At 43.0% G+C, this 288,358-nt stretch overlaps 10 protein-coding genes and 2 non-coding genes across 29 annotated transcripts; 6 read left to right on the forward strand and 6 right to left on the reverse strand.

The window, feature by feature from the left end:
* The first annotated feature begins 3,472 nt into the window (after positions 1-3,472).
* On the forward strand, positions 3,473-15,086 carry atg9a (ATG9 autophagy related 9 homolog A (S. cerevisiae)). 4 transcript variants are annotated; one of them, XM_042080584.1, is made up of 15 exons: positions 3,473-3,708; positions 4,664-4,881; positions 5,303-5,346; positions 5,559-5,623; positions 5,803-5,952; positions 6,332-6,473; positions 7,149-7,897; positions 9,330-9,483; positions 11,150-11,329; positions 11,583-11,819; positions 12,413-12,654; positions 13,165-13,282; positions 14,115-14,319; positions 14,584-14,726; positions 15,048-15,086. In XM_042080584.1, the coding sequence occupies exons 2-15, from the start codon at positions 4,779-4,781 to the stop codon at positions 15,054-15,056; spliced, it is 2,541 nt and encodes an 846-aa protein (XP_041936518.1). In that variant the 5' UTR covers positions 3,473-3,708; positions 4,664-4,778; the 3' UTR covers positions 15,057-15,086. The 4 variants fall into 4 exon arrangements, with proteins under 4 accessions (XP_041936518.1, XP_041936517.1, XP_041936520.1 ...); XM_042080583.1 differs by having other exon boundaries at positions 4,683-4,881; XM_042080586.1 differs by having other exon boundaries at positions 4,683-4,872.
* trnak-uuu lies at positions 13,510-13,582 on the reverse strand. Its single transcript has one exon. It is a non-coding gene; the product is annotated as a tRNA-Lys (tRNA).
* Positions 15,087-18,351: 3,265 nt separating the features above from the next.
* trnak-uuu lies at positions 18,352-18,424 on the forward strand. The gene has a single exon. It is a non-coding gene; the product is annotated as a tRNA-Lys (tRNA).
* A 10,151-nt stretch (positions 18,425-28,575) lies between these two features.
* On the reverse strand, positions 28,576-35,425 carry LOC121698464 (protein transport protein Sec16A-like). Of its 3 annotated transcripts, XM_042080588.1 has the most exons (14): positions 35,118-35,425; positions 34,781-34,845; positions 32,873-33,011; positions 32,502-32,633; positions 31,900-31,994; positions 31,692-31,773; positions 31,257-31,371; positions 31,038-31,143; positions 30,604-30,706; positions 30,261-30,398; positions 29,861-30,121; positions 29,303-29,638; positions 29,118-29,205; positions 28,576-29,022 (listed from the first exon to the last, which is right to left on the reverse strand). In XM_042080588.1, exons 1-13 carry the CDS (start codon positions 35,343-35,345, stop codon positions 29,143-29,145), a joined length of 1,863 nt encoding a protein of 620 aa, XP_041936522.1. In that variant the 5' UTR covers positions 35,346-35,425; the 3' UTR covers positions 28,576-29,022; positions 29,118-29,142. The 3 variants fall into 3 exon arrangements, with proteins under 3 accessions (XP_041936522.1, XP_041936521.1, XP_041936523.1); XM_042080587.1 differs by having other exon boundaries at positions 28,578-29,022; positions 29,303-30,121; XM_042080589.1 differs by lacking the exon at positions 35,118-35,425 and adding an exon at positions 33,306-33,363 and having other exon boundaries at positions 28,578-29,022; positions 29,303-30,121; positions 34,781-34,795.
* A 1,514-nt stretch (positions 35,426-36,939) lies between these two features.
* Positions 36,940-90,725, reverse strand: pcnt (pericentrin). 3 transcript variants are annotated; one of them, XM_042081404.1, is made up of 57 exons: positions 90,509-90,725; positions 87,053-87,232; positions 86,277-86,462; positions 84,466-84,615; positions 83,891-84,034; positions 81,371-83,623; positions 80,547-80,642; positions 80,194-80,337; positions 79,469-79,724; positions 78,718-78,797; positions 78,406-78,619; positions 78,066-78,166; positions 77,766-77,877; positions 77,070-77,316; positions 76,095-76,173; positions 75,458-75,674; positions 72,888-73,129; positions 71,857-72,236; positions 71,164-71,581; positions 69,456-69,653; positions 66,729-66,926; positions 66,223-66,375; positions 65,318-65,518; positions 62,200-62,360; positions 61,015-61,217; positions 60,473-60,681; positions 60,116-60,260; positions 59,119-59,310; positions 58,092-58,121; positions 56,720-56,952; positions 56,082-56,198; positions 55,530-55,550; positions 54,404-54,640; positions 53,154-53,321; positions 52,176-52,328; positions 51,379-51,546; positions 49,856-50,962; positions 48,629-48,799; positions 47,685-48,308; positions 47,293-47,377; positions 46,926-47,098; positions 46,585-46,773; positions 46,105-46,278; positions 45,435-45,630; positions 44,972-45,152; positions 44,626-44,728; positions 43,833-44,273; positions 42,402-42,662; positions 41,739-42,104; positions 41,018-41,185; positions 40,604-40,741; positions 40,086-40,327; positions 39,865-39,962; positions 39,572-39,716; positions 39,180-39,310; positions 38,310-38,453; positions 36,940-37,430 (listed from the first exon to the last, which is right to left on the reverse strand). In XM_042081404.1, exons 1-57 carry the CDS (start codon positions 90,554-90,556, stop codon positions 37,387-37,389), a joined length of 13,515 nt encoding a protein of 4,504 aa, XP_041937338.1. In that variant the 5' UTR covers positions 90,557-90,725; the 3' UTR covers positions 36,940-37,386. The 3 variants fall into 3 exon arrangements, with proteins under 3 accessions (XP_041937338.1, XP_041937337.1, XP_041937339.1); XM_042081403.1 differs by having other exon boundaries at positions 43,833-44,285; XM_042081405.1 differs by lacking the exons at positions 38,310-38,453; positions 58,092-58,121 and having other exon boundaries at positions 43,833-44,285; positions 90,509-90,723.
* A 1,492-nt stretch (positions 90,726-92,217) lies between these two features.
* On the forward strand, positions 92,218-96,060 carry zgc:112416 (uncharacterized protein LOC550509 homolog). The gene is made up of 8 exons (XM_042081409.1): positions 92,218-92,368; positions 92,540-92,597; positions 92,922-92,995; positions 93,419-93,616; positions 93,884-93,998; positions 94,409-94,554; positions 94,866-95,035; positions 95,584-96,060. Exons 1-8 carry the CDS (start codon positions 92,315-92,317, stop codon positions 95,600-95,602), a joined length of 834 nt encoding a protein of 277 aa, XP_041937343.1. The 5' UTR covers positions 92,218-92,314; the 3' UTR covers positions 95,603-96,060.
* Positions 96,061-96,157: 97 nt separating this feature from the next.
* Positions 96,158-98,557, reverse strand: LOC121698905 (targeting protein for Xklp2-like). Its single transcript, XM_042081411.1, has 5 exons — positions 98,371-98,557; positions 97,503-97,604; positions 97,303-97,414; positions 96,826-96,992; positions 96,158-96,558 (listed from the first exon to the last, which is right to left on the reverse strand). The coding sequence occupies exons 1-5, from the start codon at positions 98,434-98,436 to the stop codon at positions 96,439-96,441; spliced, it is 567 nt and encodes a 188-aa protein (XP_041937345.1). The 5' UTR covers positions 98,437-98,557; the 3' UTR covers positions 96,158-96,438.
* A 445-nt stretch (positions 98,558-99,002) lies between these two features.
* senp2 (SUMO specific peptidase 2) lies at positions 99,003-111,751 on the forward strand. 4 transcript variants are annotated; one of them, XR_006026888.1, is made up of 18 exons: positions 99,004-99,329; positions 99,987-100,042; positions 100,205-100,317; positions 100,414-100,498; positions 100,806-100,893; positions 101,577-101,694; positions 103,090-103,196; positions 103,304-103,389; positions 103,680-103,737; positions 104,556-104,637; positions 105,573-105,749; positions 105,985-106,116; positions 107,010-107,222; positions 108,093-108,172; positions 108,572-108,656; positions 110,018-110,113; positions 110,415-110,700; positions 110,825-111,751. XR_006026888.1 is itself a non-coding variant. In XM_042081407.1 (17 exons), the coding sequence occupies exons 1-17, from the start codon at positions 99,163-99,165 to the stop codon at positions 110,475-110,477; spliced, it is 1,803 nt and encodes a 600-aa protein (XP_041937341.1). In that variant the 5' UTR covers positions 99,003-99,162; the 3' UTR covers positions 110,478-111,751. The 4 variants fall into 4 exon arrangements, 2 of the variants coding, with proteins under 2 accessions (XP_041937341.1, XP_041937340.1); XM_042081407.1 differs by having other exon boundaries at positions 99,003-99,329; positions 101,580-101,694; positions 110,415-111,751; XM_042081406.1 differs by having other exon boundaries at positions 110,415-111,751.
* A 1,825-nt stretch (positions 111,752-113,576) lies between these two features.
* pjvk (pejvakin) lies at positions 113,577-116,762 on the reverse strand. Its single transcript, XM_042081408.1, has 6 exons — positions 116,508-116,762; positions 115,840-116,035; positions 115,510-115,651; positions 115,161-115,278; positions 114,444-114,587; positions 113,577-114,007 (listed from the first exon to the last, which is right to left on the reverse strand). Exons 1-6 carry the CDS (start codon positions 116,716-116,718, stop codon positions 113,706-113,708), a joined length of 1,113 nt encoding a protein of 370 aa, XP_041937342.1. The 5' UTR covers positions 116,719-116,762; the 3' UTR covers positions 113,577-113,705.
* On the forward strand, positions 116,722-163,239 carry col5a2b (collagen, type V, alpha 2b; the record flags this gene model as incomplete). The annotated part of the gene is made up of 54 exons (XM_042081632.1): positions 116,722-116,758; positions 128,433-128,651; positions 129,530-129,552; positions 129,671-129,703; positions 129,830-129,862; positions 130,498-130,551; positions 131,233-131,322; positions 133,736-133,810; positions 134,530-134,574; positions 134,879-134,932; positions 135,724-135,777; positions 135,974-136,027; positions 137,332-137,385; positions 137,870-137,923; positions 138,206-138,250; positions 138,721-138,774; positions 138,990-139,034; positions 139,182-139,235; positions 140,249-140,347; positions 140,455-140,499; positions 140,748-140,846; positions 141,015-141,068; positions 141,252-141,359; positions 142,476-142,529; positions 142,680-142,778; positions 143,278-143,331; positions 143,631-143,729; positions 144,825-144,878; positions 145,425-145,478; positions 145,695-145,748; positions 145,943-145,996; positions 147,348-147,392; positions 147,684-147,782; positions 148,981-149,088; positions 149,563-149,616; positions 149,933-149,986; positions 150,161-150,214; positions 150,889-150,942; positions 151,162-151,269; positions 151,532-151,585; positions 151,681-151,734; positions 151,971-152,132; positions 152,923-153,030; positions 154,095-154,202; positions 154,353-154,406; positions 154,924-155,031; positions 156,205-156,258; positions 156,646-156,753; positions 156,992-157,045; positions 157,723-157,830; positions 158,027-158,420; positions 159,174-159,361; positions 160,025-160,267; positions 162,020-163,239. Coding segments are annotated over 54 exons (4,524 nt in total), but the record flags the coding sequence as incomplete, so codon positions are not given.
* Positions 163,240-163,549: 310 nt separating this feature from the next.
* On the reverse strand, positions 163,550-218,832 carry gulp1b (GULP PTB domain containing engulfment adaptor 1b). 8 transcript variants are annotated; one of them, XM_042081176.1, is made up of 13 exons: positions 218,622-218,832; positions 188,044-188,118; positions 179,251-179,312; positions 173,320-173,391; positions 172,743-172,841; positions 172,048-172,185; positions 171,286-171,402; positions 170,734-170,820; positions 169,813-170,058; positions 168,504-168,687; positions 166,121-166,215; positions 165,279-165,289; positions 164,481-164,583 (listed from the first exon to the last, which is right to left on the reverse strand). In XM_042081176.1, exons 1-13 carry the CDS (start codon positions 218,674-218,676, stop codon positions 164,562-164,564), a joined length of 1,263 nt encoding a protein of 420 aa, XP_041937110.1. In that variant the 5' UTR covers positions 218,677-218,832; the 3' UTR covers positions 164,481-164,561. The 8 variants fall into 8 exon arrangements, with proteins under 8 accessions (XP_041937113.1, XP_041937109.1, XP_041937112.1 ...); XM_042081179.1 differs by lacking the exon at positions 165,279-165,289 and having other exon boundaries at positions 163,550-164,583; positions 166,121-166,161; positions 168,525-168,687; XM_042081175.1 differs by lacking the exon at positions 165,279-165,289 and having other exon boundaries at positions 163,550-164,583; positions 168,525-168,687.
* Positions 218,833-248,496: 29,664 nt separating this feature from the next.
* Positions 248,497-268,676, forward strand: calcrlb (calcitonin receptor-like b). Its single transcript, XM_042081153.1, has 13 exons — positions 248,497-248,579; positions 260,124-260,216; positions 260,577-260,700; positions 261,641-261,760; positions 262,320-262,432; positions 262,957-263,048; positions 263,251-263,377; positions 264,162-264,315; positions 264,657-264,717; positions 264,997-265,063; positions 265,860-266,078; positions 267,249-267,290; positions 267,532-268,676. Exons 2-13 carry the CDS (start codon positions 260,166-260,168, stop codon positions 267,763-267,765), a joined length of 1,404 nt encoding a protein of 467 aa, XP_041937087.1. The 5' UTR covers positions 248,497-248,579; positions 260,124-260,165; the 3' UTR covers positions 267,766-268,676.
* Positions 268,677-288,358: the final 19,682 nt, after the last annotated feature.

A 288,358-nucleotide genomic window follows, 5' to 3' on the forward strand; every position in this document is an offset into this window, starting at 1 on the left:
GACAGTATTAACCATTGAAAAGTGGGCACAACGCAAGTAAGCGCTCAGTGCACACTAGCAGTGGACTGACGGAAGTATGCAGTTTGAGACTCAGCCCAGGTGATTTTTCTTCTTGGATGAGTCTTGCCCCAGTTGCATTGGTGCTTATTCTAGGGGGGGTTCATGTTCAAGCTGGACTCCGTAACGCACCTTGAGACAAATTCATATTATGGCACCTCCTCAATAAACTGAACATAAAATTGAACTGAACTGAATTGAGAGAACTGGAGAGAAGAGGAGTACAGGGAGATGTTGGCAAGTTGAGAGAACACATCAGGAACAGAAATCAAAATGGCGAATCTTCCTTTGTGTGGCGCACAAAGGGAGACAGAGCTGGGCGACTTAATGCACAGATGGTAGGCAAATTTCATTATATTAGCTGAGTACAGTCTTGGTCAAGGACTGGTTGACACAGTATAAATCATCATCATCTCTCTCTCTCTCTCTCTCTCTCTGTGTGTGTGTCTGTGTGTATGTGTGTGTGTGTGTGTGTGAATACATATTTGTGTGTGTTTTTGTTTTTATGGGGGGAGGGGGTTGACATACTCTGACATTGTTTGTAATCAATTTGTCTAATAACATTTTTTTTGTGGGCTTGTATGTCTTTAATCCGATAGAACAGTGGAGAGTGACAGAAAACAAGTAGGAGAGAGAGATGGGGTGGGATCGGGAAATGACCTGGGTCTGACTCGAACCTGTGTCCCCATGGAGACGTAAACCTGATTATTATGGTATGGGCACTGTAGCCAGCTGCGCCACATTGCCCCTCCCTAATAACTAATTTTAACTATTTGATTAGATGGCCAGTTATGAAAGCCTTTTATTTAAAAGATGAGAAAAGCAACAAAAGACTGAGGGGCCGTGGCACAGGTGACTGCTGTGTCCGTACCACATTTGGGTCCAAGTGCACATGGAGACCTGGGTTTGAATCTGACCCGCTGTCATTTTCCGATCCTACCCCATCTCTCTCTCCCACTCACTTCCCATCACTCTTCACTGTCCTGTCCAAATAAAGATAAAAGATCCCAAAATATAAAAAACAACAACAAAAGACTGAGAAGTCAGTTCACAAGTGCACATATAACGCAAGTACAATGCAAGGTTTTCTGATTCTGTGTCAGCTCTGTGAGGAGCAATTTTAGAGCACATTTAACACAAAAAAAGCCATCTGCCGCCAAGGCATGTATGTGTGTGTGTGTGTGTGTGTGTGTGTGTACAGTGTGTGCCCATGAATATTCATGCTTGTGAGAGAACCACCACTGGACCATAACAAACAAGACACTTTAACTTGTCATGACTGGACAGGGTTAAAAACCATGAGGATCTAGAGCAGTGGTTCTCAAACTTTTTCTGTCATTCCCCACTTTGGAGGTTGGGAATTTTCAAGCCCCACCTGAGCCCATCATCACGGCAAAATGGTAACATTAAAAAGTTATTTTTGCATTTTGGTTCCACGTTTCATTTACCGTCTTGGTCTGGATCTGGTGTTGTTTCAATTCATGTTAGTCTGTTTATGAAACCTATGTTTGTGTGTGTCTATTTTGTTTTGAAACTATGATCCACTTTGTCAAAAAAGAAAATAAAAAATCTTCCTGTTCATTGCGCCCTACCTGTCATGTCTCTATTCCCCACTAGTGGGACCCGCCCCACACTTTGAGAACCACTGATCTAGAGTATAGAGAATCTCGATCAAAGTCAAAGTCAAAGTCAGCTTTATTGTCAATTTCTTCACATGTTCCAGACATACAAAGAGATCGAAATTACGTTTCTCACTATCCCACGGTGAAGACAAGACATATTTTACCAATTTAGGTCCACAGACAAACATAACATTCAAGTAAACAAAAAAGTAAGTAAATAAGTAAATAAGAGGGCACATATAATAATGAAAAAATAAGAGCAGCAAAATGTGGTTGAAATTGTGCATAGACAGTCAATAAAAATACTAGTGCAAATTCAGGCCAATAAAAGGCTTGGGTAGTTCTGTTTGACCTAAGTATGAAGAAAGTGGCATAGTGGTGCAAGTTATGTAAGAGCAGCAGAAGTGTTGTGTTTTCAGGACAACAACACCAGTTGTAAAGTGTACAAGTGTGCAAGTGTGCAAGTGGAGTAGTGCAGGCGGCCATTTTTGGGTCCAATGTCCAGGATGTTATGTAGCTGAGGGTGGAGGGGGGAGAGGAGGGAGAGAGTTCAGCATCCTTACGGCTTGGTGTATGAAGCTGTTGGTGAGTCTGGTAGTGCGGGAGCGCAGGCTTCTGTACCTCTTCCCAGAGGGCAGTAGATCAAACAGATTGTGAGCGGGGTGACTTGCATCACTCACAATTTTGGTCGCCTTGCGGGTGAGGTGGGTGGTGTAAATGTCCTTCAGGGAGGGGAGTGAAGCACCAATAATCCTTCCAGCTGTGTTCACTATGCGCTGCAGGGCTTTCCTGTTGTATTCTCGATGCAAGAGAACTGAGAAGAATGTTCATGTTGAGACATTTCTGCAAATTCTGAGGGATTATGTGTTTGAGAGGATATGAAGAGCTCTTTTCCAAAACGCTTAAAATCCATTTTTGAAAACATTAATAAGCCATTTTATTTAATTGTGTATTTCAGGTAATATCAATAAGAGTGCAGTTGTGTTGTTTTGATTGAGTAAAGATAAATCACATAAAAATAACCTAATTACAATTCCACTGAAATTACTTGGAAACAAAATAAAAAAAATAATTTTGAAAATGCATTAAAATAGAGTATATAGCATTTTGGAAAAGAGCTCTTCGCTACAGTAAACCTCTACCTATGAGCCCCCACCCCATTCTGTACTGAGGGAAGCAGTAACTTACTGAAACAATGCATTCAAACGGCACTTTCTGGAATGTCCACAGGGTGGAAGCACTGTCTGAAAAACTGCATCTGAATCGATTGTCCATGAATCAGTAAATCCTATCAAGATTTCATACAGATTTCATAGTGAGATAGAATTTACAACTGGTTGTTTATCAACTGCCTATTCACTTAAAAGCATTCAAATGAACAATGTTTTTGTAATACAACCATATATCCAGAAGATGGCAGCAAAGTACTATCACAAATGTAGGCTACCTGCCTAAAAGGAAGCTGCCCAGCACTCAAGGATTTGCGTTTTTTCACCTCGTTAAAAAAAAGAAATTGTACCAATCCCTGCGTTTTAAACAATCGTTTGCCAGTATTATGAATTGCTTAATAAGTGTGTGTATGAGTGTGCCCACGGGCGCCTATCACAATATTTGGTTCAACTGTGCTTGCGTCTGCCAGGGCGTGTCTAATACAGCCCAGACGGAACAGTTGAGACGACTGTTGTTCAGTTGTTTCTTCTTACGGCATGCATTAAACCCGCCTCTTTCTGGTATTGGCTGTTTTGGAAATATCTCACACTTGATTGGATGAAATGTTTGTCGTTGATATTTGATTGACAGTCTAGGAATGTATGTTGAGAAACGAAAGCAAGCAGTAATATGGAAAGGAAAAACGAAAGGTTATCTTAATGTCTGCCATGCTTACTAATCGTCATTGATAAAAGAATGTTGGTGAAAGAGCTCACGGGAGTCTCACTGCTCCTTTGACGCGCCCGTCCAGGTTTCCAGACAATCGAATTTGGGATTGTTGTTTTCGTGCTGGTGGTTCTCCTAAAGAAAGAAACATGGCGTGAGTACAACTTCAGTTTTGCTTTTGAACCATACCCATACTTGCTGAGTCACTGGAGGATAATATAACAAGTATTCTGACAAATGGGATGGGATACTGTTATTTAAACTCTGTGTAATGTTCATCATGTAAGCTAGGCTAGGCTATTGCATAGGGGATGGGGGATGACATTTGGATTATGCAGCAAGCAAGCAAGCAACCGTCTTGAGCAATATCGCAAGCAATAACAACAAATGTGGCGTTTGGCGACAGTTCATGTTAACTGTCGCACAGTCTTGATTATTTCGTAGTCTAGTGTAACGTGGAAGAGGACCGTGAGTGGCCTGGTCGGACTGATTAAGGCTAGGCGTTGCGCTTCTCATTTTCCCCGAACAGCTGATGTTTGCTTTGGTGTTATTCCCCAACGCGTTGACAGCTTTTGATAAGGTAACTAGTATCTCGACTGCAACACATGTAGCCTAATCAATGTTCCGCGCGTCTCTCTGAGTAAATGGTGTCGGCCTGGTTTACAACCTAGTATTGGTAATCTGCAACCTAATGCCCATTGATACTTTGAATACACAAGGTTAGGCAGACTGGACAGTGTAATTCGTGGTAAAAGGTCAGTTCACGTCACAGTTTGGGGTTGACTTGCCTTGAGGTTGTCTGGAGATATGACGAAATTATACGCATGTCACTAGACTGGCTGCGGCCTAGCCTACTGCTAACGCGCAATAACTTGTGTCAAAAGATTAATCTGAGATGTTTTGATAATTCTGATAGACTCATAATTTCTACACTAACCATTATTTTGTGTTTTAATTTGACAGTGGATTAGAACATGTCCAATCTAGTCAGAATCAGAATAATAGAATATGATGTGAATAGCCCATAGTCGGCAACGCAACTTAAAATGACTGTGATGCTTTATTTTGTGAAGGCTAGATGAAAGCAAGACATACTTAAACAAGGGCAGTTCTCATCTTTTTTAACAGGAGAGGAAGACCCACTGAACTAGAATATGATGTGAACACACAGAGAATCGTTAGCATTGATCTAGTGTGACGAGGGATCTTCTGGACGACTGCACCATGGCCCACTTCGACACGGAGTACCAGCGTCTGGAGACGTCATATAACGACTCCCCTCCCGGCGAGGAGAATCTGCTTGTCCACGTTCCGGAGGGTACGAAACGTAAGTTAGGAGGGAGCATTTTAGAAAACCCATTCAGATAACACTTGACTGAAATTTGTTGCGGTGAACCAAATTGGTTGGCGGTCATGATCCATAGCTCTTGCCACTTCATGTTATGTGAATGGAAAAGTGCATCACTATCAAGGCCCAAACCTCAGGCCTGTAGTAGGAATGGTCAGATTATTCATCCAGTAGTTCTGTAGATGATCCTCAGACACAAGCCTCCTTTAGAAATATTTTTCAGTTTTACTGGTATCTTATTTGCTTATAATGTAAAAATATAAATCGATATAAATCGATTTTTTACATCAGAAGTGTCACCTGACACCAGACTACACGATCATAAGTAACTGAAGCTCATTGTGTATGGACATTAGTAGTGTGAGATTTATACTCATCTTTTTGTCTTTTCTTCAAACAGCACAATGGCATCATATAGAGAACCTGGACCTGTTCTTCCAGAGAATATCCTTTCTGACAAGGAGACATAGTACCATCAATAGTGGCATATAGGTAGACCATTAGGACTATAAGGTTGACCGGTTATGAATTTCTGTGTTGGTAATGACTAAAATGATGCATGTTAAATTCAAGTTCTCATAGAAATGGTAGGGCTCTAGAATGTTTAGAAAATTAAAGGCCCAATGTTTGACTGGCTTTCCTGAACACCATCATACATCTACAATATGCACCAAAAGAATGGATTCACATGTATGCTGATGGGAGAAATATTTGAGCTTGTGTAAGTCAACTATATATATATATATATATATATATATATATATATATATATATATATATATATATATATATATTATATTTTTTTTTTTTTGTTAATTTTACTCTTAGACCTTGCACAATATATTACCCAGCCTGACTGATAAGAACTCCACAGACTCATTTCTGTTTTTTGTTTTTCAGGCAATTGGTGTTTGTTGTGGCATTCACTGTGTTCTTAGCCAATTGTGTGGACTATGACATCCTGTTTGCGAACAAGTTTGTGAACCACACAGATTCAGCAAAGGTCACGCTACCTGATGCCTTTTTACCAGTAGATGTGTGCAGCGCTCGGTAAGAACCTCACTGTAACATTTGCTTGTACAAATTGAATGTGAATAGTGTTTTAGTGATTCATACACAGGAATTGACCTTTTGCTTGTCACCCATCAGTGGGTAGCAAATACACACACACACACACACACACACACACACACACACACACACACACACACACACACACACTATAACCAGTTGACACAAATGCCTTATTCACATGATTGCTGTTCAGGGGTCAAGTTTAACCTTGTGTTCATAACAAGGTTTGTAAAGTGTTTGAACTAACTGGTTTTAGAGTTTGAAGCGTATGATTTTTGGACGAGGCCAGAAGCGTCATTGTGTACAGTACGTCCCAATAGACATTAGCTAACACACTCCTCTATGACCCTTACAGAATCCGTGACAATGTGGCCGCCATCTTCATCCTGGTAATTTCTGGAGTATTCTGGATCCACCGGCTCACCAAATTTATTTACAACATCTGTTGCTATTGGGAGATCCGCTCCTTCTACAACAATGCCCTCAAGATGTCCATGGTAAGTCTGTGTGTTGTCCTCTAGGACACTGCTACACACAGATCTTTCTGATGGAGGGAACTAGAGGAGGAAGTAGCAGTACTAGCTATTAATGGGAATTGCTCAATCCAACTCTTGTGTAACTCATGACTATTTTTGGTTATTGACATAAGCAGTTAAGAATAACCCTCAATATGATTTTGCAGTCCCTGAATATGATTTTGCAGTCCCTCATTTAAACCCTTACCCATTGTATTAGACAAAGGGGAAAGGGTTTACATGATTTAATTAAACTGTTTTTAGGACAAACATACACATAAACATGTGTATCTGGCGCAGAAACTATGTTGTGGCAGGACTAAATTCAGCTTTTTTTTCCAAAGCTTTTACAAGGTACATTATACTTGGATCTTTCCAGGAAAGTCAGTGTTCATCGTAGTTCTCTCTCCTCCCGGTTTCCTCTGGAGACTTGCGCTGTAGCCAGCAGGCACAGTGCTGTGTGCAGTGAGTTAACCTCACTTCTCCACACATTAAGAGATGTCAGTCGTGCTAATGACAGACGCTAGCAACTGTTTTTTTGTTTCAGCCTTCTTGCTAGCACGTCCTCCTACCATGTCCTAGGTTTACATGTGCAGGTTCCTGATCACCTTGGTTGACACTGCGCTCCTCCTTCTCCCTACTCTCCCCTACTCTCAGGCGGACCTCCCTTACTTTACCTGGCAGGAGGTGCAGGCGCGCATCGTGGAGATCCAGAAGGAGCACCAGATCTGCATCCACAAGAAGGAGCTGACCGAGCTGGACATCTACCACCGCATCCTGCGCTTCAAGAACTACATGGTGGCGATGGTCAACAAGTCACTGCTGCCCGTGCGCTTCCACCTGCCCATGCTGGGCAATTGGGTGTTCTACACGCGCGGCCTCAAGTACAACTTTGAGCTCATCTTCTTCTGGGGCCCCGGCTCGCTCTTCGAAAACGAGTGGAGCCTGAAGACCGAGTATAAGCGCGGTGGGAACCGCTTGGAGCTGGCCGACCGGCTGAGCTCGCGCATCCTCTGGATCGGCATCGCCAACCTGCTGCTGTGTCCGGTCATCCTGGTGTGGCAGATCCTGTACGCCTTTTTTAGCTACACGGAGGTGATCAAGCGCGAGCCGGGCAGCCTAGGCGCGCGCTGCTGGTCGCTGTACGGCCGCTGCTACCTGCGCCACTTCAACGAGCTGGACCACGAGCTAATGTCGCGCCTCTGTAAAGGCTACAAGGCCTCGTCCAAGTACATGAACTGCTTCATGTCGCCACTGTTCACGGTGGTGGCCAAGAACGTGGCGTTCTTCGCCGGCTCTCTGCTGGCCGTGCTTATCGCGCTCACCATCTATGACGAGGACGTACTGGCCGTCGAGCACGTGCTCAGCAGCATCACCCTGCTGGGCGTCTGCGTCACCGTCTGCAGGTACACACACACACACACACACGCACACACCCTTATCCATGTGTTTATTAGTATGTCTGCTTGCTGTCTATTCTGTCTATCCGTTCCCATAGATGCAAGTGTCGTTTTTGTTTGCACTCAAGCTTTGTGCATGAGTCATGTGAGTTTGTACTCAAGCCATGTGCAGCAATCACATTCACATGTAAAGTCATATTACCGTACATGAGACTGTTACTAAAGGACTGGTGCTATTTTCAAAGCATTGTGCTGTGTTCACTAGATGAGTTCCACAGCAGAATTGTTACATAGAGAACATTACAGAAGAAACTCTATGAATGAAAGGAAGCGCTATCATTGTTAAACAGAACAATAACTGATCATAGTATACGTTTATGGTTAATTCTTGTATTATGAGCCAATGTCTGCGTCTTGAGATCAACGCAGAAGAGAGGTAGCTGTGCTGATACTCACATGACAGTTTGGCAATATGTTCTTGGCTGTCAGAGTGTCGTGAGGCCAAATTAATCTGACCTCATTGGATTTTCATGGATCCCCACAGAAGAAAATTTCCCATGGTTCCTTGCATGTTTAATAGCCATGCATGTAAATGAAACAGTGGTCCATCTGTGGTGTCCTGTTGTGCAGTTAGTTACTGAAACGCTGAGCAGGGCTTCCTGAAGGGTACGGATAACATGAGACGCCTGTGTGTGTGTGTGTGTGTGTGTGTGTGCGTGTGTGCGTATGTGTGAGTGAGGGGGTAAGTCTTCCATGACTAATCAGTCCCCATTTGGAAACACTTAAGGGCATTTTAATTGTAATACTGGATTAGTAAAAAGGAGGGAGAAATATTGAGGTTGTGTGTGTGTTTTTTAACCTTGTTAACATGTTCGTAGAATATCTGCTATGTTTTATATGACGCAGCAGTCAATGCCATTGCTGAGGATTTCTGCTATGGATCTGTGTTTCAACCAATCACAGCCCAGATGGGCCAATTTCGGCATCAGTCCAGTGGTGCGTCATAATAGTACAGAACCAATCCTGAGTACCTGGGGTGGGACAATTCTTCATAAGGACGCGAACAAGCAAGCTAATGTTTCAGCTGCAGCAACCTGTGAAGTGCCAGATAGATCCCAATTCCTGAAAAGAGGAAGTGTAAAGTTTTGTTTAAGCCATTTTAAGGCTATAAAGGTATATTTTTGTGAAAGTTTTTTTAGACATAAAGTCTAAAAAATGTCTATATTTGGAGAAAGTGGGTGAAAATTCTTCAACAACAGTAATCGAGTAGGTTCTACAATCAAACACGCACTGTATGTCATGTCAGTGTTAGATCACCACGGCAGCATCTGAGTAATATTGGGGTAGATGACTTGTCTGTTTCACTTGAAAGAACCCCTTAGTCATCCCCCTGGGGTGCTGCTGGACTAATGTTATTGTACGATGTTTGTGTGCCCAGGTCTTTCATTCCAGACAAGCACATGGTGTTCTGCCCAGAGCAACTGCTGAAGGTGATTCTTGCCCACATCCACTACATGCCAGACCACTGGCAGGGCAATGCCCACCGCTACGAGACCCGCGACGAGTTCTCCCAGCTATTCCAGTACAAGGCGGTGAGTCCAATAGGAAATAAGGAAAAATGACTCTTTCTGTTCTTTGTGTGTGTGTGTATTGGACACACTGCCATGCTTCTGACCTTTTCACAGGACCACCCTGTCCTCTCTCTCTCTCTCAATTGAAGAAAGCTCTACTGGCATATCTTTCTTAACTTTTTCCTGGCCCCCTGATCTTACTCTTTCTATTTGTTTTCAATATTCTGTGGCTTGTCTGAGGTGTAGTGGTTTGTTACCTGTTGCCTTACCTGTCTCAGGTAATGGAGGAGCTCAAGTTTGATGTGAGTTAGTGCTGGGCGGCATACCGGTTCACACCGTATACCGGTGTATATTTTCGTTATGATATGAATTTTTAATATACCGCCATACCGGTGTATTTGCTTACACAACGTTTGGAACGCTGCGCCGCGCGACAGTGTTTCAGACAGGACTTTCTTCACACGCACGCATGGTGCCAATGCGAGGCATAGTGAGGGTAAACACAAAACACCTTAAGTTTTTCCCCTGAAGTATGACCCTTAAGGCTTAATTTCTCCTTAGGTAGGGGGTTTATTTAAGGGTGTTGCACAGAATACCTTAAATTGTTTCTTTAGTTAAGAAAAAACGTTAAGGGATACTGCATTGAAAGGGATTTACCAGAGAGGGTTAAAGCTAGTAATCAAGGATCTTTTGGATTTACCGTATTCTACGATTCTATTGAGATTGTTTAACAGCTGTAACTAGCTGGTAGTAGGTGATGTTAGTGAGCAACCCACCGAACACGGTGAAGTTTAATGTTCTTATCATTCATCTCACCTTAAGAATATTCGCTGAAATTATCCAGGTAGCAAGTAAAGCATGTTATAGACATGCACTGAGCAATACTAGCTGGCTAGTTAGAAATGATCCTGACTGTCATCAGTGAACCCAAACAAACTTTTTTGTTAATGTTTTAACAATGCCTAACGAACCGAAGCTCATGGCAGGCTAACAAGACATCCACATCCACATGAAGTTAACGTTAGCCTACCACTAACGTCATCTAAACCACACAATAACAATAAGGCATGTTTCTAATAGGCCTATTTGACAGAGTAAGCATATTAGCAGAGAGGTTTTATTTTAAATTGTATAATTTTCAAAAAAGTATAATTATGCAAGTTGCACTACTTTTTGTATTGGTTTTATACAAAATGTTTGTGAAATTTGCACAGTTCTGTTAAAAGTTCTGTATTTTGACTGCAATTGTCTTTGCATTCTGATTAGATTCTTCATTAGAATCATGAGTGGCTCTTTGTAAACAGCATCATTTTCTGGGGCCATGCAAAACTGCATTACCACTAGTCAGTGTGGAGTTATTCTACATCATGACAGTAAAATATCCTTACTCAATGTACTGCAGCGATTCCTCTCTCAACCTGTAGAAAATGCTGTGAACATCTGATTATGCATGGAAAAAAAAATACAGTCATATACCGTGAAACCGTAAGAATTTTGAAAAAGACCGTGATATACATTTTTGGTCATACCGCCCAGCACTAATGTGAGTCTTACCTGTTGCCTTACCTGTCTCAGCTAATGGAGGAGCTCAAGTTTGATGTGAGTCTTACCTGTTGCCTTACCTGTCTCAGGTAATGGAGGAGCTCAAGTTTGATGTGAGTCTTACCTGTTGCCTTACCTGTCTCAGGTGTTCATCCTGGAGGAGCTGCTGAGTCCAGTCATCACTCCATTCATCCTCATCTTTTGCCTGCGCCGCAAGTCCCTGGAGATCATCGACTTCTTCCGAAACTTCACCGTGGAGGTGGTGGGAGTCGGAGACACCTGCTCTTTCGCCCAGATGGACGTGCGCCAACACGGGCATCCTGCGGTGAGGGCACACAGCATGGGGTCATCAAAGTTTACGGTTTTGTGCAAGATTTTTGTTTTGCCGTTTTCAGATTACAATCAATTAAGTCATTTTATTTGTATAGCACATTTAAAACAACAGAGTTGTTACTGATCAAAAATGTTTTGGCTAGCCCTTTTTTGGTGGCTAAACCCATTTGATAGTGAATAATCATGACTTGATATCATTGTTTGGACTCCTGACTGAAGCTCTCCCTCATTGGTCCATTTTTTAGTGGATGTCAGCGGGCAAGACAGAGGCGTCCATCTACCAGCAGGCGGAGGACGGGAAGACTGAGCTGTCGCTCATGCACTTCGCCATCACCAACCCACACTGGCAGCCCCCGCGCGAGAGCACCCACTTCATCAGCCAGCTCAAGGAGAAGGTGCACCGTGAAGCCACCGTCAGCCACCAGGGGGCAGTAGGCGACAGCCATGCCTTCACCTCCATCCACTCGCTCCAGTCAGAGGAGGTGCGTGCATGTGTGTGCGTATGTGTGTGCATGGTCAGTCTTAATAGTTGTTTCTGTCTGATCCTGTCAAGTGATTAGTACATGCCTTTAGTATAATTTAGTCTGCAGGCATGTAAGACCGTGACCTGAGAATATAGACATCAGTGTTTCCCATACATTGACTTATTTGTGGCGGCCCACCACAATATCAACATTGACCACCACACAATGATTTTCCAGGTTGTGCTAAATTGTGCTTAAATCTGGTTAGCATCATAACAACGCTGTGCTAATTTGTTAAAAACTGTTACGTTCAAGTTAATTCTGCAAACCAATCACCACAAATAGAATTGAATTTTAACACTGGACATTATTATTATCCAGACCATTCTTTATCTGTACAAGTGAGAGTGACCCAGCTATCTTTATGTTAAACAGCTACAATGTACAAAACTGTAGCCTGTGTTGATTTCTCACATACACAGTACAGTTATCACAGTATGGTGAAATTTTATTTCCTTAATGGCATTGTTATTACTAAAGAATTTTGGGTACGGAATTCTTTTATTCTATTTGAAGATCTTAATAACCTTTTCCATCTTTCACCCCGCTAGCCCCGCAGTCTCATCGCTAACCTGCTGTCAGGGCCGCCTCCTCTCGCCTCCCTGCACCTGGGCCGAGACGGCTCATTGGCCAATCACGTGTCGGTCGGCCTTAGCGACGGGGGAGCACCGACACTGCGCTCGCTCTCGCCACTCAGCGGGAGCCTCCACATGCGAGGCAGCTACCCGTCGTCCCGCCTGCCCCGCCCTGACCACCCCGCCGTGTCCGCCAGCCGCGCTATGGCCGGGTCAGGGTGAGCACATGGAGCTTGGAGCAATGTGCACCATACATACTGTGTGTGTGTGTGTGTGTGTGTGTGTGTGTCAATTAGTTAGGGTTAGGGGAGCATATTTAAGCATGGATATAATGCCACTATATATATATATATATATATATATTATATATTAGTATAATAGTAGTATTGTTGTGTGGTAAGAAGGTACTGTTAAAAGTTCAGTCAGTTTGCTGGTTGTTATTGTATTACACACCTTACATTAATTTCAGCTCACATCGAAATGAATTAGGAGAAAGCACAGGTGTTTTTGGCCTCAATATATTGGTCATTTACAAAATTGTATCACATGTAAATCCCATCTATATCATTATTATATTGCTTCCTCTGCATTTGTTTTGACAATGCAGTTTGAACATTTTACAATCTTACATATAACTAATTTGTAGAAAATGATCAGTATGCCATGATTTGTTTCTTCAATATTTGGTATTTGGTTTTTACTTCTATCTCTCTGTCTCTCTCTGTCAGTACTGATGCTCGCACAGTCAGCTCTGGAAGCAGCGCTTGGGAGGGTCAGGTGACCAGTATGGTCCTATCAGAGTACGCCTCCACGGAGATGAGCATCCATGCCCTCTATATGCATGAGGTAATACACATGTGCAGACAGAGACACACACACACTCACACACAGAGGTAGAAAGCAGGCCAACATGAAAGTTTCATTACAGATGAACTCTGTTTTTCATTTTTATTTTATCACTTTTTCAAAGCCATATTATTGCATTTATGGTATGATGGTAGAAGAGAAACACCACAGGGAATAACTTTCTGTCATATACACAGCAAGGCAAAGCCCAGTCAGAAAAGTGATATCGCCCGAACAGGGACTTGAACCCTGGACCCTCAGATTAAAAGTCTGATGCTCTACCGACTGAGCTATCCGGGCTCTGATTGAGTGATGTTGTCACATGACTTACGTACAGGCAAATCACATGCTTGGTTTTCATCAAGTATTTTTGAGTAGTTTCAAATTTGACCTGTTTTGCCATTGCCAAAAAATAAAGCCCTATAAGGCTTCTTGTTCTTAAGTTTATGACTTTCCATTAGGCATCAACTGTGATTACAGCGCCTCCACATGGCCCGTAGTGGTACTAGTGAGAGGCCTGTGGTGATGGGATCAGTTTAACACCAACCCTTTCTCTACACCATGTTTTCAAAAACACATACTAAATACAAACATATACTTTGAGGAGTTCAGTTGAATTAGGTGACATCAGAAAAGGACTGAAGGATAGGTCTTTCTCACAGGATTTGGCCCCAGTATTCTGATTTTAAATTTGTCTCTGGATTAGGTCAGGCAGAGCTGTACTAGATCAATTCCAGAGACAGTCTCTTCTGTGAGCTGGTGTGTGTGTGTGTGTGTGTGTGTGTGTGCAAGCCAGTGAAGGTTGATATGTGTGTCATGTGTTGTCTCTCAGCTCCACAAGCAGCAGTCTCGCGGTGAGCTCTCCCGCCACACGTGGCACCGACAGGAAAGCGACGAGAGCAGCGAGAGTGTTATCGACGATGTCGAGGCCCCGCGCAACATGCCACGCTCCAACACCTTCCCCTGCACTGCCACTCCACACCAGGAGGGGGCAGCACTGCAGAGCAGTGGTCAGAGGCGCTACGGGGGAACCACAGGTACGGAAGCTGACTGCACAGCCTCTAAGCACTGGTTAGGGTTGTCTAACAAGCCTTCACATATAAATATATAATATAATTACATATATAATATAATATAATTAATATAATGTATACAAAGGAATATACAGTGTAGAGTATAGAGATACCTATCTTGTGCCTTTGGGTATTGAACTCTGCCAGTTAGGCTGGCTTGGTTGTGTTGTTGACACATTGCTCTGACTTACAGGAGCTCACTCTGTGTCTTTGTGCTGCCCTCTCTAGATGCGTTGAGCGGAGCTAGCAGGAGCCAGCGGTCAGCTCGCGTGGCCATGGGAGGCTGGGTAGAGGAGATCCAGCCAGGTCGGCACCACGAACCAGTACCCGAGGAGGGTTCTGAGGATGAACTACCACCACAGATCCACAAGGTGCCAGAAATAGCTTGGAACGTTGCTAATCCTCTGATCTAGCATCAACCACTCATGGTTTTGAACAAAGAAGCATTTTGCATTGCTGTTTGCTTTGGTTACTTCTATGAAGTACAACCATTGATTGCTGGAAAGCACCCTGAGTCCTGGAGGAACAGTTGTTATACTGTTGTAATGTAGTTACAAAACCATTTGAGCAGCCATTAAACCTCTGGGCTTGGTTTGACCGTTTTGTAAATCTTTTTCACAAACATATGGCAGTAATCCGCTTGTCTGTGTTAATAATGTTTTGTACATCACAAATCTTCTCTTCTCTCATAGGTGACATAACCTGTGGGCCATCATTGGTATCTGAAGACATAAAAGGGAACTACACTGACACCAGATTCACACTGACTTGGATTTCTATTTCTCAGAAGGATGAAATATTTATCTCACAATTATCGTGCATATTTATCACTAGCCACGCTGTGCCATCTCTGCTCACATTACAATTGACATGGGTGTGAAGATGGCTGACATTAGCAAAGCTGAGAGGAGAAACTAGTAGACCTGCACACAGCCTTCTCCATTTCATACACAAGCCACTGAATCTTCATCTAGAAACTGAACTGGACTTCACATATGAACAACTGACAGGAATATGCATCACACTGTAGCAGGAAAGTGTTGGTGTCATTTCTATGCTATCCAAGATGAAACATTTGAAAAGAACTTGAAATCTTCATCAGCATCTCAGCTGAGAACAGTATGATCATAAATACTCAAGGCCCTGCTAACTAGACAACACAATTACTCTCAACATAAAGCTATTTTCAGTTGAGCCCCTGCTTTGTTAACTGCTTTCAGTTGATACTTATGCTGGCATAAAGATTGGCAGAAATTCCTTACCCTGAAGTTATTCTAACATTGGACACACCAAGCATTTGAAATCCCCTACCATTAAAGGACATTGGCAGAAATCTATCAGTGAAGGAAATAGTGTTTTGCACTATAGATTTGGGAACAGGGATAGATTTAAGATAATTGATTTACATGCATCTTTACATTATAAACATAAGGAATGCAAAGCTGAGAGGAAAGCTTGTTAACTTTATCCTAACAGGATTTTGCTCAGGTATGTTTTGGGAGTCAATCACCAAATGACATACAGGAGAAAGATTCTACATTGTATATATTCATCCCGGTGTCCTAGTGGTTTAAAATGAGTGTTCAGGTTCTTGTGATTATGGGGCTAAACAATGTAAACATGATTAAAGCAAAGTGTGTTTTTTTTTTTAAAAGAAATATTCATTTAATCTAGTTGGAATGTGCCTGATTTGTTTGCTGGCAAAAATACATTGACAGGAATGTCCACAAGTGTGCCATGCTTAGCTTAAGCACAACATAACATTGACCTGAGATCAGAGGTAAGCTAAAGGCTGTCAGATTAGACAATAACATACGCCCCAGCATGGCACTAGATGATTGTGCCACCCAACATGCATGCTTTTCTCTGACTTACTGTTTGCACACTTTTAAAGAGATTGCACTTTAAAAGGTTTCTCAATCCAAAGGACATTTGAGTCAATTACTCATAGGTTTATTGTTTCCTTAATTTGTTCATTCAGTTTTAGTTTTTTTTTTTAATCAGGTTGAATAGAAGTGTGTGTGTGTGTGTGTGTGTGTCTGTGTGTCATCCAGGGAACTATTTCAAAGTATGCAGTTTAGTGACAAACCTGAGTAATTTAACTCTGAGTATTTGGTAAACCGAAGAGCCCTATGACTTCACTCCCCTACCAAAACAAAGCCAGAAGGTTTTTCTTTAGGAAGTTTACTACTAAACTCTGATTTAATATACTCAGGTTTATCTCTAAACCAAGTACTTGGAATTTCCTTTTATTTGCGTAGGCTCAGGATGTAGAAAGCACATAAACAGACAGTGATGGCGTGTGGGTGGGGGACAGGGTCGTGTTTGAGGGAAATCATTTGAGCTCATTTCAGGCAAGAAAGAAACCTTTCAATTCAAGCAGACAATTGCACATAATGTGGAGAGCAGGGGCCTATAAAGGATTACAACAGGAATTACAGTAAGTTTGGAGGTTGCTGGCTAGTTACGTGTAGGACTTGTGTGTTTGTCCCCATCCTCCTCAGAATTCATGTAGAATTATTTTATGTACAGCTTACTAAAAAAAGGAAACAAAAATACTGTCATGTCATGTACAGACCACTAGACAGTTCCTTATTACAGACCGGCCACCGCTCTATCACAGCAGAATGTTTCCAGTGGCCGTGCATGACCATTTGTTCTTAGACTGTAGAAGAGATTATCAATAGTATGTCACCCAATAAACGCAGACCAGGTGAAATCAATCTGTAAGATTTTATTTAAGAATGTTTTTTTCCCCTGCATTTTGTGTTGATTTTGGTTCATTTTAGTTTTTCTTTACAGACTTTTCGGTATGACATTTTGTACAGTTGTAAATTCATCAATAAATTGTATTTCGTAAATCGTTAAAGGACTTGTGGTATTTCTTTTAATTGTGTCAAAACTGGACATTGATTTTTGATAAACAGATAAATAGATCCTGCGAGATCCAACCATTTGAATGCTTCTCCATGTAAGTGAACTGACCTACTACTACATTTATTCAAATGCTAAAGGAAGCTTGATAGCTACTTTAAAGTCTAGTTACACATCTGCTTATTTTCTTAGACATACATCAAATAAAAATATGTTCTTGTTTGTTTTAAAATGTTTGTAAAAAAAACATGTTTTTGTTTGTTTAAAATGATTGTGTATTATAGATGTAATACAGCACTTTGGTCAGTGGACACTGTTTTAAATGTGCTCTATAAATGAAATTTACTTACTTACTTACTTACTAATAGGCCTAGGCTATACCTTGTGTATAGACACGAGCAAGCATTGTCAAATGCAAGACATTCTCTTGTCTTGTGCAGTGTTTAGATTGATTGTTGGTGCTTGAGTGAGTGTCTCAGTCCAAATAAAATAATATAGGCCTATCGAATGTGTGTGTGAAGTGTGAGAGGCACATTGTTTTTTTAACCTGATAATAGTCTCCGACTCCGTGTCACCGGGGGTAAGCTACCAGTGTCCACATCGTGGCGCTGTTACCTCAGCACGTAGCCTACAGAGACGTAGAGAGAGTTTGGCCAACAGTCGCCATGTTGGATACCAACTTCTAACCCTATGGGGGGAATATGCTATGTTGAAATAAATCGCTTATTTATCACAATTAACAGGCATAACTGTTATAATCAACGTTTGTCAATATGTTAAAGGCCCTTACAGAAAGATTGGTCCCCAACATGGCGCCCATTCGATTCACTAGTTTGCCGAACTCTACTCTGAGCACGTAGCCGAAGCACCAACTACCCAAGGCGAGCAGCATATCCTACTACAATACGAGGGAATAAATTCACTGCCGTGAGTTGGAAGCAATTCTTAGAGTATTTATTGTGCTTCTTTGGATTATTTCAGGATAAATCAACATCTTGTTTACACTGAATTCCTGAAGCCAGTAGCCTAAGTTGGTTTAACAGAGAAGAATAACGAGATGTACAACAGGCATTCAACCCAGGATGTTCGAGATAAGTCATGTGACCACCTAGCGCTCGCAGAGCCCGGATAGCTCAGTCGGTAGAGCATCAGACTTTTAATCTGAGGGTCCAGGGTTCAAGTCCCTGTTCGGGCGGTATGATTTTCCTGATCGGCCCTACAGAAAACTGCAAGGCCAGTCCGTCACCTGCTCTCACTGCAAGAAATAATGCATTGTGAAAAAATAAAATATGTATACGAATTTGTTAAACCTCATGTGAAGTAGTCTGCATGAATTTAGCTAATTTGAATAATTCATGCAGACTAAGACTTCACATGGGCTTATTCGATCTACGACGTATACCCACTTAAAAAGCATCACCATCTCAGTATACCCACTTAAAATAGGCAAGGATATATATTAACATGTGTTGTTGATCACAGTATTATAGGCTACCCACTACAGCTAACAAGACTACACCACAGTATACCTGCTACAGCTAACTACACTACACCACTGGTGATATCGGTTATCGATCTTTGAAATCGTCAAATATCGAAATCGGTTCTGTCCAACGCTGAGGCCTCCCTTGTTGCACCAGGCCAATGATGTCCTGACTTCTTTGTCTCCGTTGTTATGGGCTCATCATCAATGTAGTAACGTGTGGCACACTAAAACAAAACAAAAAACAACTGAATTTCAGTCATTCTGTTTTTAAATTATACACAAAAAACTTGATCAATGTAGTATGTTGTATACTAGCCTACTCACAACCAACAAATTCTATTAGGTCACAATCTTTTCCATACAGTTTTATTCTCCTGCTGCGGTGTCTTTTTGCAAAACACATCCACAAAATCATCAGGATTTATGGCCCTTCTTTAATTCTACACGTAACACCCCCAAGTTAAACAACATGCGTTAACATAGACAATGTACATTTTAATGTAGCCTACTTACTACCAACCAATTCTGTATTAGGCCACAGTTTTTTCCAGCAGTTTTATTTTCTTGCTGCCGTGTCTTAGCAAACAGATCCACAAAATCATCAAGATTTATAGCTCTTGCCCTTCTTGACTCTACACGTAACACCCCCAAATTGCTCAATTGGTCGTCACTCATTGTATTCTTCAAGACAGTCTTGATCATCTTAAAGTCCCAAAAAGTTGGCGTGTTCCTTTAAAAGGGATTGTAATAATTGAAGGGATACAGTTCTGGAGTCCTGGTAGTCCCACGTTTTGTGAGGGGAAAAAAATTAATTCCCTTTGCCTCACAACACAATTTCCATATTGAGGAGTTAGAATATGAAAAGTTCTCTTTTAGTCCAGTCATTTTAAGCCAAAATAGGGGTCAACGTTGAACAAATTGCAACAGAAGAAAACTTAACTGATTTTGTATCCTCAATATGTCCTGAGTAAGGGAAAAAAGCCCCGAAGAATCCCAATAGGGGAAAGTTTAGAAAAAGACCTAAATATACCCTATTCATGCGCCTATACAGTATTTTTCTCATGCAAATAGGGGGGGGAAAATTAACCTTCACATATCAACATGAAAATTTTGATTACTTACATCAAGACAAACAAAAAATGTATTATAAGTTTTTTGAAATTGTTTGTTAACATGGGCAAACAGGGCATAATGTAGCCTAATTATAGCTAATTTACTAAATACCACAACGGCAAAGTAAAGTCTGACTGGACTACCTTCTCTTAATCTCAGAGAGAAGTACATAAAGAGTTGGCATGAACGAGCCTGTCCTAAATGACTCCTTATCTGTGTTGCCCTGTCTCAAAGCTATTAGTGTTAAGTCAAGTCAACTTTATTTATATAGCACATTTCATGCGACAAGCACAATATGCTCCAAAAAACAATAGCAACAAACATGACATGACCAAACAATAAAGATATATGACCGCGGCTCAGTCCTGTTCATCCTCTCCGCTTGTCACACTTGTCAATTTGTCTCCATCTTCTCTTCCACCCCCTACTCTTGCAACTTTTGTGTATGCTTGCATGTGCGTGTGTGCCTGTGTGTGTGTGTGCGCGCCAGTATGCTTCAAAATCTCAAGTCCAAAATAGCCTAACGGCGGACATAGTAGGCTACAGACCTACCTAAGTCCTAAATTATGCGATAGCGAACGTCAAAAAGTCTAATTGCTCCGGTCAGAAAAGACTACATGCACCCAGGGCCAACCGTAATTTAATCCGACCTGAAATAAATCGAGTCCTGAGCTGGCTATTAACGTGCCTTTTAGGCTCTCAAAAGTGTAGCTTACAGCCTACACATGGACACAAATTGCATGCTTAAATAGCCTAAGGACTATTTTAAAACTGTTTTGTTAAACTATTCAACCATAACACTAGCCATCACGCATGCACCTCTTCCTCTCCCTCTCTCGTGCACTCACACACACGATGGCAAAGCATCCTCTTTGTGACAGGTCCCTTAAAGGAATTATCCGGAGTGAAATGCACTTTAGATCAATTTACGGATGATTGGGAGTACATACGTTGAGTTGACATCAAAATCATGTCATTTGGATGTGTTTTGAGAAAGTTCGATTTTACCGTTTTTAGTCAAAACTCGTTAGCCTGAGTGACCAGGGCAAGTCATTTCGCCTACAAAACGCTATTTTTATACCTCTTCTACAGTTCCAAACAACATTACACTTACGTGGTAGTGAGTAGAGGGTCCCTAAAGCCAAACCGAAGTATCCCAAGATCTTTATGTGGTCGGATAGAGAGTCCAGAATGAATTTCATTAAGCCAGTACCTTTCCGGAAATGTTGCTGCTGCAGCTGGCGTCTTTAGAGGAAAGTCCGTAGGAGTCGATTGCCGAGTGTGGAGTAACACGCTCTGGAAATTCACAATTTTGTTGCCGTTTTTAAAAAAAAAAAAATTAGTCCAGTATTTCTTTCGAAATTGAAATGAAGTATGGATAAGGAGGCCGGCTTAAATACCCTGGCGGCGGAAGACAGTTGAGTTAATTGCTGTCAATCATCCCTAAGGGCTCCTCCCAAACTTTGTTTAGAAAACATCATTTCACTAGTTCGCCCGTCGGCATAAATGCTATACTGAGTGAATAAGCTAAGCGCGTGTTTGGCATGGTAGCTGCCCGTGGTCATGGAATGCCTGAAGCAGAGATCGCGATAGAGCGAATCCGGAAGTATGGCGGAGATGCTGCGGGAAGGAAGTCGGTGGTTAAGACGGAACGGGATGTTAAAGCTGGAACGTGCAGCGTGAGGAGGTGGTCGAAGGGCCTTTGCTGTGGCTAGTGAATAGCTGGGGAGCCGGAATGGGACGCCGTGATCCGAAGCACTCGTGGAGTGCTGATAACCCGCTGCGGCGGGCTGGTCTAGCGCGGAGCCGGGGAAGGGAAGGGATGGGTAGGGGTAGGGAGGAAGGGAGGGAGCAGTCGTCGGAACGACTGGAAGAGGGGGAGCCCTGGACCGGGTCCTGGCTGGGGGGAAGTGGGTGGGGGAGGGGAAGAGGGGGCGGAGGGAGTAGCGACGCGGTCGCTACCGGGGCCGGCTGAGACCAGGTGCTCGCTAACTCATAAAGAAAATAGGGAGCTAGCGAGGTGAGTTTGAACGGACGCCTCTTCAAGAGTCGTGGCGTGTTGTACAGACGTGACTCCGGGAATGGAATGGGGAGGGGGAAAAAGGGGGAAGGGAGGGAGCAGTCGCCGGAACGACTGGAAGAGGGGCAGCCCTGGACCGGGTCCTGGCTGGGGGGAAGAGGGTGGGGGAGGGGAAGAGGGGGCGGAGGGAGTAGCGACGCGGTTGCTACCGGGGCCGTCTGAAGAAGTGGAGTCGGAGCTAATATCCAAGTTGTGCCACTTCTAATTGATGAGCACGTCAGTGCAGTGTTGTGTTTCACTAACTGTCACACAAGAAGACGGCATAAATAATTGCAGCTTGCAATAGATAATGCATTGCGATGCGATAAAGCAAACATTTTAATAAGCGCTCTGCTCTGGAAGTACCCTGGGTTTCAGGTCAGCCCATCGCTTGCCCCGCTTTAACACACTATGGAAACAATACTCCCCATTGTAAGTAATCTTTACACCCACCTTGTTGGTACTCAAGTCAAGCATTCGTGCTTCACTGATTTTAAAGCTCCTCTGATTCCATCCTCTTCTCTGTCAGTAAGGTTTGGGTCTGTAATCCTGATCTTGTACTTGGCACAATCAGCGCATGCATCTGTAGCTGGGTGACCAAAGCCAAGATTGAATTCCTTGGAAAACACGGAATAATAGAGGGAATAGCTTGTTTGAGCATGGCTCTGAGCCTCAAAGAGCTCATGCATCTTGTGCACATTCAGGTCACTAGGGAGATACTTGCGGCCTGGTGCTCCTCTCCGACCATAATGGCTGGCCCTGCAGGTGAAAGACTGTATGTGCTCCACAATGAGTTGCCTTCTCCTGGCATGCTCCTCACTGTGTCGTGCACCACCTCTTCTCTCTGGGTGAACCTTAGCAGTCTTGTACTATCAGGTACTATCATTGTACTTGCATTATGTATTTGTGGGTACCTACATATAGTTGTTACATTGTAATACTGAGTGCTTTTACAAAACTTTGCCAATTTGCCTACATTTTTATCAGAGGCAAAGAGCTGACCTGAGACCTGCTGGATGGGGTAAATCTGGTCATGATAGATTTGATATACAAACCATTCTTAGCTCCAGTCAAGGCCTCATTGTCTTCAGTATACATGTAACAGCTGTGCTGCTACAACCTTGTTACTCTTTGATACAGTGGAATAAACCTATTAAGTGTACCAGTGAGAACTAATGATAAATAAATTAAATTAAATAGCTAAAGTAAATCGGAAGTGGAAGTGCATCTGTCAATTCATTGAATGTTCAAAGTATTATGAATCTTTATTTAGAAAAAAATACACATTGGTTGGCCTATTCATGAGCATACATCAGCAATTACACATGTTTAGGGGAATAGGGCATTATTAATATACCATTTAAGGTGTATGTGCTAGAAATGGGTAAACCACTATCAGTGAGTCTGCCCATGAGGTGGGGGCACCGCCGGGCCAGGCAGTGTCCCACATTGTCCCTCAGAAACATACCCTTGTCCCGCCTTGGGCTTATTAGCAGGTGGTCACCCTAACCACAAATAATTCCACTACTTTTTATTGCTTAGCCTAGTCTACTTACCACTTCAACACCATTGACTGTATCTGTTCAAACTGTAACTGTAACAGTTCAACTAAACTGTAGCCTAAAGTTAACTGTAACAGTTTAACACAAGCAAAACATTGCGAGCTCAATGCGCGTGTGAGTTGTTACGGGAACAGACACCAATTTTAGGAAAAGGGCTGATGTTGACCCGTCTTCAGCTACTTTGGTACGGTTTATTACACATCCAGAAGAATACATTTGAGTCGTTATAGGCTCTGGCTTATTATTGAGCATAATAGGAACAAAGTTATGATCAAAAAAATATCAGAGAGGAAAAATCCGAGGGGGCACGTGCCCCCTTAATTTCAATGGGCATGACGCCACTGTTCCAAGGAGCAGCATAGCTAAAAGCAGTCTTACCAAATTCAGTTGTTATACGTGGGATATTTAGAGCCAGAGTGTTAACGGAGCGGAGATTGTAAATGGAATGATTCTAGGTCAACAGACTAGTAAGATTGCTAGGTTTTACAAGCACTTAAGCCCTTGAGCCAGGTCAAGACCGTAAATGTCTTTGGGGCCTATCTCTGGGTGGCTCTGGGACCAGTACGAGAGCCTTTTGGTTGCTGGGTATTGAGGGCACACCGTCACATATATGGAACTGTGACGAGTCTGGGCTTCAGGACCAGTTCAATTCCACAAAGGCCGTTGGACAGGTTGGCCAGCCACGTGTGGAGGTGTGTGCCGGAGAGAAGGGGGAGACGACAACTTGTCTGGCAGCGTTCAATGCAGAAGGCACATACAGCCGAACCATGATTATTTTTAAGGGGAAGCGTGTTCATTCTGAGTGGCTGCAGGGATGCCCAGAGAATACCAGCGTAAGGTGTCCAGACAATGGCTGGATTACCTCTGACCTCTTTCTGGAGTGGGGTCAAATGTTCATTCAGTCCCTCCCTAAGGATGACCCCAGGCCGCACCTTCTCCTCCTTGACGGCCAAAGAAGCCATGTCTATAACCTGGAGTTTATTAAGCTACTGAAGAACAAGAATGTGCACATCATGTGCTACCCTGACCACACAACCCATGCGCTGCAACCGGCAGACAAGGCCCTCTTTAAGAGTCTAAAACACCACTGGGACCAGGAAGGGAGGAAGTGGACAAGGATGATGGCTGGGCAGACGCTGTCAAGGATGGAGTTCCTTGGGGTGTTCAGCAGGTCTTGGGCAAAGGCTGCCACTATTGAAAATGCCCAGGCAGGGTTCAGGGGGACAGGGATGTTCCCTCTCAATAAAGATATTCTCCCTGAGACTGCTTTTGCCCCCCAGCAAGACCACCGAAATAGAGTGCTACCATCCACTCTACCATCGCTGCCCACAAGACCACAGTCTCTCCCACCCCCGCCCATCGGACCATGGTCGCCCCTGCTGACCTTGACCCACTCTGCCCGCCAGCCATCAGCCCTGCTCTCTGGACATCAGCCCTCCCACCCGCCAGCCAGACCTCAGTCCTCTGCTTCCCTGACACCCCTGCTACCTGTGGAACCACTGTACTTTTTCCCAGAAGATGAGAAGGTGGTGTTAGAAGAGGTTGTGTTGGAGGACGTACCAGAAGAAGATTATGACCTCTTCAATCAGTTCACACCACAGGAAGAAACCCACTCCCAGGATGAGGGACCTTCCACCTCCACAGTAAGTGATATTTTATACTACTTTCAACCTTAGGCTACATGACGTGTTACACATGCATGCTCACGCAAACATACGCATGCACATTCATGCACGCACACACACACACACAATTTAGTCCCTAATCATATAAAATGCACACCAAATATCTATTCTATTTCTTGCAATAACATAGGCTCTTTTTGTTATTTTCTTTCTGTTCAGTCTGTGAGATTGGTCGCATTCTCTGACTTGATCTCAGTGCTGCAAAGGGAGAGGGCCATCAGAAATAGAGCGAAGCCACCATCATATACTGTAACCTCACAAGTGAGCAACACATTAAATATATTAAAACAAAAAAGTAATCCAGCAAGCAACCAGCCAAGCAAGCCCGTAAGTACCCGGGCAGCAAGCAACCAAAAGGGTGAAAAAAGCAGGGCAAGAGAAGCAAATCACCTTGCAAAGTCTGCAACACCCACTATGGTGACCCAAATGACCTTAAGGCTACTGAGGAATGGGTAAAATGTGATCCATGTTCTGCCTGGTTTCATGAGAGCTGTGGGTATATCTGTGATGACGATGGTTTTATTTGCAAAGACTGTGTTTGAAAAACGTTCTCATCACACACACACACACATCAGTTTTCAATTTTGAATGTGCATTTTTGTAATTTGCACATTTCATTCTAAATGTGTTGTACACACACACACCCACACACCACTGACATCCCGTCACTGATCTATGCTGTTCCAAAATTTACTTTTTTAATTGCACATTTGAATATGTGGGTTTGCATCCAAAATGTGTTTCTTTTTAATATGAATATGTTTGTTTAATGCAGTTTAAATGTTATGTGGCTGTATAAGCAACTGTGTTTATAAAAATATTGCAATTTGCAGTTTGACTGGCTCATACCTGAAACAGGGCCTATTTTACCTGAAACTGTCTATGCAAAAAAAGTTGGCACAGCTGATGTTTCAAGAACTGTAGAGCTTAAATAATTATATTTTATTACATAATTTCAACACAAAATTATCAAAAACAGTCATTATTAATAAAAAGACATGGAAAAGACATATATGGTATTGCATTATTGTCCCAAGCGATTTACCAAAAAGTGGCCCAACTTAGCTGATATCTGATAAGACTGCACAATGCTTCTGACTTACAGTGAACATTGTGACACAGCTGTAAGAAAATAATTTGTGGCTAGTTCACTTACAATAATGTAACAGTATACATGGTTATACCATGTCTCAGTGTTTAATTGTGCATGTTTAGTGGTTGGGGTAGCCAAATGTATATGTACTTTCCATTGTTTTTATTTATGCTCCATACAGAAAGGAGGACTCGAGCTGGAAATCAAGTGTGCAGATCTTGGCAGACCTGTGCCCCTGTGAGGTGTTGAGTGCGTCTCGGGAGAGCTGACATCTCTTCACAGCAAGAACCTTGATTGGTGCACAGCGGAGCCTGATCTTGGTAATACCAAATAGCTGCCTGAAGGCGTCACAAAGATGGCCACAGAGTGAAGGGACTTGCCTAGAAGGACGGACTTTGATTATATGCACATAGCGCATACCTGCCAACACTCCCAGTATTGTAATCATATAACTTATTTCTTATTCTTTGGTTGGAGTTTTTACGTAGCCTATGCAACATGGTATACAATAAAAACAGTGGTAGAGATGAGTGTTTTATTATTTTGTTACAATGATGATTAGCCCTCATTTACAAATGCTGAAATGATGTGTGAAAATGTTCTTTTTTTTTGTCTACTTGTTTTCAGGTGTGACAGCTAACAAGCTGCACCTGTGTGCAGGTGTCCAGAATAAAAGGGCTGCCTCCTTACTTTGGATTTAATAATTTTAACAAATTCTAAAAATATTACAGCCACCACACAAAAACGGTGTCTGCAGCCATAACCGTAATAGGTACAGACACCACATTTTCACCAAATTTCACCATAGGTCCCCAATCAATGCATGATCTCACAAAACAAAAAAGACCAATTTCTAACTGTAGGGGGCGCTATAATAAGCAAATTTACATTTTTGCTCATATCCAGAACCATATGAAATGTTGGACAAATTATTCTTTCCACTTGTTCCTTTAGAGTTCAGGCATCTAAGTAATCCAGCCACACTCATTTAAATCATTCACATTTTCCCGCCATTGTCACAAAACTCAAAAGTGAAACTAATCTATCTTCTCCTAGACCGTTGTTCAGATTCCTACGAAATTCAGTATATTTCACCTTTAGACCAAGCTTAACAAGATTGGGTTTTTCTGATTTTTGACTCATCGCTCAGATTCACTAGCCTGACGAGCCAGACCCACATCAAGATGTAGGGTCTGGGAACTCACCATTGGCAGTGCTCAATCCGAGGGGCGGGTTAAACAGCCGTCTTTCAAATTCCCTCTGCACACAATAGGGTAGCGCTACAACTCATGAGTCCCATGCGTTTTCCCACCAGTGGAGCTAGTTGGCTAGTTGATCAAACTTTTGCCAACTTAAGCTCGAGTTGCTGTAGCCAACAGCTAGATGAGCCAGGCAGCTATAGTGCTACACTCATGATTGTAAAGATTTCAAATCCACCAGTTGTCTCCAGAGTGTGATCTTCCATCACTGAGGGCCAAGCTCATGGCTGCCTCAGATAGTATGCAGTATCAAGGGCCCTTCCAGCAACTCAACAAAACATTAAAAACATTTAAAGAAAAAATGGTCATTATGGTTGAATATCAAATATGGTGTATCTGTTTTAGGTGAGAGTTCAACTGCAAGTCAGAGACCAGTGAAAGCTCAGATTCACTAGCACTTGGGTCACCAGAGGACAACGAGAGGAGGGTGAGTGGAACATAGATGTTGGTTGATATTGGTTGTTGGTTAGATTTGATATTCGATATGTTGTCAACCATTACTTATCTGTCTGATTTTATTTATTTTCCTGTTAGTGCATTTGGACATTTGGAGAAATCTGACATGTGTGCTTCCTGAAGGCTGTGACTTTATTCACGCGACGGCCATTGTGTAAACCAAAAGGAGGGTGGGTGTACAGTACACTGACTATATCATTAATGCGTTTCACTGGCGAATGAATAGAACACAACAATCCCAAGGTTTGTGTACCCTGTAGCCTCGTGTTGGTCTAAAATGTCCGTCGCATGAATAAGGCGAATTCACCGCTGCTGTCCCTGCTTGTGGAGTGAGCAGTATTTACCAGCAGGTGGCAATAAAGCAGAGAAAGCCTAACTAATGACAAGAACATCAGGCCATCACCCGAGTCAAAATCATCATATGTAGAGAGTCTATGGCCAGATAAATATGAATACAGAAGCCAAAAGGTTGCAGAAAAATGCAGTTTTAACAATTTAAGTATTTTAATTATTTTTGTTAGGGCTACCAGACGTTTTTTTCTGATGGGATCACAAGATAATCATGAGCATGATTCATATGATGGATTAATCATATCAGAGATACAGAAAACGTTATCTTAACTCCTTTGTGTTAACACACTGATGTGATGAAGTTGTTAACACACGACTGAGGGGCTGTCGTGCAACTGTACAGCATTCGTACCACATTCTTGTCCCAGGGCCTAGAGGGACCGGGTTCAAATTCAACCCACAGTCATTTCCCGATCCCACCCCATCTCTTTTCCACTTACTTCCTGTCACTTCTCACTGTCCTATCAAAATGAAGGCAAGTGACTGAAAGAATATACTTAAAAACACATAAGAGTGTATTGGAGATTGAACAAACAGTTTATGCCTCATATAATGTTAACAAAGTATTTTAGAAGGGTACAACCAATTCTGAATGAATCCTTATTAGCATCAGGACATAAAACACCACACTCTGATCTTTTTCTGATTTAATGATGTGTCTGATATGAGTATCTCAGCTGCTGGTAGAAGATGATCTCTAGCCTTTCTTTGTCCCTGCTCTCTCTCAGCCTGTGTGAATGAGTAATGGCAGAACATTAATTCTGTAATACAGCTCACTATATTATGTATTTGTGTTGATGTAAAATTATTCAAAAGATTCTTACCTGTGTTTGTTTCATCATATGGGTGCTAATGCATCTTTTTTCTGCGGAAGCAGAAGCATCTAATGCAGCTGAGCCATCCGAAGCATCCCTGAGGTCAAACAAATGTCCAAGATTAATATAGTCAGACAAGACGCCAGACAATTTCAAACATGTCCACAGTCAGTGTTTCTGTGAGAAATGCATACCTTGTTCTTCTTTTTTTTTGTTTTTTCTGTGGTGGTTGAGCAAGACTGCTGGTCAGGAGAGGAAATGGCAGGGCCAGACTGTTGGTCAGGAGAGGAAATGGCAGGGCCAGACTGGTGACCAGGAGAAGTGGTGGCAGTGCTAGACTGGTGACCAGGAGAAGTGGTGGCAGTGCCAGGCTGGTGACCAGGAGAAGTGGTGGCAGTGCCAGACTGGTGGTCCGGAGTGGCAGTGCCAGGGCCAGACTGATGGGCATGATAGGTGGTGGCAGAGCCAGAAGAGGTGGTGGCAGAGCCAGAGCCAGACTGATGGGCATGAGAGGTGGTGGCAGAGCCAGAGCCAGACTGATGGGCCGAAGTGGAAGTGCCAGGGTTAAACTGGTGGTCCGGAGTGATGGTGCCAGGGCCAGACTGATGGCCAGGAGAGGTGGTGGCAGTGTCAGGCTGATGATCAGGAGAGGTGGTGGCAGTGCCAGGGCCAGACTGATGATCAGGAGAGGTGGTGGCAGTGTCAGGCTGATGATCAGGAGAGGTGGTGGCAGTGCCAGGCTGATGATCAGGAGAGGTGGTGGCAGTGCCAGGGCCAGACTGATGATCAGGAGAGGTGGTGGCAGTGTCAGGCTGATGATCAGGAGAGGTGCTGGCAGTGCCAGGCTTCTCTGGGGCCACTTCAGCCTCTACAACCTTGACGTCCTCAGGTGCCTTGATGGCAGCACTCCTGTGTTCTTTGTTCAAAAGAATCCTCTCTGCCATGTCCCTGAGGATGTACATCCACCTCGGCGCAATGAAGTCCCGCTGGCTGACATGGAATTCTGAACAGAGCTGCAACACATTCACACACAAACCCATGACAACTCCAGTGACAATATTAAAACACCACAAACAGAAGAAGTGCAGGCCTCTGTACACAGATGGCCTGCTCATAAAAGCGCAATGATTAGAAAAGACAGCACACCCTTACCTTCACAAAGTCCGCCAGAAATCGACGGTTGACATCTGCTGAGTATATCAGCGTTGTTCCCACTGACTCACAGAAATGCAGCGCTTGCTGGATGTAGCCAGCTCGCAACAGCATCCTGGAGTACAGTGTTCTATAATGCTGGAGAACAGTGAGAGAAGGTGAACCTGGGCCACTTCCTTCATCTGTATTATTGTTTAGGACATTTTCCAACACATGAAAGAATTGTCCCTAATTGAGCATTAAGTTTGTCATTTTGCCTGGTAAATTGCCAAAGACAACTTCAGGATGTAAGCATGATATGATTGCAAAAGAGACATTTATTTCATGAGAAAGAAAAACAAACCTGATACTCTGAGATGAACGGCTGGTCTGTTCTTAGGCCCAGCACATAATCATAGACCTCCATCCTCTCGACTGCTGCCCTGGTCGATCTCAGGAATGGTCTGCTATGGTGATTACATGGCCATACAAGAAATATTTATATCTACATAGTTTTATTATAGTTATTTCGGATAAAGTGGATTTAGGTTTGTCTTACCTCTTGATTTTTGAGATACTATGCTATTTTGTTTAGTTACTTTGGGTAAAGTAAGAAAGAGTGTGTGTGTGTGTGTGTGTGTGTGTGTGTGTGTGTGTGTGTGTGTGTGTGCGTGCACGTTTCATGGATAATGTCTTAACTCTTGATTCTCAATTCAAAGCGTTTGGTTATGGCTGTGTATCACATACGTATATTTGTTTCACCATTTGATTGTTGTTTGTTTCTTGCATTTGTCTTACCTCCTGATTCCCCTAATGCGCAATTTAGACCATTCCAGAAATATGCCACAATGCAAATGCATTATTATATCACAGAGATATGCGGAGTTGGGCTTTCCATGTGATGCTGTAGTTGGCATGGAAAAGGTAAACAATATGAATTTAACCTGTTTTGGAATAAGGTTTTAAGGGTTCTGACAGTGGTCATGATATAATTATCTTTGATTTGTGTCATATTACCCAAGGTCTCTGCCATTGTTTCCATGATATCCTTCTTCAGGATATTTTGGTTCATATAACAAAGAACCATGGCCAGATGGGGGCGCCAATCACCCCAGCTGTTCTTGCCCCACTCCTGTAATAAGGGGTATTTAAATTTCCAATTCTGATTGTATCATCATCTCTCATGTCAAAATGATAAATTCACAAATGTGTGGGTACAGAGAATACTGTCTAAACCACATAGCAAGGCAGCCAGATACAGCACAATTTTGCCAGTTGTCTGGTCCTAGTAAAGTTTAAGTTGAGCGAACTTCAGCAGACACTTCGATGACTTGAAGCTGTGGCTTAACAAATCAAACCTAGGTCAACCGATTGTCAGGTGGAGATTATCTATTCACAATATTTGCCCGCAACTCACACACACACACACACAAACACACGAGCAACACTTACACAAGCTGCTGCTGGAACTTTTCCCATCAAGATTTGAAAATAGGTCTTCATGGGGTCATTTGCTTTTAGGTGTTCAATAAGCCTAATGGAATGAATGGATGTAACAAAGACACCATGTTAAGGCAGGTTTGTATAACTGGCAACAGGCTTTTTGCTTAATTTCTATTATTCATGGTCGGAGCTCTCTTAAAAGCATCAGCATTCTTACCTCAGAACAATTGCATCACATGAGCCTTTAGCAAAGCCCTTCAGGATGACCCAATGGTCCCACAGAGCATCCCTCTTGGCTAATTGCTCAGCTTCCTATATCAGAGGGCAGATAGTTTTCCACATCTTGACATGCACTTTCAAAAACATTACACATGCAATTACACCCAATCCAATAGCCATTACATCTTTTGTGCCAAGGAGCATTCAGTTGCTAAACAAGTTGAATTCAGACAGGTTGCATATGCCTGAATTGAATTGGTGCATTAAAAGTGCACCATCCTAAAGTATGCATATGCTTTATATATAGCATATGCTTTATATATATGCACATACTATATAGTATTTTTTTATTAGTTTGTCATTCTTTGCATCAATGTGCGAGTCTGCATGTAAGTGTTGTTTTGCTCTTTGTAATGTATGGCTCATAAGTGCAAGACAAATTCCCCTTGGGGCAATAAAGGTTTCATTCATTCATCAATATACACAATCCATGGAACTGTTTTTGTTTGTTTGTTTGTTCATACTGAAATAGCAAACCCAGATCTAATTCACGTCTGTACTACCATCAATCACAGCTGTGGGTCTCACAGCAAGTCTTACTTCTTTTTTGCCAAAGATAATGAGGTTGACAAGGGCCTGGTGTCCTTCGCCAGAGGACAGAAGATTCTCATCCTTCTCAAAGGCCAGTGGGTTTGATATGAGCAATTTGGCAATATGCTGACCCGTCACTCTCTGAGAACATATTTTGAGGAAGAGGTTAATGCACAATCTTTAACACATTTCTAAAAGAGACTGTAATGTGCAATGCAATGTTCTCTCTCTCTCTCACTCACACACACACACTTTGCCTTAAGCTTTGTTTTTCAGATAAAACTGGAATTTGCAACGTCTTACCTTCATAGATATTATAAGACACAGACACACACATACTCACTCGATTCCAGCCATTTCTGGTGGAGAGCAAGACTTACTCTGGTCTCTCGGCACACAAGTGCCAGGAGTCCCCAGACAAGGCCAGCCGCCTCCTTGTCCATCAACCACGTGGTTCTCAGGCATCTCTGCCATTTTTTCATGGCAAATTTATAAATGCTAACAGTATAAGTCACCCCCCTAGAACAGGAAACAAATACAAGGATACAAGGATACAATGAAGTTTATTGTCACATGCATATAGTTACTGGAAGTAAGAAATGCAGTGAAATTATGTCTGGTGTCAGCCTATTTGTGCATTAATGGGGGGGGGGGGGGGGGGGGGGGGGGGGGGGTAAAGAGTGCAGTAGAAGAGGGGTTTAGTAGATTAAGTGGCAAGGGCTGCATAAAAAAGGTGGGGGAGGATTGGGATTGGGTGGGGGGCACCAACAAGGAGCACCCAAAAGCAACAGGGGCAAGGAAAAACTCCCTTACCAAGGAAGAAACCTTGGGCAGATCCACGGCTCAAGGGGCTAACCCAACTGCAGAAAGGCTAGGCAATCAAGGACATGGGTAGATGGAGGAGAAATCAAAAATAATAAATAAAAAGTTCTATGGAGATGTGCAAAAGTTGGAGAAAGTCAGATATGTGTATGTGTGTGTGTGTGTGTGTGTGTGTGTGTTTTGACGTGTGATGAAATAAGAAAATAAATAAAAGGTCTGTAGCATAGGGAGAGGGATGTAAAAGTGCTAAAAGTCTTGTAGGTGTGTGTGTGTGTGTGTGTGTGTGTGTGTGTGTGTGTGTGGGGGGGGGGGGGGGGGGGTCATGAGTGCTGAGGAGTGAATGAGTGCAGTCAGTATAGTGTGAGTTCAGAGTTGGGAAATGTTTGAGAGTGCTGAGGAGTGAATGTGTGCAAAGTCAGTATGGTGTGAGTTCAGAGTTCGGATGGCCTGGGGATAAAAACTTCTCCTGAGTCTCTCAGTTCTGGCTTTGTGACTACATAGACGTCTTCTTGATTTCAGCGGTAGGAATAATCCATTGTTAGGATGAGAAGAGTCCTTCAGAATCTTTTGGGCTCTTAGGAGTACTCTTCTGGAATAGATATCTTGTAGAGCAGGGAGTTGAGTTCTTATAGTACGTTCAGCCGAGCGCACAACTCTCTGCAGAGTACTACAATCTCTAACTGTGGAGTTCCCATACCAGGTGATGATGCTACCAGTTAGAACACTCTCAACCGCTGAAGTGTAGAAGGCCTTCATGATGGATGTAGAAACTTTGAATTTCCTTAGCTGACGAAGGAAGTAGAGTCGTTGTCTGGACTTTTTCAGAACATATTGAGTGTTAACAGTCCATGTTAAGACTTCAGTAATGTGGACACCAAGGTATTTAAAACTTGTGACTCTCTCTACAGGTTGCCCGCTGATCATTAGTGGGGTGTAACTGTGGTTCTGCTGCAGCCTTCTGTAATCCACTACCATTTCCTTGGTTTTATTGATATTCAGTGTCAAGCTGTTAGATTGACACCACTGTGCCACCTCATCAACCTGATCCAAGTACAGCTGTTCATTGTTGTTACTAATCAGGCCCAAGATCACTGTGTCATCTGCAAACTTGATGATGGAGGTATGACTACTGTTGGCTTTGCAGTCATGTGTGTATATGTTGTACAGCAGTGGACTCAAAACACAGCCTTGGGGAGCACCAGTGCTGATGGTTAATGAGTCAGATGTCAGACCCCCCACTCAAACCACTTGTGAACGGTTGGTGAGGAAGTCAAATATCCAGTGACACAGGGTGGTGTTCAGTCCTAAGGCCTTCATCTTTGTGACCAAGGTGAGAGGTACTATCGTGTTGAATGCTGAACTAAAGTCAATGAATAGCATCCTCACATAATTCCTTCAAAATTGAAGCTGCGCTATAATTAAGTATGCATTGAATCTGATTGTGCTCTGTTGTGTACAGAACTTACATGTCAAAAGGCCCAAGGTAATCCTTCCAGTCAGTCTTGTAAGCGAAATGCTGAATAGGCAGAACCTAAGAAGGGTCCATCATGTAAGTTCTTATTTTAGTGAAGATTGGCACAAGCACAAATGCATAGACAAATAATGATGCCCTAGGCCCAATGTGGCAGAGAATAGATAGATAGATAGATAGATAGATAGATAGATAGTAGTTAGACAGACATACAGATGGATTTAGTAGGTCAGTGCAATATCATATGTGATAATTGTCATTATATTGTGTCTATTTATTATTTACTTACTGGCTTATATATTTTCTTATCATCAGTTGAATTACTAATTTACCTGGTCTTGCTTCACAGATCTCTGCAGCGTCTCAGGTGGAGTCTTGAAGACACGGCTAGGGGCATCTCCAAGCCCCTGGTCACGGGGAGGATCCACATAATCGCAAGTCCTTAAATTCTGTACCTGCTTGGGCAGAAGTCCTTGTTTTCTTATGGCTTTGAACAGTTTTGAAGGCTTAAGATGACGTTTGTGGCATCCCGCCAGATCCAAAGAATCGATGCGGTGCATCCTGCTACTCCCCACCAACAGTGTTCTGATAGGCTATGAGTTAATTTCCTGATCAATAAAGAAACGTGGCACTCTCTTTATCAATACATTCCCAAATTAAAACTTTTATATGGATCCTGGTTTATATACCCTGGAGGCATTATGACGTAGCCTATGTGTAATGCAACGTCACAATGCATGGCAAAACAACCAACTGTTGATCAAATAGAATGTTTGCAGAATGTGATAGTCGTTCTTGTTCAGCTGGATGAACTCTTTATTCAGCTAACACTTATGGCTTATTTGTGCTATTTATAAAGTTTCGGACAGCACACGGAGTAGTTGCCTAAAGCATCTCACAAAATGTGGCCACGCTAGAAAGCATGTTATCAAATTAAATTAATAATTTCGGCATCCAAATCAGCCCCTAGGCCACCCAACCCCGCAATTAGAAATATATCAATACAAATGTTATTTAGTCTTTTATTTTTAAAGTAGGCCTAGGCTAATAACTGAGGACCAGCACTGACTGGAAATTTGGTAGGCTAGTGGTGCTAAGGCCTGATAACTCAATTAGGGCCAGGTGTTCAGAAGACAGATCTGTATAGGCTTAGGTGGAATTAAACGAACTAGTTTAGGCCTACTACGAATCGTAATGTAACAAACGTTATTTGGGAAACGGTGGTTCTGTAAATTATCAGTTATCAAGTCGGTTTTAGTAGCCTGAGCTTTGTTCCAAAGAGCGCGATTTCTTAATTGGTGTCATGTCACCAAGACGCTTTTAAAATGAACTTTTCACCTTTCAGTTTTGTTATCTGAACTACAGCATTCGTTTTCTTTCGTGAAAGAGGAGTGGACGCAAAGGTGGTAGAATAGGCCTAGCCTACAAAATGAAAGGTCTAATCGTTGGCGAGTCAACATACCGACGGCAATCCCTCGTGTTAAAAAAATGTCCCTGCTATCAAGGAAGTCAGTCGCCTATGATTCTTTTGATTGGTAGCCTACTTAGACCTTATATGCAAAGCGACTTGCATTATAATGCACCGGGGTAGGCTACTGTTTCATAGTAGTTTCTTAATTCAACAAAATGTTAGTCATGAAATACTTGTGTAGCCTATATAGTGATTCATTAGGGCTAAGCGGACACATGACAATAACAGAAAATATCGCTTGAAACTGTCATTTATTCTACGAATGTATCTACAAGGTTTTTTTTTGTGGATAGAATTAGAAAATGTGTAGTGCTGTGTGGTTGTGCAATGTTACTTTTCAAAAAAAGAATGTTATATTTTTTTTATGAAAATGCAGACATAAATAGAAATAGTGTCTTTACGATACATTTGCTCTTGTTATTGGGAACATTTCATATTCATAAACGTAAATGTTTCGCAGCCTTCAAAAATGAAGTCAAATTCTACATGGACACTATTATTGGACTCAACAGCTGAAAAGCTGACAGAACTATGTATATGTTCTGATATTATGTATAATATATATAAAATATTTTTATACCCCTGTTTGTTATCATTTGTAAGGTGATTTTTGTGCGTAAAAAAAAAAAAAAAAAAAAAAAAAAAAAAAAAAAAAAAAAAACAGAAAATATTTGTGGTACGCATTTGGAATAAAATATTTATTGATGTTTGTTTTTGTAGAAATGTTGGTAAATAAAAAAAACATTTTTACAAAAAGTTAAATCAGAACTTCACCCTTTTTGTGTACGATTTCAGTGCAACTTTCTTAAATGTACATAGCATTACAAATATAAGGAATAGCAATATGCAACATTTGTACAGAACAAGATAGAAACGTATATAAAAACTTTATTTAAAAAAAATAGTGACCACTATTTGAAGCACATTCAAGACACCAGTGTATTAATTGATTTTGTGATGACTGTACAAAAAACAAAAAGCACACAACTGCAATGATTACAAAAATAATTTAGGCAATTAAAAAATGAGTCCTAAAAGTTCTTATTAAAATATGGAAATGGTGGCGATTCCAGTACAAAAAAACGGAACATGACAAAACACACTGGCACAAGTGCGGTTTTAACATTCCTTCAGCGGTCGGATTTCCTCGGATATGAAAGCAGCGAGGGGGACCCTAAAAGAAATGAAAGAGCAGGAAAGTCAGTGACCGAAGACAAATATCACATTAGGACAGTGATTTACGGCTGCTTGATTATGGCAAAAATCATAATCATGATGGTTAATATTGAGAAAACCATCCACTTACAAAAAATTTAAGGAATTAAAAAAAAATCATGCAACAGTTACCACTATAAAAGCAAAGGGTTGTAAACTCGAGAGTAAAGAGATAATTATTCGAAAAATAGAATACATCAAAATATTTGTATTTCGATTCCGTTTTCATAATCATCGGAAGTCAATTGTGAGAGAAATTCTATTCAATTCAAAACAAGCAGACATTATCCACCACAAGACATTACCCTGGAATGCAAGTTAGCCTACTAGTCATAGTAAATTAGTTTAAATTGTGACCACAACCAATGAATTACTTTCAACACAAACATGTAACTGACAGAGCAAAAAGACCGGCAAAGTGAACTTGGGGTGACTGATTACACAAGACACTGAACATTGCCAACTGAATGCTACAAAGACTCTCGCAGAAAGAGCTCAACATTCTGTTCCATGCTCAAGTTCTATTCAGTCGTCTTTAGGTGACAGAAGAACACAATTGAACTGAGTGAGTCAACGAGTGGCTGAACAGAGAGGTCAAATGAATGAATGAATGAATGAATGAATGATTCCATGAAAAAAAATCATGAATACATGGCTGTCTGCCTGGAGTCACTCTGAGTGGCGGAAATTAATGAATAAATGTCAGTCTAAGTGTCCGAGATCGAGTCAGTGAATAGCTGGATGTCTGGAGTAACAGTCCGAGTGGCGAGAGCGAGCGAGCGAATGACTGAGTTAACCGGATGTCTGAAGTTGGTCTGCGTGGCCGAGGGGGACTCACCGGGTGGCAGCATGTAAGCGGGTGTCAGGCAGCTGAGATAGTGCCAGCTCCTGTTCTCACTCAGCCACTTCTGCCTCTGGCCCATCATGTGGGCAAGGCTGCCGTGGCCATGTCTCCCGCTCTCGCCCGCGCCTAACGGGCTGACTGCAACGCCAGTCACAGGCAATCAACCAATCAGCAACCAAGGAGGGGAGGGGGGGTATCTAATGACTGGGTATCCCCAAAAGTGTTAAGAGGGCCGATATGAGATGGGGATTGTTGGGTTCGCGCCATCTTGTGTAATCAGTCACCATTGTATCATGTTAACCAGACACTTGTTTGGTATTACTTATGCTGTTTGCGGAACATGAAATTAGTCTGCGTAGTGTTTCTGAGTGGGTGTTTTTACAGGAGAAACAGTGCCTGATTACACAGACAGGCTTCCCAAAAATGTGCAAAGAAGAAGGGGGTTGTGGGTAATATGGTGCATGTAGTGTGCCACCAAAACTGATTCACACCTGTGTAGTGATGTTATGGGGTGACTTCTGTGAGGTTTCCTCAACAGTGTGGTATGCTGCTATGATCCATCAGTACACACTTTCAAAGCACCAAAACCAACCGCACGCACGCACCCCATTCCCAAACAATCCCTCCAGGATTTTGCAATCATGATTTTTTTTTACAAATAAACACTAATTCAATAATTCATTGAAGAAGTCACAGAATTTGTGATTGATTGATCGATCGCTACCATTTTTGAGAATTTCCCCTTGCAAATTCAGTTACTTTTGGCCGTAACAACAACCACAACAGAGCCCTGCACGCTCCTGGAGGGACTGCCCCATACTTGACCCCCCCCCCACACCAGAGCACCCCCCTTTTCTGTCTCACCCGGACGGACGGCTCCGAGCCGCTGCTGGATGGTCTCCAGGTGCTGAATGTACTCCGTGAGTGAGCGCTCGGCATCCTGGGATGCAGAGAGGGAGCGCTCTGTCTGCAACAACACCGGGCTCGCATGCATCCTGGGGACAGAGACAAACACACAAACACAAAATAAAATCACTTTTTTTTTTTATAATCAGTTACCAGTGAAACCATTTTTATCCATACCACACATTAAGATAAACTAAAGCAAACTGGAAGTGCATTAATAAAGCATGATCATTGGTAGTGTATAAATAAAGAACAACTTCATAATTCCATAAGAGAGAGAGGCCATCTGGAGGTTCTTAAAACAGGCTCATTCACGATGTTGCTATAAATGAGCTGGTAAGTATCTTCACCTGTTCTGCGTTATTAGCTGAGATTTGATTGGCGGCACCAGAGGAGTGGCCACACCCTTTTGTGTAGGCGGTTCCTTGGTGGGAGGAGAGTTGAAGGCTGAGCTCGGATGCTGTGGCCTCAGGACGTCAGACCTCAAAATGGACACTGGGGGTGGCAGAACGGAGTCTTAAAACACACACACATGCTGTACACACTACAGGATTTATCGATCACTCACACACACACACATGGCTACACACAAACAAACACACTCACATCGCTGTCTCACATCTACTAAAACGAGGACACCTACCGGCACTGGTCCCTGTGGATCGATATCCGTTGATCTGCGTAGAGCTCGTTCCAGTCCTTTTGATGGCTCTCTGCCACTTCCTGGTTAGGAACTTGAGCCTGGTGGTGAAAAAGCAGTATGATTAAGCCCTCAATCTCTAAGGTATTTTAAGATTCAACCTGACAAGAACAACGCCATCCCACAGCCAGCAAGTGTTCCATGTGACCCCTCCCATCTCTGACCTGGCGATGGCGATGACGACGCGCACAGCAGTGCGGAAGCGGTTGATTGGCCGGGAGCGGAGCTGGGCGGCGGTCTGCAGGTCGCTTCGGGACGGGTAAGCTCCCATGCGGGCAATGAGTGCCAGGGTCACCTGCTCGCACTCCTGGAATCCACCCAGCACCAGCAGCAGGTAGCGCTTCTGGTAGGCCAGAGACTTCCGGAAGCTCTCTGCACGCAGGTACTTCTCGTACAGGCGCTGCAGCTGAGGGGTGAAAGACCAGGTGAAAAGAAGAGCATGTTAGATTGACTAATTAGTCTGGCTAAACTGTTAAAGGTTGTTGTACAAAGGAAACCAACCGTGTAAGGTTTGTTCAAAGTAACTGATTTTTTTTGGTCACATCATTATTGTACAATGTACCCCACCCTCCATTCATTATAATAATTAGTATAATCTTATATCATTAATTTCCTACAGGATCCACAAGAGTGGCCACTTACACGTGAGTACAGAGTGTGAGAGCGTGTGTGTGTGTCTGACCTTGCTGTGTGAGGGCTCAGGTAGCGGTCTGTTCTCGATCTCTGCGGTGAGTTTGGCCAGTTGGCTCTGAGCAGAGCGGACGGCCATCTGCAAACCGGCGCGTTCCTTTTGCCATGCGACCTCGCTTGATGACCTCACCTGCACATCAAACACAGCACCGTTAACACTGTTAACTGTATAACACCCACACACACACACACACACACACCTCTATATACGGTATATTGCATGACATACACGCCGCAGTAAATGTTTCTCAGGCTATGACAATTCACAGTGAATGGAAAATAAATAATTTACAATCAGGTTGTAAACAGACCTCACACAGAGTCATGTAAGCCATTCCATTACTACAATAGTATGCATCTCTTAACTCTTGCACTTCATTCATGCGCAGGCTGGCGTCTACTGTACCTGCTCGTTGCGTTTGTGCGTGTGCAGCTCCCGCTCCAGACAGCTGAGAGTGTGTTTGAGGGAGACGCGCTCCTCGCTCAACTGGGTGAGGCGCTCCGACAGCTCAGAGTTCTCCCTCAGGAGACGCTCCAGCATGCCCGAGGAGGAGGACGACGAAGACGACGTGTTCTGAGACAAGAGACACACACACACTTAGTGAGTACTTCCTCATGACACACATTTAAAATGCATCAGACAGTAGTACACACAACAAATATGGATCCACATTTCAAGTGTTTCCGGTTAGAATTTCTTCAGTTAATTAGATTAGTTGAAATCTATCTATAAATTGCAGGAACGTATGTACGTCAAACTTGGCAGTGCACTTACTCGTGCCCATAGCAAGATACCTGGTAAGTTTCAAATCAAACGGACGTCCGTGCGTGTGTGCATGTTATTCGCATATCTCTCGAACCGATGGTCCGATTGCATGAAATGATTCCGCGGATTTTGCAAAAACACGCCAACAAACACATATGATTTTCATATGATGAACATATGATATTCATATGATGCTTTATTCTACGGATACGGGCATGTAATTGGGCTACGGGTTTCTACAGGAATAGCATGTCTGAACGGGCACTGCACTAGTGTGCATTAAAAGTGGGATGGAAACTCAGCTACTCAGACTGCCTGGGCCACAAGGCTGGCGTGTGTGTGTGTGTGTGGTCCCACTCACCTGGCTGTGGTTAGCAGACTGGCTGGGCTGCTCTGTGGCGCGTCTGCTGGCGTGCAGGCTGTGCGTGTTTGTGTGTGTGGTGTGTGTGTTTGTGTGGGAGCTGAATGTGGTGGTATGGGAGGCGTGTGTGTTGGCCTGCAATGAAGAGGAGGTGGTGGCGGCGGCGGCGTGTGTGTTGGCCTGCGATGAAGAGGTGGCGGCGGCGTGTGCGTTGGCCTGCGATGAGGAGGCGTGTGTGCCCAGCTCGGAGCTCCTCTGAAGGTGTTCGGCCGTCAGCTGCTTCTCCTGTTCCTCCAGGTCGGCCAGGGTGTGCTGCAGCTCCTGCAAGCGCTGCTGGTCCCGCTGCCTCAGCAGCTCCAGCTCCAACTAACACACACACACACTCATAAGATTCTATGGACATTATCTATCTTCTCTTCCTAGCTAAAGCACACCCTCGTGATCACCATCATTAAGGCTGAAACTTTCTCACTGAAAGGGTAAATAATAAAGGGATAAAAACAATACTGTTGTACAATACTGTTAATAAAAACAGATCTGATATAAAAATTACATATCACACATTTACACACACACAACCAGAAACAGACAGCCACACACGCACGCACATACAGATACACAAACAAACAAAAAAAACAGCACACACACACACACAGTGCTGACCAGTTTCTGGCTGTTCCTCTCGTGGCGGCGCTCCTGGTCGGCCTGCTCCTGGCGATCCCTGCTCCTCTGGCGCTCCCACTGCTCCTCCCGCTGCACCTCCCTCTCCTTCAGGGCGCTCACCTGAGCCCTTAGCGCCTCCAGCTCCTGCTGCATCGTCCGCGCCCGGCCACGTTCCTCCTGGAGGAGCGCGCTCACCTCCTCCCGCTGGGCCTGCAGCTGATGCAGCTCCCCACGCAGACGCACACACTCCTCGCTGTTACGCTGCAGAACACACACACACATTTACTGAGCAGCACCGACAAGTTTTGGATCAAAAAAATTCAGTGGTTTTCATTAGGGAGGAGAGCCAAAGGGCTCAACATGCTTCTGCGTCAACTCCACGACGTAGCTACGCCGGCACTCCTACGGCGTCGTGACCATTTTATGGTTCTGCGTCGGGTTGCTTTGCATTGCGGGGCATTTCACCGTCATAACGCTCGGTGTCGCCTGTATTTGCATCGCCCACCACCGAAACAAGACTGTAGCCTATGACCAAGACTGTAGCCTACTCACACAGAATGTAAACGGACTGTGCTACTCAGAATGGCAAACCCTATAGACTGTCGTGCCAAAATATTAATCTTATTTGTTTGGCCTTTTCTTGCTTAGATTTTGTACAAAATATCAAGAAATAAACACAGTAAACCAGCAAATAAGTCTGAGGTTATTTGCGAGGTGTCTACCAGCCAGTTTAAGTTATGTTAGCAGGCAAACTTTAGCACAACTGCCCACAAAGTACTGCTTGCTGGCGAAGTGCTAATTTCAAAACGTTACGGACATAAACACTCTAAAAATGGATAACCCCGTCATTGTAACCAAAATATGTCTGAGTTTATTTGCAAAGCTTATGTTAGTGAACTAGCATGTTGCTAATCCCCACAGTAGGCTGCTTGAAACCATAGCTTGAAACACCGACTATCAACACACAGGATGAGTTGACCAATCACAGTCCTAGCGGTCTGCGTCGCCTCGACGCGAAATTAATATTTTTTGGAGGTGCACGTCAAGCTACAGCGGAGGGGTCGGAGAGGGGTTCGCGACGACGCAGAGGGGTCTGCGGGGGTACGTCGTCGATTCGACGCAGAAGCATAAAATAGGCTTAAGTAACGTTATGAATCCCTGATCAATGTGATTGATTAGGCTGGACCAATGATTTCAAAGCCTGTCGCAGTGCGAGTGTTGGAAAGGAATCCTAATTGTGAGGTGACCAGACTATTCACTTAGTGAATGAGTTAGGTTTACCAGGCTACCTTTCTACCACATACCCCATACGACTCTAGAGCTGTAATTAAATTCACGTCAGGACTTTAATCAACTCCAATCCATTCATTCTCCATATCCACATGCCTGAACCTGCCCCTCCTCACTTTCTAAACACACACACACACACACCTGTTGTTGCTTCTCCAGCGTGTGTGTGTGCTCCTCCTCCACCCTCCTGTGTGCCGCCACAGTCGCTGCCGCCACCTCCTCCTCCATCTGCTGTTGGCGGCTCCGCTCCTGCTGCAGCTGGACGCGCAGCTCGGCGATGAACGCCCGGTCGTGCGCCGACGCCGCCTCCTGCCTGCGCGCCTCCTCCTCCAGGCGCCGTGCGTGCTCCTGACCCTGCCGGGACAGAGCCTCGGCCAGACCGGTGGCCCGTGCGCGCTCCTCGTCGGCCCGGCACGTCGCCTGCTGCGTCCGCTGGCACTCCTGGGCCAGCAGGGCCTCGCAGCGGGAGCGCTCGATGCGCAGCTCCCCCCGCAGGTTGGAGGCGGTGGCGCGCTCCTGCTCCAGACTGGCACTCAGCTGGGTGAGGCGGGAGGACTGCTCCTCTACCGTGGAGCGCAGAGACTGGGACAGTGACTGAGAGGGAGAGAGAGCAGGAGTTACAAATATGCAGGTCACCATGCACCCACCATCACTTGGTCTTTAGCCTGCGTGTAGGAATGTGTTTGTGTATATCTCTGTGTGTATAAAGGAGTGTGTGCTGTGTGTGTATGCCATCTGTATGTATATGTATAGCTGTGTATAGGTGTGTGTGCTGTGTGTGTAAAGGTGTGTAAGTGCGCGGTGTGTGTATATTTGTGTGTGTGTGCGCGCATGTGTGTGTGTGTGTGTGTGCGCGCGCATGTGTGTGTGTGTGTGTGTGTGTGTGTGTGTGTGCGTGCGTGTGTGTGTGCGCATGTGTGTGTGTGTGGTGTACCTCTTGCTGTAGCTGTTCCTGGAACTCCTGGACTCTAGCCTGCTCACGCTCCACAGCCTCCTTACAGGATTTATGCTCCTCCTCCTCAGCCACCAACCGCAGCCTGAAACACACACACAGGCAACGTGTCATATGAACATTTCATATTAAATATGAATACAATTTTCTACAGAATAGTGCCCTGGATTCTCTTTTTTCCTCAATATTATATACTTATTAAATAGTCAGTCAGTGTGTCTGGAGCGTCTGATAATTCTATCAGTATGGCCATGGCAGGGTGTTGTGTATATATGAAGTGTGTGTGTGTGTGTGTGTGTGTGTGTGTGTGTGTGTGTGTGGTGTGTACCTGAGCACTCCGAGCTCTGTCTGGAGCTCCTCCTGGCTCTTGGTGGCACTGTGGAGCTGCAGGCTGGTTTCCTCCAGGTCGGCCCGCAGCTGTGAGGTCACTTCCTGTTCGCGCTGCAGTTGCCTGCGCAGGTCTTCACACAGTGCCTGCGCTTGCTGCAGCTGCACCTCAAGCTGTTCCACTGCACACACACAAACAAACACAGTCATTTAATGCATGCTTATGATTTGCATAATGAATTCATTAGCTGTTTGCAGTGTGCCCTTCTCCAGCACGACAGTCGGTGTGTATGTGTGTGTCTGTATGTGCATGTATGTGTCTGTGTGCGTCTGTATGTGCATGTCTATGTGCGCGCGTGTGTGTCCGTGTGTGTGTGTGTGTGTGTGTGTGTGTGTCCCTCACATTGTTTGTGCAGGTATTACTGGTGCTGAAAGCTGTCAGTGAACGTGTGTGTGCCTCTCACCTTGTTTGCGCAGGTGTTGCAGTCTCTGCATTCCCTCCTCCTGTGTGGTTGTGAGCGTGGCCTGCAGCTGCTGCAGCTGCTCCTGGCTCTGGCGGCTGCAGGTCTGCAACTGCGCCTGCAGCCTCTGCACCTCCGACTGCAGGCTGCGCCGGTCAGCACCCAGCAACTGCTCCAGAGAACGCTTCTGCTGCTCCTCCTGAGAGAGTGGGCACGGCACAGGACAGGGGGAGGGGGCAGTGAGAGAATTAGGTATTACCGTCATTTCCCAACTATTAGCCGAGGTTTATACATTTGATTTTGCAAAATTTCTTCAGCCATAAAGTTAATACACGAGGGCAGTTGATATGGTATTAATATGGTTTCGTTTTTTTAACTTGCATAAAACACAAATGACAAAAAACAAAAATGGTCGCCCAGTCACTTATAAATTGATAAATTCCACTCACTTTATTTTTATACTGGGGCCAGGGCAGGTGTGTATACATGTACAGAAAAATATACACCAAAAGAGAAAAGAGAAAAAAAATAGTAACACAAGTGTAAAAAAAAAAAAACGGAAGGAAAGTGGAAAGTAGGTAAAATAAAAGACAATAAGTATCCATCTGTCTTTCTGTAGAAAGGGTCTTCAAAAGCCGTTTGCTGGTGTCCCGCGCGTGTTTGTGTGTCTCACCTGTTTGCTGAGCAGCTTCTCCATGTGGCTGATGAGGGGTGTGTGGTCGTGGGGTGTGTGCGAGTGGGAGAGCAGTGCCTGCAGCTCCGTGTGCAGCCACACCCTCTCGCCGTCAAACACACTCCTCACGGCCTGCAGCAGCTCCTGACGCCAGTCTGCATCGCTGCCCGTCGACTGCAACACACACACACACACACACACACACACACACAATAAGCGTATGCAAACACGTGCTACCCGTAAAAGATTCAAATGTACAATGGTAGTATCTCAACATGACCAAATAGGGAAACAGGAAGAACTGTTAGCCTGCTAATTTCACTAGGATTTGCTAGCCTTCATGAGGAGAAAGTGCTTCATTGAGGAATGGCTAAAAGACTTCATGAGGTATAGGAGTACAGTCATGCAACACAATACTACATATTTTGGCTGGAATGTGGTTTAGAAGAGTGTTGAATGGTTCCTCGGGCGGTCACTCACCTTTGGCTCCCTGTCGGCCATCCTACAAAGCAGTTCTCTGAGTGACAGAACAGTCTCCTGCAAGGCCCGCCTCTCCTGCTGCCATGACGGTGGTGGGGACGAATCAGAAGCCGTCTGGCCGGATGGGGCGGGGCGTCGGGAGAGGGAGAGTACCCGGCAGCTCTCCTGATACACTCTCTTCAGTAGTGTCTGCAACCACAGACAGACAGACACACACGGTTAATGGTGAGAGAAAGGAACTGCCCAAGACTAATTCTGGTCTATTTCCAGAACAATCCACAACACTACAAATAAAAACATGGTCACAGTGTTCCATATTCTTGTATCGGTGTGTGTGTTACCTGTAGTTCAGGTGACAGCAGCTCATCGTTATGGTTCATACTTCCAGCTGCACTGTCAGCATTATCTGCAGGAGTGAGGCCACGGTAACGCAGGTACTCCACAAACTGGGCATCCAAACGTTCAGTGTTCTCCAGCTCCAACTTGAGCCGAGCGCCCAGGTCCGAACTCACATCTACACACACACACACACGAGAGAAAAAGTTAGATAGTCTGCCACAAATCACCAACTCAATACCATTATCCAACAGGTGACAATGTTGTACAAGTGAATACCAGTGTTCATTTGGTTAACAATAACCTAGTGAGAGTCAGCACCAACACCTCAGTGTCTGATCTAATGTGAAAGCCATTAATAGTCGCACTCACTGCTGCCATAGCCATCGCTGACCCACTCTGGAGCAGAGCCGGGGGACGTGGAGTGCATGGACGGGGTCAGGGACAGATGGTCCAGCTGCAACACAGAAATGACCTTCAGTTAAATAGTAATGTATTGCAGAACAATGATCTACAAGACACCTGACACAGCAGTGAAACTAGTGGTAGGGCAAAATGAGTGGACGACAATCCAAAAGGTCAACATCAGGAGCTTTCATTCTCGCTTTTGAATCGAAATGTAAAGCCCTTGGGGTATCTAGATTGAGCTCTATATACAGTAAACATAGTGTAATGTGTCCTTGTAATAACAACTGTACAAGTCTTGTCATATGTGGTGATGGTGACCCTGGCCTGAGTGTCCACTCTATGAATCCCCCCCTCACCTTGTCTGCGTCCAGTGAGTCGAGCATAGAGAGGTTATCGGAGGCGCAGAGCGAGGTGGGAGAGCGGAGACTACTGCTGCTGGCCACCCGCCGTTCAGCCTCAGCGTCCGGCTCCGCAGGCATGCTGATGGAATGTGAGGGCGACGAGCAGCTGGAGCCTCCGCCGCCACCACCACCACCACCTCCTCCACGGCCTCCGCCGTGCAGCAGGTCGAGGCGCGAGGCACCCGGCTGCAGGCCGCTAAGCTCCGACAGGTGGGAGATGGCGTGCAGGTGCACGGCGCCACGCTCGTCCATGCTGGCGTCCGGCCGGCGGAGCAGCTCTGGAGAGCAGAGGGACGAGGCGTCCACGGAGGAGACGAAGCTCAGTCGCTGGTGTTGGTGCTGCTGCTGCTGCTGGTGGTGGTGGTGGGGGTGGCGGATGGGGGAGGTGGTTGAAGAGACGAGCTGGGGGGGTGGACGAGGGCGCTCGGGGGGGCTGCAGCGCTGACGGAGCTGCTCCAGCTCACGCTGCTGGAAGGCCAGCTCCTCCTCCTGCACGGCCAGGTCCTCCTGCAAGCTCCGCAGCTCGGCCTTCAGCCGAGAGTTGTACACCTCGAGGTCCGCTAATGCACGGTCCTTTGTCTGAGAGCCCAGAGAGCAGAGGAGAGCAGAACAGAGCAGAGCAGGAAAGAAAGAAAGAAAGAAAGAGTGAGGAGAGAGAAAATGGAAGTCTAAATGCTAAACTTAATACAAAACCCAACTAAGGGGAATTCCACAAGCCATTCCAACCATTATTCAGTATTGTCATAATATGCTGAATGCGTTTTGGAAATCCCCTTTAATTAAGAATTCTGATGTAAAAACGCTTTTAGACGTTAAGCAGAGCAGGTACTTGAAACTCAGTTAACACTGCCTTGACACACCCACTTCACTAACATGTGTAAACAAACACACACACACACCTGTCCTTCCTCCTGTAGCTTCTCGGCGCGCTCGGTGCTGGAGCTAAGTCCCTCCTTTACGGCTGCGAGCTCTGCCCTGAGGGCATCGTGCTCAGCCCTCAACTGGTTGAGCTGACGCTCTCGTTCCCTCAGGGCTGCGTCCGCCTTCGCCAGAGTCTCCTCCGCGCACGTCTGCAAGGAGAAAACAGTTCAGGGATCAGGGCACCTATTTTACGGTCTCTTAACACACACACACACACACACACACACACACACACACACACGGAGAACTGATCCAGAATCAGAAGTTAAGAAAGGCTCCTGCTACTCCTAGCAGCTAACACCGTTATTCCCAGTTATTTTGTGCAGTCTCCTCTGATCAAGCTTGTAATAATAGCAGCCTCGGCTACAGTCCTGGTCCAGAAGATTCTGAAATGGGTCGCCTCTAAGCTCCTCTGTTTATTTTTAGTTAAGGTCGGGCCTTTTCCACATAGAAAAAAAGGCAGTTGAGATCGGTTTAAAGCCTCGACAGATATGTTGCACTAAAGCTCTAATTAAAAGCAGCTCTGAGCGTTTTCATTCCTTCAATTCACATATGGCACAACCCTGTTGGAAGACTAAAATAGACCACCTTCAATCGTCACTCCTAGGCACAGGAAAAGTTTCATAAAGTCAAAGAACATTTGTAGCAAAACAAACCCGAAAGTCAGGAGTGGCAGAGTTTTGCAAAGTACAAACTTGAGTTGTTCCTCTTTGAGGAGTAGTTTGGTTCCTGTGTGAGTCAGACTCGAGCAGTCTGCCAGCTCACGGGCGTCTGCTCTGACCACGCCTTCTACTCTAGCAGTTTGCTTTTTTCCTGCCCCTCTCTCTCTCTCTCCCTCTTCCCTCACTCGCTCTTTCTTTCTTCTCTTCTGTCAGTGGGGCGTTTAGTCGGTGAAAACGCCGTGTGCTGCCGTCTGCAGGCAATTAGACCGCAGATGGCTCAGCACAGACCACAGTGGGGAGGCAGCCAGAGTGCAGTTATAACATCTTTCTTGGTCCACATAAATAAACAAATGAATAACTAAATAAACTAAAGACTAATAAAAATTAATGATTTATATATCTCAAAAGGTATTGCTGAGGGAAGGGTTTCAATTAACTTTGAATCACTTGATAACAAAAAAAATGTATCAAAGTTATTTCAAAGCTCAGACTTGAAGGGTGCTGCTGCCTGCTGAGCTCATGTGTGCGTACGGGGCATCTCACCAGCACTTCTTTCTGGCTATCCTCGTTCTGGCTGACCCGCTCCTCCAGCTGGTCGCTCAGCTCCTCCACCAGGCAGCTCTTTGACATCACTTCCTCTCGGAGATTCTCGATTTCCTCTTGGAGCCGCCCCTCGCGCCGTCTCAGGGCCTGACGCTCCACGTTAAGCTCCTTCTTGCTCGTCTCTAGGGTGAAGACCTTTGACCTTCCCTCCTGGACCTGCTCCTCCAGCTCAGCGACCTTTGCCCTCAGCTTCTCGGCGGCGGTCCTACTCTCCTGCTCACTCTTCTGGAGCTCCAGCACCAGGGCCTTCAGCTCCTCCTTCCCCCCTATCGGAGAGCTCACATCCTGGGCTTGCCCTCGCCGCTGCTGGGCCTCTCCGCCAACATCCTCCAGCTCCCTCAGGGCCTCGTCTCTCCTCCGCTCAGCCTCCTTCACTCTGACCTCCATCTGGGCCAGGGAGGCCACGCGCTCCCTCTCTCCGTCCTCCAGCTCCCTCGCCCGGGCCTCCAACCGCTCCACCTGAGCCTCCCTCTCCTCCAGCTGCCTGCGGAGCTCCAGGGCCTCTCTCTGACCCTCGGCTAGCCGCCGGCGCTCCTCCTTCAGGCTGGCGCCCAGCGTCTGCACCTGCTGGCCGTACTCCTCCTCCTGGCTGAGGAGTAGCCTCTGCAGCGCCTCTTTCTCGGCGGCCGCCTCCTCCAGGTCCTGACGGAGCTTGCGGAGGCGCTGGCGCGACGCCTGCAGGCTGTGGCTGGCCAGTTCGTGGCACAGGCTCTCCTCCTGACCCATGGCGAGGATTCTGGCGTGAGCGCGGCGACCCTTGACCCTTGGCCCCGCGTGCCACGAGAGGTCGGTGGACTCGGGGCTGGCACCGGCGGCAGTACCGGACCCAGAGCCGGCGCTTTCGGGCTCGCTGCTCTCGGCCTGCGGGTCGCTGAGCTCGTGGGCGTCGGGGGCGAGCTGAGCCAGCTCCGACTGCAGCCGCTGGATGACCTCATGCAGCTGCTCCACCTCCTGCTCCTGGGCCTCGCGCACACGCTCCTGGTCGCCGTGGAGACGCTCCACCTGAGCCTGCAGCTCCTCGATCTCCGCCTGTTTCTCCTCGGCCGCCTGAGGGGCGGAAGCGGCCACAGCGTCAGACAGAGGAGCCAGTCATAAGGGACGATCAATACACACCAATAGAGTGTACAATGCACTGTACAGTGCAATACATTAACATACGCAATATACACTTCAAACTATGTCTCATAGCATGCGAAAGGAGCATAATACAAGAGAGAGAAAAATAAAAAACAAGAAGTAGTTACTTAATAAAAGGTCAAACAAGAAATATGAAATATATCGCATTGCAATATAACATGCAATAACAATGCAAAAATACCATGCAATGAACACCTACTTATCTAAAACTATCAGCCAAACATGCTCATACGTGAACTGACCCACATCTGGGATGATGAGCAGATAAAATTGGTTGGTTGATTTATTGACATTGATTGAATATTGATTAATGTGCTCTCCCTTACCCTGTTGTCTCTGGTGAGGTCCAGCTCTTGCTGAAAATGGAGCAGCTGCTGGTTGAGGTGGTCGATCTCCTGGTTCTTCTCCTCCAGGAGTGCAGCGGGGAGTTGTAGCGCCTCGTCTTGCTGCTCCTCCTGCTCCTCCTGCTGCCTACGCAGATCACTCACCATGTCCTGACCACAGAGCAAATACAGACGATTAATGCTGTACAATACATTCCACAGCTTGTGCACAAATCAAAACTCCAGACACAAACAAACACACATGCACATACTGTACACACAGCTACACACAGCTCTCCTGCCACTCAAATGTCTTTATTAGGATCTTAACACAGGATTTTTAACATTTGAGGAAGCAAATTTGGGGCAGCCGTGGCCTACTGGTTAGTGCTTTCTGACTTGTAACCGGAGGGTTGCCAGTTCGAACCCCTACCAGCAGGAACGGCTAAAGTGCCCTTGAGTAACCCCTCATTGCTTCCCGAGCGCCGCTGTAGCAGGCAGCTTACTACGTCGGGATTAGTGTGTGCTTCACCTCATTGTGTGTTCACTGTGTGCTGAGTGTGTTTCACCAATTCACGGATTGGGATGAATGTAGAGACCAAATTTCCCTCACGGGACCAAAAGAGTATATTATACTTAGTTACTTAAACTTATTTGCAGGTTTGTTCAGATATGACCACACACAGAATGCTTTGCATTATTCTTCCATTAGCAGTACAGTAGTGATGGTTATGGATAGGTATGACATCAGCATCTTCAAACAGATACACACACACACACACACACACACACACACACACCTGTAGCTCAGTGAGGGCGTCCTGCAGTTGCTGTTCGCGGGCCTGGTGCTCTCTGGTGCTGAGCTCCAGCTGCAGACTCAGCTGCTGCACCTCCTCCTGCCGGAGTTCCAGCTCCGCCTGGACATCCTCCACACGGGCCAGCAGGTCCTCCACCTGACAGACACACACACACACACACACAAAAGTGTAGCTAATATTTCAAGTACAGCTACCCTCTTAATATTCACCCAGGCAGCCCTGAATGACTTAAGATTCACACCTCTTCTCAAGTAAGCCCTTTCCCAGCACTGCAAATCACTAGGCTTAGTATATGTGGGCGTCAGCCCAGACTAATGAAGCTAACAACCGCAGTGTGTAAGTACTTGCTGGGTCTAAATGACACTTCACAGGCTTGAAGAACTACTGGGATAAGGGTTTGCACATCCTGACCACTAGATGGCACAAGCAGCCTATTCAACTCTGAGCCACAGATGGAGACAGAGATAGGGTCTATATACAGCTCTGATTTAACTCTGTGCCAGTTGCCTCTGCATCACTGTATGAGCGTTCTCACTATACTGTAGTGCATTTGGAAAGCTCAACAATGAACACACACTAAAGTATAGATAACTGTACTTAATCTGTTGATATTTGGTGTTGGTGGTGTTGATGTAGTCAGCAGATAATACATCATATAAATAGAGTAATTTTTTATTTCCTATAAATGGAGAATCACTTCACGAAGACATCAATTACAGTTAGTAAAAGAAAAGTGGGGTACAAATAATTAGTGGTTTATTTGTGTTACTTGACTTAATGTGCTTTGTGTGAAACTGAAGAGAGATGTTTAGTTCACAACAGAAATGCAAAAAGGTGACGTAAGGTGTGTGGTGAAACTTCTAGAAAAATCAATACATTCTCTGCTGCTGACACGCGCGCACACACACACACACACACACACACACACACACACACACACACACACACACACACACACACCTGTTGGTCTTTGTTCTCTAGCTCCTGTATGGCGATGTCAAGTTCCTGGCGCAGTTCGTGGTCAGCTGTGTTGTCGGGCAGACGGTGTTTGGTCTCGTCCAGCTTCGACTGCAGGGCAGATATCTGCAGCTTGTTGGCATACTGCTGCTGCTGAAGGGCCTCCTTGTCCTGGGAAACAACACACACAGTTTTTACTCACACCAGTGCATAAACGCACAGACATTCACATGTGCATATACACAAATGCGCACACAGATATACATCTGAAGAGATATTTACAGTCAGTGTAGGACACTAGAGGCCCTGCTGAGCCTTAAAGCCTGTTACTGAGGCAGGTTTCTGGTGCACGGAGTGTTCTGAGGCAGTGTTCTGTTACTGTACATATCGATTCTCCACCCCCTTTGTTCTCTGTAGCAATGGGAATACTTTTACATCAGTCATACCAGTAAGCTTGAGTTTGAACTTTGCTTGAGTTTGTTCTCCACAGTGTGTGAGAGAGAGAGAGAGAGAGAGAGAGAGAGAGAGAGAGAGAGAGAGAGAGAGAGAGAGAGAGAGAGAGAGAGAGAGAGAGAGAGAGAGAGAGAGAGAGAGAGAGAGAGAGAGGAAAAATAAAGGAAAAAAGAAAGAGGGTGAGAGAAAGAGGGAGGAAGAGAGGGAGTGGTAAAGCGGAGAGATAAAGTGAGCTTGTCATTGGCAGCAGGGATAAGGTCAGAGAGGTCATGGACGTGATGGTGTGGGAGGGACACTTCAGGCTGCTCTCTCCTGCTCTGGTAACAGGTACACAGGCAGCGCCTCCACTGCACACGAACACAAAGCGCGCGCTGCTGTGTGGGAGAGGGCACTTCATGCCACTCTCAGCAGGTATTTTTGGCCATCACAGGCTGTTCCCAGCTCTCTACAACTCCCACTTCTGCCGTGTGTGTTTGTGTGTACACACACAAGTTCATGGATACTGTACAACTCTTAAATGTTTGTACTTTGCCAAACTCCACATTGCAAGATTTTGTAAGGTGTTTACTTTCAGTAGTATACAGCAGCCCCTGTCCAAACTTTGTGGGCACGCGCGCACACACACAAACACGAAAACCGGGCTACAGACACAAATCCCACACAAATACATGCAAATTATCCACACCGACATTAGTTCTGCAGCTGTGAGTGTTTGTATTTTGTGTATGTGTGACCCTTTGCATCTCCTGCTCCAAGCTCTCTCTCTGTCTGTGTGCGTGTGTGTGTGTGTGTCCCCTCACCTGTATGAGGTCCTGGTGGTTCTTGCGGGCGCGCTGCAGCTCCTGCTCCAGCTGCATGACTGCTCGGCTGGCCTCAGCGCTGGCCAGTAGAGCCTGCTCCAGCTCCCGGATGCGGCCCGTCAGCTTGTCGATCTCCTCGTTGCGCTCGTCCACGTCGCGCTGGGCCTGCTCTTTGGCCAGCTGCAGCACGCTGTAGTCTTCCATCTTGTCACGGATGATGGCCTGCAGGCTCTCCGCCTGAGGAGGGGAGAGCAGAGATGTTCTAATTGGCGGAGATGGCAGTCTTAGCCATTTTCCCATTGACAAACACATAGCGGCTAACTAGCTTTAGCTTGGGTCATCGCATCTCACAGGATTCCACTCAAACAAAAACAGTGGCCCAGTCTTGGCAGGGGGACCGAAATCGGTTTTGTTTGAATGGAATCCTATGGGATACCGTGACTAAAGCTAGTTGGCCGTTATCACCCAAAGATTGGAATCTCCCTTTTTAGAGGATCTTTGGAGGTGATACACCAGGCTGCAGCCATGTTGTTTACAAGCCAGTTACATTCATAACATTTATTCAGACGATTAATTAGGAATTATGGAAACATTTTTAGTCTTATGCAGCTTTGGAAATGGCAAATTTGACAAGGTTGACATGCAAAAGGTGATTTGAAAAAGAAATTATATACAGATATATACTATATACAGATATTATGGTTGCGAGAACATCATAGGGCCAAGCTGAATAAAAGTCGTGATTCTCAAAGTCAAACTGTGATTCCAAAGCTGTAAGAAGTGGCATCAGTTTCAGACACAACTGCACAAACACTGTGGGCTACAGCCATGCTAAGGAGCAATGCCAACACGCTATGGGCGACCATAACTACTCTATACAGTTTAAATAGACAAGACCGGGTCTACTTCAGACACAACAACTAAAGAGACAGACCGACAACACCAGCCGACAGGTTAGTCAAACCATTCCTTATTACTATGAATCAAAGAACAAACAGAAGTGTGTGTGTGTGTGTGTGTGTGTGTGTGTGTGTGTGTAAGAGATCAGGATGAGAGGAACACTACAGCAGAGGGTCATGCAGAAGCGTATAGAGGATCACGGGAGGATGAACTGAGTATACCATACCTGAGCAAGCAACTCCTCTATCTAGAACATTCGGTTAAGGATGGGGGTAGAGACATGACAAACAAAACATCTTAGACATGGAGGAATCAAATACCAAGCAAACAAGGACAAAACACACTGGGAAAAACAGAAAATCAAGCATGTAAGGGCAAAACATCTTGGACAAATTAGCAAAAACAAGCAAATAAATGGTCAAACTTGGGAAGCAAGCATGACCATATCATGGTTTAACCATGTTGGGTTAATAATCAAGTTAAATTCAATGCACTGATCTACATGCTTTATTGACTACCATCCATAACCAATACCTGCCAATCCAGCTTTGTTGCCTGAAACAGTGTGTGTGACTAACTGCTTGTTCGGTGTGTGTGTGTGTGTGTGTGTCTAACTGCTTGTTCTGTGTGAGAGTGAGTGAGAGTGAGAGAGAGTGTGTGTGGGTGTCTAACTGCTTGTTCGGTGTGTGTGTGTGTGTGTGTGACTAACTGCTTGTTCTGAGAGTGAGCGTGAGCGTAAGAGTGTGTGTATGTGTGTGTGATGGAGGGTAACCCGTACTCTTTGGCCCTTGTTGTCTGTGGCGCCCCCTTTGGTGGGCAGCTTCAGTTGGGCCTCCAGGTTCTTGATCTCCTGCTGAAACTCGTCTCTCTCGTGCTCACGCTCCACTGCTTGCTCCTGCAGCACAATACAAACACAACACAAACACAGGTCACAAGGACACTCATTTCAAAATAAAAAACAGGAAAAAACAGAGACAAAACGCATGCGTTTGAAATACATAATATTACCAAAAACAATAGGATGCAAGGTATAATGGATAATCTCATGCTTTGCTACTTAGAAAATATAGTGTATGTATGCAAGTCTATTCCCGTGTGTGTGTGCGCGTTCGTTCTGTCTATGAACAGGTTGGCATGATCGAATGTGGATGTGTTCACTGACGTCTATGAACTGGCGGTGGTGCTTGAGCTGCTTCTCCAGGGCGTGGATGTGCTGCTGCAGGTTGTGTGTGTGTGTGTGTGTGTGTGTGTACTGACGTCTATGAACTGGCGGTGGTGCTTGAGCTGCTTCTCCAGGGCGCGGATGTGCTGCTGCAGGTTGTGTGTGCGCGTGTGTGTGTGTGTGTGTGTGTGTGTGTGTGTGTGTGTGTGTGTGTGTGTGTGTGTGTGTGTGTGTGTGTGCATGTGTTCACTGACGTCTATGAAGTGGCGGTGGTGCTTGAGCTGCTTCTCCAGGGCGTGGATGTGCTGCTGCAGGTCCTCGGTGTGGGCGCGCCGCTGCAGCTCCAGCTCGGCCTCGCGGGTCTCCTGCTCCTCCAGCGTGGCCTCCAGCACGCGCAGCCGCGAGCCCAGCCCGCTGCGGTCCTTCTCCGCCTGACGCTGCACGTCCAGGCGCTCCTGCGCCAGACGCTGGGTCTCCTCCAGCAGACCTGCACACCACCAGACCAGAGGTGGACAGGTCAGTGGTCAGATGCATGGTCAGACACCCACATCATGTAAAACTAGAAAAAAAAGCTGTTCTTTCTATAGGATAGGAAAGCTACAATTTTCACTAAACTGTAGACAAGAATGGAAAAGTTGACCATCAATCAATTCCCTTTATTCACCCGGCGGTCAGAGGGAGCTCAGGGTATACTTGCCATCACTTCAGTCCAGCAGATGGTGGTAATGCACTCCGTTTGTCCTGCAAAACTCACTGAAGGTTACTTTGGCAGGCCAGCGAACCCTTCTTTTTCCTGTGAGCTTTTTTTTTTTGGCAGAGTGCATTACCACTATCTGCTGGACTGAAGTGTGATGGCAAGTGAACCCTCTAGCCTTGTTCTGGCCGCCGGGTGAGCAAGGCGAATACACAGAATACACCTCAACTGCACAACGGTTCCCGAGGTCTTATATAAACAGCATTTCATTCACTGTTCCTTTTACATTACACCCGGAGTCTCTACACTAGCATTGAAGTTTGTCCGCACCAAAACAAGAAAGGGTTTTAGTAAATTTGTCGTTTGTTAATCAGTCAAGACTTTTATCAGGTCTGCACTGAAGAAGGAGTACAGTCAGAGACTTTTTGAGGTTAAAAAGACAGAGGAGCTATTCTCAAGACCACACATTTAGAGAGATGCAGAGGACAGAAGATGCACACAAACACAAACACACACACACACTAAGGGAATCACATTTAAAACATAACCGTTCAGCTCACTGCACACAGAGATGCATGCAAGCACAAACTCTGCAGACCACAGGAACAACAGAAATGCTGATGTTTGCCTACAGGGGGCACCATCCACCTCCACTTGCTTACTAAGGATACTGATGCAGCATATAGGAACAGCAACACACGCAGGGTAATCACTCAAAGAAAATAAGTTAGACTGCAATTCAAACATTTGGGGTTTATCACTGCATTTGGAACTACGCAAACAACATCCACTAGAGGTCTCAAATAAAAACCATGACAGGACCTTGCATGAGGGCAGTTAAAGTCAATCCATGATAAAAAAGCTGATGGGGATGAAGACCGACATGTCACTTCAAGCCCAGAACAAACACACACAGAGAGCACAAAACAAACCTGGATCCCCGACAGGGTTCTGCTCACAGCCTACAGAGCAGGAGAACACACAGCTCAGCATCCTCAACACCTCACATAAACCACGGCAACTACTGTACATCTGTTACAGTACTGATAACAATCACAACCTACAGAAAACACCTAGCAAATAATGGACACGCGCACACACACTGCATATTCTGTGCATGCAATGATTTCCCACATACTTTGTATACTCAGGACAAAACATGACTAACATTATAAAATCGACAGAACACCTCATGCTCAAAATATTCACAGAATGCACCAAATAAGATGAAAATGATGCATAACAATAACATCTACCTATTTTTCAGTCTACCTATTTTTCCAACCACCTCATCATGTTCTGATTTATTTGTCTGACGCGTTTTTATCCAAAGCCTTTTCCAGTGCAGGACAGGCGGGCATGTGATCGTACTGTATCTCTGGTCCTTGGGGATTGGTCCCATGATATGACTGGTGTTGTAAGGACACTACATTGAGGCCATGTTCAGGCTCCAGGCAAATCGGATTGGTTACCTAAAATCAGATATTTTCTCTGCACTGTTATGTGCAAGTAATCAGATCGGATGTGTACGCCCAGGCATCGCCAGCCTATCTGCATGAGTTGCTGTGGTGATGTAGGCGTTAAATCAAACAATGTAACTACTTTTGACCTAGCAGCAGCATGAGTTCCAGCACTTCAGTCATCCTGATGGGATGAGAGAGATACTCTATTCGAAACTGAATTAAGCAGCAGGGGTGTCTGGACTCCGAGACACTTAACGTTACTACCAAATTTGTTTTAGATTTGCTTAGCAAAAATCTGATTTAGAATGGCTTCTTGCTATACAAACTTGGACATGCCAAAAAATAAAATGAATTTGGGCTGGCAGTCAGAACATTTCCCCTAATGTCCCCAACTTCCTCTGTCCACTATCTCCTTCCCATCCCTGTGTCCCCATCCCATCCCTGTCCAGCCCCATGGCCCTGTGCCCTCCTCCAGTTCCGTCCCGTCCTATCTCACCCTTCTCGGCATCCCCGAGGCCGGCGCTGAGCGCGTCCCTCTGGCGGAGCAGGAGTGTGTTCTCCTCGCTAAGCTGTTGCAGCTGCTCGCGCGCCTCCTCCAGCTGCTGCACCAGACGCTGCTCCCGCGACTCCTTCTGCTGCAGACTCTCCTCCAGCGAGGCCTTCTCACACACGTAGCCCTCCAGTAGACCTGGGGGTAGAGAGGAGGTGGTGATTAATTAACACACACACACACACACACACACACACACCTAGAGTGATATGCTCACACTAGGGCTAAATAATTATTGCAATCGCAATATGAACCAACGCAATTACCTAATCACAAAAGCTATAATCACATAATCACGCACAGTTCATTTTGTTACATTTCTGACTTTTATATTCATTTCATCCTCCTTGAATGTGCCATTTCTGGTTGGAGGGTGTGCGTAGTGTGTGAGGGGCACAGAAATTCTGATGTTGAGCTTCACAATTAGTCGGGGTTGCTGTGCTTTTTGTGCACAGGACGTGCTCACCAATCAGGGGTGGCACAAATTAGAGATTGTGGCGCAAATCACAATATCCCATCAGATATCGCAATTAGATATTTTCGCCAAATCGTGCAGCCCTAGCTCTCACACTCACATCCCACACAGAAGGGGAGATTTTCTCTCTCTCACAAATACACACATACTTCTAATACTAATGAAAAGAATACAAAAGGTCACTTTCAGTAAAGTGCAAAACCACCCACCCACAGACAACCTTGAGCCGTTCTGGCTAGATAAGGCTCTTCTGAATGGCCTCCTGAGCCACTCATGAGCAGACACACACACACACACACACACACACACACACAGAGTACCTGCCCACACATCTCTGCGCAGTTCTTGGCCTCCTGGATCCTCCCCCCCACCACCCACGCACAGAAAATTCAACCTCGGCCTCAAGGATTTCTAGTTGAAGGTGGCTCTTGTGGCTAGCCTCCTGGTCCACACACACACAGCGCTCACCCTCAGCCTTATGCAGCTCCAGTTGGAGGTGGCCCTTCTGGCTGGACTCCTGGTCCAGCTGCTCCAGGAGTTGATTGTGCTGCAGTAGCAGCAGCTGAGCCGTTTCCTCAGTAGTGGTCTGACTGAAACGCTCCGTCTGCTCCACCTAACACACACACACACACACACACACACACACACACAGCTTGAAGCGATTAAAAATGGCACAAAATTGGTGTTGCCACTATGTACTATTTTGTGATGGCTCCTGTTAAGCATGAACACAAAACCTTCACAGACCACACACACCACAGTGACCGCATCATTGACTGGCAATACCCACGCTGCTATTGCACAGTCACAGACAGAGCCCCTCACCTGTTTAGTGACCTGGTCCACCAACTCCAGGAGCTTATCGACGGATAAGCGCAGCCGGGCGCCGGCCCCCAGAAGCAGCTCCTCCTGCTGCAGCTCGGCCCCCACGAACAGGCTCTCGCACAGCCGCTGGGACAGCTCCAGGCCCTCGTCGCTCAGCGACCACAGGCTGGCGTCCGGGCCGCACTCGCCGTCCACCGCCGGCTCCGAGCCTGGGGAGGGAAAGTGAGAATGGGACAGGCAGAGAGGAGACGGAGGGACAGAGGAAGGATGAGTCCGGTCACAATGACCACTAAACCCAACCGCAGAAAAAAAAAAAAATCTTTCCATCCACTTTCCCATTTGCTTCTTTCCATCCACTTTCCCTTTTTTTTTTTTATTATTTCACACACACACACACACACACACACACACACACACACACACACTGCCAGTTAATGAGTAAATGATCAACTATGATCAAGTATCATCTGACCATTCCTTGATCACACGAGACTGGGAGTGAGTGTGTGAGTGTGTGTGTGTAAGAGTGTGTATGCCCTCACCTGTCCCAGGTGCGTCTCCGGCTGGCCCGTGGGTCCGCGAGGTGGTGTGCTCCAGCCCACTGTCCGTGCCGGGAGCGGCGGGCATGCTGGCGGGCATGCGCGTACCCATCCTGCGACTGACCAGCTCCTCTGTCGCCATGGCGCTCTTCAGCATCTCCAGCACCACATGCTGCAGGCGCTCGTTGGCCTCGCTCAGGTTTTGCCTGGGAACGCCACCACAAATTACAGTTACACCAATGCGGAATTCCGCTTTGAGGAAGTTTGCGACATGAAAATTCCATAATTCCCAAAGCAGACAAAGCAGATTGGGCACTGTGATGGAGCAGCAGCAGTGTTGACGCCTGACAATCGGGTCAGGTACAAAAAGTTGTTTTCCTTAATATCAGCTTTGCTTTACACAATATTACAATACTCTGGTTCCCTGATATTAAAAATGCTTGCTCAAAACTCGCACACTTCAACTCTCTCCTAGATCTTTACAATTCAGACTATACTCCCTCTCCCAAAAAGTCTCATGAAGGGGTTTGCTATGGCCTTTAGTTGAAGTGCAGCAGTTTATACGAGTAAGACAGCTTCTTTACGGCCTTCTGAATACTCCAGAACACTGCAGAGGAGCGGAGACCTTTGCCTGGAGTTCTACCTTTCAGCAGGCTTACTCATCTCCCACACAACCACACAAGTCAATACGTCCTACGCTATACAGGAAGACCGATCGCGCTGATGCTCACAATGGTTTGATGCTGCTGCTCAAGACACAAGTGCTGCAGGATCGGCAGTATGCACTCTATTACGATCTGAAAAGCCAGCTGGGACATTCACTACTCACTCCTCATCACTCTACACCCACGAGGTACTCAGACTGAAATGCCACCCCGGAGAGGGAACATTAATACGCAGCATAACTAAAGCAAATGTTTAAGTGCTTTTGTTGAGTTGGGTTGAAGTTACAATGGCTTGCTTTTTAAAGCAATATCTTTACCATCATCATCTGACCATTCCTTGTTCACACGTGACTAGGAGTGTGTGTGTGTGTGTGTGTGTGTGTGTGTGTGTGTGTGTGTGTGTGTGTGGGGCATTGTTAGACAATGAGGTCCAACAATGCTAGTTTCCACTCCCAACAGATACTGTACATCGTTTTGTACCCAAAACCGATGGCGAGTCTTTTAAATCGTGGTGATCTCTGACCTCTGCTGCTTGGCCTCGGCGAGGTCGTCGCGGAGCATGGTGACCAGGTTGTCTCCCTCCTGGCCCTCCCTCTCGCGGCGCTGCAACAGGCCCTCCAATGTGGACATCTCACTGCTCTTCCCCGCCAGCTCCCCCTGTAGGCCACTCACCTCACTGCGCAACTATAGACCAGGAGCGGTGGAGAAAGAAAGAAAGAAAGAAAGAAAGAAAGAAAGAAAGAAAGAAAGAAAGAAAGAAAGAAAGAAAGAAAGAAAGAAAGAAAGAAAGAAAGAAAGAAAGAAAGAAAGAAAGAAAGAAAGAAAGAAAGAAAGAAAGAAAGAGAAAGAAAAAGAAAGAGAAAGAGAAAGAAAAAGAAAGAAAGAAATTAAGAGCGCGTTATTCATTAGGGGAAGAGGAAAAAAAATAATCACACACACCTGAAAGCACATTTGGGTCAGAAAGACATAAACACATGCACACACACACCTTAGGCCTTAGCAGGACTGTGGCCAAAGAGAGAAACCCAGTCATTATACACACACACAGCTCCAAAAATAGACAAATAAAACAAAAAACACCACAACAAATCCACTCCACAATGAGGATGCATTCTGACGTTCTGTCGAGTTTGTCTTCCTCCACAGCCTCAGTAAACCATCTCAGCCATGAGACAGCCACACAACAAAGCCTGGACAGTGAGTCCATATGCATGCTCAAACTAACAGGGAGAACCAAGCCTGTGTTTCTGTTCCAACATGACTGTAAGCATTCTCATGCTGCCACTAACTTCTGTGTGGGAGTGAGAGAGAGACAGAAATTGCTAGAAGAGAGAGAAGGAAAGAGAAAGAGATTCAGATAAACAAACCATGGGTAGGGAGACAAAACAGAGCAAGGGAAGCGGAGATAAAGAAAAGAGACAAGCAGGCTGAAAAAGAGAGAGAGAGAGACTAAGCTAGAGGATGAAAGAGGGAAAGGGTAAATCGGAGGGTATAATACCACGCTTGCCCCAAGCGCTGCTCCTGCTTCCTGACTGCACCTGACCAACTGTCGCACACTCTCCCTCTCTCTCACACACACACACACACACACACACACACACCTGTTTCCTTGGAAACAAACATTTGAGGCAACCCCCCCCCCCGCCCCCCTCACTCATGGAGTGTATCCGTTGCTTTCACTAATCTTGAGGGGGGAGCAGCCCAAAATCTTAAGATTAACAAAGCTGAAACCATGGCAACAAACACACACATTATGGCTTCACTTCCATCACTACGGCAATGTGCAATGAGAGCATCAACAAAAGGGACTGCTAAAATTAACTTCTACATGTGCATCAAGTTTTCCCCACAGACAAACAAGCCAAGTGGGAACAGCATGTCTACCTAACTCATTCACCTGAGAATAATCACAAAGGGAACGTGACACACACACACACACAATCATTAACCCATGCTGTCACAAAGCAAAGCATCTCCAGGATGGCATTACAGATACCACTTTGACCCACACAGACTCAGCCAGCCTAAATTACTGACCATGCCTTATACAAACTTAAACACCTGTCTGATAATGATTTTCAAATTAAATTTTGACCTATTGGACACACAAAATAAGAAAATCATTTAAACTTGGTGTAGATGTAAATATGCAATTTGACACAAATAAAAATGTAGGGCTCATCCTATTTGAACAGATCTGTATGAAGCTTCCTCTGAAACCATACAGGTGGGGCCGATTTATCTTCACATCAGCCGATGCTTATAATACAATTTATAAAGCAACACAATGGCATTTATATTTATATTTTTGCCCCTTAGCATCAACATTCAACACTATTCAGCGTTACGAGAGTACATGTATACAATTCATCAAAAAAAAAATTCTCAAAATGGGTCATGATACCAATTAACTTTGTTACACGGTTCAATATCAAGCATTCTGGGTGCACACTTGCGATGTGCTGTTATCTGCCGAAACCAATGTAGTACCAAAGATATTGCAAATACCGATCAGGCATCTGCAATAAGGTGCTAATCAAGAGTGAGGATTGAGTCTACAATGGCAACCAGTTCTTCTCATAGTCCCCTCACTGACTCAGCACGACTGGCTGACACAACTGATGACTACACTGGATGGATTTGGAGTGACGTGTGTGTGTGTGGGGGGAAGGTGTGTGTGTGGGTTGATGTGATTTGTTTTGGAAAAGCTGTGCCAAACTGCACCTGTGCCAAACACTAGTCCACTCTGCATTAGAGGGTGACTACATTAACAGGTCCCATACAGCACCAGGATAATTATGCGCGCGTGTGTGAATGTTTTTTTTTTGTTCTACTGGCAAATGTGGCTGGTAGATTAGCAAAACAAAAAAAATATTGGTCAGACACAAACCCTGCTTTTCATAACTATTTTGAAAGTAGCCCATCATTTGCCTATTATACAGCTTCAGAACACTGCAGAAGTTTTAAATGAACGGCCCTTCCCAATGTTCGGAGGTCCAATAATTTTGCTAGCCTATAATCCTAGAGTGTTGAAGCGAAGTCAACAAATTAGGCTACGTTGCTCTATCTTGGTTAGTAATGAAGGATCTTTGCTATAATGACCGCTGCAAAATATAATGACCGTGTAGCAATGGGTTGAGCTGTGAATGACTTTTCATATAATTCTGTGAGTAGCCTAGTTTGTTTGGGATCATTGAAAGTGAAAGGAAGCAAGTAATAAGTTTCTATGCAACATCTGAATCTTTCAAGTTCTATCTGTGTCGCGATCTATTCGTTTTCTCAGCAGACGCATGCAAGGGTAAAACAACTAAGATTCGTGAAGTTTCATTTTCTCGTTTTGGCAAGTAGCCGTATAGCCTAATAAAATGTACTGTCCACTGGTCATTATCGGAAAATAAATCCTGGCCATTGGGTGAACAGATCACTGATGCGAAGCAGAGTTGATATGGCAAGCCAATTTAACACGACAGACTGAAGTAGCCTATTCTCACAGTTGATAAGCAGCCGTTTTCCACACGCCAAAGTGGCGCAGTACATAATTCAGCCGCCAATACAAAAATATCTAGATAACTCGCCATTGGCGCTTGACGGGTGCTAATTTTGAGCCGTGTGTGTGTGTGTGTGTGTGTGTGTGGTGTTACCTGAGCCACCACAGTGTCCAGCTGCTGCAGCTGTACGCTGAGCTGGTCCATCTTGTCCTTGTAGCTCTTCTCCAGCTCCTGTTGCTCCTGCCTCAGCCTCCCCTCCTGATCCACCAGCGCCTCCTCCCGCTCCCGGGTCAGCTCCTCCACAGCCTCCTGCTTCTCCTCCTCCGCGGTCTTCCTCTCCCGCTCACTCTCCTCCTGTCAGGTCCAAGCACACGGCACCATGGGAAATGTAGTCCACAGCAATCAAATCCATCACCTCTGCTCCCATCAACTCAAACATGACTCCAAATACACACAAATGACTGCCTGCATCAAACAAATGACTAAAGTGCCAGTCCCTTTTTCACCATCTCCCCCCTCTCTTCATTGCTCTTGTTCACGTGGCTCAACACGTTGTCCCATATGTAGGATTATTGGGGGAGTGCGTGTGGGGGGTTTGGGCCCGAGATAAAGCTCCCTCATGGGAAATAGCCAAACAGCGGCTAACTCTGCAAAAGTGCATTAATTCATTTACATTAGTTCCGAGGAGCTTAGCCGCTGCTCTGGTCACGACATGACAGGACAGGCACTGGACTCAAAGCCAATGTGCTCCGATGAGACAAAAAGAAGGAAAGGGAGGGAAATAAACACAGAGTGGGGCATAATCTTAAGAGCCATGGGCAGCAGGAGAGGGGGAGAGAAAGGGAGAGAGAGGGAGAGAGAGGATTAGAGTGGGTCAACCCACTGATGTATTAGAGAGCGGTGGGCTGCCTCTGCTCCAGATGTTGGGAGCCAAAACCTATTAACCTCCACAGTAATCTGTGGTCTTATTTCCCATTGGACTGTTCAGGAAATGGGTGGAGGCTAAAACACAATTTAAGCCAATAGGAGGCTTTATACACACCCATGCCGTTTCCTACCTTTAGCTGGCTGATCCGCTGCTGGAGAAGCTCCTCTGATTGGCACTTGAGAAGCTCTGCCTCTTCCAGGAAGTGCTGGCGCTGGCGCGATGTCTCCTCTTCAAGCTCCCGCCGCAAGGCCTCCAGTTCACGGGCAGATGCACCGTTCAGCTCCTAACACACACACACACACACACACACACACCTCTCTTTAGACCACCCCAACTGTGTCAATAATGCTCAATGATACTTCAGAGCGTTGAAGTACAACGCTGCAGGGCGGCTTCACAATGGATTAAAAAATAAATCCCCAATCCAACTAAATGGCATCAGTGGTTATACAAAAGCAATGGCACAAATTCATTCAGTAAACACACACACACACCCTTGGAACTGTTTCCAAACATCATTTAACAAGCGAGTGCGTCTGTGTGGTTTGTTAAAGCTTTAAAAAGGTCACATAATTTGGAGCATACTGTGTGTGTGCCAACTGTAGTGAGTGCACGGGCACGGGCACACACACACACCTGCAGCTGCTGCTGGTGCTGGGTGCGGAGCATGTCAACCTGCTGCTGCAGCTGCTGCCTCTCTGCGCTGCTCATGTCTCGGACCTCCAGCAGGGCGGCGCTATGCTGCTGCTCCATGTCCAGGACCTGCTGCTGCAGAGCCTCCAGGACGGAGCAGTGCTCCGCCTGGGCCTGGGACAGGGCTGCCGACAGCTCTGCCTACGGGCACACAAACACACACAAATATATAGAAATGAAGGCACAGTAATGCGCACCCACAGTCACGTATGTACACTAGGGATGTCACAATTTGAAGATTTAGTCACATTTCGATTCAATTTTCGATCTTTTTTCAATTAGATTACTATTAATGAATTTCTTAAGTTCGACTTATTTTTTAAACGATTAATCTAGCAATTTTTTCGATGCATCGATTAATATAACGATTCATTTTTTCAGTCCGATTCGATTTCGATCATCTTCCCATTAATTCACTAATAGCAACTTATACATGTTTATTTACATATCTGAATGAAAAAACATGAATTCTTTAACATTGCAATATATGTTTTTGCTCTTAAGATTACAAAATAAAAGACTATACAAGTGCAAAGTAATGCATTCTTAGTCAGAGGTAGCATTCAATAAAGTTCAGTAGTGTAGGCCTATGTCTAATTGAGTGCCTGTCATTTTAAGGCGTTTGTGTGGGAATCCTTGCAATTAACATTAACACAGTTAAAAGGCTGTTAATGTGTGGATGCAATTCATAATGTAGTTAGTTCAAATAACGGTTCGTACTTATCCTTTGGACAAGCACTTTTGAGTCTTGATAAACACTTTTCCATTTACATCGGGATTTTGCAAACATTCAGAGTCAATAAAATGAGCCCTGCATGAATAACGAATACAAGCAGCTGCAAGTAAGCATGCTAAACGTGACATACAAACAGTATTCTAACGTTAGCTCAGAGATACTGCTTGATTGCATACTGTAACTTAACTTAGTACATTGAGGAGACTAAACTATGTTGCAGAGTTTACTTTAACGCAGCAGTTTTGAACAAGCGCAGCATGGTCACAATGCTAAGCGGATTTAATAGCAATTTAGCCCACTGTGTTCTATGCAGTGCTTCTATGTGGCAACAACAATCGTGAATATTTTGTTAAATGCACATGCAGAGGAGGAGCGTATGAGGAGGAGCAGCAGGCTCGTAATGAGAGAGAGCGGGCGGGGCGAGGAAAGGCTGTGTGAGTAAAAAGTGCAGCTCGATGAAATTATTTTATCTTGCCTTTAATTTAAATAGTAGGCCTACAACATAGAAAATCAATGTGTGGTGGACGGTTTTGATTTCGTGGTGCCTAGCCACAGATTAGTCAACGTATGGAAAACACTGAAGGTGTAAAATTAAAAATATTTAGCAGCACACGTTATGCTTGACGAATCGACGCTCATATTTTGCGTCGACGTCAGCGATTACGTCAACGTGTTGTCCCAGCCCTAGTACACACACACATTGAAAACTCATTGAAACCACTCCACTGCACACATACAATGAACACAAAATGGACCAACTTTGGACATGCTCAAACTGAACAAATCAAGAAGAGGACACACACACACACACACACACACACACACACACACACACACACACCTTACCAGGTGGAGCACATAAGGCCTGCTGTAGATTCAGCTCAGCTGTGAGTGGCAAACATGCAGGCTAACATGAAATAGACCAATACACATGACATAGCACTGAGGAAGTAACACTTCTGCTTCACCAGCCAATCACCATCCCTTCTCATGCATGCACACACAAGAGTTTTTCAAAAATCCAACTTCCCTTGTGGTAGCAAAGTTCATTAGTGTGCTTACCCTGAGAAACACACACACATACACACACACACACCTCAACCTGTCAAAATAAGTTACCACACCCACTCCTTCAACGGTCACAGATAAGACTCCACATACTTAAAAAAAGATCAACACACACACACACACACACACACACACACACACACACACACACATTTCTATTGCCATTTTCAGACCGTTTCACTCACCCCAGATCTACAAATGCAACTACTCTATATGTGGAATGAAAGTCTGTTTCCTCTTCAGCAAATTCACACATCACTGACTAACCGCACTGTCTCTCTCTCCCTCTCTCACACACATTCAAAAACAAAAGACACAATTATCAGGGGGAGTGACTCTTTCCAAGCAGGTGTCCATAGAGGGCAGTGTGTTGGGGTATGGCTGTGTGTGTGTGTGTGTGTTCCATGTTGCGTAGCATCAACCATTTTCCCCATCAGTCCTCATTAACCACACACAAACGGACACACACACACTCCCACACACGCACACTCCCACACACGCACACTCCCACACACGCACACTCCCACACAAGCACACTCCCACACAAGCACACTCCCACACAAGCACAGCTGTGTCCATTATAGAAGTCAGCCTTTTATTCTGGTAGAAATTGTTCAGAGGATAATGGGGGGCCATTTAAGACTGAGGACAAAATGCTCGGAGAGGCTGAAATCCAGCCAGCAATGACAAAAACACAACTGAGCTTTATCACATTACACAACTGAAGAGAACAATCTGATTTATATAGTGTGCCTTAAATGCTAAAGAAGAATGGATAGAAGAAGTCTTTTCATGCCAGGTCATTATATCTTGTTAAAACACACACACACACACACACACACACACACACACACACACACACACACCTGATGGGCTTGGTTGAGCTCGGTGGCCATGGCGTTGAACTTGTCGAGGTGAGCCTTGGCCAGCTCTTTCCTCAGCTCCTCGGTAATTGACAGCTGCTCGGCCCCCAGTCGCTTCAGCTCCGCCTTGTGCTGCGCCTCCAGCTCCGCCCTGAACTCTGCCAGCGCTGCCTCGCCCTCCTCACGCACCGTCTGGATCTCCTGCACGTACCGGTGGGCCATTCGAGGGAGAAAAAAAAAAAAATCATGTTTATTTCAAGCAAGATCAATCTATCTATTAATGACAGAAACGTCTCTGTGTTTGTGAATTCGCACATCTGTCGTTCGTCCGATTACATGCACATAGGTAGACCTGCAATATTGAATATTATCATATCATATTATAATAAACGCGCTGTAAGCAGAATTTAAGTATGGCTGCATTTGACACTTTTACATATTAAAATGACAATCCTAACAGTAGGCCTACCAACTGTTTTGAGTTAAGGCCATGTTTAGCCTAATTGAATAACTTGATGGAGAAGATATTTTCAGACCTGCCATCCTTGAAGAAATGTCTTGAGTTAGTACCTATTTTCAATCCATTATTATTTGATATAATTTTTGTGAAGAAATACATCTATCCCTCATGTTATGTTTGTCTTTCTGCTCCTCTCGTGTCTACTGAGGCTGCAATGATCACATATTCCAACTAAAGGGGCCGGTCTCAGCAATAGGTGCATTATGTCAGTCTGATCTATATGCTACACAGAAAACAAACAAATTAAACACCCATCACTGAGCAAGTCAAAATATTTTGTTAGGTCCACCTTCAGATTTGTTGCAAATAACTACATTTGGCTTTGGAAGGGTCTGCGCTCCCTGAGAATGTTATGTCTAACCATCATCGACACATGGAAAATATAATGCTAAATTAAATAACTTGTGAATAAGCAATAACTTTCCAAGACAACATATTATTAAGCCGAGCTAAATTCACAATCGCACTCGTTTCGTTTCCCCCCCCCTCCCCTATTTTTAAAAGCAGGCCTACCTGTGGTCATGTACTTGGGCTACGAGCTTTGCATTAGTATTCACAATTTCCTCTTTTCATGTTTCTTTTTTAGTATTTTTGGGGGTTTGCCTTTATTCAAGTGGGAGAGATGGAGTGGGATTAGTTAATGACTGTGGGTCAGATTCGAACATGGGTCCCTGTGGGCACTTGGACCTGAATGTGGTACTACGGAACCACAACCCCTTTTCAGCTGCTTTTGACACGGTTAATCACCGCATCCTTCTCTCTATACTCTCAAACATGGGTATTTCTGGCTCTGCTCTCTCCTGGTTTGAATCCTACCTCATAGGACGCTCATTTAACGCATCATGGCTCGGACAGCTGTCCGCACCTCACTATCTCACCACAGGGGTCCCCCAGGGCTCAGTGCTGGGCCCTCTTCTCTTTGCTATTTACACCACCTCTCTGGGACAGATTATCCGTTCGCATGGCTTCTCATACCACTGCTATGCAGACGACACACAGCTCCATCTGTCCTTTCCTCCTGATGACCCCTTGGTCTCGGCACAGATCTTTGATTGCCTCTCAGACATATCTACATGGATGAAGGCACACCACCTCTAGCTAAACCTCTCTAAAGCTGAACTGCTGGTCCTCCCAGCTAAACCTACTATGCGTCAGACAAATGTAATGTAACGTAACATGGCAGAGCCCTACCTGCAGGTACGTGTTCTCAAGCGTATCCATGTTGGCCAGCATCTTGGCCTCCAGTTCCTCGTTGGCGCGCCGGTGTCGCCTCTCCAGTTCCACCTCCTTGGCCTCCAGCTGTGCCTCGTTAGCCTCCTGGAGGACCGCCTCTAGCTTCTCAAACTCCGCCCTGTGCCTGGCCGCAAGCTCTGCCTCCAGAGCCTGCAAGGCCGCTTCGTGATTGGTGGATATGGACTCGAGCTCCGACTGGTGCTTGTCTGTCAGGTTCTGGCGCTCCTGCTGAACTTGCTCAATCTGAGCTGTGAGTTTGTCCAGTTCAGCTTTCTGGGCCTCCAACTCGGCCTGGTGCTTCTGTTGAAGCTCCCCCAGAGCGGAGTCCCTCTCCTGGGCAAGATTCTCCTCCAGCTCCCTCTTCTCCTCCTGGAACCTGTTGAGGTGAAGATTGGATTTGATAGTGCATTAGCATGATGTTTAAAAAGGAAAATAATTATATTTTGAAAAGACATGAAAATATATGATAGAAAAGGTCTGGACTTAATAGTGTACAAATCACAATCTTTATTTGTGATTATTTTTCTGAACTACATCACACACCCACAGGAGCATATTCATAACCAAGGTTCAGCCACAGACTTCAGCTGACTGAAATCACTGGCATCAGTAAATTCTCATGACCCTGCCTGCTGCCCCCTGGGTGCTGACCTGTCGTGAACGTCCGTCAGGCGAGCTTGGCTCTGTTCCAGCAGCAGGGTGTTGAGCTCCTTGACCTCGGCGGCCATGGTGGCGCGGGCGGTGCGGAGCTCGCCCTCGTGCTGCGCCTGCAGCCTCTGGCGGAGGGCGAGCAGCTGCGGGGTGTCACCGGCCTCCAGGCTGGCATGCAGTGCCCGCAGACGCTGCCGCTCCCCGTCCAGCTCGGCTTCGAGGATGCTGCGCTGCTCGTCCAGTCGGGCTTGCCACTGGACCTGGAGCTCCTCGCGCAGGACTCTCTGTTGCTCCTGGGCCTGCTGGGAGAGGCGTTCGCGCTCCTCGCTACGCGCCTCCTCGAGACGGTCATGTAGCTCCTCCGCAAAGCCTTCCTTCAGCTGAGGAGGGAGAGGTGGTAGAGGAGGAAGGCCGTGGAAGTGGGAGAAGATGACAGTTGGAGTGGAAGAGGAACAGGAGGAGGAGGAGTGGGAGAAGAGAGGGGGGGGGGCAGTGAGAGTGAGGGGAAAGGGAACATTGGGGAAGGACAGAGAGGGCATTCAGATGCAAAGTCATGACTCATCATGAGGTTCAGAGATGCTCCTAGCAACAGTACCTCAACACAGTTTGCAATTCAGCGTATAACATTCTTCAGCCTTAGGTGGCAGCAGCACCAGTCTAAACTACGTTTGTTTATGCAAATTCAAGATATTGATATAAATAGTGAACCATTGTGCTCTGGGTCACATGTGACCATACAAAGCATCTAGTCAAAACAGTAGAGCTCTTCAGCTACAGGCACCGTCAACTCATGACAATGGGAATTAGAGTAACACCGTTTCTGTGCTAACAGGAAGAACAGAACAGCAGAAACAACAGAAAATCTTGAATAGAATACAATATTTCATTGCCACATCCACACAAATCTCTGCAAGACATAAACATAAACATAAACATACACAGGAGAGGGAGGGAAAGAAAGAAAGAAAGAAAGAAAGAAAGAAAGAAAGAGAGGGAGAGGGGGATTACGCATGATGAGAATGCCAACTTACTTTGTGCTCCGCCTGGCGCAGCTCGTCCTGGTGCTGCGTAGCGACGCGCTCCAGCTCGCGCACGTGCTCCTGGGTCAGCTGGGCGATGCGGGCCTCCAGCTCCAGCAGCCTCTGGGCCTCGGCCTGCAGCTGGGCCAGCCGCGCCTGGTGCTCCTGCTCCTGGGCCCCGCCGCGCTCCGCCAGCTCCCCCTCCACCTGACGCGCCACGTCCTGAGCGGCCTGCAGACGCAGGCGAGTGATCTCTGAGGGAGGGAAAGAGAGAGAGCAAAAGGTTAGGGTGAGTGATGGTGCAATAGTCAACATTTATAAAGATAAACAAATGTGGCAAGTAGGGTTGGATATCGTTTGGGTTTTATCCGATACCGGTGCTAAATCGATACTTTTAAAACGGTGCCGGTGCCTGAACCGGTACTTTGTTTTTAAAATGTTTTAAATTAAAATAGTCTAAAACATGAATTGCTTTTTTTTTATTGATAAGACAAATTTGATAAAACATGAAATTAAACTGTTATATTCAATTTACTATCAATATCTCATTGCTCCTACAAATAATACATTTAAATGTTAAAACAGCTTGCCATGCATGCACACACAATGGTAAGCTCTGCTTTCAAGTTTACCCAGTGTAGGCGGTTTGCCATAAGGTATTGTAACGTCGGCGCAAAAGACAGTGTTAGCGTTCTCCCGCGCAGGGCATCCTGGGATACGAGAGCGAACATTTGGGGGGTTTATGTCTGTATTTCTCCTTAGTTTTGAGTGTAATGTTAGCGTCTTTATTGTAACATGTTTCCCTTTTAGTTCTCCCTCGTGTGTGATCCTTTTTGTGTGGGGGGCTGCGTCCTCCCCTGTGTGTGTAGTGTGTGTGTCTACTTCACCTGCCCTGTTTGCATTGCGTTCTGTGTCTGTATCCCTGCTCTCGTTCCCAGCTAATAAACCTTTTGATTAGACAACTGTGTGTGTCGCTATGAAATCGTTACAGTATGTTAAAACCGCTTGCCATATAACTGCCAGGTCATGGACAACGGCATTTGCAAGCAAGCTGATCTGAGAAGAACTCTACTTTCCAGTTAATTCCGTGTGTTCCCAAATGCTTTAAGAAATGTCATGTCTTAACCCGTAACACGCAGTAGTTTTGAACATGTTAGGCTACATTTTAACAGCAACTATGGCTATGCGCTAACACCAGTCAGCTGAGTTTAATTAGCGATAATGTACGGAGATGGTTTCATAGCCTTTTTGACAGCTCAGTGACATCAGGTATGTAACTAACATAGCCAGCTAACTTTTAACATGATCTTCATATTCATTGTGATGCTATATGGGCCTCGTGCACATGAACGATTAATATCATGCCATAAAGTTTTCACCTTACAACTTTGCTGATAACATTTCAAATAAATGTCAGTTAGCGCATTAGCAAGAATATTGTGTAACATATAGGCTAGCCTACTGTTGATGTTGTTTCATAGCCTTTTGTTTGTGTGTAGTTAGGCCCACTGCTAGATTTTGACAGGAGCTCGCGATATTGCTTTAAAGTAAGCTACTTTGGGCTCACGCAAGCTGTCAAACACTGTCCACTGGCCTATGTGGTGCACCCCTCTGGTTTATACATCCAGTGTTTATCATATGTTAGCTAACTGTATCTGGATGTGTTGCTATCAGAGCAAGAGGTTAGAGATGGTGCATGACATGCAGTGATGCCTCGTATAAAAATAAAAAAATTAAAAAACGCTATTTAAGCACCGAAATGAGGCACCGAAATCCACGTTGTTATTCGATGCAGTTACTACCGTTTGTGTTGGCACCGGTGCCATATTAGAACCGTGTTTCGGTGCCCAACCCTAGTGGCAAGATATTCTATCTGTTTTCTATTCCAAATGAAGATGAGCGCTGACATTTCACTTATGCTTACATTCTTGGATCAGTAAACACACTTACAAACTTTTTAACCCATGAGAAGCCTCTTGCCAAAAGAATGCTGTAATTCTGGGGTAAAACCAGCAAGTTCCCACTTTCTAAAACACTCCACTCACTGCATCTTACGCACAAATTCACTTGCATTTATATTCAGTAACTGAAAAATCACTGGAATTCTCTGTTAACTGAATATTAACAAAGATCTGTTTCGAGGTCACCGAGTACTGTCGTTACGGAAAGAAAAAGTCCAAGATTAATGCCCCAGTGTAGCACTGTAGCTGCCTAGAAGCAGCAAGTCCAGCTAGGTAGAACCAATGGGGTTTTTTTTAAAAAAAAATTTATTTTTTATTTTTTTTTTTATCTTGTGACCTCAAGAAATGGAGATAGATGTGAGAAAAAAGAAAAAAGAAAAAAAAAAAAAAAAAAAAATACCCAGAATTCTCCTTTAACGTTTCACTTTGAATATTCCTAATAATTTAAAAAGAGACACCAGTTTAGTACTGGCAGTTAAACACCAAATTCACCATCTTAACAACAAAGCTCTAGGAGAACATTATATGGTAGGAGAGGATAAACTCTGTAGAACGGTGTAGTGTATAGAGTCTATAGATATAGAGTATGGTTCGTCCCCTCTCCCGCTCTCTCACACCCACCTTTGACGTGGCTTTCGGACAGGCGTGCTCGTAGCTGCTCCAGCTCCAGTGCGTGCTTGTTCTTGAGCTCCTGGATCTCGCTGAAGTAGCGGTCGGTGATGTCCGTGCGCACCTGCAGCAGCTCCTCGCGGTGGGCCAGAGCCATGCTGGAGCGCAGCAACTCTAGCTCCCGCTCGTACTTCTCCTCCAGCTGCACACGCATGGACAACAGCTCCTCCTGAGACACCACACACACACACACACACACACGCACAACACAAACACACGAGAGCATTTTTCAAAAAAGGGTGGCATGGCCGCATTCCTGCTTCAAAGCTGAACAGCATTGGCTGGGCTGTTTGCTCACAAACATTACTGGTTTTACCGGTACTTTACACACACACACACTTTTTTTGAGAGGTTCTGTGGTCCTGCATGTGCTACAATCATGCTTTGGATAAGGTAAGTAAATAAGTAAAATGTATTTATAAAGCACATTTATACACAGCTTACATTGACCAAAATGCTGTACAGAATGCAAACAAAACAGAAAATGAAAACACCACATATCCACACATTTAACAAGGAACAGCAGGACACAGGACACAGGATGCAAGCATAGCAAGATGGACGAAGGATCAAGTTGTTTGTTTGTTACCTGGTTTTTCTCCAGCTGCTGGGTGATCTCTGCCATCCTCTCATCCCGCTCTTCATCTGCTCTCCCTTCGGAGAGGAAACTGGGGGACAACATCAAGACCAGTTACCAACATCTTCCAAAAGCAGGATGCACAAGCAAGCCCAGCAGCAGTCCTATGAACGCAAGTGCAGGATGGCTTGGAGGTCCACCATTAGCCAACACTGAGGTAAAGTTATTAATGCCTCATCCGCATTTAAATGAATTTGCCACAATAATTCACACATATCTTACACAAACCTAAAACTTAAGGTTTAGAAGATAATTGCAGTTTATGCCATTGAATTTCAGTGCATTAGTTTGTCTGTCTTGCCTTAGGTTTGGTATTGGGCAACTATGGTCATATTCATTTTCAGTAGTAGACTTTATTGTACAGATTCTGCACTTTATTCATTTACATTTTTGGTCTCACCAAAACCAAACTGGCTAAAGCACACGCTATCCAAATTGCTGATATAGCAGTGTTCACGTTCCACGTTCAGAATTAAGGGAGGCGCACAATATTGTCCGGGTGTATGGTGAGCTAAGTGCCCTCCACTGGCTAGCGCTCACATCATCGCAGATTAACAATAAACAAGCAATACTACTCAGATGTTATTAGAACATGTCCAGTTTTTTTCCATCAATATTTTTTTTTTCATGGTGTGCGCTATTAAGAGCTTCCATTTACTGCACCACAGGCTACTATGATGCAGTATGTCTATCAACGAGATCACAAAAACTACTGGTACAATTCCCAGGGGAGAAACCCCCAGACCCTTGTGTTATACCAAATATGTCCAAACAGCTTCAGCTTGACTGTGCCTTAGTTCAAAATAAATAAATAAAAGCCTCAGGTTTAAGTAATTAGTCAAAGAACCATTGCGTTGAGCGTAAGTAGAGGTTTATAAAGATATTCCAGTTTCAAATGTCAATTTATTTCAATGTATTCCAGCTTACGTGGAGTCTCCGGTCTTGAAGACGGATTCCTCCAGGGCCCCCTCGATGAGGCGCAGCTGCAGGAGGGCGATCTCCTCACGGTGGCTCTCCTCGCTGGACCGCAGGCGCTGCTCAAAGTAGGTGCGCAGGTTCTCCAGCTCCGACTCATTCTGCTCCTGCAGATCGCGCCGCTGCTGCGTGAACTCGGACTTCAGACGCTCAATATCGTCCACCCGCGAGGACCGTGCCATCAGCTGTTCCTTCAGCTCTGGGAATGGAGAGAGGGAGGGAGGAAGAGAGAGAGGAGAGGAAAGACATTAAATAAATAAAAGGAGAATGAGAAAAAAGTTCAGTTCATGTAATTGAATATTACAGAAGTCCTGAGATGAGATGGGATAAAAACAGTTACGGTTTCCATAGAAAAGAAATAAAAATAAATAATAATAAAAAGACACTTATCGTCATATCCTACAACACTAATAATATGGATCATTACAAATACAGATGCAATAGTATGAAGTATTATTCAAAGGCTTAAATAAACAGCAACTGGCTTAGACTGGCTCAGTTCCACGCGGGGATGAACATTTTCTTTTTTCCCCCATAAGCATCTTTACAACAATCCCCCCCAAGTTTTCTCTGAATGCCTTTGCAGCCAGAGTGACCCATGCTGGTGGCCAGCGCCGTTGAGCAGTGCTGCTCCAGACTGCTCCTCACCTCCCAGCTCCAGGCGGCTGGACCTCATGGCCTCCAGCTGAGACCACAGCTGTGCCACCTCCTGCTGAGAGCTGACCTTAAGATCAGCCTGCTCCATCTGCAGCTTCTCCACCTGAATCTCACACACACACACACACACAGGTGTGAGAACACTTTCATTCAGCCTTTGAAGTAGATACTTTCATCTACAGGTGCTGCCGTACAGTTAAGGCGGAATATCAGTTGTATTACTCTTTCCAATTAACAGCAAATATTTGACATCATGGGATATTAAGATAAACATGGAATAAACTTGCTCACCTCCTGTAGTAGCTGCTTCTCTCTCTCCTCTAACTGTTGGGAGCGAGCCTGCTCCTCCTGTAACACCACCTTATGACTGGCCACCAGCTCCTCTATAGCACCTACACACACACACAATATCTGAGAATTCACATGAGGAAGAACTTTGCAGAAAATACATTAATCTTCATATTCACTTCACTTCTCCTCTGATTCCACTACATCAACAAAGTGAGTACTAGTTAACAATGACGTGGAGCATTGAATATAAACTTCCCTGAGAAGCAAAATATAAATATAGTATTGATATATAGAATATTATAGTCTTAAGTATATGGTAATATATTGAATGACTACTCACGGGTAGCAGAGTCTCTGTCAGCACAGGCCTGACTCAGCTCCTGATTCAGTCTCTGGACCTCCTGGTCCTGGGAGGCCTGCAGACCCTCCAGACTGTCCTGGGCCTCGGCGAGAGCAGCCTGGCTCTCACTCAGGTTCCTCTGGGCCTCGTCCACGCGGGCCTGGAGGTCCGCTTGGGCCTTGTCAGACTCCTGGGTCCACTGAGCATTCAGCTCCTGATGAGAAAGAAGAGGAGGAGGAGAGACTGCTAAGTGGCTTATCTACAAAGTGACACAAGCCTCAGTCCATTACAAGACGGGACAGAAGCACACACCTGTATTTTACTGGCTAGCAGCTGTTCTGCAGAAGCTTTCTCTTCTGACAGTCGCTTCTCCCACTCAGTCTTGAGATCATCTGGAAAACAAGAGAGCCGCCAACAAAGAACATGAAAACTCTGTTATTCCCCTCACTTGTTGTAGCTGAAACAAAGCTTCTAGGAAAAGCATCCTACTAGACCAACACAAATCAAATCAAACTAGCCATGCTGTTTTTGGAGCAGATGGTTGACTGTAGCCAATTCTCCACATTCACCCCACTATCTACCACGAGATGTATGCCTTCTTCCCCAGCCCCTTACCCATCTCCGACCTCAACCTAGTGGAAGGTGCATGACGTGATCAATTCAAAGAAAAGATATCCGAACACTGCCTCTAAAGTTCCCAGTTTAATGGTACGCTCACGTTTTTCGTGAGTGAAGTGCACATTTTTAACTAGTACCCACTGTAGGTTATACCTGGCATAGACCCGAGTGGTCGAAACGTTGTGTAACCTACCATTAAACTGGGCGCTTTAGAGGAAGTGTGCGGATAGCTTTTCTTCCTTCTTACTCGCTGTTACTAGCATCCAGCACCTGTAGAATTATTATAGATGTGCGTACACATCTACACTACAGTGGTTACTTCAACTCTCAGTCCATCACGCCAAGTGAACCCTTTCACAGGCCTCCTCTCCAATCACCACGCCACACACACACACACACACACACACACACACACACACACACACACGTCCCTGCCTGGACTCACCCATGTGGTGCTGATGCTGCTGCTGGAGCCGCTCCTCCAGTTGCTGGCCCTGCTGACGGAGCCTCTCCAGCTCAAACTGCTGGCGCGTCTGCAGCATGGCGCTCTCCTGGGCCCACTTGTCGCGCAGCGCTGCCTGCAGCTCGCTCAGCGCCGCCTCGCGCTCCTTCTGCATGTTGGCCTGGGACAGCTCCAGCTGCGCCGTATGCATGTTGCTCAGGCTCAGACGCAGGGCCTCCAGCTCCAGATTCTTCTGCGTCTGGGAGAGGGAGAGGGAAGGTGAGAGAGAGAGGGAAAGAGGGAGGGAGAGAGGGGGGGAGGGAGGGAGAGAGAGAGAGAAGAGAGATTCATTATCTATGAATTATATTTTCAAATCTTACATGGCCTAGCCCCAGTCTGAATTCTGGCAGAGATGGCATACCATTACTCTGATCATATCTTGTTCAAAAGATCCAAGATAGGAAAGCCAATCCTGGAAGAGCGACCAGAGCTCTTGTTCCCTGCCTGATGTCTGTACCAGTACCTGTGCCTGTAGCATCTCTGCCTGATGTCTGTACCAGTACCTGTGCCATCTCTGCCTGATGTCTGTACCAGTACCTGTGCCATCTCTGCCTGATGTCTGAACCTGTGCCATCTCTGCCTGATGGCTGATGTCTGTACCAGTACCCGTGCCATCTCTGCCTGATGTCTGTACCTGTGCCTGTGCCATCTCTGCCTGATGTCTGTACCTGTGCCTGTGCCATCTCTGCCTGGTGCGCCTCCTCCATGCTGTCCCTCTGCTCCCCGCCAATCTCCTCCCTCAGACTCTCCAGGGTCTCCCTGTGCTCGGCCGACAGCTGCGCCAGCACTCTCTGATGTTCGCGCTCATTCACCTACGGAGGATAGAGGGTTCGGTTGGGAGTTTAAGTGAAAACATTGGCTTTTTTTTGTGAAAATAGATATTGTGAAGAGCCTTTCTAGCAAGAACACTGAATATGGCTACAGCAGATGCCGTTTCATCAAATTCATTGGATCAACATCAATTTGGCCAAAGCTGATGCCAGTTTAACAGGATGACCGTGGACTTCCCTCGTTTGCTTACCTGTTTGACCATGCTGATTTGCCTTCTCTGCTCCTCTTCCATGTTGGCCTTTTGCTCTGACAAATACAAAGCATGCTGAGAGACTAAGTCATCAATCTGAAAAAAAAAGAAAAAAAAGAAATGGGAACTGTAATTACCACTTCATCAAAAACATTTGACTAGGGCTGTGCAGTTAATTGAATTAATCAATTAATCATGATTATTACTTCCAACGATTATGAAACATACAACAGAAAATATAATGATTATTTTGCTACATTCAGCTCCTTAACAATGCTCTTCTTTTGTCTTGATTTGTCATGTGCATTATTTTTTGCATGTATTTTATTTCTGTTGGATTATATCTAAAATTCAATATAAAAATGTTTTGAAGTTTTGAAAAAGGATGATAGTTTCAAAATCACTGAGTAATCATGTTTAATAATTGTGATCTTAATATTGAACAAAATAATTGTGATAATCATTATTGCCATAATCGAGCAGCAGTTGACACTGCTTTTTTCTAAAGGGGAAATTCGGTGTAAAATGGATTTTAGTTCGAATGACTTTGAATGTTCGTTGGGGAGCAAAAAAACGCTAATGCGATGCATTCTAAACTACCCTGTTTTTAGCCAATGCTTCCAAAATGCTAACGCTGGTAGAGATGGGGCATTTGTCATGGTAAAGAAAATTGCTAATTTTAAATCATTTATGAGGCTCAAAGTAGCCGGACACTTCTTTGGTAGTATAATGAGGGTCCTAACATACAAAAAAAAAAAAAAAAGCAAATCCAAAATAAATAAATCGGATTTCCCCTTTAATTACACGTGTCCCTTGAATCTCACCTCTTTCTGGTGTTTCTCCTTCAGATGTTTCATTTCTTCTTCATGGCAGCTCTTGAGTTGCGTGCACACGCCCTCCTCCTTCTGCAGGAGAGCCTGCACCTCCTCTCTGTACCGTTTCTCCAGCTCCTCGTAAGTCTGACTCAAGGCATCCAGCTCCTTCATCAAGGCACTCTTCTCCTTCTCTTTCTCCATGCGCTCCTCCTCCGCCTTCTCCAGCTCCACGTCCTTGGCCTCCAGCTGGTTCTGGAAGTCCTCCAGCTCCGACTCCAAAACACTCTCCATGCTCTGGACCTGCTCCTCCAGTGCCTGAATGCGCCTCTCGAGACCGGCCTTCTCCAAGACTGCATGACTCTGTGCCTCCTCGACGTTGGTCAGGTTCTGTTTAAGGCAAACGAGCTTGCTCTCCAGATCAGTCCTCTCTTTCTCCAAGGCCTGAAGCTTCTCCCCTCTCTCGTCCACCTGGGCAGAGAGCTGCTGGAGCTCCTTGTGCATGGAGTCGACCTCTAGGTTCTTCTGCTCCAGGAGCAGTGAGTTGGCCAGGTTTTTCTCACGTTGGCTCTCCAGCTGGGCCAGCAGCTGGTCCCGATGAGCCTGCACGACTGAGACCTGGCGGCCAAAGACGGCCTGGAGCTCACTGCTCACCGAGTCCCCAGCCAGCTTCTTGTCCTGGACGTCCCTGACCAGCTGCTCCTGGAGCTTTAACTGGACGACCAGCTGACCCATCTCCTCCTTCAGCTCCTTGATCAAGTCGTCACCAGTGAGGCGCAGGGTGTTACCCTCCTGGTGCGCCCCGTTGGCTCTGTTCCTCCGGTGCTCCGGCTCCTGCTGAAGGTTCTGCAGGAAACTGAGCTTGTTCTTGAGGTTGTCCTGCTCGTGTTCCTTCTGGCTGAGGATTTCCTCGCAGCGGACTCGCGCCTCCCTCTCCATCTCAAGCTCCTGCTGCAGCGCCTCCAGCTCCTCGGACACTTTGCTCCAGCGGTCACGCGCCTCCTCCACCTCCTCGGCAGACCTCCGCACCTCCTCCTGGAAGATCTCCAGCTGCCGCTCGCTCTGCTCCAGCTGATCAGTGAGTTCCTGGCACTGCTGAATGAGAAGCTCCTTGCCCAGGTCCATGCCCTCGTCCATGCCCTCTGAGACGAACGACTCGCCTTGCTCCGGCGGGGGATAACCCCCTTCATCTGGTGAAGACAAGGCCCCTTCGGTGAGGTCAGCAGCGTTGTCTGTGTGGTTAAGCACACCAAACTCGCCCTCCGTGTGCACAACTTCTCTGGTCAGCTCAAACTGTGCAGACGTCTCCAGCAAGCTGTGCTGCTCCATACTCTCCTCAGCCCAGGAGCTGTTGTGCGGTCCGGCGGAAGCCAGGTACATTTCCATGAGGGGCTCCTGGTCGTCTGAAATCGAGGCGTCCAAACAGAAGTCTACTACTCTAGTCGCACCTTCACTAGCCAAGTCTTGATTCTGCTGCTCCTTGGAGGCCTTGACCTGGCTGACGCGCTCGCTAAGGTCCTCCGAGGCACCGCAGTGGGGGGAGAAGTCGAGATGGGCGTCATGGGCTTGGACGTGCTCGAGCAGCCTCTGGATGCGCTGGACCTCTTCGTCGTGCTCGCCCTGTAGCCGTTTGATCGCTGCCTCATGTGTCTCGGCCAGCTGGGTCAAGTCCATTTCCCTCTCCTCCTGCAGCGTCTGCAGGCGGAGGTCATAGTTCGAGATGTCCGCCTCGTGCTTCGACCGCAGCAGGCGGGCAGCCTCCTCCTCCTCGCGCAGCCGGTTCTGGAGCTCATCCACCAGGCCGTGCAGCCGGGCCATCTCGCGGTTCAGCTCGTCCTTCTCCGCCTTGTACTGCTGAGCCTCGTGCGCGTGGGACTCCGCTCTCTTGAGCTCGGCTTGGACCTCGGCCAGTTGGGCTTCCATGCTGCTCCGATCGCTTTCCATCCGGTCGACGAGCTGCTGCAAGTGTTCGACGCGGTCCCTTGCCTGCCGGCTAGCGTCCTTCTCCTCTGCTAGCTCTGCGCGCAGTCTTTCAATAAGAGGGTCTGTGCGGTCAGTATCGGTGCTTTTCTCTGGGCTAAGTGCAATGAGGCCCTTCGCTGACGGGGAGCAAGGGAGGTCTATGAGGCTGGGAGGTGATGAGGCTCTTTGGGAGACGGAGGTCTGGAGGTTGGGGAAGGCCGACTCCATGATGCCCAACTTCTGTTGGAGATCTGAGATCACTGAATCTTTCTGGGACAGGAGGCACTGCTGATCTTTGGTTTTCTACAAAGTAAGTTTGTTTTTTAATGCTTTTTTTATTCACAAGGAATCAATAATACACACTTTGATAGCTCATAATCACATGGCTTTGAAAAATATATCAAGATGGCAACTGTCAATCAAAAAGGCAAATATCAAGAATAAACATGCGTGTGCATGTCAGTTCCTGTAAACTGTGAAATGTTTAACACAAAAATAAGTTTGCTGTCAATTAGATCACATAATATATTATCAAATGATAATTTGTATATTTGCTTGTTCTAACTCTACCTGCGCCAACTCTTGCAGCTGCTGCAGCAGAGAGTCCACATGGGACCCCTGGTCCTGAAGGTTCTGCAGCAACGGGCCAACATGCTGCTGAGCCTGGCTGAGCTCAGCACACCCCTGGCTCTTGCTCCGCAGGTACTCTTTCGTCTGAGTGGGAGAAAGACATGCGTTCCATGATGAGGACCGCAGATTTTTCAGGGCAGGGCTCCACTTCAAGAGTGTGGGTCGTTTTTTAACATCAAGGACCACATTGTGTCCACATATGTCGTAGGAGGGGGGGGGGGGGGGATGTTGAAAATAGTAACTAAAAGGCAGCGTGAGTGTGAAACTGAAATGAACTTCTAATGCTCTACCTGACACCAGGTAATGACGTATGATTATGTAAGTTCAATATTTCAGGCCACGGAACACTGACTGTACAGCAGCTGTGCGAGTGTGTGGGTGTGTAGGTGGGAAGGGAGGGAGAGAGGGAGAGAGAGAGAGAGAGAGAGAGAGAGAGAGAGAGAGAGAGAGAGAGAGAGAGAGAGAGAGAGAGAGAGAGGGAGGGAGAGAGAGGGAGAGATGGACTGAAAAAGTACCTGCTGCAGTTGCTGCTGGAGGGCCTGTATCTGATCCGTGAGCTGCAGTGCCTCCCTCTGCACTTGGTCTCGGCTCTCTAGCGCCGCCTGCAGGTTCGCGCTGAGCTGAGAGATGATCTCATTCCTCTTCTCCACAGCACTCTGTAATTGCTATAATGCCACACACAAGAAAGGTTCACTTACAGACTGTTTCATATGCTCTCTGTTAGGATGAACTGCAGTGGAGACAACAAAAATGGTTATAGACCAGGAGGTAGGAGGGCCCAAAAATTGGGATATACACTACCAGTCAAAAGTTTGGAGACACTTAAAAATGTCCATTCCACTCCATTATAGACAGAATACCAGCTGAGATCATTTACATTGTTTTTTTTACTCAGGGCAGCAGTTTTCAAATTACATTATGTGCTTACATAATTGCAAAAGGGTTCTCCAATGTTCCTTTTAAAATTAGATTCAAATCAGATTAGTAAACAGAATGTGCCTTTGCAACATTGGATGAATGGTTGCTGATAATGGGCAATGTAGATATTGCATCAAAGATCAGCCATTTCTTTCTACAATAGTCAAGAACCCTTTTGCAATTATTTAAGCACAAAACATAATCTAATGTAATCTTAATGTAAAACTGCTGCCCTGATTAAAAAGCAAGGCAAATGATCTCAGCTGGCATTCTGTCAATAATGGAGTGGAATGGAAATCTCTAAGTGTCTCCAAACTTTTGACTGGTAGTGTACATGGTGACAAAATATAGCAATAAGTGCAAAGGTACACTGAGAATACACACCGGTATTGGCTAGTATACTACAGATGACTGGCCCAACACACAGCACAGAGATGTTCACCTCTACCTTGGCATGGATACTCAAAAAACAATTTTATTCTGACCCCACTCCGATGCTATACCAACACTGTTGTTTAATTTAATTAAACCATCAGGGACACACACACACGAAAAATCTTACTGACAACCATTACCATGAACAAGGTCTTTCAAAATTCAATACCATTTCCGTAATCTATTACAGTTGCCAGAGGCCTTTCCCGACAGTTAACAAAGCAAACTAATGACAAACAGTACAGCTGCAAGCACAACAGACAAGACAATCAATACAAATGACTCTTACAACAAATTCCACAAACAAACAAACATTCATTGATGTGCGTGTGCAACATTAGTGATTTAAAAAGTGTCATACTGGCATAGACTCACATCGAGACACCGTTTGCATTATCACTGATGTGTAAATAATGTGGCAAGCTTAGCTCTCTAGCAGGTAAAGCCAGGTACACACATTACAGTTGAAAGACAAAGGATTAAAATCTTAGGTGGTCATAAAGCGCAGAAATAAAAAAATGTGGTGTATGTGCCAAGCTATTGCATGAGCTTTTCTATTTTTTCCTTCTCCATTTGTGGTTTGTTGTGCTGTGAATCAGACTCACAGCATTCACAAGTGGCGACTATATGAGATGATGCATGAAGGGTTTCATAATGTCATATTCAAGAGAGGAAAGGAAAGGCACAGGGCAAGTGAATTACTCCAATCACAGCTAAGGATGAGTACAGTGCTGCCTGGGGGCTTCAGATGCACTCCATTACTGTACACCCAAATTAATCCATATAAACAAACACATTGCCAAGCTTAGTTTTTGGGGTATGACGATCAACATCTCCACTTGCTTGTAGGGAAATGCTACTTCTGCGCTGTGCTTATTAATTTTGAATATGCATGCCGGTATGACCTCTGGTGTAGCCAGTTCCATTGATTATAGTTTGTGTGTGTGTGTGTGTGTGGGGGGGGGGGGGCTACCTTGAGCTGCTCTTTGCCTGTGTGAGGGACAATCATTGGCCCCACGTCCTCCATTTCCTCAGGCTGGTCAGCTGCGGCCGTGTCCAAAAGGGAGCTCTGCACCTGGGTATCTGCATGATCTGTGAGCCTGCTACACTGCTGGAGCTCCTGGTCGCTGTGGTCCACACCAGAGGACATTGGAGAGTGCTGAATGGTTGTGAATAAAAAGGAAAAGAAAGGGACACACACGCACAGGAAGGAAACGTACGGAAGCATACGTTATTGCTGGTTGTGTTACCATGACAACATTCCCCCCTCCAGCATTCACATGGCAGCTGACCCATTTCTTGTCTATGGAATGAGTAAGGGGCACACACGCACGCGCACACACACACACACACACACACACACACACACACACACGCAAACAAACCAAGCACCAAACATACAATCAGGGCAGTGAGGGTGATTCACATTACAAGAACTACTGGGAGCAAAGCATCGACAGATACATTTATCTGCAATGTTTCTTTGCACTGATTTACTTTTCTTTTCACAACACCCTGAATAACATCAGACTTTGTCAAACTACCGACTACCGAGGTCGGTATCAATTGCATTCATTTCACCTATTCACCAACAGCTATTTAACAACAAAGACATGTACATGCCAAATGTACAAATACACATCTGGATTGCGTGACATTTTTATAGCAGAGGTTTTAAAAAAAAAATGCCACAAAAATACTACAAAAACCTCACTAAGAGACACAAATGATGAAAAACTGTTATCAAACCTCAGACGTGGTCCTGCAGTCCTGTCCATGGTCAGGCTCGTCCGTCGGGTTTGCTTCTAGGTGGCGCTCTTGCGCCGTGCCGTTGTCATTCTTCTGGACAGCCGAGCCCTTCCTCTTCGACGTCTTTTTCTGCGTGCTCCCACCGTCACCTTTCGCACGACGCTGTCGATAGTCAGCAAGCTGTGGAAGAGGTTGAGGGACAGGTAGAGGGACAGGTAGGTGAGAATCAGGTAACAGGAGCTGAGCAGCAGCATGCTAACAGCTATTGGCCATTGGAGACCGGAGGGAGGGGGTGAACTACAGGTGTCATCCAGGGTCAAAATTCACACAGCCACTCTGAGGTGGGGGGGAAAACAAAGTGCCCTCATCACGTTTGATCTCAGCCGGAAAGCTATCCCATTGGCATGGCAACCAAAATGGGGAAGGGATGCTGTGGTACACAGTACCCCATGAGCATCCTTCGAAAGGAAAACTGAGAAAAGGAAGAAGGAAAAAAGTGGAGAAAAAGGAGGAATTCAGTTGACTCTTCCCGTCTTGGAATCCCAGTCCTGGCTTTAAGTGTACAGGCTCTCCGGTCTCCCATGGATGGACTCACTCGAGAGAAGGAATTTCCAGAGTTCAGAGGCAAGCCGGCTGGCTGCTGTTCACCCACATCACTCTACAGACACCTCCCCTCGTGTGTGTGTGTGGCTTCTAAAGCTGCTTACGCTAGATCACTGTGCTTCAAAAGGAGCCCACTGAAGTGCCACACACACACATACATACAGTACATGCGCACACACCCACCCACGAACCTTTTATCAGCCACACTTCACACAACAGGAGCTACATCCACATCCTACATACAGAACTATTGTGAAAGACACTGCATTAACACCTCTCCCAGGGACAGAAAACTGAGATTTGCAAGATGTCAGTCAGACAAAAAGAAATGCAATTTACTTATGAGGTCATTCAGAGGTGGAGCTTGTCTTGTGAGGATATGGAGATTAAGGAGGAGCTTGTCTAACTAGTGATGTAGCAATACAAACCTCTACATCATCTCACCCTTTCCCTCTCTTACACACACACACACACACACACCTGATTAAATCCATGACGGAGCTATCCCTTTAGACCAGCTTGGCCAACGTGGTTAATAGTGACCTAGTTCTGCATGCAAATTAATCCGAAAGACAACAAATGTGGATGGCATTGGCAATTCAACGCTCTCCAGCTCAGTGTGTGTGTATGTGTGTATATGTGTGTGTGTGTGTGTGTGTGTACGCATCAGTCTACCCCTCATCTCCCCCATCTTCTCTTCACGCCGTCATGTCACATGAGATGCAAATATCAGAAGTAGCCTGAAGCCATGTCTGAACCCAAAAACAGATTGTGGCAGGAGCACTGAGTGTAAAAAAGCTGCGGCTTGTCTCCAATAATCATAACACGTATTTATAGGTGATTTCAAGTGTTCTCTTTTATAATATTGGAAAGTGTCTGTGTAAAGATATAAGATGATTGTCATAGTTACTAGTGACTAGCAACCAGTGCAACAGCAAAATAATCTGTTTATTTATAAAACATTAACCTATAGGCTTTGTTCAGTGGGATAAGGCTGAGCTTGGCTTGGCGGTTCCATAGTGATCAAACAAGTCCCTGGCAACCACTTAGTCAGTTGAACAATTTGATGATTGGACAATGAGTTTGAAATGCCATAAAATACATGCATTCCATTCAGCAGTCATAAAATTGTAAGACCTTAGTTGCAGTTCACAAAGTGAGCATGTCTTTATACAATTACATTTCCTATGGGATGAATGCCAGACAAATTCAAAGTAGCAAACATTGATTGGAAATATTTGACGCAAAAAAAATCTTGCGAGGTTTACATGAAACATATTCGGTTTCCATTTCGTGACATTAGTCTGCCATCTACAGGAGCAAACAAGAAACGATTAAACTATGGAAGCGAAACTCACTTGGTTCTCACAACATGGCCATGAGCTACGCACTATCCTTAAGCAGGGGAGTTTTGAAAATTTAAACAAAAGACCAAAACGACAGCCTTCACATGAAAATAAACAAACAAATCAGCAGTTACGTCTCAACAGCTATAAGTACAACTAGTATACATCCTAACATCAATAGGGAGAGTGCTTTCAACCAGTTAGTTACCCCGAGCTGGCTGACGGCATGCATTGACGTAAATGCTTACAATGTCCTAAATTTAACTCGGCCACCTGCGAGATGGTTTGGTCCTACCCGGAGACAGGCCTGTGTCAGATTCCCACCCTCACATATCTACTACCAACTGCTCCGCGCAAACACGCAATGTGTCTACACGCAAACACTACAATTCGCCACTGTATGATAGCCTGGTGCTGCGTCTGCATTAGCTTCAAGAGCAAATGAGTGTAAAGTGCACTGACCAGGTCACTGCACGATCTCAGACATAAGGCCATCCTGTTCACCTCAACACCTTCTGTCCACCCCTTGGCAGACATAAGTTACTTCTATTCTTGAGCAGCTTCGCAGTGTCACGATGAACTTAAGGCAAGTTAGCTATCGCTAACGTCTGGTGGGCTATATTCTAAAATAACATTATAGCCTCGTTATGGCAGCATGAAATGTTGCTAAATAGAATCAACTGAAAATCTTCTCTTTGTCCACACTGCAGAGGGGCATTGCCTACAGCAGCTGATTGCACTTGATGTAAAAGAGCTAAACAAAAGGACTGTGTGTATGCCACAGCCGTACAATGCCCAATATCAACCTCTTCGTCATGTTGTCATTCAAACACATACAATAGGGTACCAAATCAGAAAAAATAAACATATGGTTATAGTAACAAAAGCTTAGTCTACTTCTGTAAATTGATATAACGTTAGTTAAGCACCATTCAAATCAGACAACGTAGATTAGTATTGCAGCACTCTGACGTTCAAGGTAAAATAACATATGATGGCAATGTTTTATGATCAACATAACGTAATCTTCTACCTTTGATTTGGGAGACAAGCCAACTTGATAGATGGATTTGAAATGAGCTGCTATAATGTGTGTTATACCCCGAACTGTTGACTAACGTTAATCAACTCAGAAAACTTTTTCTCAACACCAGTGCATCGGGTAACGTTAACTAGGAACGGCGGCAACATTGTGCTAGGATGGCTAAGCTAGCGACAGTTGGCCATCTAGCTAGTAATAACAAACAAGTTGTAGCTATGCAGAGGATCTCTCAGCATATTATATTAATGGCAAAGCCAAGGTAGCACAAAACCATACGGCAGTCAAACAACACTGGTCAGGAAAACTAGCGTTAGTGGGTTAATACGGCGGCAAGCTTAAGTTTAGCTCGTTGGTCTACAAGCTAGAGCTAGGTTGCTAGCTTACGTTACCGCTATTGTATCCGCAGAGGGGGGGGGGGGGGGGGGGGTAGTATGACTTCACCAGCTAACATTTAAGTTTACAAACCTTTGCTCGCCCGGCTTCGACTTTTCTCCTCCGTTCATCTTTATCCATCTCCTGAATAAAATTAAACCATAAGAGAGGTTCCTTCTCGATGCAACACTCAATTTGACGGGCTCTCTTATTTCTTAGCTACCAATCTTGAAGTTGGAAAGGAATCCTCAGAATAACTGTCAGAAAGAAATTCAACATGGCCGCGAACTTGGTTAAACTCCCCCCTTATTGGTTAGATCCAATTGATGAGACCTATCAAAATCAGCATGATCAACTTTGTGGCCAGTCAGATTTGTGCTTAATGTCAATTTACTTAACTCCCGCCCACTCACTCCAAGATTTGTAACTGACACATTGTCAACCTATAAGAAACATGCATTTGACATACAAATACTAACAGACACTTTTTGTAACCAGTTATTGTTCTTACAGAATTTTAGACCCAGCCTTAAAAATCTGTTTTCAAAACGCCAACTTTCATCTGCACCAGCTTCATTGGTTCCTAAAGCAACACCCATACAGCTGTATCAGGTTCCTCACCAATAGAAATAGGAGTGTCTGTAGCCCGGGTGAATTAACTGGACCAACCGCATGGCCCAATGCCCAAAAGCCTTACATCAGTTTGAACATCTGAACATTCATTATACTGAAATGAATAGTTTAGTGATCTTGTTGTTTAGTGATCTAATTAGGCCCAATAAAATCAATATGTACCAATCACAGCACCTTTATTCAAATTAAAACTACAAGTTTAGTTGTACTACTAATTCAACTATACATGTAATTACACTTATACATAGCCTTATTCTACTGCTCTTCATATCATCCATCCTGCACATACACTTATTCTTAATACTCTTATAATGTTGTATCTGCACTACAATGGTACTGTTACCACACTGGCAATAGCACATACATATCTGTCTAGGTTCATACTGAATATCCATATTTATTCTGTTTTTCTCATAATATATTCTGTTAATACACTGCATCTATATTATTCTTACTACTATTATATTGTTACTGCTGCTACATTGCACATATCTGTACATGTTGTTCATACATTGTTCATAGCCATATTTATTCTGCTCTTATAAAGTAACTGCTAATACACTGCACATATTTATATCTAATTTATAATACTCTAAACCACCTTCTGTAAAACCAACTACATACTCCTGTCTACACTGCACTATATTTCTTGTCCTGCCTATGCACCAACTGTCTATACTTTGTACATCACATTGCACTTTTCTGCTTTTTTGCACTAGACAAACTGCATTTCGTTGGCTTTGTACTTGTACCCTGCACAATGACAATAAAGTTGAATCTAATCTAATCTAATCTAATAGCAAGGTGCACATGTGTTGGACAGAGGAAAATCAGAATATTCCTATATGTAATTTCTTTGTCTTTATTCATCGCCAGTCAATTGCAGACCAGTTATCAAGCCATCTCATTTTAAAAAGACATTGGAACAGAAATGGTGATTGCTGTAGGCCCTACAAGCTTCTTCAAAACCCTTAAGTGTTTCAGTTAAGTAAACTGTTAGTGTTGTGTATAGGGATCTCTGCTGCATAGCAACTTGAGGGCTTGGCCTACTCAAAGATCATTATAGTGTTTCTGGCAACTAGGTGATTGATGTGAGGAAGTAACCTATGCTATACACAAAACTGAGAAGTAGGGTATATATTTGTATCTGACAAACTTAATGGAGTATATTGACCTATAATTCCAAGGTGGATTTAAACCTATGATTCAATTCTGTTTGGAGAAACCACTTTTTTTATTTTTTCTTACCTCTCTAAACCTGCAAATATGAATGATATGGTAGACCAGATGACAAGGCTGAAGCTGAAGCTGCTGGAGAAGGTGAGTGTTTGAGTGAGACAATGTGCTTTGAGCGTTTGCACTGCATGAGGTAATCACTTACACAAAACAGAATGATTCATTCTATTGTGTCGTTGGTGTATTTGTATGTGAATGAATCATCTGAGTCTGTGCTTCTGATGACAATATTTACTAATGTATCATTCACTACAGAGACTTGAGAATGACAGGAACAATTATGATGAGAGGGGTGATTCATCTATTTCCACAAGTAAGTTGTGCCATAAATTGATAACCTATTTATTTGGCTTACAAGTTTTCACGGCAATATACTGTATATTGAGTACTGAGTACTCGTGTATGTTTAATGTATAGTGGCAAGCTCTTGTTTCAGGAACCAGTGGAGAGGAATTTATATTTTCTTTCTGCTTAGTTTTTTCCAGTACCTCATTTGAGATAAAAGGCATAACTCTTTCCTATGAGGTCTTTACGCTCTCTGCTGGTTGAAGAGGGGCATTGCATTGGGAGAACATTTCAGAGGATGCATAAATATGGGTCATACTCCTTCTTAACCATATTCTTTCTTTCATTGCAGGAAGTTATGATGGGCAAGCGGATGCCTTACATAGTGCCCTGAGAAGGAAGCGGAGTTTACTGCAGAGGCTCAGAGTATGTATAGTATCTATATAAGCCTGAGATAATTTGATGCTGACCATCTTTTATCATATATAGGACCTTGTTCAGGTATGTGGTATGTAATAATATTTACTCACCAGGTCTGAGTTGCCAAGAAATGATTCACCAGCAGACATGCCGTATCAAAATAGAGAAAACATAGACAGTGAACCCCAAGGCATGTTGCATCATGTCACAACAAGTTGTGATATCAGGGACAGCAGGGCTTCTCGGTGATCTCCATGAATTTACACCCTCATGAGCTTGAGTTTGGTTTGCTGAGTTATATATTAGAGAAGTTCTCATTGTATGGGTTGTGTTTTGTATTTTTTAGAACAGTACTACGAGACGCAAATTCAGAAAGTAGAATAATAACAATCTAAGTCTGAATATTTTCTGTATGTTTGTGTCACACAGGAGCAACAGTTACTGGAGGATCTTGGAAGACCACATACATGGGGAGGGAGTCACAGGCAACATCGCCCAGATCCCTTTCCAACAGCAAACCCTCCTCCGATTCACATATACCAGCCACCTCCACCTCCACCTGCCCCTGTCCACCAGCTGCCCCCACCACCTCCACCCCAGCTGCCCCCCCGAATCATACAGCAGATGGTATCAAATCCGAGCAGATCTGTCTTTCACGTTGTCTCTGCTCATACTGTAACTCTCATAACCCTATCTCAGTTGCCATTCAGTAGCCAAGACCTTCTAAGGTGTTACAGACTTAGATGGCGTACCATTACGCTCATTACACTTATTACCACCATCTCTCAGAGAGGTCTACAGGTTTATGATGTTTATAGTCATTTTGAGTAGAGCTGTTAATGTGGTGCCAGCCACACCTTGCCAACTCATTTGTGTCTACTCTCCTCTCCCCAGCTCCCTCAACAACCAGCCACCATAATTCAACAGTTGCCTCAGCAACAGCCACTCATCACACAGATACCTCCGCCTCAGCTGGCACCGCCATACAAATCTGGCAGCATCAAAGAGGGTACAAGTGATAATAATAAACTGTGTGTGTGTGCGTCTGTGCATGAGTGTGTGAGTAGAGAGAGAGAGAGAGAGAGAGATAGATAGATAGATAGAGATAGATAGATAGATAGATACTTTATTGATCCCCAGGGGGAAATTCAAGGACTCAGTAGCATACAGACATCACACACAACATGCACTTACAGCAGAAAAAGAAGTATATAAATATAAAAAACTCCACTGCACAATAGAGAGAGTAGAAGATAAGAAATATAAATTACTAAATACTAAATAATAAAAAAATAAAAAAATATCCACAGTGTGCCGTTGTGCATGAGTGAGTGAGTTACTGTGGTGAGAGTCATGTGTTTCACGTTAGAATAACAACAATTACAATTCAACACTGTGGACGTGCCTGTCCTTCCACAGACATGGTGGAAATGATGCTGATGCAGAATGCCCAGATGCACCAGATCATCATGCAGAACATGATGCTGAAGGCCCTCCCTCCCATGGCTCTGAACTCACCAATGGGAGCTGGTCATAGTGCCCCCTCAACCCCACACTCTGTAGCGGTCAGTCATTCTTTTTTTCAACAGTTATGACTATCTCATTTGAAATTTTTTTTTTTATTGTCTCACAACTGCACATTTTATTTCAAGTTAAAGGATAATTCCGGTATTTCCCACTCTAGTTCATCCCAAGCAAACCAGAAAAGGGACTCAAAGTGAATACCGGAATTATCCTTTAACTGACCAAATACCTAGCTGAATCACTGAAATCCCCTACACCTGTATACTTTTCTCATTTTAGAGCAAGTATCAACTCTGTAGAGTTTGTAGTCTGTAGATTGTGTCATCCAGTTCTGCCCTTTGCTGTTACCCAGGAAATGTACCCCAAAGCAAAGGGCAGTGCCATCCACCACCATCATCACTACAGCCCATCTGGCCCCCAGCTGCCTCCCATTACCTATCCAATATGGGGCAGCCAGGGAGGGGCATACCAACCCTCAGTGCAACACGTGATGGGGCCAATATCACTCCCACCTTTAAACACGTAAGGGGCAAAAAGATCTGGGTCTACACCTGATCCACTCACCTTGATCTTGCTACAAGCCTCTAGCCTTTCCTCTTATGAGGTTTTATCAGCATAAACTGTGCACTTTCATCCTGGCTTTTGGCCTGTCTTAGCTATAAAAAAAAGGTGTCGTTAAGTATTTTTTTGTAAGATGTGTGATATGACCAAAATCTCATAACACATATAGGCCATCTCATATCCTGATAATGATACATAATGAATCACAATGTACCGGTAACACTTTTTCCTGTAAAATCAATGAAAAAACAGTTAATGTAAGCCATTTCGCACATTTCAAGCTATACTTAAAGTCTAAAATGCAATGAAAACAAAGGCCTCTTCCAGTAACCTGCCAACAGCAGCTAATTTTGGACCCTGTATGTACAAATATCACCACTATCAATCACAATATGACAATATGAGGTTGACTTTTTATCATGGGGAGGATTATCAAAATATATCGTATAATTGATAATTAACATGGTTTCTCTGCCTCTTTTTGGACACCTTTTGTTTTCCCATAACAGTGGCCAGAGGTGGAACTAATCCTTTTCCGGCAGAATGATGGATCACAGGCAAAGATCATTCTTCATAACGATACACCACTTGTTTCCCAATCATGTGAGGTCACCTTGCCCACACCCTGAACTTTGCCGAGAGCCATTTGGGATTTTAAAACAGATGGGAGGAGTAATGTGGTGAGAACTGACACTGCACACAAACTCCATGCGTCTGGTTACAGAATCTCGCAGCTTCAGTGAAGGAATGCCAAAGGACTGCATAACAAAGCACTTTAATGGCAATTGCCAATAGCTGATTATCCTACATTTATTTTAATTACTAACAAATCATTTAATATATAATTCAGTTATATAGTTCACTATGAGAATACGTTGAAACACTTTATACATTGACTGAGAGCATAAGGACTGAATATTGTATGCAACATGCACCTGAACTTTGAATGAAGCCTTGATGTGTGCAGATAGAACAACTATGTGTATAGAAAGCAGTTAAAGATTACTCAAGAGAAATCTTAAACCAAGATATTGGATGATGCACATTTTTTCACGTGTTCCAGCAACCCACACGAGACATACATTTGTTAAATAATCCAGTGTTTATTAAATATTCTTTATTTTGTATGTACAAATTCATAATATACAACAGGCAGCCAATACTGTTAAATTAAATCAAATGTCAACATTGGATGACAGTCCATTGTTGAATAAAAAGTCCACTTAACCATGTGGTGTGCCCTTAGAAGCTTAGGTTGATTTAAAAAGAAAAGCACTGGTTTATGCACACTTGGGTAAAAAATAAAAACAATAAACTCTATATAAACTATGCAAAGTACAATAAATAAATACATTGTTGTATTGCTAAAATCTATTCCTAAAGAGTATTCTGTGAGAGAACTGGGGAGACTGAGGGATAGTCACAGGGATCTCAGCCTTTGGCTTCAGTGGTTTGTAGCGCCTGATACTTTGGGCTTTGTGAACCTAACAGCCACAGAGGATATTCAAGAAAAGAAATAATGTTGCTTAACATGAGGGTTTATGCTGGAAATTGATGGACGCAGTGTAGGTCTAGCATCAAGCAGTAAAACAAGCACATCGAGCTATGCTGCCTTCACCACTAATGAGACATCAGCCACTGAAACAGTGTTGTGCTCAAAAGCCTCCTAATCTAGTACTGCTATAGGTCACCTGTTGTGCTGAAGAGCATCCTAATCTAGAACTAAAAAAAAAAAAAAAAAAAAAAGTCACCTGTTCTCGACGAAGTTTGGCAACGGCCACTTTCTCCATTTGCTCCTGCTCCCAGAGTCTTTCCTGCTCCATGACCACTCTGAGGGCTTCCCTGGACCTCTTCAGCTGGTCCAGCATCAGCCATTCTCTGGCCCTTTGTTCAGTTTGTAAATTGAATCCCACTGGAGCTACACAATGGATGACACTAATTTAAGACCCAGCAATAACTGCTAAAAGGGATGAATGAATGACTTGAATAGGATTATCAGACACGGTCAGAAAATGTGGGCACAACTGTTATTTAAAAGGATAAACATCTTCGAGGGCATATTTACAATGTCACACTTTCAGAAACAACATGAAGCGCATTACAAAAATGTATTCGGCAGTTCAATTGACACTTAATAAAATTCATGTGTGGTGGAAATGGTGTCGAAAATCTGTTAACTGAACTCAGCTCATAGCATCTTGGAACTGCAAAAGGATCAAATTACTTACTTGGACTGGCATGATTCTCCTTCCGAGGCCTGAAGGGTTCTTTGTGAGTAACAGTGTTTGGTCTGGCTTTGAAGGTGACTGCCTCCATCCATCTCTTTTTCTCCTCTTTTATCTGAACACATGCCAAATGTTTTGTGACTGGTGAATAAATGCCAAAGTAACTCCATATTAAGAATCAGAATTCACATAAAAGGACTCACCTTTTGCTTTCTACGCTCAGCTTTAATGGTCACCCGTTCATCAGCTAACAGCTTGAAGGGTTGAAGTGTGGTAGGGGTCACAACTCTCTTCACTGGCACACCCTGGGAATAAAGGTTAGAGACACACACACACACACACACACACACACACACACACACACACACACACACACACACAGGTTAGGACAACCAAACAGACCCCCCTGCCCTTTATATAGAGTCCCAAGAGTCCTGCTAGTATTCCATCTTCTCCATAGTGTGTAATATCTTATTCAAAATATCCATCTTTTGTACACAATATGTGATAAACCCATTCGCATAAAATTAAACAAACATTTCCAGGATTTCACTTAATATTGTAAATGACAGAAATAAATACTGCAGTTGCACTGTGCTGAGAATACCCAAAGCACACATTCTGGTAGGAAACTGAGCACAAGTGATTTTTTTCCCCTCTTTAAAACAAAGGTCTGTTCTGTAAAGAGCCCTGATGGACCACAGAATTGTTTAAGCAAATGGGAATGGGAGATGGTTTACTTCCTGGTCAGTGGTGTAGTCTAGTAGTTAGCTGTAGTGGATATATTGTGATGTAGTTAGCTGTAGTGGGTATACTGTGGTCAACCCCAAATGTTACTATGTATCCTTGCCTTTAATTGGGTATACTGAGATGGTGATGCTTTTTAAGTGGATATACAAGTCCTGCATATCACATAGACTACACCACTGTTCCTAGTCCAAGTGAAGATTAATACAAACTACACCATCAACAACAGCATTTGCAGGATCACAGGATGTCACATTAGGCTACACCAAGCAGCTAAAACTCTTTGTTGAGTCAATTAAAGGTTGTTTCTGAGAGCCTACTTACCACCACCCCAGTTAATATTGAGGCAGGAAGAGGTCTAGCATGGAAATTGAAAACCTCCATTTCCATCTAGGTTTTTTTCAGGCATGTGCTACAGCTTGTTATATGAATCCTAACCTTTAAGCTCTGAAGGGAACTACCCTATAAAATGGGGGTGGCAAAAGGTATTGATATGACTTTGTCATCAAGTTCACCTGTGTTAACCTGCAGACCAAAAAGGTGGGGTTTATAGATTGAAGCCTGCTGCCAATGTATGCTACACCTCTCTGAAGGTGGGTGTGTTTGTATCTTTGCCATTTAAAACTCATAGATTTAAAAATTGTTGACAAGAACATCTCTAGGCTACTTCTGTCAATAAATCTAAATCTAAATGTGGACTGTGTATTTTGGGAACTGCATAAGTAGGCCTTCATGCATAATTTTCACCATAAAAGCCAGGACATGGACATAGGATAGGCTACAGTTCGTTGGAGGATGGTTAATACCTGGGGCTCATCCATTTGCAGTGTAGCTACTGAGGCCCGTTTGCATTTTCGGGGTTGTCTGAGGCCAACTTCAACTTACTAACCAATGAGGGTGCGCAATACCGCCCACCCACCCACGCCTGGAAATGCTCTAGCTACTAGCATGAGCTCCCCGTATTAGCTAACCTGTGACGTAACACTTGAGCACATTGGAGTTCATGTTGGCGTGTCGTAGTTCCATTTTTCGTGCTAGGTAAAGGAGCCTTTGTGATCACGAATAGACCTGGCACTGACAAACGAAAGGGTGTTCATTTATCTTTGGCTGTCTGGGATGTATGAATGGATAGTTGACGGAATATCATCGCTCTTCGTGCCTTTTTCTGGAGGGAAATCAAGGAGCTGGCCTAAGAACGGCGGTGTATCAGAAGCCGCGCGGACCCCAGACGAGCAAAGACAGGATAATTATAATAACAGGCCAGCGAAACGCAATTATCAAAGGTCGGTGTCTGTAAACTTGCTTCATAGACGGCAACATGATCATTTATTTAGATTGGATCATTTATTACTCTGGTGTATGCCCTGTGACAGTTAGCTCATGGGTAGTGTGTTAGCTTTCGTTACGTTAGCCTGCTAGCTAGCTAGCTAGTTAGCTATTGAGCCAATTAACGTTAGTTGGTATAGTAACGATAAACTTGGTTCAGTGTTGAAGAAGTTAGCACGTGAATGCTAAAATATCATTAACTGTAGCTACAGTAGTCAAAATCATTCAAATTTTACTAGGCTTGTGCGTAGACATCACTGTGGATAACACAATCTAACTGTTTTCACAAAAAGGTCTTTATTCTGGTATTTGTCGATCATTAGCTAACGTCAAAAGGCTAGTAGCATCACAGAACATAGTTAGACCATAATGAATTTGGCTTAACGTAGCTGCTAAACCTACGAGCTAGTTTCTTTGTATCACTCCTTAAAGTTGTAGTCTAACTAGTTAACTTTGCCTGAGCTGACTCTGAGTCTTCTTCAGTGGGCAGAACATGACCCGCACACTCATTTCATTTTGTAGTGATGTCTGAATGGTTACTTAACCATGTGAGGAAATCGTTTGCTACTTTGTATCTTTCTTTGTTACTATGAATTCATGTTTCAATGTTGCAGTGTCCACTCTCCCGAGGGCACATCAGAGCCTGTGGAGATCAAAAGACCAAGAAGAGGTATTGTCATAGCTTTGTCTAATCACATTGTTATTTAATCCATAGCTTAGTTGTTGAAGTACCTGTGTGCTTTTTTTTTTTCTAAAAATTTAATTTGATAATTTGATCTTTAAATTCTTGAAGTGGAATAAGGCTCAAATTTGCTTCCTTCTTTGTGTTTAGATGTAATTTTAAGCACCGTTAAGAAAACCCTGGCTGGAGTCGCTGGCTTTCTCCGTCTGAGGCACCCCAAACCCAGCCTTCAAAATGACCACCGCTCCTATAAGAAAGCCCCGGTATGATTTGGACCTCCATTTCTAATGTGGCACTGAAATCATAAATGGATCCTCAGTTAGTAAGCTTGTTTGTTGACATGGTTGTCTTTTTTGCAGCTGCAGCCCGTTGCGCTGGCGGGAATAGATGAAATTCCAAACAGTAACTTGAGCATGTGGATCATGAATGGGAATGTTAAAATGGGTAAGTGTCTTCCTGCAAGCATTCTTCTCAGTGGTGTCAAAACAGAAGAGCCGCTGACATCACACATGCAGTAACTTGATTAATTTAGTTTTTTCCTCAGTAACATGCAGTACATATATAGCGACCGGTATACATTTGGCATACATATACATGAACTTATTTGTGCTGTTTAGGTTTTTGAACCTGTGTCACAGCTGTATTCATGATATATTTCTAAAAACATGTTTTGGATTGCTTGATTATGTTGCTCAAACTCCGCAAGCTGATCTATTTTGGTAAATGCTGACACATTTGTTGTGTTTTTCAGACAAACTGAGAGAGGGAGGCAGCACTGGGCAAGAGAAGACTGTGTCTGCCTTTGGCAACAGCTCCTTGCCCCTGAACAGAAAGCAAGAGTAAGTAGTGGCAACCATTATGCTTCTATTCATTTTGGTCAACTGTCGTTTTTTCTTTGACATTTGAAAAATAGCAATTGACAATCTGAGAGGTAACTGGGCTTGAATTTATAATTCCAAAGTATATGCACCTTCCTACTGTAAAGATGACCGGGGCTGGTTTCCTGATAGCGATGGATCTAAGCACTTACACATCTTCTCTATGATTGATTTTCTTAATGTTCGTTTGTTTTTTCCGTCTGTTTCTCAAACATGCTCGTAGTGTGAAGGCATGTGCACTGCTCTTAAGAAGTTCTTAAGGGGAGCTGTCTACTTTAGCAGTGCTGAAATATCCCTTAACTTCTTAGGCTTACAGTGATATCGGACCTGGTTTTGATAATGTATCCATCAGTGGAAGATCCTTTTGTCATTCTTCCAACTGCATTGTTTAAACAATATGTGCAGTGTGTGTCTCCTTTGTTTTAACAGTAATGTCCTGTGTATTAGCGTTGTGTATAAACTACTGGACAGTGTTTCATACAAATTAGAATCAAGAAGAATGAAGAAAAGAATATATTCCCATGTATAGCCCGCTCCCATGTATTAACCTCATAGCTGAAGAAAATTAGCAAAATCATTGTATAAACCTCAGGTAATAGTCTTGAAATTACGGTATATTTGAGTGGCTCTTCTGTCTTCCACAGTAGTGGAGCAATGGTGTTTCGGGGAGCCCAGGACAAGACCCAGCGACGATCCTTGCCGCTCATGCCTGCTTCAGACCTGGCTGGCAGGCCTCACAAGCCCTGCCTGGCTGTGGAGGAGGTGAGTTTGGAGTCAGATTGATGCACTCCATACATCTGTAGTCATGTCTTGTATCCCAAGGAAATATCTGACAAAAAGTTGGCATTTTATAGTAGGTAATCTTAGACAGGGCTCTACACTAACATTTTTTTTCAGGAGCACTTGTGCGCCCAAGTTAAAAAATTTAGGAGCACAGACAAAAATTTGGGCGCGCAGTCAGTTCTGTGCCCAAAACATGCCAGTGCACCAATTGCGAATATTAAGAATGACTGACAACATTTAGGCTACAGGAAACAGGATTTTAAAGATCAGTGCCTACTTTATTTTCAGTCTGTTCTATTTTCCTACATTTTGTTAATGTAAAATAATATAATACATTGCCATATTTGCATTTAGCTTGTATATCAAGTATCCTGCCAAATGTAGGCTAATTTATTTATTTGTGAATCCATCTATAGCTAAACCAAATATGCATACTGCCTAATACTACTACTAAAACAGTCCATTTTCTCTTCCACAAAACCCAACATAGGCTAATCAAGGATATATGTTTTATACTTTTAGTTTTTATTTGAAATATCTGCATTGATAGGGGCAGTAGGCAAACGTTAGGCCTACTTTCGTTTTGCACTTCAGCTTGTATTCGGTGTAAACAAACAAGCATGCGTGGAAGCCTGGAGTTGTCAGTAGCGTTCTACCTTTGAATAAAATGGGAGTATTACGGGAGGCTACTTTTGTGCCGGTTCGCTACAGCTATATTGCATATTGCAGCCAATACGTCAACTGGGCTAAAAGGCATGTTAGGTTACCTTTCCTTCTCACTGCATTCTCAGAATCTCATCCTGTTCCTCCTCTATCCAATGAATTCGGTGGATAGAAGAACTAATTTCTTCCATCTTTGCATCTTGGCTGGCTAGTCTAACTTTCCGCTTTTTCTGCGCGCTCTTGGACTTGATAGAAGCGACTACTAGCGTGTCACAACGCGAAACTGCTAACGTTGATGGGAGGTGTAGTTTTTATGCTGTATTCGCGACGTGATTCTATGGTTTGCACCAGTAATGTTTCTCGATGTTGCGGTGTATTTTGTAGACAAACATTGACATGGTTAGAAGTCATTCGCACCAGTGCGCCTAAATATTTTTTTGCACTCGCACGGCATCATTTTTACTCGCATGTGAGAGTGAAATGGGCGCACTGTAGAGCCCTGTTAGAGGTGAGATAATTACCTTAGGAAAGATTTTGTTATACCAGTTGATTACTACAGTTTATGCTGTAAATGCCATGATTACTAAAGAGATAATGTAAAGTCTTAATAATTAGACTTTCAAGAGAAATTGTGTCAGAGTATGTATTGGAATGCTTTGTGGTTGTTGATGATGTCAGATGTTTTCCTGTATTAACTGCTTTGTGTTACAGGCCCTGAAAGAAAGTGACCGGGAGCAGTACTTAAGACTGGTGGAGATGGTGTCGGAGAAGTACAGCAAAAGCAAGCCTCTCCCATTTGCCCAGATGAAACCTCTGATGTGAGCTCCCTCTACCCCTTCCTATTCAGCCATGTAGTCCAGTTGCACCCTTGCCTTTGGTTTGAACATAATTTGACAATGCATTCTTTCTTTTGTGTTGTTAAAAGGACTTCTCTTCCGCTGGATGGACACAAACAGACAGTCTTTGGCAGAACCTGTGATACGAGCCTCCCCAAGCGAGGTCCTGTCAGAGGTAGGAGTGGAGAGTCTGCTCCTCAGACACACGGTCTGATCAGGGACAGACATGGGCCAGACACAGACCAGATATTTAACCATCAGTTGTTGATTAGTTTCATTCAGTTGTTTTCTCATCCTTATCTGTGTTGACCCTCAAAACATCTTAAAGCAATTGCTATGGTAACATAAGGGAGACTTTAGTCTGTCTCGCCATGGTGATTTTTGTCAGTGAAGATTTATGGAAAGGCAACTCTGTTTTAACCCTGTATGTATTCTAAATGGTCCTCTCTCTCCATCCCGCGCCAGCCAACCCCAGTGTGTCCATGTGGAGGGACCCATCGTCTGGAAAACAAACCAAGGACAGGTAAGAACAGGTTCAGTAGAACAAGTTCAGTTTATCTTACATACTTGGGGCCCTAATATCAATGATGGCCAAAGTGCAAAGTGTTAAGGCTAATTGAAGCTAATTTAATAACTAGTCAAAAACAATTTGCTAATGTAACACAGTGGACAAGCCCTTAACTGGAAAGGAAGAGTTTGGTTCCAAAATGCTATATCTCCGTTTTTTAAACACATTAAAAAGTTGTGCTATTTAATTGTATATTTCAGGTAATATCAATCAAATTGGAGTTGTTGTTTTGATTGAGTAAAGATATATCAAATAACAATATCCAATTACAGTTCTATTGAAATTACTTGGAAAGCAAAAAAAAAAATGATTTATGCAAATTCATTAAAATGGTGGATATAGCATTTTGGAACCAAACTCTTCATATTGAGTCAGCCCAATGTTCCCACATGCAACACAATAGCTATAGTTAATGCACAGTAACTGTGCTTGTTAGGGTCTGTAGACGTAGGGCCCATAGACTTTGTATTTATTCTGCCATTACATTAAAAGATGTCCAATATCATTGCCTTGCACGTAAGGCCAATACAAAGTCAGTTTTAGTTAAATGCATCATATAGATGTAGGTCAGATTGTAATATAGGGTGGCAAAAGGGTCTACAGCGTTCGTTGGGTGATGGAGCTGGTGGTTGGTTGACTGCTTCACACCATTAATACTTTTGTGGTCATTTCATTATTTAGGCCTTGAACAATTATTTTTTTTGTCCTTTAGACCCTAAAGCTGTTTAACTACATGTGCTTTTCTGTAAATTGTTGTTTGTTTTCCATGTCAGGACTGTGGACATGGGTCTGAGTAAGCCTGTTGGAGATTGCAGAAGCACAGGAGTGGAGGAGCAGTCAGCATGGAAGGGGAAGGTAATGGAATCTGATATCTTCAGTGTCTGTATTATATGGAGTAGGAGTCAGTGTCCGAGAACTGAACAGGTCTGTCTGTCTTAAGAAGTATATAGGTTGTTCCTGAAAGAATGCAGAGGACCTGCAGAATAGGTTAAAGCTGCAGTTGGCAAGTCTGACAGATTGAGGGGACTTCAAAATTTTGAATGTTTACAACTAGCGCTGGGCGGTATGACCAAAAATGTATATCACGGTATTTTTCAAAATTCCGTAACGGCCTCTACACACAGCTGCGTGCATTGCAGTGCTGGAGACGCATCCCATTCACTTTACATGGGCCCACGTCATCCAATGCCGCACTGAATTTTGGGTCCGTTGCGTCGCGTTTCTCTCGCCGCTCGCGTTGAGAAGTTCTTAAGGTGTTTTGTGTTTACTCTCACTACGCCTCGCAGTCGCACCATGCGTGCGTGTGAAAAAAGTCCCGTCTGAAACACTGTTGCGCGGCGCAGCGTTCCAAACGTTGTGTAATCAAAATACACTGGTGTGGCATATTAAAAATTCATATCATAACGAAAATGTGAACCGGTATACCGCCCAGCACTATTTACAACTCTCATGCCCCTCCCCTACTACCACCGAGCACCCTCTCATCGAATTTGTGCTTGTCAGTGCGCACCAGACTGTGATTGACAGTCAGATCTCCCACAACAAATAACAGGCTCTAGGTGGAGGTAGAAGTGCAGTGTTTTTTTTTCTAAAACCGGCTGATTTATGTTGTTCTGTCGAAGCATAGTGTCGGTTTCAGTGAATATGATCAAAAAAATCTTTCCGACTGCAGCTTTAAGATGAAATATTGGTCCTGTTACCAGATTACCGGAGACAATTAGAGGAAAGTTGGCGCTAAACTTCAATCAGTACTAAATGCCTGTTTCTGTGGTCTGTGGCTTTCTTCACAGACCAAGCCAGTGGATGTGGACCTGTCTGCCGAGGTGGCAGCTCGCCTCAACCTGAAGGACAAGGAGCCGTCTCTACCTGCACTTCAGCCTGTTCCTGTTCCTCCTGGTTTCCAGAGCCGGCCCGCCTCTCAGGCAGACTCCCGGCTGGCTGATGAGGATCTCCCCCGCCTCTCCAAGGTCAGCTCAACTCTCCTGACGGGCAGTTATTTTGGGGGCATACCCTGATTTGGATGCTTCTAGAAGGAAATCTGGGCTCAGGAAAAAAAACCCCATGTTCTGTTTCTGTAGCTGTTATTGAGAAACCTTTAGCTTCACAGCGAATGTAATTGGTTTATATGCTGTGTGTTACAGCAGGTATGTTTTAGGGGGCCTCTGGGCAAAAATGAATGTGTGTGTGTATGTGGACTGGCAGGAGATGCAGATGGAGGTGAGTGCTGCTCTGGCTCAGAGGGACCCCAACCTGGTCCTTAGCAGTGCATTCAAGCTGCGCATCACCCAGAGAGACCTGGCCACCCTGCAGGAGGGCTCCTGGCTCAACGATGAGGTACGCCACACACACACACACCCCCCGCCCTGCAGAGCCTATACACACACCTCAACCAGCGCCACACACCTCAAAAATGAGCTATGCCACACACACCATGCCCTGCAGGCAGTGGTAGCATAGTGGCTGAGGAGCTGGGTTAGTATTCAGCAGCCAGAGAAGTTGTGGGTTCAATTCCCGGCTGCCACCGTGGTGCCCATGAGCAAGGCTTCAGGTTTTTTGAGTCAATAAACTCCATAAATAACCATTAATTTGTCATTTTATGCCTGCTCCCTGTTGTTTCCTATGGAGTTTTCCGAGCTGATGTCCGAGTCCCATTGAGGCTGGACTGTCATTGGCTCATCAGCGTTCTAAGGGTGGCGCTTAGCGACAGGTCAATTGACATAGTAAGTCGCTTTGGATAAAAGCGTCAGCCTAATGAACAAGTGTGTATATACAGCAGCTCAACCAGCAGCTGATCAAAATGTCACTTCTGAGCGTGCTGTGCTTATAGCACTACCATATTTATGGCCTGGTCATTAAAATTCAACACAACATTGACTGAACTATAAAAGCAAGTTGTAAATGGCCATGAATACTTCAAAGCTTATCTGAATTGTTTACCATTGTTTTGGTCAGATGACGTTTTGGAGCTAGTGTTATGAATGAGTTGTTAGCCCTGTAGTCTTACAGGAGCTGTACGTCTGTATGGTACAATGGCGAATCGGCGGCTGCGCCTTAAGTTTGTAATGTTTTGCCTGGTGCGTGAACTCCAAAGGTTGAGTATTACAGTAGAAAAAGCAGAGGCGCACTCAAGGGCTTGATACTAATGAGTCATATGTAACAGCATGCCACCAATCTCTTTTCTCTCACTTACATTTTCCCTCCCCCTTCCAATCCCTTTCCCTCCTCAGGTGATCAACTTTTACCTGAACCTGGTGATGAGTCGCAGTGAGGAGCAGAAGGGGCTGGGTGGGCAGAAGGTCTACTCCTTCAGTACGTTTTTCTTCCCCAAGCTGCACGGTGGTGGCCATGCGGCCGTCAGGCGCTGGACCAAGGCAGTGGACCTCTTCACCTACAACATCATCCTGGTGCCACTCCACCTGGGAGTGCACTGGTCTCTCACTGTGAGTCCAATCGTCAGCTGCTGGATCACACACATACTCACACACACACACACACACACACACACGAATGATGCATAAAGTGAATCTACAGATGGTTACCTGTGATGTTTATGTATGGTGTCAATTATAGTTGGATGCTGATACCCTTATACCCTTAATAACTGACTGAATGTCATTGATACTACATTAATACTACCTATTCATGTTAAATCAACCGGTGCCAGCTAGCCTGGGGAATACCCGTACGAACCTTTGGCAAATTTGGGATTTGCTCTGCAGGTCCGTCTGGCCAAGAGGCCATTGAAGCCCATTTCCAATGTCCCTAAAACACGGGCACGCAAACTCAATCTCTAATCCAGCATGGACGTGTATTTTTTTGGAATTGAGTAAACAACTGCATTTAAAACCTTCGTTTACGAGATTGCTACACTTCTGAAATGATTTGGTAAGAGTTTAATGCAACAATTTAAGTTTAATTTCACTGCTAGTTACGCCCCTGCTGGATGTCGTAAGTCAATGAACCTTTATCCAGACCCACTCCCAATTACAACTGAGAAGGTCTGCGTGCTAACCAGGCTAGGTGCCTGCATAGAACACAGCATTGTTCTAAGTAGCACATTTGTATATGTGCAGCTAGATTTCCTTTTTTTCATATACACACAGGAGAGATGCTAAATTCCAGTACCAATAAAGATATCGGTTCAAATGTGAAAGGTACCCAACTCTGTTGTCAACAACTTTCTGTTGTGTAAAGATGACCAACAGGGAAGGCTAGTCATAGCATCCACTTTTAAATGAATGAAAATGAAGTAGTGTTTGTGTGGTGGGTAATGAGTTGCTGATAAATTGTCTTGCTTCTTTCTGCTGAAGGTTGTTGACTTGAAGGCAAAAAGTGTGAAATCCTATGACTCCATGGGCCAGAGGCATGATGACATCTGCAACCTGATACTGTAAGCTCACTTCTTCACTCAAGTTCTTTTTCTCTTTCTTTCTATCTTTCTTTCTCTCTCTCTCTCTCTCTCAACTCTGCAGCTACCCTATCTCTAGTTTTCATTACTGGAATATGGAATTATAGACTCTTCCAGTCTGTTCCTAGAGGGTTTCTGGTTGACACGTTGAAATGAAAATTAACTTTAAAACTTTTTCTTAAAGTTATTCTTTGTCAAGTTATCATAGCTGTTTAATTGTTTTCTGTGCTACCGGAAATGCCTGAGGCACGCACATGTTTGTTTATGCAGAAAGGGTCTATAGTGCGTAACGTAAAAAAATAAAGCCTTTGTGTATGAGGCTTAACCTGGGTGAAATCCCTGATCTGAAGATGAACTGAAGCTGAATGTGTGTCATCCCAGGCTGTATCTGAAGGAGGAGATGAACGTGAAGAAGGGGAAAGATCTGGATGTCACCAAGTGGACTCTCAGCAGTCTGAAGGCCTCTGTAAGTGATGACAAAGAACCACAAACAACCACGCAAACCACACAAAGATAAGGTGGACATTGTACATAGCTCACCTGGCCTTACTACTGCATCAGATCATAGAAAAAAACAACTATAATAAACATTAGGGCTGTAACGGTATGCGATTCGAAACCGAAATCGCGACACTCATATCCACGAACCTGTGTCGCGGTGTGAAAAGGCAAAACCGCGACACACCCTTTCTGGTGTTTCACGCAGTGCTTTGCAGCTTACGCGGCAACATACATCATACAAGCAACATATACATCTCCTGCTTTACTTACCGGTAGCCTACGTTGTCCATCATTCCATACCTCTTGTTGCTTTCATTGTAGACTATGTGTTCAACTTTACCAAACAGTATAGAAGTAAACCCCCTCTCTTTGCCTCACTCTCTCCCGCTCAATGGACACCGCGATTCAGCCAACACAATCCAAAGGACGCATAGAAGACGACTAGCTTCTACTATTACTATTAAATCCGCTTAGCATCATTATTATGCTGCATGTATTTGTTTAAAACTCTTGCATTCAAGTTGACGAATCATCTCAATACCAATGTTTCCCAAAAGGGCCTGTCCCAAGGAGAACTTGTATTAGGCCTACCTTGAAACCTAAACACACATGGGGAAACTGAACAGTCCAATCAGTAGACTATGATAAGCTAGCCAACTATGCTACTTTGTTTACAATATTTCCAGGCTTCAACCAGACAGCTGAATTAAAGAGGTAGAGTTGTAATAGAAATAGTAGGCCTAGGCTATAGGCTAATCTGCATAAAGTGTGCTGTCATAAAAATCAGACATTCAGTATTCTTTCTTTTTATGTCAGGATATAAAACAATACAGATATATTATATTATATATTATATTGCAATCCTCTTGTGTTCTAAGGTAGGCTATTGAAATGTTATTTAATAAAATTTCTACAGAAGAAGAACCACAACTCCCTTTTCAACTCTGTCTTAATATCTGTTCAGAGAGGCCTGTTTTTGTGCCTATTTCTTGCGCAATGGCTTTGCTTTGACATGTTGCTAACATGTCCCAAGCTTGTGGGATAAAAGGAAACTTTTGTAGCATTTTTTTTCTTCAGTACTGAGTGGAGACTTGGTCCAGATATGTAAAATTTAAGTGGTTTTATTCAACAAGCTGCCAGACTTGATGTCACTTTGACCGTCAATCTGAATCGCTCACTGAATCACATCAGGTGTCCAGACCTAGGCAGCCCATAAGCAAATTTCCGTGTTTTGCATTGGTAGTCAACTCGGATACCCGAATACATGCAATTAAAAAAAAGACATTTTCATAATATGTCCACCTATTGATTTGTATCTGTGTGTAGGAGATCCCTCAGCAAAAGAATGGCAGTGACTGTGGAGTCTTTGCCTGCAAATATGCTGACTACATTTCCCGTGGACGACCTTTAACCTTCAGACAGGTATATCACCACTTGAAAGAATTCTGTTGATTGGGTAGTACACACATCATTGCATGCATTCCATACAACATTTTTTTTCTGAAGTAAAATTGATAATAGATAAACATTTCACCTCAGTCTTCTTTGCAAAATTCTGTCTCGGCAGCTCCTTTGTATCAGTGATAGGGTCTGTTTTTATGCTGCAGCCACAGATATTAATCTGTGGCTTACTTGCGTAATAGATAGGCAGTCTGACTAAAAGCTGTCTATTTATAGTCTATTTATAATGCTAAACTGGACGTGTCTTCATCTTTTATCCTAGTGTCATATGCCGCTGTTCAGAAAGCTGATGATCTGGGAGATTCTCAACCAGCGCTTGTTGTAAAAGGAAGACAGAAGAGGATCATTTGGCATCTTCAGGCCCCATTCAACCAAAACAGGACCAACTAAACCTCCCTGCTTCCCTGAGCTTCCCATTGTTTTAATATTTATAAAGCGCTACTAGGTTCTGTATTCACTACGTAGTAGACATGATAAAAAACCTGACACAAGCTCCATACCCTAGAAGAGGTAGACGCACAGCTTGAGTCATTAACTTATAATGCAGAGTAAGTATTTGTCACAAAACCAGTCATTCATTGTATTATTTCACTCGTATGGCGTGGTGAATAACTGGAACGATGAACTTTGCTGTCTGGTCTGTGTCCTGTTACTGTCTCTTGTCTTGGTCAGTCAAGCAGTGAAGGAGGTTGTATAGGTACTGACGTGGACGTAGAGGACTGTGCACCACATAAGGTATCCTGCCTGTGATGATGCAGAAATGTGTGTGTGTGTGTGTGTCTGGTAAGGCCTGTGTGTGGTGTCAATCAAAATGTGTTAAACACCCCTTAGTGACATACTGAATGTACATGTCATCCCATAATGCGTGTCTTTAGACTGAAGTGCCTTAAATTCATTTGTATCTGTCCACCACACATACTGTGGCACTGGCTGCAGAGATCATCAACTGTGTTTTAGCGTGTGTTTGTGCACCTGCTCTCTACTGCTCGGCACAGCATGGTATGTGTGTATGTCCGTCTGTCTGTGTGTGACATGGATGTTGTTAATTTCACGTAAATTACCTTGTAAGTAAACTTGAGTCAGATGGAAAAGTTGTATGTAACTTCATTAAGTTGTTTACGTGCATTCTTATTTGATCACAAAAGTCTTGGCTCCTCAATGCAAATGTGTCAGACTTAACTTGATAGGAGAGGATTGCATGCAGTTCTAAAATTAAATCTTACACTTTTTTTTCTTCCTCGTGTCACGTGTGCCATCTCTCATATATTTGCAATCCTCCCAGAAATGCCCTTAATTTAAAGACAGAAAAGCGTTATTTATTTTCGTTATGTTTCCTCATTTCTACTTGTACTTGTACTTCTACTTTGGCTTGTAAATAGTATAATCAGCTTCTGGTGTGTGCTTTTTCTGTGTAGAGATGAGAGGATAAAATGAATGTAGAATGCAGCTGAACTTAAAGCAGTGAGACTTTACACTACAGGCTGATCTTAAGTATTTATGGTGCAACATGCACAGTATGTCTTCTGTGTTTGCGTAGATCTGTACAGATTGTTGCTCATTATTTTTGTAAGTAATAAAGAACTGGACGAAGCAAGGTCACATCTGTCTTTATTGATGCTTTAACATTTTTGTATATCTTGTGTACAATGGTCATTTGAAGTGTTTTGAACCTTCCTGCTTCTGGTTCTTTCCTCTTCCTCCTCCCTTGGGTCTATCCAATTCAGCACAGAGGCATGTTTTTCCCCTTTATAAGTTGAAACATGCCCTATAACCAAATACAAATGTTATGTTACCTGACTCATATTCTGATAAGAATATGAGTCTGGCTACGCTAGACTACAATCACACTTTTCATTGTTCCTATAACTTTATCTGGATGGACCCAAAGCTGACCCCAAGAGCTGAGGATTTGCCCAAGGGTCTTGAGTTTTTCCTTGCCCCTCTTACCCTTGCCTTAGTTATAAAGTCCTTCGAGATCATTTCAATTTGACTACATGGACATTTTATCTGTCCATTCAGGACATGCCAATTAAAAAAAAACACTTTAAGGACTGCCTTTGTCTGGATATTTTTTCTTCTGTCCTTTCTTCGTTTGTTGACACCAAAGAACACCCAACTAAAACAAACAGTGAAGGCTAAGACGGTTTAGGATTGAGCACACCCAACAACTCCTTGCAAACTATTTAAATAGTTTTTGGATTGAATTAAATGAGCTGTTCTTTCATGACGGCATCTTATTCTTGTTTAGACCGTGTTGCTCCAGCAGGGGGTACCATTGGACCATTCAAGGGACAAGGTGGAGGAAGAGGTAAAGAACTGGATTGGTGGTCTCTTGTGAGATTCTACTTTGGTGGTCTGACTGAGGAAATGATGAAGGGTCATCCTGTCTGATGCCTGACCTCAGAAGTTCAAAAATAGTATACATGCTGAGCTCAGACTAGGTTAATATTAAGGACTTGCCTTTCCTGGCTGAGTGTAAGTGTGTTCTGCTGGACCTCGAATTGTAACTAGATCTTCAGTGTTTTGCTTTCCGTGGAGAGGTGTAAATCACTGTACAAGGCTTCACTCTTTGAAAAAAGAACATTGGAAACACTGCACTCTAAATGAAAGCTGTAATGAACCATAATTGCATAGAACCGCCTCTTGACTATCATAAGATGATGTCATTATGTGAGGTAAGTTTTGTTTTCAAGTAAAAGACATTGGTCAACAGGTGCAGACTTATCTTTCTCACCTGTAAGCATTGGCTCTATCTGATGCAAAAGCATGTGTGAGTCTCTAATAGTCTCTGATTGATGAGAGCTTTACTTCTTCCTTTACAGAAAAAAAAATCGTATCCAGTATTCAAACAGCGGCCAAAACTTGTCTGCTTCAGTTGTATGGTAACCAGGTAAACTGGGCTTGTCAGTCATATGTTCCTGGCCAGGCATTTCCCGGAGCACCTGATACTCCTGTTTATTTTTAATAACCCTGAATAATTCAGACGGGTGATTTGAGTCTGTTGGCCATGACAGCTGCTGTGCCTGAGCTGAGCAGGTGACATGGAGATGGGCTAGGGCAGTTGATTGGGGAGGAGCTAAAGGGACTTCATTACATGTGCTCTCCAGTAAACTCTGCCAGGACCTACCAGCACTAATCTGACAATGAAAAGCCATTGTCAAAGCCATAAGCCAAACTTAAGCTTAAACACACTCACACATATGCAATGCCTCTTTACAGGATGTGTAAAAAAAGATACACCATTTAGTAAAATATGTACTGATTTCAAAGCCAAAACCAAAACTGCCTTGAAGAAGACATTCAATGTGTAGGTCTCCACAGACCTCCACAGATTGGTGATGGTTGGTGAAACATCCAGCATAGCCTTACAAAATTGTTATTCTTAAACAGGACAAATGGGAAAAATCCAGGCACAACCACCACAGCAATAATAAGACCCTTTCAATTTGGCAAGAACATCCGCCGAGAAAATGTAAAAAAAAAAAAAAACCCAAACGCTTCCTCCAACTTTTTTTTCTTCTGAAGTGAAGTGCTGCCACTCCACTGGCCTTTGTCAACGCAGTGTCTTGTGCCACAGGTCGAAACACGGCACAGCATGGAGCCGGACGTACTTCTGCCCGCCGCTTGTGCACTCCAGGCAGCCGTAGACAGTCTCGCGCCGCTGCTGGCCCATCCCGCACAGGGCGCAGGCACCCTTGGGGATGTTATGATTGAGCAGGTTGACGCGAGTGTGGTTGCTCTCGCGCAGGTAAGCCGTGGACAGGTCAGTCATGCTGGCGGCCTTCTCGTAGTAATCCGTGGCCACGTCGTCCAGGAACGTGTCTGAGTGGGTCAGCTCCTCAAATGTCCTGTCATCTATGGGCCACATGATAGATTCAGTTCATGCAGGACACATTTTGCTCATTGACTGCCGATGAAATTAGGGCCCCTAGTATATATAGCTGGAGAATTCTATGCTAGTTGGGTTTGAGTTGTAGTGTCTTCGGTGAATGATATTCAATGCTAAGGCTTTCTAAATTATCACTGGTGCAGACAGTGATATATGACTGAATTTGTGTGGAACGTTTTGTTATTAAAGTTCAACAAATTCAAATTGTGTTAAAAAAGGAGAATAGTGATTATAGTCTTTTGGTTAATGACATTGTGTTTTTTCATTTTTGGTTCAAAAGACTGGTAATAGTTTGTAAGAAATTACAAGTTAGCAAGAAAAACTATTACAAGTTCCTCCAACACACATTTCTGGTGAAGTGGGAGAGTAAATATGAATGAGAACAAAATGTTAGTAGATCACCTGCTCTGAATGGGTTTCCGTAGACTATTCCGGAAAGGAACCTCCTGAGGCGGCCAAAGGAGAAGCGGCCAATGAAACCGCCCAGCTGCTCTCTAATCTGCCCCTGCTCAAAGCCCCCACAGGACTCTGGAGCTACGCAGATGTCTGACCACAACACACACACACACACACACACAGGCACAGCCACGTGTGACCACACACACACACACACACACACACACACACACACACACACACACACACACACCAATATAATTTATGCTTTGGAGTGCAATTAGATCTGACTTGCAGCAACTTCAGTCAGGATGATAAGTTACCATAAGAGACAGCTGTGACACACCAGTGATTGAGATCTATAGACCCTTTCAAGAGAGTTCCATTATCAGCATCATAGTTGGCCCCACAAGACTTCCTTTTTAACATTCCATATGTAGGAAGTAGATTGGGGCCCAAATAGAACGTTCAAGGATTGTTTTTGTTTTTATTGTTGAAAGGGTCTATAAGGATATTGGCTCTGTGGGGCCCACAGATTTTGTTACACATCAGCTCTTTTACAGAATAAGCTAAGGTGAACTATATCCTTAAAAGTTCACTTATCAGAAAGAGTAATGTATGCTATCTATCATTTTTTAATGTGTATGCTATAATTTTACAGACATACATTTCCTTAGCACTCTTGTCAATTTCTATTGGCAGTAAAATTATTAGCATACTCACCAAGGCGTCCATCAAGTCGCACATACAGATCAAAGACACTAAATGCAATTGTTGTGTGAGCTGGAATCACAATGGCTTTATCACGACCTTTAGGATTTCGTCCATCATCTATTTGAAACTGTTTGAAAAACATTTAGATAGGTTTGATTGTGAAAGTTTTTCCACTGGTGAAGATTTTGTAGAGATTATGTAGATTTTGTAAAGATGTATGGTTGTACATGCTTGTGTGTGCCTCTCTCTCTCTCTCTCTCTCTGTCTCTGTCCCTCTCTTTCTGTCTCTCTCTCCCTCCCTTCCTCCATCTGTGTGAGTATATGTTTGTTTGTGTGTGTATTCTGTCTGTGTGCTTACTCTCATTGTGGTTCCTCGCATGCCGGCGTGAACTGTAAGAGAACACTGGCGCGTGGTGCGAATGCTCTCCATGACGACACACAGCACAGTTCTCCCACTGTCTTTTGATTGGCGGATGAGACAGTGGTCAAGGTCGACCTTTCTGCAGGCGAGAAGGTGAGACAATCATCATTTACATGCAAATCTAATGGAAAATCCAGACATTTTAATAAAATTTGCTCGGATGGCAGCTCTGAAAGTTGTCATCATGGGTGTCTAGCTTTGTTTACTTACTCCTAATGCAATTAAAGCTTGCTGTGATACAAATGGGATTAAAAAACCCAAACAAACCTTGAGTTGAGCTCTCTGAGGAGAGTGGGCACCTCCACCTCGTGTTTGGTCACTACTCCAAAGGAGGCCTTAACGGCCACTGAGTCGGAACCAGTGATGTTGAAGCCCACGTCATTGAGCAGGTGGTTTCCCAACCTGCCGTTCAGGGCCACATCAGACTTGTCCTCATAGTTCAGGAGCTGGTAGGAGGACACACCTGACAGGACACGAGAGCATCCTCTCTGAACTCTGATCTCATGATGTGTCTGTCTTGTGTATTGCAATTAACCCCCTTAACTACAAATGATTCTGAGGGATTTCTAAAGCTGGATGGATGGATCTTCAACCATTTTTGTGGTGTAATCAAAAAGAACTCTTTCAGTTTCAAGACATTTATCTTCATTAGAGCATCTGTTCTGCATTTGTTCTGTTCTAAATTTCAAATCATATTGATGTTTAGTTACGGTTAAATATAAATTATTTAATACATATTAGATACTATCAAATATTAAGGAATATTCTGAAAGTAACCAGGTGACAATATTTAATGGTTCTCAGCTCAAAGTCAAAGTACAAGGTTTCAGTCTAGTGAGCTTGTCTTGTTATGTTCTTATGAGCTATTGATGTCCACTTTATTACAATTTTGTTTTTGTCTCCCTCTAATCTTCCACAAGACATTTTTTTCTTACCAGCTGTGATCTCCTTTTCTCCCACAAGTATGTCTTTCAGTGAGAATGGGGTCGAGCCATACTTGTTTTTTTTCCAAAAGTGCTTCTTCCTCTTCCTGGTCACCAGGCTGAGAGGCTGATACCGGTCAGCTTCGCTGAGACTGGGCACAGGAATCAGCCTTCCTGTGTCACCCACCTGTTTCACAAAGTTCTTGGTGGCTGCGGAGAACATGGTGAAGACCGCAGGCGAGACTTAGGATTCCGACTGCCCGGTAAACATGGCTCCTCCGTTTGTAAAAATGTTCCGAGCTCAGGGGATCCTCAATGGCCGAGTTTTTTAGCGATAGTGAGGACGAGTGTTTGGTTGTAGCCTTCCTGTCGAAAGCTGACCCAATGAATTATACAGCTTCCTGAAAGGTGATAGGGAACACACAGTCACATGCCGTGTGTCAAGATGATAGTCACCCCCTGCCAAGTAGTCCACACCACCCTAAATAAATGCGCTTCATTTGTTTGAATATAGATAATTCATTCATTGTTTGGTTTATCCAAGAGTCTGATGTCTGATGACTGGCAGTGACACATTTAATATTATACAATTCTACACATAACATTCCTATTATACTGTTTGCTAAACACTCCAGAATCAGTAAAGAGGCCAGGTAAGGATATATTACATGTAATACAAGGCTGCATGAAACAGACACTCGCAGTAGGTTCAGCCTCACTGGAACATCTGGAACATCTGTTCTCTGGGTGGCTCGCTTCGGTCGTCTTCCTCAGAGCGGGGCATTTGTACTGTGATGGAAAGGTTACGTGTGTGTGTGTGTGTGTGTGTGTGTGAGAGAGAGAGAGAGAGAGAGAGACAGAGAGAGGAGGAGAGTGTATGAGAAAGAGGGACAGAGAGAGGAGGAGAGAGAGAGAGAGTGTGTGTGTGTGTGTGTGTACATGCACGTGCATATCTGTGTGTGTGTGTGTGTACTAGGGAAGAGATTCATATGTGCTTGGGGGAGTTAAACTCTTCTATTACATGAACAGTAAAGTGGTGAATGGCCCATAAATGTCATTCTAATGTCCCCACTATTTCTGCTGCTGACTGGACTGTGGGCAGGCCAACATTCTTACATTTCCATTATATGGGGCCTGTGCCATTAGTTGTGGTAACCAAGGTGATTTGAGTCAATGTCAGACCAACATGAAGCCATGATTACACACTGGCCGCTCTTCTTGATTTGGGCTACATGCTATTTTTATATAATTTGTTCAGCTGTACACTTGCTGCTGTCTCCTGTCCGTTCTATATCTATCTCTGTGCTTGTTAGAATTTTGGCTGTGGCATTTTCATTATTGTATGATTCTTTTTATTATTTGTTTAACTGTAATTCATTCAATTTCTAACACACATTTCAGATTTGAGCCTTTTTATGGTATTCTTTTTCAGTATACCGCAATGTCCCACTATTGCCCTGAGCTTATTTAGTCCTCCCTTGAGCCATTTGTCCACCAAATACATGCACATTTTACATTTATTCAGTTAGCAGATGCTTATATCCAAAGCGACTTACAAAATGAAGAATAACATTCAAGCTACATCGACAAATATCTTATTGGATGGAAGATTTGGACAGATGAATCAGTGTAAATAAATCATTGTAAATTAATTTGCTTTCAAAAATGAAGGCTGTTCTGACTGAATCAAAGCAACATATATTTTCCTTCTCTGATGTCCATTGGCCTTTCATGTCTCCTACTGACACACTAGCCTCCTTTTTCTCCCTCTTTCAAAGGGCTTTTCTTGTGGCGTTTGTGGTGATGCTGCCTCCCAGTCGCAGAGAAGCGCCGTATTGGTGTGGTCCTATCCACCTCAACTACCCACCTCTCCTCTCAGGAGCCGTTCCTGAATACTTAATGCCCATGACCTCACGTTGCCTCCATCGCCTGTAATTTCCCCTGGCTGGGTGGAGAATGGTGAGAAAAAAGGGGCGATTTGTTTGAACGAGCGAGCACTCCTTAAACAACTTACGGCGGCAGGGAAAAAAAGAGAGGAGTTTATCCAGCAAACACATTTTGGGAAGTCAGTTTTTTGGGAGAATGTAAACCTGGCGCGTCAGCGTTTACAGTGGGCCTTTGTGGCAGGGGAGTGGCGCGCGGCGCGGGTCACTGACTTACAGAGGCAATTTTTGATGATAGAGCAAGGCATGTAGGAAACTCACCCAAAACAGCGTGTTGAGTCATCTGTGTACAGAAGAGGTGGCTGTTGAGAAGGGAGAGAGAGAGGGAAAACTTGTGTGTGAGTGTGTGTGTGTGTGTGTGTGAGAGAGAGGGGGGGGGGGGGGGGGGTGTAAGAGCAAGGAGTGATGAAAATAATTCTCCTGTTTGTTGTTGTTTCTCTGAGCTTTGGTTTTTAGAGTCCACACAGAGAGATGTGTGTTGAGAGGAATGGAGTTCAGAGGAGAGAAGGGCTGACATAGGACAGTAAGAGACAGGGAGAGTGATGGAGGGAAGGTCAGGGAGACTCACTAAACTACAGCATCTGCTGCCTCAATTACACATCACATCAAATGTCATGGAGGACCCAAATGTATCTCTGCTGCGACATCTGTTCTACGGCTGTGACATGGAAGATTGTGTGACACAGTGGTACTTTGGCACAGTGAACAGCCATAAAAAGAGAGGGAAAAAAACACTCGCTCCATATGTATTCCACTCATAGATGCAAACTTACCTTTTAGGAAGAGAACTAGAAGCAGAAGACACTCAAGCCTACTCCACCTCTGATTGGGTCTGAGCCCCAGCCTGGCTGACACCAAACCAATTCTCAAGGTCTTTTTTTTTGTCATTGTCAGTGTCATATAATACGGATCCCCATCAGGATAGCCATTGGTTGTTTACGAAGCAATGCTAGCTGTCCTCCTCTGTCATGCCTGCCCCATTTCTGGTCTTTATTAGACAGGATAATGAGGAGATGACAAGATATGAGTGAGGGAGAGAGATGGGGAGCGGGTTCAGGAAGTGACCTCAGGCTGGACTCGAACCTCCAGTCCCCACGAGCACTGGACCTGTTACTGGCAGGGACGCCGACACTACCATTGCACTACGGGTTGTGAAGTCCTCAGAAACAACCTTGTCATGTCAGCTCCGCTGTAATTACCCTGCCTGGCTGCCATTTAGACAGAAGTCTAAACAGGGTGGAGAAAGGATGTGACACGTTTTACCCAACATTTCCCGTGACAGGGGTGTAGGTAAACAAAGACTGGGAACTGCGGCTACTGTGACGTCGCTATAGAGGCACGGGCCTGAAATGTGAAAGCCTGGACAGTGTTCTGACAGTCACCTCTTTGTTGTCTACACATCAAGTGTAACACTGGAATTTCTTCCTACTGTGGATGAAAGGCGCTTTGCATTGCATATTCCTGAAGATTTTACAGTGGTCCGTATATACTACTTCAGAGGGTGATTGCCATCAGAAATCAATTTTTTTTAGTAGCTATTTGGAGAATTGGAAACAAAACACAGTTATAGACAATAACCCATGTAAACCTATTTAAGTATTGGTGTACAGTTATTGGCCTTTATGTAGGCTAGTGGTTGTGATGATCATCATTTAACATTCATAATGTTAGTACATCACCACAAAACAATCAACGAGCACAGGTTCCTAAGATTTGTTTCAATTGTGTCTTGTGGCTGTATTTTTCCTCCTTGTACCCTCAGAATAGTGATAATGGGGTCACAGTAATCATTATGCTTTGTTGAGGTTGAACTTGACCTATATCTGTGGCTCTGTAACAACAAACAGAAGTTGTTTTAAGTTGGATGCAGGGAGCAGATGGGAGATTAACAGCTGGTATAACTATTATGATAGATTACTGAAAAGCCATGTATTTGATGATCATAACATACACAGATTGTCAGAATAAATTATTTTTGGATGCTAGATGGTTTCAGAATACTTGTTCAGAGGAGAAAGTGGGCCAATTTTGGAATACACTTCTGTGCATGGATTTACAAATAGCATGCCAGTCTTGTGTATTTCCTTCTTTATATACCCTGACTTTCCTCACTTGTGTAGTCTCTCTGCTTACTTCAGGGATCGCTGCAACACAGGCAATAAATCTCCTCCATTTCAGCTATTATCACCTTGCGCATCTGTTTTCCCTACTTTCACTGCGAAGAGGCACGTGAGACCCTCACAGTCAGTGAACACCCTCTTCACCTGGCAATTGTGTATGTTCAGTGTACAAAAGAGAAAACAGGTTTCCTTCAAAAAGCTTTTACCCCGTTTTGGCGCAGCTGTAACTGTTTCAGTGAGGCTTCGCTTACCCGGTCATGGGCTCATTGGGCTGTCTCAAACAAGGTAGTCTGGGAGAGGCACCTGACCAATGTTGGCCTGAGATTCAAGGTTTTGGGTGATACTTGACACTTGAAGTCGTTCAACACCCAGTTAGTAAAACAAAAGAGCCATGGTAGTTCTCCATGTGACCAGGCAGTGTGTCAGATATCAATGTTTCAGCTGGGATATACTTTATGACCAAGTTAGCAAAAACAAAACAAAAAAGTTACATTTTGATAAGATAACACGAATTATTTTGTTGCTAAAATAGTTTAATTTGTTTTTAATGCAGAGCAATATGGTGTTTTTACAAAATATTTTAAGATTAAATTTAGCGCAAAGTGCCATGTTTTTCCTCAGCTATTTCTATTTTTGACTTGCGGCGGCCAGTGAGCGGGCGCCTCGAGCATGCTATAGTCACAGAGAGGAAAAAAGTTGCGGGGGGAGGCGGGGGAGGTCGGCTGGTTGCGCTCTGTGCCGTGCGCTGCACTTGAACTGCTGCTGAGTCCTCATACAAGCACCGTCAGGGCAAAGGCTGGCAATATCGCGCCTAGGAGAGAGGGGCAAACTCTAGAGGCTGTATGGTGCAGGTGTGACTGGGATATCTATCACCCCCGCGGAGCGCCCCTGAGGAGTGCGACTGTGTCCTGTTGAAAGAATGGCTGTTTCTCAGCACCACAGGATCTGTCTTTGGCTCGCCGTTTCCTTGGCGCAGGTATTATTTGTGACGTGCCAAGATGCCAAACCTGGTAAGTTCTCTACCTTTTTTAATGTAAGTTCACAGGTTCTCGTTTTGATACAATGGGTAATGCTAATCAGATGTATTAATTTCGGAATTTAGACCACATGCGAACACCAATTGACAGCACGGTATTGAAACAACTGAGTTCTGATAATATAAACATTTACCCATTGGGGGTGCGCTTTTTGCCAGGCCTGAGGAAAATATTTCGTTACAGGTGCGTAAGTGCTGAGCCGCTTTCCTATCCAATGAACCCACAACCTACAATCTAACATTCTCATGGCGCATTGAAGGCTAGTTTTTCTGTTATAAAAATAATCAGCAATTTAACATCAATTTCTTTTGTTGCTAGACTTAGGCCTACTAGATTTACTTTATTTTCTAAGCCTGATACTTTTACCATGCATTTGGCTCTGTGACATGCTAAATGTATTAGCTGTTAGTGTCCTGTGCTCTGAGCAGATACAGGATGTTTGGCGTGTCCGTTAGCCTACATCCTCTGGACAGACGAGACTGCATGGGGCTTTGGAGTCCACTGATTGCACCATACATGTGTTTGTCTCATCAGATGTTCAGATTAGCATGGGATCAGGGCCTCTATGTCTGGCCCGGTCTTGTATTAACTCCTGTAATGTCCATTCATTGCAAGTTAACTTGGCGCTTTAGGCTACTTTTTAATGATAGCATCTATTTTTCTCCAGACCACAGATAGAGTCCAGATGATCTCTGGACCAGGCCCACTTGTAAGATGGACCACACTCTCCTTGTGTGCCTAAATATAGATAACAAATATCCCTATTCTAAGCAGGCTTGTAATAGGTATCCCAGTCTGGATAAGATTTTAGTTCATTGCAAACATTGAGCAATGTGAGTTTAATGTTTTTTCTTGTTTCTTGGCATGGCACACACATCTCCAGTTGACTCATGGCATGCATAAAGCTTTTTTTATTATTTGTAGATAATTTGAAATCCATACAATAATGTATTTTTTTGTTGTTGGTTTGAAGCCATTTAGACTTGGAAGTGGTCAACTCAGTGTGAAATTACGTGCTAGGCTGGGGCAGGCTGTCTGCTTGCCCTGCGATATGGCCTATTTCAGTGTGAGGCTTTCAGAGAATAAAGGGTGGCAGAGAGACCTTGTATGAAATCATCTGGGTTTTTCATCCACCCGGGAAGAACGAGGCCACCAATTTTGGTCGGAGTTCTACCCAGGAAAAAGACTAAGGGCACACCCACAGATGAAACAGAGTGAACACACACACACACACACACACACACACACACACACACAAACACGCACAGTACAGAGCACACAGCACACATTGCACTGGGCTCGTTTTCAGATCAGGTTGGTGTAATTAAATAGTTGCCCTCTTACACACATACTCACACACACACACACACACACACACACACACACACACACACACAGACGGCATACATCGTTATCAGATTAGTTTGGTCTAATTAAATACTTTTACCACCCACCTTACCCGCTCACACCCACACACACCTCCATCACGACGACCACCCTGATTTGCCCTGACTTGCTTGTTCTGCACAGGTTGACTGATGCTGTATGTATGGCACCTCTCACACTCTCGTGTCTGACAGAGTAGCTCACTAAAATAACGCCTAGAAGTAAACAAATGCAAGGCCAAAGAAAATGGGGGCGAAGGGACGTAAGGCCGGCAGAGGTGTTTACATGTTTGCACCTCCCTGAGCGTGGCTACCAGGACAAGAATCCTCCAGTGTAATGTCCTACCAAAACTGGGTTTATTTTTGGGACGTTTTTGTCCATTCCTCTCTGTGTTTGTGTACCCACATAAAGACCGCTCTGAGAGGCTAGCTGACTTTTGGTTTTCATCAAATCCATTTGAGTTTGTCTTTGCATAAGAATATGAATTTGTTTGGGATAGTTTGTCAAATATATTTGACATTTAAACATTTTTTTTACATTTTTTAAAAAGAAATCTTATAGGTAAAGTTTTACTGAAATAGATTTTCAACTGACTTCATTTTGATTATAATCACTGTAATCATGATATAATCACAGCTTATTGTCTTGTCCAGAGAAGTCTAAAAAAATCTGGCGTGTCTTCAATCCCAAGCGAGTCACGTGCAGTTAATTACTGTGGCTGGTAGAAAAGAAAAGCATCATCCTCTATCTGTAGACCATCTCATTTGAAAGCAAGATCTGAGATTGCAGTAGTCCTAAACTTTCATTGTCCAAATTCCAGCATGTTATATATTATAACACATTAAGATTCAAAACCTATGGCGGGCCTCATATTTATCCTCTCTTTAGTATGGGTGTGTTATAAAAGAAAATGGGAATATTTTTATGCTCTGTAGATGCAGCAGGACATTTTGTGTGAGGGGTTGTAGACAGAGGGTGTGACCGGGCTGTCAGAAATAAAAGTTGCCCGCAGGCGAATGCGAAGCGGAACATATAATACAGGCTCCTGTGGTTTCCCTAAAATAACGTGTGCTCTCCCACTAAATTGGTACTTGCGCTCCTTTAGCGCTCTGTGAAGAAAAAAAAAAGAAAAGATAGCTCCATGTGATCATGACTGTAGCAGCAGGTGCTACCATTTTAGAGCTTAGTCCTTGAGACTTTGCTATGATCTGTATTTTATATATATATATATATATATATATATATATATATATATATATATATATATATATATATATATATATACGTATATACTGTATGTTGTTTCGTGTATGGACTGTGGGGGTTTCTTTCTTTTTTTTTTCATCATTCTTTACTTCCAGTTTAAATGGACGGATCCTATATGGTAGGCGTTTTGCATCCCTGGGCCAACAGAAGGCCTGTAAAGTCATAATGGATGCCATGGACTACCACATGACCACCCTGAACCTGGGCCTGTTTTTAAAACATTCTCAAGGTCATATTTTCTAGAACTTTCTGCCTCTCTGTTAAATTAGTCTTTACTACCCCCTCAAGCTATCTAATGTATGTAATCATTGCCATACCTGCATTGAGCCACAGGACGAAAGAGTTATGTCTGTTATCTTCCAGACATAAAGAAGTTAAAAGAACAGTAAAGACAGTTGTTTTCTCTTGCAACCCCCATGACCTGTTTTTGTCTCACTTAAACCATCAGACATGGTTGATGTGGTTTTAGAGTCTTTAAACGTCATCCATGTTTGACATCCTATGAATTATAGTCTTAAATTTACATGGCTCATAACTGTATAATTTGTCTGCGCCCCTAAATTGTTAGGAATTCATTTGAAATATGCTCTGCCAAGTCTTAACTACAATATTTACTTTGTACAGTGAGCGAGTTAAGGTTTTATGCACGTATTAATTGGTGACAGCCATAACAATCTATCGTAAAATATGCCTCACAAGTTGTAGTCATCATAAGGTTAATCCCATTAAGGGAATATTTCCACATTCAAACTCACTGAGTGTTTCAGCTAAAATGATTATGATGGTCTGGAACAGAAGCTTTTAACCACAAGCAAAGTCTGTCTCACAACACCCTGTGAGAGTGGGAGCCCGAGGAGGAGAATGTTGGATTGTTGTCTTCTCTTTGGGGTGTATTTTTTATGAAGCCATGAATTACATGCATCTTGTGTCAGCTTGTTTGTGGCCAACACACTATAATTGATCCAAAAGCGCCAAACAAACAAAAGAGGCCTATGCTTTCACCCAGGAGCACCGCTTCCACAGATTGTCCAGAGGAGAGTCAATTGTGGTGTGAATTGGTCTCCAAAACCCACAGCAATGATACGTTTAAATTAGATTGAAATGAAACGTTAAATGTTTTTAGAGATGCAGCATGCTATGTGTATTTTTGTGTGTGTGTGTATGACGTTTGTGGTTGTTTGTGTGTGCGATTTGTGGTTATGTGTGTGTGTGTGTGTGTGTGTGTGTGTGTGTGTGTGTGTGTGTGTGTGTGTGTGAAACCTTTTCACAGTTCACTTCTTTTATTTCTTATTTTTTTCTCAGTTCACTTCTTTTATTCTCTATTTTTACATAATTATTTCATGTATGTATTAAAGGCACCCTTAACAGTTTTTTTACCTTAACACAATGTTTCCAAAATCATTTTGATGGCACATAACCTCATAACACGATGAACGGCACTTCTGCCATTGTCTGAGCGGCCCTCAGTAAGCGATTGCCGACCTAGCAACTTTCTAGTTTCGGGAAGGAAATTGCCCCCCCTCCTCCCCCCATCCGAAATCGAAATGCAAAAGAGCTGCAATGCTACACACTGCTGTTGTAGCAATCCCTCTATATTATATCAGAGTTATGTTTATACTTTGTTGCAAAATACGCATATTTAATTTGTTTATTATTGAGCTTGTTAACCAGAGGGGGACCCTGAGAGTGAATCCTGTTAAGGGTGCCACTCAGCCCTTATCCGCTACCAAGGCCTTTGGTAACTATGTATCTCCTGTATATGCGTGTGTTTGTGTGTGTGTGTGTGGGTGTGGGTGTGTGTACAGTATGTGTGAAGGCTATGTGTATTCATAGTTTAATAAAAGAAAATCCTTGTCATCTTGTCAGAGAAAATGGATAGCCTACTTAACATCCATTATGTTCTGTGCAGCATGTTACCAGACTTCATCAGTTTTTATATATTTCACCAGAAGGCTATAGTCAAAGTCCTTTTAGGCAAGTCCCTCCACTCGGCGGCCATATTGCAACGCTTTTTGGACACTCATCGGGCATCCTATTCGGCAGAAATGCGCGTGCGCAAGGCTTCACAACACCAACCTTGCTCCAGTGGCGAGTTCACAACACATGATTGGCATGATGTCTTCACACCACATGAATGGCTCAATGTATTCACATGTTGACGTTTTGCCGAGGAAGGGGTGGGATATGTGTAGACAACGGCCATATTGGCGTTACAAACTAACCCCATGCATTTCTATGGATTTTTTGGAGGATATGGAGGATTTTTTGAGTGCTGTGTCTCCTCATTAGAAAGTCTCTGCTATAGTCTAATACTGTATATCTCTCTCCTCTGAGATCTGTAGATGATGTAGATGTTCCTGCTGTGCTGTCTGTGTGTAATGTAGCACTGCAACAACTGCTCAGATGCAGAGAGCTAATGAGACAGTTACTGTTTACTTGCTTTTGGGTTTATCCATGTAACAGTGAATAAATGATTGCATTCATTAACTAATCAAATAAATGATTGCTTGCCTTAGCTCAACAAAATGTCATTATCTGTTTGAAGAATGATTTGCAAATCTGAATTTTTGGCATGATGGCAACCTTCCTATTGACATTCTACCATATACCAGTATATAGACGCCAGTATTATGCCATGACGGTGAGGTTTTGACCAAACTTCTTTTAGAGTTTTTGAGTTTGTTATGCTTGAGTTTGTTATGCTTACAGTCTCCATGTTGGATAATAAATGGGGAATGGATCATATATTTTCTTCTTAATGTCCTACATGTGCTAATTATCTTGAGTCAGTTTGTATGCTTATTATCTGAAATGTTCTCTGAAATTTTCAATTACGGATTGTAATTGGGTTTGAATATTTGGTTTATACCAGGGGTTGATATACTCCTTTACTACACCCACTAGGCCGTGGCCTACTGGTTAGTGCTTCGGACTTGTAACCAGAGGGTTGCCGGTTCGAACCCCGACCAGTAGGCACGTCTGAAGTGCCCTCGAGCAAGGCACCTAACCCCTCACTGCTCCTCGAGCGCCGCTGTTGTTGCAGGCAGCTCACTGCGTCGGGATTAGTGTGTGCTTCACCTCACTGTGTGTTCACTGTGCGCTGAGTGTGTTTCACTAATTCACGGATTGGGATAAATGCAGAGACCAAATTTCCCTCACGGGATCAAAAGAGTATATCATGTACTTCCTGATGATGGTTTGTAGTGCTAGGCATAATCAATTTATCATATAGTAGAGGTATTGCATATTACACATTGTCAAAAACAACTGAATGTGAATATCTTTTTTTTTACTTTTCTTTCCTACCCAAATAATTGGACTAACACGCTCAACACCTTAGTGTAAACTCAACTGGGTGCTAAATCCGTCAAAATAAACTTTGTGAATAAAGGGTAGCTCTCTCAGTTCTATTTTAAAACTTTTTCAAGGTTTAAAAACAGACTGAGAGTGCTGTCCTTCATTCACAAAGTTTACCTTTCTTATTCAAAACAACTTGGGGGGGTGAAACCTGCTGGAAGTCCGGATCTGGCCTCTGGGCCGTATCTTTGACATCCCTGGTTCATAGCATTGCACGTCACAGATGCAGAAAAGAGGTTGTGTACAGTAGCCATGCAATTACAGTATTATGTTCATTAGGAACAAACCAATGCTGAAAGTGATGGAAGTAATATGGGTAAAATAAGGCCTTCAGGGAAACCCCAGATTGGGCCCACAGTCCCCAAGCCACCTGCATCTCTCAGCTGTGGATCTCCTAGCTCACGAATGGGGCAACTAGTGTAGCAGCAGAGGATAGGTCACCTATATGACCGATAGGCCTACATGACCGAAAATAATATCAGCCCATTCATGAGCAAATTGGCCCTTGACTGCCCTCCTCTGTCAGCGTTTTGAACAGGCCTCAGTGGATTACATCGCTTCCTATTCAGTGTGTGCTCATTGGTCAGCTAGGAATTGGCCCTCTCCAGTGACATAATATGGAATCACTAAGTTGTGTAAAGAAAGCATCAGGTTTTTTTAAGCAGATATCAGCATAACTTAAGATCACAAATCATTTGTTTCATCTATGCTCTAAAGTTTGGCCTAGATTAAACTAATTGTAAACTTAAGTTTATCCCTAAATGTAACTTAATAGACATCAATGTCCAAGCATGGGTTTGTCTTTAACTTTGTGTTTAATTCTCTTAGAAGCAGATGACCAAGGGAGTTGTACGGAGGATGGCCAGGTGTACCCCAACAATGAGATCTGGAAACCGGAGCCGTGTAAGCTGTGCGTGTGTGACAACGGCCTGGTCATGTGCGAGGACATCCGCTGTGAGGAGATCACCAACTGCGAGAAGGTGACCATCCCCGAGGGCGAGTGCTGCCCCGTGTGCCAGAACTACGCCAGCGCATCTGGGAGGACACGTAAGCCACCCCCCCTCCCCACCTCTTGAAGCTTCTGGAAGGTCCCAGGAGATGGCATCCTGTGCTGCTCCTGCGGGTCTTCTAGAGGTGCTTTAAAGGGGCTATGTGTAGACCTCTGTAGGATTTTTAAAAATGTTTTGAACACACCATTAGGTTCGCAACATCATTTAATTTCATTTATTTGCATTGTACTCAATACAGCGCCACTCAAGGTGCAAAGTGGTATTACAACAGAGATGGGCCATCTGGTTGGTTTTCATGCTAACTTGTAGATGTTTGGGTAACGCAGAGTATAGATGTTACATTACATAGACATGACAACAATATGGTCATTCCGTTGCTGTTTTTAGGTAATTCATTAACATTCTAAATTAAAAACTACACACAGTCCCTTTAAATCCTTTATGTTGTATTAACACCCTTATCCCCCTTCACTAAACCCCTTAAATAAACCAGCTTTGTTGAATTTTTTAAAATCCTGCTTTATTTTGCCATTTGTCATTCATCACAAACTTTGCGAATATTTGGAGTTAATAGATAAAAGCAACACATGTGATGATTTGAATATGAGGGTTATTCCCAGAAAGTATATTGTGAAAATGATTCAGTGTTCACTGGAATTAGTTTGTCATGAAGCAAGAGCTGAAACTTTATATATTTTTTATATATGATTTCTAATACCCATATACATACTCATACTCAAAGAAACCTATGTACTTAACTGTATGAAGAACCTAGGGTATTCCAGGTTTTATTTTGTTGAGTCATAAATAATGATATGCTGTGCAACACAGTCACATAGAACTTTTAGATAACTGTATAAAGAGAAACAATCCATGATTTTAATATCTGTTTGTTTGCATTTTTGTTATCTACAGAATTTATTGCATATCATTTGAGGGTAAGTTGTCATTTAATATGCACCAACATGTGTATGTATACCTGATAATAGGGATTCTTTGTAAACATCAGGATGCGCATAGTTATCTTTTCTTTGTCAACTTCCAATTACATTCTAGGGACAAAAAGGAGAACCAGGTGACATTCCCTATGTGAGTATGCTGTATACAGAGATGAAGTTATGGGGATATGAGGACATATGAGGACATGCATTATTCATGGGAAATATATTTGTTCATCTCATCTGTTTCACTAACTTAAACAAATATATTTTTTAGGTTGTGGGACCAACAGGCCCTCCTGGTGCACCGGTAAGTTTCGTTTTCCAATTGCACTTATTTCAACACCAAATATGACATTGTGATGGTTAAGGTGAGAGGTGCTGTCCTCTCACCTTGGAACTAAGCAGAATAGTCAAACTGCAAATGACCACTAGATGGCAGTATCACTAAGCTTAATGCAAAGCCGTAGGTAGAGCTACAGCTCTGGGTTAATGATGTTTGTGGTTAAAGGCAAATATTGCAGTTTCACGTTTTACATTCATGCTGAGGATCCTCATGAATCATAAACATGTTTATATTATATCAATATATGAGCTCTGTGGTAAAATGTCCTGAAGTGTAAAATTGTAATCACACACTCACCCAGATCATGAGTGCACACACTACACTCGAAAACGAATGTGTTGAAAACAACACAACTTGCGTTGTTTTTTTTAACACATCTCTGTGTCCAGATAGGGACAACACAGTTTTGTGTTGTTTCCTTTTTTTATTTTATACACAATATGTGTTGACAATAACACAACTTGCATCGAAAACAACACAAATTGCGTTGTTTTTTTTTAACACATCTCTGTGTCCAGGTAGGGACAACACATTTGTTTTAAGAATGTATACACACGTGTTTCATTCTCATCTCTTGAGCCTGTCTGATGTTCAAACAGGGAATCCCTGGTGCTGTTGGATCAAGAGGTCGCGCAGGAACCAAAGGCAGACCCGTATGTGTTTACTTCCTCTTCATGTGATACTACATACCATATATATAGAAACATTTCTACATGATTCATACTCTATCATTCATTCTGTTATAAAATGACTTGATGAGATTCTGTGATAAAACAGGAGTATGCATTGTGGCCTATAGAGAGTGATTACTATGAGATGGTCACAGATTATAGGAGCTTGGGTTACATTAGAAATGTAGATCATATGGGCCCACTCCATATAAAATAGGTGTAGTAAATATACGCAATGTACTTCAATAACGAATCTACATGAATTACATCAACATGTACCAGAGAGAGGTTTAAGACTAGGATTACAGTATGTTTAGTGTAAAGAGTATGTGAAGTTAGTGACAAGTAGCAGCATACTACTATGACGCCATTATAGTCACACCAGTATTTTATAATAGTAATAAATAAATGTTATACATTATACATGTGAGATATCAAAATCTTATCAGAGTGTTAGTTTAAACAACAGACATAAAATATTATTCATTTAATCAGCATGACACCTTTCCCATCAATTTACCCATATAGCTTTTAAGGGGTCTGATGAAAGATGATCAAAACTGTGTGTGTGTGTGTGTGTGTGTGTGTGTGTGTGTGTGTGTGTGTGTGTGTGTGTGTATGTGTGTGTGTGTGTATGTGTGTGTGTGACCGTGTGTCACCCAGGGTTTGAGGGGACCACCTGGGTTTGACGGCGAGCCAGGAGTACCAGGCAACCCAGGCCAGCCAGGACCTGCTGGACACCCCACTCCAGGAGTAAGATCACGCTGCCCCTCTCCCTCTCCCGAGCTTCCCCCAGGAAGTCACACTCAGTCTAACATATTTATTGCATGCAAGGATTGATTATGTGTTTTACATAAAACAATAGGCACATAAAAGATGGAGGTGACATCTATGTTTCCAGATTAAGAAACTACCAATTGTAGGTGATATAGTGCAGTTGCAAGTTGTTTAGTCTTCTCTCTCCCTCTTTCTTTCATCCAGAAAGTCACACTCAGTCTAACATATTTATTGCAAGCAAGGATGTATTATGTGTTTTACATTGATAAAATACAGCATTACAAGATGTCTTACGCAGTCTGAATATACCATATAGTGCAAATTTGTCACTCACATAATTGTACTTGATACACTCAGTCATATTTTACTGGATAAGAGGTTGGTAAAAGCATGCATTCAACATTCCAAAGCTTTTTTTTTATTTCTGATTTACTATAAATGTAGAAACACTCACTCACACGCACGCACGCACACACACACACACACACACACACACACACACACACACACACACACACACACACACACACACACACACACACACACACCACACACACACTTATTCATTATTTCTTTGGACTGGCAAGTAGGGATCCAAATTGCTTTAATACAGTTTCTTACAGCAGTAAGGGTTTAATCAGTAAAACACATATCAAAGATAAAGGTGACATCTACAGTATGTTTCCAGATGAAGAGGCTACCAATTGTAGCTGATATAGAGCAGTACTTTGCATTTTGTTTTTTGGCATCTTCTTAGTGAATCCACAGATCTGTAGTCCACACACGTATGTGACCCAAACTACCAAAGATCAGTAATGTTACATTTGTTCAACACAGCTGTTTGTGGCATTATGCAGGGCTTGGTATTTTAACAGTTTTGATGCGTAGCACATGCCTATATAAGCGTCATAGGAGCAGCCAATTTCCAAAATTGTGCCTGTTAATCAACACTACACTACCGTTCAAAAGTTTGGAGTCACTTAGAAATGTCCTTGTTTTAATCATTAATGTTGTACTTTTGTAGAAAGAAATGGCTGATCTTTAATGCAATATCATTGCCCATTATCAGCAACCATTCATCCAGTGTTCCAAACGCACATTCTGTTTTAAAAGGCTAACTTAGAAAACATGGGAAAACCCATTAGCAATTATGTAAGCACATAATGTAATCTGAAAACTGCTGCCCTGATTAAAAAAAACAATGCAACTAATCTCAGCTGGTATTCTGTCTATAATGGAGTGGAATGGAAATTTCTAAGTGACCCCAAACTTTTGAACGGCACTATATATAAGATATGTTGGTGGGGGGAGTTATCTATAGTACAGTCCAATGTAGTCCTATTCTGAAGTGCAAGAGAAACCAGTGAGTCCGTTTTAACAGTGTCGTTGTTATGGAATGTAGTGTAGGAGGCAATGTTACAGAGCTCCTTTAAAGTGAGTGCGACAGTGTAGTCGTGTTTGTAGGCAGGGCATCCGTTCATTATGTGCGCTACCATCTCCATCTCCCTCTCCCGATTTCTGTGCAGCAGACAGAATGGTTCATGTGTACAGTAGATGGATGCCAAGTTGACTTTGGGAGGCAGTACCTAAAGGCAGTCTTCTATTGTAAACCTCAGAATGTCTTCATACAAGGCTGTGTTTTGTAGGGCAAAGTGTGAGATGCTGTGATCAGTACACAGGCTAAACAAGCCAACGTCCCCTGTAGACATAGCCTTGTCTAGTGATATGTCAGGCAGGACTGGAAATATCACACACACACACACATACACACGCACACACAAACACACACACACACACACACACACACACACACACACACACACACACACACACATGCGCGCACACACACACACACACACACACACACACACACACACACACACATGCATGCGCAGACACACACACACACACACAAACACACACACACACACACACACACATTTACAAAAGAACACTGTGTCCATGGTGGCCACCATGCTGTCGAGCCCCAGCTGGTGTCTGGAAACAGGTCACAAGTAAAATGTTTTGAATTTGTATTTATGTCTACTGAAGGTCAATGCCTGGTATAGCCCATTAATTATGCCATTTTTTTAAGCTTGTTTTCAAACTTACTTTGCCATTTTAGGGACACTTTTGTAAATGTATCCTTGGCCTAGTTTATAGAATGAGATAATGGGTAAATCAAGCTCTCATCAAGTTTCATTTCATTCACTAATGTCAGTTTCCTACCTTTTTGTCTGTTTTAATCACTCCTCTTAATTGAGCCATGTTACTGTGACCTTGTGCGCTGTTGTTCAAACTGAATTTGACACAACCTAAGTAATGAATGAGTCATGTTCATGTTTATGAATGTTAATGTTTAATGAATCAATTTTCTCTGTGGTTGCAGAGCCAATTGGCTATGCAGATGGGGTCAGGCTTTAGTGAGAAAGCTGGATTGGCAGGGATGATCTCAGGAACCAGGGTAAGGAGGCACTGGAGCAGATCTCACACTTATTTGGACTCCCACGAGTAAATGTTTTAATATCTGCAACAAACAATATCATAGCAGTGGCAAGTGTTTTGTATGTGCTTATGTATTATTGAGATGCTAATATGCACAGGATGATTGGGTGGTGTAATAAGCAAATGTAAATAACACAGTAGCACAAGCCATGATTTTACGTCATAGGGTCACCCTCATCTTGTCCTGCAAATAAAAAGTTTTGTACGAGAGATAGCCAAACTCTTTGAACATGCAAAAACTGATAAGCTCTTTAGACTGAAGTTGATTTGCTCAATTGAATGGCAAGATTCCATTGGCAGACAGAGTGGTACATTGTTTCCTAATTTCCCATGTATTAGCCACATCATGTATAAACCGCATGCTTTTGCAGGACAAAACCATGTATTGACTGCACCCATGTATTATCCACAGTTCCCAATAGACCATTATTCAGAATAAGATCAGTGCTTTAATCAGAAAGAAGAAATGTCCAGATTCTAATCCAAAAGGTTTTTTCGTAAAATTCTGTGTTCAGAAATGAGTAGGCTACTTCACATCACTTAGCAATGAGATTAAACTTTGTTTGAATTAATCAAATTATTATGGTCTGAGCGTTGTGTTAAGCTTTGCTGCTTTGGTCACTTTGCTATTTGCAGTGTGTGAACCCTGCCTAAGTGTTTTTGTGTCTCCTTCCACAGGGTGAGTCAGGACCACGGGGTCATCCTGGACCAGCAGGCCCACCGGTGAGTCTCTCACGACCTTCAGAGGTCCTGCAAAGTAGCATTGCAGAAGAGGGGCCACTGTGGCTCGGTAGATAAAGCATCATTCAGCAATTGAAAGGTTGCTAGTTTGACCTCCTCCTGATCGTGAGTCGGAGTGTCCTCACTGAACCCCCTACTGCTCCCAATGTGCTTGATGGTGCCCTGCATTGCAGCCAAGTGTGTGCTAATCTAATGTATGTCAACCTGTGAAGTGCTTCTTCAGCTCCATCCCCCCACACTTCAGGTCAGTAAGTGATCCTCTGACTTTTTAACCTCTGTTCCTTAGGGACCTACTGGTGCTCAAGGTATTCCTGGGGACGTGGGTGAGCCAGGATCTATGGTAAGGCCTGATGGGTGGTGACTGCCTATATATGACAATGTAGATTACCTTTCTAGAAAAATGAGGGTCACGGTTAGGTCAAGTCAGAGTTTTTCATGTAACTATCTTGACATTTGTCAAAGTTTTAAATATGTGTCTACATTACTACATACTATTATTACAGTCCCTAGTATTACAGTCCCTGTTCAGTTAGCAAGAGACTTGTAGGATATTCATTTAACAGATCTTTCACATTTGAGAACTATTGGGCTAGGTTAGCTGAGGTTAGGGGAAATTACTTAACATTTAGTTGACAAAGTTGAGCAAAGAACACCACAGATAATCTTTGTGTTGACTTCTCTGAGGCTGGCTGACACTCTGAGATTATAGTGTGTTGATGACTTGATGAATAGATTAATATCTCTTCAAGGTTTTATGTAAATAAAGTGCTACTCCAGAATGTTCTCAATATTAGTAGGAATGTACTTCTTCAGTCTTGATGTCCTAGATGTGACCTGCAGTAAAGAATTTTACTAAGAGCTTAGAATATTTAAGAAGCTTTTCTCAGCGCTTATAATTCTAGAACTCTCAACATCACTGGAGGTGTCTCCCAAACTGACCTCATGAATGTCACTGATGTGATGTGTTGGCTTTGTATATATAATCCTTCACAAATCAACAATTATCCCTCTGCTCCTTGTGCACTGACATTTATCAGACCAGGAGAGAGATAGACAGTAGTATTGGTGGTGGTGGTGGTGGTGTGTGTGGGAGGTGTGTGTGTGAGGCCTGACTTGTTTTTGTATTTGCAGGGTACATTTGGCCCAAGAGGCCCAGACGGCCCACCAGGAAAACCCGGCCTAGATGTGAGTTATTTGTTTCCTTGCTCATTTCCATAACAAACATCTTAACATAATCATTTTTTCCTCTAATGCCATTGTGCTGAAGAATAAGTTTGGTGACAATGTGGGTTTATCGTTTTTAAATTAAAATTAAAAATTATGATATGATAATTATGATAATTCGCTAAACAAGACAAATCCTATTTTGTGGTTGTAATAGGGTGAGCCGGGGCCATCCGGAAACGCAGGAGAGAACGGACTCCCAGGATCTCAGGTAAGTTACTTCTGTCCTCAACTCTAGTTATATAAATATAATATCTCTCTCCTTAGCCAGACGGAACATAAACATGTGCATTATAAACACACTGGACTTAAGTCTCACCTCAGACAATTAGTACGTTCTATATTGCCTTCTTAATTAGTCTGCACTGGCATGATACACGCTTGTGAGCTATATCAAGTGCCCCATCCTGTGGCCTCTGTAAGAATTTCCTTCCTTTTAAGACACAAGAACTAACATTTTCAGGCCCGCTTATCTGTCATCAGTGGACGTCATGGGACATAAGTGTGACAGTACTGCCTAGAGGCATTGGAGTACTTCTAAAGTTAAAGTGGGTCACCAGCTAGATAGGAAACTCCGCTCCGCTCCACATTCCTTTCCTAGAACCCAAAATGAAATACAATAGTTAGTGTGACTTTGCTCTGTAGCATTTAGTCCACCTTAGGAATATTCAGACACATCAATGCCGTGTCGGCACCTTTGATCCAAGTCACCCCTACACAGTTTAGAGCCACCTGTTTTAAAATTCCAGTCAAAACAATCAGAAATCCCCAAAACAAACTGTCCCTATCCACACAACATTATAAGGTAGGATCTACTAACAGGGAGTCTTAAGAGCATCCGAGCGAGCGACTGTTGTGTTGCATTCTCCATTTTCAAAAAACTCCTGAAGAACCAGCTCTTTAGAGAACATCTCCTTTCATAACACCACTTACAAGTCTTGCTGATCCTAGCACTTACCACCCGTCTTGAACTGACACTCAACTGTTTAAAAACAGCACTCACTGATGCACTTATTCTTACTGTACTCTACCGTTTTTAAACTGTCCTAAAATTGTTGAGAGAATTGCTTTAAAACTTAAACTGCTCACCATGTTGTTAGTCGCTTTGGTTAAAAATGTGTCAGCCAAATGTAATGTAATGCATTGAATGCTCTCTGTCCACTTTGAATCCATTAAATATGCCCTTCTATTGTATAATATTTCTCCTTCAAAATAGAAGAGCAATGCGAGCGAGAAAATAGAATTAAGGCGTCCGGCAAATGTTCTGCTCAAAACATCGCGCTGCTTCGTGTTGTGTACCGTCAGGACATTCCAATTGAAAACAATGTAATTAGACAGATTTTATTGCTAATGCCCACTCGCATCGCATGTAGTTAGGACTCTGTGTAAGGTACGGTAAATACTGTGCACCTGATGTGAGTAAGATAATTGGATATATGTTGTCTTTCAAAGACCGACATAAAAGTTAAACGAAATTAAATGTCTTGTCTTTAATGTTGAACTCCTTTTTTTCAGGGGCTTCGAGGGTTCCCTGGGTTGCCAGGACAACCAGGACTGAGAGGACTTAAGGTTGGTTTAAAGTGGCCATTAACTCCTCTTAACTCTCAGGCAATCAGAAGGCTTTGTTCCCGCCATAGTTTTTAATTATATAATTAAAGTTCAGTTTTCATAAGTGCAGTTACTTGGGTATTCAATATTCATACCCTTGGTTAATATGCATGCATGGTGCAACTCATTCCAAAAGCAGCTCAAATGTTTCATGTTTCACCTTGATTAGTTTTGATAGTCCCATAGAGGTTAATACTCTCAATAATGACAAGTGATTTTTTGAGGCACAGATCGCATACTTGTTCTAATAATTTATTTACAGTGCTTATAACTTCATATTTAAAGAAAAAATATGTTTATTATAAGAAGAACTAGGATGTTGTTACTGATGGAATGATAATGATATCCCACATGAACTCTAGCAACTTTAAGACAACGGGGCAGCAGGTACAGGTATTTCCAGAGGGCGTTTGAATTATTCATGCATATTTGTCTGTTACTTTAGGGACATGCAGGTTCTGTAGGATCCAGGGGTGAACCAGGGGTAACTGGATCGAAGGTAATCAACTTCAGATATTTCTATTGAAGTATATTCATGAATTCTTTTAAAAATGATTGTATTTTGTGCCTTTTTGATAGTATCCCCTTTTGATTGGGTATTTGATGTACGCGTTTGTGTGTGTGTGTGTGTGTGTGTATATAAATGGCTGCATGTGTCTGTCAGCAGTACAGTATTCATATTAGTACGTATTATATCTTGTAATGATATTCTGATATTTATATTTAGAATTTCTTTGTTTAATGTGTGTGTGTGTGTGTGTGTGTGTGTGTGTCTTAACAGGGAGAGCAAGGCAACCCTGGTAACATGGGTGGACTGGGTCCACGGGTGAGTGTGGATCAGACCAACCCCCCCACTCAATCATTACTCTCCCACAAATCAAACGTGTGATAAATAGCCTACTGACAGTTCAATCAAACTCAGGTCACATCACCATAAAGCATGAAAGTCCCCTTTCCAATTAAGACGGGCAATTCATTTGGCTGACATGCTCGTGTGGTTGCTATGACTTCAGAGCATAAATAATGCTGATCGTAATGTGGAGTTGTAGGTTGAGTTGACGGCAGGTTTAGAAGCATTTTTTTCATAGAAATAATATGTAATTTACAATAGCAATGAATACATTTGATTACATGCTACATTTGGTCAGAGAATAATAATACAGGAGCTGGTTTAACTTGTTGGTTTCACTGAGCTGAGCTATTTCATGCTGCCATTAATCACTGTGATGTTTGCGATAACTAATGATGATTGGGTGTGTGATTATCTGGCACTGTGCTTGTTGTGTTCTTGTGAAGGGTCCTTTGGGAATGCCTGGAGACAGGGGAAGAATTGGATCACCTGGCCCTGTGGTAAGACGCATTCTAATTGGCCTGAGTTTTTAATTGAATTAATTAATTCATTTGCTACTGTAAATAGATAATGCCTAATTAATACCAAACTATTTGTTTTTATTCTTGTTTGTTCTGCGGTCCAATTATGCTAACAAGTTGCATTAAGAGACAAATTGTGTAGTCAGAGAATTAGCATGGTAGTTTAAATATGCCATGTCTTTTCTCTTTGTTAGGGCAAACGGGGAACATCTGGGGATATTGGCAAACCAGGCCCAATGGTGAGTTTGTTTGTTTATTTATTTATTTATTTTTTACATAAATATGCCATAACACACACACACTGTAACTAATGCAAAACCATCTGTGACCTTTCATCGGTAGCCATCTTTTTCTGGTAAGGAACTAAAACATATCTTTCTCTACAGGGTCCAATGGGAATCTCTGGAGGTGCTGGTTTTCCTGGGGCTCCGGGTATGAAGGTGAGGGCAATTTCCCTGCACTTGTAAGCACATGCATGCAGTTTTGTAAAGATGGAAGGGCTACGGTAGATTGGTTTTTGAGTTGGAGAGAGGTTAATATTGAAGACCTTTGGAAGGGTTTGAATGTTTGCTTGTTTGAGTATGAGCATGTCAAGCATACTATATTTCAATCGAGTGCACCGCTAGTTTCTGTTAAAATATTATCTCTCTCCATTATGCCATGTATCATTATGGACCAAGGATAGCACACTAGCTTCATATAATTTAAATATAATATATTTCATAGAAATATTTTTTCTGTTATATTTCTGTAATATCTGTTCCTCACAAAATCAAAGTCAAAGTCAAAGTCAAAGTCTGCTTTATTGTCAATTTCTTCACATGCCAAGACATACAAAGAGATCGAAATTACGTTTCTCACTATCCCACGGTGAAGACAAGACATATTTTACCAATTAAGTCCACAGACAAACATAACATTCAAGTAAACAATAAAAGTAAATAAGAAGGCACATACAATGAAGAAATAAGAGCAGCAAAATTGGGTTGAAATTGTGCAATTGTGCATAGACAGTCAATATAATAGTGCAAAATTAGGCCAATAAATGGCTGAGGTAGTTCTGTTTGACCTAAGTAAGCAAGTGGCATAGTGGTGCAAGTTATGTAAGAGCAGCAGAAGTGTTGTGTTTTCAGGACAACAGGACAACAACAACAAGTTGCAAAGTGTGCAAAGTGTGCAAGTGTACAAGTGGAGTAGTGCAAGTGGAGTAGTGCAAGGCAGCCATTGTGGGTCCATAAGTCCAGAATGTTATGTAGCTGAGGATGGAGGGGGGAGAGGGGGGAGAGAGTTCAGCATCCTAACAGCCTGGTGTATGAAGCTGTTGGTGAGTCTGGTGGTGCGGGAACGGGCAAAAAAATGTTATGGGCTTGAAATCGCATGCGATCGCTGACTGCACCTTATTAATATTGATAATTCATATCTAATGCACATGATTTCCTCCACTCCTGCCCAGGGTGAAGCAGGCCCCACTGGCCCCAGGGGCACGGCTGGGGCCCAGGGACAAAGAGGGGAGACTGGACGACTGGGCAACCCTGGACCCTCGGGCAACAAGGTGAGCGTATCCTGCTGCTAGCTAGCCTGCTCTGAAAGAGTTGATGAAGATGGTTCACGCAGTGTTGAATGAAGGCTGACGTGTTTGTGTACCGGTAATGTCCGCAGGGAGCTGCTGGGACTGACGGGAGCCCTGGTTCTAAAGGACCCACGGTAAGTTTCCTGTTCATCACCAGTGGAGTTCAAAATATCACACCGACAAAAGGCCTAGCAGATGAATAATGTAGACATATGTGTGTGGAGCTAATCTATGAGTGTGAGTGAGTAATGTAGACATGCCAGTGTGTATTTTGTGTGTCTGTCTGTCTGTGTGTGTGTGTGTGTGTGTGTGTGTGTGTGTGTGTGTGTTTGGCTGATTTAGTGTGTGACTGTGGTGTCAATAATGTGTGGTTCTTCCACAGGGATTGCCTGGCATTCAGGGGGCTGGGGGACTTCCTGGTCCACTTGGCCCTCCCGGACCTCAGGGAACTACCGGATTCCCAGGGGTCAAAGGTCAAGCGGTAATGACCTGTACTCATATTTCACCTGAGCCTTATGTTGTAATATATCATGATAAAGTATGTGACCTCAACATTAGCTGTGTCATAGACATTCATTCCATGAATGGGACATCCTACTACTCTTGACTTGTGCATCCCAAATGACCTCCAACTCTTTCTGGCCAACAGGGTGATTTGGGGTCTCCAGGATTCAAAGGAGAGCCTGGTCTTAAAGGAGAACTTGTGAGTGTATATTCGTGAAAATGAATAATGAATTACCTTGTGTAAGATAAGAAAAGGAGAATTAAGGTCATTCAGATTCTCTAGGCTTCAATTAGCGTGAACTGATGATTCAAAAACAACCACAACAACAACAACGATAACATCAACAGCATTAATCAATGTAGAGTAAAATCTATATTTCAGGGTGCGATTGGGCCTCACGGAGAGATTGGGCCGTTGGGGGAGGAGGGAAAGAGAGGCCCCAGAGGAGATGCTGGGTCCCCAGGAGCAGCCGGGCCTGCGGGGGAGAGGGTGAGCACCACCTCCATTCATTCATTCATTCATTCATAAATACATTCACAATGAATTAATTAATTTATGCATTGTTCATTCATTTATTGAACCAACCAACCAACCAACCACTCACTCACTCACTCACTCACTCACTCACTCACTCACTCACTCACTCACTCATTCATTCATTCATTCATTCATTCATTCATTCATTCATTCATTCATTCATTCACTCACTCACTCACTCACTCACTCACTCACTCACTCATTCATTTATTTCTAGCACACTCAAGTACCCTCAACAACATACAATTCAGATTAAGTATACAGTTTCTCAATTAGTGTGCTATTGTGGAAATATCCTCCACTCTCTCATCACTGTCACAAGGCTTGCCACCCTCCATAGTGGAGACTGATGAGGCTGATAATCTAATGAAGCTCAGCTCAGCTCAAACGAGGGGAGGCAGCTCTAAAGAGACCTCCCCTGACAGCAGCTCAGACCCTGTCTGTACAAGATAAGGAATGAGCTACTGAGATCTGATTGAATCATTTTGGAGAACTATGTGTGGGCATAGGCATACTGTATGGCTTAGGAAGAGCAATACAAACGGGTTGTAAATTAATTGGTGACAGATGGGCTGTAAAAGTAGCCATGGGATTAGAAATAGTGAAATTAATCAATTTAAATCGGATTACAGTAATAGCTAATTTAAATGTATCTAATATGATAATCAGTGTTTCCCATAGAATTGAATTCCATTTGTGGTGGTTGGTTTGCAGAATTTACTTGAATGCAACAGTTTTTTAACAAATAAGCACAGCGTGGTTATGATGCTAACCAGATTTAAGCACAATTTAGTACAACCTGGAAAATCATTGTGTGGTGGTCAATGTTGATATTGTGGTGGGCCGCCACAAATAAGTCAATGTATGAGAAACACTGGTAATGCTGCTGAAGTCATTTATTTTAAAAGAATACCTGAGTTAACTGGTTTTACTCTGTCAGGGAAGTACATGTTATGGAAGAATTTCAGATTGTCACTTTAAGCAAATGAGCGAATGTTGTAATAAATGTTAACTTTGCTCATAGCATCTGTAAAAGATTTTAAATTAATTATTGACGTCTTTTATCAGGGGGCTCCCGGTAGCCGAGGTTTCCCTGGTTCTGATGGCCTTCCTGGTCAAAAGGTAAGCAACAAATACAATTACTATACATACATGTAATAATAAATGTATACTAATTGTAGTATAATAAATGATATTATGACAACAAAACGTTAATGATTTTTTATTGGAAGTAATTATTGATGTGCCCACTGAACTGTGTTTTGACCCTAGGGTGCTCAAGGTGAGCGTGGTGGCGCTGGGACCTCTGGTCTGAAGGGGGTTGGTGGAGACCCCGGTCGTCTGGGAGAACCCGGCCTCCCAGGGGCTAGGGTAAGAGTCGCATCACTTCCTGTCGTGTGACAGTCTGTGACATGTGAGGCGGTCTCCCACGGTCGAGCATAAGAATCATAGGTTTTATTTGGTTGCACTAGACTGTCTATAGATGCTCAGATTTTAAGCAAACTATCCGCTAACATTCTGTTCAATACAGTGTACGGTTAACATTTTATGGTTAAAATTAGGGTTGGGGGTTGGGTTTGTTTTGGTTTGGTTAAGGTGATATTTAGTAATTGTTCAACAGACTGAACTTGAATTTCAGCAGACCATTAGTGTAGACTCTTTAGGTGGACTATCCAAGCAAAGTGTCACTAAGTCAATAAATCAAATTGTATCACTTTCTCTTTAGTCTGTGACGCGTGATGTCTAAAGCTCTTCATTTTGTAGTCTCTCAGGGCTATTAACCTTGTTGTTTACCTTGTTTACCTCAGTCAAAACACACCCAGATGGCTGGCTTGAACCAGAAACTAACAGTTTCATTGTGTTCCTTTAGGGTTTGACGGGGCTCCCTGGAACACAAGGACCTGAGGGGAAACTCGGACCACAGGTAAAAACCACAGAGGAGAGCTGTGAAGAAATGTCAGAGATTTACCTTTCATTAACCTAGCTGTGGCACCTGTCACTTTGTCTTCATGCCAAGATATGGAGGGAATTTATTAATTTATTAATTAACTTCTTTCGGGTGAAGATTTGGCTTTGGCTAATTTGCTCACTCACTGAGGACACTATTGTTAATTAGACATAAATGTCATCTTAGCATTTACACAAGTCTCAGATTTGATATTAACTTTACCTAACAGGGGATTGATAGATAGATTATAACCCCTTCTTCCTGTTGCCTGGCAGGGAAGTGCAGGAGAGGATGGCGGTCCTGGTACGGCTGGAGCTCCCGGTACCAGAGGTTTGGCAGGGACACTGGGCCTGCCTGGTCCAAAAGGTTTCAGTGTGAGTAAAAGCTCATTTTCAGAACCTTGCTTGATCTTGATGAATTTCATGCATTATCACTGATATTATTGAATACTACTCGCTTTATAACCTGTACACAGAGCCGGACAGTAACGGAGTACATTTACTTCAGTACAGTACTTGAGTACAATTTTGAGGGATCTGTACTTTACTCGAGTATCATTTTTGGGGAGTACTCATGACTTTACTCAAGTACATTTGAGAGACAAATATTGTACTCTTTACTCCACTACATTTCTATCCATAACCGTGAGTACCCGTTACTTCTTCTAAAAAAAAGGAAAAAAGAAAAATCTCGGAAACCCTCAATTTGTTGTTTTCCTTTCAAACGTAATTGGATTGTGCAGGCGCCACTGATTGGGACAGCCTATCAGCAATCACCTTCAGCTTTCCGCCAAAGTCAACTCCATGGCCAGATTTAGATAAGAGACGAAACCATAGACGAAATAATGGATGAAGACGCAGCAGGTCCATCCCGGGAATGTGCCAACATGTGTCCCCACCTCGCCAGACTATTTCAATTTTCTGAACAAGTTAATGATAGTTTTCGCTTCAAGTGTTTCAATTACAAAATAGTATTTTGTATTTGAAATACATATTTTAAATACATGTATTAGAAATACTGCCCATCCCTGGCAACATGGTAAAAAGATGAAAATTACATTTTTACATTCTCCAAGGTATTAACATTAACATTTTTCATAACTCCATGTAGGACATTTCTGTACATAAATGTAAGCACTGTGGCAGTAGTAATGCAATATTTAGAAAATGTAGGCTACTCTTGTACTCTTGATACTCAAGTACTTTTAAAAACAAGTACTTCAGTACTTTTACTTAAATAGACATCTGACTGTTGTACTTTTACTTGTACTTGAGTAAAATTTAGCAAAGAGTATCTGTACTTTTACACAAGTAATGCAGCTGTGTACTCTGTCCTCCTCTGCCTGTACATCCTCTTATTATACCCAACATGTCATTCATACACAGTAAAGGATGCATCTAATACTACGTTTGTTAAAAAGTCTGTTATTCGTTAATTAAAGTCTAAAAATGTCCTGTCTTTATCTCCAGGGAGACGCAGGGAAGATGGGAGAGGCAGGGACCCCTGGAGTACCTGGCCAGAGAGTGAGTATTGCCCTTTCTCAGCCGAGTCTCTGACACTGGACAAGACCTGGGGCCAAATCAGAGCTGGGTCAGAACCATATCAGAGCCAGTGGAGATACAGATCTGAGCCGGATCAGAACCGTTTCAGAGCCAGTGGAGATACAGATCTGAGGCCGATCATCTGGATCAGAGCCAGATACTGTGGAGGATGATGTCTGCTCTCTCCTTATCATGGCCAGGCTGAATTACCAAGTGAATGCCCACAGTAGGGTCATTTGTGCATGCATAAAACAGATCCTTGTCCCTGTACAGTTCATTATGCTAAACCAAAGAAGAGGCCCATCTTCAAATACTGTTTGTATCCCTCTCCTCTCTCTTTTTCTCTTTGAGCCAATTGAAGTGGGTCTCTTGAGAGAGGCCGCGTTAGAAAAAGCTGATGGTGTTGAGAATGGACAGTGTTCAGAAATGAATAAATGTAATTTTAATGGAGTGGAGGGTCTTGGTGGGTGAGCAGGGGGGAGAGGAAAGGAGGAATGGCTAATGAGTTGGTCTTGGCGTCTGTTGCAGGGAGTGAACGGCAAAGCTGGAGAGGAGGGGGCAGCAGGGCCTCCTGGACCGGCCGTAAGTGTCTCTTATCTGATCAAGTTTATTGAATTCTGCATTGTCTGTGCCCACAGAGAACACTGTATAATTTATGATGCCGTTTTTGCTGGGTTGCTATTGTATATATAGCTAGTTTGTCCATAACTTTTCTCTCTCTCTTTCTCTCTCTCCGTTCTTCCCTCTCGCTCTCTCTGTCTCTGTCTCGCTCTCTCTTTTCTTCTTTCTCTCTCTCAGGGCACTGCAGGAAAGAGAGGTGAACAAGGGCCACCTGGGCTGAATGGATTCCAGGTAGGCTCTTGACCTTCTCCATCTTGTACAAGAAAGGGACTTTAGGAGTTTAGGATTGAGTGGTTTCGTCACACTTTTTTTTCTTATAGCCTCACCAAATTTGGAATCCTCTTAAATCTCTAGTGGTTTCAGTTCTGCTGTGACAGGATGTTATAAATTTGAGTCTTTAAAACTTTTTTATCCTGTTTTTTAAGGGATTGCCTGGACCCGCAGGCCCACCAGGAGAGTCCGGAAAGCCAGGAAACGAGGTGAGAGTGGCCAAGTTTGTAAATGCTAGACCCTGTCAGTACAACCAGAACACTCACCTACACCCACCATTCAAAGCCCTTAAATACACCTGGTTACCTGAACACCTCCTGTCAATACAACCAGAATGCTCACCTACACCTACTGGTCAAATAACCTATACACACCTGCCTCCCAGAGCGCCTACTGTCAATACAACAAGAGCATTTATCAGAGCACATGCTCACACCTACTAATGTGAACATCAGCCATCAGTGAAACCACCTACCAAAGCACCTGTTATCCATACAACCAGAGCACCTACCAAATATAACACATTGTGTACCTATGCCTACTGTACTTACCAGAAGACATAATGTACTATCACTCCAACCAGAACACTTAACCACCTACCAGAACACATTCCTACACCTACCTACCAGAACACATACTATCACCCCAACCAGAACACGTAACCACCTACCGGAACACATATACTACCACCCCAACTAGAACACTTACTGTACCTACATACCAGGGGCCGGTTTCACAAAAATAGACTTTGCCTATTGCTTAGATATAGTAGATAGTCAGACTTTATATAGACATCTAAACTAAACCGTTGCACAAAGCAGTTTAGTTCTTCACTATCTGAAGTAGGACTATAGTGCAATGAATTCTGGATAAAGTCTCTTTTCAAAATAAAAAACATGGCTGCTTGAGTAACCACATCTAACCAACTCAACTCGATTTTACCCAAGCAGAACATGCTTGTCTTTAGGTCAAACAATATGAATAAGGCACATATGCCTTCACAAATGACACTTCAGATGTGGTATTTTCATCCTACAATTTATGAGTCTTCTTTTAATGTTTTTCTTTTAGATAAGCAAGAATAGGCTAGGTTACACATTCACAACTGAAATCAGTTGTGGAATCAAGATAACATAATACTTAAGACCCAAGATAGCCTGGGGGTACGGTGTCTAATTATATTGGTCTAAAATAGGTCAGTCTTTATTTTTGTAAAAGTCTAACTTGCATTAGACTAGTATATGGGCAAAATTAAGATTATCTATCTGTTAATATTCTGTTCAATGTACGGTTAACATTTCATGGTTAAAATTAGGGTTGGGGCTTGGGTTTGTTTTGGTTTGGTTGAGGTGATATTTAGTAATTGTTTAACAGACTGAACTTAAATTTTAGCAGACCATCAGTGTACTGTAGACTCTTTAGGTGGACTATCCAAGGTTGACTATCCTTTTGAAATCTGTCCATCAACTGGCTCAAATGACTGACTTCAGATGAATTGTTTCTTATTCCTTTATGCAGTCACAGGGCCTGGCTCACAAGTCATATGCTTTTCCTTCATAGGGAGTCAACGGAGAGACAGGACCTGCTGGGGCAACGGGACCAAGAGTAAGCTGATTGGACAATTAGCCAAGAATTTACAATACTTCACATCAATACTCAGTATCTGATTCAGCAATATACAGTATATAGTATTATATTATTATTCATATAACATTATAATATTCGACATCTGAAAGGGCAATCTATGGAGTGTTACCCATAATGCTTGCTACCATCATTTGCACTTAGCAATGGAGGGCATTTGGGAAGCCATGTTCTTTATTGACTCATTAGCCAAATCACTTATGTATGACATGATTGATGGATGCCACCTAAATCCGCTTTGCTTTGGTCAAGGGTGAACGAGGCACCCCTGGAGAGAGAGGCGAACCTGGGCCCAATGGCCTACCTGGAGCGAAAGGCTTCGCAGGCACACATGGACCAGATGGCCCCAAGGTGAGTCAGTCCAGGGTGTTCACTCGCATTTAGCCTCACAGAGACATCACTGTTACGGAATGCTATCATACAAAGCTATTATATATGAATATGATTTCATATTTTTGATCTACTTAAAGCAACACCAAAGAGGTTTTTGTACCTTAAAATAATGTTTCCAAAATCGTTTCAGTGGTTCATCAACTCGTAACAGGGTGAACGGCACTACTGCATTCGCTTCGCAGCCCTTTATCGGCTATAACCGCACTATGAAAGTTTGCCAGATCGGGTAGCGGATCTGTAGTTCGATGGAATGAGACATAAGAAACTACAAATTTGACTTGCTTATGATGTCGCAATACATCATACGTTCATAAAATCATGCGACATACTCTACCTCAGGGGTTCCCAAAATTTTCCAAGACAAGGCCCCCCAAATACCACTAGGTTCCGTTCAAGGACCCCCTTGATGTGTTATTAAAGCCATCGACAATATATGGCAAATGTAAAAATACATTAAGCTTATCCTAATTACTATTTTAGCCACTTGTAAGCACTTTGCGATGGAGCATACAGTGTGTAAAAATTGCATTTGGGGCTTTCTGCTATATGAGAGCTATCACTCTACTATTATTCCCATGGAAAATTATTATAATGGCATTGTATAACAACCCTCATAGTAATAGGTATATTTAAACATTTTCAAATGTATTTATTTGTTGCTTTTATTTTTCCTTCCAAGTTGCTGAGGCCCCCCTGGCACCCCTTCGCGGCCCCCCAGGGGGCCTCGGTCCCCACTTTGAAAACCACTGCTCTACCTTGTCTGTGGACATCGTTATTTGCCAAGCGGTTGCTGGATAAACAAATAGCGTGCATGTGACAGAGAAAAAGTGCTTTGGTGTTGCTTTAAGAAAGGTTTGTTTTGGCAATGGGCACTGTCAGCATACAGTAGGATCAGATCAATGCACTGGTCTTTTGAGTTTCTGTAAAAGGAAATAATTCAACAGCAATAAATGGACCTCAGGACCATGTCTGGTCATGAAATGAACAATAGCCCTAATCTTACACTGTTTAATGTATACTGCATGTAATAGATTTTTTTATGATATCTGTAAAAGCAGTTTTACAAGGTGCTGAGTATTTGAGCTGTTAACCACCCCCCCCCCCCCCCCCCCACACACACACACACACACCACCCCACCCCACCTTCCACTCTCAGGGTAATGCTGGCCCCACAGGCAACCCTGGAGAGTTGGGACCCCCAGGCCTTCAGGGTATGCCAGGAGAGAGAGGAAGTACTGGCTCTGCTGGACCGAAAGGAGAGAGAGTAAGTGACCTTTGACCTAGCAAAGACTATTGCAATTCGAATTGTAAATCACATTGGACATTGTAGTTTGCTAAGTATTGTAAAGAGCAGCTTTTGTTTAAAAAAAGGCTTTTAGCTAAATCAATTTACAATGGTTTTCATTTTAGTTGTGTGTGTGCTTCCAAACTTTGTATGTTATTCAGGAAATGAACTGAGATAATTAGGTTTGCCTTCACCACTCCCTGTTCTGGCTTCTCCATCATAAAATCTGTTTTAGTTTGTGAATGTATCCTTAGTTTCTGTCTAATGAGCTCCATTGAGATGCAGATCTTGTTTATGAGTCATCTGGCTTCATTTGTGTATTTGTGTGTGTGTGTGTGTTGTTCTGGTCATTACTCTATTGCCATAATCGCTCTGATGCCGTGGCCTTGGTTTTGTTTTGGTTTCAAGGTCTCTGCCTCCTCATCTCAGACTCTCCTTTTTCTGTGTTTTTAGGGAGCCAATGGAGACAAGGGCAGCGAGGGAAAAGCCGGAGCTGATGGTGCAAGGGTGAGTAACACTGGTCCCTCTGGGCTTTACATTCGTTTCCGTTCATTTTTCATTTCTTTAAAATAAATTATTGCATCAGTCATAGTATTCCCATGTCTGCAAAATTAGTACATTTTAAATCAGGAAAAAGATTAATTTGAATATTCATGTCACTCTTTGATTCCATCTATACTATTGCCGTTAGTGTTACTCTGATATTGATATTGCTGTTGATATCTGATATCTGATAACTGATATTGCTGTACTTGTATTAGTATTGCTACCTTTGCATTACTGTTGTGATGTGTTACACATTGATATTATCTGTTTCTTGTAGGGATTGCCTGGTCTGCTGGGACCTATAGGCCCAGCTGGGCCAAGTGGAGAGAAGGTGAGAGAGCTGAATGTTCTTCATCATAAGCGTGCATCCTTATGAATAATGACTGTGGCCATCTGCCTCTGTAATAAAATGTGCTCTGTAAATAAATTGACATTGACGTTGACATTATAAATTGTGATTTTTCGTGCCTTGTGTGGAGAGTTAATACCGTGTTGTGTCATATAGGGTGAGCCAGGACCCCGAGGTCCTCCAGGAAACCCGGGCGCCAGAGCTGTGGCTGTGAGTAGATTTGGGTTGTGTTTGTTGTGTTGTGTTTGTTGTGTTGTGTTGTGTCATAGTGTTTTGTTTGTGTTTTGTTTGTGTTGTTTTGTGTTGTTTTGTGTTTGTGTTGTTTTGTGTTTGTGTTGTGTTGTGTTGTGTTGTGTTGTGCTGTGTTATGTTGTGTTAAATGTAGATTTCTTGTCCAGACTTGGGCTTTATTTTTTTTTTGGCTTTCAGTGAAAGCTGGAGAGTCTGAGAACTGAATCTGTTAGATAGTAAACCTCAAATGTCCAAAATTCTGATGGACATCTTCCAAAGTCTTCTAAGAAAGTTTTCATCAATCATAAAAAGTCCTTTGCAATATATAACTAGAGAGTGCACACATCTGCCAAGGACAAAAGCTCTATCTCGCAATATTGATGAGAGTGAAAATTTATGGACCGGTCAACTTGGATCCTCTCCAAAATTTCATGGGTTCTTCTGTGGCGTATGCTAGCCAACAACCCTCCACAAAATGTGGCAGGTCTGGCAGGTTTTGTGTAATCCTGCCGACAGACAGACAGTAAGAGAAACAAACAATCAAAGCCTCCTTGGTGGAGATAACAATTTTAACAAATTTAACTAATCAATGTTATCGTCAAAGTATAATGTTTTTTTCTTACATTCTTTATTTATGTTATATCTTGTTTTAGGGTTCTCCTGGTGAGCCGGGGCCTACTGGGGCTGTTGGATTTGCTGGAACTCCGGTGAGTAAAACTACTGATGTACTATTCAAAAAAAGATTTGCAAACTCAATTAAACCAAGGTAAGTCATCTTGTTGACTGAGTTATCTCAACGTGTGGGTTTTAAATTTTACAGTATATGTTGACAAAACTTATTTAAGCCAAAGCAAAAATATCAAAATTCAGCATTGTGGGGCATTATGCAAGCTAACAGTTTGGCACTATAATTATCTCTTTGGCAGGGACCTGATGGTCAGCCAGGGGTCAAAGGTGAACCAGGCGATCCTGGAGCCAAGGGAGAGGCGGGGTCTGTGGGACCACAGGGCATGGCTGGAAAGCCTGGTCCTCGGGTGAGTTTGGACATACAGTTTGGTGTGGGTCATTTATTTGTGTATGGGCTTTTTAATCATTATGAATATATGATCATTTTGATTTTACTTTGATAGAATGTTTAAACGAAACATTGTTTTTTGTTGTGTCTGAGTTTTTATGAGGTCATTTGCACTCCAGCCTTGCCAAAACGTGTCACCAGAATGTTAACTAATTATGTCTGTTGAGGACTTTTTGCCTGAATTTTTGCCTGAATTACAGTATGTGGTCATTTGTTTCCAGGGGCTAATTGGAGTGGGTGGACTGAAGGGTGCTAGAGGAACACAAGGCGCTACGGTTAGTCAAGCTTTCCACACAGAGGTCACTTTCAAACAACGCCTTAGTGTTTCCACAGGAAGTTTGACTTTTACATTTCCCCATTCTCAATTCAGGGTCCAAGTGGTTTCCCTGGATCTCCTGGTGGAGTTGGACCACCTGGTGGTGTGGTGAGTATTTAGAGTATTTAGATTTTAGTTATTAATGTAAAATTTCCACTTTTGCCAATCAGATTTCCTTGCACTGAGTTGTGATTTAGGCAATTCACCCTTACGCCTGTCTGAATTCGTTAAGCACATTAAGTATGCTGATGTTCATGTCATCAGTCATGATGTGCCATACGGTAGTGTTATCAGTTTAGAGTCACTAGGCCTTAACATTAACAGTGCTGTACTGCTTTCTCTAGGGATCGACTGGAGAAGCCGGGCCTATAGGCATGCCTGGTAAGGCGGGAGAGAAGGGCATCTTTGGGGAGAAGGGTCCCGTTGGACGTGTGGGGGAGCGTGGAGCCCAAGGCCCTGCTGGAAAGGCTGGAGACAAGGGAGATGCTGGAGAGGATGGACTAGAGGTAAAACAAGAGAGAGAGATAAATAATAATATGGTTATAAAATCATAAAAGAGTAATAGGATGACTTAGTCCCTTGAATTCAAATTCAGATATTATATGATGGGTCATCTGTGTGTGTGAAAAAACGGTTTAGTTAAGAATAATGGCTGAATATGTGGATTTATTTCTGCTATACTTGTAACAGGTACATGAATATTATGTATTCTTTCAGTATATCAACAACATAGACAGGTTAAATCATGTCTAGTCGTGTTCTGTTGACAGCATAATTGACACAGTAATGATCTAAATAAGAAGATAAAACAGCTATGGAGTTGTATTGATTTTAGATTCACTCGCTGTCACGCATTTGCCAATAGTTTACTGGGTTACTAATTAGGCGCATTAGGGATCATTAAGAGTGTAATTGCCAGTTTTAATAGAGACTTTGCTTACTGACTCCCTGCTCCTGTCCCTGGTGTTGGCAGCCAAACCCAATGGCACAGAGAGAAGGCTTAAAGTCACCTTAATTCATTTGGTTCCTGACAGTCTCTAGTATTATTACCACCATTGATATTTATATTTATTTACATATGCACATTTAGACTTTATTTATTTACATAAATGGTAAATTCACTCTTTTCCTCCCTCATTCCCTCTCTATCTCTCTTATTCCCTCTCTTCCTCCCCGTTTCCTCTCTACCTCCCTCATTCCCTCTCTTCCTCCCACGTTCCCTCTCTACCTCCCTCATTCCCTCTCTTCCTCCCTTGTTCCCTCTCTTCCTCCCTTGTTCCCTCTCTTCCTCTGCAGGGTCCCGTCGGCCCTCCAGGTCCTGCTGGCACCACAGGCATGAGAGGACTGGTTGGTCTGCCTGGCATGAGAGGAGAGAGGGGCATGATGGGTCTCGCTGGTCCCGCTGTGAGTTTCAATCCTCCTGCTCATGGGTCCTTTTGAAGTCACTCCTGAGGATATATCCTTATGAGTATATTACTCAGGAGAGCAGGATATATCCTCATGAGTATGACATTATATTTCTAGATATTTGTATGTTTATGTGACAGATTATTTGTATACAAAATAATGTGTAATTAAATGTATAAAGAGTTTTTTTATTATTTTATACTGGCCTTTATTCCTGAATGTTTACATTATTTTATTTTTTATCTATTTGTATCGGTTTGCAAAGAGTAAAGGCCTATTCACACCAAGAACGATAACGATAACTATAACCATAACGATAAAAGCATTCACACTGAACAACGATAAACAAAGTCTCTCCTTGTGTTAATGAATGTGACGGTTAAAATTCAATGGGTTCTGATTGGCTATTAGCTTTTTATCGTTCTGAAAATCGCTCTGAAAGTGATCCCCAACGATATTGTTCTTCATGTCGTTATCGTTATAGTTTATGTGTGAACGTCGTCATTCATATTAACGAGAACGATATTTATTTATAGCTATCGTTATCGTTATCGTTCTTGGTGTGAATGGGCCTTAAAGCATGTACTATGCTTAATGCTAATATAGAGCATTATTCTGTATATAGACTAGATAAGTGAAAATATGAAAGCCCCATAAATGGATTAAACTGATCATTGCAGATGCACCAATTCTCACAGAAGATGAATATTGTGTATAATATCCGGTGGTTGCCTGTAGCTATGATTGCAGATTGCAGTAATAATATCTTAAGATGTCAGTCCGAGGAAAGTTTCAGGTTGTTTTATTTTATATTACATTTATTAAGGTATTGTGGTACCAAATGTCTCCCCTGCTTCCCTAACAATGGTTTTCCATAAGAAAAATGCCCCCAAAACACAATGTCTTCCAAATTAACTTACCAACCGGTTTTGATAGGGGAAGGCTATTGCTGAAACAGCTAATTTAACATGCCCTTTTGCAGCTAGTACAGTCATTGTATGGGCTGAAAAATACCTGCAGGATATGACTTTTATTTGTATTTGTATTTTATGTGCTCCCAGGGTGCTCCAGGAAAGGCAGGGGCGTCGGGCGGTTCCGGAACGAAAGGACCCCCAGGGATTTCAGGACTGCCGGGCCAGACTGGACCTCGTGGTGAAGCGGGGCCAGAGGTACAGGACCTCACTGTGACAGTGCACCCAGGCAATGTTTAGCTGCTCAGAGTCTAAGGAAACACCTTTTACTGATCTCATATGCGGTTAAATTCATTCATTCATTCATTCATTCATTCATTCATATGTGTGTTTTCTATGTCATTATAGGGTCTTGCAGGATCTGATGGAATTCCAGGAAAAGATGGTATTATTGGAAGCAGGGTAAGGAAAATCACCGTAGTGCAACTTTGTGATAAAAACTGCACAATAAAAACAGAAAAAAGTAGTTTTCCCCTTTCCCTATCCTTTGTGTAGTCAGTGGTGAATTCTCTTTGGTGCTTCTCTAACTTATAGAGTTTGCAGCAGGAAAAACTGTCATGGACTGTAATGGATTCCTCTTGGGATTATTGTTGTTTTTGCATTGTCCATTGTCCATTGTCCAAGTCCATTTTATCTTTTCAAAAACAAATAAAGCCTTCTATAAAGCGCATGATTTCCTTTATAGATGTGTTCTTGTAATTTCTTGTCAGGCTTCCTTGAAGGAATTTTTAGACAAAATATTTATGATACTCATGTGTGGCCTTAATCCTTTGTAGCTACACAACAGAGTTTGACAGCTAATTAAAGACTTTTCCCCCAATGGAATAACAGCCTGGGATTGTAAACAATGTCAGATGGTAATGATGTTTACATATCCTCCATATGGCTTCAGTTGTTTGTTTATTTGTTTGTTTTGTAGGGTGACAGAGGAAGCCCTGGTCCCGAAGGACTGGCAGGTGCTCAGGGTGCAACTGGAACCTCAGGCCCCGTAGGCTCACCTGGACACGCAGGAAAGAGAGGACAACAGGTAAGGCTGCGCAAACCCCTCTGAGTGACTCATCTGCCAGAAACAGGAAACTGGCTAGAACTGCATTCCTCATCAATAGTACAATTGATTTATCTGTCACAAATACCCCCCCCAGCCATCAATATTGATATTGATATAGCGTCAATGTCTATTGATCCTTATTTTCATTCTGCTGTCCAAGTAACCACACATTCAGTTAGTGTAAAAGCTATTATACCACTCCTAAAAAATGAGACAGACAGTTCCCTCTACTGCATATTTGTGTCCTGTTCGTCTTGTTGGGTTTATTTAGTTATACATACCAGCGGGGTATACTACGAATCTCGATTAGTGGGTTAGCGAGGTATGTTGCGCTCAAAGCCAGGCTATGCTGTGACACGAAAGTGGATCTGTTTTAGTGTCGCTATATCACCATGGTTTCTTATGCTGTCAACCAAACCTGGTCGGGAGGAGGTTATGTGCTAAGTTATAGCTCAAATAGTGTAATCTACCGCCCACTGACCAATCAATTGTCTTAAAAACGAAGTTATCTCTCGTGTAGGATTCTGTCATATATCTTACAGGTGGAGCTCCGCCTCTACTAACATTTTGGATCTCGAATGCGCTTTAATAGTGCTGTGCGTGCAAATATCCCACTATGGACGTGTACATGTATACCGTACAACAACTGATGACAATTGATTAATTTGATGTTATAGGTTAGACACAAAAAATGACCGCAGTGTAGATTAAGCTATCGCTCATGAATGCGGTAGTAATTGTTTTTAAATAGAGGGGGTCATGTGCGTCTCCACGTTTCACGATTGGCCAACGTCATCCCAACACCGAGAACGCGTACAGATCTGAGCTGAAAGCCTAGTTTGACAAATATATCACATAACTGCTATCGTAGTATCACTTAACGTTTACCCCTGATTCAAGGCTTTGTGAAGCCTCGATATGTCTACATAGCCTAGATATGTCTAACGTGCTTCGTAGTATACCCCACAGCAGAGCATTTTCCATTACATAATCATCACTAATGCCCTAGCTCCAGCCAACCAAGTGTTTGCCAAGTGTCACTTTGATTGCCAAGTGTCAAGGCAAACAAGTGAGCTTATGTATCTCTGCTGAAGTACAATATACTGTAACTCAGAGGTGTTTTTTTTTGTATTTGTGTGTGTTTTCTGACAGGGGTCAAGAGGTCCACCTGGCCCTGCAGGTCCAGCTGGTCCTCGTGGAAAGACGGTAAGATTAGGACACTTCTAGTATAGAATTTCTAATGTAAGATGCACATGATTTGATATTATATATAATTTCATATTCATATGTCAATGGAAAATGATTTATCCAAACAGTAAACAGTAAACAGCAATTTTTTCTCCCATTGACCAAATCTCCCATTGGCCTAATCTCAAACCTGCTAGACTCAATGTGTGCATGTGCATGTGCGTATGCGTGCGTGTGCGTGTGTGTGTGTGTGTGTGTGTGTGTGTGTGTGTAGGATACAGGTTGGCTGCCTGAACCAAAAGCTGTTATAAAGTATAGTGTAACACTGCATGCTGATTTACACTGATTAATACCTCAAGCTCTGTGTAATATACTGTACATTGTGTTGTATTGTGTGGGATCCAGGGGCCCCAAGGACCACAGGGTGATAAGGGTGAGAGAGGAGACAAAGGAGAGAGAGGTCAGAAGGGTCACAGAGGGTTCACCGGCCTCCAAGGCCTCCCTGGAATAGGCGTAAGTCTAACAGCATACACTAGTACAACTGTATACTTCAGTCAGTATATGGCTGTGTAAATCAATAACTGTACACTTTAATGTTTGTGTGTTGCATACAGAATCAAGTTTCAGTACAGAACCCTTTTCTCTGAAATGTAGCTTGTACTTTTAAAAGATTTTCAAGAAGTCCTTTCAGCATCAATAAGTCTTGTCAAAATCTGCCAACCAACAGTTTTATGTTTGATTCTATTTTAAGGGTCAAAGTGGAGATGCTGGGGCTCGTGGAATCGTTGGGCCCGGCGGCCCAAGGGTGAGTGCTACCTGGAGTCTCCATTCCATAGATTAGACTATAAAATAATAGTTTAGATTAGATTATAATCAGAAACCTGCATTATAAGATTATATATATTTAACACCCGGAGAGAAGAAATACTCTTTTCCGATTGGCTGGTGGGGTGGCTATTTATTCTGAATAACGGGACACCTATGAAGTAGGTCTGGTAAAAAGTTTAATCACTGTTCCATATCAATGCTTATGAATGGTAACTATAACAACCATAGTAGGAAGACGGTTGAGCCTGGAAGCAGGCTTCGCAACAATGGAATCAACTGTAAACAAGCTAACTGTCCATGCTATCGCTGTTAGGGCTATAAAGGCATGACTAGTGCCTATAGTGGCAACCGGGTGATAAGCGGGATAACGTCCTTCGAGGTGTCCTGTTATACGGAATTAATGAACTTGGGTGGAGGAAAGTCTTTGCCTCCTCCTCGTCCATTAATTCCGTATAACAGGACACCTCGAAGGACGTTATCCCTTACATATACTGTATATATATAATCTTATAATGCAGTGCAAATGTAATAAGCAGTATGATAATAATATTTGATAATATAATATCAATATAATGTAATATCAATCCCAATATTAGATTGGAATATAATCAGAGTGATTATTTGTCATTATACAATGAATGCTGTTGTATGTAGGGAGTCCCAGGCCCGGTAGGACCCCAAGGAAAGGAAGGAGATCAGGGTGTGCCTGGACCTCATGGTCCTCCTGGAACCCGGGGAGAATATGGTGAAATTGGACCCGAGGTGAGCCCCCTCTTTGCTTTACTGAGTAGGGAGTACTGGTACTTTTGTGGCACTCTCTCACTTTTCTGTAAATATTCATCAATTTAGTTTAATAAAGATTAATTTAATGTGCGGATACTGTAAGTGTAATACTCTTCTAAGACAAACATTTTCAAAACTGGTAAATTGAAGTCTCTCTCCCCTCCTTGGCCCTAAGGGACCCCCAGGAGAGCCTGGTCCCCCCGGTCTCCCTGGCCCTGTCGGTCCACCCACTGGTGTTGTGGATGAGCTCTTTGCTGACACTTTCCCTGACTACGAGGGTGAAGACGCAGGCTCCCCAATGATCGATATCGAGGCCTCCGACGCGGCAGCCATCGACCCAAAGTCTGATTCGCCTCCTGATGTCATTAAGGACGAGGCGAACCCCGTCAGCAATGCCATCAACGGCGTCGCCAAGAGTGCGGCCAAGGTCCGCGCCAACACGGGCATCCACATCTCCCTCAAGGCCCTGAGCAGCCAGCTAAACAGCATGAAGAGCCCAGATGGCACCCGCATGCACCCGGCACGCACCTGCGACGACCTCAAGCGCTGCTACCCCGACAAGAAGAGCGGTGGGTTGCACAGTCATGGTGCTCACAGGGTGGTGTGGGATGGAGGGGTTGATGGATGAGATGGGGTGGAATTTCTAATGGAGGTGGGGTGGTGAATAGTTGACTTCACAGTAACCTACTAAAGGGGTGTGTATGTGGGTTGGGGTGGGGTTGGGGGGTGGGGGGGTGTTGTGGGGTGGTTGATCAGAGGATTTTTTTAGTAGAACCTCAAGTGCTGCTACCCTCACAAGAAGAGCAGTGGGTGGAGAGTCATGCTGTGGTGGTGGGGGCATGATGGATAGAATGGGGTTTCTTGTGTGTGTGTGTGTGGGTGGGTGGGTGGGATGAATTTGGGGTTGACAGATGACTGTTGAAGAATTTCATCTGCTAAAGGGGAGGGGTTTGATTAGGCAACGTTTTTAGAGTGGAACCAGGTTGAATGGGTTTAATCTTACACTGTGGAAATAAAAAAACCTCTCTGTGGTAGAAAAGCCTATTTATACCCCAGCAGAAGCAGGTATTACCTGGTTAATGACTTTCCCCGTGATCGGGTGTTAATAGGGTTTCAAGGAGGGGGCTTACATGGTGTATTGTTCCAATGCTCTTTCATTTTGAGGTCATTGTTCAGACAGAGTAAAAAACACAGTACTTCTACTGAAGTATTAAACCTCTTACATTTTAAGTTTCCGGTCTGACTGTGGTGGTGTCAGATTCAAGTAAGCCTAACTAATACCTTTTTGTTCATGTTTATTGTGGATGTTTTTTTTTTGGTAGGTGAGTACTGGATTGATCCCAATGAGGGCAGTCTGAATGATGCCATCAAGGTGCACTGCAACATGGAGACAGGCGAGACATGTATCTCTGCCCATCCCACCAGCGTCCCACGCAAGTCCTGGTGGTCGTCTAGCTCTAACCACTCAAAGCCCATCTGGTTCGGAGGCAACATGAATGGAGGAACTCGTGTAAGTGCAAATACTGATCTTCACTTTAAAAAAGTTTCAAATTAATTTTTGAAACTTTTTATGCTGTAACAACACACACCAAATGTTGTGAATGACAATACAATCTAGCGATACACATGCATACAGAACAGAAGTGAAAACAGAGAGAGAAAGAAAGAAAACATGACAGAACAAAGTCTTTATAATAGTACTTACAAAGTACCATACACATTGTATATCCTGACAAATCTGGTAATTCACAACTTTTCATCTTTCAGTCGGTCTATAGAAGAACAGTTCATAAGAGGTCACCTTTTCGCAATTCCATAAACCACTCCTTAAAACAAGGAGCTTCTGTTTTTTCCAAGTCCTCATCAGCAAATTCCTTTTTTTTCTGACATTACAGTTAACTCTTGAATGGATTAAAATCTGATTTGGTCCATCGGGTCCATCAGACTGGGAGCAGCTCTGCCCCACTGCAGATGCTGTTTTATCTACGGAAAAGATGCCCTTTGCCATGTTTGCTCTGCCTCATATAAAACCTGTTTTTAACCCTCATTTAAAAATAGGCTACTTGCTCACTCAGTGCTCAATTTAATAACTTGGTAACTCATTTTTGTTCAAGACATTTACTACACAGGTGTTTGAAATGGTAACGTGCAATTGCTCTAAATGTCTTTCTAGTTTACCTACGGGAATGAGGGGGCCTCTCGTAACTCGGTGGCTGTCCAGCTGACCTTCGTGCGCCTGCTGTCCAAAGAGGCCTCCCAGATGCTCACCTTCCACTGCCGCAACAGCGTGATCTACAAGGACGAGAGCACCGGCAACCTAAAGAAGGCAGCCATCTTGAAGGGAGCTGACGGAGTCGACATCCGCGCCTTCGGCAACAGCCGAATGAAATACACCGTCAGCGAGGACGGCTGCTCCGTAAGTAGTCTCCCTTTTGTTTTTTCTTGGTGGAGAGTGATTTTTCATTTAGGACGAGAGATACAAACATGCAAGTGTGTGATGTGGTTTGAAGAACAACTTGAATCAGAAAGGTCATTGTAAGGTTTTACACACACTCATAAAATGCAAAGGACATGAGCCTAAGAGTTGCACGAACAATAACATACACAACTGTCTTCAGCTTGGCCGATAAAAAAAACTCTAAAATGTATCGGTAAAACTTCATATGTATCATTTTCCATTGACATGTGAATATGATAACCATCGCCTACAAATAGTAAACAGATGTTATATTTCAAGTGTTACCCCATAGGTAGAACATCAGGCTACCATTTGATTTGTATATAGTTCCATAGGTTGCAGATTGCAGTAGCCTTCAAGAGCTCCTGACATCCCTCCAAAATAAGAGTACATTAGGCTACATTTTTAATCAGCCATTTTTAAACATTCTTTCCAAACACCCCAACAGTAACTGCACATAATCATTCTCCTTCTCTCTCAACTGAGCTCAGTCCTGAGATCCCCACTTGTCCAATAAGCATCACAAGTTATTTAATTTCTAGTTGCTGAGCCAATCATTATTGCCATTTCTCACACTCGATTATGGTCTTAGCAATGCTATTAAGGTGGAATCACCTGGGCAAAAGCATCCTCTGTATTATTTATTCATATCACATTCTTTCAACCGTAAAGTCTATTAATACAGTATGCTCAGAGTAACACAGACAAGTTTAACTTGTGAGGATAGAGCTGATTCCACTGATGCCAGAGACCCCGGTGCACAACAAAACATCTCACTTTAGAAATACAGGAACAGCTTATTGAGCTAAAGAGTGACTACATGTTGAATACACCCCCATCTCTCATACACATGAAAGGTTATCCTCCATTCCAGTTTGTCATAGTCTACTTGTGTAACGCAGGCTTTTCCAAACTGGCGGCTACAACAAACTAAGGACAACCTGAGGCTGTATGTTTTAATCCAAAATTGAACTGGGAAGCTTTGAAAAATATTGGGTCATGTTTCACATCACACTGAGCTTTGAGTAAGTCTTACCAGTTCATGTACAAGTAGGAATGATGGCAGTAATAACAGAGACTACTACTACTACTACTACTACTACTACTACTACTACTAAGTCCAGTACTACTATTCCAGCACTGCTTTTAATAAGGTTTAGTTTGAAAGTGAACATATTATTCGAAACCAGAAAGATCTTAAGTGAAAAGAATATGCATTGTTTTGCACTGTAACCATGTGACTCAGCCGCTTGCTCTGTAAAGGTTTTTCTGTCCTTCCCAAACTGCAGTAAAATAGTGTGCTTAGCAACCAGAATTTAAAAGAAATCTCCTTCATCCCAGAACTTTTAAAAAGCCTGAAACACCCCTATAAGCCCACGTAACCTACAGCCAGTGTTGTAAAAGTTTTTACGCTTTGCGGTAGGCTATTTGATAAGGGATGACATGGGTAGGTTGACGTGATTAAGAGGGGCTTTCTGTTCCAGTTTATGTAAAGGTTTTTCTTAGGCTCAATAAGGAGAGGCCCATGTTAGGCTAGCCAACATTTACCAAAAATTGTAAATAAGGGGGGGGGGGGGCACACGTATGCGTGTGCGTACTATGGAATACAACCCTAGCGGCGCCCCTGATGTGACTTACTTCTGATATTTACCATAACACACACACAACACTATTAACATTAATTCTTATTTTGTTGGTTTGGCTCTACAGGATGCTCCCAGTGACTGGGGAAAGACTGTTTTTGAGTACCGGACTCAGAAACCAACCAGACTGCCCATCGTGGACTTGGCTGCAGTGGATGTGGGCAGAGCTGATCAGGAGTTTGGAATTGATATTGGCCCAGTGTGTTTCTCATAAGTCTGAGGAAAACACCCTAACACAACCTTTCCTTGGCTCGGAACACCAAGGGATCCATGAACTTATCTGCGGATGGAATCAGCAGCCTGGCTGACAAACACAGACTTCCTTGCCCAAGACAAGTATTTATTACGTCTTCTCAGATAGACATCACTAAACACCAAATTTGTAATGGGACAGGAATACCATGGAGCCATATTGAGAATATTTTTTTTTAACCACAGCAGTATTTTACCTCTCAAGTTGAACTTTATCATAATTCCTACTGGTTGGGTTGTTTGGCAATTTTAGCGGGCATATTGACCCACACAAAGAAGTCACCATGATCTCTTGTTCATAACTTTTTTTTTCTTTTTATTACGTGCAATCACCCTTTTCTTTAACTAGAAATAAAACAAAAAAATTACCACATGCAATAAGTTTTAAATGTTTTGATATGTTAGTTATTTATGTTGAATGAATCATTATTGTCCTACTTGTAATTCTATCCAGGTGGTGCTATATGAAATCTAAGCTCAGATTTTTTATTTGACCTTTTTTTCTCCCTGTTCTTCAGTGGGGCCCCAGGGCATTGGGTGGGTTAACCTGAATTAAAGAGGGCCCTGGAAGGCTTGTGTTTGTGTGGTTTGTTGATGCAGTTTCACTCCCCTTCTCATCCCCTGCTCTGAACTCTTCATGGATTGGAAAATTAAATTTCAAATGGTGCCCCTTCACGTATCACATTATGCATGCTACCTCTGGATGTTATTTATGGTAATGCACGGGCGTTTCGAGAGATGATTAATTGCCGGCAGCCTAATGAGGTTTCCCCCATGCCATCAGTGGACTCTGTAGGTGAGGGTTGTGGTAATCACTTAACATAATATGGTCATGACCGCATGAAAAGCAGGTGCAGTCTGGCCAGTATGAATGGTTATTTGTGTCTGCACTGAGCACCAGATTGTTCTTCTTTTTTGTGCTTTGGACATCTCAAGACATTCCAATTGCTGCTCAGAATATCAATCTCATCCTTTACATTCTATTATGTGGAGGCCTGTGCCAAATTAAACAAGTTACTTTGGTTTGACAATTGACGATGTCTCTAAAGTAATCCTGTTTCAGATCCTGTGGGCCAATGTGATTTTGTTTGTGTTTCTCCACATTTGATTAAAGCAATCGTTCAACTTCTAATGTCTTCAGTGTAGCGAAACCTCTTCCATCATCGTGTTTGTATGAAAACCAACGGTCTTAATGGAACATTTCCGTTTGTCTTGAAATGTCTTCAACCGAGCAAGTGGTTCTTCAGGAGTTGATTCTTCTATTCAATGAATAAGTACACATGAATATAAGAACACATGTTGGGCACAGTCACATTAGGCCAAGTCACAAAATTGACTAATTTCATTCAGGACTGAAGACGTTTACAATTTATTCTCCAAATAGCATAGAAAAACACATAACACTTGCAGTTCTAAGCCTTTGTGTAAGTGCACGTTGTAGGGCTTCCACCTCTTATGACATGGATGTAGGAAAGTGAAAATAACAGTGGTTAAGTTAAGGGTGGAAGTGCTGGTTCGGTCTACATGCTGATGTTAGTATCAAACACAGATTTGAATCACCAAAACTTAAGTTACCAGTACAATAAACCTGTAAAAATGACTAAAGAGGCTAACAAAACTAAAAAGCTAAATGGTCTAAAACAGAAATGTGGGCATTCGCGACCCCTGAAGTGCAAACAATCATGTTTTAAGGTCCTCTTCATTTAGCAGAGTAAATGGATGTTTTAAATGATGACAAATGTTAGTTTGTACATGGGATGATTTACGTAGACATGCAAATCAGTTTTTGTAGGTGAAATATTATGTCACTAACAGTGTTTGATTTATAGTAAAATTCTGACAAACTCTGAAATAAAATAAAAATGCAATTGAATTGCCACTAGTTACAACGTACAAGATTCTGATGAATGTGGAATAAACTCAAAAGACATTTTCAAGTTCTTCCATGTGCAAAAGTCTAAAGTAAAGAAATTGCTAAATTAAATAGATTTAACTCTGTCATTATATTAAAATGCCCTCTAAACAGTAAGTATTTTCATTCTTCCGCTCAAATTAACATATTTCACTATTATATGACATTAAATAATGAAATCTTTAAACCCCTACATATGATGTCCATCTTGTTTCATTCACCCTACAAAAATAAGAAATTCCACATGTGTGGCTTTAACAGTATATCTCTTTGACACAATGCAAAATGCAAATAGAAATACACTGAAAATCTTGATTTAACATTTCAGCAAGAACTCATTACAAATCATTTACAACTTAGAATTCTATTTACATAAAAAAAGGTTTGTTTTGACATCAACATCGACTATCCGGTGGATCCATCGCAAATACTGTGCCTTCCAGAGTTAGTCCCATTTTGAACCCCTCCTGTGAGAAAGCAAACAAACAAACCAGAGTCATTTAGTGGTTTATATTGTTCTCCATAAATAAATCTGCCTCCTATGACAAAGTACAGCCATTCACATGCATTGCTTAAGCCATTGCACATGGCAATCCCCCGACAGGGCACTTAGAGCTTATGTAACAGTCTGCCAGAGTTAAAAGCAACGACTTGCTTATGCTATGCTGCTTTTTAAACGTGAATGAATAAAGATCCAAAGAAATAAAAGGAGTCTCCATGAAAATGACATGAAGAGACGGAAACCAGGCTGATGAAAACGAAAAAATAAAATGACAATACAGCCATGGGCATGCTTTCCAATGGAAAAAAAACAATGCAGCAAAATACATTTTTCATCTTAAAAACGATGAATCCAGAAGCACATGAACAAACTCAGTTCAGTTCATCAGCAACTTTTTGAGGGTGGTGGAAAAGTTTGCTTCCTTTCATCTGCCGACATAAATAATTCAGAGGCAGTTTATCATCGAACAGATTATTGAAATGCAGAAATGCAGCAAGGGAAAAAAAACCCTTTGCTTGTCTAATCCCAATCTGAGAGTCCCTAAACTGAACTGGAAGACAGAGAGACTGACAGCCATGGCACAAACGTCACAGAAGCCAGGGGATGGTGGCAACACTCTGGGTTATTTCAAGTCTCAGAGGAAGAATCAAGCGTACAAACCATCTTTGCCGCTGCAGCGTGAAGAGAGGAGAGGAGAAAGATTATAGTTGTTACTAAAATACTAAAAAACCTCAGGCAAAAACAATGATAGAATGAACCAAGAAAATGAAGCTCTCTGTTAGAATGCAAAGCTAATTTAGTTTAACGCTAAAATGTAGCCTGATATATTTGATTGCTCATTTTTACTCCTGGTTGATGAGTCAAGGCAGCTGTCTGAAGTTATTGTCAATCACATCCTGTCACCACTTTGACATTTATGTCTGAGAAAAATGGTTGTTGTCATGGGGATGTCAATGCAGCTCCTATCTGATTGCTCATGAGGGAACCACAAAACAACAAAGGCAAAACAGCCCTCTATAAAGAATATACACCTACATTATGGCTTCAACTAAAATTCATATCTGGTGACAGCTAAGAGATCAATCCAAACGATAAGTTATGCTGGCCTGCACTTTAACCATTCATAATTTAAGTATAATTGTCTGTACCTGTGAAAAGTCATAAATCGCAATTACATGTCAGCAAGTGCTTTAATTCAATATTGAATTCCTTTGCTGCCTGGTGAATATTTCATTTGAGTTTTACTGGGATATTCCTTGGTTACGTTTCCCTTGACTTTTGCTGGTTCATGGTGGAATGTTTTACCTAAAACCCAAAAGCTCATGCTTTCTCTTCAACTCTCAAATCAATCAGTGAGCTCATACTGAGCTCATCCAGATAATGTGTGTATGTGTGTGTGTGTGTGTGTGTGTGTGTGTGTGTGTGTGTGTGTGTGTGTGAGAGAGAGAGAGAGAGAGAGAGAGAGAGAGAGAGATAGAGTGTGTGTGTGATTATGTATTCACCTGCATCTCGTCCAGCTTGGATTGTATGTCGGGAGAGTAGTCTGTGGGTACACAGATGAAAGGGTCAAACGGTTCAGCTCCAAACAGGTCTATTCCTGTTGAACAGAAGAATAGTAGACAGGAGAGGAGGATAGAAGAAAGGAGGAAGAGGAGGGGAGGAGAGGGAAGAAAGGATGCTCAGAATGTGAAGGACAGTAGAAAGCATAGGCACAGAGATTTGGAAATAGGAAAGGAAGGCAGCAGTGTATATATGATGAAAAGAAAAAGGATCAACGCAGTAAGAGGGAAGGTTCAGGAGTAAAAACAACATGGATAAACAGGAGAGGACCGGGCAGAAAATGAGAAGAGGGGTTGAATGAAGAGAGGGATAGAGAGAGAGAGAGAGAGAGAGAGAGAGAGAATGAGAGAACCCACAATCAACCCTGTGATAACTTTAACTGAGTATCATTCTACACCAAAGTCAGTTATAATAGGATATCTATTGAAAGGGTGGTCTCCAAACAGGTCTCATAATTCCTAAGGCATAACCTCCTTAGCCTAATCAATCTGGCTTTAAGAGCGGCCACTCAAATGAAACGCCTGTGTTGTCTATGACAGAAGCTTTAAAAGAAAGCAGAGCAACAGCTCAGTCCTCTGTATTCATCCTACTTGACTTATCAGCTACTTCCACTTCCACGGTTAACCACTGCATCCTTCTTTCCATACTCTTAAACATGGGCATCACAGTCACAGCACTGTCCTCATTTGAATCCTACCCCATGGGGCGTCCACTCAACGCATCTTGACTTGCACAGCAATTTGCATCTCACTATCCCACTACAGGGGTACCCCAAGGCTCAGGGTTGGGCACCTTCTCTTTGTCAGTCACACCACCTCCCTGGTCTGATTATCCACTCACATGGCTTCTCTATCTGTATATAGCTCTATCTGTCATTCCCACCAGACGAGTTGACCCCTCGGCTCGGATCTCTGAATGTCTCTCAGATATATCCTAATGAATAAAAGTCCAACTGTTTGTTAAAAAAACTATACATCACAACATCAACATCAAACCTGACTCCACATCTCTTGCTACTGTCAAGGTTGTGAGAAATGTAGGTGTCATGAAAAATCAGGCTGTACCTAACTCAATATGCTACCCAATTCCTAGTACAGGCCATGGTCATCTCAGGTCTTGACTACTGTAATGCCCTTCTATCGTGTCTTTCAGCCTGTGTATTGAAACCCTAGTAGATGATCCAAGAATGTGGCTGACTGGTCTTCAACCGACCTAAAAGGGCAGTCCATGTAACCCCACTGCTCATCAAGCTCCACTGGTTACCTATAGCAACTTGCATCAAATTCAAATCACTAATGTTGGTCTACAAAGCGTTCACCGGTTCCGCACTGAATAAGTTGAATGCTCTCATATAGGCATATGCTACCACCCGACTGTTGTGCTATGCAGCACTGTGCTGGCACACTCATGGCAATCCAAACTACTGTATTCTCATCTGTGGTTCCCCGATGGTGGAATGCACTACCAGTTGCTCCCAGAGCAGGGGCGTCCCTCTCTATCGTCAAAAACCTCTTGAAGACCCAGCTCCTCCGAGAGCACCTCCTCTCCTAGGACTACTCACAACCTAGAACACTTGACTTGTGCTTGCCATGACCTTCTTCTCTATCCTGTCTATCCTTCTTATCTACATCCCTTGACTAAAAGGTGCTCTAAGCGATGTTGGGTAACATCACTTCTGTTGACGTTCAAACAAAACAGAGCGCTAGCTCGCTACTCCCTCCCCCTCCCTTCCGTGCAATTGAAACTCTCCTAAATGTGCATCTTGTCGGTGATTGGCTGAAACAGTTTATGTTTTTATGGTTCAGGATGGACCAGGTTGTTTTTGTTGCTGTTTTTGGAGCCTAGGCTGCCCACAGAGACCACGATTTTTTACAGTGTATTCAGGGCACAGGCACCTAGCGAATGGTGAGGTGATGTTTGCTGTATGACAACATTTTTTTAGCTTAGAAACTAACATTGACATTGTTTAAATCACCTTTAACTTGACTATGAACTGTTATTCTACTCTTAAACAATGAAGTACTTATAATTCTTATAGTATAGTAGTAGTCTGTTTATAAATGGAAAATTATAAAATACATAGGATAAAATTGATGGTGGTAGATACAATTTCCATTTATTTTATTTTCCTTCAAACATCCATCATTAACATCATTCAACAATACATTGAATTAGCATTACAACACTACAAAAGGAAGTGCTTATTGTTGTACTATTATCACCTATTCAAACTGTACCTTGACTGCTCCTATTTTTTATGAGTGGCTTAGGATAAAAACACCAGTGTTAAATGAATAAATAAAGGCTTAAATTCTCACAACGTACCCGAGAGAGAGACATACTTACTCCTCTCCTTAAGTGGTAGACAAGATGGAGGAGGAGGAGGAGGAGTGGAGGGAGGTGGGGTGCTCCCGTTGCTGTCCGATATCTTCGCCATGGGCGACACAGGTGAGAAGGGCACCATGTCGAAGACATCAGTGGATCGCCCCCGCGTGGGGATACTCCCGGCCTGGAGGGGAAGACGAGTGGAGGTCAAAGTTCAAACGTTGTCTATGAATCTGATTGGCTCCTGATCCTCACGTGTCAGCTCCTTTACATGCTGAAGTGTCAGTGCTGAGTGATGGAGTCTTCTAAGCAGAATAAGCAATTAGCTGTAAAGTAGCAGTGCCGGGGTTGAAAGGCTCTGGCTCTGCCTTTGATCTACTCTGGTGGGTGAGCGAAGATAAGACCTTTATACATAATGCAACCGCGTTAACAACCACTCTTGGATTTTTCATAATCAATATGCCAGGAAAATGTGTTGAATCAAATAAAAATTAAACTTTAAGTATTTCAATCCTTTTTAAACTTGGATTTTAATGAAACTTCTGACATTTTTAGGAATATGAATCGACAACTATAAAATGCCAGGCAGAATGTGTGTGTGTGTGTGTGTGTGTGAGTGCGAGTTGGGTGCTGGGTATCTATCCCCTAGGGATCAATAAAGTATCTATCTATCTATCTATCTGTTTGAGTGTGTGTGTACTGGGCTCTGAGTTGACCTCTTTTTTAGGGTTTAGCTCAAATATAAAAAAGGTTCATTTTACTGTTAAAGTATAACATAGTACACATACTGTACCTGTCTATCAAAATGGGTTTCCATCTGTATAGGACAAACTATAGTAGGGTAATGGTTGTTGCTGCAATATAAATGGATCAATTTATCCACCATGTAATGTTACACTGTATTTGGTGGCCTTGACAATGGATTGATTTGCTGTGGCTTGTCATATTCTAAAGCACATCTATGTTGTTTTGCTTAAAAGAGTCACCCAATTTGGAAAACTTGAACTGTGAGCTGTGATTGGATCAGTGGTGCTGGTGAGGAACTGGAGACCTGGGATCTAAAATCCATTTGCCTTTTTGTTAAAGTATTTGCTGAATAATCTCACCATTTTCCTACATTCTCTTGATATACATTTTTACAGTTAGCTATACTACAAGCTGAGGCAATGGAAACTCTTTCTTCTAAATGACAATCCGAAAGCAGGCTATTGTCTCTACTAAATGTGCATTATCAGAGAAAATAAGTTGTGCAGGAAAACAAAGTGCTGAATAGTGGGTGAGTAAAGAGAAGCAAAGCGCTGGTTATTACGCGAGGGCGTGGCACACTGTGGTCGCTGAGGGGCTTTGATTGGGCGGGTTTGGAGGGCGGGGGTGTGAGCAGGCCGGCTGACTGGCTGGACTCAGGGGAGCTGGCGGGGGTGAGCGTGACGGAGCAGATCTCCAGACAGGAGAGGCTCGTGAAGTCGCCGCCACCACCGACGCCGCCACCGCACCAGAACAGAGCCGAGGGGCGCTGCAGCATGAAGGCCTCGTTACTGGGGTTCAGGTGGAGGAGCTACAGAGGGAGAGAGAGACAGAGAGAGAAGAAGAAAGCAAGAAGAGAAGAGAGAGGAGGGAAAAGAGAAAGAGAGACGGAGAGAGAAGAGGAGAGGCGCAGAGAGAAAGAGAGGAGAGAGAGACAGAGAGAGGAGGAGAGAAGAGGGAAAAGAGAGAGAGGGGGAGAGAGGGAAACAGAGAGAGAGGAGGGAAAAGGAGAAAAGAGGAAAAAAGGATGAGAGAGACTTGAAGAAAGAGAGAAAGCAGGAAAGGAAAAGAAAGGAGGAGAGTAAGAGTGGAGGATGAAAGAGAGCGCAAAAGAGGAAAGAGACAGGAGATTTTTTTGTTTCATTAGAGGGTTAGATGGAATCAAGAGGTAGAAGTGAAAGGTGGCAGTTCATTGGTTAAAAGGCAAAACTAAAGAGGAGTGTTAGGAAAAGATAGTCACTTAGTCACTTGGGCCTATTTCTGAACCACCATTTTAGATTTCATCTAGTTGTCGCCTACACCATTGTGAATTGACAGCTTTTATTCAACTTCATACATGTGTAAAAAGTAGACCAGAACACCAACACAAAGTGAATTCATCTGCATCATCTAAAGGGAAAATTAGGGCAAGGCATGTGTGAATACTGTAAAGAAAGAAGTGGTGCCTCGCTATAGTGGCTGTCTGTCAAATTATTTGAGAACCTACAGGAGAAACTTGAGCATTCATCAACTGGTCCTCCAGATTCTGAAGCTGCTTTTTTAATCTTGAGTTCTCCGCCTCCAGATCTTGAATCTAGCACAAAGAAGAACAAAGATCTTCAACAAAACCAAAATAACAATAACAACAACAATAACAACAACAACAACAACCAGATAAGATGGAGGAAAGCTAATAATGAAACATTCTACAGTTCTGTATTTTATATCGCTCTTTTTCAAGCATGAATCAAGGAGATTATTAAAACAGCTGGAGGTTTTTCCTCAACTCTACAGATGAATGACACAAACAGCTGGGAAATACTATAAATAGCAAGGGAAGACTGATAGAGATTTTCTGGCCTTTGGCTCACTCCGGTTCATATACAAAACAGTTTTGAGCTCAGTCCTGTCTATTTCAATAACATCTCGTATGAATCTCGGATGTGAGCCTCAGCTTTATAAAGCCCCTCAGCATCTTTTTCTGTGAATTATATTTTTGCCAAAAAATATATATCTATATCATCATGAATAAATAATCAATGTTCTGTTGAACTCCTACCCTCCTCTGTAAGTTGCCTATCTGTTTCCTGGTCTCCATGTCTTTACCACCGGACTCTAGGAATTTTTTGTACGCCAGATCAAACGCTTGGCCGATCGCAAGGGTGATCTCCTCTGCCTGCACCACAACAGCAAAGACAGAGGGCACAAACAGTAAACACAAACAGTAAACAGTAAACACGGTGGCAGAGGAGAGTAAACAGCTGAGTGAAAGCATGCAATCTCTTCTGCATACAGAGCAGGTCAAGTCAAACACAGACTAACAATAAATTAATAGGGTAATGACTGATCCTAAAATAGATAAAGTTCAATAACAACAACTTGCTGTATACAAAAGGACATAAACATAGACATGAGATGAGAAGAAAGATAAGTGTTTTAATGGGATAAGTAAAAGAGACAAATTAGAAAAGTGTGTGGTGCATAAATCGAGTCTAAGGGTAGCCTGCGGTGAGTATTGGGTCAACAGGGGTCTAGACTTCTTGGAGAAATTTGATTGGATAAGGAAAGATGGCAGAGGTGGATTGCAGTCAGGAACGATGAATCAGTCTGAATATTGGTGCTGGACAATATTGCTCTTCAGGACAAATATATTTTACAGTTCAATATATTGTTACAGTCATAGCTGAAATGTATTACTACATTAATAATATTAGCTCGTCTTTATCAGACTTAACTTCAGCTCAGTTTGACCTGAGCCCAGACCGGCAGGACTGCAATCCGGTAAAAACTGCTGCCATCACCAATCACATCTCTGACTTACACATTTTTCGCTGTCAAACACATAGCACAGATGCCTTTTGGTTTCGGGGTCAGTGCAGATGAACGTGAATATCCTCTTGTCTGTTTTATCATCTGCGCAGAAGGACATCCTGTGCAACTGGCAATTATGTTGTACTTCCTGTGGAGACAATGTAATTTAAGTTCCATCTCAACGGGGGCAAGCATCAGGAGGCTATGTGATGCAACTGTGCTGTTCACTGTTAATTAAACCAAGAAACTGTTTTTATCATGTGATGCATCAAACTCACAATATTACTGTTCCAAATGGTGTGTAACGTAGGTTAGGCTGACTAACTAACTAACTAAAGTAAGTAATGTAGCCTTTTCTTGTAAAAAAAGATTTTTTTGCATCTATCAACAATAAACAAAACACAAAAGGTTGAAATCCACAGTCAGTCTAGATTATAGTTTCTGAACTGGTAAATTAGGTTGTCTGCAGTAGCACTAAGGTTATGGGGTCCATTACCGTGGGAACACACAAACTGCTAAAAATGTGGATATGCACTGTGCAAAGTGCACATCTAACAGTCACTTTGAATAAAAGAGTTTGCTGAATGATAAAATCTAAATGTCAGTGTTTGTCAGTGTGAGAAGGCTCAGCACTGCTCTGCTAAGCGTTAATTAGAGAAGATTGAAGCCCTCAGGCTCGATGCGCTGCGAGAATGAGTCACTCACTTTTGTCTTTGGGTCTAAGATTTTCACGCCGTAGATGGAAATCTGCAATTCCACTTTGGGGGCCTTCAGTCCCTCTGACTTCTTGATGTGCCTTTGAAACTGAAGAACAACAACAACAACTTTGTTGTGCAGTCAGAGCTTTTCATCAATAAGCTCAACAATTCTGAAGTTTTCAAGACTGCACCAAAAACTGTTCCTCAAATCCAACTTCTGCCACCAACAACTACACCATTGACTGATACACACTTGTGATGTTCGTGAGTTCCACTAGGGGGCATTGGAGAACAGACACTCATACTTGTCCCATCACGAGACATTTGGCCCGAGGCAGACAATTAACTTTATGTGCCACCTGGTTCATTTGTGTGTGAGAGAACACCCACCTGTAGCTATGTTTTCATTCATCAACTACCCCCTTGTAAACATGTTTGGCTCAAAAATAGCTATCCACCCTCTGTGGTACTGTTGAGCTTGAGGGTATTGAATATGACAAGGTCAATGTGAAATCAATTTGTTTCTTTTGCCAGGAAAATAACAAGTCTGGTGGAAGAGTTTGGATTGCGCTGAGTAAAATTACCTTGAGTTTCCGTACAGCAACCTTCACCACGTCAGTGCCTTTTGGCTGGTCCACCTCGGTGATGCCCAGGAACTGAGACAGACACCAAATCAAAGCAGACAGCAGCAAAAACAATCAGTGGCGACCTGGCAAGCCACTTCAGACTTTGATAAATGTTGTTTTATGTTTGTGTGTGTGAGTGTATGAGAGAGAGAGATGAGAGAGAAGGGAGACTGTATGTGTTAGAGAGAAAAAGAAAGAAAGAAAGAAAGAAAGAAAGAAAGAAAGAAAGAAAGAAAGAAAGAAAAGTTTTCTGAGGTGGAACTTGGCAGAAGTGTCATTAAGATAATCCATCAAAATGAAAACACCTGCAGTGCCAGGGAGCACCTCGAGCCAGTGCTCGCTGTCAAACATTATCAGTCCTGATTGGCCTGGCTCGCTCTCAAAGACCTCTCCGAACACCAATGCTTCCCCCAGGAGCTCAACTCTCCACTATCGGCCTGCTAACCGCTCTGGACGTCGAAAACTCTTCGACAGATACGAGATCCAAACATCTCTATCACTCAATGGGGCAGGCCCCTCAGACGTCCAAACACACTGACACACCATCAGATAAGGTAATGCTGCTGTATAAATCAGTGCGGCAGGAATGCCGGCAGGTTTGTCTTCTGGGGGCAGTGTGTGTGTGTATTGGGGGGGGGGGGGGGGGGGGGGGGAGGTGATAAGAGTGATTCCTATAATATAAGTCTGGGGATAAGCAGTAATGCTATAATGCCTCTTCTGGTTTAGGCTTTAAAGTCCCATAACATATTTTACTGAGTGATGATACTGAGTGATGCCTATGAGCTGGGTTTTCATCCACCTGAAAGCAAACTTTGCCCCTTCATATTGGAAATCTTAAGAGGAAACACTTGAAATTCTTTGAAAATCTTGAAGAAGGGGGGGGGGGATTAACTCATAACTCATAACTCAATAGCATAGATTATAATGACACTATGAGACTAGGTTGATGGATATGTATGCAAATGTGAGGGATGCATACAGTGCAAAACCCCTCCCCCCACTGGGAAAGTCAGACCACAACCTCATTCATCTCCAGCCAATGTACAAGCCCAAAGTACAGTGGCTACCAGTTGCCACACGCACTTTCAGGAAGTGGACACCCGAAGTGGATGAGGCTCTGAGAGACTGCTTCGAGTGTACTGACTGGAGTGTGTTACAGAATGGAGAGGACTTAGAGGAGGTCACACAGTGCACAACCGACTACCTGAACTTCTGCATGGACATTGTTGTTCCCACCAGAACTGTATGCTGCTTTCCTAACAACAAGCCTTGGATAACCAGCAATGTCAAGACCCTTCTTAACAGGAAAAAGATGGCGTTCAGAGAGGGGGACATGGCAGAGCTGAGGCGCGTGCAAGGGGAACTCAAATTCAAGCTGAAGGAAGCTAAGGAGGACTACAGAAAGAAGGTGGAACAGAAGCTGCAGGAAAACAACTTGAAGGAGACATGGGACTGCATGAAGGTTATCACTGGCCTGAAGAAGAACTGCAGCTCTGTGGAGGGGGACCTGGACAGGGTGAACCAGTTGAACCACTTCTACAACAGGTTTGACTGCCCTGCTCCAGCTCCAATGGTGGTGGTCTGTCCACCATCCCCCAGCCCCCACCCTCACACCCCCTCAATACCAGCGCAACACTCACCTCCATCATCACAGGCTATCGTACCCCCACCATCACTGGATTTTGCACCCCTCCCCCACATGGCGATCACGAACAATGAGGTGACAACGACCTCAGTCAACAGCCATCAGACACACAGATCCCAGATGCACCCCTCCCCCTCCACTCCCCTTACACCCCTCACCATTACAACAGATCAAGTGACAGTCCAACTAAAGAAATTGTGCAGCAATAAAGCAGCGGGGCCTGACAGACTGTGTCCAAGGCTACTCAAGGCCTGTGCTGCTGAACTGGGGGAGCCACTGAAGCACATCTTCAATTTGAGCCTATGCCTTGGACAAGTTCCAACACTGTGGAAGACATCATGTCTTACCCCTGTCCCTAAGAAGCCACACCCTAGTGAGCTTAATGACTACAGACCTGTCGCTCTTACATCACATGTGATGAAGACAATGGAGCGATTGGTCTTAGGCATGCTCAGACCCCAGGTACGCCACGCACTAGACCCGTTACAGTTTGCATACCAGGAGAAAGTGGGCGTGGACGATGCCATCACTTATCTTCTACACAGGACACATTCCCACCTAGACAAGGGGAAAAGTGCTGTGAGAATCATGTTCTTTGATTTTTCAAGTGCTTTTAACACCATCCAGCCCCTCAGATTGGGAGACAAGCTCTTGCAGATGGGTGTGGATGCTCACCTGGTAACCTGGATTACAGATTACCTGACCGAGCGACCACAGTTCGTCAGACTGAAGAACTGTCTCTCTGACACTGTGATCTGCAGCACCGGAGCGCCACAGAGAACTGTGCTCTCTCCAGTCCTGTTCACCCTGTACACATCTGACTTCTGCTACAACACCGAGTCATGCCACATGCAGAAGTTTTCTGATGATACTGCAATTGTGGGGTGTATCAGGAACGGGCAGGAGGAGGAGTACAGGAGCCTGGTGGAGGACTTTGTGCAATGGTGCAAACTCAATCATCTTCAACTTAACACTTCAAAGACCAAGGAGATGGTGGTGGATTTCCGCAGGTCTAAGCCCACTCTGCTACCAGTCCACATTGATGGGGTCAATGTGGAGGTGGTTAGCACCTACAAGTATCTGGGTCTCCACCTGGACAATAAACTGGACTGGTCAGCCAACACTGATGCACTCTACAAGAAAGGGAAGAGCAGGCTGTACTTCCTGAGGAGGCTGCGGTCCTTCAATGTGTGCAGTAAGCTCCTCAGGATGTTCTACCAGTCTGTTGTTGCCAGCGTCCTCTTCTATGCAGTAGTATGTTGGGGAGGAAACACAAGGAAGAATGATGCGGGGCGAATTGACAGGCTGGTAAGGAAAGCTGGCTCTGTAGTAGGAGCTGAACTGGAGTGCATCACTTCACTATCTGCCAAAAGACCCTGAACAAACTGATCAACATCTTGGACAATGAGTGTCACCCACTCCACAGCACTATTCTTAAGCAGAAGAGCCTGATCAGCTGGAGACTTCGCTCACTGCCTTGCACAACTGACAGACTGAGAAAGTCATTTGTCCCCAGGGCCATTGAACTGTTCAATGCCTCACTCAAGGGAAGAGGAGAGATAGACTTCTCTGCATAGTCTGTCTGCCTCTTCATCCCCTCCATGTTTGGTACTGTCTGTCCACTAGCCACTTGTACCATTGTCTTTATGCCTCACTCTTTGCGTGCTATATTAGCACATTAGCACATATGCATAACCCCCCCGCCCCTCCTTGCCACAGCCAAACTGTGGTCACACTTATACATTTCTTAAATAGTTAAATATATAGATATATAGACTTTACTTTACTTTATTTCTGCATTGTTGCACTGTTGGACTTACTCATTTGCACTATCACCATGACCACTATCACCATCACCATTGCACTACCACCATGACACTCATTCACACAGAGCACCTTAGAGCACCTTACCATACCTTACTATGCACAGAGAATCACAGGCTCAGTCCCTGCCTCAGCCATTGCAAGCACCTCTGATTGATTAATCACCACTATGTGGATACTGTTTTTAGTATATTTAGCATATTCTTTATCTTCTACTGTCCTTATTGCTTAGTTGTGTTTTTATATTATATACTTTAATTACTCTTTCTGCTGTCAAAGAATGTGTTTGTGTTGTATGTATGCTGCCGAGACCTTGAATTTCCCCTGGGGATCAATAAAGTATCTATCTATCTATCTATCTATCTATCTATCTATCTATGGGTTTATTTGCATCATATCGCATCTACTGAGAATATATTTCACATATCTGAAGATATTCCATTTATAATTCACATAACACAACCGATGAAAACAAGCAGTCCTATTTCTGTTAGCCAAAAGTTTCATGAATGATCATTAAATATGCGGAAGAGTTGGCTGGAAACCCAGGTACCAGGTATCAGGTAGAGCTCTTTTGGCTGACAGTGATTCCATTAGCACAGGTTCCCAGCCCACAGAGGCTCCAGGTGGGAGATGGGACTCTGGGTGGCATATGTGTGTGTGTGCTCTCACATTAACACACTGGAGTCATCCAGAATGTGTGTGTGTGTGTGTGTGTGTGTGTGTGTGTGCCCTCACATCAACATACTGAGCTCAACCAGATAATGTGTGTGTGTGTGCGCGTGTGTGTGTGTGTGTGTGTGTGTGTGTGTGTGTGTGTGTGTGTGTGTGTGCATGCCCTCACATCAACAAATTGGAATCATCCAGAGTGTGTGTGCGTTTGCCATCACATCAATATACTGAGCCCATCCAGAGTATGAGTGTGTGAGAGTGTGTGTGAGTGTGTGTGTGTGTGTGTGTGTGTGTGTGTGTGTGAAATAGATACAGTCCACCTCCTGCTGAGTATTTGTGCACAAGTTTGGATGCATGAGTGTGTGTGTGTGTGTGTGTGTGTAATAGAGAGAGATAGAGAGAGATAGATAGAGAGAGAGAGAGAAAGAGAGAGAGAGAGAGAGAGAGAGAGAGAGAAGAGAGAGAGAGAGAGAGAGAGAGAGAGAGAGAGAGAGAGAGAGAGAGAGAGAGAGAGAGGGAGAAAGAGCACACTTCCCAGCCCCTGGGAAGGAGAAATCTGAGCACATCCTCCACCTCCTGCTGAGCCCAGCCCGGCTCACCTCTCCTCTCACCTCCCTTCCCCTGCCCACCCCACCTGGCCTTCCACTCAGCACAACAGCACACCACAGGGGAGGACCCAGAAATGAGTCTCTCCTGCTTTTCAGGCACCTCTGACTTGGCAGAGGTACTGCTTTTAAGGACAGGGGCTATGGGTCTGTGTGTGTGTGTGTGTGTGTTTGTGTGTGTGTGTGTGTTTGTGTGTGCGTGTGTGTATGTATGTGTGTGTGAGTGTGTGTGTGTGTGTGTGTGTGTTAGTAGAAGGTACAGGAGGTGAGAGTTAGGTTTCAGTGAAGCAATTTGGGGCTTCTGGAGCCAGGTCACATTTCGATAGGGAACGTCTTGCCCTTTTCCCAGTGAAAGCCAGCTCTCACCTGGGTGATTGAGGTGGGAAATTTGTGTGTGTGTGTGTGTGTGTGTGCGTGTGTGTGTGTGTGTGTGTGTGGGGGGGGGTTGTATGGGATACTTGTATGCAAAAAGAAAGAAAAAAACACAAACTAGCTGTGCCTGGGAGCCTGGTGAGATGACATAAAGTAACATGAGTGATGGGGAGGACATGTTTATGTGTCATGTTTATGACAGGGCCGAGTCATCTCCGTCACACAGCGTCATGTTCAATGGGAGATGAATGGGATGAGATTTACGGCTCTGAAAAGAGCCCCTTCCCTGTTCTGTTCCCCGCGGGGGGCACTACTGCATGCTGTGCTAAAAGCAAAACAGGAAAACAGCAAACCAACCTCCCATTCATGGGCTGTGGGGGATTTTTTCATCTAACAATGAGATTTTTACAGTCTTTAAAATGACAAAATAGCATCTTCAGCTATGCAGATTAGAAGATCCTCAGTGATTGATTATCCTCCCTCATGTTCATAACGACCTGTGGTGTAAGTCACATTCTGTTCAAAAGACCCCCACAAGCCTTGCCCAGTTTGCTTTTCAAACAGATAATTAGCCATAATTAACACGCAAAAACGTTCCTCCTTCTCCTCTCCTGGCAAACCACAACTTCGTCAGAGACTGCCAGTCTATTGTTAATACTGCTGCACAGTCCTGCCCTTTGTGAAGAGCAGAGAGCCCTGTTGCTTCCGCTGTTCTAGTGCTCGACTGTTGTGTTTAGGAGATGCGAGGCGAGTGGATGTGGCTGCGCCTACCTTGGCGTTGTACGCCACGTGCCGCTTCACCAGGGCTTCAGGGGTGTGCGTGGCGGGCTTATCTGGAACACACAAAAGCAGGCGGCTCAGGAGGGGAGTTGAGCCTGGAGGCAACAAAGGAGACAATGCAGGTGGAGAGACAAATGCCCCCCCATTTAGCCATGGATCTGCTATAGATGGGCTCAGGCTCAGGGCTGCACCTCCCAATCCACCATCCTTCTGTGGATACACACAGATGCACACACACACACACACACACACACATACTCTCTCTCTCTCACACACACTCTCTCTCTCTCTCTCTCTCTCTCTCTCTCTCTCTCACACACAGAGGTGTGTGTGTGTGCATACCTGAGCAAAGAGTCTGTAGGCTGGGAGATAAATGGGAGAGCTCATTTGTCACAGCAGTGGCTTCAGTTCGCACTGTGCCTGGCTGAAAACAAATAACACCAGGCGCTGTTCTCTTCTCCTCCTAGCCTCTTTTATTTTGCATGACAAATAAAGAAAAACACCCCAAATCCTCCACCCTCTTTATGTCTACAGCAATCCTTACTGTCCTAACAATGATGTTTTGTAATTGGGAATGATCACACACAAAAAACACGGCTACTTGAACCACTTGGCCTGCAAGCAGTGTATGTCTTGGCACATCATAAATAAACTGGCATCATTTGAAGGTAAGGTTGTTTTTGTTGGCATATCATACCATAAGGAGTGAAGTACATGGGTACATGTGTAGTAGATAGATGATGGCTGAGGAAAAAAAATAGGAAAAAAAAAAGAAATTGGGAAGACAATTGTCTCCTTTTTGCAGTTACTGCTAAGTCCACACCAAGCACTGGGTATTTTTTATTTTAGGTTTTAAACGTTTTTAAAGACACTTTGGCGGCCCCTGGGCTTTAACTTTAATAGACCTCTACCAGTTAGTCAACTTCCTTCTTTGTCTGGTTCTCTCCTTTCCTCTCCTCCCTCTGGCAGTGACTCATGGTCCAGCTGTTCCCCTCGACCTCTGGTCCGCTGGCTGGGGATAGTGTCCTCTCTGTGGATCTCTGTGTGCGGACCACTGCTGAGAATCCAGTCTGCTACGTCCAGCCGATGACACAACAGTTCTATCTCTCCGGGTCTCCTTGACCCAGACCACTGCAGAGGGGAGAACTCATGTATGTTCTGTCTAGCCGATGACAGAACAGTTCTATCTCTAACAGGTGTCCTTGACCAAACCACTGCTGGGAGCCCAGTCTGTTGCCTTCTCCTTCAGATGAGGGTTGTCGGCGACGTGCTCAGTCCTCTTTGTCTTCACTGTTTTTGCCAGGTGCTCTTTGGTGTCAAGTGAAGTCAAAAAGAAAAAAGGAGAGAACATGTCCAGTCAATTCATTTTTCATTTAATTTAAGGAGTTCCTTGTCCTGGAGACCTTTTTTTGGTTGCGTTATCCTGTTAACGGAAGAGTTCCTTCTTCTTGTATCACTTTGACCAGGCCACTGAAGGGAGCAAAATCTGCGTTAGTTCTGCAGTTAAAAAAAAAAAAAAAAAAACAGCTCATAGTCTCTGCAGTGGACTGCCCTGACTGGACTTCTGGAGATAAATCTGTCTGCTGATATCACAATATCCTTTATCTCTCCGCGGGAAGAGAGGATGAGGATTGACGCCAATGGTGAGAAGCTGTTTTCCAAAGTTCAAAAAGTTCACACCAAGGTTGGCTGGCTTCACCGTGCACGACAAAACCACTTTCCTTCTCCTCATCTGTTCTGGCATTGAGACACTTGTGGAAATGAAATCCTGCGGAATTGATGTGTTTTCCCGCACTAGATGAAACTGTCTGCCCTCTCTCCGGCGAGACAACAGGCCACAAAAATGAGTTTTCATCTCTCTCCTTCTCTCTGTTTTCCCCCCAGCTTCTACTCATCTTAATATTTCTCTCAATACCTCATCTGCTCCCCCATCTTCTCTCATATTGTCTGTATAAATGTTAATGAATGGCTCCCTATTGCAACATTCTGCATTCCTGCGCGCAGGGGCAGTTTGTCCCACTTGTCTTGCCATCTGTGTCCTGGCTTGTGTGAGGCCTGCTGGTGATGGATGAGCCACGGGGAGCTTTATGCCCGGTGGAAAGCACTTTGAATGGGCTTCAGGAACCTCTCTGTCACCCGGCCTGTCACTTTAAACGATGCCACCATCAGGACGGTGTTCAGTCAACTTTTCACTGTAATCGATGGAACTGGCTACATTAGACGTGATAGCGACGCGTACATCTGAAAAAATTAGACCAGTCTTCTACAACTATTTTTACGCTTGTGAACGGGGGGCTTACACTAGCGAACCTGTTATAGCCCGGTGTGAGTTTGATTAAATTTTGATCTCAGTTAGATTAGGTAACATGCAGTACATACAAAGATTCTTGATTGCTTTTTTATTTAGACATAGAGGGCCAGATGTACTAACGCTTTTGTGCCCACTTCAGGCGTATTTGTTTCGCAATGTGCGTGTAAAATCATTGCGAGGTATGTACAATCAGGCCGCAATGATGTAAAAGCGCAAACTGCCTGTCGTGGGAGCTGAAAGTGGCAGATTGCGTTTGTCATGTCATGCATAAGCGTTCATGGGAGGATCCAGGGGAAAGTGGGAGTTTAGCGTAAAAAGATGGGAGGGGAAGAGTAAAGAGCGCCTAACTATGTATTCCGCGGTATGTACAAAGACTGCTCCTGAAAGCGAACGTCTATTCTGCGCCTAAATACTTCCGCCTTGTAAAAGCAGGTGTTAATCCAAATAGGTACCTTCTGAGCCTACGTCATTACGTTCACTGGAGGCAAAACAAACCATCACCTCAGCTGGGAAGCTAAACGAACAGTCATATTCGGGAGGCTAAAGGTTATCATGGTCTCATCTTGCTGTGCTGTCGGGTGCCAGAACCGAAAAAGTCATCGGTTAAATTTGAAATAAGTAGGCCTAGGCTACAGTTTCCAGTGAGAACGTAGTTGTTCGTTTGACTCACGATAACCCACGCCTTGTATCGGAACCTCACATATTAGCCTACCAATCGTCCTGTATTTCCAACCTCTTTACATGTATGTCACTTATTAATTTCTATACAAACCAAGACTGCGGATTCCTAAAAAAAACGCAAGCGCCCACACCATAAGTGTATCTAAATAAGCTATGTAGCCTACCAAAAATTTAATTTTACTGTGACTCGAAGAGCTAAACCAAATCCTTGATTACTAGCTACTAGGCTACTACTGTGTAAGGCCCAGCAATAACTCCGAGCGTGGTAAACAAAATGGGATATTTCAGGCAGTAAAAGCCCCGGTAAGAAACAAACTAGATTTTGTTCAAATCTAGACACCTATGGCTACTGAAAAATGTGAGGTTCATTTATCAAATGTTATTTGTATTAAAAAACATTGTTGTTTTAGAATTTTCAAACGAAATGGTTGGTAATTAGCACGTTTGCAATACATCTTTGCCTTGTGACATGGGCGGGCGCTGGCTCGGTAAAATGTCGGTTCGGCAAACACAAAACTCACCACGTCATTGTAGGCCTATTGTAAGTCTTGGACATGACCATTTAGGAGATAGTTATATGCATTCAATGATTTATACACCCTCAGCTTCTCCTTACTGTAGACACTCGGTTTTTCAATAATGTCCGGCCATTCAACTGATGGCAAACCTGTCTTTCCAATCACTGACGGTATTGGGTCTGTCAGGATGGTCCCATCTGATAATGTAGCCTTAGTTTTTTCAAATAATCCTCCCGATCACGTATGTACGTATTGTGTTATATCGTTACACATTTTAGCAAAGATTTTAGATTACTGTCTGATTTTAGCCGCCTCACTAGTACTATTCAAATAGCCGCCTCACTATCCAAACGATTGTTTCTGCCTCCAGTGACGTCACGCCCACCCGGATGTTTATGTTTTCACCACTGTTGCGAAGGGGTCTATTGCACTTCAATGCGTCAATAAGAGAACCTTTCAAAGACAACAGAATCGCTATTTAGAGCACCAGTTTTTGTGGTGAAAGTATTTGTACTACCAAAAGCAACCTCAACTTTCTCGTTTCGTTGCCTTTCGAATGTCTTACTTTCACTTTCACGCCATTCACTTAAACTTTCCTACTGTAATTTGCTGCCGCTAGGGGCGCGTCTAGATTTCTAGGCTAGATCTTCATTATCTCCCTGCTTGTTTACATCATATCATGTATGGTATTATTTCATGATCGCTAAACGTTTGATTCTTTTTAATTTTCTCATCAGTTAACTTCATTTAACTGCGCTTGTATGTAGTCGCTGCCATTCAGTTGTGGACGTTCGTAAAATTGCGTTTATGGGCGGAGAATAGCAGAGAAAGGCACAGTTTACACTAAGGATTGAACGATTGATAAATATGACGGAAACTTGGATCTGACAGCGTTCGCAATCTGCGGTGTGTCCATGACGCTGATAACGCTACGTTCGCAAATGTACGTACATCTGGCCCAGAGTTTCTATGTTCATATGTACAGATATGTAGACATTAACTATGTAGACATTTCAAGCTGTACAAATCTATCTATGAATATATTATGTATACATGCATGTTTACATGCAGATCATAAAACTGTTTGCGATGCTGATATATTGATATACATGGATACAAATACACATACTTACATAGACACACAAATATGGTTCAAACTGTTTGTGATTCTAATACATACGGGGATAACCACTGACACATATCTACATAGACACACAAGTACCAAATACTGTTCATACATATTTCAGTGAAATGAGTACAACAGGAACTGAGTGCATGTCCATATCTTAGATATTCTGTTAAAAAGAGGGAGGTGGTAAAATTGGAGAAAACTGACCATCTTTTTCAGAACTACACTCAAAAGCCCTCAAACAGAATTAGACATGGATCTGTCACTTTTCCTCAGCACCAGTTGGCACAGATGAGGCAAAGAGATGTGAGTCATGCCTATAGACACACACACACACACACACACACACACACACACACACACACACACACACACACACACACACCGAGCGTACGGACAACCGTCTGCTAGTGTCTCGGGATGAGGCGACAGCAGCAGAGTGGTGTGTCCTGTCACACGCTACCTGACACCTTTGCGCAGAAAAGCTTTTCCCTTCTAATCCAAGTCCCTGCGCAGGCTTGACAGCTGTCTGGAGCATTAGCCATGCCTCGTCTCCTCCCGACGCATCCAGAATAAACAAGAAAACATGACAGCGCTGGTGTGGTGTGGATACGGCTTACTGAAACCACTACAGTGGCCTGTGTCGGCTCCTGGAGGACTGCTGTCTGTCAGACATGAACCCTGTCATCCGGTAATAAACTGATGTTTATTCTACTTTAGCCCATGGGTGACCCAGCCATTGATTGACTGAAGCATCCTCTCACCTGCTCTCGCAAAGTCTTAATTAGAAGTTGATGGAGAGACTATTGGGAACACCTGCCCCCAACATACACACACACACAGACACACACACACACACACACACACACATACACACACACACACACAGAGACACACACACACTCACAGACACACACACACACACACACACACAAACACTCACACACACACACACACACACACACACACACACACACACACACACACACACACACACACACACACACAAACACATGCAAACACACAAATGCACTCAAAGTGTCTTTCTAGGAAATTGGTTGAAGAGCACCAATTGCAGGAGATTACCATGCTTGCTTCACTGGTCCATTTTTAGATGTCAGACCTTTGGAGGTGGTGCAGACCACTGCCGAGCGGCCACTGCTGCAAAGGAAAAGGTCACAATGCACCGGGGCGCCTGCCTCCCGTCAACATACGAATGGAGTGTGTGTGTGTGTGTGTGTGTGTGTCTGTGTGTCTGTGTGTGTGTGTAAAAGAGAGAGAGAGAGAGAGAGAGAGAGAGAGAGAGAAAGAGAGAGAGGGAGAGAGAAAGAGAGAAAGACTCAGGCGAGTGAAAGGTCAGAGAGTGAAAAGAGGCTTCTGATGTCGGAGGTGGAAAGACATAAAAAAACAAGGGCAATGTGAGGTGACAGCCGTGTGCCATTGTGAGGATGCATCTAAAGAACAGTTTAGACTGATCAGCCCCAAGGTCATGACCTCTGATACCTTGAGGGTTAATACTTTTTTCTATTTTTTACACCTGACAAGGCAGAGAACATATGAAAATAACATGACATGGCAGCAATTTAGTTCCTTCTCGCTGAAAAAAATAAGAGCCATGATTGGAGCTCAAATCAATTCTTTTGTGGGCTGAAGCGTCGCGGAAAAAACGATTCAGGTCCAAGTACCCCCAGTGCTTTTGGAATAAATGTCCTCTGATTGGCAGACACATTGAAAAATCCCCTCCTCCCCACAGCCATTTTTATCCCACTCAATATAACTCGCACCTTCAATCAAACTTCCAACAGTCCACACAAAAAAGTACTTCCCACAAGCCATTTCTAACCCCCCACCCCCCCGTCAATTTCTTTGGATGATTCTCGCCACCAAGGATGCGCTGCTTGCTTTTATATCTTTTCCCTCTGCGTCGGGCCAAAGACACCTCAGCTGTCTACCTATTTAATTTTCCACTCCAGCAGACTTATCTATGGCACCTATATTAGCAATACAAATACGGGACATTGCGATCCGATTAAAGTTGCCCTTGTCGCGAGAGGCTGACGGATCTGACAATACCACAGATATCACCAGTGTTAAAAGCCACTAGAACGTTCTACACGGCACACCGTCTTTTCTGTCGGGCCATAACTGTCAGGAGGGACATCTCATATTTGACACTGAAGCGAGACAGATGGGGGATTCTCTCTCTCTCGAACGTTGAGCAAATAGCAGCCGGAGCGCCGCCATTTATCTAAATTAGAGGCTTTCGATGAGTTTTTTGGATAAACCTGTGTGGGTGCTATCACATGCTGTCTGGGCCCACGCTTAATCGGTGAGGTGCTTCACAAGTTTGGCAAGGTCGTTCACAAATGAAAACTCAAATAAAATATGCCGTCTCTCAACATGAAGAATTTGTACATGCATAAATGAAGTGAAAGTCATTTAAACTTTGAGACAATAATCCCACTTTTAACATTTAATTCCATTCATAGCTATACTCAAGTTACTTAAACACAAAGGACTTTAATCGCTGGAATTCTCAGTATTTAGAAAAATGTAATTCTCCTTGTCATTAAATATCATTGTGACTCCGGCTGGAGAGTAATCCTGTCACACTATTACATTTTTTTATTTCTATTGAGATCAATACATATAAAAGCAATAAAAAGACTCAAAAGCTGGAATGAAACAAACCACTCCAAACCCCTGCCATGCAAAACAGCAACCGCCTTCAAACTTCATTATCTCCCCTCTTCAAATGCCTGTAAGCGTGGAATAGAGAAAAAGTGCCTGTGTATTGCATATATGCGCACAAGAGAGAAAGAGAGAGAGAGAAAGAGGATAGAGTAGAGAGAGAGAGAGAGAGAGAGAAAAACAAAGAGAAAAATGTGGGGGAGAGAGAGAGGGAGAAAAACAAAGAGAGAGAAATAGAGAGAGAGAGGAGAGAGAAACAGAGAGAGGGAGAAACAGAGAGAGGGAGAGAGAGAGAGAGAGAGAGAGAGAGAGAGAGAGAGAGAGAGAGAGAGAGGTCTGACAGCGCAACATGAAATATTCAAACCGACCCACTACAGCGGCTGCCTGCTAGGAGAGATAAACCGAGCCAGAACCGCCAAGCAGGACCGAGGCAGCGGGTCCGGAGGCAGGCCTGTCACCAGCATCCATTAAACATGAGACCCCTGGAAGGCAAGCTATTCTCTCGCACTCCTCTCTCTCACACACACACACACACACACACACACACACACACACGCACACACACAAACTGGCATGTGGCTGGCATGTGGAGGCAAACCCAAAGCAGCGTGCCATAACCATGGTGATGATGATGATGATGATGATGGCAACAAGGAGGACGGCGACTGGGATTGCCGACTCCAGAGCAGTCCACTTTTCTACGGGTGAGGTTTTAATTGTGATGTGCACAGGCGGAGAGCTTGAAATGGAAATGCCTCTTCCCTCTGATGAAGGGGGGCTGTGGAAAATAGACTTTGGTGTGTGTGTGTGTGTGTGTGTGTGTTTGAGTTAGAGTGTCGGGATCTGTAATTGTGTGTGACTCTATGTGTTATGCATGACTGTGTATTGTGTATGAATGTGGGTTTGTGTGTAGTTGTGGTTTCTGTGATGTACATGATTGTGTGTGTGTGTGTGTGTGTGTGTGTGTGTGTGTGTGTGTGTGTGTGTGTGTGTGTGAGAGAGTATGTGTGCTTTTGCTCTCATTAGTGATTCGGTGAGAAAAAGTGCAAAACACTCCCTGTTGTGTTTTGCTGAATGAGTGCAACCTCCAAACCGCTGATTAAAAGCCAGCTTCTATACATTTAGTGAATGTGTGCATGTAAGAGAATGTGGCTTTATGAAAATCCTATGAGCACTGTATAAACTTTTAAGCAGGCTGGATATCTTTATTACCACAGTTAATCCAACGGCTAACTTTATAAACGTCTTTTATTTACTGCCTGCATTCAAGCAACATTAACTACGAAGACACACTGTCACTGCATTCTCTACGTACTGAGCTGACTCACTAATAAAGACGCACAGAGAAGAGTTGGTTGTCATAAAGTTTTCTGGGGTGAAGAAAACAGATCAAAGTGTTTCACAGGCAGCAGCTGATTCAGATGACAATGATGATGATGATGATGTTGTCGTACCTTTCTTCCGGCTGAAAGCTCGGTTCATGCTGTAGGTTCGGTGGGGAGGCTGCAGGTGATCTGATGTTGCTCTGCCTGTAAGGGAAACAAACACTAAAGATGACATATCCCCCTCTCCATTACATCTACAGGCAGACAATAAGAGCTTAGGTGTTTAAATAGGTCTTTGCATCCATCACTTCCTCTTTCAACACTCTTTTTAAGGCACATTTGTTTAAATGGAAACAGCAGAACAGGCTGGGCACGGTATGAGTAATGACTTCCTTTCTGTACCGTGGCCACATACACACAAAAAAATAAACATTGACCCAAATAGTGGCCTGACGAGACACCTTATATGCGTGTACATCGGGGTTGGGGTGGGGGGGGGGGATGTCTCTGCAGCTTATCCACCCATTAACTCAGTACACGCTTAGAGGCGAAAAGCTTTTTGCCGTTGTAGCAAATTACGACGCCGCACACATGCGGCAGCGTCCTGGCCGGCAGCCACACTTCGCCGACAACGACTCTTTGTTTTAGGAGTCCAGCCTTTCAGCAAATTACACCGGGCCTGCCGCAAGCAGCACAGCAAAGACAAACAAAACAATAAACAAATCGCCACTAATGGGAGTCTTAGTTAAGCAACCCTTCACTGGAGCCTTTTGTGAAAGACAGACAGAAAGAAAGACAGGACTACAGGAAGGGAGAGAAATAGTGGTAGAAAAAGACATCGGAAGAGAAAGATAGAGAGTGGATAGGAAGAGGGGATAGAAAGAAGTAGAAGAGAGAAGAAGAGAGAGAGAGAGTGGATAGGAAGAGGGGATAGAAAGAAGTAGAAAAAAGAGGCAGAGGCAGAAAAGGAAGGATAGAGAATGTGACAAAGAGAAGCATGGATGGAGGGATAGAGAGGGGTAGAAAAGGAGAAACAGAGGAATATAGAGGCACAGATGGAGAATGGAGGATCAAGAAAGGTAGAAACAGAGAATAAGGAAAAGTTAGAGAAACGGTGAAGAACACGACCAAAGAAAATCAGCAAATGAAGGCTCCCCAACTTCCCCTTCCTATTCCCAGCTTCTCTTGGCATCTGTTGAGTCCGAGGGCATCAGAGGCCTGGCAGCACTCCCCTCCTGTCACGGCTCAGTGAAGCCCCAACTGCCCGCACCGCGCCAGGCCAGGCTGGGCCACGCTACGCCATGCCAGCCCTCATCAAACTGGGAGGTCCTCTCAGGGACAGGGATATAGCAGGACACTCCTGCTATACGGCACTTTAGCAAGTCAGTTGGAGACGCAGAGAGGGAGAATGGGAACTGAAAGGCTAAGCTTTGCTTGATGGAGAGAGGGGGGTGGGGGTGGGGTGGGGGGGATAACCACAGATACAGTGATAGAGAGACCGAGATGGGTGAAAAGGAAAGAAGGGCAGGAAGATTGATCATAAGAGAGACAGGGAGAGAGAGAGAGGGAGAGAGAGAGAGAAAGTGAGAGAGAGAGAGAGAGAGAGAGAGAGAGAGAGAGAGAGAGAGAGAGAGAGAGAGAGAGAGAGAGAGAGAGAGAGAGAGAGAGAGAGAGATTGAGATTTTAATGCCATGTCTGTGTTTATGGGACCTTGCTGCTAGGCTGTCTGGTTGACTCACAGACCCATTCCCTCACAGAGCTCTAGCCTACCCGAACTGACACAGTCATTTTATTCCAGAGAACATTGCTCTAAACATACATAGAAGAAAACACTAAGCCAGACCAAAGGTGAAAGAGCTTTCATGAGAAGCTTATTTAAATCTCAAAAAGGAGAGACTGCATTCAAATTATTACATTTGACTGGACATAAGTCATCCCCACCTTACTAAGCATGTGTCACGACTTCCTTCTTATGGCAATAATAAACAATGTCTTTTCATGTCCATAATCTCTCTATTTATAGCAGAACAAAACTTATGGTTATGAATAGAACCTTGGTTCTCTGACAGAGAACACGAGGCATTAACCAAGTCATTCTTGGATGATGTCATCGATCTGAACCAATCTCCAATCAGTTACTTTTTTACAGGCCACTGCCTATGGCCACACCATGAGAAACAAGTTCTCCCTAGATATTCTGAAGCAATCCAATGGACCAGGTCTAGAGAGCCAATGTGGCTAGAAAGGGTTAACGTCACATGTTCTCTTTCAGAGGGCTCTTTCAGTTAAGTCCCATGGACTTTCAGTTAAGTTCACTCGACGGTTAGGAATATACGACCAATGGGAATGCGTACATCACAGGACAAGCATTCACAGAGAACTCACCGTCGGGCTGCTGTGCACATATGGCTGGTGGTCATAAATAAGCCGACAACACAGATAAGCAGCGCTTTGGTGAGTACTAGTGTCCAACCACAGCCCTCCGATAGTGAGACCCACAGGAATCGCACGCTTGGCTGTTAAGATCCCTTCCATGCCGGTCACACCACGTTCGGAACCTCTGCAGGAAACTAGGACCTTTCCATTTATTCAACTAGCAGACCCTTTTATCCAAAGTGACTTACATATGTCAATTATATTACAAGGGTCATTCTCCCCAGAGCAACTCGGGGTTAGGTCACAACGGTGGAAGCTGGGAATTGAACCGACAACTTTTGAAGCTACTGCATGTTAGCCCAGCTCCTTAGCAACTACACTACCACCGTCCCACTCAGGAGAAGCGCTGCAGTGTTCATGCAGTGTCCAGGCCCCATGCAAGTAAAGTATAGTCAAGTCAAGTTTATTTAGAGGGCTGTCTCCATCGTGGGGGAAGAGGTGGAGGTAGTGGAAAACTATAAATATCTGGGTGTACATCTGGATAACAAACTGGACTGGAAGTGCAACACTGAGGCTGTTTATAGGAAGGGACAGAGCAGACTATACTTCTTGAGGAAGCTTAGGTCTTTTAATGTGTGCAGCAGGATGTTGAACATGTTTTACCAGTCTGCTGTTTCTAGTACCATTTTCTTTGCAGCCATCTGCTGGGGTACCAGTATCAGGGCAAATGACACCAAAAAACTCAACAAGTTGATTAAAAGAGCTGGCTCTGTAATTGGAAGTACACTTGAACCCCTAGAGTTAGTTGTTGAGAGAAGGATGTTGCAAAAGCTCCTTAACATTATGGACAACACCTCACATCCACTGAATGAACTACTGGTCAAACAACAGAGTGTTTTCAGCTGGAGGTTACTCCAACTGCGCTGTAGCAAGAAGTGTTATAGAAAATCATTCCTGCCCACTGCCATAACTATTTACAACAACTCCCCTTTGTGCCGTGAGAGAAAATCTTATGATGAGAGTCAATGCAGTTTACAACCTCTTTAACAGAGACTATATCCAATTGTATTTATTTTTTAACTTGTATGTATGTTTATGCGTGATATATGTTTATATTATTAATTGCTGCTGTAATAATTTCCCTATGGGGATGAATAAAGTAATCTATCTATCTATCTATTATATAGCGCATTTCATACACAGAGGTCATTCAGTGTGCTTTACATAAACAAAAGCAAACAGTAATAGCAAATAAAAGCATAGAAGGATAATATTCAAAGAATAGATTAAAAAGGTAAAGATCATTTAAAAAAAATGCATGCGCACGCCATCTCAGGCATAACGTGGCAGGGCTTTGTCCAGTGAGAGTAGTATTACTGGTGGGTTGGAGGCTTTCTTCGAGCATGGTTCTTTGTGATCACTTGATAGACCTCTGAAGCTCGACCTTTCGTGATCACTCAATAGACAATAGACCTCTGAAGCTCGCCTACAAAAAGGACCCAAAGCTAACATCTTTGCCAATTTAAGGAGATCCAGATCTCTATATGGGCAAAGACGGTACCCTGATCTCCTTATAAGGGCAAAGAGATGGCAGCTTTGGGTCCTTTTTATAGTTGAACTTCTGAGGTCTGTACAAAGAGGACTAACTTCTTGCGCACCAGGATATTTATAGGTGGTGGCCCATGAAAAAATCCCTGAGACAGGTGATTAGAGATTGGTTCAGATTGATGATTGACCAAGGATGACTTCCATTGGTTAACAATGAGTGGACTCGACTCAAAGAGAACTACACAGTTCCTGATGATCTCTAACGTTTAAAGTGACTGAAGTGAAAATATATGTCTTCCTGCAAACCAGAAAATCTGTTTCCACATTAGCTACATACAGTGAGTCTATCAAGCCATGGTCTCATGTGTACTGAAGAACCTCTTGCAGTAAACTCACTGAGAAACCACACCTTCAGACGTTTGCTATGGTCAGGTAATTTGCACAAAAAGATATGTCTATCACAAACAGAGAGGAAAATGAACTCTTCCATTATGAAGAGTGAAATGACAGAAATGACATTCATGTGACTAATGAAAAAACGTAACATTTCCCTGCACTTTACGTGTGTCCCCTTCCTGTCCAATATATACACTTAGAGGAAGACCAGCCGCCTGGCATTTCCAAAATCTCAGTACTGCTGTTAGAGACAGACTGATGATGGCTAATCACTCAACGCATTTATCCTATAGTTACGAGCCAACAACAGAAAAAAAGACTATGGCTATCCATTTTTCAAAGGAAATCAATGTCTTCAATTTAGGAAAATAGCTGCTATTTACAGCCCAGAGCACTTCGACTCCATTAAAGCCCATTAAAATCCACTTATCCACTCACACATTAACTGGTGTCCTACTGTAGCAGGCAATATTCCACTTCCCCTATAACTTAGGAGTGCCAAATATTCCTGTCACCAGAGAAGGTATGCTTAGCCTGGACCGAGCTGTTTTATGTATATGGACATGAAGCCAACTCGTGACAAATGTGGCCAATGAACTGTAATGGATGTTTAATTGCATTTCAAATGTGAAAGAAAAACCTAATTGAACTAACTTTAAAACAGTCTTGTTGAGGCCATTTAAACTTTAAAGACTCTTTTGGACACACACACACACACACACACACACACACACACACGAGAGAATGAGAGGGAGAGAGAGAGAGCGAGAGAGATAGATAGAGAGAGATAGAATACTAGCACAAGAGTCAATCTAATTTAAATCATCTTTCATTACAGGAAACAGATCCAATCACAGCTCTGGCTGGAATTTAAATTGCAGCAAAGTGTTGGCTTTTACCTTCCCTGTGGATTACGAGAGCCAAGTAATACACCGTCATGCCCAAAGGAGCACAATATGGAGTGCGCTGTCTGTAAGTGAGTGGACAGTTTTAACGCAATCGACAAAAGCACCATTTTTCACGCTTATCTCCCCCTAAGTTCATTTAGTATTTTTATTGCTGAGTCGTTCCATTCCATAATTCCAGTAGTAGACACATACATCGGAATACTTTAACGTTCCGTTAAAAAAAATAGATTAATCTTAGGCTACTCTGATTCCATGGGAATTGAATCTGAGCAATGAGCAAGCCTTTCACTCCCTCCCTCCCAGCTAGAGGTGGAACTTTTCAAAAGACATTCGAACTGTAACATAACGAACTGTGGGGAAAAAAAGAATGTTCTTGTCAACCTCTTCAGAGATCTCCCCTTGCCTTTAACTTCCTGCTGTGACCCAGACTGTCACGTCTGCTTGAGTCATGTCAGGATGCACTGGCAGAGACTGCAAGATGGAGTCAGCCTCCATGACAACCGAGCCTCGGAGATTGTAGTAGCACCTTCTTTAAAGGGCATTTCTCACAGTGATTTTCAAAATAGAAAAACACAAAAAAAGAAAAAAAAGTTTAACACAGGTATGAAAATGGATGGTGAAAAAGGTCTGAAAAACAAAATGGAAAAAAAGTTGAATGCATGTATAAGCGCACATGGATTTTACACAGTGCATCTTTGCTTGAGAAAGTCACAGCTGAAGCAGGGGATAAGCTCAGTGAGACTGCAACAGGCCTTAAAGCCGGACTCTGTATTTAGGGCCAACCGCTGCGTTTCCATCAAAGCCCATGCCGCACACAATGACAAGAGTTACTAAAGTCCTGACAGATGCACAACCTAACCCGCTCCATCGTTTTTGAAAAAAGAAAAAAATGCCATAGGGCAGATTAGAGTTATGTATGAACTGGTGATGGATAGCTTATTAAAAACTTGACAGGTGTGGCAGGTCAGCTATATATTTGGTAAAATAAGTCAGGCAGGAGGTCAGCGAGAAGCACGGCAAGTACTGGCAGAGTACTCGGGCTGTTCGTCACTCTTGAAAAATGGCATGCATGGTTCAGCGAACTGTGTGGAAGAGCTGTGGAAATGGAATGAATAAATAAATAAATAAATAAATGGAAATCAATGCTTGGTTTCATGCAAGTGACTGTCCGTAAACACTGAAGCTTAATTAATTTCATTCAGCAGCCCTAACGTTCCTGAGCACGTCGACAGTTAAAAGCCACTCAATATACCGAGGTCCCCAAGCAATCACACGGCCGTATGATTTCCCTTTAATTCACAACCACTTAATTTAGACTGAAAAAGACACCAGCACTACAGCTGAATACGGCAGTGTAGAAGAAGAAGCATGTAGCTGACTGAGAATATAAGTGTGTTTGTTGCTCTGCATATAATAAGGGCTTCACCAATCCAGCCCATTTCCTCTGGCATACTCTATTTGTCATAAAGTGTTTGTATGAAATGGCGTTGCTTCTGAATTCTCAATACATCTCACTGGATATCTCTCTGTAACGTATTTATAAGCACTAAATATCCCTGGAGTCAGTCTGCTATGTGGTGATAGATTCTAATGGTTCATCTAAACATTATTAGCAATGATATACATTTGATCTGAATTCATTAATGTTTTATCTCATTCTGTGTCACTCTAGTGCCTGTGTGCAATAGGCTACTGAGGTACTACATCAAACTGCCTGCAGAAAGCCATGAAACAAACGTAGTGTGAGTGGATCCTAATCATATAGAAGGAAGAAGGAAGAGGAGAGAGTGAGTGAGAGAGAGAGAGAGAGAGAGAGAGAGAGAGAGAGAGAGAGAGTAGAGTATGAGTAGAGTATGAGTAGATGAAAGTGTAGATGCTGTCCTTGACAGACAAGGAAGGGGAGGCAGAAGATTGACAGACCAAAAGAAAAGAGAAAAACAGCATCAGTCTCTTCTCTGCAAGAGCACTAGTCAAAATCAAACAGGTGTCAAGAAGGAGAAAACATCAAATCTGCTCGGTCTCACCAAACGAAACGAAACTAAACGAAACGAAACACAAGTGGTGTGCAGCTCTAAAACAGTGAAAAAACCAACAGACCCTGACTCTCTCACTTTCTCTTCCACCCTCTCCGACACTGGGGAAATGTCTCTGATCCAGACAGCGATGCTCACTTGACCTGATCGAAAGCATCATACCAAGGATGCACGCACCGCACCAGACCACACTGCACCAAACGGCACGCATGAGGTACTCGAGAAAATGAGCCAAAGCCTGTTGGATTAGAATACGCATCTGGGCCAGAGCTGAGCCTTGTCCATCCCAGAGCGCAGTGCCATCTGGTACAGCTCTCACACTGATATCCGTGTAAAAGAAAAACACTTAATTAACTCAGAGAGAGAGAAAGAGAGAGAAGGAGAGAGAGAGAGGAGGAAAGAGAGAGTGGCAAAGAGTAGCTAGCGTGAAGGAAGTCATTACTTGCTTTTGGCCCCTGAGGGCCACAGCGAGCACGTTGACCTCTGGGATCCTTCGCACACCAGGCCAAAGCACTGATAGCTTATTTGTACACATCAGTTATTATAATTTACACCCCTCCACCCACAACCCCACCTCCACCCCATCATCAACACCCCCTTCCCTCTCTGCCTTCTCCAAAATGGACGTACAGTATGTGTTCTCATTGCCAAGAGCAATATAAAAATTGGGGGGTTTTCGCAGAAGGGAGGCTTGCTGTTAGACGTGCTTTATAGGGCATGAAATCTCATTACATGCCTAGTTAAGGAAGGCGTTGATGGGATCAGCTAGCAGAACTCAACCTTGAATATGTAAGTATGCCAATAATGAAGCCAGCCTCCACGTGAGCCTGGGGATTGAGCTTTGGGGGGTGGAAAACAGGCTTAAAAAGAACATGCCGTATCTTCAGATCTGTTTCCTTAGGTAATCTCAACCGGATGCTTTTTAACAAAAATCAAACATTAACATCAAAAACAAACAAACATATCAACATCTGTTGCCGTTATCAGTGCGTTGTTTTAATAATTAATTAAATGTATTTATCTTCAAAGGAGTAGGCCTATCATTATGTAACACCCCTTTGAGCCTTTACTCAAGATAAAGTAGACCAGTAAGTAGAACAGGTGAGTTTGCTACAACTACTATTACTGTCTACTTATATCTTGCTCATGTCATAGCATGTTAGATGTAAACTATACCACAAGCACATGTAAATCCATATGAAGACAGCCGACAGCCACAGAAGAGGACTGGGCCTATGTGTCAACCAGGCTTGGAATTTCACCATTCTGGGGGCAAGGCCACTTGGCCTTCAGTTGGGCATATTTGGTGGGGGGCACAAAGGCCACATTTCAGGGCACCAAGGCCAAAGTTAACTATTAGTAGTAGGCTATAAAAATTATCAAAGTTGTATTTAGCCTATTCACTGCAGTAGACCTGCATCACTGTATGAAACATTACAAAAACATGAAATGAAAACATGACATATTACATAGAACTGTAAATCATCAGATATCTAGGCTATATATAACATTTATTTTATATTTGGCCTGTTATGAAATCATGTATTGAACAATTTAAGCACAGCTCAGCTTTAAGAAACTCAAATAGCCTAGATGCATGCTTAGCATTTTGTGATCATTAAGGCTACTTTTACAAACTCTTAGTCAGCTGTCATCTGATTTACCAATATATAGGCGATATTTGTAACATTTATTTTGTATTTGGCCCGTTATGAAATCATGTGGAACAATTTAAACACATTGTAAAACTTAAAGCCCAAATTTGGAGACATCCATGTATGTCGAACTTTACTGCAAATTCAAAACTGGATTACTCTGGAACGGCTAACTGTACAGGGGACTGCTTTACACCTTTGTGTTCGGTAGGTCTCCTGTTTATTCTGATATATGGGTTGTCATGTGTTAAAAGAAGGGTTCGTAAAGTATTACACCGAGATGAATGGGTATGGAGATCATGGGACGCAAAACCTTCAGTAGAATGTATGATTAAATTGAATTATATTATTTACTTTTCTCGCGAACCGTTCAACACAGCAATTATCGGCTAACATCATTTAAAAGCTGAGAAAAAGCTCAGCTGTGTGATGAATAGGCTACTTCGCGAGTAGTTCAACCGAGAATGGGTGAATTTGGACGCACTTTCTTTCTTGCGCTGCCACTTTCTCCACTGCGTAAATGACTAAATTAATTTGCGCTGTGAATGCTAAGATTATTTTGACAGGCCACAGGCTAAATAAAAATCGCTATTAGTAGGACGCAAAGCAGAATATTGAAAGAAGGGGGCACCAAGGCCACCGTGGCCTGTAAACCTCTGATTTTCAAAGGGGCCTCACGGCCAACGCAAGGGGCTACGACGGCCATGGCTGTCGTGGCCGCCGTGAAATTCCTACCCTGGTGTCAACACCAAAATGGTCTTGTTTCTGTCAATCAATCACAACTAAAGTCAATGATCAATTAAGTAATTAAATTAAATAAAAATAAAGTCAATGTTTTTTTTTTCACTATTCATTAATGACGTGTTCTATGTAACATACAGTTTCTCGCCCTGCTTTATGGACAGGCTGAGCAGAATAAAAACCACATCCCTATGTATATTTCCCAAAGCCCAAAAATTGTCATTTCCACTTCCTGCTCCCTGCTGCCTCAATTGACCAGTCCCGCATTAAGCTAACGAAGGCGTTTCCGAAGATGAATAAACCAGTGGTGCTGCTTACAAAGCACACAAGATGCATACGAGGGCACCGTTTGTGAACACGTGTGAAGTCTTGTGCCAACCCAGCCCTATCTCTCTCTCTATTTCTCTCTCTCTCGGACACTGCTTTGCTTTGTGGAGTGGCTCGTGGCTTCGACAAGACAAAGCACTTTCGAATAATGAAACAGGTTCATAAATCTTGGAGAGTGATTCCAAGTCGTCGTTTCAGGCTTAAATCCCGTATAATAATTTGCCTCTAATCTTCATGGCTGTTTCTGCATGATAAGGACTTTTACTTTGCCGAAATGCACTGCCTTGTCCAAGTCACTTATAATGTGCCCATATTTTACTGTCAAGAATTGATTTCTAAAGAGTGTTTCCCTCCTGAGGTGGAAAAATAGAGTATGCAAAAAGTGACTCCCCACTTCAGCAGTCCAAGGACAATCCAATCCAAACAAATATCATATTCCCTCTACTTCTGTTAACTCGGAAGAAAAATATAGATATCCTTTTTAAAACAAGAGCAGATCCAAGGTTACAATCTGTATCACCTCACCAACATGTTTTTAGAAAAGTCGAAAAAACAGGCTCTCATTTTTTATTCTCAGTGTCTGCGCTAGGATAACCCTCACCAGGCATGCTTCTCTCCCCCCTGCTCCTGTACGAGATTGTGACACAGATGCATACTAAACCTGAAACATTTTTTTTGCTGCTAAAACATCCACCTGGAGAGAGAGCGAGAGAGAGAGAGAGGGGAATAAAAAATACCAAATATGAATGCTGAGAGGAACAGCAGCGATGTGGGGCAAGCAAGAATGTTTAGACACAGGCACAAACAAATAAACGAACAAACAAATAAGTGTGAAAGCTCAGCGCATGAGCTCAAACAAACAAACAAACAAACATGAGGAGAGGGACTTGTGCGCCTTCTCCACCTTCTATTTACAGTCCCCAGAATAAAATCTGTTCATTCTTCCAAAGATCCTGCTTTGTCTTTTGTAGAGGGACATTATGGGTGCTCTGTATGGACCTTCGACCTACCCTCTGGCATCAAATTAACAAAGCTGAGGAGAATAGGCATGGATATTTTTCAGCGTCTACTTCTGCATGTTTGGCCAAATGCAACGCTTTTTTGAATCTTGATGACCTCATAGGGTGATGCTGCTGATGAATTCAGCAGAGTTCTCCTCGCATTCCTTCAATTGTGGATGGGGTGTGTTCACTGCCCTTGTTTTTCTTTTTTTTTCTTTTTGGAGAGCACAAATATCAACACTCTTTCAACCAATGTTAACACTGCACTTTACTGTAAGCTGAAGCACACACAAAGTCACACAGGATCAGGTGAGATTAACACATAATATTACTGAGAATAAATCTTGAGAACCTTCACATCAATTCACTTCATACCGCATTTGACGCCAGCTTATATCAGCCTTTTTGAGCTGCAAAGAAAACCTTTTATTTCTCAATCACATAAGGAATATAGTCTTTGAAGAAAAAAACATTGCTGTGGGAACAGTCATTTGTGTCAGTGATAGAACTCTCCACGCTGAGTTAATCCCTTTTGAACCTTATAAGGGTTTATAAAAGTGGGGCTTCTGTGCGATGTGACTCACAGAAACCCACAGAAGAATGCAGCACGTATGCTGGACATAACACAAGGCTGTATGGGGCTTAGACTTTTAGAGGTTTACACAAACACACACACACACACACACACCCACACACACATGCATACACACACACACACAGCCATTAAAGAATATCAGCTCTGGAAGAAAGAGATATGGAGGGGAATCCATATGCTCATGGAGAGAGAGAGAGAGAGAGAGAGAGAGAGAGAGAGAGAGAGAGAGAGAGAGAAGGTGGCAAGAGAGAGGGAGAGTGGGAACGAAATAGATAAATAAAGGGAGAGAGAGCAATAAATAAAGCGATGTAGACACAGAGCGAGGGAGAAATAGAGACAATTAGAAGAGAGAGAGAGGGAGAGAAACAGTGCATACACAGAGTATGTGTGAAAGAAATAAAGATAGATAGCTAGACAGATAGAGAGCGAGAGAAAAGGAGAGAAGACAGCATGGCCGGATCTAGAATAGGGCTGGGAGGGGCAATGCCCCTCCAAATATTTATTCTGCCCCACCTAATTGGTCAATTTTAATTGACAGCTATTGAATCTGCCAATCACACTTTTCTAATTCGTCCCGTCTGAATTTCGAGGGTGCTGATTTGCTGGTTGGATAGTATAAATAAGCTACCGGAGCAGCAGCAACGCGTTCCCCTACCATTCCACACTGCATCACTGCATGTTTCATACTTCAGTAGAGAGGGCTTAGCTATATTTCCATAAAGGTTATAGGCTACTAGATGTAATATAGATTCTTGTTGCTGGTTTAAATAAAGACCTTTTTTGTATTATTCTCGTTTGAATAAGGTTTGTTTTTAGCTAATGTGCATGTTAGCTTTCTAGGGTGATCTAGACAGTTAGTTTGTTAACATTGGTCATTCCTTAACTGTGTTATAAGCAGGGTGGACATTTTACGGCGGCCACGTCGTTGCCCCTTGCGTTGGCCGTGATGTCCCTTTGAAAATCGGAGGTTCACAGGCCACTGTGGCCTTGGTGCCCATTTCTTTCTATATCCTGCTTTGCATCTGACTAGCGATTTTTATTTAGGCTATGGCCTGATTAAGCTTAGCATTCACAACGCAAATTAATTTAGCCTACAAAGCCTGTATGTCTTTTACGCAGTGGAGAATGTGACAGCGCACGGCAAGAAAGAAAGTGCGTCCAAACTTACCCATTCTTTGCTGAAATAGCCTATACTCAGATAGCCTACTCTTCACAAAGATATTACATGTATCACATCACACGAAGGTGCTTTTTCTCAGCTTTTAAACGATGTTGGCCGCAAGTTGTAGTAAACGGTTCGCGAGAAAAGTAATTTATCATGTTACATTCTGCGCCCATCTCCCTACCCATTCATCTTGGTGGAATACTTCACGATTTTTTCCCGAACACATGACAAACTATATATTAGAAGAAACAGCAGACCTTACCGAATAAAACGGTGTAAAGCATTCCCCTGTACAGTTAGCCATTCCAGAGTAATCCGGTTTTACATTTGCAGCAATGTCTAAATGCATGTCTCCAACTTTGGGCTTCAGGTTTCACAGTGTGTTTAAATTGTCCAATACATGATTTCATAACAGGCCAAATACAAAATAAATGTTACAAATATCGCCTAGATATCTGTAAATATTAAAATCAGCTGACTAAGAGTTTGTCAAAGTAGCCTTAATGATGACAAAATGCTAAGCATGCATGTAGACTATTTGAGTTTCTTAAAGCTGAACTGTGCTTTAATTGTTCAATACATGATTTCATAACAGGCCACATAGAAAATAGATGTTAAATATAGCCTAGATATCTGTAAATATTAAAATCAGGTCTATGATTAACAGTTCTATGTAATATGTCATGTTTGCTATTAGATACGGGTTTTAAGGTGAAAAGTAAGGCATTTGTAGGTGAAACTGAGGGGGGTGGGGGGAGGGGTGGTGTATTCATTGTGCCCACCCCAAATTTCTATTTGCCCCCCCCCCCCCCCCCCCCCATCTGAGCAGCCTTGATCCGGGCCTGGAAGACAGGTAGATAGATAGAGAGAGATGTAGAGTGAAGTGTCAATAAACAGAGAGAAAGAAAGGAGTAAGAGAGAGGGGGTGAGGAGAGAGAGAGAGACAGTTGGAGTGACAGGCAGGACAGCTCAGTGGGTGTAGGACTGGCCAGGACAGCTCAGTGGGTGTAGGACTGGCCAGGACAGCTCAGTGGGTGTAGGACTGGCCAGGCTTATATAACACACTGCTGCTCCTCTACTCGGGGCAGCTTGCCAAACAGAGCATATAAAGCTTTTTACATGCATTGCCACACTGTCTTCATAAACAAGTGTTTGTAATACACACCTGTGTATGTGTGTGTGTGTGTGTGTGTGTGTGTGTGTGTACAGTATGTGTGTGTGTGTGTGTGTGTATGTGTGTGTGTGTCTATACTCTCTCTGACTGAGAGAGAGTATGTGAGTGCAGTGATATCTTCTTGTCAATATCTTCCCCCAAGGCTAATAGTGTTGATAGTATAATCCATCGTGAGATGTCTTTTCTTTTATGTTTATTATTTTTTTTCCACTCTATCCATCGTTACCACGATGGCAATAGGCTCATTCTGCCTTCTAAATGGCACTATTAGTCAGGATAGACTTTATCCCAACCCCACAATAAACTATTTTGGTGGCCACTAACAACTCATTCAGCCAGAATCACCCAAGTAAAAGAGTGTCTGGAGAGAGCACAAGGAAACGACACCACATGCTCCCCCCTAGGAGTCCCAAATGCAATTGCCACCGGGAAAAAAGTGGGCTAATTCATTTATTCATTTTCCTCCATTACTGCAGGATAAATAAACATGGCTCTATAATGCCCCAGACTGTCTAGAACATCAAAGGCAAGGGAACACTGGCCCCATGTATTCCGTCTATGCACTTGGTCAGAGCACATCAGGATCGTCTTCCACGTGGCCGAACGCACTGCACTATTCACCTCCTTGAGTTCTAGCCAGTCACCCTGAACAATTGAAATTAGGTCTGTTGCAGATAAGGAATCACTTTCTTGCCAAAGGGGTGAATGGAGGGGCTCATGGTGTGATCTGAATAATGCAGATGACTTCTTGTATGCTCTCTACATGTGTGCTACATGGTTCCTTGTTTGTCTCAGAAGAGAAAGGAGGTTGGGTAGAATTCCGTCATCCATAATTGGCTTTACATACACAGTAAGTGTGTGTGTGTGTGTGTTGATTAAAAGTGTCCTTGCTGCAGCGGACAATTATTTTAGCACATGTAGAACCTTTCCCAAACAGCTCACGATGCTGCTGCTGCTGTTGCAGCTGTTGCTGACATTTACTTTCTTCATGGCAATCTCTCACAGGTGCAAGGTGAGCCACCTTTTTACATTTCTAAAAGAAAACGTGGAGCATCATAGTGGGAAGATCAGAGAAACTCAAAACACGATTAACATTTAAATCGTCTTTGAGGATATGGCCCATAAGCCTCAGCCAGTGTGGGCCAGACCTGGGCCACACGGCCGCCAGACTCCACAGACCCCTCCCCCCAAAGCATGCCTGTTATTCCGCAGAGAGCATACATCTGCATACATATTTCATACTGAGTCATGTTGCCCAATGTGGGACAGGGCTGGCTCTTTTCACATCACCCTGAACAAGGCACAAAACAAGGCAAAGGACATGCCATACACTTTCAAAGATGTGTTTTCTTTTCTTTTTATGTAACGAGGCAATGTTAGCCAAATAGGCTCTCCCCTTTGGAGTATAATGGAAAAGAAATTACGGCGATCCATCTTGGGTTTTTTTTTGTGTGTTTTCTCTGTAGCATCAACTGGGGTGTTTTGTGTGGCGTTCCAGTTAGATTTTCAATACATCACCACCAGTGCCTTCATAATGTCGTTTGCGTGTGTGATTCTCATTTGGGGTTCCTAATGAGAGAACACACAGTCATTTTCTCCACTGTCCATTAGGTGTGTTAGGTTGGCACAAGCTTTCTATTTTCCATAAATCAATGTGCCTTGTTACTTGTTACTGGAGCACACATGCTTGAACAGAGGAACTGTGATATTGATGTCAAGCCCACCATAGCTAGATAAAAAAAAAATAAAGGAAAAATCTGAGTATGCTCAGAAGCTCTGCAGGAAAACAAAAGTGTGCCCACAAATCAGGCCGGCTTTCAAAGCAGTTTTCAAACACCACTGCACAATCCTTCTGTTGGAGTGAACACTGAGTCAAGCCATTGAGGCTGCCGTTCCAAAGATAGCCCTGTCTGAGGCGCTGAATTAAGTAAGTCACCAGCGTTCCTCTCTTCCTATCTATCCCTGTTCTATTGCTCTCTCTCTCTCACACACACACTTTCCCTCCTTCTTTCTCTCTCCCTCTCTTCTTTTCTCTTGCTTCTTCCCTCCCTCTCCCTCTTTCTCTCTCTATCACACTCTTCCTCCCTCCCTCTCTTCTCTTTCCCTTCTCATACTGTACTCCCTCTCTCTCACTCACTCAGTCACACTGCCTCTCCCTCCCTGCCTCTCTCTCTTCCTCTCTCTCTCGCTCTGTCTTTCTATCAGTTTATGTTTGGCAGCTGTCTGTGGGGATAACACAGAGCGAATTCCACAGAGCAAACTGTAAACAGAAATAAACATAAACATAAAAGGACCCCCCCCCCTCCCCACCCCATTTCTTCTTTTTCTTTTCACAAACACAGTGTGCCTGTAGGGTCACCCCTTCATCCTCCTCTGCCACACCACACACAACCCACAACTCAGCTCTCTGCTCACATCCAGGTGCTGACTTGTGCATTCTGACTCCTCGGTGTTGCGACCGGGATGGCTCGGGCAGAGGAGGCTTAGTGGCTGGATGGTGATAGCCTGGGAATAGCCCTCGCTGGCTCTGCCCTGCAGGGTTAAGCTGCTGAGGGTAGATAAGTCTTAAGCTTTGCCCAGGTACGAACACATGCACACACACACACACACACACACACACACACACACACACACACACACACACACACACACCGCACACACACACCCCTTGAGGATACAAAGTCAAACAAGTTACAGTAATGTATATGCATACATACAAACAAACAAGCCCATACTGAATGTAGTGCACTTGCATGTGTACGTAAACATGTACAAACATCAGTGTGGGACCTGGTGGCTCTCAGTGAGCTTCTCAAAAGGACACAAAGCTGTGTGAATCCCATGAATCAAAATGTGCGCAATTAATTCTGCGTTTGTCTCTATAATCCATCAAGTAGACATGTGTGATGGGATAATTAATGGCAAATTACCAGCTCTGTTTGTGCAGATGAAAGGGCCGTGTTGTGTGATCCCAATCACACCCTAATAGACTAACATTGCCTTCCTCATCTCATTCAGTATTACTAGGCAGTGTCTGCAATAGATTGCACATCAATACCACAACCCCTCTGCTGCACAATGATGTCTGCAACAGACACCAAAAAAATAAATAAGTTATTCTGCAGGTGAAAAATGCACAGCCTTCCCCGTGCTCAAACATAATGCCAACGCAAGGTCGAGCATTTATTTTCCTAATGGCTCGTAGCGTGATGGATGAACTGTGTCTGCGATTCTCTATCTCTGGACCTCATCTTACTCTATAGCATTGCTATAGCAATATAGCATTTGTAAGCCCTTTTGTCTCCTGTATCATACTATTTCATAGCACATTTTCATAGCACCAACAGCCTTACATTTTTTGCAGCATAATATGATCAGGCCCCAGGAGAAGAATATTGATTGCACTAAACAAAAAAGCGAGCAATTCAGTCAACTCTCTGAAAAGACGGAAACATTTAGAGAAGAATAGCAAAATTGGCCGTCCGCATTGTAATTTCTTACATGAATGCTCAAGCAGACGGCTTGTATACTCTCTTGCAATCTTGGCGGCTTAAAATGGAGGAAAAATGGGAGAATGAAGGCACATCTCAAACGGAGAGAAATTGAAACACCCAATTACGGCGTAAATTGCACAAATGCTGGGGAGTTGTACTAGCCACGTCTGCTTGGGTAAATAACTTCTGCAGTATTACTCAGATAAAGCACATGCACATACGCACACACACAAGCACAATGAACACACACACACACACACACACACACACACACACACACACACACACACACACACACACACACATGCATACACACAAACACAAATATAGAACAACGTCCACATTTTCAACACTCAAAATGCACAAAAACAACAAACATCCCCCCCCCCCCCCCCACACACACACACACACACACAGTCTCATAAACAAACATATCTTTGGAGTTTGACTTTCACAGTTGAGTTGTTTTCAACAGATTTCACTTAAGCTTAACCACTATGTGGAGTGCAGATGCTGTCAATGAACAGTTGTGACTAACCCACAGATGGTTAACCCACACTGATGGGTCTGAGAGACACGTACACATCAAAATAACTTGTGGCTATAATTCCATTACTTCACATTGTGATAGTGCTTTTCTCATTGTATGTTGTGGTAGTCGAAAGGAGCAAAGCTTAATCAGCTTAAACTAAGCCCCCTTGGGTGACAATAGCAAGGACTTACTCTTTGCCGAGACGAGGCAAGGTTTATTATGGCTTGAGTCATGCAGAGCAGTCATATTTTCCCGCAGACCTGTGTGTGTGTGTGCGTGTGTGTGTGTGTGTGTGTGTGTGTATGTGTGTCATAAGTCGTCAGGCTATGCAGGTTTGTGAGCGTCTCTGTGTGCATGCTAGTTTTCCCCTGCGGTCATAGGTCATCTGTTGATCATATTTAAGCTTACGGTTGTGCTTCATGGAAACAGTGTATTATCACAATGCAATGGCAGTTACATTGGCTTATTTCAGTCATATGTCTGACATATGCATTGCCTTGTTTCCTCAGGGCTCACAATAGTTGTGTTGACACATACTGTAAGCTATATGGTGCATAATAGGAGAGACCGTGATAGAATATGCTACACTACATGAATGTTAATTTTCTTCACATCACCACAGCTTCCTTTCAGCCATCATATAAACAATACAACAATGTCCGCCAATGAGGGTGAAAAAGGCGTTGTGTGTTTATGCGTCATACGTGTCATTTGGTCCATATCAGTATGCTGATGAAATATCTCATTTGGGAGGGTTGAGCGAAATAGGATATTAAAGAAAGTATTCCAAACCTCAGAGAGAGAGAGAGAGAGAGAAAGAGGGAGAGAGAGAGGGGGAGTGAGAGAGAGAGAGAATCCCATTTTGAACAGGCTCCATCTTTGGGTCCAGCTTCCTGTTTGCTGGAGGGAAGGAAATTGTGTAACGACACGCTTATGATTGGGTGGGTGGGTGGGGGTGGGGGGGTGGGTTGGGTTCTGCAGAGGGAGTAGCCACTTCCTGGGGGGTGGTGGGGGGGGTAGAATGTGGGAGGGGGGTGCAGGAGGACAGATTGTAATAGCACAGAGCCCATCGGAACATGACCTAAAAGACCAACTCTAGTGATACCGTGGAAACTGAGATTAAACCTTCTCTGGAGCTGGAAGATTATACTGTACAAAATACAAGGCTATTCTTTATGGCTATCATCTTTATGTGTTTATGTGAAGACCATTAGTGATGTCACTATGTACATATGCAGAGAATGTTAGGGGTACAGGTAAGTCCATGAGCCACAGGCCCAAAAAGGGGTGTGTCACTACCACTTGGGGGGGCAAATTCTCACTATATTTTTCTGAAAGCTACTTATCTCTGGAGTATAAGATGGTATGATAGCAAGTTGGATCTTGTAGCTTTGTGGCTGTACAGGCCTTCAAAGTTGACCTCTGATTTGAAAAAAGGAAATTCCGCTTATTGGCTTTTTTTTGTTAAACCACTTATAAGAGCCCAGAAAATAATCCAAACCTCATTATTACTGATGCATATGTGGTGTTTGATGTTGGCATACATATTTTTAATCATTATGTGATTTTGCCCTTCATTTTGGTTGATAACATTCAAGATTTATGTGTAATAATGAGCAAATCTACGTTTTCAGAGACACAACGTGTTGCAGCACTAATTGAAATGCCCACTACCTCATTGATCAATGTATTTATACCTTCATACCTCTCAGCAGAGACTTGAAATACAAATGATTACATAGGTCTGCATTGCTATGCTATTTACTATTTGTAAATGTACTATTCGGAAACACCCCAAAATTCAGTAAATTAGTATTTTATTGAAACTACCCATAAGAGATATTCCAAGAGATCAAAAGATCATGATTACCAATCACATATTACCTTTACATTCAAGGAATAGGCCTACCATATGAAAATTGTTCACATCACCACATGTACCCAGCTTAACATAAATATTATAATTTTATAATGTCCAGGGCACATGAAATACATACAGTAATTTCCTGTGTATTAGCCGTATTGTGTATAAGCCACAGGACAGTGTTTTATGCAAGTTAAAAGAAACAAAACAAAACAAAAATTAACCTCATAGCTGAAGAAATTTTGCAAAATCAATGATGTATAAGCTGTAGCTAATAGTTGGGAAATTATGGTAATTGCATCACAGGTGCTCAAATGATCTACATTATACATTTCAGTTGTACTTTTGACTAGTAAGAATGTGGGAATGAGATGTAGATGAACTGGTTGGTGAAAAATATTCATACTTTACACATTGGTATCATTATGTGCAATTATTATTATTATTATCATACAGAAAATTGTCTTTCATCTGATGTTAAAATCATTTCCATTGAAAAGAAATAATAACTATTTTCCAAGACTTGATCTACAAGTACATACATTTACAACAGTTAGATCTGATGAGACAGAAACTGAAAATGGATCAATCCATTTTCAGAGGAACATGAGTTAATTTGCATATCTACAGCAGGCAAAGCAACACAAAAGGTTAGGGATGATCTGATTCAGTCTCATACTACAGGCAAAGATCATGACATAGAGGCTGGAGTCAGATACACCTAAGCACAAATTCCATGATACATTGACAAAGCAAAAATTAAAGACATTTACGAGCATGAGTCAAAAAAGAAAAAACAGGCTGAATTAGATTAGATTTAACTTTATTGTCATTGTGCAGAGAACAAGTACAGAGACAACGAAATGCAGTTTGCATCTAACCAGAAGTGCAAAAAAGCAGAAAAGTGCAATGTGATATACACAGCATAGGCAGGTGGTGCATAGACAGGACAAGAAATATAGTGCAGTGTAGACAGTAGTATACAGTTGTTTTGCATAAGGTAAATATAAATATGTGCAGTGTATTAGCAGTTACCTTATAAGAGCAGAATAAATAATGGCTATGTACTGTAATATGAACAATGTATGAACAACATGTACAGGTATGTGCAATGTAGTGGCAGTACCATTATAGTAGTAGTAAGAACAATATAGATATATGCAGTGTATTAACAGAATATATTACAGAAAAACTGAATAAATGGATATTTAGTATGAACCATATAGACAGATATGTACAGTATGTACAACTATGTGCAGTGTGGTAACAGTACCATTGTAGTGCAGAAACAGTAACATTACAATAGTATTAAGAACTAGATGTACCGCAGAGCGGTACAAAATATGACAGCCGCCCAGTCCAGCACATTTTTTCCACAAAAATAAATCACGCTGAAAGGCCTATATGATTCTAACTGTCTCTCTAAATTGCATTATCCACACTCAATTCTCACTGGTATCTGCTAGACAACAAGTACCAAAACATGATTAGTTCATAGATTTCACATGTAAAATTCATTTTATACAACCTAACCTCCATCTTGCCTGTTCATAATTCTGAGAAATTCTTGAATTGTGTGCATGTGTGCATGTACATGTTTATGTTATGTGTGTGGGTGTGTGTGTGTGTGTGTGTGTGCGCGTGCTTGTGTGTGTTCCTGCGTATGTGCCTGTGCATGCAAGCGTACATATGTCTACTGTGTGAGTATGTGTCATACGTATGATTACTGTGAATGTATGTGTGTGTGTGTGTATCTGTTTGTGCACATGTGTGCACATAAAATGGGTTAACATGACCCCTGGAGGCAAACATATGGAAAAAAATGGTCATCCTAGGCCCTACAGTTCTCAAGATATTCACAGAGAACTGTGTCTGCCCTACCCTCCTTTCGGGGGGTCCAGTCCAGCGGGGGGGCTACAGATCAAAACGAAAAACGACGGTTCCATGCTATCCATGTGGGGTTACATGCCCACCAAGTTTTGTGTACCCCGGTCTTTCAGTGTCCCGGGAATCCTTGTTGGTGTACGTCACTAAATGTACACATAAATTATTTTATTGTAAGGCCCCCCATTAACGAAAGTACACAAAACTTGACATGCATTCAGAGGGTGTCATAATGATCCTACACTTTTAATTTCGTGCAGTTTTGACCTTGTCAACCAGAGATATTGTGATGAAAACACCTAATTGTTTGCTTTTTAATTTTTAACTAGGTGGCGCTATACATTAAATAAGTGGTAATGGGATGGGTTGACATGCCCCCTTAAGACCAACATACATAAAAAAAGGTGGACCTCCTAGGCCCTACGGTTCTCGAGATATTTACAGAAAACTGTCTCCGGCCACCTACAGGCCAGTTGGTGTATAGTAACATAAATTAATTTATTGTGTGGCCCTCCATGAATGGAATTCCACAAAACTTGGCGTGCATACAGAGGGTGTCATAATGATCCTACACTTCCAATTTTGTGCAGTTTTGACTATGTTAGGTCACAGGGACCTTCGATTACAACACCTCATTTTTACTTTTTTGTGTTTAACTAGGTGGCGCTATACATGAAATGAGTGGTTATGGAATGGGTTGACATGGCCCCTTGAGATCAACATACAAAAAAAATGGTCCTCCAAAACCCTACGGTTCTCGAGATATTCACAGAAAACTGTGTCTGCCCTACCCTCCTTTCGGGGGGTCCAGTCCAGCAAGGGGGCTACAGATCAAAACGAAAAACGATGGTTCCATGCTATCCATGTGGGGTTACATGCCCAACAAGTTTCGTGTACCCCGGTCTTTCAGTGTCCCGGAATCCTTGACGGAAATTTGGGCATGCGAAAAAGAAAAGAAAAAAAAAAACGCTTCGCTGCGCGGCGGTCATAATAAGTGTATGTGCAGGATGAAAAGCAGTAGAATATGGCTATGTACAGTATAAGTGTAATTAGAGTATGTACATTTGTAAATAAATAGATGGATGGGATAGATGGGTGGGATAGGGTAGTGCAGTTGTGGGGGGGGGGGCTAGGGGATGTCCGCCTCCTTGTTGTCCCTTGTTGTTCCAAGGCTGTCATGGTCGTGGATGCCTCAACAGGCACAGGCAAGGAGGCATCAGGGGAGGGCGTGGGTGATGGGGGCTTAAACGTCCCACATACTCGACGCACCCGACCAGTAGCGCGACAATGTGACGTCACAGAAGCGCCGTAACCATTTATACTCGCGCGTGGTGGTCGCAACACTAGTTGCAATATTCTCCTGAACAGAGGTGTCGCTGTTGTGAAAAGACTAACATTAACTACTTACACAGCAGAAGAAGCTGCAGTAAGACACACCAGTAGCTAGCCTCTGTGATGGTACTTCAGACTTTGGTTGCTACTATTCACAACTACCATCATCATTATCATGTAGTTTCCAAGGTGTGTGCACAGGTAGATAGATGGATATATAGATAGGTACTTTAGTCATCCCGAGGGAAATTTTAATAATTTAAACAGTTTAGTTAGCTGGCTAGCTAGCTAGCAGCTGGCTGAGTTTGTGTAATTTCCTGAAGTGGAAAGAGATTTTGTTCAGGCCTTAATAGATATCCTTTGTTTGAAAAGAAATCGTTTCTATTCTTTCCTCTTAATTCCATGTGTTGCAACTCTCACTGGTAACTTTGTTAACTTATCCAGCAAACTATTAAAAATTCACGACTGTAACAAAACACTGCAACTCGCTTGCCCTCGAACTAGTCCATCTTCCTGTTTCCGCCTTGTCGCGCTCGTCTGAAAAAAAATGAGTGGTGCGCTACCTCGCGCTCTCGGCCAAAACCCTGGCGCGCCAGAGAGATCTACGTCATTTTGACGTCACATTGTCGCGCTACCGGTCGGGTGCGTCAGGTATGTAGAAGCCATTAGTTTGTTGGATGTCACCGGGATGCAGAGCTAGAGTTCAGTAGGGTGACAGCCGCAGGAAAGAAGCTTCCTCTGAACCTGCTGGTTCGGATGCGGAGAGACCTGTAATGCCTCCCGGAGGGGAGTGGGGTAAACAGTCTGTAGTTGGGGTGAGAACAGTCTTTGATGATGCGCGTCTTACGCAAGCATCGCTTGCCCTGGATGCCCTCGATGGAGGGGAGTGAGGAACTGGTGATGTGTTGGGCAGTTTTCACCACCCTCTGCAGTGCTTTCCGGTCGTGGGCAGAGCAGTTGCCATACCAAACTGTGACACAGTTGGTGAGGATGCTCTTGATGGTGCAGCGGTAAACGTTCACCAGGATCTGAGGAGACAGATGGACCTCAGAAAGAAGAGACACTGGTGAGCCTTTTTGATCAGGGTAGAGGTGTTGAGGGTCCAAGAGGGGTCCTCAGAGATGTGGACATCCAGAAACTTGAAGCTGGTGACATGCTCCACCTCAGTCCTATTGATGAGAATAGGGTGTGTGTGCTAGTATTAGACTTCCTGAAGTCCACAATGAGCTCTTTGGTCTTCTTGGTGTTGAGAGCCAGGTTGTTATCAGTGCACCACGATGTTAGGTGCTGGACCTCCTCCCTGTAGGACACCTCCTGCATGCCAGAGTCATTAAGCAGGAGAACAACCGATACCACCGCTGGATAAAGGAGGCGATTGAAATAAGACAGCGGGGCCCAAAGACGATGAACAGAGATATATGCTCTCCCATACCTGGAGTGCCGTCCTGGGGGGCGGCTGACTGACAGCAGGAGGTGTCGTCCACCTGTCAAAAAACTGACAGGTGGATCACACCTCCGTAACAACATCAGCTGATAAAAACGCGTCACACTACTCCACCGTGTGACCTTCTGATGAAGATGGAAGTATACGTCGAAACATGTCAAGGTAAAGAAAAAACATCTACCAATATATGTGTATGTGATAAAAGAAAAAACAAACTTATTTATCTCAATAGATGTGTAGACACAATGAATGCAATACAAGTAGTTCAGAATCCAGACAGAGGGAGGTATTGATGCCCAGTTCACTGAGTTTGGTGATCAGTTTGGAGGAGATGATGGTGTTGAACGCTGAGCTGAAGTCAATGAACAGCATTCTCACATAGGTGTTGCTATTGTCAAGGTGGGACAGGGCAGAGTGAAGTGCCATAGAGATGGCATCCTCTGTGCTCCTGTTCTGACGATGAATTCAATGAATAGATTAAAGATCCTTTGTACTCGTTTCAGCTACAATTTAAAAAAAACATTTGTACTGCAGACCTATGTATGTCATCATTTAACATTAATTTCAACTCGCAACTGAAAGTAAGGAAGGTAGAATAGTAATGATCAATAAGGTCTGCATTCAGGTATTGCCATAACATGTTGCTCTGAAAACTCAAATTAGCTTTTTTTTGCACATAAATCTCGAATTTTATCAACCAAAATGAAGAGCAAAATCACATAATGAGAATTTCCTTTTTTTTCAAATCAGAGGTCAACTTTGAAGGCCTGTACAGCCACAAAGCTACAAGATCCAACTTGCTATCATACCATTTTATACTACAGAGATATGTAGCTTTCAGAAAAATACAGTGAGAATTTGCCCCCCCAAGTGGTAGTGATGACCCCCTGTGGCTCATGGACTAAGGGGGTCAGGCTGTACTCTCATACGGCAGTGTTTGGTAAGATGTGTAGGTAAATCCATTTGGGCAACAACAGTGGAAAGGGCTGGTAAAATGATTAACATTGGTTTAGAATGTCTGTTAATTTTTGATTGCTTCTTAAATGATCTTTCTGAGATGCTGTTAATGTGGGATTGAGCATCTCCGACTTCCTTATTCTAGATACTCTGGTGCACCTTGTCTGCACGCGTGTAATTGTTGGATAAACACCTTTGTGATTTGGACTTGGCTTGTACATAATCCTCTCCCCTGTGCTAGTTAAGGGGAACAATAAGAGGCATCTGCTCTAAAGGGCTGTACAGATTACTGTTTATGACTTTGAGTTGTTGTGGAGTTCCCGGGTTGAGAGATGATTCTGGCTTGTTAATGCAACACATAGTACTGTAGATGTGATGGGGAAACTAAAATATATGCGTTTCCACTACGCCCTCAAAGCAGCCCTCACATCTGTTTGAGGGCCTGACATATTCTTTCTATGGTGATACATAAAGTATGGCAGGACCCCCCCCCCCCCCCTTCATCTCTCTAACTTATTTCCTCCGCCATTCCCCACCTGGAGCCCAAATGGCCGCGTGAGCGCTGAGAGGCTCTCACCATCCATCTTGTGGGCCAATCTCCGCCAGCGGGTAAGGGACAACCCCCTTATTTTATCTCAAAGATCTGACGCTGATGGAGGCAAGAGTGCGAGCCTTTCAAAGCCTGCCGAACGCATTTATCATGCGGCTACGCCACAGCCAAACAAGAGCGCAGCCCCTACAACGGAGGAGGCGGCGGCAGTGGTGACTTCAAAAGGAAGACGCGAGGCCTAAGAGCTCGTCTAATTCAGGCACAATGACCTCATTTACAAGGAGCCGGGAGCAGAGGAAGAGGAGCCTCCCTCCCTCCTATTGTGACGTGTTTGGCCGATACGGGCCAAAAAACGAGAAACTTGGCACAGTGACGCGCTATTTTTAAGAGTGTTGGTGTGTGGGGTGGTGCTTTTCCTGATAAAGATCTAACTTTTAACAGACACAGCATGCTGCTGAATCAATAAACCTGCAGCCATGTTCCCACACCGTCTGCACATGTACACATTAAAAAGCTATGAATTTGCATTTAACAGGCTAACTGATACAGACAGGGCGGTCTGAGAGCTGCTTTGTCTGGTTTCCTTTGAAGCAAACATGCACCAGCTGTTTCTTTCCTCAAAAGATTTATGCTTGTCCATCTTCGATGCCAGTAGAATAGAATAAACGCTGACGACCACCCCGTTTCTGTTCCATCATTCTCCCATGCTCATAAATCCAAATGAACTTATTCATGCTGGCTGATTGTGGAGGAGGCTGATACCCCCTCATCAAGGCAACGCAGTGCAGTAATCACTTTCTCCAGTGCAATAATCAGAAGGGAACTCTTGATGCAGGGTAGTTGTTGGAACCCATGCATACACACACACACACACACACACACACACACACACACACACACACACACACACACACAAACACACACATTCTTACACAAACATTTACACATGAACAAAAGAGAGAGAGAGAGAGAGAGAAAGGAAAAGAAGAGAAAGACTCCTCTGTGCTCCCACCAGGTGTTCCATGCCAAACAGTAATCTCTGGGGTAAGATATTAAAATAAGTTTAAAGAAAAAAATATTTAAACAAAATAAAACATATACCTATATTAAATATCTTAAATAAAAGAACTCTGCTGTGATACAGGGAGTCTGTGAATGAGTCACAGAGTCGGTCAAGTATTTGTATTTCCATCAACGAAGTATTTCAGCATGCAAAAAGACTCTGGCGGATTGCGCCTAGTAAGGGGGGTAATTGTTGATTTAAATTTCAGGGGGAGTTTTGAGCTTTGAAAGGATGTGGTGTCACAGGAGCGGCTAAATTCTCCATGACACGCCTGTCCCAGTTTCAGGAGAATGAGACTGAAACTGGCAAAAATACAGCACCACCAATTATCTGCGCAGTGCACCTCAGTTTAAAGTGTTTAAACGTGAAGTTTGAGCCCTGCTGTGGAGAACGCTGGCCTCTCTACAGGGGCTTCTCAAATACAGGCCTGCAATGTCATTTCTTGTTGAATCGCCCGCCTTGCATTACTAAGCAACTCAAATGAGCACTCCTTGAATAATCACAGAACATTTTAATAATTTAAGGCTGCAAATGAGAGTATAAAAATGAAAAAGTACCCCATATTTCTCATGTGTAAATACTTGATCAATACCAGGTTTAAATCCAGGGCAAGGCCGACCTGTGGAATGGAGTAGACTTGGGGCGCAGACGCAGATAAATCACTGGCGACTGAGTTGTGAGTAGAACAGCTCCGCAACTGTTGCTTGCTTGAGAATTCTGTGCTGTCAGCTTAAACTGCTAGCAGTCAATATCTATGCATGGCTCAAATCAAACCGATACGCTGTCTGCCTCAGGAGCGTTATTCAAGCTGCTCCATACAGTGCCGTCGTTTTCAATTTAGGACAGAATCAAGTCCAATCTAAGAGAGAGAAGACTTGGAAGCGTTGCGGCGGAGTTGCCATTTCCTGGACTCATTCCTCTGTTATGAAAATGTCTTACATCGTTTTCATCACATAGTGTTTGTGGAGATAAAGGCCAGCGGGTCAACGGCGGCACTGAGACTTCAGAGTCGCAGGTCATAGTCCAAGTCTTGTCACCTTCGATCTACTCACAACTACATATGAATGCTTTTTGATGTAGTTGCTGGCAAAAAATTGTACTAAATCAACACAACAAGCTTCGGTCCAGACATGTCTGGTCGATGCCAAGAGGGTGACTCCAAAACACCCTCGAAAAACATTCACACAAATGGAACGATCTGAACTGGCTCTCAGAGCAAGTTAAACAAACTTTCCTTTTCATCCGCATGAATGGGAAAATGTCTGCAGTGCACTGAAGTGAAAAAGAAAAGTTGCACTTCGCCTATCAGCATCTGCCCTCTGAACAGTTCTCACCCCTCCCCCCCCCCAGTGAATCTGACTTTAGAAAATGGAGAGCTGGAAAGTAGTGTGTCACGTTAGATGCGGCTTTGCTGAGAGGAAAAAATCACAGTGGGAAACAACTATAAATAAGGCTCTTAAGTTCTACCTAATGCTTTGTCGAAAATACTAATGCAAGCTTTCATCTTAAAAAACAACATAGAAATATAGTGGTCCCAGAGACTATACAATTATTCTCCATTTCCCCCCTCCTGCTGGCCACTTAAGCCATTACATCTGACATTAAATTAATAATAAAATAAAATGAAAAACTGAATCAAATGAAAAACAAAAAAGAGAGATATGATCCTTTCCATATGATCCTTTCTCCTTGATTCAACTTATATTGATTGCTTCAGTCTAATTGTGATAATGATAATAAATGGCCACTCTGGTCTCGATTAGGCCTCCTCGGGGGATGTTCGATACAGTACGCACTGGAAATAAATAAATGAAAACGAGGCACCCTAATGTGTTCCTCACGCACAGAGACAGACTTCATCTCTACCCCCCTTCACAAGCCAGTAGCTCCGCTTTCAGCCTGGGCGATGGAAGACTGCTTGGCCTGCCAATTCTATTATCCAATCAGATCCACAGGGTTCAAGCAGAGAGGGTTAAGCAGAGCTGGTAATCAAGGATCTTTGGTTCAAGCCTTTTGACTGTGGCCTTGGCTATTTGAAGTACAGAGTGGGAAAGGTTTCAAAAAACAATGACTAGGAACATATGGCCGCCTCACATGACAGTGCTTATGGGCCTACATGAATAAGACAAGGATTGGGGATAGGAGTCTTGAGATAAATCTTTGGTGCTTTGTGTTTTGCTAAGAATAAACTATAAGGGACTAAGAAGGACTAATTATTATGCTAAGATGTGATCATGGGGTTAGCCTTTTTGTTTGATGTATAGCACTTAATGGAGTTTGCCCATGCATCCAGTGTAGAGCTCATTCTTATGAGAGAGAGAGAAAGAGAGAGAGAGAGAGCAACAATGCTTCACTGATTACATATATGCCAATGCAATTATGCATGTTCGCTGTGCAAGCCATTCATACATATTTATAGCCTGCAAGCTACATGGATCTGTTTCCATTCAATAGATGAGAATAGCTGGATCACTGGGACAGTCATTTCGTCTATGCATTGAGATAAATCATTCTACGAAACAAATTATATTCTAGACATAATTACAATCCCCAATCTATCCTGCCATGCGTGCTGGCATAGAATCAAAGACTCTGCAGCGCACCTCTGACTTGAATGCTGAAGGATTCTGTTGACCCTGTTTAAGAGTTTTACACAAATAAGTCATCCATACAGGTGGATATCACGGAGGTCAGTTCTGACGTACAGAGCTGGCCCTGCCAACTTTAATGGCGAGTGCCAAGTACGCTTGGTGGGCTGAGAAATCTAATTCTAATAGCCAAGGGCACTTTCAAGAAGATGGCTGTCCAGTCAGCAATGTCATTCAACCCGAAGATTTAAGTTATACATTTTTGGCAGACACTGCAAAAAAGCAACCGAAAGCTTGATGAAAAAATACCAGGATATAAGATGGATTGGGTACATGTGTCAAAAATATACTAGGCTACCTTATTTATCTTACCCATAATGATATTTTGAGTGATAGCCTTTGGCTTACACGGGTCTGCAGGACAATGTGGACAATTGTGGATGAGTGATCTTATAGAAGACAGACAAAAACACACCTATCTTCTTTACCGACATTAATAACATCTTCCAAGGTGCTTCCAAATGCAGCCCTGAAACCGCTCGCACTTTGTGCCCCTCGGTCCTGACACCGTTCAATCTGCACGTGCCATTTCAACCCATTTTTACATCTTCGCGAAATGTCTATACTTTAATTATTTTACTAAATGAATCAAAACAGTCGAAATATCCATATCAAAGCATGTTACCACTACGACTTGACTTGAAAAACCTAATTTTACTATAATCAGAAAGGGAAACAAACACCAATATCCTCATTCTACAAAATCCATTCATTACGTCCCGGTTCGAAATGACCAATAAACATGCTGATGCATATATTTCTGATATTTCTGAATTATGAGGGTATTGTGAATTACGCGTGTAATAAATGGAACAAGACGATATCTAAATATCTAATCGTTACAACGTAATTTATTCGCTGCTCAAAGCGCACCAGACAGACTACTATGACAAGAACTTTGTGTTTATGGATGTATTTCTTGTCAAAACTCTGCCTACTATAGATAAACATTCCATTCTGCTTTCAGAGGTTTTGTCCGAGTTCAGGCAAGAGGTATAAAAGCGCAGAGTACAAACTCACTGAGAGTGGAGATTTTCTGGCTGTGGCGCGTTGAGCCGCTCGCCTCCGTTACCATCGGGACCCGCACTACAGTCTCCTCACATTCCGCTCGCTGGAGCTGCTTAAAAAGTTTAGTGACGTCAAGGCAGGCATTTAAAACGTCGCTTTTCTACTGGAATCCGCAGCCGATAGTCCCGTTAAAGGGACAGACTGATCATCCGTCCTGAGGGGAAGTAAACAGCGAGGCAAGATAGGACGCTGGCTTCATTCCCCAAGCCGTTAAAATGCGTTTTTAGCCACCCAGCGGTCAACGTGATGCAGCGTCTGGTATTGTCCCGACTCCCGACTCAAACACAATCTCATTCAATTCAGTTTAACATAGAAGAGTGGCTAATCACACTATGTGTCAATGTCAGTGTCAGTTAATTTGTAAAACACATTACGCACATGACAATAACAGATTACCAAAGTGCTGTACAATCAACAAAAACAGGGCGGAAAACAAATATGAAACAATGACAAAATTGTTATTATAATATAGTTAGTTATAGTAGTTATAAAATTATTTTACCTTAGACTTGTTGTGTATTTCAAATGCTTCTCCCTTTGTAATCTATTAATAGCCTTTGTATATCTGCTAGAGCTGTTTACTGTCACCACTTATTTTTTCTCTTGAGTAGTCATATCCCTCGCAGAAAAGGACAGGATCAGAACCAAGGAGTGTCTGATCCAGCCAACTATCACCCGCATCCCTGAATGAACCATGAGGGCCACAGGGGGATGAGCTGATCAGAGGTGTCACAGAGCCAGCCGATCATTCTCTGCCAAATGGAACAAGGGAGGCGAAGATCAGACAAATAAAGAACTCTTGACAGACAGGCAGAGACAGGACCAAAGCCTGCAAGTCTGTCAAGCTTCTTCCCCACTGTATCTGTTATTAAATTTACCCACCGGCCACAGAGCCCCCCCCTCTCCCTCCATTTTCTTCCCTCTCTCCCTCCTTCTCATCTCTGCCCTGGCTTCTGTTTCAGCAGTTTCCTTCCACCCTCCTCTACTGTACTGTGTCATGACTTCTTATTGCCACCATTCTAGCGTCTAGAGTGAGTGCATGCATGTGTATTCAGGCGTCACTTGGCCAAGGAGTAGGTCTGGTGTTTCACCAGTTTTGTTCTACCCTCTTCTATGCTATTGTACTGTATCAAGACTTCTCATTGCCACCATTCTGGAGTGTGTGCATGCATGTGTATTCAGGTGTCACTTGGCCAACATTTAGTAGGACTGGTCTTCATACATATAGTCAAGAGCAGTGCTGACGTTCACACACTAGCATAATCACTGGGATCATGGACTGCCTGAGCAAGTGTGTGTGTGTGTGTGTGTGTGAACCTCACTTCAGACCACAGGCCAGAGTATAACTTTGGATTTGATTGCATGGACTCAGATGCTTTATAGAGTCTATTAAACCTGCATATCATCTCTCCTCAAGAGCCACTAGTTGAGCAACCCACCGGCGGCTCCTGAGATTCGACCAGCAGTTGCGGCATCTGTCTCGTGTCGGTGCCGGGTGCACTAGAGAATTTCTCCCACTAATCACTAACGGGCACCGTAATCACAAATTGATCCGATCACCTGGCTTTGTTTTTTTGCCGAGCGCCCGGGCGCATCTGTGTCCGCTTATTAAGAGGGAATGGAGAGAACTCATTTCGAAACCATTACCTGTAATCAGTGCCACGTGTCTGCACCAGGTTGGGGTTCTCTCCTGGAGGATGTGTCGAATCGATTTAGCAACCACCCCCCCAACACCCTGCCTCGAGGGAGGGATAATTTGTCTCCTGTGACACCAGCCACACAAGTGTGGCTCTCTGCAGTGTGGTGGTGACGAGGATGACTGTGTCCCCCTCTCATTCATTATCTGTGGGCTGGCTGAGCTGGTCTCCTGGCTTTGTTCTTTTATTTAGATGCTGAGCTATAGGGATGAAACACAGCACAGGAGCTGCAGTCTCAGCGAGTAGCTGAGTGTGGACTCTATTTGGGGCCTGATCAGAAAGGACTGGAGCTATTTCAGGAACAGTCGGTGTCGGAGTGGCTGCTGTTATTGTGTTGGGAAGTTTACCTGAGGTATAGGTACGTAAACAACAGCTGAAGTGGCTCTGGAAAAGGAAGTCATTTTGGTAAACAGAGACCTCCTTTGTGTTCAGAACAACCACTCATACTCTACGCAGTGCACTGTGGTTATTCACTATATGGTGCACCCCATATATGTTGAATGAGTAGATGTTCCCGAACACAGAGACCCAGAGAGCATTATCTCACTACTCAGGCCATAGTAGATGATGGGTGAGTGGGTGGGGTAAGGGCTTTTGAGGCTGATGGAATGGGAAGGGGTAATAGTGCCCTCACTTCATTTCAGTTAATAGCCTATGTCACTCATACCCAGACCAGCAGTGGACTGAGGAGGAATCTCTTCCAGGGGAGCACACCTTCCTCGTCCATTAGTGCCTTTCTGGGGCTGGTGTGGATGTTGCCGAGATAACAGTGGACTCTGGGGTACCTCCGGCCATGTTGATGATGCAATCACCAGTGGGCAGCAAGGCCAGAAAATAATGGACTCAGTCTGGGTGCCAGTCTAAAGCAGCTGTTCTGTACAGAGAGAGAGAGAAAGAAAGAGAAGGAGAGAGAGAGAGGTAGAGAGAGGAAATGGCTTCTGCAATGTGTTTCAGTCATTTATTTTTTCAGGAAGGTCTTTTGAACAGAATCAACTGCTACTATAGGGAAATCATGCAGCGCTGTTCGCATGTGCAATTGGAATCAAATGTCACCAAATGTCACAATCGTTGCATTGCAAATGGGCTGATAACTGGTCAGACATTATTATTATGAGACTATCGATTGGAATTAGATTATAAATGTGTTTAATTTGTGACAAATTAAAATATAAGCATTAAATAACACAGAAGCTAGAACAATACAAATCTTTACATTTAAAATGTACTTGTGCACATATTCTGGTTGTGCAAAGTCTTATCAGGGCATTCCAGTAGGTTATTTCATTTTTATGAGAAACAGTGGTGTACAAAGTGTTTAATAAATCTTCCTGCTTTGCTTAATTTTATTCCAACTCTGCAGGTTTCTGTTTCTTTTGTGCATGTTAAACAAAGTTTTTAATTAAGATAATTCAGAATATATCTAATATTTCCAGACAGGAAATGCTTATCAACTTTATGAACAATCATAATTCAAAGTGATAGAAAAAATGGGCCTTTCTCCAGATACAGTTTTCATATATATGATTATTTATTCAGTTTGCTCAGCGCTTTCAGAAGAAAATGAAATTATGATCATAAATCCTTTATTCTATTTATGGAAGTGCACTAGTTATTTTCTCTTAATTAAGCATTAAAACCATATTAATGTGGTCTTATTTATCGATGTACTAGATGTGATTGAACTATCGATTAGCAGATAGTATCATCAAACACTGAAGCACAAAGCAGATGTTATCATATTAAGTTATCCATATTTAATATGACAAACACAGGAGATCCAGCATATTTATAAAGCATTTACTGCAATTCCCACCTATTAGCCAAAGTCTATACATTGATTTTGCAAAAAGTATCCTGCTATGAGATTAATACACTCAGAAGGATAGTCATGGGAACACTTTCTTTTCTTTATTTTTTATTCTTTCTGATTGAAACACAATCTGACATGGTTTTGTTTTATTCAATTTGCATACAACACTGTCTCATGCGGTCTATATCAGGTGCAAGTAACAGGAAATATAGCATTTCAGGTATATAATCAGGTATATAATAAGCAATTGAGGGCTTACATACTCAGCGTTTAACCAAGACTTTGAAAATGATGTAATAATGTTTTTTGATGAGGTAGGTAGAGCCTTAATGGAGTTGTACCTGTGAACTGTAACTGGTAGGAGGAGCTGGTCTCTAAATGGCTGACTGGTCATTGCATTCACCCATATATGATTGAATTGGCCTTGTGAGTGCCACAGGACTGGGCACTGGCTTGAGCATCACATGGGAAGAAACTCGTGTAATCATCAGAATCACCTCAGGTGAAGTGAGGGGAGGGGACCTTAGCCTCGGCTGAAGGCAGGGTATTAGACTGATGTAATGGCACAAAAGTTGGCAATCTTATGTTTGTGATGAAAGGGCTGGAGAGCTTACCTGATGGATGGACCATCTCCTGTAGCCTACAGTAAATTACACAAACTGCTCTGAGTCTGCTTCACCACCATTGCCTGCCGACCAGGGACGTTTTTTTTGTTTAAAACCAATCAAATTCTCTGTGTATGTCTGTCTGTTTCCATGACTGAATGCCATCCCTCCAGAATAGTAATTTTGCTAGGGGTTGAAACGGTGCTGCGCAGAGTATGAACTTGTTCTCAGTGTTGTGTGTAATGCTTGTACACTTACAGTTGTGTAGGGAGGATGCTGTGTTTTCTCTTTGCTGTGTTATTCTCTATTATTGATTGACGTGCAGCACATTGCACTTCAGGTTATCTTCCTGTTTACTACCTCTGAGAGTTCCTATGTTATTATATAAAGGAGGCAGGAACAAAGTAGTAATTACAGGGGTTTGCACCCACGAGTTCAGGGCTGTACCATACAGAGGGAATCCTACGGAGGCGAATGGTAAATGGACTGCATGGACTGCATTTATATGCCGTTTTCCTACTCCTACGAGCACTCAAAGGGGCTTTACAGATTTATGGCTCACATTCACCACATTCACACGCCATGCGGCGAAGGCTGCCATGTGAGGGCTCCAACCTACACATCGCATCTGGACCTGTGTGAGGCTCAGTGTCTCACTCAAGGACATATCCACAGGTCCAGGGGAGAGCGAGCTCAAACTAGCAACCTTCCTGTTGTTGCATGACTTCTCTACCTGTCACTTCCACCACTGTTATAGTACATGTGATATGGAGATACCACATGTCGTTTTCCTTTTTTACAGTGTGTGCAGCCTGTATGTTAACAAAGCTATCGTCTGGCTTAGAGTATATGCTGACAGGGCAGGCATTAAAAAGGCTCTCCCTTAATGATGAGATTGGCTCCCTCCTGTTTGCTTTGTTTTATGATCATGATGGCCGACACTATGGTCGCCCCATCTCAGGTCGCCCTATTTGAAGAGATCAACCCGCTAATGTACAGCAGGGGCTGGTTATCAGAATCTGCAAATGACAGCACTTCTAGTTCCCGTGTAGCTGTCGGTAATTTACACTCATATCGATCTCATCCTCCCCCCATCACAGATAGCAATGAAAAAAAAGTCTCAAGCTAATTAAAATTTTACATTTCCAACACGTATGGAATCAGCCCTCAGCTCATTGACTTTTGAAATGTGTGTGGGTTGATGTGTATGGTCATCCATTCCGCTCCGTTAAACATCGACATTCATGCACAGAGCCGTTAGCCGTTGCTGTCCAGGGAACCTAATGAGTGGCGTGTCAGGTTAATCTCACGATCTCATCACGACTGCTGAAGCGTGGTTCACTGTGGATGAATGTCAGCCTGCTAACACATTCTTACCGCCAGCCGTATGATACAGTCATACATTTTGCATGACCGATCATTCAGTATTGAAATAAAAGAGATTGATTGTTAATAATTAGATATTATGCTTGCTGATGTCGCATGATATATGCAAAAAAACATGACTATCACACTGTAAAAAAGGGAAAGTCAGGGCTGTCCACATTATCAAACCATGTTATGTTACAATTGCATAAAGCAGTCTAGTTTTGAATGACACACAACCTCATGTTCAAGCGTTCCAATTGAGCGTTCCAGTTATCTGATTGAATTGTGTAAGTGCATACACTGCCAAAAAAGGAAAAGAGGGTTTGTTCGTTTTTAAACCACAAAACATGGAATCACACAAACTCATGTTTCTCTTTATACGTTAAACTAACATATTTTGCCACAGCAATGAATTTATCCAACAGAATCATGTAAGATGAATGTTTAGTAAGTACTGAACCCATGATCACATTGTGCCATATGCTTTCTTCCTACCCTCTCTTTCCCCCCATACCTACCTTTTCCCTTTTCCTCCTCTCCTCTCCTCCTCCTCTCCCCTCTTCTCTCTGCCCATGCCATACTCACCTCCTTTGCATCTCCACCTCTCCCTCTCCTATCATCCCACCGCGTCCTCTTTCCATAAGCCTCCACCTTGTGCCACCACTTCATTGTGTTCCCATAAACCTTTGCAAGAACACTGAGAAAATCACGCAGCTATCAGTGTTGCCTAAAGTTTTCTCATGGGTTTTCTTAATGAAAGTTATGCTTAGAGACCAGTAGAATCTTGGAGCCGGGTTGTATGTTATGTTATGCTTTGAGATGAACCATGGTTTATTTCCACCATGAGTGCGTTAGGTATTGAGCTTGCACAAGATATCCGTGGTTCCACCCAATCTACAATGATCATTGATGCAGCAATGTAAACTGCAACATCTGAATGCCTGTTTTCAGTCAGTATGTTACAACTTGTATTACACAGTCATGTTGAAAAAACATGTGTATTTTATTCAAATGTAATTGACAAAAAATCATTGGAAATAGTATTCAAGGTAGTAGTCAAATTGAGTAATTATGGTATGAATCAGTTTTGTAAACTAAAAGAATGATGCTACATTAATTTAAGACATTTCATTTGTGTGCAACCGATGTACACATTAAAATGAAGTAAATCCAATGTGTTATTACCTTCAGTGAGAGAAGCCCTTCCCCTCATTACAGTATGATCCATATTGATCTACATTTCCCTGCTGGTGATAAAAGTGTGTTATTTCTCATGGGTAGCACTACAGGTCCAAAACAAACCAGGTAGGAGACTTCTGAGGGAACAGCAGGATTCTGTGTTACATCATTTATGGGGGAAAACAACATATACCTGTCTATCTAAAGAATTACAAACTATACCAAATCTGACAGTTACTTTAAACCAGGGGTCTCAAACCTTTTTTCCTGTTGCTTTTGTCCGAGAGCTACTATTTTATATTAGTAGTAATATGTATTCACATAACAGATCTACACTCATTAGCTGAATACACTTCTTATGCATTTTAAGGCTCTTTTCAACACCTTTACCTTCTCTATTTGTAGACTGAATTTGATTTGATAGAAATTTTAACAGGTATACCAAGTGTCTGTGTTATCAGATTTATGAAAATGTTCATTGAACCTTTTGGAGCACTACCTGTTGGAGACCACTTCTTTAGAAACACAGTAATGTGCTGAGACACTGGGAATGAATGATGAGGGCCTTTTTTGCCGTGCTGCCATACAATAAAGAGATACCACACTCTCAGATACACGTTTGTTGTGCTTTGTGAAAACAGCCGCCCCTTAGCTTCGACACACTGTAATTGATTTGTTCTGAGCCCTGCAACTTAACAGCGGGATGGCGACCAATTGCATCACATTGCAACGGTAATGACAGCATTGAAACACCAGGGACAATTATGATTGCCTCGTTAGGCTGGTGTGGGCCTCCCTATATACTGGGAGGTGCACATGTGCGGGAGGTACGCAGGCCTCTGCTCAGGGAAGTGATGCAAAAGAAATCTCATACCCGTGGTTGCCAGATTGGTGTCAGCAGGGATCATGATGTTTATGCCACTGGTGTGGGTGTGTGTGTGAGACTGTGTGTGTGTGTGTGTGTAAGACTGTGTGTACAGTATGTGTGTGTGTGTGAGTGTGTATGCATTGGTGCATTGTGTATGCATCGGTGCACTGGTGTGTGTGTTTGCATGTGCATGTATATGTGTGCCCAAGTCTGTGTGTGTGTGTGTGTGTGTGTGTGTGTGTGTGTGTGCATGTGGATGCATCTTGCTGGGCTCATGAACAGCATGAAAGGATGAAGAGACTCATCCCATTGTTCCTGTAGGATCCTTTTTTTTTGATCCCAGGAAAGCTTTCATGCCGTGACGAAGCCCCATTCAGAGCTGCTTTTGATCACCAGCCCTGCTTAAGGGCCTCACCTGACACCTGGCTGAAGGGGGCTAACCTTCAGCATGACCCCAGGTCACTCACAGGCCACATGGGGAAGTGCGAAACCATTTAAAAGGCCAGTGTTGACGCTATCATTCACATTGTCGCATTGTTGGAGAGGATACTTTTGAAGTCGAGGCGAATTCTGTCACACAAGGCTGCGAGGTGTTCGTATATGCACATTCTGACTCTCTCATGGACAGGATGCTTTCTGAAGCCACGCGGCATCGACTTTTCATGCTGAAAATTGCTCTCCTGAGCGTCAGCGTCAGATGTCCATCAAGGGGGACGAAAAAAAGACACATAGGCCGACTGTACCCCTGAACTGTCAATCCATCACCAAGACCGTTAAGAGCCAGATGCATGGGATGCTGGTCTCCTATCATAGACAGACAACTCGTTTTTGAAACAGGAGTCTAACTTTTGTACCATTTGACTGACTTGTTGGGTGTGATGGATTGTCAGTCCCAGCTGGAGCATCTCATAGTTTTCTCTGTGTGTGTGTGTGTGTGTGTGTGTGTGTGTGTGTGAGTGTGTGTGTGTGTGTGTGTGTGTGTGTGTGTGTGTGTGTGTGTTTGTGTTTGTGTGTGTGTGTGTGTGTGTGTGTGTGTAGGAAGGATACGAGTTCTCAGCAGCGGAAGAAGAGAGAACTTCATGGAGTGTGCCTGTTACACAGCAGCGAGCTGATCAGTCAACCCGTCATCTCAGGAGGAGCTTTTATCCAAACACACCAATACACCACAGAATGAGTGATGTGATTTATTTTTAGTGTGCAGTGTCAGGCTGCAGTGCATCTCTCTCTTTATCTCTCTCTCTCTCTCCCTTCCTGTTTCAGAATATACGTGTGTGTGTGCATGTGTGTGAGTGTGTGTGTATTTGTGTGTGTGCCTAACTATGAGTGTGTGTGTATGTGTATGTGTCTGGTGAAGAAGTAAAATCCGTCCATGTCATCAGAAAACCCATCCTTGAAGCGTTATTGGAGTCATGGATTAAAAATATATTACGGCATTATAGTAAATCAACAAAATGCCGAGTCATCCCTTTCTAAATCACATTTATGTTCTGTCTATGCTATGAGGGCAAACTGCACTCTCACCAAATAAGTTCCTGTGCTCTGATACGGTGGATGTTTTTTAAAAAAAATTTTTTTTTTAGAAAAGCGGAAAATATGAAATTTAAATGTAGGAGCACTACAAAGACAGAGGGAGAGAGAGTGAGAGGGAGAGAGAGAGAGAGAGAGAGAGAGAGAGAGAGAGAGAGAGAGTTGTTTACTTGTGTGCTAAGAACCCGATAAACAGAGGTCGGCAAACAAGACAGTTACACAACCCAAAGTAGTTCATGGTTGCAGCAAACTAGCATTAACTGCCAGTGACGGCAAGATGGTAGTATAAACATGAAGTCGGCTTATAGGCAGAATATGCTCTAAGATAAAAGAGGGCTCAAGTGCTGAAGTGGCAACAGCACTTTTTAAGGGGATTTACGGGACTCAAACAACATCAGTTCATGACAGCGCTGTTCCCATTTTCACTCCCTTACCCCTCTCTATCCCTTCCTTTCCTCCTCCCAAACTCACTTCCTACCCTCCTTCCCCTCCACTCTCTCCTCCTTCCATACCCACCCCCTCTCCCCACTCACCATACTCATCTCCTCTCCCCTTATACCCCCCTCCTCCTCCTCACTCTTCCCCCCCTCCTCCTCCTCTCTCATCCCCCTCTACTGCATGTTTTGCTATGCTTTCTTCCTACCCTCTCTCTCCCCCCATACCTACCTTTTCCTCCTCTCCTCTCCTCCTCCTCTCCCCTCTTCTCTCTCCCCATGCCATACTCACCTCCTTTGCATCTCCACCTCTCCCTCTCCTCTCATCCCACGCCCTCTTTCCATAAACCTCCTGACTTGCCAATTCAGTCTTCTCTCTCTCTCTCTGCAGGTCATAAGAGATGAGTGTTTACTGGAGCAGAGAGAACAGTGATGGCAGTCTACCCCCCCGACTCGATTTGTCAGGGTCTCGCAACAGGACAATAAACCATATGATTGCACCGGCTCAGTCCAGCAAGCTGCTCAGTAAAAAGGCAAGGGCGCACCACATCAATCTCTCATTTTGTACAGCGAGGGGAGACCTGTGGCCACTGAGGCCATCACTGATGACTCTAAACGCTGTGCGTGAGTGTTAAGGCTGACACAATCAGACAACCTTGACTGATAACGGCACTCCCAGGGCTCACATTGATTGACGTGTCTCAGTCCGAGGTCTCGACTGGTGACATCTTCTGTCCCAGAAGTACTTCTTGCAAAGGACATGTTCCCAAAGCAGCTGGACAGATTTGTTTTAACGACAATGACAATAGTCTACTTTTAGGGCTGCACATCGTCAATATCATTTCATTGCTTGTGGCACCTTTGCCAAATTGCAATATGTGTGCTGCACAGTTAGTTTGCACAGTAGATTAAATCCTCTCAATGATATATAAATAGAAGAACATTGCCAGAATAATAGCTCTTAGACTTTGGAAGGCGCTTTGATTTTCAATTTGTGTTGTCGTTCCATGCCACAGTGGGGCCTCTCTGACAACCTGGTTTGTTCTCGCTTGATGAGTTTATGGAGGGGTGCGTTGAGTCAGAACTGCGGAGGCTCGAAACAGACAGTGAGAACCTGTGGGTGGGCACAGGTGGAACCAAACAAAAAGAGAGGTTTACTTCTCCCTCAGTGGGGCTAACATGCATAAACAAACCTGGGTAACACTTTATAATAACTACACACAATTCATCATTTATTAAGCCTTTGTTACTTATTAGTTTATGGTTTGTTCATCATTAGTAATTAGTAATCAGTAAAGCATTTGTTCACACAGTTATAAATAGTTTGTTCATAGTAAATAAGCCTATATCTAAAATATGTTTATACATTATTGTTGATACTTAATAAATTATGCAATAATATGATTTTGATTAAGTAATTTATTTACTATGAACAAACCATTATAACTGTGTGTACAAATACTTTATTTATGAGAATTAACATAGGAACAATGGTTTACAAATGATGAACAAAGCATTTTGTAATAGTTTGCAAAAGTAGTCAACCCGATTAAGTATATATCATGTACTTACAAACATATTTTTTGGATAGGCTTATTTACTATGAACAAACCATTTATAAATGTGTGAACAAATGCTTTACTGATGATAAATTATGTATGAACAGGAAATTACTAATGATGAACAAACCATTAACTAATAAGTAACAAAGGCTTAATAAATGATGTATTGTGTGTAGTTATTATAAAGTGTTACCCAAACGTGCATTTACATCTCAACACCAGTGTATTTTCTGTTTGTGTTTAGATTCATTGTGTTCCAAATAAGTGTAGACTCTATCTTTGGGCTCTGGAGTGTGGTTATTTGTGGAGTTTGCAATATGATATGAAATGGAAAAATATGGTCTATATTTATAGGCTCACTTTGGCAAAACCATACACTAAATTTGGGACATATTACTGTTGTAAAACTGCATAAACACTTCTCTAGATAAAATGTATATTTGTGTACAGGGTTGTAGCCTCATGTTTTACTTTGGTCTCCGGGCACAGCAGTGTTCAGGAAGAGCACGTATGAACCTGTAGTTGAAAACAAATGGAAAGCAAGATATGCCCAGGAAGTTAAAATGATTTTCTGTTCGTAGATTTATATATTGAATATTTATGATATTGTTTTCAAAGATAGTGTCTCTGACCATAGTCAGTTCTCCCTGCACTAGCAACTTGCTGTGCCTCCTTCTGACATATGTTGCTGCAAGATGCCTCTCTCTGTGTAATAGGACTATGTCAGTATGGTATGATATACGATGGCCTTCTGAAATGGGTTTGTTGTGTTGTAATGTGTTACTGTGCGCTGATGTCTACTGGGTAGATTCACAGATTTCTATTCCACAGCCACCAGTCACAGGTAAGCGAGCACATTCCCCATTCTCATTCGCTGCACATCGACAATGCTGGTGACAGACGGAGAAAGGGAGAGAAAGAAAGAGAGAGAGAGAGAGAGAGATGGGGAGAGAGAAATAAAGAGAGAGAGAGAGAGATGGGGAGAGAGAAATAAAGAGAGAGAGAGAGAGATGGGGAGAGAGAAATAAAGAGAGATGAAAAGTGAAAAGGTGGAAGAGAGAGCAGGAGAGAGAAAGAGAAGGATGAAAAGAGAGAAGCGTGCAAGGAGAGACAGGGAGAGAGATCGAAAGCAATAATGAGAGAGAAAGACAGATGGAGAGGGCTGAGAGAGAGCGAGGGAATGATGCCACAGAGCGTGAGAGAAAGAGAGAAAGTGCAAGCACTTTCTTTCGTTTTATGAGTGCCTCGGCAGTTGCACACACGCTCGCTCACTCACACGCTCACTCGGCCAACATCAGTCTCCCAGGGGAGCCCTGCGAGGCAGATTTACTCCTGATCCCACAATCATCTTTCACAAGCCTCGCTGAGCAGTTTTATGCCTCGCATGTCCGGCCGACGGCAAGCGCATCGCCCAGGAAGACACGCCGCCTTCAGATGTCTCCTTTCACGCAGCTGGGCAGCGTGGAACAAGAGGGAGAACAAGAGAGAGAGAGAGAGAGGGAGGGAGGGAAGGAGAGAGAAATAGCTCGAAAGCAAAGCAATAGGGCAGTCAGACCAGGACAGCGTGAACAACAAAGAGAGAGAGGGAGAGACTGAGAGAAAAAGAGAGAGAAAGAAAGAGAAAAAAAAAATACTGAAGAGGAAAGCAACAGGCCAGTCAGACCAGGACAGCGTGAAAGGGTAGAGAGAGAGAGAGAGAGAGAGAGAGAGAGAGAGAGAGAGAGAGAGAGAGAGAGAGAGAGAGAGAGAGAGAGAGAGAAAGAGAGAGAGACAGAGAGAGATAGAGAGACAGAGAGAGCTGTAGGGAAGACTGTAAAGCCTGATGAGTGAATTTCTTTCACAGCATGAAGGAAAATAAAAAATGGCGCTGCAGGGGAGCAATTATCTGTACCTTGAGAGACTGCTTGTATGGTACGGAGATGTCCACATGCTTACAGCATAGAACAGGCGCAAAGCAACACAGAAGCACAAAAGTACAAGCAACACACAAAAAAATGGAAACAACTGCAAAACATTCTCAAACACAAAGAGGATAGACTTACTGCAAAAGATTAAAGTAAACTTACTGAATACATTGCATTGAATTTGCACATGCATACTGTAGATGAAAGAATGGCCTTAATTTTCATGTTTTCATGTCTTCCAAGAGGGTTCGTGCCTTTTTCTCTGTTGCTTTGGGCAAAATGGAAATATACTAATGTCATCTCAAATCACTGAGCTTTTACTTTGTACAGCGTGGAACATAAAGGAATGGAGACTAATGGCCACTCTCTTAGCTACTACTGTCATCGCTCTGAAAAGAGATCTGGGTGCACATTAGCTTTCCACCCGAAATTATATTAGTATTTTTCCCTTTTTAGTGGGTCTTAACATCCAAGGGCTCTAGCAACAACAAGTCTGTATATATGCTCTCATGAGTGTTTGATTTAGCATTTGAAGTTTTACATTTTGTATGATATTTATACCGTATCAATTCAAGAATGTATTTTAGTTGTTATTTGTTTGCACTGCAGTGAGAATGATTTCCCCCTTAGGTCAAGTGAAGTGAAAAAGTGAAGATTCTAAATTTGGATGTGGGGTAAGCATTGCCATAGCTGCACCTTCATTGGCTGTATGAGTCTGGCAGCTTTATTCAGTGTAATTTAACAGAGAAGAATTTCTGCACTATTTGATCTCCTGGATGCTTAATGTTAGGGCTCCAAACTCTAATTAGCGTTACTTTTAAAGGCAAACTTAAAAGACATTGAAATTTCTTTTCTTTTCAGTTTTTGCCTCTGAAGAAAGGACCTGAAACAGTCTCCTGCAGAAGCTTTGACTTGATCACTTTCAACCCAAATTCCTACACTTTGCCAATGAGTGCTTTTGTTCTCTGTCCACAATTGCACATTTACATGCATTAGCTCCTTTGGAATAATTGCACATTAACTGAAACTTAAAAAAAGAGACCTTCAGAGACCATTAATACGCTTGTTGACAGGATTGAAAGGGGAAAGATATAACGATTTGGAGGCTCTTTTTGAGGCCAGGCTGCATTTACAAGCATAGATTTAATTAGGATGTGTTTATTGCTCTGCCTGCAGAGTTGAGGAGAGAGAACAAGACAGTACTGGCGTTCACCTACAAAACTTGTCCTTTACCGTAAATATGGTCGCAGATTAAGGAGCGGCACACTGCAGCACAAAAGTTCTGCGTGATAAACCATAGGGAGCGATGGCTGGAACTTTAATGAATCAAAGCTGACGCGTCTCTGCAAAGTTAACTTGCTCAAGTCACAAGCTGTTACAAACAGACGTGGGGATGGCATTTTGGGAGTAATAGGAGAGCTGAGGGGATGTATCGGGAAGACAGCTGCAGTCTTTTAGAAACAGACCAGGCCTCTGGATGAAGTTTCATTTGCACAGTTCATTTCCCATTTGTCTCTCCCTGGCATGTAGGAAGCATCACAATACAACAGTAAATTGGGCATATTACATTCACAGGAAGACTCTGCTAATGTGCCTGAATATTTGAGAGACATGCCCTTTTGATATGAGAGCGAACAAGCCAAGGATCACGTTGTTGCAGATTGAAATTAACTTCCCCCAGGTCTCTCTAGGAGAGAGCATGTGTATTTGCTTCTAAAAGTTCTCATCAAAAAATGTGAAATCAGGACAGGAACAATATCTGAAATAATACAGGGAGATAAGAGAGAGTACAGAAAGAGAAGAGAAGTGTTAGGGTGGTGATAGATGTGGAGTACCTAACGGTGCTGTCTATGATTGTAATTCTAATTCCAATTCCAGCTTCTTTCGTTAATTGCCTCGAAAGTGTGTGAAAAATCAAACAAAACAAAGAAAACAAAACACTGCATTTGTACACAGTTGTGCTTCTGCAAATAGGCATAATAACAAGCACCGAGACCCCAACAGAGCCACAAACAAATATCATGGTGTTTCAGAAGGTGTGTGATTTGAGGGGATGTTGAGCTCAAATATCAAAATAAAACAGAATCACCGTCTGCATCTTTTAGAGGTCAGAGCATCTGTCATGAGTAACCTCGCTTCCACCCCTTAGGAGGCTGTGAAAAGCCAACCTTTAGCTTTTAGCTCATTAGCGTCTAGCTGTCAGTAAGTACCTTTCAGGAGAAGCACTTGCATAACACTAACCTCCTGTCTAAACACTCTCTTGTGATTAAACACATAAGCTGCTAGGTGGTTGCTTGATCGCCACTGGCAGAATCAAAATACTGGCTGGGTGTCTAGCTAGTCTGTACAAATGTTATTAACTTTCTCTATTGCTAATGGTCTCAAGGATCACACCATCAACTCCAGTCAGAAATTAAGCTCTGTGTCCAATTATGTACTTCATGCTGATTCCAATGTAACATTGGGGTTTTCTCATCTGTCTTTTTGTCTATCCTTCCTTTCTTCCTCCCTCGGGTCCTAGCCCCTCCTTCTAATTAATTTTCTGAAGGAAACGAGGAAGGAACGATAGGAGGATGGAGGAAATGCTGGAAATGCTTCCACATGGTATTCTTGTTTCTTTTTTGACTGTAAAAAATATGGACAAAGCGTCTGTGACCCACAGATTTTCTTTTTTTCCCTTTTCTTTTCTTTTTTTATTATTAAACCTTTGACAAACAAACAAGGAACTGTATCATTTGACAGGACAAAACAAAACAAATCAAACAAAGTTAAGATCAACTCAATTAATAATTAAATCAAAGACAGACAGCGGAGACACCAGGTGCACGGCTTTCACGTCCCGTAGGGTACTCTTGTGTTTCCTCGGGTATCGGGCCCTCCCTCCTCTCTTCTCGGTCTTGCCTCCTCTCCTCTGGTTGCAACTAGATGAATGGGATGACCTCGATGACGTCGGGCTTCGAACGATTTCCAGGGCACGAGCTGGAGGACCGAGGAGGCCGTATGCAAATAGAGGTTTGAGAAAACTCCATTGTCCCCACGTTTCTTGAGAGCACCTGAAAGTTACTGTAGTGAAGCCTCTCTTTACTTTAGCTATTTTTCTTTTGATGGCTTTCACCTTACTTACAGTGCCCAGTGGTGTGATTTGCAGGCTATCCTGGCCCACAAAGGCCCTAATTCAAATGGCAGGCAAAGTGGCCAAATCTATTTACTAATTTAACAACATGAGCAAGGTCCCAACATCACATGCCACGCAATAGCTTTAGTTTATACACAAGACACTTTGCTCATTTAGTGACTTTACCATTTGCCCATCATCCAAAGTTAATAGTTTATATTAAATTAACAATATGAACTACATTTCCTGTCAGGTAGTAATTCTTACTATTACCACAATCCTTTGCACTTGTGGGTTGATGAACCCTAGTGGGTTGTATACATGCTCTAGGGGGTTCAGGCCATGTTGTTAATGGTGCAAAATAATTAAATAAAACGGAATTGAATTGTGCATTTGATTTACTAGCACATAAAAGCAGAATTTCCATCCAGCACCAAATTGATGTCTCATGCATTCCATTCTATCGTAATCATGTTACCTTCACATTGCATTCATACATGCCACAAGCTCCCCACTCTGCACTGCCTTATTATATATATTATATTTATAGCTGCTTGAACACGGTTGGGGCTCAGTCATTTATCTAAATAAAACTCTTTCACAATAGGCCACTTTTGAGATCTCAGCATCTGTGCTCGCCAGGCACAACGGGTTCAGTTTCAATTCTCACCTGGCATGGATGCAAAACTAACATGGAAAAGTGAGTTGTTCACAGCAAATTAAAAACTGATTGTCTTGCGTGAAGTAGACCCAGAAGAAACTCTCTACAGGCTTATGGGTCTTTGTACTGCTCCCTGACCTCTACGTTGAGGGCAGGATGGCTCAATATTCGGATAAATCTTTGCCAATCTAGCTTTAGTCAAATGAACTCAGTGCACCATTCTCAGTTGTATTAAGCCATGTTTAGCAGTCTAAAGCCTCACTTAGACTGCAAGTAGTGCGACAAGAAAGCATGTAATTTTAACGTAATTGAGCAGTACTGTAACTAATCCTACTATTAACTGATGTTTATACATTGATTTTGCAAAGATTCTTCAGCTATGAGGTACATGGGGGCATGCTATACATGGGAATGCATTAGTTTTCTTCATTCTTCTTTATGATTGTCTCCTAAAACCATCTCTTACAACTACTCCTAAGATCTCAATGTGTGGATTGATGTTTCTAATGAGCTCAATGGCAATGGATATTAATAAGAGAGGGTACAATAGGATCTTGGTAACACATTTTCAAACGAGAGCTTTGAAGGCTTCCATGTGAACAGCAGTTGGAAAGATAGCAGAAATAAGAGAATAGAATTTGTCTAAAATGTCTTTTCAGGCTAAAAAAAACTCAAGAGCACTGGTTGTGTTGGCATATGGTGAGAACACCAGCTGAAGTCTGCCTCTCCTACAATTTGTATGTCTTCAGACCAGTGAACCTTAGGATTTTGTAATAAGGGAGTAAAATAGGCAAAGCCAGACCTCCAGAACGGTGTTTGGAGATGGGTCTTGCTAATCCAACTACATTTATTCACCACATATGAAATGAATAATACTTTAATTTAGTGTTTTGAAATGAATTTTTAATTAGTATAGGGATATTTTGGAGGAGACGTAAAAAAAAAACTTTGGCCACAGTATCATTTTAATTAGGTTGATGCACCCTGCGCATCATAACGGAGATTGGTCCCAGCGATTCCGATCCAGTTTACACTTATGCTGCAGTGAAGGTTTTTAAAGCTGTTTGGAGAGAGCAAGCAACCTCCATATCCATGTATCTGAGGTCATCTCTGGAAGGAGGAAGGAAGGAAATTTAGGGGGGAAAGAAGTTTGTTACTTTGTAAATGTAAACAGGAGCAGACCATCTGTGTAAAGAGAGACCTTGGGGCACCCCAATGTACACTTTTAAAGTCTTTACAGAGTCGCAGCGCTATCTGTAGGAGATCAGTGGCCAGTGCAAACAAGAGGGGGCATCCCTGCCCCTGACACTGAATGATGATCAGGAAAAAGAACTCAAATCAGGTTAGGGGCAGAGACAGGAATAATGAACAGAAGCACATGGCAGGGATAAACAAAGGAACACATGGAACAGGACACAGGAAGTAAACAAAGGTAACAGGAAGCAATATGTGGAGCAGACACGATGGAACACAACAACATACAGACAGGGAAACAGAACTAAGACAAGACCCTTACACTAACAGCTGCAAGGGGGGAATAAAGGAACAATTTGATCGAGGCCATAAATTCAAAGGCCATACTTTTGGTCAGTGAAGAATAGGCATTTCCACCTGATCCAATCTAAGGTCTTCTCAGCAACAAGTCAAATCACCACCTCTAGACACTTCAACTGGCCCTAGGACCTCCTAATGTTGTATAGAACAGACTGGAATAGATTAGAGGAGTGTTAGCCTTGAATTAATCCGGTTTGGTTAGGCAAAACAATGTCTGGAAACACCACCTCCGCCCTCAAAGACCTTAGATTGAGAGTTAAATGTCTATTTGACAGTATATCTTTGTGTCCATGGAGATAATCTGTGTAGGTCTGCATCTAGCGTCAGAAGTGACAAGATTAGACTAGACATCTGTCCTACATCACCAGCTTTAATAAAGTCTATGTTTACTGAGGTGACAGGATGATACAATGAGTATAAGAGTGGATCTTTTACCTTCATTTCCACACTTCCAGCCTTTCTCAAAGTCACAGGAAGAGTAAACACTTTAAACCCTAGCGCTGAACTGAGTTAACCTGACAGACATGAGAGCTGGCATGGAGATGGCATCAGGGATTATGCCAGGTGCAGGAGCAGGAGCAGGAGCAGGATCTGAGGCTGAGAGCTGAGGGCTGTTGGCGATGGCCTTTCCTGGAAGAGAACAACACAGCGCCGAGCTTGTGGAGCGCCCTGCGGGCTGACTCAACCCTTTAGCACCCCTGCTGGTTGATGACTCCTGTGTGTGTGTGTGTGTGTGTGTATTTGTGTTTGTGTGTGTGCAGTGTTTCCCACATAATTTAATTCTATTTGTGGTGATAGGTTTGCAGATTTAACTGTTTTTTAACAAATTAGCACAGCGTGGTTATGCAGGTTTAAGCACAATTTAGCCAGTGGACTTTTATGACAACAATTGCAGGATTGTTAATGTTTTCTTTAAACATGCATGTAGGTTTGTTAAGAGACAAGGGGAGGCTGCGCAAAGGTGCACATATCTCTACAATGAACGAATTCCATCTAATTTACAACATGCAAAATCATTGTGTAGTGGTCAAAGTTGATATTTTGGTGGGCCGCCACAAATAAGTCAATGTATGGGAAACACTAGTGTGTGGTATGGTATGGTATGGTGGGCATGTTGGGAGGGGGTGGGGTTGTGTGTGGTATGGTATGGTATGGTGGGCGTGTTGGGAGGGGGTGGGGTTGTGTGTGGTATGGTATGGTATGGTGGGCATGTTGGGAGGGGGTGGGGTTGTGTGTGTTTAAGGTGTGGAACGGGGTGGGTCAGATGCTGTCACTCATTCCACCGGGGAGGAATGCTCTGGGTGATGGGTTTGATGGCTGAGTTATATACACTATCTGAGTTTAATAAAGTATCAAAAGGTATAATCAAAGTCCAATTTTACTTGACTTAGACAGAGGAGTTTTTAAATGTCTTTGGATAGATAAACCAAATCAATTAATCACTCTTCTCTTTTTGCCAAATATAACTGGGCTTGCCTTCTACAGGCAAAGTCTACAGTCTCCTGTCTGGAAGAGCTTTTTGGGGTGTTGCATCTGTTACTGATTGACATTTTGACATCCAGCCAAGAGGAGATTCACACCAGGAGCCGGCTGATACCCAGGTGTTAGCTCAACTTCCTGAACAACTACAGAGAAAAAATCCTACAAAAATGTCTAAACCTGACAGAGAAATACTGCCAATGTGCTAACAGCTACTGTGCATGAAACAAACGTACACACACACACAACACACACACACATAGACACACACACACACACACACACACATAGACACACACACACACACATAGACACACACACACACACACACACACACACACACACACAAACACACGCGTACACATGCACACACACACACACACACACACACACACACACACACACACACACACACACACACAGAGCACCGACTGTGTTGCAATGACAGATTTACTTGAGCTTATTGGGTTTTTACTGGGCAGTCCCCTTCTGGGTCATTATTTCCACTGAGTTGCATAAATATTCACAGCTTCATCAAATGTGCTGCCGAGGTGGCTGCTGAGAGTCTGCCTCCTGTCTCCCCATGAAAATGCATCTCTCAACCTTCACACACACTCTCACTCACACATTCGCTCTCTCAGCTGCAAGGGTCCTTATGAAAGCCAAGAGGTCAGACCACATCACACCCCTACTCAGAACTTTACACTGGCTCCCAGTCAGTCAAAGAATAGACACACAGACACGCACACAGACACAGACAGACACACACACTCACACACACACACACACACACACACACACACACACACACACACACACACACACACACACACAGACACAGACACACAGACACAGACACACACACACACACCCACACACCCACACCCACACACATATTTGCAATCACATACACTGTACCTTAGCCCACAATACACTCTCATTCACACCCAGTATACAACAGAATACAGCATCCCTGTATTATGCAGTAGTTTGCCATGGAGTGGCCATTCATCCAATAATTCATGTCTAGTAAGTCATAGACATCTGATTCTCACTCACTGCTCATGTCTGTGCTATTCCAACCACAAGACACATCTCAGACTCTGTCTGGATTGTCTGGATAATAACATATAAATCAATAGAGCTGGTACTAGAGAAATCTTAATTTTCTGCTCCGAGAGACATAGCAATGGTTAATGAACAGTGAAGAGCTGAATTACTCGCTGAGAAGAAAAAAACAAGATCGGAGGTGTTTATGTATGATTCATCACGGAGATCATTTGAATGGAGAGAAGACAAGAGGATGGGGGTGGGGTATGTGTGTGTGTGTGTGTGTGTGGGGTGATCGATCGATTAATTGATGTGTCTTGCCATGTCACGCCTCCCGTTCCTCGTGTTATGGGGTCATTGGCGAGAATAGGCGCCGGTGAGTTGAAAATTGTCTGCGCCGAGCACTGTGTGTGTGTGTATGTGTGTGTGTGTTAGTGTGTGTGTCCGTGCTGGTGTGTGTGTGTGTGCGTGTGTGCGTCAGTGTGTGTGTGTCTGTGCTGGTGTGTGTGTGTGTGTGTGTGTGTGTCTCTGTGGGTGTTCATGCCTAGGTATGTGTCTCTGTGTGTAGTTTTCTCTCCTGTGCACCTTAATCCTCAGTTGCAAACTGTCTGCTCTGTGTGTGTGTGTGTGTGTGTGTGTGTGTGTGTGTGTGTGTGTGTGTGTGTGTGTGTGTATGTGTGTGTCTATGCTGGTGCGTGGGTGTGGTTTTCTCTCCTGTGCACCTTAATCCTCAGTTGTATTCATTGCTACTCCTCAGTGTGGACTGCTGGTGGCTGTTCAAACGACTCGTCTATTCCTTACTTGTTTGCCGTGTGCATGGGACCCCTGGGAGGCCATTGTGACAGTCTCCAGGGGCCCACGCATTGATTTTATGTAAAAGTCCCTGTCAGCGTGCATCAATTCACCGGACCAAAATGGCCCCTCATAAAACCAAGCACAGTCTTATCTCTACGCCGCAAAGGGACACTTTCAGCGTGGGTGGGTATGAGTTTGAATTTGAATGTGTGTGTGAGAGACAGGGTGTGAATGTGTGTGTGTGTATGTATGTGTGTGTGTGTGTGTGTTTATGGGAATGGTAGAGAGTGAAAAAGAGTGAGACAGGAAAACAGACAGAAAGTTAGTGTGTGTGTGTGTGTGTGCGTGTGTGTGTGTGTGTGGTGCGTGTGTGTGTGCATCAAAGACTTGGGGCGTGAGATTATACAGCGTGAGCTGACATTTAAACTGAGTGAGAGATTTGTCAGACCAGAGGCAACAGGTCACATACTAATGGCACATTAATCTCCGTAATTACAAGCTAATGGAGCAATCTCGCCCTCATGTCTATTAAAGTGTGTTTACTTCCAGATTTGCTGTCCTGGCACACACACACACCCACCCACACATTTAGAGAGTATATCAGTGCCTGACACTCTTTCTGCAGCTTTGCATGTGTTACTCTGACTCAGCTCTCACACACACACACACACACACACACACACACACACACACACACACACACACACACACACACACACACACAGACAGATGGATAGACCTTCAGCTAAAAAAAAAATACAACCCAGATGAGCAACAAGCCATGATATTTATACACATCCTTCACACTTTTGCTGTGTATTTGGCTGCAATGGGTAAAACACAGGTTTCTGTCTCTCTGGACGAGTGGGCTAGTGTTTTTACTCGACTGTCATTTTGGGGAGAGGAAAAAACTGGCGGGCTTGATGGATCTGCAGTTTTTCGATTTCCTTGTTTACCGCCCTCTTTCTCGTTTACCACCCTCTTTCTGGACACACTCGATCGATCCTGTGTTGCCCGAAGGATAGGCACCAACTGGTGCGTCCCTCGCAGTAAGTGATGTTCCGGGAGTCTGGCCAGACTACCCACCCTAAATAAACTGGCAGGGGTTCAGCAGTTGGCATATGTTGAGACGGAGCAAGCTGGCATCACCCCTCCCGGGGGCTTTATAGTTAAAACATGCCAGTGTCAAATGTGGCCGTATGCTGCCACCCAGTCAGTGTTGTTTACCTATGGTAAGACACATCTGTCCAATAAAGACCTTCTATCAGTCATTCAGACTCACTCAGCTGGTCAGATGATTGTGTGTGTGTGTGTGTGTGTGTGTGTGTGTGCGTGTGTGTGTGAGCGTTCATGTGTTTCCATAAATTTGTTTTTCTCAGGCTGTTCCTAATGAGTTGGATTGATACTGAGAAGGAGCTGGTACATTGGGAGCAGAGCACATTTAACTGTATGGGTGGTGACTGGGTGAATTGATTGTGAGCACAGAAGACGCCCAGACAAACTAGCTTTACGCCCTCGCTCAGCCCGGCTGGGTGCCCTCAGATGAACCCAAGCTCCTCAGGCACAAGATGACTGGTGGTGCTTACTGACTGGCTCTGAAGTACTTGTCTACAACCAGGATAGTTTTAAAAGCCAACATTTCACACTTTTCCAGTATGTCTAATATATTTTATCTAATATCAAACAAACATTTTCACATTGTTCTTTTTGTGAATCAGGAACCTGGCACTGATAAGACATTGTTCCACTCATAACAAAACAACGCCAGTGGCCGATTGGGTCTGACCTTATCTGGGCTCTCATAAAGGTTGACTGTGGACTGTGTGGTTCTGGCCCACTTATGGTCCTGATCTGGCCCAGATGTGTCCGACCTGTGATGTTGTCGGTGTTGGTTAATCTTTCTATCTATTTTATCTTTTTCTATCTTTCACATAGCCCTTCTGTCTGTTTCTTAGAGTTTTGTGTTGCAAATGGTCTGCGCTGGTGTGTGTTTGTCTCTGTGGGTGCGCATGCCTAGGTGTGTGTCTCTGTGTGTAGTTTTCTCTCCTGTGTGTGTGTGTTTGTGTGTGTGTGTGTGTATAAGTATATATACTCTTTTGATCCCGTGAGGGAAATTTGGTCTCTGCATTTATCCCAATCCGTAAATTAGTGAAACACACTCAGCACACAGTGAGGTGAAGCACACACTAATCCCGACGCAGTGAGCTGCCTGCTACTGTACAGTGGCGCTTGGCGAGCAGTGAGGGGTTTTCTCTCCTGTCTCCATGTGATATTTTATGGTAATAGGGTACTGGTAGTTCAGTGGATAGCATCATTGCCTTCAACGGAGTAGGCTTGCTTCTTGGCTAAAGCACAATGTTTTTTGAAGTTGCTGGATTGGTTAATATTTGCATCTTCTATTACGGTTCTACAGTATCTACAGTATATGGGGGAAAAAAACTTTTGGAAATAAAGTATTCAATATTTAATTCAATAATGATTGGACTCCTTACCCAGCAGTAAACAAGACCTGATCATCTCTCCTCACAAAGTCTTCATCTCCTATAGAGTGCGGTGGCATACTGGCCAGTTACAACCAGAAGGTCAAGTTTGCTAGCCTCATTTTTATATGGGCAATTCCTCACCCAATTTATGAGATGCTATTGACTGAACCCTGAACTGAAAGAATTGTGACAAGGTCTAGGACAGATGGCCGCCAGCGGCTTTAACAAGACTCTGGCAGCTTCTTTAGAAATAAACATCTGTGGAGGACAGGCTGAAGTGATTTCTTGTTTTTTTCTTGTCGTTTGCTGTGCTTGAATCTTTTTTCTCTCTCTCTCTTTTTTTTTATTAAAAAGTAGTTCTCAAAAGCATCTCAGAATAAAAAAAAAGGCAATGAAATTGTATGCCAAGGTTAATGTAACCCTGATGACAAAGCATGCACAAAACAGTACAGTGAATATGCCAGTTTTGTGCAGTTTTAACAGGAGTTAATTTATTTCCACAGGGTTTTCTTGAGGGTCAAGATTTCATTATTCACCTCCCTACTGAATTTTGTACATTTCATTCACTTATTGACTCTATTTGTTTGTTACTGTACAGTGAAATGTTTCCAAAGTAATTCAGTAAATATACCACAGAAGTATGTGATGATTATTAGATATATTTCTAAGTATGGTATATAAGTGTATACTGTATGTATTATATAAGATATATTATGCATCTTACCACCAGTATGTCCTTGTGTTTGCCTGTATGTTCCTGTAATGAGATTTATGCAAAACGTCAGAAGGCTACACTGGAAAACAGTCACATCACATCTAATCACATCCATTTGTCGAGGATAACATTGATTCTGAAACATAGATGGTACAAATAATGATAAATAAGCATAGGTGTAGAGACTACTATATACTTAAAATAGTGGTATCAAGTTCAATGATCAGAACAGTGTGGATGATTGTAAAATTACATTTAAATTATTAAATTATCATATGGTTTTGTACAAAACAGATAACATGGAATTTAAAAAGCAGGTTAATAGTATAACCAATTTGACGATTGCTGAATCACTGTCAGAATCAATGTTATCGATTGACAAGCAGATGTGCTTAGACCTGTTTTCCGGTATAGCCTCCTGACGTTGGGCACTATCCTTATTTGCTGTATATAAGTAACACTAGTTAACAGATTAGATATTTCTTTGAAAAAATGCTGTATATTGCAAAAGATGAAGTTAAACACATGATATGTCCGTGATAGGCTACTGAACACACATAACTTACCTTCTTTAAAAGTGATGAAATCAACCCATCACACAAGCCAACAGATATACACAGTATATTTTTTCTTTCATGTGAGCTCAAGTTAATCTCCTTACTGAGAGATAAATGCCCACTGTGCCTGGAGGCTCACAATCTGTGGTTCAGTATATTGTGTCCCCAAGGAGAGGATGTCTGTAATTGACTGTCTTTGATTGGCTTCAACTGTGGCCACTATCCCTTGAGGGAACGATTGAGTTAAGTTGTGATCAATGTCTATAGGCCTCCAACCACACAGCATTCTTTATGGAACTGATAAAGATGTCTGTCCTTTGTGCCTTTTTTTGGGTTGTGTGCTTCTGAAAAAGTGTCATTTCTTATAAATAAGGGGGAAAATAGATACATTGATCCTGGCTTTCATGGAGAACTTGGACAAGCTTTCAAGTCTTTTTGGATTGTGGGATTTAGTGGGCTTTTTGTTTTAAATAAAGGTTGGAGAGCAACGACACATGTCTACTCCCCACTCAAAGGATCTTATGCACACACACACACACACAGACAATCAGTCATTGATCTCTTCATGTGGTTTATTGCAAAGCAACTTGCATGGCCCATTAAATTGAATGTGAAATTCACTCCATAATTAAAGCTTTCATCTGCTTGCTTTTTTGCATGCTGTGAAGAGTCTCACAGCTCACACCATGATGCTGTGCATGTGCCTGCACTTGGCTTTGAACAATATAAACACAACAGTATACAGTATGTTTCAGTCCGTAAGATATCTGTTATCTCTGACCGTCCTCTTAATTGTGTATTTTTTATTGGTGTGTACGTATGGATGTGTGTCTGTTTAAGTGTGTTTATGCATGTACTGTAGGTGTGTGTACTGTATGTGTGTTTGGTGGCTCTTGATACATGGGGTGATATGAGGACATTGTGTGTGCATGTGTGTATGTGTATATGTATGTGTGTGTGTGTTAGTGCGTGTGTGTGTGTGGGGGGATGTTACAAGGAGGAGAAACTGGTGGGTTGTACTGTGAGGGGTTAAGTGCCTCACCTGCGGGTACCGGGTGTCGTTCACACTGCCCAGCCATCTGCCACCCCTTTGGCAACCTCTATAAATGGTGCCGCTGCCTTCAAATATGCATAAGGTCATAAATGCCATGATTTCAGGGCATCGTTGTGCCTCTATACAGAGACCAAACCATCTGACTCCATCACAGTGTGCAGTACTGCTGAATACTGGCAAGGTGATTTTTATCTTTAGTCCAAGCCCTTGCACAGTTCAGTTGTATAAATTGATATCCTGTTACCCTCTGTATCCAGAATGTTGGAGTCTTTCCGCCTCATGCAGAGTATAATATCCACATCATTACCAGTGTCACTTTATTGTCATTTTGGTAGGCCTCAAAAAACAGTACTCAGAACTCAGCATAGTGAATAGTCGATGTTTTCAACACGGTTTCAACTTTTTAAATACATTTTTATTGATATGAAAAGAAATAAAAACAACACGCTTCCGCTTTATTTGTCAAAGTGGAGTGGATATAACTGTGGCCAGAGAGCCGCTAGCGTATTAAAATCACTTTAACAGCAATTAAAAGTCTCTTTTCCGAGCCCATTAAGAAGCGACAGACTTTCCCGCAGGCCAGTTTGTGTTCTAGGCACGCCTGTGCAGGTCAACTGTGTTCATTTCTCAGTGATCACCTTCAGACTGAGCACCTTCGCTGATGGGAGCAGACAGTGCAAGCTGATTGTCATTATGTGTGGTGATGGAAGTGTGGGTGAATGAGGCATTTAGCTGAATGAGGCTATTTAATCCTGGTAGTGCTGCTCATTCAGATATAGGGTTGTGCAGGACTGATAAATGCAACATGTAACCCAATGTTTTTGCAAGGTTTGTCTCCATCTAGTGTGAAAATAAAGCTCACATACTACCCTATTTCCCTCAGTCCTAAGGACAAATTATTATGACATCTGTGCAAATGGATACTTATAATGATGTTGAGCTGTGATTCCATCCTTGTTTAATTATGCATTATGGAAACATGAATTGTCACCAATAAGGTCAAATACACTACATACTACTTCATACTTGTTACACACATACACATGCACTCCCATCCACACACTCACTCACTATCACACACACACTGCCATTGCTGTACTGATGTTCTGTCTTTGTTTTTTTTCCCCTTCACATAGTACTAACTACCTGTATGTACAATCAGAAATGTTTTGGTCAGACAAAGTGTATTTTGGTCATGCCAATAAAACTCTTTTGATTTGAAAATTGAATTGACAGAGAGAGAGAGAGCGAGAGAGATAGAATCTGTTCTTTTGACACTTAATAAACATAACCTCTCTCTTGGAAGGAAATGCTGGCAGGTGTGGTCATACAGCCTACCTGTTCATCCTGATTGATGTGTGTTGGAGGTGGGGAAAGGGTTGATGATTCCTCTGTGTGTGTGTGTGTGTGTGTGTGTGTGAGCAGCTTGGATGAATGAATCAAATCTAAATCAATATTATTAATGTATTTAACAATATGGATGACTGCAACAACAAATGCAATTTTAGATTTGGGAAACATTAGACCTACAAATTGATAATTAGTAAGAGACACCGTTGGTTGATGTGGTGTCTTCCCTGTGTAATGACAGTTGTGCATACACTTAATCAAACTTTTCTCTAACCCATTTTCTGTTTGGCATTTCCCAACACAAATGTTCGAAAGCTAAACAACATCTGTGACGAACGATAATTGGGTTAAGTTCTGACGTGTGTAAACAGCAAACCTCATTTCTGAAGGAAAAAAAAAGGTTGGGTGATGTAGCGTATTGATTTTTACCCAAGATTTCTTCAACGTGGGAGGCTGCTGCATTTCAAATCCACCCAAACCTTTGAATGATAATAACCATCAGTGCCATATTCTATTTACTATTCGCCAGCACTGCGTGCGTGGGCTGTAGCCTATCACTCAGGATACAGGCCTACGCTGTGCACGTTTTCATCAAAAAAGAGTAGGCCTAAGTGGGAAAATCATGAAACACCACGTGGAACACAATACCTCACAAGCCCCGTTACAAATGGAATCACGTCTTCAAGTTCTTGCCACGACCATGACCTCCCCAATGAGTCATTAGCTTGGCACTGGCATTCATATGCCCCACACGCACATGCCCACCGGCCGTCCACGTCCAGGTGACGATAAAGCGTTTAATTATTTCAGAATGTAACTTCTGAAAAATAGTTTCTGTCAGACCATGAAAATAGTCCTCAGTGGATTCTGGCATGTACATTTTGTCTGATCATCTTTTATTTTTCAACCACTGAAGCATAAAGGTAATTTGAATTTCTAAAAGCTGAACTTTTAATGAAAAGAGAAAACATCGAAGCAGCCATGGCTCAAGTCAAGCGAGCATGAGGCATCAAAATTCATCGGTTGGGGATTTATCTGAGTTCTACTAATACAAATGCAACTATGCCTATACTTTTTTACGGTTTTAGTCAATGCAATTTGCCGCCAGTCCAATGACAAGACGCAAGAACTAAAAGCAATTTCAGCTGCAATCACTTACCAGAAACCTACTTTACGAGAAACCAAATAAAGCTACTTGACAGTACACGATAGGTTAAATGAAGGTCAGAAGGAATTTCGAACGTCAATTGTTTTCCTCACCATTATCTGAATCTGTTTTCTGAAGTAGGCCTACAGAGCAGTAGCCTACAATAGGCCTATGCTCAAGTCCAAATATGCATTTCTGCAATAGAGTGCAGTGCTAGGCAATGAGTTTAAATAATATGCAAAAACATTGCATTACGTGTGTAATACGCAAAATATTCTTGCATAAGTGCAAATAATTTCTCCCAAACGGCAGTTTTATGGCTCAGAAAACTGAACTTTTGACACCCGAAGTTTATTGCAATTATTTTTTGAAACGGATAGAATGCAAGTGTGAAAGTGAAATCGACATGTCACCGTATGTTTGATTCATTTCAGTTTGGTCATTGAACACAAGAGTGCGCTACTGCCATAAATTCCGACGCGATTTGTGTAGGCTACATGTGTGAGTGAATGAGAGAGCATCCCTACATAAAGTTTCTTTGTTCTATTAAAACCTTTCTCTCAGGATACAGACTATAGACTGTCATTTTGAAGACGTTCTAAAGGCACTAGGTCTCCTAAAAGTGGTCTGATGTCTTTAAGTGTTTAATTTGTTTATTTAAACTCAAAGAATAAACACTAGTATTGCCACTGTGAAAGAAAAGTTGCTTAATTCAATTATGCCAAATTATGGAGAGACCTTGGGTGCATGTAGCCTTCCTAAGTTAAACCTGAGCCATGTTCTCAGGAACAGGTGAGCAAGTTGTGTACAAGGAGCACGCACACACACTCATACACACAGGGAGAGAGAGAGAGCGGGAGAGAGAGAGCCAACGTCGATATTAGTGATGTAACAGGAAGCCACTGTGGTGGATCTCTTTCAAGCTACATCGGCTCCAGACCAGCGCACTGCTACAGTTTTGGATAGTTCACTTCTACACGTCGCCTCTGCATCAAGGTGAGGAAGAAGTATGATTTTAACATCAAATATGTCTACTTAAAATGTATGGTGATGTATTGTAGCGCTGTCAAACAACAAACAGTGTCAGCTTTATTATACAGGTCAAAATATTGGGTAGAGCCCAAAATAAGGAATAGGATGTGAGGCACTTGCAGCAGTGCGTAGAGATCGCCGGCGTTTGTATGTTAAGTTATAAAACAAAATCCCCACATTTGTATCAAAGTATTATCGCTCTTAAATGCAGTTTGCCATAAGAAAAATAGTTTGTCGGAGCAATATTAGTTATACAGACAGGCTGAACATATCAGATAGTTATTATGCTTGTTTGGAATCTGATGTTCAAACTTTTACATTTTTGTCACACTCCTGCACTGACAGCCATGTGCGGAACGGCTTACCTAGACTACTCTTTAACTAGGCTCCTTGCTTTCATGACAAAACAATAATAGTCAGTGTTATGGCCTTATCAAACCTGTTTCGATACCAACACCTAAGCTACCTGTTAGTGGCGTTTGGCTGTACCGTATAATATTCATTGCTGAGTTTGAAGCTGGCGAAAGATTTTGGTAGGAGCACCCTGCTGGTCCGCAGCTGACCATGACCAAGCGTAGAAGCACATCTGTGTGTCTGCCTCTAAACATGAACTTTGCTGTGGATTTCTTGGTTTTGTTTAGAGGTTTTGTTTAGAGGTTCGTGTTTGTTGGAAAGAAAGTTTGCTCTGGGCGCAGCCAAGTGGTTGTGTAATAATTAGTGGAAGTGCATTATAGGGGGGCTTCCAGGAGTGGTGGCAATTAAAATTTTAACGCAACACACTCTAACACCCACGGTGAAGAGAACGTGTGAGAAAGACAAAGCAGCTTTGATTTTTTTCTGAGAAGTGTTAATGTCATTTGTTCCCCTATTGCGTGATTCCTCTTAATGGACACTGAAATCACCACTGTTGAAAGCTCGGTAGTGGTGGAGCAGACCAATTATGCAATGTTTCCACAAAGTCATAAACAACCTTTATGGTTCCCCATAGCGAACAGGATTGGCATGACTCCGCTTACTGCTTAGCATAAAAAAAACGGTACCACGGATTCCGCTGGAGACCGGGAGAAACGGCACCACGGTCCTCGCCGCTCTCTCTCCCCTCAGGCTTGCTTGACCTGCTTCGCGCCCTCGCGGCTGGATCTCGCCCAGGTCTCCACGCTTGGCTGCGCGTGTTTGATAGCAGATTCTCCCTCCTGGCGCGGCAATATTGCTGGAGGTTCGCAAACAGATACAATGCTGTAGTTTTAAATATGAACCAGTCCTCACTGCTGGTATGTTTCTTTGTACAGTGTCCTCACCTAAGTAAACTATAACAGAGCCCTAGAGAAATAACTGGGTAAACATGGGTCCTTCTAAACATTTATCCTTGTGGTTGGAACCTGTTGTAGGCTATAGCTGCAAAGCATATGTCTAGTTTATCCATGAAAGGTTGTTTGTTGATAGTATACGCCATTTATTATAGTTGTTTGAAAATTCAACCATCATCATCGACTGTACTGTTCTCACACATGAATTCAATGGAGGACCATTGATGAAAGATGCTGGCTGAAGATTAGTGTATTGGTGATATAGTACATGTTAGAGTTGTGAAGTCGTGAAAAATGGGTTGTTGGTTGTATTTTAGGCATTTGGCATTTTTTCCTTGTAGTTGTTTGAATGTAAAACCATAGTCATCATTCAGTTGTTCTCACACAAATTTGAAAGACTATTGATAAAATATTGTTGATGCTGTTTGAGTGCTGGTTAAAGATCAGCTGATTTGTGTGCTGACAGTCTTTAGGTGATCTACACCTTTAAGAAGACAGTCATGTGTCAGGGAAAGTGTGCCTAACTGTGGGATGGAAAAAAAGAGACATAGAATGTTCTGACAACCCTGGGTGTTTACCAAGTGGACATGAGTTAAACAAACTGTCAGGGGCTGACACTGGCTTCCTGATTTACTGAGCATGGCTCCAGTGAAGGCAGGAGAATGTGTGTGTGTGTGTGTGTGTGTGTGTGTGACAGTGAGAGAGAGAGAGAGAGAGAGAGTTTGTGTGAACGTGTGTTTGTGTCTATGACATTGCTCCATCTCTCTTCTCTGAACTCAGACTGGACAGGAAGGCCAAGGAGTTATCGGGTTTCGCCCCTCTGTTGTTCCATGGAGGGCAGAGCCCTTTTTTTCCCATGCAGCCCTCAACCCAGCAGGCACCACTCTGGCCCCGTCTCCATGGATGTGTCTCTGAGAACCACCGGCCCTCTCACACTCAGGTCTCAATTGGCCTCTGCACATCAGCCACAGGGCATGGAGGCTGTGACTTCAGTACCATAGAACTTAAGGGTGCAGTTCTCGATTGTTGATATGTAATCTCAATGGTCAGTCAAAATGCAGCCTCCCTCCCACGCTTGTGAAGCAATGCTTTGACTGGCTGTAGAGGTCTGTGGCTCTGGCTGAGCCACTTTGTGTGTTTGCCATTGACTAGGCCAGAACAAACCATTTTTTTCTTTGGAGGGCACACGCTGAAAGGATAACTAGACGGACGTGAGAAGAATTTCACTCAGTTTGACAAGAATCCATTGGATTAAAATCAAGGAATATACCTTTATAGACCTCCTCCCCCATTCTTTTAAGATAACCCATTTGAACACAGTACTGGATATAGCTGAGTCATCTTTTTTAGCGTGTGCTGCTGTGCTCCCTCCAAAGTATATCTCTGAGCTGGTTTCCATAAGAACTGCATTCCGGATGTGGCCTCCCATCTGTAGATTAAATCTTCCCCCCATGTCTCTGAGTTCTGTATATTATGCTCTGGCATATGTGGAGGTTTTTGGACCTTATGGGGCCACTCGTAGGCCCACTGGGGCCCCATGACGGGCCTCAACCCCTTGCCTCATCAGTCCTGTTTCCTCTCGTCTCACTCCCCTAGTCAAGCAGGATTTGTTGTATTTACATTGAATTAGAATTCAACTAATTCAACTAATTTTGTTTGTCTGCATAGCACCAATAACTCTGACATTAATGTGTAACAAGAATTGGTATTTATACCCCTTGTCATCACTTGTCAATATACAGGGTATGCATTTAGCTCTAATGCAGTATTCAGTGTATCTAAACCTGATAAAAGAGATCATTTACCTGCATGGTGCTATACAATTATATAGTGCAATAGCAGGCCTCTTTGGCTATGTCAGAAATGTCATTCTCTGTATTAATTCAGTGTGTCAGTGTGCTCTAGAGTTAAACATTGTTATTTAAGGTAAAAGAACTACAGTGTTACTTAAATAAGGCACTCATTCCCATCAGTAGGCCTACATGTGCTGGAATCGAACCCATGACCTTAGTGCTGATAGCTGCTGTCTGACATGAGCACATGTTCACATTAACTCTCGTAAATCGCATCCTCTTTAAATGGCAATTAGTATGGTCATCACAGATCAATGCACGCCCAAAATAGCCCAGTCAGTCGAGTAAATGTAATCTACAACCATGGCCTAATGCATGGAGAACCCATATCGGAAGACACATTAAGATTATAAAGAGAACTGGCTGGAAATCGGATCATAATTGCAAATCACCAGCCCCAACAATAGTGGGCCTGAATGAAGCATCTGCTGCTGGGAGGCATAAAAGGCCTGAACGGATATAATTCATAACGTGTTCTCAGTGGTGCTTATGCAGGTATGGCTGTCTACTGTTGGAATTATTCCCTCTTAACTCCTAAAGATCTGTCTTTGCCTCCGTTTAAGCATGAGTTTATTACTAAAGCTATCATATTACTGCCATTCGGGTTGGATAGGAGACGTGATTGTTATGCACACCATGTTCTTGATGTGGTTGCTCATCTTTTAGCTACTGTACACATGTTAGTGACAGCACTTAGCAAGGTTAAATGACTGATATGATGTTCCTATTTTTCACTGCCACAGTGGATAGTGAGTCAATACTAACCTGGGTCTCATCTCTTAACAACTATGGAGCCAGGCAGTTATGACTGTTCTCTAAGTGATCTTACGAAGTTTTGTTAGATATTTCTGTGCATTTCTCGAACATGCTTGTAGCATGAACGTGTGTGCACTGCTTTTAAGAAGTTCCTAAGGGGAGCTGTCCATGTAAACAGTGCTGAATATTCTAATTTGGATGTTATCAGGTGATATCAGTTGCCATTTGAACTTCATAGGACCTACACGTCTTACTTGACTACATGACTTAAAGATGAAGAAAGAAACATAAGAAAAAAAGCATATAACTTAATAAACCCTCCCCTGGTATGTCTATGATGCACACATACAGAAATACGGCTAATTAGATTATTGGACTATTGTTTGTTGCATGATGCGGGAACATTTGAGGCTACTCAAGCTTTCCAATATAATGTTTGGTCTCTGCCACTACTGAGTGTCACAGTGTTTTGGGTGTCATTGAAGGAACTTGAAGATGAGGAAGAGGTTGATTAAGACTAAATAATATAGGCCTATGACTGATTTTGATGCAGCACAAGTCTTGTAGGTTTAGCCATAGGCTATGCCCTTTACCCTTTTTAAATACAAAATTCTACAAGCAAATTGAATCAGAACTATTCCGCCAAAGTCTCATTTCATAACATTGCCAATTATGTCCATTTTAATCATATTATGGGCATGAAATATAGCTATTTTCAGCTAAAGCTGATTCACTGCCTTTGAATATGAAGACAAAGAATGGGAGCATAAACAGTAATGTTAAATGTATTCTTACTGTAGTTGTACAGTACAAGTTCCTGTATGTCCTCTTGGTGACCTCAGTGAGAGGTTCCTGTTAAGGCGCTCTGCAACACACATATGGCTTGGGGCAGGGGTCTCCAACAGGTAGCTCGCGAGCTACCAGTAGTTCTCCACCTGTTTCTAAGTAGCTCTCCAAAAGGTTTGAGGAAGATGCTCATAATTCTGATAACCCAGTCATTTGGGAAACATGTTAAAATTCCTATGAAATGAAATTCACAGTCTACAAACAGAGAAGGTAAATGAGTTGAAAGGAAACTTTAAAAAGCATACAAATCTTATTCAGCGATTTTGGGTGGAGATCAGCTACTATGTGAATACATGGTATGCTACCACTAACATGAAAGCTCTCGGCCATGTCAATTTTGTCAATGTAGCTCTCGGAGGATAAAAGGTTGGAGACCCCTGTCTTGGGGTATACTTGAAGTGGCTCTTTTCCAAAACGCTATAAATCCATTTTTGAAAACATTAATAAGTCAAGTTATATTGTATATTTCAGGTAATCAATAAAAGTGCAGTTGTGTTGTTTTGATTGGGTAAAGATAAATCAAATAAGAATAAAGATAAATCAAATAAGAATAAACCAATCACAGTTCCACTAAAATTAGCTCAATGGTGTTTTATGCCCCCAACTTTGTCTTCCAGGCAGCACTGCCACCGCTGACTTAAAGGCACCTAATCCTAAACCTAACCCCAACCCTAATCCTAACCCATGCCTAACCCTAGTGCCTTCCAGGCAGCACTGCCTTATGAAGACAACGTTGACCTTGAATTTCCTTACTTTGAATTTCCCCTTGGGGATCAATAAAGTACCTATCTATCTATCTACTGTATCTATCTATCTATTTATATATATATATATATATATATCTATATATCTATATATCTAGCGTTGGGGGCATAAAACTAACCTGACTCTCGCCAGATGAATTTCGTTCCGCTTAGCTCTGCCTAGCTTCACTCACATCCATCTGGGACCTCTTCCACTGAGAGTGATTTCAGCACGAGATTGTATGGTAGAGCCAATCAGGACGCAGGGCGGGAGTTTCATAGATGTGACATAGCGTAGAAGCGACTGTGAGACTGTTATCAGCGTCACGGGTTGGCTTCGATGTGAGTGGTTGAAGTAGCACGTCAATAGATGACGGACAAGTGGCTTATTCAAGCCTTCTGAAGCAACACTCCAATGGATTGGTCCCAGATGGATGAGTGGAGCTAGGCGGAACGAAATTCATCTGGCGAGAGTCAGGTTAGCATAAAACACCAAGAAACCTAAAATTACTGGAAAACAAAATGAAAAAAATATATATATAAAAATTAATTACAATGGAAGATATAGCGTTTTGGAGTAGAACTCTTCACTTCCTTTTTGATCAAACGCGTTGCTTATGAAACCTTGCTTCAGTACTACGCTAGCACTACACGTGTCACTGGAGGTCTACACTTGAGGGTAGGGTAGACCACAGAATTCAGACTCATATAAAGTCATACAAATAAATCCGGTCTTGCATTACTGTTGCCCCTAATGCTTGTGTGAGTGTTGCATCATCTTTGAGGACATGCCTGACCTATGCACCAAACGGATGCAGGGTACACATGACAGTCGTGGCCTACTGGTTAGGCCTTTGGGCTTGGAACCGAAAGGGTTACCGGTTCGATCCCCGACCAGTGGGAATGGCTGAAGTGCCCTTGAGCAAGGCACCTAACCCCTCACTGCTCTGGGTTAGTGTGTGCTTCACCTCACTGTGTGTTCACTAATTCACGGATGGGATAAATGCAGAGACCAAATTCCTTGTATACGCAAGTATACTTGGCCTAGAAACCTGATTTACATTTACATACGCATTGTTATAAATCTGTGAGTGTTTTAATGATGTTCTTCAGCTATGATGGTTTGGGAAATGCTCCGTAAATTGTAAGACACTCGTAACAGGGACTTAACAAAGTTAACAAAGTTAATGTACTTAGGCTTTTGATGGTTTTGGGAAACTTGGCCTGATTTAGTACAGTACCAGTATATTTCAGTATCAGTAGGTGGAATATTGATTCATCCCAGGGGATAATCACAGAGCATCTTGGAAACAACAGTTGTATACAACCACATATTGAAAATTTCCTTCTGAAACCTCTGATGTTGTTTTCTCCCTGCCCATGTGCTAGATTTCCTCATCAGGAGATGAGCAGAGACACAGACTCTCAAGGAGTTCTTCATGCCTTTAGATGCTCCAAAATGATACTGCTTGGATGTCAGATCCCTCATATCAGATCACCCTATGTATGAGTTACAGTCATTGACAGGGGTTCCCCCAGATACAGCTCTAAGCATAATAGTGGGTATCTGAACATGGTTAAGTAGAGGTCTAGAGCATGTAATTCTAGGATAGTGGTGTTGTATGAAAGCAAGCATGCCAAAATGAAAGCCTAGTGTTATTACCATGCTACAGTGCATTGGGGGAAACCCAGATTGAAAATCCAATCTACTGGCAGGACGACTAGACCAGGTCTGCCCAGAATTCCATTCTTTGGTGTGGATATTTGTGGCACTCTCGATATGCAAATATGCTCTTTAAAAGGACCTAGACAAAAAAAAAAGTTTCGGGTAACATCCTCTGTTTGCTCATTGTCTGCCGTCTCCACTTCTTGGAAGCCTGTTCAGTCTCAGCTGTAACAGACAATACCCAGTGGGAACTGCTCGCATATGGCTGCAGTCATGTGGTTGGTGAGGAGAGAGACAGGAAATGTTTCAAGGCCTGAAACAAAGGAATCACATGGCCGCTCGTCCTCCACCACTGGCCATGCCAAAAGCTCTTGATTTAAAAGGGAAGCGACGGCAAGGCCACGCAGATGTCACAGACACTCAGGCCCAACTTGGAGTCGCACGCATGTTTCCCCACGGAAAACGGTTTTCACGGGCGGGGACGTGATTGGAACAAGGGGGTGTGTGCACACAAGAATGACTGTACCTGTGTGTATACTAAAACTTTTATGGGACCAGAGAACTCTTCACTGCCTACAGAACTGTTTACTTACAGGCGTATCCTGACACAAGTCTGTTAAGCTCTAGCCAGGACAACACCATACCGACTGTCAAATCTTAATCGGGATTTAGAAAGGGTCCAGGGATCTTTCATTCACTTCCAGTTTCCAAGGAGCATAACCAGTTGTTAAATTAAACTTAAATCACAACTTTAAACTATTACCAAGTACAGCAAACACATCTTTCTTGTAAACTGAAGTTTTAACGGTTTGAAGTAGTTTACTCAATTTCAAAGAAAACACCTGTCCATGTCATTTAACACTTATACCATCAGAGCAGCCATTGATTGTGTTGGAACAACAGCGCTGCTAACTGTACACTGTAAACCCAAACAAACTCATAGCTATTATTTTTTTCTAACTCAAAAATGCAAAGTCTAAAGAGCAACTTTACTGTTTTGAGTGTTACCTAGATTACCATGATCCTTTGCAATAACATTAAAATGATCAAACAGTAATTTTTATATGTTTTTGCTCATGGTAATTGCACTAAAATGCTAAAATGATTTTGGAAATTTCTCTTTAGGCTCTGCTTTGACATGTATGGTTTATTCCCACCATAAGTGAGTCACACCATCACTCAAAGTCAACCTAAACAAAAGATAAGTTATCATAACTTATCAGGGTGTGCATTTGACAGTATTAGCCATACTAAAATACTGATGCAATGTTGTACATGGGTGCTGTCTTTATGGTTGAACTTTGACATGTGCTGCTCGGTAGATGCAGTTGAATGTTGGTGAATGCTGGTAAATGGGGTATGGTCAGAGTACCCACTGTGGAGAAGTGTAGTAAGAAACTTAAGAGATCTACTTGACAGTTTGAGTTTACAGCGAAAGATGAGCTGGCTCTTGCAGTGATTTTTTTGGGACCTTTATAGTTCAAGAGCACATGGAGCTCTCAAGTAACACCTAAGTGACAAAAGAGTTGCAAGATGGTCACCAAATGCACTGACCTGAGTGCAGAGGGCAGTTATTTCAGCTCTGGCAATGGAGCTGAAGTATCTCATTTGGAAATTGCATTGTAGTTCTATTTTTTTACAAAGCTGTGGATCAAATCGTAGTAATATACTTGTGTTTTGGACTGGCTTTGCATCATGTGCACTGTGGCTTGTAGGTCATTTTCTGGGCATGGAAAATAGCAGGTTGTGGTTAGGAGCAAGCCCATGAAATCATCATTAGTGTGTAGAACCCTTCCACTCTACTCAGTTCCTCAGTGTAATCTCATTCACCGCACTGACAGCTCGAAATGTCAAATTGCCAGAGTCATGGGCAGTGGCTACCGACCAGCAAATTCTTTTCATTTCTGTCACGAGCGAGCTGGGGAACCCCACCCTCTGCATCTTGTCAGACTTCATCCGTCCGCCTGCATGCACTGACAGTGAGCACTGTCATGGGTAATAAGCCAGAGTGATGTCATAAAGCATACGTAAAAAGGTGTGTGTCAGGTTGCCCCGGAGATGGAATCAGAAGCAGCTGTTGGGGCGGGGGCTAGACCTTGGGAGAAGGGAGAGGAAGGAATACAGAGTGATATGTTTGTGTTTGCGCCTTGTGGACACTTAGTAATCTCATACTCTTTAAGACATGCCACCAGCACCAGCACCACCCACGCTTGCCCACCCGCCTTCTCACCACAATAAACGCAAAAAGAATGTGAAAGTTCAACAAAAACAACAGAGCCGAAAGAAAAAACAATGAAATATCACCAAAATTGGCCAAAACAAATCAAAGCTTTTGAACATTTGAGGCCAACGAGTTCCTCACTTCCCACTGTGAGGAACTTCCAGAGAACCTGAAGCCCTCTTAGATCGGAGTGAGGCATTTGGAAAAATAAACAAACAAGTCTCCTCTCAGTTCTGGTGGTGCTGATGTGCTGACCTTTTAACATTGGTCCACAGATCAGATATAAAATAGCAATTTTGGCTAATTCTGGCATATTGTACATTTTATGTTTATTAATGTGCAACGTCCATGTCAAATAAACCTTAAATAAAATAAATAAATAAATAAATAAATGAATGTGCTGTCTCTGCCCTGCTGCAGTCGGGCCTGTTGCAGTCTTGTCCCCTTCCGAGTGTCCGTCTGCTGGCCGATTGAGTGATCATGACACTGCGTAGTTGGCCGCCCTCCACCGTCCGTTGGCCCACAGTGCTCTTTTGCTTACCAAGCCGCTGGCTGGAACACGGGGCCAGCGGGTCAGATGTCCCCAACTGTTTGTATCGGGACGCGAGGAGTTTACTCGCTCCAGTCCAGCACGATCAACAAAAACACTGAAGCGATCGCATAACCTGGGCAAAAGGGAGGCTCAGGGAGAATGTTTGGTTATGAAAACAACGGCCTCACTCAGAGGAATGTGCGTGTATATTCAACACAGCTTGAACAGTAATGGAGACTTTTATGTGTTAAAAAAAAGCCTCTCCTTGGGTAGCTCTTTTGTAGCATTTGAATCCAGTGACCTGCACAAGAGATGAAAGATGAAAGGGCGAGTGGAATTTTTGGCAACACTACTCTTTAAAAAAAAAAAAAATACAACATTTGGGGGACTTTTTAAGCCCTTAATTGGACAGTGGATAGAGTGACAGGAAGCGCGTAGGAGGGAGAGGGATTGGGGTGAGATTGGGAAATTACCCTGCCCTGGCCAGACTCAAAACTGGGCCCCCCTTGGGCACATGGACCCAAATATGGTATGGCCACTGCAACCAGTTGCGCCACAACGCCCTCCATCGCAACACTAACTTGACCCTGCTTCATAAGATTAGCATAAACATGTTATGGCAGATGCCATACACGTCATGACAGCTATGTCCAGTGATTAGACTGTGACATGTCACCATTAAGGGAAGTGGCCATGACGGCTCTCCAAATTGTGTTTTCCATAACGGCTGAATATCATGTCCCATTAGGCTATCATAGTATCATGTAGTCATGAAAATGATTTATCATGATATAATACTGTTACATCATTGGGCAATGATTGTTATGATTATTTATGACAACATACTGTATGACAACTGCCATGACAAAGATTGTGCCATGCTGGTGTGTGTGTGTTATGAAGCAGAGTTCAGGGAAAGTGTCACTGAATTTGTTGGGTGTTTCCTCTCTGTGTAATAAAAACACTACGTCCTTGTTTTTTATTGTTTCGGGGGGTTGGTATTCCTTGGGTAGAAGTTCATCTTAGCATTTCTGACACAGGGACCAAATTCACAAATTTACAGTGTTTCCCACAGAATTGAATTCCATTTGTGGTGATTGGTTTGCAGAATTAACTTGAATACAACAGTTTTTAACAAATTAGCAGAGCGTGGTTATGTTGCTAACCAGATTTAAGCACAATTTAGTACATCCTGGAAAATCATTGTGTGGTGGTCAGTGTTGATATTGTGGTGGGCCGCCACAAATAAGTCAATGTATGGGAAACACTGACTTAAAAAACTTTCTTCAGGTGGTCACAATCTAGTCCGTTGAGCAGCTCTATCATGCCTCAAAGCTGTAACTGCCTTGCCTGTGTTACTACAGCCTGCTTAACTTTAGATGTTTAAAATGATGTGACCATGATGAATGAATATAAATATTCTGTGTATATCATACAGCTATGTTATTTACAGATATTTAGCTCATGGGTGAGGGATAATGTTGATTTATAAAGAGAGTGAAGGAAATACCCGAAACATCTAGTTTTGCACCTCATATTAAATACAACTTGAGACCCAGTCAACCCTTGAGTCTTGCTTTTCAGGTCTTACTGTGAATCAGGCTAGTGCTTACGTAACGGCCAAAGATGGATTGCTGTTGGATGATCCTGCTTCCTTTACTGGCCTTGGCCCCCAAGGTACAATTTTATTCTCATTCATTTTAATTAAATGTCTTTGGCAGTCTCCGCGATGTCGCGTTAGTACAATGTTTGTTTAGCTAAAGCGGTGGTGAGGGTTTTTGCTCAATGATTGTTTATTTGTCTTCGCCTCATATCCAGTCTGGGTCACTGAACTTTCTTGTAGACTGAACTTTCCTTCAGGTTGTTATGTAACACTTTATTTCCTTAGACTTACCATAGTTGCCTCTTAAAGGTTGCATTGTATGGTTGTCTATACATTTTATTTACCCTTTGCAGTATAAAGAGAAGGAGGTGTGGTAATGTTGATTATTACTTGAATAATAATTATAACTGACAGAGCTCGGTTTGTGACTACAGGTGTTTGTTGTGGCCCACCAAGACGACAATAAGACTGGCATCGGCAATATTAGAAATAAGATTGTCACTGCCCAGTTTGAGTGCTATCAGAAGATCACTAAGGACACAAAGCTTCACAGGCGAGGTAAGACATCACATGTCTGATTTGTCGCCCACAGGTACAACAGTAGATAGATTGCTGCTCAGCTGTTGGGAGATCAGGGGTGTGGTAGGGAAATGTACAGTGCCATTACTTGTAGCCCCCTTAGGACTGAAAAATAACAAAAGTTCAGGCGGTCTGAACCTATACAGATGTTCAGTCCCATTTGCAATGATGTGTGAAGTTTACTTCACTTGTGTAACTGCCACACCCTACATTACGTCAATGTATAAAATGTTATATTTATAAAGTGTTATAAAATGTGTAGAAATGTGACAAAGTGTAAAGTGTAGAAATGTGACAACTTAAATGTTTGTTATATTAGTGTCAGCAAAGAGCACGCAGCAGCTATGCAGCTGTAACTCCCTCCAAGCTGCTTTACTCTTTTATTAAGTACACCCATGTGACAATCTCAGGGAGAATAATTTGAAAACTTCATTTATCAAAACAGCAAACACAATTCTTAGATGATGTCTCTGAATAACATTTTTTTTTAATCCAGTAAGAATCCATTAGGATGCAGACTGTAAAAGTACCATTCTTTGTTCCACTTGAGTTTGACCTGTGAGAGAACACAAACCTTTTTTATTCCTGAGGAACCACTGTTTCCCAAATCCTTCCACCCAGAACCTCTCAGAGTATAATGTTTTTTTGTTTTTTTTTTGTAAGCTATGTGTCGTGTAAGGCAGCTGGGTTACCATTTCAGACATTAGCTACAGAGAGAACCACTTTGTTATTTACATAACAACAAGTAAGACAAAAAGTATTACTCTGATCTAGAGCACATATTCACATCAGTCCAGAGTGAGGGCTGCTCCAAAGTCCGTCAGCCACACTCTGGCATTATATATTTTAATGTTTTTCTTTTATGTCTATTTTAATGTTTTTTTTTTTTTCTTTCTTTTTTTTCTGGAACATTCTCCAGTGTTGGGAGACTCTGTGTGTAATAGCACTTGGGATGGATGGCTCTGCTGGAATGATGTGGAGGCCGGAGTGACCTCAGAGCAACACTGCCCAGACTACTATCATGACTTTGACCCCCTAGGTGAATCACCTCTCCATCTAAATGAATCTCTGTCTGTCTGTCTGTCTGTCTGTCTGTGTGTCTTTGTATTGTTTGCACATCTCCAGAACGGCTCATCCGAAAGACTTTGCATGGGATTTGAAATGAATGGCTCATTTATTTATATATATATTTTTTTTTTTTTTTTTTATTATGAAGGATAACATGTAATGAAATTTTGTTCTATGTCACAGTCAGTACATATGTCCAGAGTACACACACCAGAACACCCTCACAGCAAAGCTATAGGCCTACCTTAGCGAAGGATGTTCTGGGAAATACCCTAAAGTGTTAAGGTTACAAATGTCATAGTGTAAAGAAAGATATGGTAAAATCACACATTACCATCATGCCCTCTTATCAAAACACAGTAAATATGTTAATATCTTAGCAAGCAATCAAACACAAATGTCTTCTGTTGTAATGAGTTTTAAGCAATGATCTATTATCACATCACAGAGGTCATAGGCGAATAGAGACCCACTGACGGTTGAAGTGTTAAACCATCTCTTTCTTGTCTTTTTTTCTTTTTTAAACACAGAGGTGGCAACTAAAATCTGCACAGAGAAAGGGGAGTGGTTCCAGCACCCTACAAGTAATAGAACGTGGACTAACTATACTCGCTGTCATCTCCACACCCACGACACGAGGAAGGTAAGCCTCTCAAGGCAGAGGAAGATGAGGAAAGTCCATATTCAGACGATACAGAGCTATATCTAATATATGACAAGGGCAAAGAGTGCTCAAGTGCCTTTTTGGGAAATTGAAAGTCCTCAATCAAATAACCACTACTCTGTGGAGCTTTCATGTTTTGTTTTTTTGTAATTGTTTTATACATACGCTTTGGACAAAAACGTCTGCTAAATACCATAACCATAACCATAACCAAAAACCTTAATAATAGCTTTGTTGACGAGTTAGCTTTGTAGACGAGTCTTATTATTTTGGACTCTGTGGAGTTGTATGGATATGGTCTAATGACTTTGAGTGAAGAGAAACCCCCACTTGTACAACTGGAAAACATTATCTGTGCTCTATTTTGAAAGAGACCCACCCTTTCCTTTAAATTCCAGAAGAACATTATACATAACATTATAATATGTCATCTTAATACACAGTATATGAATTGATCATGTCCACTTGCTGTTAATGGTTCCTCTATGTCCTTTTTTTCCCAGACAACACTAAATCAGTACTACCTGGTCCTCATTGGCAATGGTCTGTCACTGATATCCTTGTTTATATCACTGGGAATATTTTTTCATTTCAAGTAAGTCTCTTAGGCAATCTTAATGAACATCACATGGCTATAATTCCACACGTTTATCAACATATACAGTGACATGCATAGCTACATGGAACAGTTCACCATAGTGTTGAAAGCTTATGTTTAGTGATCTCATTCACCATATATCACAAAATAATAAATCATTGTTTTGTTTTGTTTTTTTCCTTTTCCATTTTTCTAATAGGAGCTTAAGTTGCCAAAGAATAACACTCCATAAAAACCTATTCCTGTCCTTCATATTAAACTCAGTGTGCACCATCATTTTGTTCACGGCAGTGGCCAACAATGAGGATTTAGTCCACCAGAACCCTGTGAGTGTCTTACTGAAATTGGTGTTTGTTATTGTGTCTGTATATTATAAACAAGCAGTGGAGTGGCTATGTCTGTTCTCTATGTGTCTCTAAAGTATATTATGTCATACTTCATGTATAAGTTAACCCTTTCCTAATCATGGAGACTAATAGAGCCGGTGTTGATATCAGGTTTCTCTGGTGCTAAGTGTATGTACAGTATCGTAACACCTCCATTTATCACCCATTTCGTCCAAAAATTCTAAAACAACAATGTTTTTTAATACTTCAAAATAACATTTGATAAATGAACCTTACATTTTTCAGTAGCCATAGGTGTGTAGATTTGAACAAAATCTGGTTTGGTTCTTACTGGGGCTTTTACTGCTGCGCTCGGAGGTTAGTGTGGTCTGGTGGGTCGTCTACTTCCAACCTTTTCAACGGCACATGAACGGTTAGACTGAGAATTCTCGTCGCTACCTCAAAATTCCACTGGAGCTCCAAGCGGATTTGTACACGCAGCCTTACAAGACTGTTTATAGCTCTTTGAGTCACGGTAAAATGTAATTTTTGGTACATAGCTAATTTAGATACACTTATGGTGTGGGTGCTTGCGTTTCTTTAGGAATCCGCCGTCTTGGTTTGTATAGAAATGAATAGTAAGTGACACATACACGTAAGAGGATGGAAACACAGGACTCATGGTAATAGGGGGTCACCCTTGATGTGACACCTGTCCATCACAGGTGAGGTGTTAATATAGAAGTGTATAGTAATTGGTAATCTGTTTGCATTTGGACCTCAGGTGAGCTGCAAGGTGTCTCAGTTTCTGCATCTCTACCTGTTGGGCTGCAACTACTTCTGGATGCTGTGTGAAGGCATCTACCTGCACACGCTGATCGTGGTGGCGGTGTTCGCTGAAAAACAGCACCTCATGTGGTACTACCTGCTGGGATGGGGTAGGTTCACAGACACACAGAGCCCCGTGGCAAGAATAGGGTGCTAAAGTTACACTGAGTTTCTCAAATATGATAGGGAAGTCAAGCACAGCCTGTGTTTGCTTGTCTTTGTTGTATATTGGTTTCCAGGAGGTTCCGCTGTTTATTTTAGTCCTTGTGCTTACGTGTGTTTTTTTGTTAATGTTTCTCTCTGTCTCTCTCTCACTGTTTGTACGTGTGTATGTGTTTTTGTCTCTCTCTCTCTCTCTCTCTCTCTCTCTCTCTCTCTCTCTCTCTCTCTTCCTTTGTGTGTGTGTGTGTGTGTGTGTGTGTGTCTGTTTTTTTGTGTGTGTTCTCTCCAGGGTTTCCTCTCGTACCGGCACTCATTCATGCCATAGCACGGAGCTACTACTACAACGACAAGTGAGTCAGCCCAGTACTGTATCTCATACTGCCCAGTACTGTATCTCATACACTGAAACAGGACATCTAGAGACTCTCTGCTCCCTCCAGACTAGTTTCATATCACTGGAGAGAATGATACTGAAAGAGTCCATCATGAAGACATCAACATGACTGGCAAAAGCCACTAAGCTGTGAAACTAGTGCCCTGATACCAATCCCTAGAATGGCTATATTTCTCAGTGACAGATGATAAAAAGTTTATGTTTGTGTTCTGTGTGTGTGTTTTCCACCCTGCAGTTGTTGGCTGAGCTCAAGCACAACTCTGCTTTACATTATTCATGGTCCAATTGGCGCAGCTCTTTTGGTAAGCTAAACACACACACACAAACACACACACACACACACACACACACACACACACAATCTTTCTGTTTTTCAATTTTTTTCTCAACGGTGCTCTGTAATTTTTTCTCTCTTACTTTCATAAGCCAAGTATGCTTCGATCCCATTCCCCTCCAGTTCTGTGTGCTATATTCTGTAATGTTTGTTCTATATTCTATAGTCTGTTCAATCAAGGCTTTACTTTAATCTTTAAAGTATATATATATATATATATATATATATATGAATAGACCCAGCTTTCTATTGTTCCAAAGATGATATTTCTGGGTGGAATGACAAATTGATTTCCGTTTTTATGCAGCTCCTCTTGTCCTCCTATACTAATGTATAATGTTATTTATTTTTTGCAACGGCATTTACATAACATTTGAAATTGTCTCAAGGCTGTTTACTGTAAACCCCAGTGGCTGAATTTGTTGCATCCCTGAAGACACATGACAGTCTGTATCCATAGCCTGCATGAATGACACCCAATTTGATTTGCCTGGGTTGGCAATAAGTCTATAAAAAATATGCCTATGGGGTTCCACCACCCACGACTCTCTGATGTGTATGGATATCATTGATTATATTAAGCCGGTTTGAATTTTACTCTTGCGTATATTTTTACAAAGGAGAGACAATGTAATCATTGGGTTATGGATCATATGGATTAATCATAGGGTTATGGATCATGACTTCTTCTTCTTCTGTGACTGTTATTATAAAGTTATAAAGTTCTACTTTGTTTTGATTGACATCATATACTTTGGCTGTAGGTGAACCTGTTCTTCCTGCTCAACATCATCCGGGTTCTGATCACCAAGCTGAAGGTGACCCACCAGGCAGAGTCCAGTCTGTACATGAAGGCAGTGCGGGCCACTCTCATCCTGGTACCACTTCTTGGGATCCAGTTTGTGCTGGTCCCGTACAAGCCAGTGGGCCGAGCCTCCTCAGAGATCCACGCGTACGTGATGAACATTCTTATGCACTTTCAGGTGAGAAAACACAACACAACACAACACAACACAACACAACACAACACAACACAACGTTTCCAACTGTGAATGCATGTACAGTACGTGCACATATACATGCGTGCAAGCCCACATGCATGCACACACAAACTCTCTCTCTCTCTCTCTCTCTCTCTCTCTCTCTCTCTCTCTCACACACACACACACACACACACACACACACACACACACACACACACACACCCTAAAGCCACTTAACTTCTCCTATCCCTCATGTCGCGCTGAACACACAGTGAAACTGGATTGTCCACTGAGAGCTTTAAGCAGGAGTTCAGTTACAGTATGAATGTTTATACTAGTCCACTTAGTATGTTTTTACAGTAGACAGAATCTGGTTGCACCTATTCAGAAAACTTTACTTAAAAACCTTCCGGAATGTGGAACATTATTCTTTGGAATATGAAATGATGGAATGTAGAATATTTAGACAAAATGCTTCAGGGATCACAAAAATGTACTTTGATGTTGGTGGCAGATAAGTTGTCCAAAAAATAACTTCACTCATGTAGTGCTTACATTAGGCAAATATTTAGCACATTTCAGGCCCTCCAGTAGAGAAGTTCGAAAGTTTAAATGACCAGGAGACAACATTCTGAGGACATTGTAACACTTTTATTTACTGTGATTAACTATTGTGTTTAACTCCTTTGGCCTCTTTTCACATTTCACTCCCACATGAGCCCAGAATGGACACAGACAACATAATTTAGGTCTATGTCAGATTTAATCTCAATCGACAGCCTACAAGCTCAGGGGATCTGTGGTTAGTTTGATCTGTGGTTAGCCCCTTGACCTCTCTACATCTTTTAGAGAGAGATTTTGCGAAAACTGTGTGAGTGTGTGATTTGTTACATATGAATCACAAAAAGGTGTACCTCTCATCTGGTTTGAGCTCTTTTGTTTTAGAAGAAATATGGCTGTTCTCTAAACATTAAGCATATGAGAGGTTTTGTATGGAAGGGCTAGAGTGAGAGGTGGATCTCCAGTGGATCACCTTCAGGGGTCTGTGATTTCTATTATCTATATTTCTTCTCATAGAGAATCACATGCATACAACCCAGGATATACAGTATGCCTTGAAAATAGCTATGCATTTGGTTTTGACTACTTTCTACTTTTCTTTGTGACTAGGGGCTTTTGGTGGCCACAATATTCTGCTTCTTCAATGGAGAGGTATGATTTATCAAAGAGTACTTTCTCTTACTCTCACCCCATAGCACATAGTGTGTGTGTGTGTGTATACTTGTGTGTGTGTGTGTGTGTGTATGTGTGTGTGTGTGTGTGTGTGTGTGTGTGTGTGTGTGTGTGGGTGTGTGTGACATACTTCCATCAATGTTTGGATCTGTAAATTCCCTGTGTTAAAGTCCAAATAAAAGCATTAAAATATGTGTATATGCCGGTCCCTCCTTCATAGGTTCAAAGTGTTCTGCGGAGGCACTGGAACCAATACCGCATCCAGTTCCGGAGCACGCTGGCCCACCCGGAGGCGCTCCGCTCGGCCTCCTACACCGTGTCCTCCATGACCTCCTCCATGACGGAGGTCCACCGCTGCTATAGCATTGACGGACACACGGAGCACCTCAACGGCAGGGGCTACACCGACATCGACAACACCACCATCTTCAGGAACGAGAACCTCTATGCCTGAGAAACCACCTGAGGCTCCTGAGGTCACACCTGGGCACTTCTGGTTGGGAAGAGTGAAGAATAGAGAGAGGACCTTAGTGAAGACTTTAGGGGTGGGCTCTTAACTGCATACAGTCACTGCCACGGATGCTGCACTTATACTGTGACTGATCACTTTGATGGAGGAGAAAGACTACATTTAAATATATGTTTTTATGAAAGTTACACGTTTATAAACGTGTATACACGTTTGTTTTGTGGCCAACACCAGAGATCACACTTACATTTATGGAATGTTTTTGTCATGAGGGTCTCTTAGCGATGACTGTGCTTTCTTGTCGAAACCGCATGCATTTTCAAGTTACTCATGCCACAGAATCTTGGTGTATTTTATAATAGTATGCCAGTTAGTGTTATTTCAGCACTGGATGAGTGCTTAGCACCAAAACATGTGGAGGATCCACTAATAGAAGATATGTTCTACTGAAATAATTCTCCAAATAGCAGATATCACAGTACTGATGAGGAGGTCATTTGGTTCAACGGACCTCCTCAACATTAATAGGATTTGAACTTTAAATTTAAGTTATTCATGTCAAAGTACCGGCACTAAATAGAAAAAGATTGTTAAATGAATTAAGATGTAACAAAACATGTGGAGGATCAAAGAAATCAACGATGGACGGATTATTAACCAGAAATACTGTACATGAGTGGATGCTTCAACCACCTCTAAAAGGTCCCAAAGTCTGATGCACACCTTGGAAACTGGAACTGCAAAACTACTGGGACATATGTATCAACGTTGCCATTTTGGGATATTGGGAATATTCTGGACTGCCAGGAAATTGGCTATACTTGGGAAGGATTAAGATGGACTTTTGGACTTTCTTTTGGACTCGCAATAGGATTGAAAACCTTTTTTCCTTTTTTTTTTTAAAAAAAGGCAAAATACTGCAAAGGAAAGTTGTGAGTCAAGCATAATTTGAAGCCTTTGGACATGCTGGCCGGTACATGCCAAGAACCTGCTGGTCAACAAGTCCATTTAAATTGGGTGAAAACACAAGGAAATGCATACCTGACAAGCCAATAGCTTTTTGTGCCAAAGAACACAGAGGAATTGAAGAGCCGTTTGTAACATTGGAAATGAAGAGGAACGTCTGGTAGCTAACTCTCTCCTAGCAGCACTTTTGCAAAGATGAAGAAGTGACCTTCTGTCTACCATGGAAGGAAATATAAAAGTTAATCAAAGCATCCTAAAGAGTCAGATGCAAGGCCAGCAGGACTTTTATATATACCCCCCCCCCCCCTTTCCTCATACCCAGGCTTGGAATTTCACCATTCTGGGGGCAAGGCCACTTGGCCTTCAGTTGGGCATATTTGGTGGGGGGCACAAAGGCCACATGTCAGGGCACCAAGGCCAAAGTTAACTATTAGTAGTAGGCTATAAAAATTATCAAAGTTGTATTTAGCCTATTCACTGCAGTAGACCTGCATCACTGTATGAAACATTACAAAAACATGAAATGAAAACATGACATATTACATAGAACTGTAAATCATCTGACTATCTAATATTTACAGATATCTAGGCTATATATAACATTTATTTTATATTTGGCCTGTTATGAAATCATGTATTGAACAATTTAAGCACAGCTCAGCTTTAAGAAACTCAAATAGCCTAGATGCATGCTTAGCATTTTGTGATCATTAAGGCTACTTTTACAAACTCTTAGTCAGCTGTCATCTGATTTACCAATATATAGGCGATATTTGTAACATTTATTTTGTATTTGGCCCGTTATGAAATCATGTGAAACAATTTAAACACATTGTAAAACTTAAAGCCCAAATTTGGAGACATCCATGTATGTCGAACTTTACTGCAAATTCAAAACTGGATTACTCTGGAACGGCTAACTGTACAGGGGACTGCTTTACACCTTTGTGTTCGGTAGGTCTCCTGTTTATTCTGATATATGGGTTGTCATGTGTTAAAAGAAGGGTTCGTAAAGTATTACACCGAGATGAATGGGTATGGAGATCATGGGACGCAAAACCTTCAGTAGAATGTATGATTAAATTGAATTATATTATTTACTTTTCTCGCGAACCGTTCAACACAGCAATTATCGGCTAACATCATTTAAAAGCTGAGAAAAAGCTCTTTCATGTGATACGTGTGATGTCTGTGTGATGAATAGGCTACTTCGCGAGTAGTTCAACCGAGAATGGGTGAATTTGGACGCACTTTCTTTCTTGCGCTGCCACTTTCTCCACTGCGTAAATGACTAAATTAATTTGCGCTGTGAATGCTAAGATTATTTTGACAGGCCACAGGCTAAATAAAAATCGCTATTAGTAGGACGCAAAGCAGAATATTGAAAGAAGGGGGCACCAAGGCCACCGTGGCCTGTAAACCTCTGATTTTCAAAGGGGCCTCACGGCCAACGCAAGGGGCTACGACGGCCATGGCTGTCGTGGCCGCCGTGAAATTCTTACCCTGCTCATACCCCTTTTCCAGCCAAATAATGTCTCTTAAATGGAAGCTGTACACCCCATAGCACTCACCTTTTTTATTCAGTTAAAGAAGTGAAATGCGGAATCCATCTTCATGCCTCATATCAGTTAGACTAGTATAGTATAGTATGTATGTTGCTCCTCAGATATATGTTACATCATGGTTTTATTGAATTGTATCTTTATGTCAGGCACATAAACTTACTTCACCGTGATTACTCATTGTCAGTTTTTAAACTGTCACAGTTGCCTCTTTTGAAATGCTGGAAAATGGAAGATGTATGTATTTGTTCATGAAAGAGTGTACAGGACACTACCTATGGTTTTGTGTGTGTGTGTGTGTGTGCGTGTGTGTGTGCGCGCGCGCGCGTTTGTGTGTGTATTCAGTGGTGTACATATTTATTTGTTGTATGCTTAAATGTAATCCGTCATACACAAAAAGTGCAGTATATTCATATGAATATCTAAACATCCATGGTATTTAATTATGTATCTAAATGATTATACCATAACATAATGTTGTTGTTTTAATGGGTGTTTTGGGTGTGAAATGTTGTCTGATGCTTATTATCATTTTGTAAGTTGGTTATATCACGACTCTGTCATGTGAAATATGATGACAGATCAAAAAAAGGAAAAAAGGACACTGACGTCATGACACGCTGGATTTATGGCTACCGGCCGCCATGCCAAAGGGTGTGTGGACCATTTTTTTACATCAAAACCACCAAAATCCTGCACTGTTCCTTTTGGATTGGACATACAAAGCCACTTCCTCTAGCGCCTGAGGATGTCCCGTGTTCAATGTCAGCACTTTCCTTTGCCACCTGTGACATTTTGTTTGCAGGAAAAAAACTATACTGTATGTCTGTCTGTATGTGGAAATAAGATATATTAAATTATTGTCCTCTGGATCGGTTTAATCTATCTCCGCTCCAACAGCCTCATTTTGTACTTGATTTTTAGATGATGTATTAGATACTTAGGACACATATTTGTACATCTCGATTGTGTTGTTGTTACTCTGCAGTGTGTCTAGTTCAATTATGATTATTTTAATGTCTTATATCTAAGTATAGTTAGTTTAATATGATTCATGTTAATGTTGAATGAGTGTCACTTAAGCTGTTTACAGAAAGCAGGCTATGATTTAAAATGTTACAACACTTCAGGCTAATATAGCATGACAGCTAACACCTGCCAAACCTCCACTTTAAGGCGAGCTGGCGGAGATTGGGTTTAGTTTTTAAAATAACAACCCGCCTGTCCCTGTCCCAATTTCACATCCTGTCTCTGCTGCCGCATCCCATTTGAACTAATGTAATATTTATTATCAGTCTGTGTCAGCTTCCAGCTCTTCTGTTATTACCTTTAATAACTGGTATTTTTAACTTTGTGAACTTGTCACTTTAGTGTACATAGCACAGACGGTAATTCTGGTATGTGTTTTTGATGTTTCCAATGTTTTTGCAGTGTTATGGAATATATTATAAGACAATCTTGACATGGTGTTTTGGTTGTGAGCCTTTTGCAATTTGTTAGACGTGTGTGATGGGCAGTTGTGTTAGAGCAGAGGAAACATAAGGCCAACAGGATGTAAGATTTCCTGCCCCTCTCCTTGCTCCCTCTCTCTCTCTCTCTCTCTCTCGCGCTCTCTCTCTCTCTGTTCTGCGTACATGTGTTTGGATGTGAGCCTCTAAACAAAAACAGACTGATGTGCAAAACGTCTCTTTCTGATGCTTGCTGTGCTGTCTCTCAGGGTTGTTTGTATATTTGCCTCCAAAGCAACTTTGTTTCTGTTCCTTTAAACATGGACACACACACACACACACAGACACACACTCACATCATAATGTCTCTGTATTCTTCACTGTGTCGTTCTCTTCTGTGTCGCACACACATACACACACATACACACACACACACACACACACACACACACACACACACACACACACACAGCTCTGGCAGGCTAGTTGCAGGAGTCAGTGTTTCATTGCTATCGTGGGGGGTCCTCTCCTGAGATGAGCACAAGATGAATCCATAAACCTGATGCAGCCACTCTCTCTCTCTTTCTTTCTCTCTCTCTCTCTCTCTCTCTCTCTCTCTCTCTCTCTCTCTCTCTCTCTCTCACACACACACAGACACACACACATGTTCTGTCTCTTTCCTCTTTTCCCTTTCTTGTCCTCTTCTGGTGTCTTTCTCTGTTCTTCAGCTCCTCTGTTCTTTTCTGTCTTTTCCTTTAATCTCTCTCGCATTCTCTCTCTCTCAGTCTCTCTTTCAAGCCTGGCACTTTCACTGTTCAGCCGTCATCGTTTACAGGAACGTTAACCGCAGACCAATGCTTTTCATTTGCCGACCGCAACATTTGCACGTGTGAGTGTTTCAGCGCGGCTTTGAAATTAGTATCCATTTCCAACTCTGGTAACACGCCGTGCATCTGGTACCTTTCGCTATTATTAGAACCACATGTTCGGCTGTGTCTGAGGCTCCCCCAAACAGCTCCTCAGTGGCCCCTATCTCTCATCGGCAGAGTTTCTTCCCTCTGAGGAAAAACGCACAAACGAGGTCAGCCTGCCCTCAGACTTCCAGGAAGAGATAAAGTATAGTGGTATATGACTGCAGCCCAACAAAAAACTAAATAAATAAAAAAGAAAATGTTATTATTTATTCAACAGCTACAGTATGTCTTAGATTAGCTTAGTCATTTGGAACATTTTCATGGATACGATGGGATGGGACTTTCTTCCAGTTTCTTATGTGTCACCTCCAGTCCTGTGTAGTACTACAGCTTTCCCACACTACAAACTGCAACTTTGTCACAGAGTTTAGAAAAAGTCACACCTTTGGTGAGTCCATGTTTACAATCAGAGGTCTAGAGAGATTTGTTCTGTTCTGTGAGAGATCTGGATACTGGCGTTGGGCCAGATGAGTTACGTATACAATATGCCGCTCATGACAAATAACACACAGCAGAACACACTCCCCTAATCAAGTACACATCTACTGGCATGAAACAAAATGGCTTCCGGAGTCTAATAATAAGCTGACCTAACATTTGCCCTGTCTGTTGATTATTGCAATTACCTTATTCCTGTTTGTGTAAGTCTCTGGGAGGGTATAGAGATATCCATGTGTCCTCTGGGACAGGCCCAAAAAGAACGCCGAATACAAAACAGAACATTTGCTACACATTGACATTGTACATGTATTGTATATACATTTATTATACAGAGTTATTGCATTCTTGGGTGTGAGTCACACTGGGCACAGGGCAGGAATGGGCAGCACTCTTTAAAACAGTGTGTCCATGGGTTCTGTGTTGCAGTGGGAAAAGCCAAGAGAGTACAGATATAGTATACAGAAACACATTCAGATTTGTTTTTTTTTGTTTTTTTTAAAATCGTAGTGATGTTTCTTCATGTTGAGTCAGACTAAAGAAAGTGTAATGGCACGAGTCCGTTTCCATCATGTGCAGATGTTGTAAATGTGCGGCGAGTGACCGTTCCCTGAAGTTCAAAGCGGTCGTCTCTTTTCTCCCGTTGTCAGCGCTGGTGTCACTGACTCACACTTCCCTGGCCACTCGTGTCCTCAGGATGCGATTTAAAATAGCCATCAGGATGCCACGAGCCCTCTACAGCCTGTGTTACAGTACAAGCGGATCCCTTCTGGCCAGTACAGTGGCTGGTGACAAACACGTGCGTTCCTGCCCCTGCTGCACAGTGGGTTCATCGCCTAGGTGATGACAAACACGATTGGGAAAGAGGGGTGTGGGAAGGGGAGAGGTTGGTGTGGTGGATTTCTATGACTTAAAGGATGCATGTATGTTTTTTATAAACTTTGATATTACTGCAATTATTATGAGACTTCAAGGCCTGTACACATTTTAAGCAGACCAGACCAGGTGTCAAAGAGTGGGGTGAATGAGTGCACAGTGACACTGGGCCTAGACGGTCAAGAGCGAGAGGATGAGGTAATGGTAACTGGAAAAAAACAGAATCAGACAGTTTTGCATATAATTTTTATGCATGATATGACAAGGGGTCCCACCAATATCAGTAACCTTGGTGGATGCTGATAGGCCAACAGGTGTCTTTCGAGGGTGGCGAGAAGGCCCAACTTCAAGGTTAAGGAGTATAAAAGATAGGCCGCAGCCATTTTGATTTTAGATCTCATCGGGGGCCGCCATCTGATGACATCTCACCTCACCCTATTGCTTGACACCTGGTCTGAACATTGTTTAGACTGGATTATCACTGCAATACGGTGAATAAAGATTCAGCAGTCTTCAGAGATCTCCTGTCTATTCTGTCTCCTTCGGACGCTTTGTCCCAGAGTGCTAATTAGTAATAGTCAAGTGATAAATTGCTAGTGGATTCGAAAGTGGACTAGTTTTTCCACGACATTGGTTTTCAGAAATCTTTTTCATGTGATATGGACGATGGTAGGCAGTGGAGATGGACATGGAGGGAGTGCCTGGTGTTTGAGCTCTTTTGATCCGGGGTGGAGGGAGCATGAAAAGAGCACTTTAGGAATACGGTATGTGTCCATCCAGATGCTTGTAGACGCCTAACCCTCTCCCCCGTCGCCGCTTGTGGCGTGTAGTAGGCTAAAGTATAATTTTCTCTAATTACACAATGCCAGCTAATGTAAGCTAATGTAATGTAAGTGGAGGTAGCCAACTTAACACGTAATATGGTTAACCAATGCAAGGAATTTGAACATATTTTAAAACACTCACAAATATCACTGACATATTCCTCCAAAGCACCTTCTGTCTTGTTTCAAGTCGCCAACAAGGTCTTTTTGATAGAGTGCAGTGGCGACTTAATGGCTTCACCACTATATAGCTTAATATATTTTCATTAAACCAAGACGATTATCAGGTGGAACAAATATTTCTGGCAGGCTACTGTTCCGGACCGGTAGACAAGAGCAGTGGTTTTCAAAGTGGGGGCCGGGGCCGCCTGGGGGGCCGCGAGGGGGTGCCAGGGGCGCCTCAGCAAGTTGGAAGGAAAAATAAAAGGAACAAATAAACACATTTGAAAATTTAAAATATACCTATTACTTTGAGGGTTGTTATACAATGTCATTATAATATTGTGTCGCATATCTGGACATTATATTTTCCATGATCATGACTGAATAATAGTAGAGTGATAGCTCTCATATAGCAGAAAGCCCCAAATACAATTTTTACACACTGTTTGCTCTATCGCAAAGTGCTTGTGGCTAAAACAATTATTAGGATTAGCTTAATGTATTTTTACATTTGCCGTAGTATTGAACACATCAAGGGGGTCCTTGGACAGAACTTAGTGGTATTTGGGGGGCCTTGTCATGGAAAAGTTTGGAACCCCTGGACTAGAGCAAAGGAGAGAACTCCTTTGTCTCCAGTGTCTTCTCTCAGCTTTTTAGTAAAACCCTCTGAAGGAACTTTATTTTCATGCGACAGGAACAAGTATTAAAGGGGTCTTAAAAGCTGAAAGTGGCTTTAAACAGAACCTTTGAGCTTTAAAACTCTCTCTGAGATAGTTTAAGTATTAAAGTGTCTTTAGGAGCAAAGCTGTAAAATAAACTTTTTTTGAGGGAAGTAGACTAATAAACATGGTCTCTTTAAGGGCTCCTCAAGGGAATCTTAAGTTTTGTCTCAGCACAAGGGCGTAAAAAGCAACTCTGAAAACTCGAGAAAACAGGAATGACCTTTCGACCAGAGTTCATGACCTGAACTATGAAATGGTCGTGGGCCTGAGAGAGCCTGACTCTGATGAAGATGCTGGTAATGGATCAGGGAGTGGAAACTTTCCTATGCACCCTTCCTTGAACAATCACCGGTCAAAGTTCAGCCTCTGTATTGATGAAGCCAGCGCCAAACACAGTGGCAAACTCCAGAGCTATGCTTTCAACACCGCCAGAGGAAATGTCTCCTTTTGGTATTTAGTATCAACTCTTCCTTGGATTGTATCAGCACATTGGCAATGAGTTCTCTTCTTAAGCACTAATTGTTGTTTCATTGTTTGATGCAATGTAATATGAGACTTTCTGGAAATTGTTCTGGACTTTCCCGATAATGGCTGATACACGTCCAACGATATGATTAAATAGTTCTTAGTTAAGTGCTCGCAGGTGGCGCTGATTGCAACTATCTATGAGAGCAACATGCTGTGGTGGTTTTGCAGCTATTCACAAATGGGATGTTTTTTGTGACAAACTGGAAGCTTTGAACATTCTACAGACAATCCAGCCAAACACAAGTAACACGACAAGACATCTTAATTCCATTTTCATATGACAAAATATGTAGATAAAGTATTTGACTAAACGATTAGAAACACAAGACACTGATGTGTCATGAATTTATGATGGATGTCTTCCTTCTCTCCAGATATCCTCTATAATATGAGTTTTAAAGGGTAATTAATTAGGAATGACCTAAACCAATTCATCAGCTCAAGATGTTGGCTTATTCTTTGTTATAAGACCAAAGCCCATGAAATGAGATCATTAACTACCAATGTGCTGTCTCAGTGCTTCAATGGAGTGGTTCATTAACACAGACATCAAGAAAGGAGGATACTACAGACCAATCCCTCTAAAGACCGCAACTGGCCGAGGTTGGCAGGAAACCACAGGGAAAGTGACAGAAAATGACGCGACGAGCTAACCACCATTTTTGTTGGAGACATCTGGAAAACACAGTAGTCAGGTTGCACTGGCTGCGCGCGAGATTCCAACACTCCTGAGAACAATGGAATGACTCCTTGGCAACGGGAAAGGGCGTAGCCGCCTTATTGGTGGAGGCCGTGTCAGGGCCGAAGCCCTGACTGGTCGAGGTGACCTTTGATGGGCGGAGTATTGGGAAACAACCCGAGGTTGTCACGGCACCGTCAAACAGACCCCGTGTCATGAGGGTCCTTTGTTCTGCAACATTGCCTCTAAGCTGAGGGTGTCATCACCCCCGTCCTCTCGAGTCCCAGTGCGTCCCGGTGCGCCCCAGCGGCGTTCCTGAAAGTTCCTGAAAGTTCCAGTCCTGGTCCATATCCCGAGAAGCGCAGTTCTCACGTCAGTCCCTTGAGCCAACATATGGCATGCGCAAGAGAGATTGTGCAACATGTCTGGGCACTGACATCATCTGGTCGGTGACACACACACGTATTTGTCTGTTTGTTAGTTGCTCCTCTTTCCCAGGGATATGTTTGTCTGTAACCCAAGTATATTCCACTCTATAACATCGGACTCTCTCTCTCTCACATGGGATCTCAGGTTCATCTCTATTTCCCTTCAAAGCCACCCACTTTCATCACTGGTGAGATTATCCACATGGGTTCCATAAAAGATAAAAAAAAAAAGTAAAACAACAATAAAAGAAAGTGAGCGGTGAAGTAAGTGTGTTTCCTTTAAAACAACATAAAACAGAATCACACGGTGCTCCGATCGGGCAATTTGGTTTGATAATTCTGGCATTTGATGTGATGATGGGGGAACACCCAGCACTCAAAATGCATCCAGATTGTGTGCAGCAAGGAAAAGATAAACATGCAGAACAAACTCTCTCATTACAGCCTGCCAATAGTGGCAGTTGCAAGGCTTACTTTACAATGCTGCTGGTGTCAATATGTGTCTTACATTTAAGCAACACCACAATACTAAGATTTCTTAGTCTTCAAAAATTAAAAAGAATAATATTTTAAAATGTGACTAAACTTAAGCACAATACACATTTTTCTGTTAGAACATGCTAGTATTTTACCAAATTGATGTAGAGTTGTGATGTTGTTAGTATTATACTAACTTAGTGTAGAGTTAATTGTAGCCCACACTTGATAATCTAATCCTCTAAGTCCACAAGCAAACATCCACATCCACAAGTAAGCAGTTCACCTCTGTCTCTGTCTTAAAGTGTATTTTAAATGTTCTTGTAACAGTGTTAGATTTGATCTGGCATTGCACATCCCGGGACATAGAAGCACTTATTTGGGCATTTAGTTAGTTAGTATGTGATCCCTCTTTTTATGCAATTTTCTACAGCACTGGAATGAGGCAGGTCTTCTCTTCAATATGCCAAACCAGGACACAGAGCTGAGAGAGAGGGATAGAGAGAGGGAGAAATAGAAAGAGAGAGAAAGAAAGGAGGAGAATAGAGAATGAAAAAGAAGAGAGCAAGAGAGAGAGGGAGAAAGAGAGAGAGAGAGAGAGAGAGAGAGAGAGAGAGAGAGAGAGAGAGAGACTCCAGAAGAGCATTTTCATCGCCCCTCATTTCCTGTCATTGTTTGGGGCAGCAGGGCTGATGGTGGCGCGCCTGGGACTACTCTTATCTGAAAATGAGGTGGGATGTTAAATCACAGCACTTCCTGTCTGTCAGCGGGAACCTCTGCCAAACACCACAGACTGGGGTGTGGCAAGGAGCCAGAGATGAACTCTGACCCCCCCACCCCCACCCCTTCCCCACCTACTCTGAACGAACCAACGCCAAAACAGGCAGGGGCAACACTCTTGGCTCCTGTGTTCTCAATAAAAACAAAAAAGAAAGAATGTGTGTGTGTGTGTGTGAGAGAGAGAGAGAGAGAGAGAGAGAGAGAGACAAAAAGAGAAGTAGTGGCTATAAGGTGTTACGATTCAGGTTTGTGTGTGTCTGTGTGTTTGTGTGTCTGTGTGAGATATCTCTCAGTATCAGCTCCCATCATTAAACATGGGGGAAAGTGGACTCCGATGAGGATGAACAAAGCCTCTCTAAACCAAACACATTAAGCTGTACAGGTAGGTGACGTGAGGACAAGCGGTTTATGTTGAGGAAACAGGAGGTGTCACATTTGATTGTCATAAACTGGTGCTTGACACGTGGGCTAAAGGTTGGAGGGGGTCATAAGAAACAAATTCTTGCACTTTGTGAAACTTGTGTATGTTATGCTTGTGGCTATTGTGCAGTGTTGCCACAGTTACCTTGAAAAAGTAATCTGATTACTGATTACTGATTACTCCTTTAAAAAGTAACTTAGTTGCTTTACTGATTCTTGATTTTAAAAGTAACTAAGTTAGATTACAAGTTACTTTATTAGTTACTTTCAGCAGCTGCCAACACCCCCACCGCCTCAACATAAAAATGATAACTGGTTTTGCCAATACTCACTATACTGGAAGTGCATTTTAACAGTAATGCCAACAATGTATAGCAGACATCCCAACTTAACTTACTTAGATACTGAAATGCAGATGTTTGTTCAATAATGTCTAGTCAGTACACCAAATAAGGAAGGCCTATTGATAGAAATTGTGATAGTAAAATATGTAGATTTTGGTAGTTTGGCCTTTTCTTGTAGCCTTGGCAACTAGCCATCTAGTATAGGACTGAGTAATATGCAAATGAAATTACACTTGTTAAACTCACCTCAACAAGTCTTTTGCAATCATTTAACCCGTCGTGAGCAATGCTAAAGTCACTGTTACAAACAGTGCAGTGTGCAATACTATCATTATGTTTTACTCTTATGAGACAATTGGGTACACTTTTGTGTAGTCTGATGTGAAATGTGTGGGTCTTAAATGTTCCTTTTTGAGGGGTACTGACTCTGCCATGACGCTCCTGTACCTAGATACACTAACTGATTAATTAAGTTCAGGAGAAAAGAGATATAAGCCCACCTACACTGAAAACTGATTGGTTGATTTAGCAAAACAGACCAGGATGCTCTGTCTTGGATGCGCTTGCAGGCACACACGCACCACTCCTCTCTCTCTCCCTCTCCGTTGTGTGCGCGTTAAACTTAGATGCACACGCGATTTGAAGTCTGGTCTGGCTTGCATGCTTTGTTCGCTCTAGGTTCCGGGAGATTTTATGTAATTTGCGGGCGTCAGGATATCAATATGTGGGAGACTCTTTAAAGGGACACCAGGCAACGTTTTCGTGTTAATTAATCATCTTCGTAAGTCGGTATATGGTTAAATGACTCATTACGGGGCGAATGAAGGCTCTCTCGCCCGCCCCTACTGCCTGTAGGAAGAATATCCCACTTGCAAGTTCGGTGTATCCTACCCGCCGACCGAAGCAGGATCAGTTTACAGCACAGAGGCAGGCTAACGAAACGCTAGAGATTGTTGCAAACGTGTGTATAATGGCAGAGCCGGCGAAGAAGCAGCGAAAACTCTTGACGGAAGACGCAAAGAAAAGTAAAAGAGCTTCAGACCGAGCGAGGGGGAGTTTCGTAGAGAAAAAGCATCAGGCTTGCCTGGTGTCCCTTTAAACTTCGGGAGACTTGGGATGTCTAGCTAGACAGCACTTTGTCGCCAGCAAAGAATGTACAACGTACCTTAATGTTGTCATGTTTAGCTGACACAAACTCAAAATAATGACTGTATAGATAAAACGTGCATCTCTCTCCTCCCTCCATTGTTGTTTACGTTTGTGTCGCTGCGTGGTTTTACACGTGAGTTGTCCTCATGCTGAAAAGGTTGGCATAGCCTACATGACGTTAATCCCCGAGACAAGAAGAAAGCAAAGAATATATCTTTTTACTAAGGAAAAAGACAAAAATAGTAACGCACAGTGATTTAGATAAGTAACTTTAATCTGATTACTGGTTTGTAAATAGTAGCGTGTTAGATTACTCGTTACCGAAAAAAGTGGTCAAAATAGACTAACGCGTTACTAAGTAACGCGTCACTGGCATCACTGCTATTGAGGAACTTGAAAGCAGTCCAACTTAACTCAGTGTGTGGGCAATTGGTTTGGAGAGAGAGAGAGTGAATGAGTGAGTGAGGGAGGGGAGAGAGAAAGACAGAGAGAGAGAGTCTTGATAGTAAACATTTGGTTCTGATATAAATGATTGGTCATTCTTCCCGTGGCCCACCTATGTAGTACATAATCATGGTCGCAATTTCAACTTGATCCGAATTATACAAATAGTGATGATTCTCCTGTCATCTCTCTTCCATAGTCAGAGAAAATGGATTACATTTTAAACAGCAATTAAATTAAGCTCAGTTCAGCAAGAGGTCCAGAATAAAAAAAAAAAAAAAATTATGCAATGTCAGGCAAGAAGCATTGTGTCTATTTTTCCCTCCCCACTGTCACGGAAAACAGATGCGCCATTTGGCTCATCTGTGAAGCCCTGTTACAACACATGAATTACAGCCTAGAAACTCCACAGCTCAAAATCTCCTCTTATCCAAATGAAGCATGGACAGGGCCGAAATTGAATAAGAGAGAGAGAGAGGGAGAGAGAGAGAGAGGGAGAGTGGGAGAGAAAGAGAAAGGGTGGGAAAAAAGTGTGAAAAAAAAAACATTATCACTGTAATGGAGTCTTTCCAATCGTTTGGGAGGAGTCTTCCAGGGGTGAGAGAAGATCCTGCCTGATGTTCCTCAGGCGTCTGCAACAGGAAGGATGAGGAGGCTCTGGGAAACACTCGAAAGGTTCTCTTTATTCACTCACACACACACACACACACACACACAGGAGAAGGAGCCAGGGCGTGGCGGCCATTGACGACAGCAGTGCCTCAGAGAAGGTCAGTGGCACAGAGGTGGAGATGTGAGGTGAAGGTGAAGTGGAGGTGATGTCCACTCAGGGGCCGCTTTGTGTGTTTCACGCACGCCCGGGTCTCTCGCGGGAGCGCTAGAAGGCGCTGGAAGATTAAACAGCCTTAGCCCTGCAGCCACTTCCCCAGGAAAGGAGAGACAGTATTTACAGTAGACCGCCCAGCAGATGAGCAGAGTGGAGCAGCCGCACAGAGTGATGACCAGGCCAAGACTGGGTGTGTGTGCAAACCCAGGAAGCCCAGGTGTGACAACATTAACACGTTTGTGTTAACGAGATCATTACATTATCCACAAATGACAATACGCCTTTCACTATTACGTTTTACAGTTCATTTCCATTTAGTCATTTAGATGACGTTTTTATCCAAAGTGACTTACAGTACAAAAAGGGAAACAATCAAGGTACAGTGCAACAAGGACATATTGTGCTGTACACTTCATTTTCTTTACTTTGGTCAAAATTACTACCCTGGAAATCCAGAGTTCTCACGAGAGCACAATGGAATTGTCTCTGCGAAACACTCTGGCAATGAGCAATGATGCACGTTACTTTTACCCCTTGCATCCTGGGGAACCAGCTAAACTGATGAAGACAGCGCTGCAACGTTGGAGTGTTACCCGATTGCGTCGAAGTCCGAAATCATTCAGAGTAAACATGGTCTAGTGTTATCCAATTGCGTGCAGTTAGTTTTTTAAATGCATGCTTGTTTGTGACGTGTTACTAAAGGGAGACTGATAGATATTTAGATTTGAACACAGAAGCACTGTTTGTGAATTTAGTATTTTGTGTTTCCTGTCTTCTTACAGACAAATAGGTAATTTAGCTGCTTTAATCCTACATAGTTTCATTCACAGCAGGGCCATAACCACAGCCTCTCGTTTTAAAGCATCATTCATTGCTTACCTTGAGTCACTGATGCTAGGTCTATAGGCCACTGATTGATCACTAGAGCATGATGTCAAGGTCAATGTTCTAGGACACGTTTCCATTTACCGTACAAAGAGTGAAGCACAGGAACATAGAGACACAGACACAGACATAGACACACACGCACACACACATACACACACACACACACACAAAAACACACCCACCCACACACCCACACCCACGCACACACAAACACACACACAGACACACACACAAACACACACACACACACACACACACACACACAAAACACCCACCCACACCCACACACACACAAACAAACACACACACACACACACACACACACACACACACATACAAAGTAATGGCTCAGACATGTGGAATCTGGCCCTGTGGTCCCAGCCATGCCAAGGCGTCTGCCGAATATGACCCTCACAGCCAGAGACAAAGAACAGGATGAGGGCCTGTATCTTATCTCTCGCCACTTCACTTCCAGCATACCTGTCACAGGCTCTTCTGCTCAGACAAACACAAAGCATCCAGAAGCTTCTGCTGTCTGCCACACTCTGACAAAGTTATTGCAGGCAGCCATAATGCGTGTGTGTGTTTGTTTGTGTGTGTGTGTGTGTGGTGTGCGTGCGTGCGTGTATGCATGCCTGCGTGTGTGTGCATATGCATCTGTGCGTGTGCGTGCACGCATATGCGTGTGTCAGACTTTCATGACCTAAAGAACTCTCTGCACACAAATCCAGCTGGCTGGCAAAAGTCCAGCGTCCTGTGTCTCCAGTGGAGTTTTCATCCTCTGCAGTAATACCCTAGCTAGCGCGTTTTCGAGTAGACTCTGATAGGCTTAGGATCTCTGTAGTTTTGTGGGCAACGGCATGAAATTCTATGGGTTAAATGGATTTAATTGATTGAATGTTAGCAAATACTAGGAGACATCCATAATTTTAACAAATGCTCACTTGCAAATGGCTTTAAGCAAGCTGTAATGGAGTCTTGCAAAATGGAAGTTCCCTTTGGCTATTAATATCAGACAACACCTGCCACAGTGCTGTCCACAGGCACTTGGATGTGCAGAGGAAACTGCTAGCTTTACAATTTAACGAGATGAGACTAAACAGAGTTGTGTAGCACTGGGCAGGTCATGGCCACAGCCAATAAAACCCACCCCACTAAATATAGCCTTTCCTGTAATCATGTTTTCTTGCAAATACGGAGAATATGACCAGCAAATTGTTAAACACAAATGTAAACATCATTGTCCTCCTCCTAATCATGTAAAAAAGGATTTGTGATTATGTGATTCTTCAAACAATAACTATATGTACAATGAAAAATGTGTTATTGAAATTGTATGTGTGTGTGTAGTTACACCCACCTCCACCCATTCACAGTCATATCCACAACCAGCATCAGTTCATCTCCTATAGCAGTTCTCTGAAAGAGTCTGCTTTACTCTTCTGTTTTATTTGATATCTTCTATTCTTTTGATATCTCATACCAGTAAAATTGAAATAAAATTGAAATAGCAATAGCATTTTCTTTGAGGAAAAAAGTTTATTCTTTGAGGAAAAAACTGAATGAATGGAATCAAATATTATTGCTTTTAAACCACTAAAGCCTGATGCATCATAATATGATAAAAAAAAAAAAATCTTATTTGTAAATAAATTAGGTTTTTATTTTTGGTATTTCTTCAAAAGCTCAAATTAACTGTTCAAATAATAAAAAAAGTAAAATGTTTAGCTTATTATTTCATGGGTCTGGCTTTAATTCAATCAATATAGCTAAATACTGTATGGTCAAACTTACAGTAGGGGTTGCAGTTAGTCCCTCTTTTACAGAGAACCCATCCACGATTGCATGCAACATTTTATTGTTACCTTGACTCACCCATTTTTGTGAAACTGGACATGGAAACCATTTTGTTCTGATGGTCTTGTTCTAGATCTCCTCCCTTTAGTATTTATGACTCTCGTGTGGATATTTTCAAATGGTTAGACACTGACATCTCTGCCTATCATCCCATCCATGCCAAGTGCATCCATGCCAAGATCATCCTCTGCATAAGGCCAACAGACTGTAGAGGAGGACTTTCTCTATCTCCATCACTCAATAATCCATATGTTGACCCCCCCCCCCCCCCCCCCCCCCCCCCCACACACACACGGACAGAAGTTGTCTACTGGCAGTGCATCTACTGAAGAAGCTACTGCAGCCTTTTGTGTGGGAGGCTGCAGATCTTTTCATGACCCCTGAAAGCCCCTCAACACTTATCCGGCCTGCTGGAGATGCTCCAGTGTCCTTGGAACGCCATCTGCCCTCGAACCAGATGTCTACTGGAAATTCAGCCCTGTAAAACGATTACATTCAGCCATAAAAGAGGCCATCAACCCCCTATAACAACACTTCCAAAATGGCAGAAGTAACGGCTGAAAGACTAAAGTTCAGTTCATCTGCTTTTATAACCTCTGTTCTGCAGAGAGCTCTTTGAACTGGTTTTGATGATGTCTGACTCCCACCACTAAATGTATTTGGTTTTAGTCTGAAGAACTAGTCATCAAGGTCCTGTTCATTCTCTCCTGATTTATTGCCCAATACTGACCGGCAGAATACGTTATCCCTTTAGATAATATGTTTAGACATCTCTGTAGTATCATGAGATTTTCATAAGCTTTGTTTAAGGACCAGGACGTGGGCGGTGGTAGCATACTGGCTAAGGAGCATGAAAAGTTGTGGGTTCAATTCCTGGCTCCCACCGTTGTGCCCTTGAGCGAAGGACCTAACCCCGAATTGCTCTGGGGACAATGGGCCTTGTAATACAATTGGCGTATATTGATTTGGATAAAAGTGTCTGCTAAATCAATGTATATGTAAATGGTTTGAGATCTTATTCTTAAATCTCCCCAACAAAGTCATGTATTTGTTCGGTGATAGTACTTTGGACATTAAGTCTTTTGATCTGTGTTTACATTTAATCTTAAAAATCTTAAAATCTTTAAAAAAAACACACACATACACATGCACACACGCATGCATGCACGCACGCACACACACACACACACACACACACACACATTATGATTTTATTTGGAATAACCAATACTGATTAAAACAACACAGCATCCAAATATTTGCAAAGAGCCTGTTATGTTTCACCTGACAACACAAACACTGTGGTAATACTCACAACCACATGAATGAATAGACAAATAAATATGTATCTTAAGGGTAGAGATGGCATCGCCTTCTCTAAACATGCAGATTGCGTATGATTGCTGACACAGAACACTATTTGGCTAGTTCTGAGTTCTTTTTACTCAGTCCAGCAATTTGCAGGCCTCTGACGCAGAGTCTGTGAACTTGTCCTAGACTACCATAAATTACTGTAGGACAGTCATGAGTCCCATGCGTTTTCCCACCAGCGGAGCTAGTTGGCTAGTTCAAACTTTTGCCAACTTAAAAAAAGCTTAACTCGTGTCACGCTGTTCTCCAACAGCAAGATCCATCTTCTTTGTTTTCAAGTAGCAGGGAATTCAAGCTGAACCATTGCAACTCTGCCATCAATGTTACAGTAATGTTAAAGGGAAACTTGGCAGGATTTCCCCCTCTGCTGGAGAAATTGTGCATTATGCAATTTCAAACTTTGGGAAAAGGTAATGATAAAGCACATGGATTTGTTTACAAGCTAGCGAACGGTTAGCATAAGTTTGGCAGAACTATGTGGATGTTACAAGGTAAGAAACACGATTTAAAACGAGTTTCTTGTTTCTCACTTCTCTTTCCGGGACGGTAGTCTCAATGTTGCAAGGTTGGTTTTGCAAGGTTTTTTTTGGGACGCTAAGCGCAGCGGGGAAAGTCAGCATTTTCACGGAACAGGTCATTTAACCATCCAAATGATTTCTGAACAGGTTTATTACGTTGAAATAGTTGCCAAGTTCCCCTTTAAATGTTGAAAAATAATGAAAAATGTTAAGCCCGCCTAACGTCTTTATACACAATGTGATTGGCCCTATCAAAGTTGAATTTTTCCAGCTCACAAGCCAACGGAAATAGTTGCCAAGTTCTCCTTTAAATGTTGAAAAATAATGAAAAATGTTAAGCCCGCCTAACGTCTTTATACACGATGTGATTGGCCCTATCGAAGTTGAATTTTTCCAGCTCGCAAGCCAACGGAGAGTTGCTAGACTAGCCTGGACTGCCGCTAGGGTGCTTCTAGATTTCTAGGCTAATTATCTCCATAATCTTACACCCTTTTCATTTTACTGTAACACAGCACATTATCTCTGACCTAATTTGTAAGAGGCCAAGTAAACCTGTGAAACCTCCCTTAGTAAAACAACTGCTCAACTGTTTTAAAGAAGCCTTTAGAACACGCCACCCAGAATTTCAGTGCGGATGTCTGCAACAGTTCTCGTTAAAACATCAGAGGTCTTTGTTATCGTTGGCTTTCCTAATTTGCTCTGCAGTTGCTCATACTTTGAAGTATTTGTGCACCTGTTGTAATGACTCTATAAAAACAACAGCTCAGTCATTAGGTATGTCCAAACAGCATGTGCAGCTGGGCTGTGAGTGTAAGGTAAGGCATCTTCTCACAGCGCCAGTGTTGACCATCATAACACTGCTTTGGTATGACAGCACGCAGGGCCTCCACAGCTCGTCTCTAAAAAAAACAAGCAGTGAAAACACACGCCAGCGAAAGTGTGAGGCTGTTTCCTTTTTATTCACTGATACAGTGCGGAGCTGTGTTTGCTCTGGATCGCATGTCCCCAAGCGCTTAGACCTTTGGGTGTGTACTCATGTGTGTGTGTGTGTGTGTGTGTGTGTGTGTGTGTGTGTGTGGGTCTGTGTGTGTGTGTGTGTGTGTGTGTGTGTGTGTGTGTGTGTGTGTGTGTGTCTGTGTGTGTGTATTTGTATGCAATTGTGTACATGTGTGTGTCTGTGTGTGTGTGTGTGTGGTGTGTGGTGTGTGGTGTGTGTGTGTGTGAGTGTGTGATTGGGTTGTGTTAGTGTGTGTGTGTGTCTGCGTGTGTGTCTGTGTATGCGATTGTTTAAGTGTGTGTGTGTGTGTCTGTGTGTGTGTATTTGTTGTGTACATGTGTGTGTGTGTGTGTGCGTGTGTGTGTGTGTGTGAGTGTGTGATTGGGTTGTGTGTGTGTTAGTGTGTGTGTCTGGGTGTGTGTCTGTGTATGCGATTGTTTAAGCGTGTGTGTGTGTGTCTGTGTGTGTGTATTTGTTGTGTACATGTGTGTGTGTGTGTGTGCGTGTGTGTGTGTGTGTGAGTGTGTGATTGGGTTGTGTGTGTGTTAGTGTGTGTGTCTGGGTGTGTGTCTGTGTATGCGATTGTTTAAGTGTGTGTGTGTGTGTCTGTGTGTGTGTATTTGTTGTGTACATGTGTGTGTGTGTGTGTGCGTGTGTGTGTGTGTGTGTGTGTGTGTGTGATTGGGTTGTGTGTGTATTAGTGTGTGTGTGTGTCTGCGTGTGTGTCTGTGTATTGCGATTGTTTAAGTGTGTGTGTATGTGTGTGTGTGTGTGTGTGTGTGTGTGTGTGTGTGTGTGATTGTGTGTGTGTATGTCTGTGTGGGTGTCTGTGTGAGTGTGTGTGTGTGTGTGTGTGTGTGTGTGTGTGTGTGTGTGTGTGTGTGATTAAAGGGAGGCTGA

Source organism: Alosa sapidissima, chromosome 23 (genome assembly GCF_018492685.1).
Source record: "Alosa sapidissima isolate fAloSap1 chromosome 23, fAloSap1.pri, whole genome shotgun sequence".
Classification (NCBI taxonomy): Eukaryota; Metazoa; Chordata; class Actinopteri; order Clupeiformes; family Clupeidae; genus Alosa; species Alosa sapidissima.

Coding starts and splice junctions, on each gene's coding strand:
- atg9a (XM_042080584.1), top strand. CDS start 4,779: ATGGCCCACTTCGACACGGAGTACCAGCGTCTGGAGACGTCATATAAC. Junction 11,820..12,412: donor ACTCGCTCCAGTCAGAGGAG/GTGCGTGCATGT, acceptor TCACCCCGCTAG/CCCCGCAGTCTCATCGCTAA. Junction 13,283..14,114: donor ATGCCCTCTATATGCATGAG/GTAATACACATG, acceptor GTTGTCTCTCAG/CTCCACAAGCAGCAGTCTCG.
- LOC121698464 (XM_042080587.1), bottom strand. CDS start 35,345: ATGCACCGCATCGATTCTTTGGATCTGGCGGGATGCCACAAACGTCAT. Junction 31,372..31,691: donor AAGTTCCAGCAGCAGCTTGT/GTAAGTGTTGCT, acceptor CCCTTATTACAG/GAGTGGGGCAAGAACAGCTG. Junction 30,122..30,260: donor TTCTGGCGGACTTTGTGAAG/GTAAGGGTGTGC, acceptor AATGTGTTGCAG/CTCTGTTCAGAATTCCATGT.
- pcnt (XM_042081403.1), bottom strand. CDS start 90,556: ATGGATAAAGATGAACGGAGGAGAAAAGTCGAAGCCGGGCGAGCAAAG. Junction 58,122..59,118: donor CCTCGGGGATGCCGAGAAGG/GTGAGATAGGAC, acceptor CCTGCTCTGTAG/GCTGTGAGCAGAACCCTGTC. Junction 46,774..46,925: donor TGCTGTCACCTGAACTACAG/GTAACACACACA, acceptor CTGTGGTTGCAG/ACACTACTGAAGAGAGTGTA.
- zgc:112416 (XM_042081409.1), top strand. CDS start 92,315: ATGAATGATATGGTAGACCAGATGACAAGGCTGAAGCTGAAGCTGCTG. Junction 92,598..92,921: donor TGATTCATCTATTTCCACAA/GTAAGTTGTGCC, acceptor CTTTCATTGCAG/GAAGTTATGATGGGCAAGCG. Junction 93,617..93,883: donor CCCGAATCATACAGCAGATG/GTATCAAATCCG, acceptor TCCTCTCCCCAG/CTCCCTCAACAACCAGCCAC.
- LOC121698905 (XM_042081411.1), bottom strand. CDS start 98,436: ATGGAAATGGAGGTTTTCAATTTCCATGCTAGACCTCTTCCTGCCTCA. Junction 97,605..98,370: donor CAATATTAACTGGGGTGGTG/GTAAGTAGGCTC, acceptor CTTTATTCCCAG/GGTGTGCCAGTGAAGAGAGT. Junction 97,415..97,502: donor CTGAGCGTAGAAAGCAAAAG/GTGAGTCCTTTT, acceptor GCATGTGTTCAG/ATAAAAGAGGAGAAAAAGAG.
- senp2 (XM_042081406.1), top strand. CDS start 99,163: ATGTATGAATGGATAGTTGACGGAATATCATCGCTCTTCGTGCCTTTT. Junction 100,318..100,413: donor GCTCCTATAAGAAAGCCCCG/GTATGATTTGGA, acceptor TCTTTTTTGCAG/CTGCAGCCCGTTGCGCTGGC. Junction 108,657..110,017: donor TCAGCAGTCTGAAGGCCTCT/GTAAGTGATGAC, acceptor ATCTGTGTGTAG/GAGATCCCTCAGCAAAAGAA.
- pjvk (XM_042081408.1), bottom strand. CDS start 116,718: ATGTTCTCCGCAGCCACCAAGAACTTTGTGAAACAGGTGGGTGACACA. Junction 114,588..115,160: donor GCGACTTGATGGACGCCTTG/GTGAGTATGCTA, acceptor TGTTGTGGTCAG/ACATCTGCGTAGCTCCAGAG. Junction 114,008..114,443: donor CGGAAACCCATTCAGAGCAG/GTGATCTACTAA, acceptor TGTGGCCCATAG/ATGACAGGACATTTGAGGAG.
- gulp1b (XM_042081174.1), bottom strand. CDS start 218,676: ATGGTAACGGAGGCGAGCGGCTCAACGCGCCACAGCCAGAAAATCTCC. Junction 170,821..171,285: donor TAGGCAACTTACAGAGGAGG/GTAGGAGTTCAA, acceptor TCTTTGTGCTAG/ATTCAAGATCTGGAGGCGGA. Junction 164,584..166,120: donor CCAAGCTGGACGAGATGCAG/GTGAATACATAA, acceptor GCTTTCTCACAG/GAGGGGTTCAAAATGGGACT.
- calcrlb (XM_042081153.1), top strand. CDS start 260,166: ATGGATTGCTGTTGGATGATCCTGCTTCCTTTACTGGCCTTGGCCCCC. Junction 262,433..262,956: donor ACACCCACGACACGAGGAAG/GTAAGCCTCTCA, acceptor TTTTTTTCCCAG/ACAACACTAAATCAGTACTA. Junction 263,049..263,250: donor GGAATATTTTTTCATTTCAA/GTAAGTCTCTTA, acceptor TTTTTCTAATAG/GAGCTTAAGTTGCCAAAGAA.